The 228,656-nt window shown below is 43.9% G+C and overlaps 6 protein-coding genes, 1 long non-coding RNA gene and 3 pseudogenes across 58 annotated transcripts; 4 read left to right on the top strand and 6 right to left on the bottom strand.

Annotated features, from left to right (window-relative positions):
- Positions 1 to 17,116: 17,116 nt before the first annotated feature.
- On the top strand, positions 17,117 to 22,879 carry RNF39 (ring finger protein 39). The gene is made up of 5 exons (XM_063665967.1): positions 17,117 to 17,132; positions 17,289 to 17,930; positions 19,671 to 19,693; positions 19,901 to 19,992; positions 21,456 to 22,879. Exons 2-5 carry the CDS (start codon positions 17,364 to 17,366, stop codon positions 22,034 to 22,036), a joined length of 1,263 nt encoding a protein of 420 aa, XP_063522037.1. The 5' UTR covers positions 17,117 to 17,132; positions 17,289 to 17,363; the 3' UTR covers positions 22,037 to 22,879.
- PPP1R11 (protein phosphatase 1 regulatory inhibitor subunit 11) lies at positions 22,819 to 25,990 on the bottom strand. The gene is made up of 3 exons (XM_054492977.2): positions 25,671 to 25,990; positions 24,451 to 24,559; positions 22,819 to 24,045 (listed from the first exon to the last, which is right to left on the bottom strand). Exons 1-3 carry the CDS (start codon positions 25,737 to 25,739, stop codon positions 23,843 to 23,845), a joined length of 381 nt encoding a protein of 126 aa, XP_054348952.1. The 5' UTR covers positions 25,740 to 25,990; the 3' UTR covers positions 22,819 to 23,842.
- A 2,266-nt stretch (positions 25,991 to 28,256) lies between these two features.
- POLR1H (RNA polymerase I subunit H) lies at positions 28,257 to 31,924 on the bottom strand. Of its 2 annotated transcripts, none has more exons than XM_063665966.1 (5): positions 31,774 to 31,924; positions 31,463 to 31,617; positions 31,115 to 31,215; positions 30,799 to 30,908; positions 28,257 to 28,483 (listed from the first exon to the last, which is right to left on the bottom strand). In XM_063665966.1, the coding sequence occupies exons 2-5, from the start codon at positions 31,605 to 31,607 to the stop codon at positions 28,459 to 28,461; spliced, it is 381 nt and encodes a 126-aa protein (XP_063522036.1). In that variant the 5' UTR covers positions 31,608 to 31,617; positions 31,774 to 31,924; the 3' UTR covers positions 28,257 to 28,458. The 2 variants fall into 2 exon arrangements, with proteins under 2 accessions (XP_063522036.1, XP_054348954.1); XM_054492979.2 differs by having other exon boundaries at positions 31,739 to 31,920.
- LOC129039306 (putative uncharacterized protein ZNRD1-AS1) lies at positions 31,840 to 118,837 on the top strand. Of its 48 annotated transcripts, none has more exons than XR_010126656.1 (8): positions 31,840 to 32,049; positions 34,949 to 35,024; positions 51,817 to 51,904; positions 57,217 to 57,284; positions 58,102 to 58,304; positions 80,997 to 81,113; positions 82,303 to 82,397; positions 98,783 to 98,886. XR_010126656.1 is itself a non-coding variant. In XM_063665959.1 (5 exons), exons 1-4 carry the CDS (start codon positions 34,527 to 34,529, stop codon positions 58,172 to 58,174), a joined length of 444 nt encoding a protein of 147 aa, XP_063522029.1. In that variant the 5' UTR covers positions 34,205 to 34,526; the 3' UTR covers positions 58,175 to 58,304; positions 62,194 to 62,562. The 48 variants fall into 48 exon arrangements, 8 of the variants coding, with proteins under 8 accessions (XP_063522033.1, XP_054348960.2, XP_063522034.1 ...); XR_010126643.1 differs by lacking the exon at positions 98,783 to 98,886 and adding an exon at positions 93,606 to 95,073 and having other exon boundaries at positions 31,970 to 32,389; XR_010126650.1 differs by lacking the exons at positions 57,217 to 57,284; positions 80,997 to 81,113; positions 98,783 to 98,886 and adding exons at positions 115,423 to 115,560; positions 116,111 to 118,837 and having other exon boundaries at positions 31,840 to 32,023.
- On the bottom strand, positions 60,198 to 61,823 carry LOC129039298 (eukaryotic peptide chain release factor subunit 1-like; annotated as a pseudogene).
- Positions 97,219 to 101,263, bottom strand: LOC129039297 (patr class I histocompatibility antigen, A-126 alpha chain-like). Its single transcript, XM_063665957.1, is given in 9 exon segments — positions 97,219 to 97,638; positions 97,807 to 97,850; positions 97,993 to 98,029; positions 98,473 to 98,589; positions 98,711 to 98,986; positions 99,584 to 99,859; positions 100,108 to 100,377; positions 100,508 to 100,648; positions 100,651 to 101,263. Coding segments are annotated over 9 exon segments (1,320 nt in total). The 5' UTR covers positions 100,805 to 101,263; the 3' UTR covers positions 97,219 to 97,633.
- Positions 118,838 to 131,034: 12,197 nt separating the features above from the next.
- Positions 131,035 to 147,033, top strand: LOC134739707 (uncharacterized). 2 transcript variants are annotated; one of them, XR_010126624.1, is made up of 5 exons: positions 131,035 to 131,598; positions 133,022 to 133,141; positions 134,298 to 134,627; positions 135,936 to 136,039; positions 137,721 to 147,033. It is a non-coding gene; the product is annotated as an uncharacterized LOC134739707 (long non-coding RNA). The 2 variants fall into 2 exon arrangements; XR_010126623.1 differs by having other exon boundaries at positions 131,178 to 131,598; positions 134,298 to 136,039.
- Positions 147,034 to 159,402: 12,369 nt separating this feature from the next.
- LOC129039300 (popy Class I histocompatibility antigen, A-1 alpha chain-like) lies at positions 159,403 to 164,012 on the bottom strand. Of its 3 annotated transcripts, none has more exons than XM_054492973.2 (10): positions 163,966 to 164,012; positions 163,188 to 163,314; positions 162,661 to 162,868; positions 162,261 to 162,530; positions 161,744 to 162,019; positions 160,874 to 161,149; positions 160,656 to 160,772; positions 160,180 to 160,212; positions 159,990 to 160,037; positions 159,403 to 159,821 (listed from the first exon to the last, which is right to left on the bottom strand). In XM_054492973.2, the coding sequence occupies exons 3-10, from the start codon at positions 162,731 to 162,733 to the stop codon at positions 159,817 to 159,819; spliced, it is 1,098 nt and encodes a 365-aa protein (XP_054348948.2). In that variant the 5' UTR covers positions 162,734 to 162,868; positions 163,188 to 163,314; positions 163,966 to 164,012; the 3' UTR covers positions 159,403 to 159,816. The 3 variants fall into 3 exon arrangements, with proteins under 3 accessions (XP_054348948.2, XP_063522023.1, XP_054348947.2); XM_063665953.1 differs by having other exon boundaries at positions 163,917 to 163,999; XM_054492972.2 differs by having other exon boundaries at positions 159,403 to 160,037; positions 163,966 to 163,999.
- Positions 164,013 to 201,443: 37,431 nt separating this feature from the next.
- On the top strand, positions 201,444 to 206,517 carry LOC129039010 (MHC class I polypeptide-related sequence B-like; annotated as a pseudogene).
- Positions 206,518 to 218,645: 12,128 nt separating this feature from the next.
- LOC129039009 (patr class I histocompatibility antigen, A-126 alpha chain-like) lies at positions 218,646 to 227,885 on the bottom strand (annotated as a pseudogene).
- Positions 227,886 to 228,656: the final 771 nt, after the last annotated feature.

Here is a 228,656-nt window from a genome sequence, read left to right as displayed (position 1 = left end):
TGATCTTGGCTTACTGAAACCTCCGCCTCACTGGCTCAAGTGATCTTCCCACATCAGCCACCCAAGTAGGTGGGACTACAGGCACACAGCACCATGCCTGGCTACTTTTCGTATTTTTTGTAGAGACAGGGTTTTGCCATGTTGGTCAGGCTGGTCTCCAACTCTTGAGCTCAAGCGATCTGCTCACCTTCGTCTCCCAAAGTGCTGGGATTACAGGGGTGAGCCACCTCATCTGGCCAAGACCCTATTTTTGAATAAAGCCACATACATAGGTACCTGGGGTTAGGACTTCAATACGTCTTGTGCAGACACAATTCAACCCACAACTCCATAATCTGTCACCCACAGGAAAGCGAGGACATAAAAAAGAAACAATGGTATTGGAAAAGAGAGCCAAGGGCAACACTTAAGAGATAGTGGGGATAGAGGGTGTATTCTCCAGGGAAGGTCAAATTTGAGTATCAGGCCTGGAAAACCAAAGAAAGGAGAAAGATGGTTTTCTAAAGCTAAAAGAGGAAAAAGCATGGTGGGAGTGGAGAAGTCATTAGGAGGGTGGAAGAGCTGCTCCCTAGGGAGGGAGAGTAAGAGCCACTCCACTCCTGGGGAAATCCAGTGAAAACTGGGGCAAGTGTCAAGAGATGGAGACCCACGGTACTGAGCCCCTTCCCCTACCAGAGTGGTCCCCTTGAGGAGCCAGGGGTCTGCAAGCTCCCAAAGCATATTCCCACAGAAACTCTGGGGTCATGAAGTCATCTTTTCTCCCTTCCCAGACCTGATCCTGCTGCCTGTTTTCTACTCATTGTTGCTACCAACCCCCACCCAGTCACCCAACCTAGGTGTTATCCTCAACTCTTTCTTCTTCCTCATTCTTACAGTCCTTGAGGCCCCAACCTCCTTGATGTTAGCGCCTACCACAGGACTCCACCCACCTTCCTCCTAGCACTGTCTAGATCAGCCCTCACCTGGATTATGACAGCTGCCTTTCTCATCTCCCTGCCTCCAGATTTATTCTGCCCAATCCATCTTCCATTACCCAGGCCAAAGTCTATGCTTTTCTAAAATTTTATTTTGAAAATCTTCTGACAGAAGAGTTGAATGAATTTTACAGTGACCATCCAAATACCACCACCTACATTTTATCATTAGCATTTTACTGTACTTGCTTTATCAAATATGTTTCCATCAATCCATTCCTTCATCCTTCTATCCTTCTTACAATTTTACGCATTTTGAAGTAAGTTGCAGATATTCAAATGATTTCTAAAAATATAATCTGGTCATGTTAGAACTTGTTGGACTTTCAATAATGCCCCCCTTCTCTAAAGGATAAAGCCTGAACTCCACGTTGGCCTGCCTTCAGCCTAACCCCTGCCCCCACCTGCTTCCCATTTTTCACTCTAGAAAGGCCAAATTGCCTAAAATTCCCCACTCACCACACTGTTTACATCTCCCTGACCCGCTTTCATTGTTCCTTCTTCTTAGCTTGTCCTCAGCCTTCCAGGGCCTCAAATGCCTCCTTCCCTGAAAACCTTTCTTGATCCCCCACTCCTCTCCGACACTAGTTTAGGCACCACCTCTATAAGCACATAGCAGTCCCCAGGGCATGCCTTGATCACTGCACTAATCTCCACAATCAAGATGATCTGTTTATGTGTGTTTCTCACCGCTACCCCAACTGAGAGCTTCCTAAAGATTCAGGGATCCTGCTTTATTTGTCTATTGTCCTTGGTACCTAGAACAGTCTATGGCATGTGTGGGTGTTCCATAAATATTTGTTGAGTGAATGCATTACTGGTTTTGTCCTTTCTAAGAGCACCTCCTGCCTTTGTACCAGCTTCTCCCACACAACATGGGGCCAGGTCTTCAATGTAGATCCCAGAAAGTTAAGAAGGAAGCAAAGAACACTGAGTGTTACCCGTGTTTTCCAGCCAAAGACTCCCCAGGAACATAACTGTCATTAAACACGCTGGGTTTATTACTCCTTGCAGCAATGGAGAATGCACCCCATGGGGAGTGTGGGACATCTTAATAAGAGTGTTAGGAAAAAACCTATGATAGGATTTGGGTTTTGGTTAGGTGATTTGGGGAAAGGTCTAAGGAAGTGGGGGTTTACTCTGGATTAATGCTGTTAGAAAGCAGAGCAGATCCTGTGAATGAATACCCAAATAAATATTTTCTACAGGGAGGGGAGACTAGAATGAGGAGAAAGCTATAATTGGTAAAGAAGTAGCAAACATTTCTGTTAACCAAGAGAAGGGGTGTTTGGTATTTTGTGGGTGGCACAGTGTCTTTTTTTGGGTCTGTGCTCAGAAAAACTTATGAAGCAGCCTTGCATTGTCTCACTTTATCAAGGTCCAAGAGTAAACTTGTCTGAGATTGGTATTCTGTAATATAGTTTATGCCTAATAGGTGAACAACATGGTTTAGCTGTGTTAGGCCAACTTCTGAATGTCAGAGGCTGCTTTTCTTTTTTCTCTCAGTGCTTAGGCGGGGAATTGGGAAAAAGATGAATTAGTGGGGTTGGGGCATGTGTATAGATGTGTGCAGAATCCAGTTCAATGCAAAAAACTTTTCTTTTTTTTTTTTCTTTTTTCTTTTTGAGACAGACTCTTGCTCTGTTGCCCAGGCTGGAGTGCAGTGGTGCAATCTTGGCTCACTGCAAGCTCTGCCTCCTGGGTTCACGCCATTCTCCTGCCTCAGCCTCCACAGTAGCTGGAACTACAGGTGCCTGCCACCACGCCTGGCTAATTTTTTGTATTTTGTTTAGTAGAGACGGTGTTTCACCGTAGCCAGGATGGTCTCGATCTCCTGACCTCGTGATCCACCCACTCAGCCTCCCAAAATGCTGAGATTACAGGCTTGAGCCAATGCTCCCGGCCACAAAATTTTTCAAATAGAGGAAGTCTGGAGTTTATTTCCAAGATGTCCACCTCCCCAATCCAGGCATATATTTCCAGGTCACAGTGCTGACACTTTCAACCTCCCGCAGTCACAGACCCCATGGTCATGGAAGGGGACACGTGGCCCAGGTCCCTGGTGGCTCTGAGTTGTGGGGAGGGAGGAGCCAGTGGCTTTGGCTGGGACCTCTCTCAGGCTTCTACCTGGACATCCCTTGTTCTCCCAGGGCAAACACTCTGAAGCTTGTTTTCTTGGCTGACTGTTTTTGTTTGTCATCCTGCCTGGTATCACAGCCTCCCGGTGACTCCCAAACCTACTCCTTTGAGCCCTGAGGAAAACCTATTAGATATGAATTCTTTGTTGGTTTTGTGACAGTGGCCTCTGACCAGACGGGTTCAGCTCCCTGGACCCCAAGGGCCTTGTTGTCTCTGCTCCCTGCCTTCTGGGGTAATGATCTCACCCTTGCCCCCAGTTTCAGGGATCCAGTGACTCACTGCAGAATAAATCAACAGCATGGCAGATGCCTGGCACCTGAGGTCTCTGACACTCTCTAAGGATATGGGACTGGGTGATCTTTTTTCCTTCAGTCTGGTGCTTCTGTCTGACTGTTAGTGATTCCCCTTTCCTGATAAAGGCTTTAATATTTCCTTCAAATCAGACAGCCCTGAAGTTGCTGCCTCCTGCCTTCATTATTCCTTTCTGCACAAGGCTGAATTGATTCTGTTCTGAAATGTTCCTAATCCCTGCCCTCCACACACATACTCACCAATGCATGGCTTGCTTTTTCACGGCCTCTTGTCTTCTGCTTCTCTACCTTTTGGTTCAATTCTTCTTCTTCTTCTTCTTCTTCTTCTTCTTCTTCTTCTTCTTCTTCTTCTTCTTCTTCTTCCTCTTCCTCTTCCTCTTCCTCTTCCTCTTCTTCTTCTTCTTCTTCTTCTTCCTCTTCCTCTTCCTCTTCCTCTTCCTCTCCTTCTCCTTCTCCTTCTCCTTCCTCTTCCTCTTCCTCTTCTTCCTCCTCTTCTTCTTCCTCCTCCTCCTCTTCTTCTTCTTCTTCTTCTGCTTCTGCTTCTTCTTCTTCTTCTTCCTTCTTCTTCTTCTTCTACTTTTTTACTTTTATGAAGTCTTGCTCTGTCACCCAGGCTGGAGTGCAGTGGCACATCTCAGCTCAGTGCAACCTCAGCCTCCCGGGTTCAAGGGCTTCTTCTGCCTCGGTCTCTTAAGTAGCCGAGATTACAGGTGCCCACACCACACCCAGCTAATTTTTTGTACTTTTAGTAGAGATGGGGTTTCGCCATGTTGGTCTGACTGGTCTCGAACCCCTGACCTTGGGTGATCCGCCCACCTTGGCCTCCCAAAATGCTGGGATTACAGGTGTGAGCCACCGTGCAAGCCGAAAGTCTTCTTTAGCTATGATCTTCCTGAATCCTAGTTTGATTTGATCCTTCAGGACATGTTTGTGTGTATTTACACATGTGTGTTTTATACACACAGAAATATGTGTGTGTGTGTGTGTGTGTATGTATTTTTGAAATAGCTATAAACCAGGGACAGTGGGAATAGTGAGGATATGTGTTTGTGGGATCAAGTGAGGTTGTGGTTACAAGAAAAAGCTATATCTTTGATAACAGCAAATCAATAACAGATAATGCCTAAAATTAGAAGAGCAAATAGTAATATAATCCTTGTATTTACAGCTGTGAAAGCGAACACCAAAACAGCTAAAAGAGTTGAAAGTAGTGGAGATGGGGGTGAGGGCTGCCATTTTAAAAAATTAACTCATCAACTTGTTTAACTTTTTATTTGCATATATAACTGTGATTAAAATCCTAAAAATAATCTAATTGTGTTCTGTGTTCCTTTTTTTTTTCCCTACCAGCCATGTGAAGATCTGTCACCCACTCATTTCCTCAGCCCAGTTTCTCACCCTTGCTTCCTCTCCCCCGACTCCATTTCCAGGGGCCAGCCTTGTCCACCCCTCGGGATCTCTCCTACCTGACTACTCTCCTCCTGCCTCCAATCTATCCACCTGCAGACAGAACAATCTCTACAACCTGTGTCATCAGAGTGTGTTTCACTTCCACTTGAAAATTCTCTGAGACTTGCCTAGTGTAACAGGATTGAGTTATGCCCTCAGTATGACAAGCTCCATGTCCCTCTCAGCGCCAGCCCCAGGCACGCAGCCTGTGCCAGGCTCAGACACACCTCCTTCTCTTGGCTGCCCTGGCTCTGTACTCCCTCTGACCAAAACCCTTCCCCTGTATGTGTTTCTTTACTATGGGTCATAATTTATAGTACGTAATGTTCTGCACTGACTTTTTCTTTTAACCATGATCTTACAGATCTTCTCATGTCAACCCAAATAGGTCATCTTCACTATTTTTAACTGTTACATGAATTCAATTACATAATGTATATAAAAACATTTTGCATGCCATCTGGCATATAGGAAGACTCAAATATATCCTTATCTCATTTAAGTTCCCATCACCGCAACATAATGAAGACACACCCTTTGTCTCCTTTAACACTGTAGTTGTAAGATTCCTCCTCAACTCTTATTACAGCTATGCACTGTGCCTTTTAAAAACATTTAGTATTTTTTTTCATTGAGACAAATCTTGCTATGTTGCCCAGGCTGGTCTCTCACTCCTGGGCTAAGTGATCCTCCTGCCTCAGCCTCCCAAAGTGCTGGGATTATAGGCATGACCCACTGTGCCTTGCCCTATGCAATGGTTTTAAACAGATCATGAATTTAATTAATATCACTGTTCTCCCCATTATTTCTTTAGCTTTTCCATCCAGCTCCCTACACATCCCTCTTTTGTGGATCTCAACTCCTTGGCGCTCTTTCACACACTTTGCTTGCTTGCTTTTCCCTGAAATGCCCTCTGCTATCCCCTTCCGCCAACCACTGGGGAAGTGGTTCCCTTCTTCCCAGACATCCCCTGTAAAAGCTTCCCTAAGCTGCCCTCTCCCAGAGGAACCCTCATCCTATGGGCAGCCCTGCCCCCCCATCTGGTTTGCACCACTCATATCACTTCTTAACAAGAAGGTCAGTCTTTTGAAAGCAGGGTGTCTTAGTATCTTCAGTGCTTAGCATATTGCCTGGCACATAAAAAGTGCCCCGTTAAGTGTTTGCTGGATGAGAATCCTCAACTTCTAAATGTCTAATCTCATTTTTCTATTTAATATGCCACATACAGAAGCAGGTGCTCTGTGGTATAGAGGAGAATGTACATTCTAAATAGCTGTGTGATCTTGGACAACTCACATCACCTCTCTGAGCCTCAGTTTCTTGATCTGTAAAATGAGGGTAATGATATCTATGATGAATGAATGATGAAATATATGAAGATATTCTAAAAATGTAAAAAGTATTACTATCACTCCTTCTTCAACCTCATTTCAAATTTTCCATAGTTCTGACAAAATCCTCTCCCCAGGTCCAGCCCCTTCTATAAGATCATGTCTCTCACCCCGACTCCTGATCCTCATTCCTTTCCTTTCCTTTTCTTTTCTTTTTTTTTTTTTTGAGATGGAGTTTTGCTCTTGTTGCCCAGGCTGGAGTGCAATGATGCGTCTGCTCACCACAACCTCCACCTCCCGGGTTCAAGCGATTCTCCTGCCTCAGCCTCACCGAGCAGCTGGGATTACAGACATGTGCCACCACGCCTGGCTAATTTTGTATTTTTGGTAGAGACAGGGTTTCTCCATGTTGGTCAGGCTGGTCTCGAACTCCTGACCTCAGGTGATTCGCCTGCCTCAGCCTCCCAAAGTGCTGGGATTACAGGCGTGAGCCACCGCACCCGGCCCCCTCATTCCTTTCTGGTGCTGTTGTTTCGCCCTCTCATTCCCTTCTTCTAACTTGGTAGGCTTTGTTCTTGCCTAATTCCTCTTCAGTGTTCACTTTTCTGTAGCCTTTGCCTTTCTCCTTTCAGCATAGCTCTATCTTCACAGCTTCCTGGAAGCCATCCCAAGAGCTCTTATAGGTTCCTTTCCCTCTGCTTTCTTGAAGCTCCTCCTTGCTCCTCCTGCCACATACACCACCCAGGGGGCAGGGGGGCCTCACACGGGTGTGGATAACTCTACCAAGAGCTGGCTTCAAGGACGCTTGCAAAGGTGCCCAGACATGGCAGATAAAAGGATGCGAGATGCCGTGCTCTGTGCAGGGACGGGCTGGATGAGGGGAGCCAGAGAGTTCAAGGCAGGTCCCGGGGCCAGTTTTCCTTCCAGAGATTCAGGGCAGGCAGGACAGAGCTGGAGGGGTGTGTTTGGGAGACGGGGGAGGTAACATCTGAGGCTCAGGAGGCAGTCAGAGGGAGTGGCTCCTGAACTAATTGGCAGGCTGGATGCCAGCAGCGTGCCGGTGATGTTTTAGCTACTGGTCACCAGAGGAGAGGAAGGAAGGGAGGGAGGGAGAGTCTGTCATGTGGACCAAGACACAGAGGCACATGGGGCCCCCTGTCGGCTGGCTCTCAGCTCATCAGGCTTTTCTAGGTCACTCTGCATTGCCACTTCCCTTGCTGGATTCCCCTGCTCTGCCTCCTGCTGCCTTGCATGCCCCTGGCTTGGTTTCTCTGACTCATAGTCCACGACCCGGACACTCTCTTCAAGTCTCTGTGTTCCTGGGAGTTGGTGCTCTAACACTGTTGGGGAAGAAGAACTTGAGTCCCAGCATGCAGGTTTTGACATTTATCCTGCATGGCCCTCAGTTTCCTCCCCGTGACTGGAATGTGACACAGGCTCCTGGAGTTGTTAAGAAAGTAGTAAAATCTTTAATGATTTGAAAATTATAAAATTACAAAATTATTACTGTGTTAAAATGAACTATCCTTGTTCTTTTTGTTTCTCCACCACTCCTAATGTCAGATATGCCTGCATTGGGCTACTCAGTTCACAATGCTGTTGGATGGCCCACAGGCCTCCTGGCTTCACATGTCCAACATGCCACCCCTGATCTTCCTGCCCAGGCCAGCTCCTCACAGTTCTTCCCACTGCAGTCACTGGCAGCTCCATCCTCCCGTGCTGGGGCCAAACTCATTAGAGCTTCCTGCCTCCTCCTTTGCTCTCACACTCCACAACCAATGCAGAAACTCATGTCCAGAAATCAGCCCCTTCCCACCACCTCCAATCTCTGCCAGGCTCACCTCACCCAGTACTGAAGAAACTCCTGACAATGACAAGGACCTGCAGAGTTGGCCAGTCACCTCTCTGACTTCCTACTCCACACCTGCTGCTCCCTCTGGTCCAGCCACATGGCCTCATGTTAAATCTCAAACACATGAGCAGCTTCAGCAATTGCCTCTGCCTTTCCTTTCATCTGGAGATACTTCCTTCAGATAAGCACTTGACGACTTCCTTTACCACCTTCAAATATTTGCTCAAATAGAATCTATTGAGATTGTAACTCTATCTACTCCATCCATCATTGAGAAGGCCCATCTCCCTAGGTGATATTTAAGGGGAGACCTGAGAGATGAATAAGAGATCATCATGCTCAGAGAGGAGAGAAGGGCATTCCAGGCACAGGTAACAGCTTTGCATCAACCTAGAGGCAAGAACAGTTTGGGCTATAAGCAAAGTTGACACATGATGAGTTGGGAGTAAAGATGGCACAAGATAATAATGAAGACTTAGAGACTGGAGCAAGCAAAAACTTAGGTTTTAGTAGTGGAATAAGCAAGAGTGCAATGGGGGAAGATCCAGGGCCACTACTTGCTAATGGCATTCCCCAGAGTTGTATAAGGCAGTCATCCCAAAGAGAGAAAACTATGCTAGTATTTGTATCTTTCTTCCCAGCTTTATGTTGCTTCATGGTACCTACCATACATTCCACTTATTTATTTGTTAATGAGCTGTTCTCCCCACTGGAGTTTAATTCCCATGAGGGCAGGTTCCTGTCTGTGTTGATCTCCACTGAGTCCCCAGCTTTCAACACTGTATCTGGCACATAGTAGGTCCTTCATAAGTATTTTTGAATAAATAAATATAAATTACTTCTATCATCCCTAAAACAATTTTTTTATATAAGTATAATTGTTTTCACTTTATAGTCACAAAACTAACAAGAGTCAAGTCAAATCTTGACACCCTACTGTTTCTAAGTGGTGTCAGTGTTCCTTCATACTGTATAATTTCTTATCTGGTTTAGTCAAAATGGGCAAAGGCTTCAGTTTTTTTCAATTTTAAAATGAGGAGTTTGGACTAATGGATTGCCCATTTGCTAGAGGATGATGCCTGCTCCTTCCTCCAGGGCCTCCCTTGCTGCTCCAGTCCAAGTTCTTTTCCCTCTTCTAGCCTCACCTCTTCTGGGGTCTGGACAACAGAGGTTAAATGGTTTAAAGGCCCACTGGGAGACTGTGAATCACAGAAGCACAGGAATCCTTTCCATTTCTAGCTGCCTACACTCCATCTATCTCACTGGCTGAGACTTCGATTCTATCGAGGAGATAGGATGACTACAGAGCAGAAAGAAAGGGCAGAAAATGAAAAGGAGAAAATGATGAAGGGGAAGGCAGGGAGGAAGGAGAGAAGGACAGAGCAAACAGATCTCAGTGCATGTTAGGGAATATTCTGCAGAGAGGAGAAGCAGTTATTGTGGACTGTTGTCCAACTGAAACAAAATATCTCATCACTTTGTCCTTACCCCCTCTCTTGTGATCCCATCTCAACATCCAAAGCTGTTTGGATGCTTAAGAATGTAGTCCATTTCTGTAACAGCCTTGCAATTACACAGTCATCCATTCCAGAAATTAGAAATTCATCCTTGATTTTCCCCTCCCTCATGGCCCAAAGGCCACTTCAATGTTTTGTCAATTCTATCTACAAAATACACTTCAAATTGGCCTGCTCATTTTCAGCTCCACTGGATCCTACTATCTCAAGCCATCATCCTTTCTCACCTAAATTACTGGCATAGTTTTCTCTCTTTGGGATGACTGCCTTATACAACTCTGGGAATGCCATTAGCAGGTAGTGACCCTGGGTCTCCCCCATTCCACTCTTGTTTATTCCACTACTAAAACTTAAGATTTCACTTGCTCTAGTCTCTGCTTAAGTCTTCATTATTATCTTGTGCCGTCTTTACTCCCAACTCATCATGTGTCAACTTTGCTTAAATTAGCCCAAATAGTTCTTGCCTCTAGGTTGTTGCAAAGCTGTTACCTGTGCCTGCAATGCCCTTCTCTCCTCTCTGAGCATGATGATCTCTTATTCATCTCTCAGGTCTACCCTTAAATATCACCTCGGAAGATGTGGCTTCCTCAATGTTCCCCATCTAAATTAAGGACTTCTGCTCTCAGTCTCTGTGCTGGATATTTGTCAAAATGTCAGATTTATCAAATAAAAGTACAGGATGTCCATTTAAATCTGAATTTGAGATAAATAATACACAATTATTTTGTGTAAGTATGCCCCATACAGTATTTGGGAGATACTTATACTAAAAAATCATTGTTTATCTGAAATTCAAATTTAACTGGATATTCTGCATTTTATCTGCCAACCCTACATATGTGGAATGACTTCATTTCCTTTCTATTGAAGAGATTGAAAAGTAAAAAAACTCTATTTCTCAGAATTTTTGGAGCTAGGATTCTGGACATGAATTAAGTCCTTCCAACTAAATGTATTTGTATGAGATTTGAAATGCAGAAGTGAGGTAGAGGCTATTTTCTTATAGAAGAGTATGGATGAGCCCCAATAAACATGATATGTGCATGGGGGTAGGGCAGCCGGGCCCGTGGCCACTATGCTAGCAGTAGCTGCAGCACTACTGACCTATGGTGATTGACCTTGAAGCCAAGAATCCAGTTACGACATCCTCCTGACTTTTTCCTTTTTTTTTTTTTTTTTTTTTTTTTTTTTTGAGACGGAGTCTTGTTCTGTCGCCAGGCTGGAGTGCAGTGGAGTGATCTTGGCTCACTGCAGCCTCTGCCTCCTGAGTTCAAGCAATTCTCCTGCCTCAGCCTCCTGAGTAGCTGGGACTACATCATGTTCCACCATACCCAGCTAACTTTTGTATTTTTAGTAGCGACAGGGTTTCACCATGTTGGCCAGGATGGTCCCGATCTCTTGACCTTGTGATCTGCCCACCTCAGTCTCCCAAAGTGTTGGGATTACAGGCGTGAGCCACCGTGCCCAGCCAATATTTTTTTTTCTTAATTGAAATAGGTGCCTAAAAGACAGGAAGGAACCTGCTCCTGCATTCTTGACAGATGAGGATCAGAAAGTTTTCCCTACTTACACACCAGCAAGATCATCTCTCTGGGAATCAATTTTCTTATCCATATTGTAAGAGCTAGACTACACATTGTTAATGTTCCCTTCAACTCTAGCATTCTACAAATCTATGGTTCTTTGAAGTCTTTAATAGAGGTGGGAGCCAGAATCAAATTAGCTATATTTGGTGCACTTACTAGCGATCCTTGTACGGGTTAATAAATAACTTGTTTGGAAGACTATTCTCCCCGATGGGGAAGTGGACATGGAAATGAGATGACCGTCTTGAACGTAAATAATGTGAAGGGGAATAGGAATTAGAAAAGAAAACTGAGAGAAAAGACTACTAGGACAAAATGAACTTCAAAATACATAAATCATGCTGAGTGTGGTAGCTTATGACTATAATCTCAGCTCTTTGGGAGCTGAGGCCAAAGTGGGAGGATTGATTGAAGCCAGGAGCCTGAGACCAGCCTGGGCAACACAGCCAAATCCCATCTCTACAATCAATCAATCAATCAATCAATCAATTAGACCATGTAAATATCACACTTACAGCTCCTCAGTGGCATTCCACTGCTCTTAGAACAAAGATCAACTCCTTATCCTGGTCCCTAAGGTCCTACACAGCTTGGCTCTTAGTACCTCTCCAATCTCACATCAAACCATTGTCATCTCACTTCATACATTCAAGATCTTTCCCACTTCAGGGCCTTTGCATCTGCTGTTGTTGCTCTCTCCCAACTCTTCTCACTGCTGGCTCCCTCTCATCACCTTCTCAGAGGAGCTTTTTCTAACATCCTATTAAAAGTAGTGCACTCCTCCTCCAGTTAATTCCTCTTTTATTACCCACTTTGTATTCTTCAAAGCACTGATCACAATCTATAATTATCTTGTTAATTTATTTGTTTACTTGTTTATTGTTGGCCTTTTTCAATGGAATCTAAATTACCAGAGGACAAGGGACTATGGCTGGCTTGTTCTCCACTGTTCCTAACTCCTAGAACAATGCATGGTACATAGTAGGTGCTTAGTAAATAGTTGTTGAATGATTAAATGAATGGATGAATGAATGCACAGCTCTTAAAAGGAAACTGCTGGCCAGGTGCGGAGGCTCACACCTGTAATCCCAGCACTTTGGTAGGCTGAAGCAGGCAGATCACCTGAGGTCAGGAGTTCAAGACCAGCCTGGCAAACATGACAAAACCCCATCTCTACTAAAAATACAAAAATTAGCTGGGTGTGGTGGCATGTGCCTGTAGTCCCAGCTACTTGGGAGGCTGAGCTAGGAGAATCACTTGAACCCAGGAGGCGGAGGTTGTAGTGAACTGAGATCATGCCACTGAACTCCAGCCTGGTGACAGAGTCTCGCTCTGTCACAAACAAACAAACAAACAAAAAATGGAAACTGCTAAGGGCTTGGAGAACAAGAAGGCCTTGAGAAAACTGAGAAGACAAATAGTGAACATTTAGGGGAGAATTTAAATGATGGATAGAAGTATTAGTGACATTGATAGGTGGGTTGTTGGAAGGAAAGAGAATAAGTGAGCACCTAGGATGAACTTGAAGGATGGGCAACATTTCAGAGAAACTGTTAGCCCTAAGCAGAGATTTAAAGGGAGAGAAAGGAAGGAGCCTTCCAGGAGGGACAGAAAAGAGAAAATAAAGTCTCAAAAGAAAGAAATTAATATTTAAGGAAAAGAATACAGACTTTGGAGCCAGCAGGTTTGAATTTCAGTCCTGGCTCTGCCTCCTGCCAGCTGTTTGAGCCTAGTCAAATCCCTTACCATGCCAGAATCCCAGGGGCCTCAGTGTAACACAGCTGGACTTGGCCTCACAGCTGTTATAGGGTTAAATGAGAGAATGGACTATGAAGGTGACATTTGTATAACATAGTCACATATTTGAGTATCAAGATTGATTGGATTAATCTGGCTGGATCTTCTTCCTCTATCCCTGCCCCAAGCCACCCCTCCTAAAACTGCCTTCCCCATCAGGACAAGTTTTACTCAGAGTCCTTGGAGTAGTTGCATAGGAAAACTGCTCTAGTCTAATAGAATTTCCAGTTATGTTAAAGCACAGTGTAAACATCCAAGTCCTTAAAAAAATGAGTCACTATACAAACAATCAAGATTGAAGAAAATCTTTGGGAAGGGCTAGTGAGTGGGAATTGAGAAAGAATTACGGTCTCCTTCATTTTGACTTCTTACCTCCTAGCCCTTCTTTTCCCAATCCAGTTTTCTCCCCAGAGATGCTTCACATTCTTTGTTCAGGCCTTTTCACTTCTCTTCCACTCAACACAACCTTCATTTCTTTTACAGGTCACCTCCTCCTGGAAGACTTCCTGAAATGATTCCCACTTGTCCTTCAATCTGTCAACAGAATCCTCCCTCACTCTTCCCCCGTCACTGCACCTTTAAAATTTGGTAATGACAGATTTAGGTTGATGATGGATACACTTTATCTGCCTTCTTACACACCCTAATTCAGTAATGCTAAATTTTGTTGATGATGGATACAGTTTACCTGCCTTATCACACTTCCTAAGGGCAGGGACCATGACTGTCCTGTGATCAGTCTCCCAAACTCCTCTATCATACTTATCTCTCCCTCTGGAAAGCTTCTAAAGACTTGTGGGGCTTTTAAAAGCATGAGGATGTTGCTAATATGGAGGAGAGAGACTGAAGGATAAATGAAAGGATAGAAGAAAAAAGTGAAGAGAAGGAAAAGAAGGGATGGGTCAAGGCCTCTCCCACCTCCAACATTCCCTAGTGCCATGCATGGGTATCAAGCTGTCACACTCCACAACACCACAAGTAGGAATCCTGGAAGGAGTTGGAAAGGGGTGGGAACAGTTATTTAGGAGGCACCTACATTAAGGAAGGAAGATGTGGATCCTAGCAGAGAGACAGGATCCTGTCATGGTCAACTGGATCAAGCCAAGCCAAGCTGACACACATAAAATCACATCCACTCTTCTGGCTCTCTGGAAATAGAATGAACTCAGGGGTGATTAGAGGATCAAGTATAGAGTTGTTAGGGATTCTGGAAAGGGAGGGAGAAGGTCTTGAGAAGTGAGATGTTTCCAGGCAGAGTCTGTCTCCAAATGCCTTTTCCCTTACCGGTGTCCTGGAACCATTAGGTATGAACTCATTGTAACCAGGACGTAAAGGCTGAGCTGATGCTTTGTTAGCAGGAATCCTCACCATCTGGTTATGGAAGGCAAATGACAAGTAGTCATGAGCTTCCTAGCCACACTGAGCACCATGTGTCTTAAAACACATGAGCGTTTCCCAGCACTATGCCTGGCATCTGCCAGTGAGGCATGACTATTGGTTGAGAAGGATAAGAAGGTCTAAGCAGAATCAATCGAATGACCCTCTCAGATTGTCCAATCAGTGTAATGAGCAATTCAACAACTGGGCCTAAGTTTATTAAGGCTCACTGTGTGCCAGGTGCTATTCTAGGTGCAGGGAAAGCAGCAGAAAACATGAAGGTTAGGTCCCTGTTCACTTACCTTCTATTGGATAGAGACAGATCAAAAGTCCATAAATAGATCCTTGCAGACAGTAATAAATAGCATGAAGATAATAAATATGGGTAACGAGATAGTGAATACCTTTGAGAAAGACCACTTGAGATACAAGTGGTAAAAGAAGTCCTCTCTGAATGTTACCTTTGGGTTGAGACATGAGTGAGAAAATGGAGAAAGCCATGTGAAGCTCTGGAGGAGCAGGGGCCCAGACAGAGGGAACAGCGAGTGCAAAGGCGGTACAGCCGCACCAGCTGTGGCATGCTCAGGGAACAAGAAATAGAAGGCACTGCAGACAGAGCACAAGGAGCAAAATGGAGTGACCAGCCTACATGAACACCCATCATTCAAGACCATGGTTCCCCTGTTAGCTAAACACTGGAACCATCTGGAAAGCTTTTAAAAGTACTGACACCTGGGACCCATCCCCAGAGTGTCCGTTTAATTGGTCTGAGGTGTCACTTGGGCATAAGGAGTTTTAAAGTTTCCCAGATAATTCTAATGTGCAACTGAAACTGTTAACTGCTGACAAGCCCATGAGGGCCATGGCAAGGCACTTGGATTGGTGAGAGTTGAGGTTCTTGAGGAGTCTTAGAGACATTTCTCCAGTACTTCAAGCCCAGATCCAAAAAGATCCTGAGAGGCCTTGGAGTTGGGGATAAGCCAGGACAATGAAGGAAAAGAGATAACAGGAGACTGAAAAGAAGGTCAAGAGAGGCAGAGACATCCAGAAAATGTGACAAATTGGAAGGTGCAACAACACAGAAGTGCAAACAGACTCAGAGAGCCAGAGACTGGAGGAGAAAAGGCAATCTTGTGTACTAGTTTCCTATTGATACTGTAACAAATTACCACAAACTTAAGGGCTTGAAACAATACACATTTGTTACTTTATTATTCTGTAGTTCAGAGTCTGAAATGGGTCTTATTGGGCAAAAATTAAGGTGTCAGCAGTGCTAGGTTCCTTCTGAATGGTCTGCTAGAGAATCCATTCCCTCGTCTTTTGCAGCTTCCAGAGGTTACCCACTTCCTTAGCTTGTGGCTTCCTGCCTCAGTCTCCAAAGCCAGCAATGTCAGGCTGATCACTTCTCATGCTGCTATCTCTCTATGCTACCTATCAGAGCATAGAAGTGCATCTTTTACAAAATAGATTTCAGTCACAACTGTAGTCTTATGCTTGGGTATCTGTGTGTTTTATGAGCACTGAGCTGGGAGGGTTGTTCCAAGATGAATGTATGTGTGTTTGTTTGTGTAGGTTTGTTTATCAGGGTGTCATATTTGAGTGTCTCCCTGATAAGTATGGGGGAGGCAGAAGAAGGGTGACTGGAGGGGGTGCCTAATAAAGTTCTGCTGCTCCATAAAGACTTACTGCTGTTATACTGTTGTTCTTATTAATAATAAAACTGATGATAGAGTATCTGTCTCTTTGCCTGTTTTCTTTGAGCATGTCCATCTGTTCCTAAATAATACTGGACATTTATCCCAATGATATTCAATGCGTATGAGGCTACTCTTACACATTATATTTAGCTGTGATGTTTGTATTACATGAATGCTTCTGTCTGCAAGTTTGTGCACATTTGGGCATTTGGACACTGATGGATGCAGACACATGTTATATAACCTTGTGGGTGATCATAGTTGTAGATATCTGGATGTTTACTTATGCACAAACCCCCATGAGTATCCAGTTAGCTAGGCCTGGCATTGGAAGGGTAGAGAAGCTAGGAAGAGGAGGGAGCAGGGAGGAAGAGGAGAGGTGGGGAGAGGAGCAGGTAAGGAGAAAAAGAGAGAGATGGAGGTGAGGAATGAAGGCACAAAGGAAAACCAGAAAAAAATCAGGAAGCAGGAGGGGGTCCCAGGGATCTGCAACTGAAAAAGGCCGGGTTGAGTCACAGCAAGAACACAAGTCAGAAGACCAGGGTAGGGCTCCACTTCTGGTCATTCCCCTGCTGTGTGACTTTGGCTATTCCAGCTCTCTGGGCCTCTGTGAACTAGCAGAGTTGAAATAGATAATACCGGGTACATTCCAAAGAAGGAAGGAAAGAGAAAACTGGTAATAAAATTACATACAGGGAAAAACAGAGAGAAAGAACCAGAAAGAGAGACTTACGAAGAAAGTAAGGAGAGGCCCTGGGAGCTGGCCAGAGGTAGAGCTGAGAGAGCTCTGCCCCGACTCCCTGAGGCTGGAGTGTGAGCGCCTGCTCCCCACCCCTTACCCCAGAGCTGCAGAATTCCCTTAAGCCCTTAATAGGTAAGGAAGGAAGATGGAAAGGCGAGAGGCACCGGGAATGAAAACCACACATCAACACTCAGAGGCTTGCCAAAGCCACACAAACCAGGATCTGTGCTTCCGGCCCCCAGCCCCCAGATGTAGGTGTGCCAGCTACCTGGAATGACTCACACCTTGGCAATGTGGGCGCACATGCCAAGAGTGAGCCTGGGCACCCGGCCCATGCGCGTACCACAGGCGGAGGGGAAGGTAAAATTGGGGCTCTTCGGGGGGTCACAGAGGGCTACCCTCCCCACACAGGGCTACCCCGTCCCAAAGCGCCCTCTAGTGACCGCCTCCTAGGCTCTGGGAACCAGGTGTACTATTCTCCCCTCCCTGCTCCCCCAAACCTTACCCGGGAAGCAGGAGAACCAGATGAGGCGTTACGCAAGGCCTGGTGTTTACCTCCCGTGGGAGCCTCCTCCCTCCCTATAAAGCCTGATGTGGTGGAGAGATTTGCCGAGACTGAGACTCTGGTTGAAGAGAGAGGCAATCCCAGGAGAGGGGCGGAAAGCGGCAAAAGTTAATGCGGGAGTCGGAGAGAAGGGCATCTACACAGCAAGCAGCAGTGGCGGCCCGCCATCTGCGCGCTCGAAGGCGGTCACGGTGGTCGCGGAAGGGGCGGCGTCCAGATCCTGGCTTTCCATGGATGCGCCCGAGCTGGGACCGGGGCTGGTGGAGCGTCTGGAGCAGCTGGCGACGTGTCCTCTGTGCGGGGGCTCCTTCGAGGACCCGGTGCTTCTGGCGTGCGAGCACAGCTTCTGCCGCGCGTGTCTGGCCCGCCGCTGGGGGACTCCGCCGGCGACCGGCACCGAGGCTTCCCCCACCGCCTGTCCCTGCTGCGGCCTGCCGTGTCCCCGCCGCAGCCTGAGGTCTAATGTGCGGCTGGCGGTGGAGGTGCGAATCAGCCGCGAGCTGCGAGAGAAGCTGGCTGAGCCTGGGGCTCGTGCGCGGAGACGCCGAGGGGGGCGCATCCCCACCATGGGCTGCCTGGACCTGCCCGGAGAGGTGAGGCTGGGCGCGCGTCGCGGAGTTGTTGGTGGAAGCGGGAGGTTCCCGGAGAAGCCGGGAATGGCACGTCTGGAGCCGGAGGCCCTGTGGAAGTTTAGGCAAAGGATGGGGTGGGGAGAGAAAAGCAAAGGATGAGGCGGCGAGGACCCTGGGTCCTCAAGGTGAGAGGCGCCCGGAAGGACGATGGATGGAGTTGACACTTGGTCCACAGCGGAGGAGGCTGGACGGATGCCTGAGCCTTGTGAGAGGGGCTGGAGAGAAGAGACTGGGGAGGCAGAGAAGGGGTACTGGATAGAACGCGGAGAGCCCTGGAGTCGCCGCGAAGGGCACGGGAACTGCAGAAGTTTTGGCGGGGCAGCCGCAGGCGCCCGCGAGGAGGAGAGCTGGCGGAGGGGAGGGAGCGGCGTACGGAAGGGGGAGCCGATCCAGGTGAGGGTGAGGAGGGGTCCTGGGAGGATGGTGGGCGAGAGCAGAACCTGCTTAGAGGGGCGGGAGCAGGAGGCTGGGCTGGTGGGTTGGGGACGGAGAAAAAGCTAGGGAGGAGGGGACTGACAAGAGGATGGAGGAAGGGAGCAAGGGGTTGGGGCATATCCAAACCTCCCCGTAGCGTCGTGGGGGTTGGGCCCGGACTCTGGCTCAAGCTAAGCTGTGTGTTGTTTGTTATTGTTATTTCGGCTCCTCCCAAGGCCCCAGGCAGGAGCGGCCACGGGTGGAGGCGAGGTGCGGGAGAACGGCCGCTGGGGCCTCTGGCTCCTCTCCACATCCCAGTCTTACCACCCATCTACCCCCACGCCTCTCCTGGGCCCCGGCTCCTTGGCCACTAACCAGCCCATTCCCTTGCCCGACCCCCGGGGCGTCTGGGACTCCTGACTGGCTTCTCCCCAGCAGCCAAGCTGGTCTTGGGTCTTGCTTCTGCCCTTTGAAGTCTTCATAGACCTAATTAGTCTGAGTGTAATTGGCACAATTAGGCAAATTGCTTCTCTCTCCCCCTCTCCACCATATCGGCCTGCTCCAGCCATCAGCACTAGACAGTGAAGTGGAGGGGACAGGATCCCAGTGTTTGGAGGGGAGCATCCAGTGCCCTCTCCTGGCTCCCATACTACTCCGTGGATCTGCTGGGCCTTTTGGGACACATTCAAGTCTAGCTGCCTCCCTGGCCAGGGTCCAGAGACACAAAGCAAAGGGCCCAATAAATGCCACTGGGTTTTTATTGCAAGAGGGGAAGCAGCTTTATTGTAAGGCTTTTATGTACCAACTCTTAGCCCGAGGGCTCTGGGTGTGTGTTTGGTCTGTGTGATGGAGGGAGGAAGGGACAGATGTTTTTCTGGGATGCACTGGGGAAGGTGGATAAGGATGGAACCGCTCAAAGAGACAGAGAATGGGACTGAGGAGGCAGCAAGGAAGGCAAGGGCTCTGAAGACAAGAAATAGTCATGGACGAGCCTGGGAAAAAAGAATTGAGAACCCTTGGGGAGTGGAAAGGGGGAGGACAGTGGGGATGCAGTTAGGAAAATGAGGGAAAAGTGATGGGGTGAGAGGAAGGAGGGATCATGAAAGGTGAAGGAGGAGAATGAGAGGAAAAGGAGCACAGGGGGTAAAGAGGTGAGATCACTCTGAAAGGTGAGGAGGGACACTGCCAACTCAGACAGAACTCACCTGAGGAGGGGAGAGATAGGGAAGGATGCCCCAGGGAATGAAGCCCAGAGCTCACATCCATGTTTGTTTCTGCCCATCCTAGGATATGAGGAAGACATGGAGACGGTGAGTTCCACTTTTCTGTTCCTTCCTTTTCTCACCAGCTGCCATAGCCATCATGTTCTCACTGGGCCCACACCTTTGTTCCCACTAATAGGCAGGTTTTCTGGGGTATAGCCTCATCCCTTCTTCCTCCAGAGATGTGAGTGGGGTATGTGTGGGGGCATTAGGAACAGAGGGGTGATTTCCTGACCCTTCCCCTCATCTGTCTAGATTTGAAGTCCCAACACCCAAGTCATCTAATTCAGAGGATGATCTCCCTGAAGATTATCCAGTGGTCAAAAACATGCTTCATAGACTGACAGGTAAGGAAAGAAGAAGGGAGGGAGGGGAATTGAATGACAGTCTGTGTTAGATTGTCTTCCTTTTAGCCCTAAAAAGTGATCAGGTCTTTTGATGTCTGCATTAGTTTCCTAGTACTGCTCTAATGAAGCACCACAAAGTAGGTGGCTTAAACAACAGACATTTATCTCAAAGTTCAGGAGGTAGAAGTCTGAAATCAAGGTGTCAGCAGTGTTGGTTCCTTCTGAGGGCCATGAGACAGAATCTGTTCCATGCCTGTCTCCTAGCCTCTGGTAGCCTCACATGTTCTTTGGGTGATAGGTCTGCACATTTTCTTTTGTATGCATTTGTCTCTGTGTCCAAATTTCCTCTTTTTATAAGTCAGCAATGTGGATTAGAGCCCACCCTAATGACCTTCATTTTAACTTGATTACCTGTGTAAAGATCCTGTTTCAAAATAAGGTAACATTCTGAGGTTTGGAGGACTTCAACCTATCTTTGTGTGTGTGTGTGGAGTGGGAGAGGGCAGAGTTCAGCCTATAACAATGTCTATCCTCGATTCCGCATATTCCAGCCATTTTCCCTCTTCCTTTTTCATACATTCAAACAACAGATCCCTGAAGATTAGGTGCCTCTCAAAAATCTCTGCTTCCACCACCTCTCGTCACTCCTCTCTGGAAGGGGGCCCCAGCATCTCCTTGACCCTTCTTTCCTCACTCACTCCCAAGAAGAAGGGTGCCTCTACCCTACTTTAAACTGCCTAGAGAAGATGGTCCACCCTCTTGGTCATCCACCATCTTGCCCAGTCCAGATTGCTTCTGGCACCCCTAATCCAGAAATTTTTCTTCAAAGAACCCCATACATATAAGGCCAATGGTTCTTTTTCTGGTCTCTGGCTATCACCACCTGCTCTCCTCCTCTGCCCTACAACCCCTACAGAAATAGGCCTGTCCACCCAACCCCCCCATTCCTGTAGGTGGGTGGGCTGGTTTCTCAGGATACCTTGGATTCCTCCCTGTGCCCCTCCCATCACTTGAGGTTCCAGTATCAGTATGACTTTCTCTTTAGATGTACCTTCCCCATTTTGCTGACCCAGCTCCCATGCCCCACCCCAGATGCTACAGATTGAGGTATCAGTCCTTACTCCTCCCTCGAAGTCAGATCAGCCTCACTCTTCCTCCCCCAACCCCACAAACCAGACAACCTCTCATTTGATCTTCCTGCTGTGCTCCCTGCGCTGGGCCAGTATGATCCTTCCCCAGGTCCAATTCTACAGAAGTGGTGCATCAGTACAAGGTCCGATATTGCCCAGGCCTGCTCTTCATATGCCTTCCTCCTTTTTGGTCCTGCAGCCGCCTTTTGAGCTGTTGTGGGGTCACTAGCTCTCGGTCTTTTACGTGATCTTCGTTGACTATTCTCCACCCTACCCCGCCTGCGATTTAGCAAACTCTCTCATGAGGTCCTCTCCCTGCCTCCCCCTCTCCAGCCGACCTGACCCTGGACCCTGGGACCGCACACCGCCGCCTGCTCATCTCCGCCGACCGCCGAAGCGTACAACTTGCCCCACCAGGGACGCCCGCGCCCCCTGATGGCCCCAAGCGCTTCGATCAGCTCCCAGCTGTGCTGGGTGCGCAGGGCTTCGGGGCCGGCCGCCACTGCTGGGAGGTGGAGACTGCGGACGCCGCCTCCTGCAGAGACTCTTCTGGGGAGGATGAGGACGACGAGGAGAGCCACTATGCAGTGGGCGCGGCCGGGGAATCAGTGCAACGCAAGGGCTGCGTGAGGCTGTGCCCTGCGGGGGCCGTGTGGGCCGTGGAGGGCCGCGGCGGCCGCTTGTGGGCCCTCACGGCACCTGAGCCCACCCTGCTGGGCGGTGTTGAGCCCCCGCCGCGGCGCATTCGCGTGGACCTGGACTGGGAGCGGGGCCGCGTGGCCTTCTACGACGGCCGCTCACTGGACCTGCTTTACGCCTTCCAGACGCCCGGCCCCCTGGGGGAGCGCATCTTCCCGCTGTTCTGCACCTGCGACCCTCGTGCTCCGCTCCGCATTGTACCAGCGGAAAGCTGAGTCTCGTCTCCAACTAGAAGTTTGGCCCGGCCACTGGCCCTGCAGCTGCTTTTTGGGCGTGGAATTCCCCACTCATTTCGGGGAACACATTCACACGCCCATTGCAGGAGTATTAATACCAATCCACATTTTCCCCCCAAAATAATGAGACCTCACCTGGTCTCCACGTTTCCACATCCCTGCTCAAAACCAAATCCATTCCTGCCTTCTGGCTCTCAGAATCTTCTCTCCCCTACAGCTACTACAGTACTTCCTAACTGACTTCTCCCATTCAAACCATTCTAGGCCTGCAATGGGGAACAGGCCCTCCTCATCAGTACTGGTAAAGTGACCATGTTTCCTACATAGAGGCTCTGCTGGTCAAATACTTGACTCCTACTCTTGCCTCTCCTAGCTCCAGAAGGGCTCAGGGCCTTCCCCACAGATCTAAGGACTGGGCTACCCTGCCTGTCCACTGAGGTTTCTTCTAAAACAAGAGGCTCGACTCTGGTCTGGGCCCTGTGTCCCTCTGGGAAGCTTCGTACCTCTTTTGGGGAATCTGGGGGTGGGGAGGGACAAGCTAGTTCCCCAACCTCCTATGACTGCTTTCTATGCTCACAGCCTTTTTTTCCATAAGAACCTTCTTGAAACTTCTCCCTGCACATACTCACAGAAAGGAACCAATGGTGCTATTTCCCCTCTCTCCTCCTCAACCTGGAAATACTTCAGACATCTCCAAACTCATCCTTGTGTATAGTCTCACACCCTTCCCCATAAGTATAAATGGGCCCATATTTAACACATTTTGTGATTTTGGGTTATTTATTTTGTGCATCTGTGGCAATAAATGAGATCTCAGTGGTGGTATGGATTTGACTGATCTCTGCAACTGTGTATGGCAAAAGGACCAGAAAATGAAAACCAGATGCCAGTAAGGGGCAGAGAGGGCCAAGAGAACTGAACATCCGGGCTGGCAGAGAAATCAAAGTCTAGGAAGTAAGAGGTAAGAGTGTACTACAGGGGACATACCCCAATCTCTTTGCTCCCTCCCTCTTCCTTCCTCTCTCAGAGGCCCAGGTCCCTGGGACTATATTGGATCTGTCTCTGAAGCTGAAAAACAAAAGGCGGAGGAGATAATTGGCTCTAAATGACCAATCTCAAGCCAGCTTTGTCAGAAATCCTAAATCACAGGAGAAGGGTAGGAAGAAAGGATATGATTATTTCTTGTTCCATTTTCCTTAAGAGGTGAGAATGACAAGGACCTCTTTTCTAACTCTTCTTGAGGGCGTGAGGAGGGTTAGCAGGAGGAGAAGGGCTGGGAGCTCTGAGGTCTCCTGTAAGACCTCATATCTCACAGGCAAGGACTAAGAATTAGGATTAAATATTTTAGTGGGATAGCTCTAAACCAGGATTAGCAAGCAAAGTTAGGGCGCAAATTCCTGGAATCTGACTGGGACCCTGGCAGTGAAAGCTGGGATGTTGAAAACCCAATTTAAGTGTTTGCTACTCATGTTGAGAGTACAGGGCCAAGATAACTAGATCCCAGGACAGGCAGTTTGGCAGTGAGAACAAAAGGAAGAGACTGGGACCAAGGTGTCTAGATCCCTCAAGAGAGAAGGGTGGGTATTGGGAGGAAAAATGAGGACTGGGGGAACCCAGGAGGCTGGGTTCTGGAATAGCAGCAAGTCAGAATTCCAGGATCTCTGTTCACCTCCTCTTCCTCTTCCCTCTATCAGGCAGAAGAGAGGGAAGGAGGGGGCTGGAGAAGTAGCCACATGGATACATTCAGGGCCAGACAGACACAGGAATGGTGGAGGAGAGAGGAATTTAGTGCTGCATTGGCCCTGGTGGGGGCTGGGAAGGGTCAGGAGGCTGGGGAGGGGTGGTGGGGGTCGGTCCTAGGGTTGCACGACGCCGTCCTTTGCGGTGGCCACGTACACAGTGTGTATGACCACAGCCCTCTTCTTCCTCCTCATCACTTTCCGTGGAGCTCTCGCCAAAGGCCCGAGGTTTCTCATAAATACAGCAGCCTAGATTTAGAGGGAGGAGCCCAGTTAAAGAGGAGGAAGGGTAAGATATATAGTCAGTTCCATTCCCACTCAAACTCAGCGAAAATTCCTATTTTCTCCTACCTTCCAGGATCCAGCTTCCCTAGGCCCACCCTCTGGGACTCAGGCCCCACCCCTCTTGTCCTCTTAGAGAGCCACGAATTCAAAGCCCCACTTCTCCCACCTCTGACACTTCTTGCTGTCAGACCTAGGCAATTCCAGTTCTAGCCCTTCCCTACCTCTTTCCCTGATACCACAGAACCACCAAAAAAGTGACAGAACTATGAGCATCTGGGGGCTTCTGGAAAGCCAGTGGATATGAATAGATACAAGATATGCTGAAGGGAGCCAGAATTCCAGGACTACCGTGGGCCAACAATTACTCACATTTTGATGAGCGGCGGCCCATGTGTTCATTGTCCACAGTGTCACTTGTCCATTCCACCTTTTTCTCTGGCTTCCGTTTCCGAAGTTTGATGGTAAGGCTCCGGTTCTCCTAGAAGGTTAAGGATGAGCATACCTATCTAGTCCCCTCCTACTAACCTTTCCCCCTCCCTCCCAGGGAACCTCCTCTCTTTTCTTCTTCAGCTCAATCAGTACCATAGACATAGCACCAGAGGAGCTGAGAGAAGATAAAGCAGAACAGGTCTTTGACCTCAGATAGTCCCTTGAGGAATAAGTATTATTTCCTGTTCTTATACCACCAGTATAAGAGAAGACACAATTCCTAACCTAGGGAAGGTCCCAGCAACTCTTCAAAGGAAAATATAATCCTTGCTGTTTCTCTGTCTTCCTCCCCAAATCATCCTTGGTAACATTAATACATGAAAATTATTTTTCAGTCCCCAGCACCTAATCTTTGATCTGCCTTCCTTTTTCCAGATCTCCTATTCTTTTTCCCATTAAAAAAACAAACAAAACTTCTCTCATTCTCAAGCTCCAGCCCTCTCTACCTCTTATCCACCTATTCTCTGGCATCCTGGCATCTCTAGTAGCAAGTATTACTAATCTATTAATTACTAAACTCCCTTTAATCCAAGAGTATCAAGCCCAATGCAACCTTCTCCCTTTGAAGGCAACTTAACATGTTTTTGGATAAATAATTCTTGTTTCTCCATTTACATCTTTGCTCTCTGATTTCTCAAAATACCTCTTTTCATCTCCTTTTCTTGTTTCCTCATTCCTTCCACTTCCTTTTACATTCATCCATTCAATAAATATTTATTCGAATATCAGTATTGATAACATTGATAAGTTGGCCTCCAACCATGCTTTCTTACACTACTTTTGATTTCCTCCCAACATCTTCCTGGCTCCTTAATCTTCAATTTCCCTTTCGTTTATTACTTACACACATAACCACCCCAAGCAGCAACACCTATATCCTAACTGTACCTCCCTATTACAAGTTCCTTGACATGCCTCCTGCACCATCTCTGCCACTCCAAATAGATCCAATACCTTCCGATTCTCCCAGCCCTAGATATTCAACCCCACACCTCCCATATACCCAGGCCCAGCTCCTCCAACAACTCTTCTAATCCCTGTCCCCTCCCTCCCAGTATCTCCCAGACCCCTAAACAGCACCGCCCCCCCGCCTTTCTCACGGGCTCGGTTGTCACGGTAACCGTTGTCTCAGTGACGGTCTCGCTCAGCCCAGCCCCTGCCTCGGCCATGGCTAAGGCTCAGGAGAGGGAGGAGAGGAGGAAGAGGGATGAGACACCCTTCCCTTTTTCTGTCGCTGAGGTCTAAGAGAAGCGGTATCGAATTCAGAGTGGTAGCCAGGATCCTCCACCTTCTTTATTCCCCCTCCTCCTGGGCCTCCGCTTCTCCACCCCTGGGGATAACCTGGCCAACCCCACTTCCGGCTCGCCGCTTCCGGGTGTGACGCATACTGCAGTCCCCCTTTTTCCCTTCCGCGGCACCAAATGCGTCAAAGCGCAGGCGTCGCTGGATTAGTTCCGCCGTAACGTGACAGCGCGCAGGCGCTGAAAGAAAGAGAAACAAATTTGGCGGAAGGGGTGTCACTGCGGGTGTGGGTGGAGGAGGGAGAGTCAGGGGCAGCACGCGTACTCACAGCCTAGAGGGAGCAGGAGGGGCGCCCAGATGGGTAGGGCCGGGCCAGACGCTGCAGAGTGGGTGTGGCGAGGGCGGAGTTGGGTGCACCAAGCTGAGTCCTGCTGCAGATTTTCATTTACCTTGTCTGGGTAGGTGGACCGGCGAGGAAGCTTAAGGAGCAGTAGTAATGACCCTATCGTGGCCTATTTCCCTTTCCTTGTTGGGTCTGGGTTTCTCTAATGAAAACGGGACGTGGGAGCAGTTGGAAACACACCGAAGAGTCAAGCGATGTAGTTCTACCCCTCGCCCTGTGCCTGTAGGTGTTTGAGCAGTTCAGTTTAGTGCACGTTCAACGTGGGTTTTTTTCAGTCACTGTGCTACACCTTGAAGATGGAGGCGCGTAAGACGCTCAGACCCTGCCTTTTAGCTCTAGTAGGAAAGACAGGCATGCTGAAAACTAACAAAAATATGAAACACTGGGGCATTAACAAATGCCATGTCTGCTTTGTAAATCTGAATGTAGTTACATACTGCCAACATATTCATTCTCTCTGGGGTGATGAGTAGGATGAAGGAGAGAAATGGTCGTAAATTACAGTATAGGCCATTTTATAAAAATATATGCACGTTTCTTAGAGAGCAAAAGAAAGTGGTAAAACAAGAATCAGGAAGGCCGCCAAGTAGGTTTTTTTTAGAAGAGCAGCTTAAAAAGTTGTAGATGTGTGCACTACAGGAAATGGAGTTCTGTACCGCTTGGATCTGAGGGAGTGCCAGATGAAGCTTGACAGGTAGGCAGTGGTTATATGGAAGGACCTGTATGCTTTGCTAAGAAATTGAGTTTAATCCAATCACTGTTATGGGCCAGAGAAAGGCTTAAAGTAGGGTAGAAACATGAACAGGTTTGTTTCAGATTTCAGGAGTGGGTCAGGAAAGTCAACTGCCAGAACAGTTCAAATGTACAGTGGGGGAGGCTGCCCTGCCCATTCTCCAGGTTGCTGTGGGGGTCAAACAAGATAGCTATGTTTGAGAGCTCTGAATATATATAAAGGGCCACACAATTATATGATAATTATTACAGTAACTCCTTGATCACTATTTAAGCCAAAGAATGCGGGACCTGAGTATGCATTTGTTCCCCTTGAAAGTTTTTGGTTCAAACAGAAAAAAGCAAGATATAGTTCAGCATGTCTAGTATAGTCCATTAAAAAAAACCAAACACATATATAGCAACACACATATACAGAGCCACATACATATACACAAGCACAGATATACAGTATAATTTGGTTATCTCTGTGGAGTAGGATTCCTTGTGACTTTACTTTTGTCTTTCTTTGCATATAAGAATCTATTATAATAGATATACAATTCATTCTTGAACAACATGGGGGTAAGGGGTGCTGACCCTCTGAACAGCCAAAAATCCATATATAACTTTTGACTCCCCCAAAACTTAACTACTACTGTTGACCAGATGCCTTACCAATAACATAAACCGTTGATTAACACATATTTTGTATGTTATATGTATTATATACTGCAATCTTACAATCAAGTAAGCTAGAGAAAACATTATTAAGAAAATGATAAGGAAAAGAAAATATATTTACTATTCATTAAGTAGAAGTGGATCACATTTTCATGTTGAGTAGGCTCAGGAGGAGGAAAAGGAGGGCTTAAATGTGCTGTTATCTTATGGGTCTCAGAAGTAGAAGAAAATCCAAATATATGTAGACTCAAGCAGTTCAAACCTGTGTTGTTCAAGGGTCAACTGTGTATTGTATTTATCTCAATACTAATAAAATACTCACCTATAGTGATCACTTAGTGGCATTACTTAGTATCAGATTTTTTGTTGTCCAAATTTATATGCTAAAGAGATCTGGTTAAAATTTCTGTTAAATGTCTCACTATCCAAATTCCTAGTTTTTCTTAACCTAAACTCAGGAACCAAATAGATTTAAATAGTATGGCAATACTTACAATTGCTTTTTGTTTATATTAGCCTCATTCGTGACTCTACTTTTTTGTCCTAATTTTTCCCCCTTTTCTTTTTCATATAAATATATCTCTGTAAACTCATTTAAATTCCTTTTGGAATAAGACAGATGATAAGTAACATACATGTCAGGGTCTTATAGAAAAATATAACTTTAATAAGGAAATTCAACTAAGGGTAGGAGTACTCCAGGAACAATGGTAATCCCCACATGATGATCTGATTCTCTTCTGGGAGCAAAACATTGCAACCAGACTGGATGGACAAGGCATCTAAAAACCCAGTATCCTTCACCTTCCGAAAGGAGGGAGGGACTGTTGAGTTGCCCAGGAAAAAGGTCAAGAGTCTTCCTTCTCCTGGAACCTATGAGGAAAGAAAGGACTTGTTATATTCACCAAAAGATGAGTTTCTAGTAGTATAAGATAAGATATGCAATCAAATAATCAAGGAAGGACTTTTATTTGTGACACCATTGAGGACTGGCTCCCCTAAACAAACTTCCAATTCTAATTCCAAGACAAATAAAAATTCTGGGATTAAAAATATATCCAATGAATTATAACCTCAAAGCAAAGATTTCTTAGGACACAGAAAGCACTAGCTGTAAAAGAAAAAAAAAAGGATAAGCTGAACCTTATAAAAACTTAAAACCTCTGCTCATTTAAAGAGGGTTAAGAAAATCAATAGGCAAGCCACAGGCTGGGGAAAAAAAATCTTCTTCTTTTTATTTTTAAAATTTTTGTTTGGTAAAATGACAACCAGTGATAGGAAAAAAATACTTTTAAAAGATATATCTGACTATGAATATTTTTAATCCTTTGATGAGATGGCAAGAAAGTAAAGGCAATCTGCACACTGGTTAAAAGTTCTGTAAAACCAGAAATCCAGACAGTGAAGTTAAAACTATTGTCCCTATGAAACATGACAGTGACACTATGGTGCCCTTTATACTGTTGTGACAGTCACTGGAAGCATAGGAAATGAGGGACAAAATGTATAAGGTCTGATGGGAGATCCTGTACATAAATTTGGGAACTGCAAAAGGCTGCCCTTTCTTGTAAAAGTGAATAAGAAAAGAAAAAATTCAACTCTATAGAAGGGGAATTTGACTGTCTCAGTAGGTAGAAAGAGAGAAAACTCTCTCCTGAGAATTTCTAACCATAAGCTAGCCCTTACATGGATTTGCAGCTCAAATTCATACTATCTGTCTGCTCCAAAAAACATGAAGCCAAGAATTTATTTAAAGTAATTCCAGCTTGATAGTGCTTTAAGGCACCTAGAAAAGAAACACAAATGCTGAGAATACAGCACTCGCCCAAGGCCTCAAAGAATTCCTACAGTTCAAGTTCTAAAAAACTCGAATTTATAGTCAAAAATCACAAAACAAAGAAAAAAAGCACTATGAGAGAGACAGCAGAAACAAAAGACAGCAGCATCAGACACACAAAATCCACGGATATCAGAATTATGAGACATAGAATATAAGAACCATATTTAATATTTTAAATATATATTTAAAGAATAATAAAAGGAACAATTTAAAATACGATTAAAGAACTGAGAATTATTTAAAAATTAAGGAGATTTGAAAAGTAATTAAATAGAATTCAAAATAATAACAATAGTAAAAAATAATAATACTTGAAATAAACTGAAGACAGAATTAGTGACATGGAAGAGGGACCTGAAGAAATTACTCAGAAGGTGGCATAAAAAGAAAAGCAATTGAAAATATGAAAAGGAGGTGAGAGAAATGGAGGACAGAAGAGAGAAACCTCTTACTAGTAACTAATTCGAGGTCCAGAATGTGAAGACTGAGAATATGGGGGAAAGAGACTATTAAAAGAGATGATGGCTGATAATTTTCCAAGGTTGATGAAAAAAAAATCCACTCTCAGTTTCAGAAAGTCCAACAAATCTCAAACAGAATAAAAGAAAATCATATTTTGATATACTATAGTGACTGCAGAACACCAAAGACAAAAATGAGGTCTTAAAAGCATTCAGAAAGCCCATGTTCTCTAAACCATGTGTGACTAATTCTCTCCAAAGAAAGCTACCTTGACTGCGGTTGAAGACTGCAGTATAAGATGCTGACCACTAAACAATACCTGCTTCTTATGTTGTTGTTTTTTTTCTTCATTTCTTTTTAAATATCCTAAAAGTAGTTCAGGTGGTAATGCCTGTAATCCCAGCACTTTGGGATGCTGAGGTGGGGGGATCACTTGAGCTCAGAAGTTCAAGACCAGCCTGGGAAACTTAGAGAAACCCCATCTCTACTAAAAATACAAAAAAAAAAAAAAAAAAAAAAAAAGCCAGGCGTGGTGGCATGTGTCTGTGGTCCCAACTACTTTGGAGGCTGAGGTGGGAGGATTACCTGAGCCCAGGAGGTGGAGGTTGCAGTGAGCCAAGATTGCCTCACTGCACTCCAGGCTAGGTGACAGAGTGACACCCTGTCAAAAAAAAAATCCTAAAAGGTTTATTTCACTGGTAATAAAAAGGGTTAAAAAAGTGTAACTTAAAAAAATAAAAAACAACTACAAATCTCCCTATTACCAGAACTGCACAGAAATAAGGGATGGGACCAAGGGAAACGGCCATTTAGTACAAAAAAATAAATCACTGGATTTGTTTAGTTAGCAAACAGACTGAGCAGAGGGAGGGGAAAGGATACCCACTTGCAGTTGGTACAGGTGTAGAAGACAGTTTGCCCTTCATCGGCTGAACGCATCTGTCTGGTGTGGTACGCCATTCCTTCATGACCACATCGAGGGCAGCGCCTGTCAACCTGGGAAGAAACTGGTGGATTAGGGAGGCCTGGTCATATCCGCTTACTTCCCACAGGAATCAGGCGATCACGCCTCTCAAACATCGATGCTTTACATCTCTTTTCCCTCTTGGAGTTGGGCACAAAACTCTCCAGAGCTTTGCAATCACTCCTCCATTTCTTTCCTGCCCACCTTATGGAGCCAGTTCTTGATTTCATTAACTTACCACAGGTCCCTGGCACTCAGGCCCTTCCTCCACCGACATAGGCATGGCTGTCCCCAGTTGGTGGAACACAACTGAAGTCTTCACAACCTTCCCCTCAAAGTCTGCACAGGCAAGTAAGAACTGGTTATGGAGACAACCAGAGAGAGCTGACACCGGAAACTTCCCCTTTCCCCTGGCTGGTTAGGCCAGGAGGCCCTACATCCTTTCCCTCAGTTTTCATCGCTAGACCAAATGTACAACTGCCTGTTGTCCTGCTCTAGGATCCCCTCCTCAACCCAACCGATCTTGAGTTCCCCAAGCTTCCGACCCTGGGCCCTCCGCCAGGACCCCTGAGTACAAGCCTCTCACCCCGAACGTTGATGTTGAAGCCACAGCGAGTACAGGTGACCGTATCCTGAGCCCCGGGCAGAGGCAGGACCGAGCCGCAATCCGAACAGAAATCCAAGTCCGACTGAAAGCTGGAGCAAGTACTGGCGAGGTCCATGACAGACATGCGGTCAGGTCTGAGGAGGGAGTTGGAAGTTTATTAACAAAAGAAGAGTTCCTGTCCCAGAGGTCGTAACTATTCTGTCCCAGGACCTAGGAGTATATAACCCGAGCCCTCCTCCCACGCACGCCTCCTGCCTCTGCGACCAAGGAGCCGAAACGCCCGGAATTACCAGACAGCGTCGGGTACTAAAGGACTTGGAACCCTTTCCAGGGGCCGGCGAGAGGAGTTAATCAACTCCGTGGACTAGGGCACCAGCTCTGCGCCCGCGGCGGGGCAGCGAGATAGAGCCGGCTAGAGCGTCAGGCTTTAGCGCTGACGATTGGCTGTGACGTCATAATTAATTGCGAACCGTGTCTCGGGAGCCTTAGAGATGGAGACTGACGTGTTCCAAGGGAGATTGCGGCTCCACTTTCACCCTGGTACTGAGCGGTTGAGCACAAAATTGGTAACCAATGCTGCGCTTCCAGCAAATTTTCCCACCAGCACCCAATCCTGGGATATTTATTCTCTTTGTCTCACATCCTACAGGAACGCAGTCGCGGGGTATATCCCCCTGAAAAGCGTACTTTGCCGAATAATGATTTCTTTGGATTAGAGAACTACAACTCCCCTGGGTCCTGAGCCGGTATTTCCCTTTTGCGGCTGCACAGTAGTTAAAAACAAAGCTAAGTGTTCTGGGACGTATAGTTCTAGCGTTCCTTGGGTCCCGCTGGCGAGCGTGGGCTTTCTGCAGAGCGCAACCGGCCTCGTGTGCTTTGTGGACGGTTCACCGCGCTTGGAAAGGGGTGAGTCGCAGTCTTGAGGGACAGCAAGTGGTGAGAGTGAAGGCAGGAGGAATGCTTAGTCCCACGGGACGAAAGGAAGCAGTGATGAAGTGGGACACTTGAGAAGGGGCTCAGGACTTTGGAGGTGGTGGAACAGAAGAGCTTGGGGCTTCCCCTCCTTCGACTCCTGCCAGATAAGTGAGGCTAGCAGTGGTCAAGAAAGCTCATTAAGTAGAATTTCATAAGACGTAGGTCGAGTTTGGCTTTTAGTTGTGCCTGCCGCCTATCGAACTCAATTCATTATCGTCATCCGTTAAGTGGACAGCTGACGTTTCCCTGATCTTTTATAAAACATGAGAATAAGTATCTTTGGGAAATCTTTCTATTTTCATTAATCTGTAACTTATATCCCAAGTAGAAACTTTCCCTGAAGGGGCAGCTTGTAGTTGTTTACTAGTTTCCTGCTAGCCCTCCCACCACCATCCACTCTGATAGCTGTGCTAAGTTCCTTCATATAAAAGTTCTGGAGCCATCACTATTTTCTCCTGTGAAGGACACAAGCTGTAGTCGTTTCGCTGGGAGAGGCTCCCATCTGCCTTTCTCTGTAATAATGGAGAGAACACCATAGTGAAAGGGTTAAAACTCAGCAAACTGCTGAAGAGTGACAAGCCCTGTCACTTAACTGTGAAGTTGCTTGTTAGATTCTGTCTGTCTTACAAAGGGAGACGTGTTGTTGAGCTGATTGTCGTAGACAGTTTTTATTCTCACTTATCTGTGTCTCCTTTGAAAATGGAACTTGAAATTCTACCCTTCTCAGTTTTCTCTTTTTAATTTGAAAAACAGCCAACATCCCCTGTGAATTGCAGTAAAGGAACAAAGCATTAAAAGGCATATCCTTTTCCCAACAAAAGCTCACAGTCTATTCAGTAAAGTATTTATTGAGCAACTATGCCAGGTTTTGAGCTGAGGCTGAGCCTGCAAAGTTGAAATCTGTGTTCTCTGACCTCAAGGAACATGAAGGAATAATTAGAATATAATAACAGTGTGCTAATAGGTACAAAATGTGAGAGCCCAGAACATGCATATAAAGCAAACATATTTGTAAACTTCAGGGAAGACTGGGAAATGATTTAATAAAAATAGATACAATGTTATGGCAGATATTTAAAAAGATGCTCAGATATTATGTGTTAAGGATCATCAGCAATCAGCAAATCATTAATTTTGAGAACTTGGGATCACAGACTCTAATGTTAAGTATTGTGCTAGAAGCCATGTATAGAGAAGTAAAAGTAAGATGATCATACGTTTAAAATCTCAAAATAAGCTTACACAGACAAATAAGAATGTTCCTAAGAGGTCAGTGAGACCAAATATTTGATATCAGATCCTTTCCAACAATATAGAGGCATCTTATTTGTAGATATAAATTACAGTTTTCATTCCTTGTGAGCCTAAATTTCAGCATCAAAATGTTAAAAGTGATATGTGAATACAGATATCACAGTGTAAACCATGATTAATTTTCAAATGAGTTGTAGAATTAAAATATGTCAAGTATTTAGAGGAAGGGAAAATCACTGTGACAGAGTAGACTGGAAAGACTTTATAAGCAGGAGCTTGACCTGTGAAGGACAGATAGATAGAATTTATTGAGAACTTACCAAGCTCTTTACATCTAATTCATATTTGTTCTTTATAACCCTGAGAGGCAGATTTTTGTCTTACATCTCCATTTTATAGATGAGAAAGCTGACAGAAGTTACTTGCCCTGAGTCACACACCTAGGAAGTGGTGGAATTAGATTTCAGATCTAGCCCTGTCAGACTGTAAAGACCATCCTTTGAACTGTAAATGGTATAAAAGGCATACAGAGGAAATGCCAGGCATCCTCAGTGGCTTAAATACGACCTCACAGTAAACTCAGGCTAGACCAGGGATGACACATAAAAGTTGATAGTTTTCATTTGTGTTGCCATCAGCCTCCTCTATAAATAAACCCAGAGTAACCACAAATTCCCATCTTGAGGGGTTCAACAGGGAATAGTCTCATAATGGATTTAGAGTGAAGGATGATTGGCATTGTTAGGCAGGCAAGCAGAGGGCTGAGCAGTCAAATTAAGAACAGCATTTCAGAACAAAAGACTAGAGGGCAGAAATGCTGTATGTGCTGATAGAGTCAGAGAGGGCCCGGATCAAGAAACTGCAGGAAGAGAAAACTAGGAACCTAGAATCGTCTAGAAAACTAGAACCTAGAATCGTCTCAGAACACAGAGGAGGCTTGAGGACTGAGCAGACTGACATAGATGTACTTGGACAACACCTTACTAAGGAGCATGTCTCTTCCCACTCGCAATCCCTAATACGAGATTCACAATGGTTCACACTGAGTCCGCAGGAAAAGTATGCTTGTTCATATGAAAGGAAAGATCTTTTTATTAAAAGAGCGTTCATTATTTTCTATCATAGGAATGCAGTGGTTTCCCATGGGGGAAATGGCCCTGCTGTAGTCCTGCCTATTAGCAGATTTGTTCTGACACCTCCTACATTTGAATCTACCTTTGCTTTTTTATCTTCCAGATTGGCCTGGGGTACATCATCTAAAGATCCTAGGATTGCTGCAGGTCAGCAGTCTCCACTGGAAAAAAAGATCTTGGTAAGTAAATTATCTTCACATCATACAGTTTGGAACTACACAGAGAAGGAATCTCAGGTTTAAAATCCTTCTGCCCAAGTAACCCATTCAGGTAGTATGTCTACACTGGCAAATGTTACCCAGCTATATCCACAGTTGCAAAACGAAGTATCATTTTTGAAAACTTCCAACACCATACATTTTTAAAACTAGTTATTGATTTGTTGTGGTGAGTACTTCATACTTTCAGAGCTCCCAGGCTCACCTGGGAGTGATGGGAATAAAATAACAACTAAGCTAAAGTAAAGAGCATGTAGCTTTTCCTGGTGTCATTAGGGAGGGTGGGCTTGGCTCCTGTTTAAATGTGTTCAAAGGAAAAAGATGATCACATTATAAATTTCTGACTTCACTTTGACAGAATCTAGGTGGTGTGCATACAACAGCAGCAAGACAGTTGATAATTCAGAAATATCAGGAGGAGTGTGAAATACTCTGTAGGGAGCAAGCTGTTTCTCTTGACTACTGGCTTGCCAAAGCAGAGTCTTATTATAATAAAATAATAGTGGAAATGATGAAAGAAGAGACAGGCAATGAAATCAAGAAAAAAATGGAGGAGAAAACAACCCAAAGCGTAGAAGGACTAAAACAGTACTATTTGGTACCTGAGAGAGAGATGAAACGCATAGAAAGGCACATATATCAAACAGGAAAGGCTGGAGAATTTAAGAACAAATCATTTAGACAAGTACTACGACCCCTCAATGAAACAAAATTACCAAAAATTATGCCAGAAGGGCATGGTATCCAGAACGCACAGAGAAGAAAGCAGGTAAATGAGAGGGAACAGATGCAGACTAAGGATCACCAGGAACGCATGATTCGAGGGAGAGAACTTACAGAGCAAAGACTCAAGGAAAGAATCTTGAGAAGAAGCCAGAGCCAGCTACTTACATATGAGAAGCATGAGAGGGTAAAGAAAGGGATAAAGGAGTTTGAAAGAGTTATTGCTTATCCTCTTCTCCAACCATGCAGTAGAAGTCGGATTAAAGTGAATATTCTTATGGAAAAGTCTCAGAATGGAGAGAAGGAGAATACAATTGTGAAACCATATCAAAGAAAATTCTTGGCCATGCCACCGTTTTTAAGAAGTCAAATAGGAAAAATAAGAGATTAAAGTTTCAATGCTGTTATGATAAAATCATATCTCTTAAGTGAACCCTTTTTTTTTTAAATGCTCGTTCTCTCCAGGGTTCAGTGAATATTCCCATTTGTATCAGATACAGATAGATAGTTCTGGACTTGAAAATTAGCTTAACTATTTTTAGTTAACTTGCATTTGTTCAAGTTGCATATCCTTTCTAGTGTTCAGTGTCTATCTTTAAAATGGCAATAACAATATTTGATTGCATTTATGAAAGGACTATTGTTTTTGTGAAGTGTAGGTATGTATTAGTTGTTTCATAAATTAATTAGTTTCCCCACTTTGGAAGACCGGGGTTGGGCAATGGTGGTGAATAAAGAATTATTCTAATCTGCTTCTCTTATTCTCCCTGCTCCCAGCCCTCCAAGTTTATTTTGATGAGATTGCTATAGTTTAGTATATGGTCTTTAATATCATACCTTCATCAGATAACTACTAGCCAGGCCGTAAAAGTGTAACTTGCCCTGTACAATTTATTTGTATGAGAAACTTAATTTTGAGAGCCTCCTACATGCTAGGCATTATGTTAGTTACTGAAGGTGAATAAAGAGAAGTCTCTGCCCTTGAATAGTTTTCAACTAATGGCATAGATCGCTCTATAAACAGATAATGTAGTAAAGGTTACAATAGAAAGATACAGGGTGCTTTACAAAGGATGGATTCTAACCTGGCCCAGGTGAGCAGGGTGGAAAGGAGGAAGGTTAGGGAAGGGAGTATTATAGTCTCTCATATTTCTTCCAGCTCTTTTTGTCACTTTCTATCACCCACTTAAGCAAGACCTTCCTAATGCTTGGATCCACTCAGGGATAATCAAACTCAGCCTTTCTCAAACTCATGCCTTTGGCACTCATTGATAAATCAGAAAGCAAATTTATAAATTTAGTGAGAATTACAGTTGTCAAGTAGAATGAAATTTATGTTTTCTAGTCAGTTTATTTTCTTCCCAGATACCAGAAAGCTGGGAAAGCAGGGGTTCAGAGTTGGTAAGCAGAGAAGCAAATAAATGGAAATAGATGCCCTCAGGAATATTATGCTTAAGTTGTGATAATTCTGATGCCCACCTTGCTTTACTAGCAGAACACCCTTTACCCTGGATACTGCTAGGTCAGCCACTGATAGAAATGTTCTAGGTCTGTGCTCCTCAGTACAGTAGCCGTTGCTACATGTGGCTATTGAGGCATTTAAAATGTGGCTGGTGCAGCTGTGGAATGGAATGTTTAATTGAATTTCATTTAAATTTAAATTGCCACATGTGGCAAGTGACTACCCTGTTGTACGGTGCAGCACTGGATAAACATAACTCCTGTGTTCTAGACTCTAGTCCCACCATTAGCTTTCTGTTTTTGACAGTGTTTGCTGGTATGGTAGGTCTCTGCTCATTTTACATTACTATCAGTTTAGTTTCCTTTGTATTTCAGAGGCTCCCTAATCCCTTAAAGAGATTTAAAAATCAATGTAGACCACATCTGTGTGAAAATAAGATGGCTGAATTTGCTTTGATTGGAATTAGGAACTGGCTTCTCTTTGCTAGTTCTGGAATTTGGCCAGGATGCACATCAAAATCTCATTCCTACCCTCCTGATTTGCCTCATGGAAACTTTGTTGCTGTGTCTGTTCTCTGGTCCTCTATTGCTATGTCTCAGCTTTAGATTCTGTGTTTTGCATAGAAATGGATCATCAGAATGCAATAGGCAGAAGACTTAGAAGTGCAAATCAGTAGGGTAATGACAAACCCTTTGAGCTGAGTGGGACTGAAAAGTAACCTAACACATAATCTATTAGTAATTGTTTACCATGAAGGTTTTCAGTGCTGGACACATAAATTGCTGAGTTCAATTGCCCTCTTTCCCCTCCAAATCTAGCATAAAAGCAACTGGTGCTCTCAGGGCAATTTCACACCTAATATGACTGAGAATAAAAGAATAAAAGTCTATGTTTCAGGAACTCAGTTTGTCCAAACCTGAATCCATCATCTCTACCTCAAATTATATCCACCTTTTCATTTCTTTGCACTGTGTCTGCTTAAATCTTGAGTCACACTTAATGTTTTTTTTGGTCTTTTTTCTTTTTAATGTGAAATAGAATATACGATACACAATACAATATACAAATGAAAATGTATATTTAGAAGAACAGTAATAAATGTCCAGGTGCCCGTTGCTCAGATGAGAAATGGAACATTACTACATCCCAGGAGCCTCATATGCTCTCATTCATATTTCTCTCCCCTGCAGCCAGAGGCAACCACTATCCTGAATTTTGTATAACTGTCACCTAGCTTTTATAGATTTTACTGTCTGTGTATCCCTAACAGTTGCTTATTTATAGCCTTTATATAAATAGAATTATACTGTATATGACTGACTACTTTTGCTCATTATTATTTTTGGATTCATCCATGTTGATGTGTGACACTGTAGTTCATTTCCATGACATGAATATGCCACACCTTAATTATATATTCTGTTGATGTCATTTGGTTGTTTCCAGTTTTTGTTTTTTCTTTTAAAAGTGATGCTTAGATAAACATTCCTTTAACATGTTTAATCTTATGTTCTGGTGCCTGTGTACTAGATATATATAAGATATATAAATTGTGGTACATTTATTTGACAGGCCTGATCTTGGAGCCTGTTAGATTTCTGTTCCTTTGTGGTATTATGCCTGTAAGCCTGTTCTGTAGAGTCTGGCACATGCTAGCCTCTTAGTAGATATTTGTTCAAAGAAAGGACATTTGTTAACTGCTGGAGACAGAACTGTGTCAGGCAGAGCCGGGACCAAAATACAGAAATAGCTGATAACAGACCACTTTACCTTTTTACTCATCTTGTCCAGGTGCAATCATAGTCAACCTCTGTTTATGCTTATATTTCAGTTGAAGTACTAAAATATTTGTTTACTTAGTTGGTTTTCAGTGAGCTTCCAGTACAGGATTTGTTTCTCTTTCTGTCACTTTTCCCAAAACTTTCACTCCACTGCCTTCTAGAAAAGATCACCCACATGTCCTCTCCTCAAGGCACCTGCAGCATGAAAGTTTTATTTCTGAATAAAAGGGTCCCCAGAGAAGGAGACAAGGAGTCTCCTTTCAGTACGAGGTTGCTGGAGTCCCTAGAGGGTCAAAGGCTGTGTAATAACAGTTCCTTCTTGTCTGCTGGACAAAAGCTTCTGAGCCCTCAAGCACCCTGTGACTTAGTTCTGATAGAGTACTAAGTTTGGAAATGGCAGAGTGGGGACCCAAAACAAATCTCCCAATTCCAAATTCAGTTTTATCCAGCTTTTCAAATAAGATTAAAAAATGTTAATGTCTGTTGATTTGTGTGTGTTGAACCACCCTTGTATCCCTGGGATAAATCCCAATTAATTGTGGTATATTATCTTTTTGATATGTTGTTGGATTCAGTTTGCTAAAATTTTGTTCAGGATTTTTATGTATATTTTCACTAGGAAGATTGGCCTGTAATTTTCTTTTTTTTTTTTTTGTATTCTCTGCTTTTGGTATCAGGGTAATGCAGGCTTCATAAAATGAGTTAAGAAGAATTCCTTCCTCTTCAGTTTTTTTTTTTTTTAAATATTTTGAGAAGTATTGGTATTAATTTTTCTTTGTATGTATGGTAGAATTTGACAGGAAAGCCATCTGGTCCTGGGCTTTTCTTTATTGAGACACTTTTGATTAGTGATTGAGTCTTATTACTCATTATTGGTCTGTTCAAGTTTTCTATTTGTTCCTGGTGAAATCTCTACAAAAATTACAAAAATTAGCTGGGTGTGGTGGCATGTGCATGTAGTCCCAGCTACTTAGGGGGCTGAGGCAGGAGGATCGCTTGAACCTCAGGAGGTTAAGGCTGCAGTGAGCTGGTATTGCGCCACTGTGTTCCAGTCTGGATGACAAAGTGAGACCCTATCTCAAAAATAAAAAAAATTCATATGGAACCACAAAAGAGCTCCATCCAATAGTAAAGCTATAGTAATAGCTTTGTAACTATTATAGTAGAAACCAAATCATCATGGTACTGGCCTAAAACAGATACATAGACCAATGGAAAGAATAGAGAACCCAGAAATAATTTCATGTACTTACAGCCAACTGACTTTCAACAAAGGCACCAAGAAAGGACACCCTTTTCAATAAATGGTGCTGGGAAAACTGGATATCCATATGCAGAAGAATGCAGCTAGGCTCATATCTCTTACCATATTAAAAAATCAACCAAAAATGGATTAAAGGCTTAAATGATAGATCCGAAACTATGAAACTACTAAAAGAGAATATAGGGGAAATGCTCGAGAACATTGGTCTAGGCAAAGATTTTATGGTTAAGACATCAAAAGCATAGGCAACAACAAAAAAAATAGGCAGGTGAGACGATATTAAACTAAAAATCTGCACAGCAAAGAAAACAACAGAGTGAAGAGACCAACTGTAGATGGGAAAAATATTTTCAAATTATCCAACAGGGGACTAATATCCAGAGTGTACAAGGAACACAATTCAACAGTTAAAAAAAAAAAAAAAATCCCCTTAAAAATGGTCAAAGGATCTGAATAGAAATTTCTTAAAAGAAGAAATACAAATGGCCAACATGTATGTGAAAAAGATGCTCAACATCACTAATTATCAGGGAAATTTAAAGCAAACCACAATAAGGTATCATCTTACCCTAGCTAGAATAGCTATTATTAAAAAGACAAAAATGGTAGCTAGGATATAAAGACAAACTCTTACACACGGTTGGTGGGAAGGTGAATTAGTACAGCCACTATGGAAAACAGTATGGAGATTTCTTAGAAAACTGAAAATAGATCTATGTGATCCAGCAGTACCACCACTGGGTATTTACCCGAAGGTAAGGAAATCAATATATCAAAGGGATACTGGCACCCCCATGTTTACTGTGGCACTATTTACAATAGCAAAGATAGGGAATCAACCTAACTGTCCATCAGTGGATGAATGGATTAAAAAGATGTGGCATATATACACAATGGAATACTATTTAGCTATAAAAAGAACGGAATCTTGTCATTTCTACTAACATGGACAGAGCTGGAGGTTCTTATATTAAATGAAATAAGCCAGGCACAGAAAGACAAATATTGCATGTTCTCATGTGCGAACTTTAAAAAGTTGATCTAATCGAGGTAAACAGCAGAAAGATAGTATCCAGAGGCTGGGAAGGGTGTGTGTGTGTGTGCGTGTGTGTGTTTGTGGGTGTGTGAGGGGGGTGATGAAAAGAGATAGGTTAATGGGTACAAACGTACAGTCAGAAGGAATAAGTTCTAGTGTTTGATGGCACAGTAGGGTGACTATAATTAACAACAATATATTGTGTATTTCAAAATAGCTAGAAGACTTGTAATGTTCCCAACACAGAGAAATAAATGCTTGAGGTGATGGATATCCTATGTACCCTAACTTCATTATTAGATACTATGCGTGTATCAAAATGTCACATGTACCCCATAAATATGTGCAAATATTATGTACAAATAAGTCACACTGTACAATTTTTATTTGTCAATTATACTTCAATAAATCTGGAAAAAAAATAAAGTATGTGTGCAATCAAAGTTTTAAAGTATATTCCCAAATATGTGCAACCATCACTGCATTCAATTTTAGAATATTATCATCGCCTGAAAAAGAAACCCCATGCCCTATAGCTATTACTCTCTTATTCCCCCTTCCCCATCACCCCAGACTCTAAGCAAGAGTTAATCTATGTTCTACCTGTATGGATTTGCCTATTTTGGAAAATTCATATGTAAATATAATCGTATATGGTCTTTTGTGACTAGTTTCTTTCACTTAATGTTTCCAAGCATCATTTATATTATAGCATGTATCAGTATTTCATTGCTTTTTATGGCCAAATAATACTACATTCCATAGATGTATCACATTTGTTTATTTATCAGTTTATAGACATCTGGATTGTTTCTGTCTTTTGGCTAATACAAATAATGCGTCTATGAATGTTTATTTACAAATTTTTGTGTGACACATTTTTATTTCTCTTGGGCATATACCTAAGAATGGGTGAGTCCTATGGTATCTCCATTTTTAATCAGTTGAGCCACAGCCTGACTCCTTCCAAAGTGACTACATAATTACACATTCCTGCCAGCAGTGTCTGAGGGTTCTCATTCCTGCATATCCTTAAGAATACTTATTATCTGATGTTTTGATTCTAGCCATTCTATGGCTGGGAAGTGGTATCTCATTGTGTGTGTGTGTGTGTGCGTGTGTTTTAGACAGAGTCTCGCTCTGTTGCCCAGGCTGGAGTGCAGTGGCGTGGTCTCAGCTCACTGCAACCTCTGCCTCCCATGTTCAAGCAATTCTCCTGCCTCAGCCTCCCAAGTAGCTGGGATTATAGGTGCCTGCCACCATGCCCAGCTGATTTTTTCTATTTTTAGTAGAGATGGGGTTTCACCATGTTGGCCAGGCTGGTCTCGAACTCCTGACCTTGCGATCCACCCACCTTGGCCTCCCAAAGTGCTGGAATTACAGGTGTGAGCCACCATGCCCGGCCTTCATTGTGGTTTTAAACTGTATTTCCCTAATAATGTCAATCATCTTTTTTATGAACTTATTGGCTATTTGTATATCTTCTTTAGGGAAATGACTGTTGATATCCTTTGCTCATTCTATTTTTATGTATTTATTTAGAGATGGAGTCTTGCTCTGTCATCCAGGCTGGAGTGGAGTGGTGCGATCTTGGCTCACTGCAACCTCCGTCTCTTGGGTTCAAGCAATTCTCGTGCCTCAGCCTCCCAAGTAGCTGGGACTACAGGTGTGTGCCACCACACCCAGCTAATTTTTGTATTTTTAGTAGAGGCAGGTCACCATGTTGGTGAGGCTGATCTCGAACTCCTGACCTCAAGTGATCCACCCACTTCAGCCTCCCAAAGTGCTGAGATTACAGGCATGAGCCACTGCTCTCGGCCTCCTTTGTTCATTTTAAAATTGGGATTATATGTGTTTTGTGATTAAATTGTAGGAGATTGTTATATATTCTAGAAACAGATCTCTTGTTAGATGTATGATTTGCAAATCTTTTCTCCTTTCCTTTGGGTTTTCTTCACTTTTAAAAAAATTCTTAATGTTTAAAACTTTTAATTTTTTGATCTAAATGTTTACTGTTAATTAGTAAATAATACACATATGGGGTACAGTGTGATGTTTTGATATATGTATATATTGTGGATCACTTTCTTGATAGTGTCCTTTGAAGCATAAACATTTTAATTTTGATGACATCTAATTTTTCTCAATATTATCTAATATCTTTTGTTTGTGCTTTGGCATAATATCTAAGAATGCATTGTCCAACCTGGGTTCATAAAAATATATATATATATATATGTATATATATACATATTTGAGACGGAGTCTCACTCTGTTGCCCAGGCTGGAGTGGAGTGGCGTGATCTCGGCTCACTGCAACCTCTGCCTCCTGGGTTCAAGCCATTCTCCTGCCTCAGCCTCCTGAGTAGCTGGGATTACAGGTGTGCACCACCACACCCGGCTAATTTTTGTATTTTTAGTAGAGACGGAGTTTCACCATGTTGGTCAGGCTGGTCTCAAACTCCTGACCTTGTGATCCACCTGCCTCGGCCTCCCAAAGTGCTGGGATTACAGGCGTGAGCCACCGCACCCGGCCAGTTCGTAAAGATTTATCACCTAGGTTTTCCTCCAAGAATTTTGTAATTTCACCACTAACATTTAGGTCTTTCTTCCATTTTGAGCTTATTTTTGTATATAGTGTGAGGTAAAGGCCTGTATTAGTTTCTTAGACCTTGTATAACACATTGCCAAGATATGATGGCTTAAAACAGCAAACATGTATTCTGTCACAGTTCTGGAGGCCAGAAGTTTGAAATCCAGGTGTTGGCAGGATTAGTTTTTTCTGGAGGCTCTGGGGGAAAGTTCATTCCATGATACTTTCCTAACTTCTGGTAGCTGTTGGTAGTTGTTGCTCCATTGGCTTGGAGATACATCACTGAAATCTTTGCCTTCATCTTCACATGGCATTCTTGTCTGTGTCTCTTCTCTGTTTATGTCACATTTCCTTCTCTTTTATTAAGATACCAGTCATTGGATTTAGGTCCCACCCTAAATCCAAGATGATCTCTTCTTGGGAACCTGAACTTAATTTCATATACAAAGACACCATTTCTAAATAAGTTCACATTCACAGGTACTGGTGGTCAGGTCTTAGACAAACCTTCGGAGTACACACTTCAACCACCATAAGGTCCACTCCATCATTTTGTATGTGGCTATCAAGTTTCCCCAGTATCATTTGTTGAAAAGACTATGCTTTCCCCCGTTGAATGTGCTCAGCACCCTTGCTGAAAATCAGTTCACCATAGACACATGGTTTTATTTCTGAATTTCAATTCTATTCTATTGATCTATGTCTATCTTATGCAAGTAACACACTGTCTTGATTACCATTACTTTATGCGATGTTTTGAAACTGGAAAGAATGAGTTCTACTTTGTTCTTTTCTTCCTTCTTTTTATTTTTTAGAGACAGTTTCTTACCCTGTAACCCACACTGTAGTGCAGTGGCATAATCATGGCTCACTGCAGCCTCAACCTTCTAGGCTAAAGCAGTCCCCCTGCCTCAGCCCCCCAAGTAGCTGGGATGACAGGTGTGTACCACCATGCCCCGCTAATTTTTATTTTTTGTAGAGACAGGATCTTGCTGTGTTGCCCAGGCTGGTCTTGAACTTCTGGCCTCAAGCAATCCTCCTGCCTCGGCCTCCCAAAGTTTTGCGATTGATTACAGTCATGAGCCACTGTGCCTGGCCCTTTGTTCTTTTTTTCAAGATTGTTTGCATAGTCTGTATCCCTTTAATTTCTTTATAAATTTACAATTAGTTTGCAAATTTCTATGAAGAAGTCATTTAGGAATCTGATAGGGATTGTGCTGAATCTGTCAGTTTGGAAATATAATCATTGAGTTAAATCTAATCCATGAACTTTACCCCATTTTTTTAGATTTTTAATTTCTTTCATTGATGTTTGGCTTGCACTTCTTTTGTTAAATTTGCTTCTAAGTATTTTGTTCCTTTAAAGCTATTCCAAATGGAATTGTTTTCTTAATTTCATTTCTGGATTTGTCATTGCAAGGGTTTAGAAATACAATTGATTTTTGTACACTGGTGTTATATCCTTTATCTTTGCTGAAGTTAGTAGTTCTAATAGCTCTTTAGTGGATTATTTATAATTTTTTTATATAAAAGATCATGTCATCTGTGAATATAGTTTTACTTCTTTCTTTCCAATCTGAATATATTTTATTGCTTTTTTCTTGTCTAATTATCTTAGCTAGAACCTTCAGTAATGTTGAATAGACATAGTGGGAGTGGATATTCTTGTTTTAATTGCTGATCTTAGGAGGAAAGCAACCAGTCTTTCACCATTAAATATTGATATGGTTTGGATTTGTGTACCCGCCCAAATCTTATGTCAAATTGTAGTCCCCAGTGTTGGAGGAAGGGTGTGATGGGAGGTGATTGGGTCATGGGGGTGGACTTCCCCCTTGCTGTTCTCATGATAGTGAATTTTCATTGAGATTTCGTAGTGAGATTTGGCTTTTTAAACGTGTGTGCCCTTCTCTCTTCTTCCTGCTTCAGCCATGTAAGATGTGCTAGCTTCCCCTTCACCTTCCACCATGATTGTGTTTCCTGAGGCCTCCCCAGGAGCAGAAACCTGTATAGCCTGCAGAACCTTGAGCCAATTAAACCTCTTTTCTTTAAAAATTATCCAGTTTCATGTGTTTCTTTAAAGCAATGCATAAATGGACCAATACAAGTATGATGTTAGCTGTAGCTTTTTTATAGATGCCCTTTATCCGGCTGAGAAAGTTCCTTTCAATTCCCAGTTTGTTGACTTTTTTTTTTTTTTTTTTAAGTAACATGGTCTCAACACATCGCCCAAGATGCCCTCGAACTTCTGGCCTCAAGCGATTCTCTTGCCTCAGCCTCCTTGAGTAGCTGGGACTATAGACACATGCCAATGTGCCCACCTGTTAACTGTTTCTATTATGAAAGAATATCAAATTTGGTCAAAACCTTTTTCTGCATCTGTTGAGATAATTGTGGGTTTTTATTCTATTGATATAATATATTACATTAATTGATTTTTGGATATTAAACCCATCTTGCATTCCTAGGATAAATCTCACTTTGTCATGGTGTATAATTATTTTTGTATGTTGCTGGGTTGTTTGCTAGTATTTTCTTGAAGATTTTCACATCTATATTCATGAATAGTGATCTGTAGTTTTTTTGTGATTTTTTTGGTCTGCTTTTGGTACCAGCCTTATAGAACATACCTTATAGAATATGTTGGGCAGTGTTCCTTTCTCCTTTTTGGGAGAGTTTGTGAAGAAATGGTTTGATATCAGCTATTCATAGATCAGAGTTTGAGTAGCATGGTGAAAAACCTAGGATAATTTTTTAGACTTTTATTGATGCTCTAGACTGAATGTTTGTGTCTCCAATCCCCCACCCAAATTCCTATGTTTAAAACTTAATCCCCAGTATGATGATACTTAGAGGTGGGGCCTTTTGGAGGTGATTAGGTTATGAATGCAGAGCCCCCATGAATGGGATCACTGCCTTTATCAAAAGGACCCCAGGCAGTTCTCTTCACCTTTCTGCCATGTGAGGCCACTTGGAGAAGATATACGTTTATGAAACAGGAAAGGGGCCTTCATCAGACATGAAATTAACCAACACTTTGCTCTTGGACTTACCAGCCTCCAGAACTGTGAGAAATACATTTATGTTGTTTATAAGCCACCAGTCTAAGGTATTCTGTTATAGCAGCCTGAGTGGACTAAGACAATGGGGGTATGTGGTGTTATAGATTGGTTTTTGGCCACAGATCCTGGTTCCTAGCTCCTATATTCCCTTGTTTCGGTCTTTTGTAATAATATTGGGTATGTTAGGCCTTGGCAGGCCTTGGGAATCAGAATCTGTCTTCTGGCCTCATTTCACCTGCCCCAAGACAGGACTCTAATCTTCTGCCTTTCTGATTATGGGTCTTAAGACCCTCTCCAGAGAGGGTCCCACACTATACATTGGGAGAAGAAATGCTGGTGTCATGAAGCTTCCATAAAAACCCAGGAGAACTGGGTTCAGGGAGCTTCCAGGTAGCTGAACAAGTGGAGGTTTTTGGAGGGTGGTGTGCCCAGGAAGGGCATGGAAGCTCCGTGCTCCTTCCCTGATACCTCACCCTACACGTATTTTCATCTGTATCCTTTGTAATATCCTTTATAATAAACTAGTAAACATAAATGTTTCCCTGAATTCTGTGAGCTACTCCAGCGAATTAGTGAAGCCCAAAGCGGGTGGTGGGAACTCCTGCGACTGGTGTCTGATGTGGAGTAGTCTTGGGGACTAAGCCCCCAATCTGTGGGATATGATGCTATCTCCAGGTAGATAGTGTTGACATTGAACTGGAGGATACCCAGCTGGTGTCCACTGCTTGGTGTGTGGGGAAAAACCCCCACACCTTTGGTCACAGAAGTCTTCTGTGTTGATGATTGTTGTGGTGGTATGAGAGCAGAGGGTAAATGTGGTTTGAGAGAGGGTTTCCTAAAATAGGGTTACAAAAACATAAATGTCACAGATACTCTTTCCAGAAAATATGTGCATATACAAAGAAATATAAATATTAGTATAAAATCTTAGTGTATACACAGGTCCTCTGAAGTCTTAGACATCTAGATTTAAAAAAATCCTAACAAGAGATAAGTTTTGAGCAATCATTTCACCATCCCACAGTGCCACTGTACTTATCTGAGTATAAACTGATCAGGAAAAAGCTGTACTTCATAACAGACTATCAAGGGAATAAATTGAAAGATGTAATTAATTAGTCACTCATTCATTCCACCAAACCCAAGTGTCTATGATGTACCAGATAAGGTTCTAGTCTCAGATTACTGCTCTAGGAATTGACTTTTTTTTCATTCTTTTTCCACTCTATCTTCCTGTGTCCCAGCACCTGAACCCTTTCCATGTTAGGGAGAATTTCATACTTAAAGAGTATGATTTCATACTTAAAGAATTTCATACTTAAAGAGTCATTGTAGGAAGCAGACACCAACTTCTAACACAAAAGAAAAACTCAACTTTTCCAAATATTCTGGCAGCTGGATATGGGATGAGGCTTAGGTTCCACCAGGCAGATAACCACTTGCTGGATTCTGACTCAGCCTGGTGACACAACCTGGTACTGTGCACACATTTTAGTAAGTGTGGTGTGAGTAGCAGCAGCGATGTCCAGTTGCCAGGAGCAGTCGTGATAGCAGTTCTATCTGCAAGGTCCAGTGTCTAGCTTTAGAGTGTCATTGGTATGAACAGTGACATCTGTGCCCAGCATCAGGGGCAGTGATTCCTATGTGAGACTCCACCTAGGATGGGATTATAGATGCTGCTTGTAGCTATGTAGCTTTAAGCCTGTTATCACAGACCTCCCCAAAATAAAATAAACACCAACCTAATGAAGATAGATGATAGATAGATAGATAGATAGAAGTCCTTTATGTTTAAATTAGAAAAAATAGCATTTAAATATGGACTTAAGATCCTTTCCCACCCTAGGCACTGTTAATCACTGACCTCAGTGGTTCCCAATCTGGCTGGTCACCAGGATTCCTTGTAGATTTGTTACAAAATACTCCGGCGTTTCCCCATACCCACCATCTCAGAAGTGGAACATGGATCCCAGGAATAACAAGCCACAGGTGAGGCTGATACACAGCCACGTGGGAATCCTGGTCTACATTCTTGCTACTAAAAGTGTGATCTGAAGACCATCAGTGTCTGCCTCAACTTTTTTATAAGCACAGAATCTCATTCTCAACTCCAGCCCACCTGAATCTTAGAAAGTTGTCCAGGTGATTCCTATGCACACTAAAATTTGAGATTCTCAGATTTACTTACTTTCTAGATGTGGTGTTAGAACTGTGCAGTCTGCTGTCGGAGTGTGTTCTGATGAAATCCCTTAGCACTGAAGGTCCAGGGTTCAGTACATGTCCTTTTTCTCTTCTACAGCCATCATTCCCTTGGTGACTCATGCATGCTCTATGCTTCAAATATCATTAATATGGCATTAGCTCCTAAATCTATTTTCCCAGCCCAGACATTTCTCCTAAATTTCCAACTTGCATATCCATCTGCCACCACAACAACCTCACTTGAATGTCTGACATCTGAGATGCAACATTTCCTAAATTGAATGCCTATGGTGCCCCCTCCTCAAATATGCTCCTTTCAGAATTTTCCCCATCTGTGCTGACAATAACTTCATTTTTCTACTTGCACAGTCTGAAATTTTGGGGTTCCTCTTTGACTCCTCTTTTTCATACCCCAGACTTAATCTATTAGGAAGTACTGTGAAGTCCATATTGAGAATATTTCTGAAATCCAATCACTTCCCACTCTTTTCTCTGCTCACACCCCAGGCAAAGCAACTAGCATCTCTAGTCTGAAATACTGCACTAGTTTCCTACAGTTTTCCCACTTTCTCACTCACCCCTCATCTCTCAATTCTGTTCTCAGCATAGCAGCCAAGGTGATCCTTTTAAAAGATGTACCAAGTCTCTACTCTGCTGACACCTGTTTGTATCTCCCCCATCTCACTCAGAGCAAAGTCAGAACCCTTCCAGTATCCTCAAGCCTACATGATCTCCCCAAATCTCTGACCTTATCTCAGTGACTCTGCTGCAGCTATCTTAGCCCCCTTAATTCCTCCCACAACACAGATGTGCTCCTGTTCTGGTGCCTTTGCACTGGGGGTTTCCCTGCCTGGAAAGAACCTGCCTCAGACGTCCTCATAGATAATTCATCTTTTCTCTGAGGTCACATTCCCAATGAGACCACAGACCACTCTAGTAAAACAGCCATCTTCCCTGTCCCCACACACCCACAATCTGGATCACCTGCCCCACACCCCTCAGCACCTTTTGAGAGAAACACTTTCCTTATTTACTCTGCTTATAGTACATAGTCTGTGTTTTCCCACTAAAACATATGCCCCTCAAGGCCAGCAATTTTTGCCTGTTTTTAGTTTCCAGATGTAAGACTAGCATTTCATACAGCCAGCACTCAACAAATATTGGCTAAATGAATGACCAGTGTACAGCACCTCCCTATTCTAGAAACAGTATCTTTATTAATGTAGCTGCAGACCACATGCTGTTTTGCAGCAGCTACAGTGAAACAACCACTCATATTGACATCAATGCCGCCTGTACTTTTCTCACAAATGCTGTTCTCGCCTCCCTCCCACATCAATCCTCATATACCACAGCAGACAATTATAGTTCCCTTTTCAGAAAAAAAAAAAAATGATCCTAGGCTTATGGACCCTATTTTCCAACCAACTGTGAATTAAATTAGAGTCTAGACATCCATGAGTTTGGATTTGAGCCAGCACTAGGATTATTACAGCCAAAGGCAGGGAGAGGGGGTAGGTGAGCTGAAAATAAATTCCTGTTAGAAACCTAACAGGAGTTTGTCTAAGGTGAGAAACCGAGATCTGGTCTCTAATTCCAGAATGTGATTTCCTGAAAAAGATTGGGGAAAAGATGGGAAGAACAGTCCAGGAAACAGCCCTGGAAGGACAACAGCTGGATGGGTCTAAAAATTGGTCTCTTGATACCGCAGACTCCTGTGTGCAGGGGCCACCCCAGGCCTTGTGAGGACAATTACAGAAAAAGTAACTCCTACGGCTGTCCTAGAGGAGACTGGAGACTTGGAGACCAGAACTCAGATACAAGAACAAGAACAGGCATAGTCTTCTGTCAAAACAAAACAATGAAAAAGATGGGGGCTGAGGGCCAGACCCAAGCCTGAGCCTAGGCTGACCTGGTCACACAAAGCCCTTGTCACAGTCCTAGAGACAGGATAAGGCCTGGCCCCTCTCCTCCTATACCAAATGCTCTTTGTCACACATTCTCCCTTAATCCAGAGCTAGGAGTTACATCATCGTTTCTCAAACGTTTTGGTTTTAGGATCTCTGCATGCTGTTAGGAATTAATGAGGACTCTGAAGATAATTTTATGTGAGTTGTATATGTTAATATTTACCATATTAGAAACTAAAATCATTTATTTTATTCATTTAGAATATTAATAATGCATTGCATGTTAGAAATATTTTTTGCAAAGTCAGTATTTCCCAAAGTAAGCAGTATAGTGAGAAGAGTGCATCTTTTTACCTTTTTTATGTTTGTAAATCCTTTTCTTATGTGTCTCATTAGAAGATTAATGAATTTTCTTCTCCTTCATTTAATCTGTTATTTTGATTAATCTGTTATATTTGGTTGAAGTGTATGAAAAAAAATCCATCCTCACACAATCATATTTTTGTTGCTGTTCTTGTTTTGGGTTTTGTGGGGGGTTTTGTTTGTTTGTTTGTTTCTTTTGGTCTCATGCTGTCACCCAGGCTTGAGTGTAGTGGTGTGATCATAGCACACGGCAGCCCCTCGAATTCCTGGGCTCAAGTGATCCTCCCAATTCAGCCTCATAAGCAGCTGTGACCACAGGCATGAAACACCACCACAGCTAATTTTGTTTATTTTTTGTAGAGATGGGGGTCTCATTCGAACTCCTGGGCGGAACTCCTAGGCTCAAGTGATTCTCCTGCCTTGGCCTCCCAAAATGCTGGGATTACAGGTATAAGTCACCTCGCTATGCCAGGAATGTTTTTAATAACATTTTTAGAAAACTGGATATTCATCCTTGATACTACACTAAAATGATAGAAGTGTTAGCTTCTTAAAGGTTATTTGTAATGTGGAACATGAAACTATCAATAACTATTTCACATGCTGTTACATTAAAATATATAGGTCTGTCTTCCACATTGAAGGCTTCTTGTATAATACATGACTTTTTAAAAAAGAAACAATATTTCACCACGTTATGTCTTCCAGTGTTGACACATTTAACTACAAGTTATCAAAAAATCACATTTTTTAATATTACCACAGATATTACCAGAAAAGGTTGTTAAGTATTGGGAAGCCATCAGGCTTATGATGGTGGATACAAGTTCCCCAGCATTCTAATTTTCTTTTGAGAGCTTGCCTTTTATCATTGGGAATAATACCATCAGTGGATTATGTGGAAGGGACAGGCTTATGTTCGTTTTTGAGAAAGTGTCAGCCAAATATTCAAGTCTAAATGATAATCATTTCTGTCATTCATTCTTTCAAGTAAAAAGGATATTCCATAAAAAATAGACTAGTACAACTCACAAAATGATTTTGTGGACACAAACATTTTAATTTGTTTTTGTTTTTGTTTTAAGACAGGGTCTCGCTCTGTTACCCAGGCTGGAGTGCAGTGGCACGATTTTGGCTCACTGAAACCTCCACCTCCCGGGTTCAAGTGATTCTTGTGACTCAGCTTCCCTAGTAGCTGGGACTACAGGTGCGCACCACCATGCCTGGCTAATTTTGTATTTTTAGTAGAGACAGGGTTTCACTATGTTGGCCAGGCTGGTCTTGAACTCCTGACCTCAAATGATCCACCTGCCTAGGCCTCCCACAGTGCTAGAATTAATTGCAGGTGTGAGCCACTGCGCCTGGCCTCAAACATCCTAATTTGGAATGTAGTAGAAATACCTTATGCATACTTCCCACTTAATCATTTAAGATATATTAAACTGTGGATTCTGGGATAGAGATTTAATAAAGTGAATAATTCTTTGATACTTCAACCAGGACGTATTTAAGTGAAACCTGTTTTTTCTTCTATAATTAAGAAGTGGTTAAGAATATAATAACTACTATCTCAGTTTGATGCCATAGCCTCCCTTCTTGTCAAGTTTTACTTTAGTACAAATAATGTCTTCGTTATATTATAAAAATACTTTTAACCTTGTGGATCTATGAAGGGGTTTCAGCAGCCCACAAGGGTTCCACAGATTGCACTTCGAGAAATCCTGTTCTGGGTAAGCGGTGGAGAGTTCTTGACTGGCCCCTTTGCCTCTTCATTTTCCTAAATTTTTCTCCCCAAGCAGGACTCCCTGCATCCCAAAACTTAGCTAGCGCTAAGTTTGCCTTGCCCTGGGCTCTTATAGAAGAGAACCTATCACCTGTAAATTGGATGCAGAGAGTGTTCTTAGTCTGGGAGCAGAGGTGGCAGATGTGTTTCCGTTTTGGAGCTGGGAATGGTTTGTGCCTAAAAGCACAAAATAGAGATTTCACTCCTGACCCACTTTGATTTTGCAATCTCTATGAGAAATAATATTGGCCCTTTCATTTCTGTTTTTTCCAAGATGGGGTCTCACACTGTCACCCAAGCTAGAGTGCAGTGGCATTATAATGGCTCACTGTAGTGGCGAACTCTCGGGGGGCTCAAGCCATCTTCCCGCCTCAGACTCTTAAGCTGGTGGAACTACAGGCACTTGCCAGCATGTCCAGCTAATTTAAAATATTATATATTTTGTGGAGCTAATTTTAAAAAATATTTTGTAGAGATGGGATCTTGCTATGTTCCCGAGGCTGGTTTCAAACTTCTGAGCTCAAGCGATCCTCCTGCTTTGGCCTCCCAAAAGTGCTGGGATTACAGGCGTGAGTCACCACAACCAGTCACCCTTTCATTTTAAATGTGTCTAATGCACTTGACTTGAGGCCCACATAGCACCAAGAGCAGTTATCTTAATCCATCAGGCTGCTATAACAAAAATACCCTAGATTAGGTGGCTTATAAACAAAAGAAAGGTATTTCTCACAGTGCTGGAGGCTGGGAGGTCCAATATCAAGGTGTCAGCTAACTCTGTGTTTGGTGAGGGCCTGCTTCTTCATAGCTGTCCTCTCACTGCATCCTCCCATGGCAGAAGGACCGAGACAGCTTTCTAGAATCTCTTTTATTAGGGTACAAGTTCAATTCATGGGAGTTCTGACCTCATGACATAATCACTTCCTCTCAAACAAACCCACTTCCAAATATCATCTCACTGGGGATTAGGTTTTATTTTGGGAGGAGCATAAAAATGTCTATAGCAGTAGTGCTGTTCAATAGAACATTCTGTGATGATGAAATTGATCTATATCTGCACTGTCCAATATGGGAGCCACTAGTTACGTGTGGTTATTGAGCACTTGGAATGTGGCTAGTGTGAGAAAGAGTTGATTTTTTAAAAGTTTTATTCAATTAATTGAAATATAAATAGCCATGTGTAGCTAGTAGTTACCATTTTTGATAGTGCTTATCTAGAGTGCTCTTAGTTTTCAGTCTCCCCCACAAAAAAGATACCTTGTGACTCCCAGATTGAAATACATTAAAATTACCTTCACATAGAACCCATAAATTTGGCTATGTGGGTCTTAGACATATCCCTAAAATACAGCAGGCCCAAGAAAGTTCAATATGTATTTTAACAATTAGAGTGTACATATAGATTACCAAAACATGATTTATCAACTCAAGGTCATACATTTTCAAAAATGCCTATCACCAGAGCTAATCCTTGTCAATATTTCATTGAGACTCTTGGTGTTACTGTTTTCTATAACCTGGTGAACACCAGGAGGTATATAAGTCATTACTTAGCCCAAGAGAAAGTATTTATTCAAGTTGCCATATAAAATATCTTATAGGCTTTGTAGACATACTTTAAAATCATAAGCAAATGATTTAAACTTTTTCATTTTTGAGATACAGTCTTATTCTGCTGCCCAGGCTGGATTGCAGTTGGGCAATCATGGCTCACTGCAACCTCCACCTCCTAGGTTCAGGTGATTCTTCCACCTCAGCCTCCCAAGTAGCTGGGCCTACAGGCATGCACCACCACACCCGGCTAGTTTTTGTGTTTTTTGGTAAATACACCATGTTGGCCAGGCTGGTCTTGAACTCCTGACCTCGAGTGATCTGCCTACCTTGCCCTCCAAAAGTGCTAGGATTACAGGCGTGAGCCACCACACCTGACCAGGTTTTAAATGTTAAAATGCCACCTTAGAACTCTTTGCTTCTTGCTCATTCCCCCCAGCTTTCTCCCCAAATCAAACATATCTCTGTGTTTCTCTTCACTCTGGGACTTCCCTCTCTTCATATCATCTGTACCTAGATGAAAATATATGTTAAGTTTTACAATTGTGGGGTAGAAAAGGATTCTCTAAGCATGACCCAAATATGAAAAGCCATAAATAAAAAATAAAACTTCTCTATGTCAACCACAAACTCACAAATATACAAACATATGCCTGTGATCAAATTCAAAGACACATAAATAATCGTTAAGACAAAAGGTAGCATATTTCAATGTCTTTCAGCCAAAGACCACCAGGAACATCTATAGCTGAACAACTGGGGTTTATTACTCATTGTCACAAGAGAGAATGCACACCATCTTAGTGTGAGGATATTAGAAAAAATGCAATATACGATTTGGTCTTTTAGTGGTTGTTTTTGGGGAGAGCTAAGGAGGTAGGAGTTCACTCTAGATTGGGTGTTGTCAAAAAGCAGGAACATTTCTACGACTGTCTCCATAAATCTTACCCATAATAAATGCAGAGCAGAGCAAGGATAAAGTTGTGGTTGGTAAAGAAACAGCCATCACTCATATTAGCCAGCAGGGGGAGAGGTTTGGTATTTTGTGAGGTGCACAGTGCCTTGGTTTTTGTCTGTGCTTATACTAAATTATGTAGTGCCCCATTTTGTCTTGTTTTATCATGTTCCCAGAGTGTCCTTGTCTGATGTTTTGTAATATGGTTTATGTCCAAGAAAAGAATAATATGGCCTAGTGTTGAGCAGTAGGACAGCTTCTAACAGCACTGAAACCTACTGTCAGTGTCAGATGTCAAGAGCTGCTTTTTTTCTTAGTTAAATTCAACATTTTTAAGTACCTACATCCCAATAGGAAAATAATAATATTAGAAAGCAATATGGGAAAGAATAAATCAAATATCAGACAATATACTCTATGATTAATGAATATGAGGAAAAATGAGAACATGACATTAGAAGTGGGAATGAAAATTAAAATCTGTCAGTTTGGCATATGTGAAAGTAAATGATGAGCATATTATCCAGAGGTAGGGAAAATACACTGTCATAAAGGCTAATGAAAAACAGGTATACTTTGGGAGGCCGAGGCAGGTAGATCATGAGGTCAGGAGATCAAGACCATCCTGGCTAACATGGTGAAACCCGTCTCTACTAAAAATATAAAAAAAAAATTAGCCGGGCGTGGTGGCGGGCGCCTGTAGTCCCAGCTACTCGGGAGGCTGAGGCAGGAGAATGGCGTGAACCCGGGAGACGGAGCTTGCAGTGAGCCGAGATTGCGCCACTGCACTCCAGCCTGGGAAACAGAGCAAGACTCCGTCTCAAAAACAAAACAAAACAAAACAAAACAACAACAACAAAAAAACTGGGGTATAAATTTCTAGAGGGGACTTTTGCGAAACATGTTAATAATATAAATGGACTTACATTTCAATGCATATATTTCTCTTTCAAGAATTTTTCCTAAGAAGATAACCACACACATTCTAAAAAATATATGTTCAAGTATGTTTCTTGAATTTTGGTTTATAAAAGCAAAATGATGGAAACAATCCAAATGCTGTAATCAATATAGGGATAGTAGCTATGAGTAGCGGAACACTTAATATACCTCAAGGTATAATACCATGTATTTTACTGAGAGAGTCAAATTTGATCTTCAATGCAAACCCACGAGAAACCCAATATGTGATATCTTTGTATAGACAGGGAAAGGGAGACTCAGAGAGGTTAAGCAGGTGGTGGGGGTGGAGTGGACCCAGGGAATTTTCTCTTAATGGAATCATCTTTCATTGATTCCCTGTCCATCTGGTGGTGGATATGACTCTGTATCGCATGCCAGTGAACTTTTTCAATGTCCCTGAATGTTATATGACAGGAGGTCATGAGATGCAGTGCTCAGGAGAACATCAAGGGGCAATTGATCAAGGAAGTCTGACTTCCCTGCCTAACCACACTTATATTTCCTCATTCAGCATGTATTTCAAGTCCTCTGATGAATCATGTGATCTACTAGACCCTGAAGATACAGTGAAGAGCAAAAGTAAGATGCTGGCAATTTGATGTTTGCACTGTCATGAAGGAGATGCACATTTAGCAGAACTTACAAAGAGAAATATAAAATTACTGCTGAGCTAAGTGTGGTGAAGAAAAGTTCATGGTACCATGAAAGCAGATAACCAGGTGATCTAACAGGTCCACTACCACTATCACTACCACTATTCTCAATAATACCTAAAAGAAATAATAAGATATGGCATTTATAAATGATGAATAGGATTTTATAAAATTATATACAATCAGAGAACCAAAAAACACTCTTGGAAATCAAAAAGTGATCATTTAAATAAGTATTTCAATAGATGACTTGGAAGAGTAAATTTGTACTACCACTAAATATTAAAAATGGAAAAACAATGTCAAGAAAGACAGAAGAACTATACGAATACTAGGCTATCAGTCAAGGATTTCCAGAAACTTAATAATACAAATTCTAAAAGAATGGAAAGATAGAAATTATTTAAAATAAAAAAATTTCTCCAAGTTTACAGACAAAAATTTAACTTGTAATGGCCCCAACCAAGTTCTTACTATAGTAGATGAAAACAGACCCACACCAAGACACATCACAATGAAATTTTAGAAGGTGGGTGGAAAAGAAGAAATCCCAAAAACATCAAAAGGCAAGAAAAACAACATTGGAAGCTAAAAAATGTTGATGGAATGTCATGGAAATTCCTAGGAAAAATGTTTTCAATACAGAATTCCATACCAAGTCCAGGTTGGAATAAGTGCTAGGGTAGCCTAAAGACATTTTCAGAAGCTTAGGCTTTCAGATTTTACTTTCCATGTTCCCTTAGGAACACGGATGAAATGAGAAACAAAAATGACGGAGAAAACCGAAAAAGGGAACACATGGGATCCAGGCAATAGGAGAGCCAGCATAAGAGAGAGGCAGAGGGATGCCCAGGATGAGGTGAAGACGATCCTGGAAATCAGCCCAGATGTGCATGCACCAGTCCACGTGTGGCAGGACCAAGGGAAGTGTCTTCACAAAGATGAGGTTGGTAGAACACGGGACATGGTTGAATATATTCATGGAGACTGTCTTAGTTCATTTATGCTGCTATAACAGAATGCCATAGTCTGGGTCAGTTATGAAGAATAGAAATTTGTTTTCTCACTTGTGAGGCTAGGAATCCAAGATCAAGCCATCAGCATTTGGCAAGAGACTTCTTGCTGTGTCTTCACATGGCAAGTGGGTCAAGGGCAAGAGAGAGGACAATATTATTATTATGGGCTCACTCCCACAATAATGATATTAATTTATTCATGAGGGCTCTGCACTCATGACTCAGACAGCTTCTATTAGGCCTTACTTTCCAATATCACTGCATTGGGGATCACGTTTCCAGCACATGAACTTTGGGGAACACGTTCAAACTATAGCAGAGGCCTTGGAGGGAAATTTGGAAGAGATTTTATAATGAGTACAACAGAAATTGAGCACATGAAGGGATAAAACATTTATTAATTCCAGGGAAATTAAAAAGTCAATTCAAGGAAGGAAAATAATCCTTGTGAATAGCATTTCCTGATCTAATTGTGAACAGCATTTCCCAATCTAATTGTGAATAGCATTTCCTAGTCCAGGTGTGAATAGCATTTCTGTGGTCATAATAATATAAATAGTGAACACCCAGCTAACCAAAATTATAAAATAACTATATTGAGAGGACAGGGGTATATGAAAGGGAGCTATACACTAAGGATGATACATAAGAGTGAAAAACAAAACAGCACTATAACACACTATTTGGAGGCACAGATGTAACGATCAAAAAATTAGGCAAAATAAATAAAGTAGATTGCCTCTAGGATTCAGGAAATGGTGTACATGAAAGATTGGGGACATCTGTGTTCATAACAAGCCTTGTAGAAGTATTTGACTTTTGAAACACTGTCCATAAATCCATTTGATATATTAAAAGCATCATGAGACAATTGACTAAGGAATTATTCTATAAGGAGTGTCAGAGAAATGGGGCAGTAATTGGAGGGAGACGTGGAATCAGGCAATGGATTTATTTATTTTATTTTTAATTTTTTTGCTTCCACTTAAATTGCATGTTTTATTTCTCCCAATCCCAGCAATAGCACAGAAGCCCCATCATATCCATCCCAAACTGGTTTCGAGTAGGTTAAGGTTATAGGGACCCTTGTCGGAACATTGATACAAAGAGCTCCCAAACACCGGGCACAAATGTGTCTGCAAACAGATGGAAGTAAACAGTGCACTGGCCCAAATGCTTCATGAGTCAGTTTGATTTTGCAATGCAATTTGCATCCTTGAAACGGCCAGTCTGGAGGGGGAAGGGGTAGCATGACGGAGTGAAGTTGAAATTGCCTCCTATTAGCTCACCCTTTCATCATTAAACAGAGACCAAGAGAGAAATGGTTCCAACATTTCACCACATGTATTTCTTCTTATGCAGTCTAAGCTGAGAATGCCATGTAAATGGGTCACTGCAAAATGTAGCAATTTAACTTCTCTCCAGTCAAAATAAGAAACCAGTATGATCTCACTTCTGTTAACTTTTGAAGGTTTACAGCAGTTAAAGTATTTTTGCTTATTTGTATAAAGGTTAAAAAAATCATTTTTTTAATAAAATACAAGAGCAGCCAATTTCACCATCGAGTAAAAGTAAAAACTGGGATTCTTTTTTAAATTAGTCCAAAGTGGCACTTAGGAACTTAGTTGTAGGCTGCTATGCTGACACCATGAGAAACCAAAGTGTAGGGTTGGGTCTGGTTTTGTTTCTGTTTTCTTTTCAATATCCAGTGCTCATGGATTAAGTTCTGGAAATGTTCCAATTGTAAGGCAGGGATCTGTTTGGATTCCACCATGAGTATGCTTTTTGGGTTGGATGCTGGAGAGTGAGGCATGTTTTGCCGGACCCATGTCGACTACCTAGTAGTCATCAAGGTAAAAAAAATTCATCGTCTCCTCCTTGGTATTCCATTCTTTGGAATTCCACTTGGTACCGCAAGAGACCTCCAATTCTACCAAATCCTTTCACAAACTGAGACCATTCTTGTGATTTATATGTGACAATTTCCAATGTAGCTCCAACTTTTTTATAGTTGTTAGCAAACCATTTCAACAGGGGCATGCTCTCGATAAGCTCATGTTCCTGCCTGGTCTCTTTGTCTGTGAAATGAGATTTATCCTTTTCTTGCTCTGGAGTTAGATAGAGAATTTTCTCCTCTTCTGTGCCTTGGCAATGAAGAACATACCTCATTATATTCAGATTTTCATAGGCTATTAGAATTTCTACAGCTCCCATTTCCAAAGCCTTTAGTGTATCTTCAACACCAAAACAGTACCTGCCTGTGTCCTGGCTGATTTCATCAATGTATCCCTATTAATTTCTTCTTTTGAATAAATTTCACTTTGGAGAAGACTTCAGTAGATAACCCAACAGCTTGGTTGAATCCGTTTTCACCACCATAGGATATATCAACTAATTTTTTTTTTTTTTTTTTTGAGATGGAGTCTTGCTGTGTCACCCAGGCGGGAGTGTAGTGGTGTGATCTCGGCTCGCTGCAAGCTCCGCCTCCCAGGTTCACACCATTCTCCTGCCTCAGCCTCCCAAGTAGCTGGGACTACAGGTGCCTGCCACCACGATCGGCTAATTTTGTTTTTGTATTTTTAGTAGAGACAGGGTTTCACTGTGTTAGCCAGGATGGTCTCGATCTCCTGACCTCGTGATCCACCTGCCTTGGCCTCCCAAAGTGCTGGGATTACAGGCGTGAGCCACCGCGCCTGGCCTATCAACTAAATTTAAAACTTTCTATTGTAACCTCTGATCAAACGTATCAGATTGACTTAGTTCAGTTTTAAAGTCAGCGGATCCAGCTAAAACTAGACCAGCCACCTTCCCTTTGTCCCCAGAAATAAACAGCTGTATTTTCTGAACATTGTTAGGTCGCTTTTCCATTCTAAAACAGGCAAAACACAAGGCTGACTGACCTCCTCTACCGTGTTTCTTTGGGAGATCCACAGTGAATTTTTGCAGGACTTCTCTTGTGTTTCCTTGGAGGGTGCCAAAAAGTGCACCACTACTTCTATTACAATGAATCCAAACTTGCTATCATCTGAAAGTAGTGCTGTAAGAGCTTCTGTATGGAATTTGTTGTCACACAAATACAGTGACGTATTAATTGGTTTGAAATGTTCAAAATCAATGTTAACTTTCTTTTCCTTTCCTCCTTCTGTTACTATTGTTCCACAGTAAACAACCAGACCATTTGGAGGTACTTTGTTACAAAGTTTGAGTGTTTGTAGTACAGATGTAATGGCTCCCAGGACTGAAAGGCGGTTTACTCGTGACTTAATGTTAGATGCAGATCCAAACTCATCTGCTAACATTTTTGCCACTCGTGAAATCTGGTCTTTAGGAGGAATGATCAGTGATATCATGCTGGTGCCATTGCCGTGGGCCGCCTCCAAGCTCTTACTGAGCTTCTTCATCTTCCAGACCTCCACGTTCCTGTCGGCAGCACTGGGGTTGTGCGCCATCCTCTCGCCTCCTCCTCCCTAAGGGCCTAGTCCTGGGCGGCAGCGGCTGCTCCTCCCCTGTGGCGGCTCTGCTCCGCGGCGGCGGCCCAAGAAATGGGTTTTTATGTTAGGATTTTATTTTTATTTATTTAGTTGAGTTTTGTTTGTGTTAATGGGAAATATTACAGCATGTTTGTATGCAGGAATGAATGAGCCAGTAGAGAGGGGAGACTGATGTAGGAGAGACAGGGGTGGATCTTGTGGCCTTAGACAGGATCTGAGGACCATCCATCATTACTGGTGGGAAGACCCAGGAGACAGGTGGAGCTGTGGGGTTGTCATGGGATGATGATGCTCTTCTCACCCGAGTCCTTTTTTTTTTTTTTCTAAGTGAAAAAAGAAATAACCTCATTATCTAAGAGTGAGGAGTGGGAAAGGATTGGAGGGGTGTGAAGAGGGAAACAAAGTGAGAAGTAGCCCCCTCAGGAGGTGAGACTGAACTGACATCTGGAAAGTGAGGGCTGGAGCCACTGAGGTCTGCACTCATCAACAGAGAGAGAGAAGCACTCAGGCAGCAGCAGGTGGAGGACACATAACAGACTAAAAGGAAATGCAACAAAATATCTCTGGTGTGAGGTTTACAGGTTATTTTTAATTTGTGATTTATCTTTGATAGCATTTTATAATGTTTCCATAGTGAATATACATTATATCATATATTATACCTTATACATATATATTATAATGTATCAGAAATAAAGAGCTTTGTTTGAAATTTTTAAAGGGAAGGCAGATAGATGGGTACAAAATGAGGAACATGGGGCAAAGAGTGGGAAGTGCAGGGCCCCCGTGTCTCGGCTCTGGGCAGTGATCTTACAGACCCTTTTCTCCATTTCTGAGGCCACTGCTCTCTATGAGGCCAAACAGCATCTTTCCCTTCTTTGTGGGGTGCGGACATCTATTACCATATTCTCAGCAATTTGATGCTTTAAGAAAATGAGTTTTGCATTTTAAATGGCACTTTCAGCTTTTTCAGTGGGAGGATTTGTTCATGTAATCTAACCACCTTTTCCAGAAATGGAAATTTCAAGGCAAAATAGTTCAGTTAGAATACCATTGGTCCTAGAATAGGGGATCAGAATCTGAGTCTTAACACATGATCTGGACACAATCTGTCAAAGGTTTCACAAGTGTAAGGGATTTTTATGTAATTTATTTTTGAGAATAATATTATTATTATTTTGTTTTTTATTTTTATTTTTGAGACAGAGTCTCATTCTGTCGCCCAGGCTGGAGTGCAGTGGCGCAATCTCAGCTCACTGCAGCCTCTGCCTCCCGGGTTCAAGAAATTCTTCTGCCTCAGTCTCCCGAGTAGCTGGGACTACAGGCGCACACTGCCATCCCTGGCTAATTTTTGTATTTTTAGTAGAGATGGGTTTCACCATGTTGGCCAGGATGGTCTTGATCTTCTGACCTCATAGTCTGCCTGCCTCGGCCTCCCAAAGTGCTGGGATTACAGGCGTGAGCCACTGCACCCAGCCAAGAATGTTATTAATGCACACACAAGAAAATTCAAAAGATAGTATAAAATATACAAAGATAAGTTATTCCCATTGCTCCCCTACCCCCACCACTATTGCTTGTCCCTCAGATCATCTACCTGGAAATCTTCACAGTTAAAAATTTCTCATTTCTTTTCCCACAACATATATTAATGCATTACTGTGTGTTGTTATATCAGTAAAGGCCACAGACTGGGAGAAAATATTTGCAAATCACAAAGCTGATAAAGGACTTGTATCTAGAATATAGAGAGAACCCTTAAAACTGAACAATAAGAAAACAATTTACCCAATTTAAGAATGGGCAAATGTCTGAACAGACACCTCATCAAAGAAGATCTACAGATGGCAAGTGAGCACATAAGGAGAGGCTCAATGTCATTTATCATTAGGGAAATGCAAATAAAAACAACGATATACCATTACACACCTACTAGAATGACTAAAACCAAAAAATCTGGTAATACCAAGTGCTGATGAGGATGAAGAGCAACAAGAACTCCCATCCACTACTGGCAGGAATGGAAATGGCATAGCTACTCTAGAAGATACAGACGGTTTCTTTTTTTTTTTTTTTTTTTGAGATAGAGTCTTGCTCTGTCACCCAGGCTGGAGTGCAGTGGTGCTATCTCAGCTCACTGCGAGCTCTGCCTCCCAGGTTCACACCATTCTCCTGCCTCAGCCTCCCAAGTAGCTGGGACTACAGGCGCCCACCACCACACCTGGCTAAATTTTTGTATTTTTAGTAGAGACATGGTTTCACCATGTTAGCCAGGATGGCCTCGATCTCCTGACCTTGTGATCCTCCCACCTTGGCCTCCCAAAGTGCTGAGATTACAGGTGTGAGCTACCACGCCCAGCCCTGGGTGGTTTCTTATAAGGCTAAACATAGACTCACCATGATAGCCATACAACACAGTGATCATACTCCTAGGTATTTAACTAACAAATTAGAAAAGTTACTTTGCATAAAAACCTACATGAAATCTTTGTAGCAGAATGTTCCTTATTTGTGGGCTGCACATAGTGACTTCCTTCCAAAGACAACAGTATGAAAAGGCAGAAAGTAAAAAAGGAATTTGACAGGGGACTGGGAACTTAGGCAGGTGATGAAGGTTGACATCATCAGTGATAAATCAAGGGGGTGGCAAGTACCCCTGATGTGCTGAGAGTGGCATTTCATCTCTGTGCTGTTCCTCCTCAACACCCATAGAACCAACCACATTCAAGTCAAAGGACATTCCACAATATGCCTGACCAATACTCCTCAAAAAATGTCAAGGTCATCAAAAACAAGGAAAATCTGTGAAATCATCACAGCCAGAAGAGCCTTAAGAGACATAATGGGACTAAATGTAATGTGGTGTCCTAGATGAGATTCTGCTGCTCTCAGGATGAAATGGCCTTATCCCAGGAATTAACTCTGAATTCTCCAATTCCAGGGTGGGGTGAGGGAGGAGAGCCCCTGGAGCTTTGGCCTAGGAACATGAGGGAGGCTCCTGGAGAAGCCAAAATAGGAAGGAAATCAGGACAGGAAGGGAAGAGCGGCCAGAAAGAATAGAAGGGAAGGAGTCAGATAGGAGGGGGCATGGGGAGGGATCAGCTTAGTGGACAGGACATCTGTGTGAGAGGGATGGGTTCTGTTTGAGGGGAGGCAAAGGAGCTTGAGGGGGCTGGCAGAGGTCTCTGTTTTTCACCTGGGTGGTAATTGCACGGGTATTAGCTCTGTAACTCGGCTATACTTAACTTTTAGGCAGTTTTATGTACTGACAGGAATAATATAATTCAGAAACACACACGGAAGAAACAGGGAAAAGAGAAGATGATGGGGGGGTGATGAAGGGGTTCCCCTATTCCAGAGCCAGAACCTCCCAAGTGCTGAGGTGGCAGGGAGAATAAGGAGTGGAGGAAGATGAAGGAGCTGGTGGTAACTTTTAGATATTCCCCTGAGAACAACCTTTACTGAGAGAATGAAGTCCTAAAAGAGTTGGGTAAGTGAGCCCTATGGTTCTGCACATCTTGGGGTTCTACTGAAGGAAGCACAGAGGCTGCAGACTTCAGGAAAGACTTCCTGCTGGAGATTGTGGAGATTTGGATTTGTGTATCACAACTGCTCCCCATCTGTGCCTGGGTTTTCCTAATGTCCTAGAGACTGGGTGAGGGCGAAGGGCCCATGTGTGGAGAAGGCTGGGAGAGGAGCAAGCTGAGGTGGGATCCCACTGTTAACTGTGTCTGTGCTTGTTCTTGCCTACATCCAGAGTTTGAGGTGTGATTCTGCTGTGTTTAGTGTGGTAGTTGGCAGAATCAAAATGGAGCCACTAATATTTTTCTTAACCTCGACAAATAGAGCTGGGAAGGCCATGAATAGAGTATTCACATGCTTATATACTTGATAACAAAAACTATCACAAAAGACTACAAAAATCACAGTCTTGCACAAGGGCAATCACAGCTTTACACCAAAATACTTCTATACTTCTATAAGGATATCAGCCCAGCAACTGATATGCCTGTCCAAACTTGGACTGATGTGAACCTTGTTAGTGATCATTGTAGCCCTTTAAAAACCTTTGTCTTCCTTTACCTCCCCAAACGCACACATAGTTTACTATGGCATGTGTATTCCCATTGCAATGCTCTATTTCCAAATAAATCTTTTTCTTTTAGAGAGTCTTTCTCTGTTCCTATTTTTGTTGATGTATATGGTGTCAAAAACAGTACTTGGAAAAGGTCACTATCAGAACCTAGTACAGTGGTGTACACCCATAGTCCCAGCTACTCAGAGGCCGAGGCAGAAGGATTGCCTGAGCCTAGGAGTTCGAGGCCAGCCTGGGCAAGGTAGGGAGACCCCCCCATCTCTAAAGATAAGAATTTTTTAAAAAGGTCTCTATCAGAAGGAATCAGTGATCATTGGAACTGGTGTGCCATACTCACTCGAGCCCTTTGAGCTCTGTGCTTCCACAGCTGGCCTTTCCTGCCCTGGTGTCTTCCCTCAGGCTGAGCCTCCCTCCTTGGGTAGAGGTTTTTTTATATTATTTGGAATCCGGTTTGGATACGGTCCCCTTAGTAAAGAACCATACATAGCTCCTGGATGATAAAAGACTTGGTCTTTTCTAGTAAGGCCTTTCTGGATTGAGTACTCCGGTTTCTGCAGAACTTACATACTGTCTGTGAGGCAAGTTATTTTGTGGTGAATTCACTTTTGGTCACACACCTGGTTTAATATTTTGTTCAATCTGCATGCCTTGGTGAAAATATTTGTGAGAATTCTTATCTTGGTTTATTTTTGTTTGACTCCTTTTCGATGCCTATTCCTGACAATCTTCCACGAGCAAAAATAAACATTCAAAATGGGCACTGATGGCTAATTAAAAGCCACTCAGGGCCAAGTGTGGTGGCTCATGCCTATGATCCCAGCATTTTGGGAGACCCAGGCTGGTGGATCACTTGAGTCCAGGAGTTTGTCCAGGAGTTCAAGACCAGCCTTGGCAACATGGTGAAACCTCATCTCTACAAAAAATAGAAAAATTAGGTGGTGCATGCCTGTAGGCCCAGCTACTAGATAGGCTGAGGTAGGAGGATCACTTGAGCCTGGGAGGTCAAGGCTGCAGTGAGCCATGAGCATGCCACTGCGCTCCAGCCAGGGTGACAGAGTAAGACCCTGTCTCAATAATAATATAATAGTAATAATAACAATACATTTAGCGCACAAGAAAATTAAAGTGCAATAATTCTTCCTCTTTTGAAGCTATATTAGTTATTTAATTTACTTTTGCATAACAAATTACCTAAGACTTAGTAGCTGAAAACAACAAATATTTATTATCTCCTACAGTTTCCAGTGATTACGGGTCAAAACTCCTAACATTCCTTGATGGAATTTATATAATTTTCTTTGCTCTTGAGAGAGTGATGAGAAACAGATTGGCATTGTTAACGATTAAGGCATGACAGGTTTTCTAAGAGTCCTGCTGGCTATACATTATGGCCATTCTTGTGCACATTTATAAGTAGATGGGCAAAATGAAGGAAAGTTCGGAACTGAAATGGTCATTATTTTTAAAAACCAGCAATTACAGAGTTAACATGTAGAAGTTCTCTCTCTCTTTTTTTTTCTGCCTACTTTGAATATGATGACATTTCTACAGGTGTTGAGATAAAACTCACTGCTTATGGCATTTCAGTCAAGGAAAGAAAACAGTCTTAAAGGCTTTGAAATTAATGGCTTTACAGATTACAATAGCTCCATGGTAATCAACCACCTAGACACTTTTTTTTTTTTTTTTTTTTTTTGCCACGGGGCCTCACTCTGTCACCCAGGCTGGAGTACAGTGGCCCAATCTAGGCTCACTGCAAGCTCCGCCTCCCAGATTCATGCCATTCTCCTGCCTCAGCCTCCTGAGTAGCTGGGACTACAGGTGCCTGCCACCATGCCCGGCTAATTTTTTGTATTTTTGGTAAAGACGGGGTTTCACCGTGTTAGCCAGGATGGTCTCAATCTCCTGACCTTGTGATCCACCCGCCTCGGCCTCCCAAAATGCTAGGATTACAGGCGTGAGCCACCATGCCCGGCCGACACCTTTTATAAATATAAATTTAGGTTTCCCTAACAACTATGTACAATAATGAAACACTTAATTGAAAAATTAGTAACATAAAAGAAAAAAAAAATGTTTATAGAAGTTAGGCTCTCAGACCAAATAGGTCAAAATCTTCATCTCAGAGCAATAATATAAGGTATCCCTGTTCAACAGAAAAATTTTGTTCTTTGTGCCATGCAAAAGCCAAAAAGAAAAAGGTGAATAAAAAAAAAAACAACAGCTAAAATTCTTCCCTGCCCACATTTGCTAATTAAGCAACCAAGACTGGTAAACAAAGGATTGATTTGTTACTAATTCAAGGCTACTTGGAGATATTTTGCTTATACAATTCAGTTAAAAAGAAACCCGTAACTCACTTGAAACAACAACAACAAAGAAGGTGGGGTGGGGGCTTGTAGAGTTTCTGCTGAGAGATCCGCTGTTAGTCTGATGGGCTTCCCTTTGTGGGTAACCCGACCTTTCTCTCTGGCTGCCCTTAACATTTTTTCCTTCATTTAAACTTTGGTGAATCTGACAATTATGTGTCTTGGAGTTGCTCTTCTCGAGGAGTATCTTTGTGGTGTTCTCTGTATTTCCTGAATGTGAATGTTGGCCTGCCTTGCTAGATTGGGGAAGTTCTCCTGGATAATATCCTGCAGAGTGTTTTCCAACTTGGCTCCATTCTCCCCATCACTTTCAGGTACGCCAATCAGACATAGATTTGATCTTTTCACATACTCCCACATTTCTTGGAGGCTTTGTTCGTTTCTTTTTATTCTTTTTTCTCTAAACTTCCCTTCTCGCTTCATTTCATTCATTTCATCTTCCATCACTGATACCCTTTCTTCCAGTTGGTCACATCGGCTCCAGTGGGGGCCAATATTCAACATTCTTAAAGAAAAGAATTTTCAACCAAGAATTTCATATCCAGCCAAACTAAGCTTCATAAGTGAAGGAGAAATAAAATACTTTACAGACAAGCAAATGCTGAGAGATTTTGTCACCACCAGGCCTGCCCTAAAAGAGCTCCTGAAGGAAGCACTAAACATGGAAAGGCACAACCGGTACCAGCAGCTGCAAAATCATGCCAAAATGTAAAGACCACCGAGACTAGGAAGAAACTGCGTCAACTAACGAGCAAAATAACCAGCTAACATCATAATGACAGGATCAAATTCACACATAACAATATTAACTTTAAATGTAAATGGACTAAATGCTCCAATTAAAAGACACAGACTGGCAAATTGGATAAAGAGTCAAGACCCATCAGTGTGCTGTATTCAGGAAACCCATCTCACGTGCAGAGACACACATAGGCTCAAAATAAAAGGATGGAGGAAGATCTAGCAAGCAAATGGAAAACAAAAAAAGGCAGGGGTTGCAATCCTAGTCTCTGATAAAACAGACTTTAAACCAACAAAGATGAAAAGAGACAAAGAAGGCCATTACATAATGGTAAAGGGATCAATTCAACAAGAAGAGCTAACTATCCTAAATATATATGCACCCAATACAGGAGCACCCAGATTCATAAAGCAAGTCCTGAGTGACCTACAAAGAGACTTAGACTCCCACACAATAATAATGGGAGACTTTAACACCCCACTGTCAACATTAGACAGATCAACGAGACAGAAAGTTAACAAGGATACCCAGGAATTGAACTCAGCTCTGCACCAAGCGGACCTAATAGACATCTACAGAACTCTTCACCCCAAATCAACAGAATATACATTCTTCTCAGCACCACACCACACCTATTCCAAAATTGACCACATAGTTGGAAGTAAAGTTCTCCTCAGCAAATGTGAAAGAACAGAAATTATAACAAACTGTCTCTCAGACCACAGTGCAATCAAACTAGAACTCAGGATCAAGAAACTCACTCAAAACTTCTCAACTACATGGAAACTGAACAATCTGCTCCTGAATGACTACTGGGTACATAACGAAATGAAGGCAGAAATAAAGATGTTCTTTGAAACCAACGAGAACAAAGACACAACGTACCAGAATCTCTGGGACACATTCAAAGCAGTGTGTAGAGGGAAATTTATAGCACTAAATGCTCACAAGAGAAAGCAGGAAAGATCCAAAATTGACACCCTAACATCACAATTAAAAGAACTAGAAAAGCAAGAGCGAACACATTCAAAAGCTAGCAGAAGGCAAGAAATAACTAAAATCAGAGCAGAACTGAAGGAAATAGAGACAAAAACAAACCCTTCAAAAATTAATGAATCCAGGAGCTGGTTTTTTGAAGGGATCAACAAAATTGATAGACCGCTACCAAGACTAATAAAAAAAGAGAGAAGAATCAAATAGACACTAAAAAATGATAAAGGGGATATCACCACCGATCCCACAGAAATACAAACTACCATCAGAGAATACTACAAACACCTCTACACAAATAAACTAGAAAATCTAGAAGAAATGAATAAATTCCTTGACACATACAATCTCCCAAGACTAAACCAGGAAGAAGTTGAATCTCTGAATAGACCAATAACAGGATCTGAAATTGTGGCAATAATCAATAGCTTACCAACCAAAAAGAGTCCAGGACCAGATGGATTCACAGCCGAATTCTACCAGAGGTACAAGGAGGAACTGGTACCATTCCTTCTGAAACTATTCCAATCAATAGAAAAAGAGGGAGTCCTCCCTAACTCATTTTATGAGGCCAGCATCATCCTGATACCAAAGCCTGGCAGAGACACAACCGAAAAAGAGAATTTTAGACCAATATCCTTGATGAACATTGATGCAAAAATCCTCAATAAAATACTGGCAAACCGAATCCAGCAGCACATCAAAAAGCTTATCCACCATGACCAAGTGGGCTTCATCCCTGGGATGCAAAGCTGGTTCAATATACGCAAATCAATAAATGTAATCCAGCATATAAACAGAACCAAAGACAAAAACCACATCATTATCTCAATAGATGCAGAAAAGGCCTTTGACAAAATTCAACAACCCTTCATGCTAAAAACTCTCAATAAATTAGGTATTGATGGGACGTATCTCAAAATAATAAGAGCTATCTATGACAAACCCACAGCCAATATCATGAATGGGCAAAAACTGGAAGCATTCCCTTTGAAAACTGGCACAAGACAGGGATGCCCTCTCTCACCACTCCTATTCAACTTAGTGTTGGAAGTTCTGGCCAGGGCAATTAGACAGGAGAAGGAAATAAAGGGTATTCAATTAGGAAAAGAGGAAGTCAAATTGTCCCCATTTGCAGACGACATGATTGTATATCTAGAAAACCCCATTGTCTCAGCCCAAAATCTCCTTAAGCTGATAAGCAACTTCAGCAAAGTCTCAGGATACAAAATCAATGTACAAAAATCACAAGCATTCTTATACACCAATAACAGACAAACAGAGAGCCAAATCATGAGTGAACTCCCATTCACAATTGCTTCAAAGAGAATAAAATACCTAGGAATCCAACTTACAAGGGACGTGAAAGACCTCTTCAAGGAGAACTACGAACCACTGCTCAATGAAATAAAAGAGGATACAAAGAAATGGAAGAACATTCCATGCTCATGAGTAGGAAGAATCAATATCATGAAAATGGCCATACTGCCCAAGGTGATTTATAGATTCAATGCCATCCCCATCAAGCTACCAATGACTTTCTTCACAGAATTGGAAAAAACTGCCTTAAAGTTCATATGGAACCAAAAAAGAGCTCGCATCGCCAAGTCAGTTCTAAGCCAAAAGAACAAAGCTGGAGGCATCATGCTACCTGACTTCAAACTATACTACAAGGCTACAGTAACCAAAACAGCATGGTACTGGTACCAAAACAGAGATATAGATCAATGGAACAGAACAGAGCCCTCAGAAATAACGCCACATATCTACAACTATCTGATCTTTGACAAACCTGAGAAAAACAAGCAATGGAGAAAGGATTCCCTATTTAATAAATGGTGCTGGGAAAACTGGCTAGCCGTATGTGGAAAGCTGAAACTGGATCCCTTCCTTACACCTTATACAAAAATTAATTCAAGATGGATTAAAGACTTAAACGTTAGACCTAAAACCATAAAAACCCTAGAAGAAAACCTAGGCATTACCATTCAGGACATAGGCATGGGCAAGGACTTCATGTCTAAAACACCAAAAGCAATAACAAAAGCCAAAATTGACAAATGGGATCTAATTAAACTCAAGAGCTTCTGCACAGCAAAAGAAACTACCATCAGAGTGAACAGGCAACCTACAAAATGGGAGAAAATTTTCGCAACCTATTTATCCGACAAAGGGCTAATATTCAGAATCTACAATGAACTCAAACAAATTTACAAGAAAAAAACAAACAACCCCATCAAAAAGTGGGCGAAGGATATGAACAGACACTTCTCAAAAGAAGACATTTATGCAGCCAAAAGACACATGAAAAAATGCTCATCATCACTGGCCATCAGAGAAATGCAAATCAAAACCACAATGAGATACCATCTCCCACCAGTTAGAATGGCAATCATTAAAAAGTCAGGAAACAACAGGTGCTGGAGAGGATGTGGAGAAATAGGAACACTTTTACACTGTTGGTGGGACTGTAAACTAGTTCAACCATTGTCGAAGTCAGTGTGGCAATTCCTCAGGGATCTAGAACTAGAAATACCATTCGACCCAGCCATCCCATTACTGGGTATATACCCAAAGGACTATAAATCATGCTGCTGTAAAGACACATGCACGTGTATGTTTATTGCGGCACTATTTACAATAGCAAAGACTTGGAACCAACCCAAATGTCCAACAATGATAGACTGGATTAAGAAAATGTGGCACATATACACCATGGAATACTATGCAGCCATAAAAAATGATGAGTTCATGTCCTTTGTAGGGACATGGATGAAATTGGAAATCATCATTCTCAGTAAACTATCGCAAGGACAGAAAACCAAACACCGCATGTTCTCACTCATAGATGGGAATTGAACAATGACAACACATGGACACAGGAGGGGGAACATCACACTCTGGGGATTGTTGTGGGGTGGGGTGGGGGGAGGGGGGAGGGATAGCATTAGGAGATATACCTAATGCTAAATGGCGAGTTAATGGGTGCAGCACACCAGCATGGCACATGTATACATATGTAACTAACCTGCACGTTGTGCACATGTACCCTAAAACTTAAACTATAATAATAAAAAAAGGTGGGGGCAATGAAAGAAGTTTTTTAAAAAAATCTAACTGCCATGGAAAGTGCTTTATCCAAAATTTTGGTCCATAGGTCTCATTAGATTATAAAGGCAAATGAAGTTTAACCTGGACACACAAAATATACCAAGATTGAACCAAGAAGAAATTAAAAACCTGAACATACCAATAAGGAGTAATGAGCTTGAATCAGGAATAAAAAGTCTCCCAACAAAGAAAAGCCCAGTACTGGATGCCTTCATTGTTCAATTCCACCAAACATTTAAAGAGGGACTGACACCAATTCATCTGAAACTGTTCCAAAAAATTGAAGGGGAAGGAGTTCTTTCAAATTTATTCTAGGAAGCAAGCATCACCTTGTTATCAAAACCAGGGAAGGATACAACAACAAAAAACTACGTGCTGATAAACACAGATGCAAAAATTAACAAAATACTAGCAAACGAAATCCACAACACATCAAAAAGATTATATGCCATGATCAAATGGGATTTGTTCCAGGGATGCAAGAATGGTTATATATCTGCAAATCAATAAACATGATAGATCATATCAACAGAATGAAGGACAAAAATAAAATGATCATCTCTAGATGCAGAAAAAGCATTTGATAAAATTCAACATCACTTCATGATTAAAAACTCTCAACCAACTAGGTATAGATGAAACGTACTTAAATACAATAAAGGCTGCATATGACAATTCTATAGTTGACAACATACATAATGGAAAAAAAGTTGAAAGATTTTCCTCTAAGAATTGGAACAAGATAAGGATGCCTGCTTTTCCCAAATTTAACATAGTACTAGACTGATTCCTATGGAAATGGATAGAAAATTTTAAAAAATTACAACAATAACAACAACAAAAACACATAGTACTGGAAGTCCGACCCAGAGTAATTAGGCATGAGAAGGAAATAAAAGGCATCCAAATTGGAAAAGAGGAAGTCAAATTGTTGCTGTTTGCAGATGACATAATCTTATTTGTACACAAACCTAAAGACTCCATCAAAAAACTCTCAGAACTGATAAATTTAGTAAATTTACAGAATATAAAATCAACATAAAAAAACTGTAGACTTTCCATACAAATCAATAAACATGATAGAGCATATTAGTGGAATGAAAGACAAAAATAATATTATCATCTCTATAGATGCAGAAAAAGCATTTGATAAAATTCAATATCACTTCATGATAAAAACTCCCAACCAATTAGGTATAGATGGAATGTACCTAAACACAATAAAGCCCATAGAGGCAAACTCAAAATGATGAAAAATCAAGAAAGAAATCTCATTCACAGTAACTATAAAAAAGCATAGGAATAAATTTAACCAAGTATGTAATGAAAACTATAAAATACTAATGAAACAAATTGAAAAGGACACAAAAAATTGAAAGATATTCCATTATCATGGATTGGGAGAATTAATATTTTTAAAGTGACCATAGTACCCAAACCAATCTACAGATTCAATGCAATCCCTATCAAAATACCAGTGTCATTCTTTATAGAAATAGAAAAAGAAATCTTAAAATTTGTATGGAACCACAAAAGACCCTGAATAGCCAAAACAATCATGAGTGAAAAGAACAAAGCTGGAAGTATCACAGTACCTGACTTCAAAATATAGAGCTATAGTAACCAAAATGGCAAGCAAGGTATTGGCATAGAAATGGACACATAAACCAATGAGACAGAATAGAGAACCCCGAAATAAATCCGTGTATTTACAGTTAATTTCTTTTTTCTTTTTCTTTCTTTCTTTCTTTTTTTTTTTTTTTTTTTTGAGACAGAGTCTCCCTCTGTTGCCCAGGCTGGAGGGCAGTGGCGCGATCTCAGCTCACTGCAACCTGCACCTACTGGGTTCAGGCGATTCTCCTGCCTCAGCCTCCTGAGTAGCTAGAATGACAGTCATGTGCCATGACTAATTTTTGTATTTTTAGTAGAGACGGGGTTTCACCATGTTGGTCAGGCTGGTCTCAAACTCCTGACCTTGTGATCCGCCTACCTCAGTCTCCCAAAGTGCTGGGATTACAGGCATGAGCCACCGTGTCCAGCCACTCAATTTATTTTTAACAAAATTGCCAAGAACATATACTAGAGAAAGGGCAGTGTCTTCAATAAATGATGCTGGGGAAACTGGATATCCATATTAGGAAGTATGAAACTAGACCACTGTCTCTCACCATTCACAAAAATCAACTGAAAATGAATTAAGAACTTAAATGCAAGACCCAAAACTATGAAACTACTGGAAGAAAACATACAGAAAACACTTTAGAGTGTTGGATGCAGCAAAGATTTTATGATTAAGACCTTGAAAGCAGAGACAAGAGAAGCAAAAATATATGAATGGGACTACATCAAACTAAAAATTTCCTGCACAGCAATGAAAACAATCAACAGAGATAAAACAGCAACTTAGAGAATGAAAGAAAGTATTTGCAAAGTATTCATCTGATAAGGGATTAATAGCTAGAATTTATAAGAAACTCAACAGCAAAATAATAATAATACATGATTTTAAAAGGAGCAAATGTGCACCCATCACCCAAGCAGTATACATTGTGCCCAATTTGTAGCTTTTTGTCCCTCACCTTCTTCTCTTCCTTTCCCCAAGTCCCCAGAGTCCATTGTGTCATTCTTATGCCTTTGTATCCTCATAGTTTTGCTCCCACTTAAGAGTGAGAACATACGATGTTTGGTTTTCCATTCCTGAGTTACTTCACTTGGAATAATAATCTTCAATCTCATCCAGGTTGCTGTGAATGCCATTAATTCATTCCTTTTTGTGGCTGAGTAGTATTCCATCATATATATATACACACACATATATATTTACACACATATATATACGTATATATGTTTTATATATGTTGCTGTTTTATATATGTGACAGTTTTATATATATATGACAGTTTCTTTATCCACTCATTCATTGATGGGCATTTGGGTTGGTTCCACATTTTTGCAATTGTGAATTGTGCTGCTATAAACATGTGTGTGCAAGTATCTTTGTCATATAATGACTTCTTTTCCTCTGGACAGATACCCATTGTGGTATTGTGGGATTGCTGGATCAAATGGTAGTTCAACTTTTAGTTCTTTAAAAAAATCTCCACCTTGTTTTCCATAGTGGTTGTACTAGTTTACATTCCCATCAGCAGTGTAGAAGTGTTCCCTGTTCAGGCCAGGCATGGTGGCTTACACCTGTAATCCCAGCACTTTGGGAGGCTGAGGCGGGTGGCTCACGAGGTCAGGAGATCGAGACCACCCTGGCTAACACGGTGAAACCCCGTCTCTACTAAAAATACAAAAAAATTAGCTGGGCTTGGTGGTGGGCGCCTATAGTCCCAGCTACTTGGGAGGCTGAGGCAGGAGAATGGTGTGAACCTGGGAGGTGGAGCTTACAGTGAGCCGAGATTGCGCCACTGCACTCCATCCTGAGCTACAGAGCCAGACTCCATCTCAAAAAAAAAAAAAAAAGTGTTCCCTGTTCACCGCATCCATGCCAACATCTATTATTTTTTGATTTTTTCATTATGGCCATTCTTGCAGATATAAGGTGGTATCACATTGGGGTTTTGATTTACATTTCCCTGATCATTAGTGATGTTGAGCATTTTTTCTTATGTTTGTTGGCCAGCTGTATATCTTCTTTTGAGAATTGTCTATTCATGTCCATAGCCCACTTTTTGATGAGATTGTTTGTTCTTTTTCTTGCTAATTTGTATGAGTTTGTTGTAGATTCTGGATATTAGTCCTTTGTCAGATGCATAGATTGTGAAGATTTTCTCCCACTTTGTGGGTTGTCTGTTTACTCTGCTGGCTGTTCTTTTGCCGTGCAAACGGTCTTTAGTTTCCTTGGGTCCCAGCTATTTATCTTTGTTTTTATTGCATTTTGCTTTTGGGTTCTTGGTCATGAAATCCTTGCCTAAGCCAATGTCTGGGAGGTTTTTTTTCAATGTTATCTTCTAGAATTTTTATAGTTTCAGGTCTTAGTTTTAAGTCCTTGATCCATCTTAGTTGATTTTTGTATAAGGTAGGAGATGAGGATCCAGTTTCACTCTCCTACATGTGGCTAGCCAATTATCCCAGCACCATTTGTTCAATAAGGTGTCCTTTCCCCACTTTGTGTTTTTGTTTGCTTTGTCAAAGATCAATTGACTGTAAGTATTTGGGTTTATTTCTGGGTTCTCTATTTTGTTCCGTTGGTCTATGGGCCCATTTTCATACCAGTACCATGCTGTTTTGGTGACTATGGCCTTATAGTATAGTTTGAAATCAGGTAATATGATGCCTCCAGATTTGTTCTTTTTGCTTAGTCTTGCTTTGGCTATGCAGGTTTTTTTGGGTTTTATATGAATTTTAGGATTGTTTTTTCTTGTTCTGTGAAGAATGTTTGTGGTATTTTGATGAGAATTGCATTGAATTTATAGATTTCTTTTGGCAGTATGGTAATTTTCACAATATTGATTCTACCCATCCGTGAGCATGGGATGTGTTTCCATTTGCTTGTGGCATCTGTGATTTCTTTCAGCAGTGTTTTGTAGTTTTCCTTGTAGAGGTCTTTCACCTCCTTAGGCTAGGTATTTTCTAATTTTTTTTTTTTTTTACAGCTATTGTAAAAGGGATTGAGTTCTTGATTTGATTCTCAGCCTGGTCGCTGTTGGAGTATAGGAGAGCTACTGATTTGTGTACATTAATTTTGTATCCGGAAATGTTGCAGAATTTTTGTATCAGTTTTAGGAGCTTTTTGGAGGACCCTTTAGAGTTTTCTAGGTATACAATTATATCAGCAAACAGCGACAGTTTGGCTTCCTCTTTACTGATTTGGATGACCTTTATTTCTTTCCCTTGTCTGATTGCTCTGGCTAGGACTTCCAGGACTGTGTTGAAGAGAAGTGGTGAGAGTGGGCATCCTTGTCTTGTTCCAGTTCTCAGAGGGAATGCTTTCAACTTTTCCCCATTCAGTATTATGTTGGCTGTGGGTTTGTCCTAGGTGGCTTTTATTACGTTGAGGTATGTTCCTTGTATGCCGACTTTGCTGAGACCTTTAATCATAAAGGGATGCCAGATTTTGTTGAATGTTTTTTTTTGCATCTATCGAGATGATCATGCGATTTTTGTTTTTAATTCTGTTTATGTGGTGTGTCATATTTATTGACTTCTGTGTGTTCAACCATCCCTTCTTCCCTGGTATGAAACCCACTTGATTGTGGTGGATTATCTTTTTGATATGATTTTGAATGTTTCCATCACAAAGAAATGGTAAACGTTTGATGTGATGCATATGCTAAATACCCTGATGTGATGCATAAGCTAAATACCCTGATTTGCTTATTACACATTGTATACATGTATCAAAATATCACACTGTACTATATCAATATGTATAATTGTCAATTAAAATAAATAAAAATAATAGCCATGACTTTAAATAACTTAAGAAATAATATAATGGACCAGGGGATGAGGGAATAACATGAACCAGCCCTGACCAGTCAGGGTTTCCCACACTGTACCACATCTACGTAACAATAGGTATTGGTCCAAAGGTTATCTTCTCTGTTTCTTTATTTATGAACATTGTGAGAAAGATGTCTATTTTTCTGCTGAAGCTGTTAAGGTAGGAAAATATGAGAGGAGTTGGAGCTGATAAGCTGGTATTGGCTATCTTCTTTAGAAGTACAGAGATCTGATGACAAATGTGAGTCTCTGAATCTAATCATGACTCTAGCCAGCCTCACCCCTGGCCTTTCCAGATAAATTTACATGTTGAATCTTTTCTTTAAAATTATTAACTTGAGACTAAAAAGGTCTTGCTTCTATAACACAAATATTATTTGTTTTTAAGTGAAGGCCCAACAGATTTTAATGTTTTCTCCATCAGTGAACTATAATTACTAGAAGTGTAGCCTTGGACATGTCACTTATATTAACCTTTCTAATTCCCAGTGTTACATCTGAACCTTGAAGACATAAAATGAGCTTTGACCTATTATAGGGATTAGGAGGTAGAATAAACATAAAGTACCAGGACCTGACACTTGGAAAGTTTTTTTAAACATCCCAGCTCTTTTCATCATTTGTAAGCTGTACTAGTAATTTATTAACAGTTTTTGAGGGAAAACTTAAATCTGCATTAAACATATGCAGTGTTTTTGGCTGATTGGCATACTTGTATTTATCCCTTCAATTATGTAATATTTTCCCATCAATTTCCAAATTTTAAGACTTATATTTTTGAGAAATAAACAGTGAAAAGCATTTTCTGAACTGACTTTGGCCACAGGTTACTCTGCACAGCATCACTGAGACACACCTATCTGTAAAGCTTTACTTATACATAATCTCCAAGACATATAATCCTATATGGAGACACTTGAATTTCTACAAAGATGCTGGACATTTCATCAGGACTTTATGGCGCTGGAGGCAGACAAGATCTTTCAGAATCAAATTAGCACCCCTTGGCCTGAAGCCTCACATGCTGAGATACAGAGTTCCTCGGGTCCCTCCTGAATATGGTCTTCAAGATGAAGAGAAAACGCCAGGCTATGAGATTCAAAAGATAGGAGTCAGAGAAACACCTCCCCTGGAATCAGGACCAATTTTAGTATTGAGATTCAGTCAAAGAAAGATATAGAAGCTAAATATAGGGCCACAATTTGAAGACATAAGAAAGGTAAGATTTCACAGTGTTAGTGCTGAGATGGGGCCAATTGTACAATATGATCCCAGAATCTCAGTGCTGACATCATTCCAAGTTTAATCTTCCAATTCTTCAACTCAGAATGTCATATTTTCCTCCTTCACTCCCACGTCACCTCCTGTAGGGCACTTGTGCATGGCGTGCAAAGCATCTCCCTCGATGGCTATTTTCTGTGCTTGCCCCTGGAGTCTTCTCTGTGTTGCATCTGTGATCACACTGTTGTATCACCAGCTTCTTCCCCCAGAGGATGGAGGGCTCCCTCCATGTATCTCCAGTACCTAGTACAAAATGAGTTTTATTGTATGCTTTACTTCATTTTTATCATATATTATTTAAAAATGGTTCTACAAAGCTTATAGTGAAAACTCTTAAGTTTTCAGAGACAGGATTTTTTCCGTGGCCCACGTCTCCTAATCTGAAAATTTCTGTTTTGTAGAAGCGGCCACTTTTTATTCTTCAAAAGGTTAAACATAGAATTGACATATGATCCAGCAATTCCTCTTCTGGGTACAGACCCAAAAGAAGTCAAAGCAGAGACCAAGCAGATACTTGTACATCATGTTTATAACAACATTATTCACAACTGCCAAAAGGTAGAAGCAACAGAGTATACATCCATCGGTGGATGAACAAAATGTGGTAGATCCATACACTGGAGTATTTTTCAGAAGAAGGAAGGAAATTATTTTCCTATAATATGTATGAACCTTGAAGACATGAAGCTAGATTAAATAAATCAGACCAAAAAGGAAAAATATTGTATGAATCCACTTATATGATTCACCTAGTTTAGTAAGATTCATAGATAGAATGTAGAATGGAGGTTACCAGGGGCTGGGAGGAGGAGAGAATGAGGAGATGTTGCTTAATAGACGTAGCATTTATTTTGGGAAGATGAAAAAGTTCTGGAGATGGAGGGTGGTGATGGTTACACAGCATGAATATACTTAATGTCATAGAACTGTACACTTAAAAATGGCAAAATGGTACATTTTATTTTATATTTTTAAACCATAATTTTAAAAGGAAGCAACTAGTCTAATGCTTTAAATAGCTTCTTCTTATCCTTATCTCCATATTTCTTTATTTCTTGTTCAAACTTTTTTTTTTTTTTTTTTGAGACAAGGTTTCGCTGTGTTACCTAGACTGGAGTACAATGACATGATCATGGCTCACTGCAGCCTTGGCCTCCTGGGCTCAAGTGATCCTCTCACCTCAGCCTCCTGAGTAGCTAGGACTACAGGTATGAACCCACTACACCTGGCTAATTTTTCTGTTTTTTGGTAGAGACAGGGTCTCACTACATTGCCCAGGCTGGTCTTGAACTCTTGGCCTCCCAAAGTGCTTGGATTATAGGTTTGAGCCACTGTGCCCAGCCTCAAACTTTCCATTATACAAAACTTCAAATACACAAAAACAGAATTATGTAATGAATTCTCATTATCCATCATCACATTCAGTAATTATTAACATTTGTCCATCATGTTTCATATGTTTCCACTTTTTTCCAGGAGAATTTTAAAAAATAGACTTCAGTTCTAGAACAGTTTTAACTACAGGAAAATTGAGAAGTTGTTTCTCCTGTTATTAACATCTAACATTAGTATGGTTCATTTCTTACAATTATTGAACCAATATTGATGCATTATTTGTAACCAAAAGCCATACATTACTCAGGTGTCCTTGGGTTTTACCTAACAATATTTTTCTACTCCAAGGTCCCATTCAAGATACCCTGTTACATGGAGTTGTCACACCTCCTTAGGCTCCTCTTGGCAGTGACAATTCCTCAGATTTTCCTTGTTTTTGATGACCGAGACATTATTGAGGAATACTAATTAGGTATTTTATAGAATGTTCATCTATTGGAATTTGGTGTTTGTTTGTTTGTTTGTTTGTTTTTTCATAATAAGATAGGGGTATGGATTTGGGGGAGGAAAGCCACAAGTGAAGTACCATTTTCATTACATCATATCAATAATTCACACTTCCAGAAGAGGGAGTTAATGCTGTTCCTTTAAGGACAAAGTATCTACCTACCTTATCTGGAGTTCTTCTGCAGGGGAGATTTTGCCTCCTCTCCATTGATTTATTTATCACATCATTTATATCATTATAAACTCATCTCTGGAGGATTGTAAAAGCAAATCCTTTACATACAATTTCACAGTTAAATAGTTCAGCATGTATCTTTCACAGAATAGGGTTTTTAAAAACCATAAAGCCATGCTATTCTCACATCAACAATATTAACAACAGTTCTCTAATTTTGCTAAATACTCAATGCATATTCAAATCTCTCTCTTGTCCTTTTCAATTGGTCTGTCTGAAACAGAATCTAGAGAAGGTCCACACATTGCAATTGCTTATGTCTCTTTATTTTCTGTTCTTCTATAACATACCACCCACCCTACCTATTTTTTTTTCCCAAGCCTTTGATTTGTTGGAGAAACTGTTACCAGAAAAACAGGTCCTGATCCTGACCTCAAAAGAGTATTCTTGGATCTTGCACAGGAAGGAATTGAAGGTGAGTCACAGAGTGCAGTGAGAAGGAGATAGTTTATTGAAAGTTCCTCAGATACAGAGTAGGTGTCCTCAGAAAACAAAAGGAAGAATGCACCATCTTTGTTGTAAACTCTTCTAATATAGGTGTTTAATCTACATAAAAGCTAAGTTAAATGTCTATATGTGGGTGCTCTGACAGCATGACAAAATTTAGTACTTTGTTGATTTAAAGAAAGTTATCCTTGGCATTTTAGTTAGTATATCAAAGCATGACTATAATAATCTTAAAAGCATATATTATAATGTGATGTCAGCACATGTGGACATTCTGTTGTCTGTCATAGGCATTTGTTCTTGCAGGCATTATTAAATTGTTTGTTCAGCTGTAAACCTCTTATGACCATGGGTTGTGACTGGCAAGGAATATGCCTTGCTAGTTGAAAGATGGAGTTGACTTTAAAATGGTGTCACCCTGGCTCTCCTATGCTTCTGTTTCCCTAAAAAAGCCAGGTTACATGTCCTGTAGAATGATCCACATTCTGAGTTTGGCTAATGCAGTCTCATGGTATTAACTTGTTTCTTTATAAGTTGTATTTTCTGTTACCCACAAAATAATTTTTCTGATACACATTTGTAATCTTACGATGCCAGCATCTGCTACTCTTCATGTTACCAAATTTCTGTTCAAGGACCACTAAAGTCACAGTCAGTGGACATTCTGAGACCTCTAGGGGAGGGTGGAGATGCTGTCCTTTAATATATTCTGACCCAAGCAACCTCCCCACTTGGCATGGTGAATCTAGACAAGCTAAAGAATTTACTACACCCCAGGCCTGCACCAGCCCTCTCCTAAGACCTTGGGCACTCTCATTTCCCATTTTTTTTTTTCCTAAAGGAAGTCATAGTTTCTCATAACCTTTGCAAGTGATCCTGGACCTTGGTTGTTCCCTGAGGCTGTGTTCTCCACACTGCTGCCATCACTGCTAGAGCAGAGGTGCAGAGAGCTCAGGAGAGAGAAGGGAGAAAAAGCTGAAGATTTTGTGTTAATCATGCTTTCCTGACTCCAGTAAAAGTGCTTCCTCCACTTGCAACCATTTCTGTTTCTATACTGCTGAGTCTTGTGTTCCCAAGACCAAGGGAAGCCCATTTTCTTTAAAGCCAGTCAAAATTTCTGTTAGCTGATGGAATATCTGTTGTCCAGCAGTTGTGTTCCTGCTCACAAATGCAAAACAGTTTGATGCTGCACACATTCCAGGGCTTAGGCTGGAAATGCTGTCCCTTGCCCCTTTGTTACCTTCTGACAGGGATCAGTCCATAGTGTAGTTGGTGTCACAACAGTCCCGAAGAAGCCTTCCAATAGATACCCAAATGTGATTCAAAGCGGCGCAGGCACACACCACGGTGCCACATGGTGCCTATGTAAAGCAGGTATATCAGGAATGCTAAGCAGAAAAGTAGCAGAACACACTGATCCCCATGTTCTCATTGTACAGTTGGGTGCAATTAAGCTGGCACAATGGACTCTTCTCATGGCTACTGTTCCAGTAGTGTGGATGCCCCCAAATGCTGCATATTTACTAGGACAGCCAGGCAGAGACGGCTGTGTACTATGATACAACAGTAGTCCCTCTTAGAGGAAGTGACCCTGTTAGAAGTGGGAGTTTCTGAAGCTAGCTCTTCAGCTGTTACTGGCCTGCTCTTCCATAGCGTCACTTCAGACCTGCTGGCCCAGCTATCCACTCTGCCAACAGGTCTGTCTCTGCTAACAGATCTAGCTCTGTCTCCTCAGCAAATATTCTAGGCTCTGACTGCAAGTGCTGACTTGGGCTCCCAGCCCCACACAGACTCTGTTCCATGAAAGGGCCATCTATGCAAAGTGCCCCCCAAATGCCAAAGGAGCCAATAAACCAAGGAACAAGACAGACAAATCTAGTTTGTCGGTAAAGGGTGTTTTATTGGGGAACTTACAGACAGAAGCGTGGTCTTGGATGGCAGCAAGACAGGTAGGTTTCTGCACTTATTACCCCCACACCCAGGGCTTATATACCACAGGGAAAGAGTATACATGCTCTGTGCAAGACAAAGGCTACTACTGTCCAGAACAGGCAAGAATGCTAATGTGTCATAGCCTAGAATTTGTATAACATCAAGGTTGACATGTTCTTACAATAGGGATGGTAAATAAAGTAGGAATCAGGAGTCAGTCCTGGGACTCGGGCTAATCAGAAGTCAGCATAGAGAATTAGCATCCAAGAGGGAGTTACTTTTCTCTCTACGTCCCAGCCCTCTAATCCAGCTCTTACAGTCTCATGGATTCACATTTCCCCCGTGGTCCCTGAGTCTTCGGAGGAGGCTGTGGGTGACATTTTGATGGTGTGAGTGACACATTTTATCAATTTGTTTTCTACCTGTTAAGCAGGGGCCACAGCAACAATACGAACAACAGGCGACGATATGTATGCCAGGTGTAAGACACAGAATTAAAAATGCCCTTTACCACATTTATTCAGGAACCAAACCAAGAGGTATAGAGCAGAACAGCAATAGGAACAGAAGACTATGGGTGGAATTAAAAATGTTTAGTAGGTATTTGGTGGGGCAGTTCTTCCCCATTAAACAGAATGACTGGTAGCTCCATCTCTGTTGGTTAGGACATAGGATTGTGGGCTGGGAGTACGTACCAAACATGTTGCCTGAGGGGCAAAGGTGCTGATATTACCTGTAAGGTTACAGGGGCAGCAAAGGACCATGTCAAATGGCCAGCCAGGGTGCTTCTTAAAAGTGGCTGTGTTCCAGTTTATTGGTATGTGGAGTGTTTTGGTCCAGACTTCAACAGGATTGATGGAGACCGCTTTAGTTGGTAGGGAATTCCTTGCTGTCTGGAAAGAAATGCTCTATCCAACATAGGGGAAGTTGCTAGTCCAACCCCCATTCAAGTGTCTCCTCCCTGGCTCAAGATCTTGGGGAGTCCTAAATAAGCTTTGCCATTGACCTTTTATCTGCTCAGGTCAGAGATGCATCTGGTTGGGCTTTCTTTACTACAATGGTTAACGGACCCGTCTCTATGGTGGTCCTGAGTCATTGGAGTGGTGCCAGCACCATATTTGTCTCAACCAAATTAAGGTTTCTAATGGCTTGAGGCAAAACCTTTGTCTAACTATGAAAGATATTGGATTTTGAGAGTGCTCAAAACTGTGCCTTCAAAATACCACTTTTCCTTTCAATCAACCCTGTTGCTTGGGGGAGTATACAGTAAGTGAAATATCCAATCTATGTCCTTTTCATGCATCCAGTCTTGGACACCATGTCTGGTGAAATGCATGCCTCGGTTGCTATCAGTGTGTGGAGAGTATCCATACATGACACTGAGTTGCTCCAAGCCCCTGATGGTGGCTGTTTGGTTTGCTCTTACAAGGGAAGGCTTGCAACAATCCCGTGGCAATGTATACACATGTTAGTGCATACTTTTGTCTCAAGATTACTGGCAGGGGTCTGATGTAGTCTATCTGCTAGTCTGTCACAGGGGCAGCTGTCTTATGTATATATCCAGGTGTATGTGGGATGTGGCAGAGGTACAGACGGGAACAAATTAAGCAGTTTGCTACCAGCACCACTAAATCTGCATAGCAGGCAGCCAATCCTGCTCCCTTTGCTATTTGGCAGCCCATTCATGCACTGAAATCCCCACTGTGATATGTGCCTAATCAACTAGCTCAGTATTCTATTTTTTGCTAGGATGTCTGCCTCCATGTTTCTGGGAGGTGAATCTGACCAGTGTGCTGAAGCAATTAGGTCCACAGTGGGTTCCTGTAGACTTTTCCAAATGTCTTTCCACATACCAGCTCCCCATAAGGATTTTTAAATTATATACCAATCATCTTGGGCCCTTTGGGCAAGCCAAATTGTAAGACCCTTAAGTACTGCCAGACTGTCTGTACAGAGAACTATAGGCGGTGGCTCATGGGTACAAACCAACCATGCAGCTTGGAGTTCTGTCCATTGACTGCTCTGTTGCATTCCCATCTCAAACCAGATACTGTCTGTCTGTGGTTGTGCAGCTACTACTGTCCATACACAGGGTTACCTTGGCTCGATGCATCTAAGTACCAAGCATTATCAGGAATGAGGGCCATGCCTTCATGTACCATTGGAGACATCTCCTGTGGGGGCTCCACAATAGGGGCAGCACTGGACTCATAATGTACTGGCCCTAAGATAGCATGCAGTTCATCTCTTGAGAGACACATGGAAAAGTCACTATGTTGTTGCCTGTATGCATGGCACTTTTGTAAAGTGGAGACTTGGGCAATAGCTGATACAGGCCTGGCAAACACTCCTACCCAGTCCTTGATAGGAGACCTGTTCTCCCTGGTACCAGGAAAGCAGCAGTTACGGATTCAACTTGTGGCAAGACCTTCCATATCCCCAGGACCTGTTGTTCAATTGGGAAATAACAGGTTTCAGTACCCTTCCATAATTGTGACTAAAATCCTAAAGGAACTGCTTCCCTATGCTGGACTTCATATTTTCATCATCCAAAATTATAGTTTAGTTTTACCTTTAAAAATATGTTTTTTGTTCTCATTTGTTCCATAGGTTTCTCCCTGAAATTTATATTGTATGGTAAGGTTTCCTATTGTTTGCATTTTGTGGATTGCACGCCAAGGTGTGATTTAATGTATTTCTATTACCTGTATTTTCTATAAATTGGTAGTTTGGTATAGAGTTTTGTGTATATTCAGGGTTTTTTTTTTTTCTGTAAGTATTGATGGTTCTGTAAAAGGAAAATAAAATCTTGGGGCCCCAAAATTACTAAGCTAAAGGGAAAATTCAAGCTGGGAACTGCTTAGGGCAAACCTGCCTCCCATCTATTCAAAGTCACCCCTCTGCTCACTGAGATAAACGCATGTCTGATTGCCTCATTTGGAAAGGCTAATCAGAAACTCAAAAGAATGCAACCATTTGTCTCTCATCTACCTGTGACCTGGAAACCCGTCCTTGCTTCGAGTTGCCCCACCTTTCCAGACTGAATCAATGTTCATCTTACATATGTTGATCACTGTCTCATATCCCCTTAAAATGTATAAAGCCAAGTTGTGCTCTGACCGCCTAGGGCACATGTCATCAGGACCTCCTGAGGCTGTGTCATGGGCATGTATCCTTAATGCTGGCAAAATAAACTTTCTAAATTAACTGAGATCTGTCTCAGATTTTCAGGATTCACAGTACAACATCGTGTTTTTCATCAAGAAGAATAATGTAATACTGGTTAATTATTTTCTTGTGATGTTAATTGCCATTGCTGTTCAATGGTGAAATCTGTTAGTTCATTGTGGATTGCAAAAGGATTATAGTCTCAGTCTTTCATTTCTTTTCATGTATTAGCTGAATAATTTCTAGAATAAGAGATTTATCCCCATCTATTATTTGTCTATTCCATAGACACCTGTGTTTTGAGAGACTAAACCAAGCATCCACTCACCTATGACCCAGCAATTGCACTCTTGGTTATATAGCAATAGAAATGCATGCATTTGTGTCCCAAAATATGTGAAAATATTATTTATAGCCGCACGATTTGTAAAATCTAGATATAACACACACGTTTATCAACAGAGGAGGGACAGAAGAGTGAGCTATTTGTAAAATGGAGCACTGACAGCCTTGGGAGTGAATAGGCTGTGATCACACACAGCAAGACATGGGACATGAGGGTGAATGTATTCAGAACTGACAGATCTCATCTATGGTGTTAGAAATGAAGAAAGTGGCACTCTAGCATCAGGGAGGGTGATTTATGATCAAGTAGAACCTAAGGGTGTTTCCTGGAGGCTGGAAATGCTGTACCTTGATGTGAGTGTTGTTTACTCAACGGTTCATTTTGTGAATATCCATGGTCCACTCATGGTTTGTCCACCTCTCTCCATACATGTTGTCCTTCATTCCAGTATACATTTCTGATGTTTTGAAACAATTCTGTCTAAGCTAATATAGAATCTGTCTTACTGGAAGTCCTTAGAAATGCTGCATTGAACAAATCAGTGCAATTATTTAAAATAAATGCCTGTGACTCAGATATAAAGAGGAGAACCTACAACAAGAGCAGTAGGCTTGGGAGCTGACACCAGAGCAGCTTTGGTAATGGCTGTTGAGGCAGCTATTAGGAATCAAAACCCAAACAGGCCCACGGAAGGTGGAGGATGTGAAATGATGCCCCAATAGTGCATGAGTGAATGAATCATGGGCAGTGGCTCATGGGTTTGCTTGCCAGTCAGGAACTTGGGAAAAATAAAGATGAAAAATTAGAGGGGTAGAGAGGTTTGCATAGGCCTCTTGCTATGGGCAGAACATGTGATGATAGTGGTTGCATGTGGATGCCCAACAGAGGGACTCCAAGGGGCTGGGGCTCCCTGTAATCAGGTGGGCAAGATGGCTTGACGGACGATGCCACTCAGCCACACAGGGCTTGCTCATGGAGTCCCTGCACAAAGTGGCCATGGTGGCTGGGATGGACACTGCATGGGCACAGCAATTGACTCGCCACTCACCGAGGCTGACCTGGCAGCTGCCACTGCTGAGAACCCAGCCTGCTAAAAGCAGCTGTTCATTGAACAGAGAAATAAAACAGGTAATGTTAATTAAGAACAAGACAGTGTCATAACAGACAAATATACCACTGCAGATATAGGAGAGATTTAAACAGTCTTGAAATTGAAAAAAATTATGTCAACAGAAAGACTTATTACAAGTAAAGAAGTTAAATCAATTGTAAATATTCTATTTCCCTTTAAACATATCCAGTTTTATAAGTATGCTTGTATATCAAATATATACTGGACTTACACAAAATATTCAAGATATATAGGGAATCATAGGAAAATCCAAACAACTCAAATTTTTAGGCACGAATAACATTGATTCTAGAACCAGTTAGGAAATCAATAAAGAAAGATTATTATAGGAAAATCACTTTTATGTTATTATGTGTGAAAATCCTGAGAAAAATATTAGTAGACTATATCTACCTGTGTGCAGTGATAGACTATGTTGACCAAGTTATGTATCCCAAGAATGCAATAATATATAAACTTTAAATCTTTTAATCCATTTTACCACTTAAAGAATTAAAAAACAGAGATGATCATATTTTAGTAGATGAAGAAATTACTACAAAAGAAATTCAACACTCCATCTGACCCACATTTCTTCAGTCATCTCTACTTTTAAGAATTCATGTGATCAGATTGGGCTCACCCAGAAAATCCAAGATAATCTCCCCATATAAAGGTCCATGCTCTTAATCATGTCAGCAAAATCTCTTTTGTTGTGTAAGGTAACATATCTAAAGGTGATGAGGCTTAGGGCTTGGACATATTTGTGGGGCCATTATTTTGGATTTCACAATGTATATGGTGGCCAAATGAGATTTAACATTAGTCTAGTTAAATTCCTACACATCAAAAAGTGAGTAAATGCATGAGGCATTCCATAAATAGGTTATGGGTAAAGATGAAGCAAATGTATACACAGCACTGTGAATGAAGAGATCCACATTTACTCACACTGCACTGGAACTTCAGATGTTAAAGGGAAACGGTCATCTTAAAAGTAGCCACAGAAGAAACCCAGATCATCTAAGAAGCAATTGGGTTAAGATGTAACTGATTTTTCCCTGTCAGCCACTGCACCAGCAGAGGCATAATCAACAAAGAGCTGAGAGAAATCCAATGTCAAACTAGAAATTTGTGGCTGGCAAATCCATCTTTCAAGAATAAGAGTAAACAAAACATTATCATATAAATGAAATTGTTGGACCATTTCCAAAATGCCCACTCTAAAAATATTTACAAAGACAGAAAAATATATAAGAAACAGAGAAAGCAGTAATTTTAATTTGTAATCATTGGTACATGTAAGTCAGTAGTCATTATAAAATATTAATAATGTAGTATTCAAAGGAAAACAGTAATATAATTACTTTAACATGTTGTGCTATAATTACCTTACCCATCTTCCAACCCCCAACCTGTGCCATCTATGAGGTCCAACGAAGTTTGATTCTTTTTTCTGAGATCAGCTCCATGGAGTACAGCACCAAGAATAAGTTAGGTGCTTATGAATTTTTGCCATAAGAATAACTTTCCTGAAAATACTTAGCAGATCAGGAGTTGGGATGCATAAGCACAATTCAAAAGTGGCTGGGAAGTGACACCAAAGATCATAGTGGCATAAGAACTCGAAGGACCTCCCCTCCACAGCGGCAATGTGCTTGTTGAAACCAGTATTAAAAAATCTCAATGAGAGCTGTGATTGGATTTAGCGTTGACATATCTTTTTAAATTGTGGTAAAACATACATACTGTATAATTTGCCTTCTAAACATTTTTCCAGTGTACAATTTGGTGGCATTAAGCATATTTACAGTGTTGTGTAACCACCACCAATATCCATTTCCAGAACATTTTTATCATCCCAAACATAAACCATAAAACCATAAAAACATAAAACATAAACCCATTAAACCATAACTGCCCATTCTCCCTACCCCCCAGCCCCTGGTAACCTCTATTCTACTTTCTGTTTCTATGAATTAGCTTATCTAGCTACCTCATATAAGTAAAATGTTATATTTGTTTTTTATTTCTGGTTTATTTCACTTAAAGAGTTTTCAAGCTCATCCAATCAGAATTTTATTCATTTTTAAGGCTGAATAATATTCCATGCGTATGTGCACTGTGGGTTGTTTATCCAATCATCTGCTGATGGACACTCAGTTGCTTCCACCTTTTGGGTATTGGGAACAGTGCTGCTATGGGCCTGAGTGTACAAATATCTGTGTGAGTTCCTGCTTTCAATTCTTTTGGGTGTGCCCAAAAGTGGAATTGTTGGCTCATATAGTAATTCTATTTTTACTTTCTTGATGAACCACTATACTGTTTTCTATGGTGGCTGCACTACTGTACACTCTCACCAGCAGTGCACAAGTGTTCCAATTTCTCCATATCTTCACCAACACTTGGCCTAGTGAAGTTTACCATAGTTTTATATCCTTATTGGCATTCCTTTTTTTTTTTTTTGAGACGGAGTCTTGCTCTGTTGCCAGGCTGGAGTGCAGTGGCACAATCTCGGCTTGCTGCAACCTCCGCCTCCCAGGTTCAAGTGATTCTCCTACCTCAGCCTCCCAAGTAGCTGGGACTACAGGTACATGCCACCATGCCCAACTAATATTTGTATTTTTTCAGTAGAGATGGGGTTTCACCATGTTGGCCAGGATAGTCTTGATCTCTTGACCTTGTGATCCACCCGCCTCGGCCTCCCAAAGTACTGGAATTACAGGCATGAGCCACCATGCCTGACCATCATTCCTTATTTTTATGTCCTTATTGTATATCTTCTTTGGAGAATTGTCTATTCATGTCTTTTACCCATTTTTGAATGAGATTGTTTTGCTATTGTTAAATTGTAGTTCTTTACATACTCTGGATATTAATTCTTTATCAGATATGTGATTGGCAAATATTTCCTACTAGTCTGTGCATTTTCTTTTAACTCTCTTAATAGTGTCCTTTGATGCAAAAAAGTTTTTAAATTTTGATGCAGTCTTATTTGTCATTTTTCTTATATTACTTGTACTATTGGTCACCAGCCAAGAAACCACTACCAATTCTAATGTCCATAAGATTTTCCTCAGTATTTTCTTGAGGGTTTTACAGGTTCAATTCTTAAGGTTAGTTATTTGAGTCATTCTGACTTAATTTTTGAAAAGGGTGCAATGGAAGGGCATGAATTTTGTCCAGCGTCATTCTTTTGCATGTGGATATCCAGGTTTCCAGCACCATTTGTTGATGCGCCATGTGTTGCAGTGGGGCTGACACATTTGTAAGATGCAGTGAGCACTAATACATGGGAACACCATGCATTTATTTACCTGTCTTTCCTCCACAGTTGTTTTGAGAAGGCTTTCACTGACAAACTCAACAGAAATGAATATATATGACTTCTTATAAAATCATATTCAAGTAAAATTATAAATTTTAAAATGTTAAGACTAGAGCAAGACTGGAACATCACTAGACAAGGTGAAACATAGGCTGAAATGAATGATTTATGTTTACCTTGCTACAAATTTTGTTGGCCCACAATCTCTTATGCTTATTGCTTAAGAGAGCTACAGAGTGGGGTGATAGCTCACATAACCAGTCCCTGGTTTTCTGCTTCAGAAAGAAGTTTAAATTTTCTGCTTGGAGTAAGGAAATTAACTGAAAGATGTCTAATGTGAAGTTGGCATCTACAAAGTGAAGGAGTGAGTAGTAAATGTAAACATCAGGAATCCAAGGAGATTCTATCTTTTTACACAGAAATGGCCTCACTGTGCACTGCTGAAGGGAGAAGGACCCTTCAGGGGACCTTCATGATGAAGAAGAACACAATATGATGTAGGGGTTTTCTGCTGCAGCCCTAAATTGAATTGTCCTTCTCTCTAACTACAGGTCTCACAAAGTTTTATAGCTTCAATGATTTCACCTGGGCCAAGATTTTGGTTTTTTTTTGATGTTGTTTGTTTGAACTGCTGCCTGGGGCTTAGAAAAGTGACTTGGATATTTTGTCAAAATGGTATTTCTTTGATGGAATGTGAAATCCGCAAACACTCTGCTTTCCTCCTGTATCCCCAGAGTGGGTTGAGTACCTTGCACTTCTTCTCAGCACTTTACTAGAAGTGGTAGAAGATTTGGAGTTAGGGCCTCCCTCAATCTGTACCCTTTCTTTAATTCAGAGGATCACAAGCTGTTGGGGGAAAAGTGGTATCTTGGGCCTCCAGTTGATCTGATGAATATTAATATCCAATGTCCTGTAATGAAGTCATGTGTGCATGTAACATCACTTCTGCATGCAGTGTCATAGGAAAGTGGGTTCGCGGATCCCAGGTTAAGAGCCTAAACACTAAAGGCACAGAGCTAGAGCTCTAGGAGGGGAGGGATGGCTGGGGTGGAATGTCATCTTGTCCTTTAGTCCTGGGGCCTTTTCATTCCTCACATGGTGGGTGCTGGGCATCTGGCAGGTACTGATGTTGATGGAGTTGAGGGAGGGAACTGGCCGGAACTGGGAAAAACAGGGTTGGAGAGATAATTAAGGTGGACATTATTTTTTCTGAGCGTAAATCATGGCTGGAAATCTGGAGAGCCTGAAGGAGATCCCGCTACCCAAACCTGTTTTTTGCTTTTCCCTCAAGCCTCATTTGGCCACAGGCCCAGCGTCAACACCAGGGGGCGCCCACAGACCATGAAGGCGCCGCGCAGCCGGGATTGGTGGTGGTGGACTCCTGGGTCCCTGACTTAACCAGGGGAGCCAAGACCCTGCAGCCAAGTGGTCTGGATTCAACCTGCAGCTCAGGTCCTACTGACACTTCTCCCCCTGGTGCCTCAGTTTCTTAATCTGTGGAATGGTGAGGACATTACAGCATTTACCTCTGGGATGGGTTTCTCAACAGCAGCACTATTAACAATTTGGGACAGAGAATCCCTTGTGGAGTGGTCTGTCCTGTGCATTGTGGGAGGTTTGCCAGCAGCACCCCACTCACCCCCTCCCACCAATCCCCATGTGACAGCCGAAAATGTCCCAGGATTTTTAGGTCTCCCTTGGGTCTGGAAGCTGCACTTAGGCATTTTCCCACCTGACACTTGAGCTCATCTCTGCTTTGGTCCACTTAAGGCCACTTCAAAAAAATGTTGTTTCTTTAAAGATTCTATCCATCTTTTAAACAAATCCATTTTCTTCCTCTATTTCTGCATTCAGTTAATCCTTCCAAACCCTTTGTTTAGTATGTCTTGAAATGTATCAATTCCAGTTCTAGTAATTAGTGTGTCTAACTTGCATGATATCTGCTATGACTCCTAGTAGAGCTCTGATTCCTTTAGCACAGGGAATGTGTTCTCGATTCTGCTCTGGATGATGTAAATCAATTTATTTTACTTTACTTGTCTGGGATGTTGCTCCTCATCTGTAAGATGTAAATGTGGACATGGCTTGGATTACTAGGTGGTTTTATTTCTTCATTCACCTGACGTTTGTTGTGTACCTGATGCAAGTCAAATACATGGCATGGTATTGTTTCCTTGATCACACCACAGCAAGTGAGAAAATGAGACATTATAGCCAGGTGTGGCGGCACAGGCTTGTTGTCCTAGCTACTCGGAAGGCTGAGGCAGGAGAATTGCTTCAGCCCAGGAGTTTGAGGTTACAGTAAGGTATGATATCACCATTGCATTTCAGCCTGGACAACAGACCCTGTCTCTGAAAAAAGGGGAAAAGACATTGGGAGCTGTCTACATGTACTCTATGTCTCAGGAGACTCATGTCCTGTAATTTTTCTAAATGGCATCTCCATGTGGTTTTTCATGAATGTTTGTCTGGTATTTCTTCTCTATCCTTTTACTTTCAACTTTTCTGTACATTCTACTGAAATTATGGCTTTTATAAACAGCCTATGATTATTTATTTACTTATTTATTTTTACCCCCCTGCACTATTTGTCTTGTAATTAGAGTGTCTGAGTCCATTATGTTTAATGTAATTATTGACCTCATTGGGTTTAAGTCTGTACATTGTCATTTTCTGCCTTCTAATATTATCTCTTTCTTGCTCAACTATTTTTCTTATGTTACCTTCTTTATATGAATAAAAAACTTTGCATTGTTGTAGTCTTCTAAGTGTCCTAATTACACATTCTCTTATTATTTCTTTAATTATCTGAGAAAGCATAATAATCTGTGACTTATTATAACCAACAGCAGACCATAACTTCCCTGACTTTCACCTACCTGTGCACACAGCGCAGGGGAGAATCAGTGCTCCGGCTCTGAGACATAGGGGTGGTGGGAGTAGGATAGTGATTGGATGATGAATCTGTAGCTGCAGAGGCATCTGGGTGCCTCACCTGCATTCCTCATAGATGTCTCCTCCATTGAATGCCTGCGATGCCCTCTCCTCTGTATGCTCCTGCCAGAGTCTCCCCATCTCCACTGACAGCAGCTCCACCCTTCTGCTCACTCAGTCCAATACTGTGAGTGTCCTTGATTCTTCTTCTCACACCACAGATAAATCCATTAGCAAGTGCTGTGAGTCCATCTTCGAATTCATCCAGAATCCCTTCACTTCTCACTATTTCCCCTCCTCACACCCTAGTCAAGGTAAGCAACGTCTCCATCCTGGAATACTGCACTCCTTTCCCACCGTTTTCCCCACTGCATCACTGGTTCCCCACCTCTCAATTCTGTTCTCAGCACTGCAGCCAGAGAGAAGCTTTCAAAGGATGAGCCCTACCATGTCCCACTTTCCAAACTGTCCTCCCCATGTCATTCAGAGCAAAGGTCAACACCCTTCCCACACCCTCCAGGGCTACCTGCTCTAGCCACGCCTTTGACCTCACTTCAGTTTCTCTGTGTCCAGCCCTTCTGGCCTCTTCCTCCTTCCAGGAACACAGACAATTTCCTGCCCTAGTGTGTCTGCACTGAAGGTTCTCTGCCTGAAAATAACTTTCCCAGACATCCCTGTAGACAACTCCTCACATCCCTCAAATCTTTACTCCAAGGTCACATTTGCAGCAAGGCCCATGCTGACCACCCAGCACAACAGCCACCTCCCTGTCCCCACAGCCCACCCTCTGGATCACCTGCCACACAGCACCTGCCACCTTCTAACTCAAGCATTTTCTGTTCCTACTCTGCTTATACGATATCTATCATCTGCCTACAGAGGTGTCCAATTTTTTGGCTTCCCTGGGCCACATGGGAAGAATAAGCATTGTCTTGAGCCACACAAAAAATACACTAATGACAGCTGATGAGCAGAAAGAATAGAAAAAAGAAAAAAATGTGCGTGCATAATTTTCATGATATTTGCCACCACAGATAAGCAAAAAACTTCTCACATTCAAAGCTGTCCTGGGCCACATGCAGCCCGAGAGCTGCAGGTTGGACAAGCTTGCATCTAGAACGTATACACCACAAGGCCAGAAATTTTTCTGTTTTTACTTTAATGATGTTTTCTAAATGCAAAAACAGTCATATACCTAGCAGACAACAAATCTCAGTAGAATGAATGATCACTGTAGAGCACCTCTGTATTCTAAAGGCAATATCTTTATTAACGTAGCTAAAGAACAACATCATTTCACACCAACATCAGTGCTGCCAGTGCTTTTCTCACCAGGGCTGCTTGTGTGTCCTCCCTACCTCCTCCCACACCAACCCTCCTGCACACTGCAGCACACAGCCATATTTTTCTGTTCAGGAAAGATAATCCTAGGCTTGTGGGTCCAATTTTCCAACCCCATATAAATCTAAATTAGACTCTGCTTTATAAATGCATGAGTTTGGATTGGAGCCAGCACTGGGATTACAACTCAGGCAGGAAGAAGAGTAGGAGAGCAGAAGAGGAGTTCCAACAGAAAGTTACCTGTGATGAGAAACTACGGGACCCCTCCTCTCTGCAAATTTCAGAATCTGCTTCCTTTAAGAAGGTTGGGGAAAAAGATGGAAAATACAATCCAGGAAAGAGACCTGGAAGGAGGGCAAGAGATACAGAGGTCTGAAAATTTGTCTCTTGATACCGGAAGGACTTCTATATGTAGGGACCACCCTAGGTGACATCCAAGTCCCTGTGATCACAGGTCCTAGTGGGACAAGGTTCTACTGAAGGGCCAAGGACAATGGAGCAGCAAAGATGACGCAGCTGAGCAGTGACCACATAAAGCGCATGGTGGCCTAAGCACCCACTGGGCACAGCCCCATCTACTCTCCTCCCCTGCAACAAATCAGCACAAGAAACACGTGGACTCTGGAAGGTTCTCATGTCTTCCATTTATTTTGTCTCTCAAATTTTAGGAATCTTCTCCTTTAATTAATCCATCAACCTCTCATGGAAATAATTTGAAAAAAGTAAATTTATACTCAGATTCTAATTTTAATAGGGAAGTAAGAAGTTACAGCTCAGTGCACCATGAAGTTTAGACAGAGATGGAGACATCCCAGCCCCTTTTCTGGAACAGGAAAGGTGATTGGGGAAGGAATGTAGGTCAGCGTGGGGAAGAGGGTCATGGTGGACACGGGTGTGGGCTGGTCTCCCCACCTCCTCACATGATGCCTATAGGGACACAGACACATTCAGTTGCCTTTGCAGAAAGAGAAGTCAGGGTTCTTGAAGTCACAAAGGGAAGGCATGAACAAATCTTGCCTCTCAGTCCCACACAAGGCAGCTGTCTCACACTATAGAAAAAATATTCATGAACAAATTCATATCACTCACAGTGAGGGGTCACACCTTAAACAGCCCATCATGTGCTCAATACATCCAAGTCAAAGAAACCCCATAGCACAGCTATATCCACTGTTACCCCCAACAACCCACACACATCAGCCTCCTCAGGGTCTCACCTTTACAAGCCGTGAGAGACACATCAGAGCCCTGGGCACTTTGGCTGCCTGGGGTAGAACAAAAACAGAACCTGGTCAGATCCCACAGGAGATGTGGCTAGAGGAGGAATTGTGGGCTGAGTGAGCTCCCCCATGGGCTCCCAACCACAATATCCCAAGGATCTCAGGGAGCAGCCTCCTTCATACTTACTAGCAGCCTGAGAGTAGCTCCCTCCTTTTCTATCTGTGGGAAGAAAACATCCTGTGAGAGGCCAGAAAGGTCGCAGGGCCATGAGGTCCTAGAAGAACCTCCTAGTCTTGGACCCTCGAGAAGTTTCCAGAAATGTGTGACTGCAGACCAAGGGCAGCATCAGGAAAAACAAGGAAAGCAGATGTGGGTCCTGGACCAACTGCCCTCCTAAGGTCTGTCCTCAGCAGGGACCTTCCCCTGACCTGTGACTGCTGGGGTCAGGTCCCCATCACTACAATCATCAAGGTGATAAATCTGTCCTTCATTGTCACAGGTGCTTACAAAAGAGCAGGTGCTGGCACACAGGGCCCAGGCTGGGTAGGCCCATGAGCGTGGATGGTGCTTCCCAGTAACCAGGCAGGACACACTTCTACCTGGGGCTTGAAACCCCCAGTGGGACAAGAAAACTCAGACCCCACACCTCACCCCTTCCCCACCTGAGCTCTTCTTCCTCCACATCATAGCAGCGACCACAGCTCCAGTGACCACAGCTCCAAGGACAACCAGGCCAGCAACGATGCCCATAATGGGGATGGTGGGCTGGGGAGATGGCTCTGGGAAAGGAGGGGAATGTGAAGGTTCTGACCCCCAGGCCCCACCACCGACCCTGTTAAAGGTCTCCAGAGGGGCTCCTGCTTTCCCTAAGAGACATGACCGCCCCATCTCTCTCATTACCCCATCTCAGGGTGAGGGGCTTGGGCAGCCCCTCGTGCTGCACATGGCACATGTATCTCTGTTCCTCTCCAGAAGGCAACACCATAGCCACCCACTTCTGGAAGGTTCCATCCCCTGCAGGCCTGGTCTCCATGAACTCCGTGTCCTGGATCTGGTCCTCCCTATCCCGCTGCCAGGTCAGTGTGATCTCCGCAGGGTAGAAGCCCAGGGCCCAGCACCTCAGGGTGGCCTCATGTTCAGAGACAGGGTGGTGGGTCACGTGTGTCTTGGGGGGGTCTGAAAGGAAGAGTCAGAAAACCTAGGCACTTTGCATCTCTCATGGGACACCCCATCAGCACCCATGTGACCATCCTGAGAATGAACAGGACACCTGGGGTGGGGAAGGGAGCACAGAACCCAGACACCAGCCTGGACACAGCCACCTGGGATAATCTCCTATTCCTTGGAAAGTTCTAGTCTCTGAGCGGGGGAGCAGGGACTTCTGGTCCTGATCTGAGTGGAGGCCAAGGGACTCAGAGGAGCTGGAGTCAGACCCCCACACACACTGAGTATGAGGCAGAGAACAAAGCCCGAGAGGAAAAGTCCTGGTGCCCAAGGCTGCTGTGGGGTCAAAGGGAACCCCTGATAGTATTCCAGGGATTGTCTTCCCCTCCACTCCCTCAGAGACTTCATCCCTTAATTGTCCCAGAGAGCAGGGTGGGCCCTCAGAGTCACTCTCTGGTACAGGATCTGGAAACCCAGGAGGATTCCTCTCCCTCAGGACAGGAGGGAGGGCGGTATTCTGGTGGTGGTCCCATTTTCTTCCCCTCCTTGTGCGAGGCCAGCCCGGGAGATCTACAGGAGATCGAGGAGGCTCCCCATGGCCCCTGGTACCCGCGCGCTGCAGCGTCTCTTTCCCTTTCTCCAGGTGTCTGCAGAGCCACTCCACGCAGGTGCTCACCAGGTAGGCTCTCCTTTGCTCAGCCACATTAGTCACCTCCCACTTGCGCTGGGTGATCTGAGCCGCGGTGTCCGCGGCGGTCCAGGAGCGCAGGTCCTCGTTCAGGGCGATGTAATCCTTGCCGTCGTAGGCATACTGCTCATACCCGCGGAGGAGACGCCCATCGGGCCCCAGGTCGCAGCCAAACATTCCCTGGAGGATGTGATACCCTGGCCCAGTTCCCGCGGTCAGCCCCGCCCACCGAGCCCCGGCCCTGCCCCTAGCAACCTGCAGAGATTTTGGCCTCAACTGAAGATGAAACCGGGTAAAGGCTCTTGGGGCTCTCCCGGGTCGAGGATCTCTGAAGGTCCCGCAGCCTCAGGGTCGATCTTGGACGCGGAGACTCAGGGGACCAGGGCCGTCCGTGTGGCATGGAGCGGGGAGTAAGTGATCTGCGCCCCGGGCCGGGGTCACTCACCCGCCTCGCTCTGGTTGTAGTAGCGGAGCAGGGTCCGCAGGTTCACTCGGTCAGTCTGTGCCTGGGCCTTGGCGCCCAGTGTCTGTAGGTCCCAATACTCCGGCCCCTCCTGCTCCACCCACCGCGACCGCGTCTTCATCCTCGGACTCGCGGCGTCACTGTCGAACCGCACGAACTGCGTGTCGTCCACGTAGCCCACGGCGATGAAGCGGGGCTCCCCGCGGCCCGGCTGGGAAACGGAGGTGCTGAAATACCTCAAGGAGTGGGAGCCTGGGGGCGAAGAGAGGCTGACACCCGCCCGACCCTCCTCCCCGCGCGGCTCCCCGGGTCCTGAGCTCTCGCCGGGCGGGCCCTTCGCTCCTCCCAGCAGAGGCCGTTTCCCTCCTGACCCCGCACTCACCCGCCCAGGTCTCGGCCAGGGCCAGGGTCCCCGAGAGCAGCAGGAGGAGGGTTCGGGGCGCCATGACCCCATTCTCGGCGTCTGGGGAGACTCCGAGTCCCGGTGGGTGCGTGGGGACTTTAGAACCGGGGCCGCGCGACGCTGATTGGCTTCTCTAGAAACCTGACTCTCAGTGGGAGTGAGAACTGGATCCGCGTCGTGAGTGTCCATGAAGAAGGACCCGTCGCAGGTTGGGAGAGGGAGAAGAGAAACTCTGCAGAGATTAGGAATCCCCAACGCTGCACCTCCCCAGCCCATACACCGCCTTCGGGGCCTGAGACCCTGAGAGCCAGGCCTGGGGCCCTGGGACTTCGCCCTGACCCCGCTCCTCCTGTGCCAAGCGCTCTGTCTCAATGTTTCCCTGAGTCTTGGCCCAGGAGCTGTCTGAGAAACCAGGAAGAAACCCTTGGCTTGGGCCTGGTCCCTCTGCCTTCACTTTTCATCCCGGAATTCCTGTCCCTGAAATGGACTCCCTGCCTCCCCACTCCTTACCTGTTCCGCTGGACTCTACTACAAGAAAACTCACCCCAGGGAGCTTGGTGCCAGAGAGGGAGCTCGCCCTGGGAATGGAGGTGTAGAGACAGACCTTTTTTTCTTTTCTTTCTTTTTCCTTTTTCTTTAAATGTGGAACAGTTGTGCCTGAGTGCATGAGAGAGAATAGAGACCAGTTTGCTTTTTGTGTATTAACTACAGTGGGTAACAGAATCTTGGTAACCTCTGAATGATCAGGAATCTAATAGGTAAAAAATGTGACTTTGGCCCCTTGATATATAAATGTGTCTAAAAGCATTACAACAGGACTCACAAAGCTCCTAAGTTTCACTTTCGCAAACAAGACTCCCGCTTGTGGTACCTTAAATTTACCTTCATTCCATAGCCCTGAGTTTCTGCGTGAGTCTAGAACATCTCCTCCATACAAAGTAGCCACTGTGTTCCTATGTGTTGCAACCAGGAGTCAGTACAGACTTTATTCACCTCAAAGTTGCAAGCGCTTGATGCAGTCACAATGCCCATCACCAGTGCTCATGCACTGCCTGATTTCAGGAAGTATCCATATTTAAGTGGTGTGTATATTTTATAGGAACACTTAGTATTTTTAAAACCTGATTAACATAAAAAAACAACTAGTTTTTAAGCAGACCCACTTAAGGTATTAAGGCCAACTGCAAGTAACACCCTGCGAGGCTCTGTAGATGGACGTGTTGAAATACTATAAAACAATGTGTTCAAACCTAAGAGTTCTGCTGCTTTGGAATTCTGTCCCTCTGCCCTTTTCCTCACCTACTGCTTCTCCAGCCCTTCCCTCCGTCCCTCTCATCCCTCAGGCCCTCCTCTCCCCTTAGTTCCCATCACACTGTCACTCCTTAATTGTGACACTGGCACTCTCCCATTACCTGCTATGTGACTGTTCTCTCCACAGTGGTCCTGCTCCTGTAAGTCAAAGTGTGTCATTTCTCCACCTAAAACACTCCAGTGGCTCCATCTTGGTTTTGTGAAGCTTCTAGAATGTCAGGCACGTGAGCATATGAGGGCATACCTGGTTCATTGTAGGGACTAAATTAATTTTTGTTGACTGAATGAATGAAATATGAGTGTATTAAATTGCATCACAGAAAATTATAAAATGTAAAACACTGAAAAAGTTAAGAAAGACTTTTTTTATGTAACTAGTGTGTATATAAATTCATCAGTTAATTCCATGAGTGTGTTGAGCCTGTGTATAAATTTTATAAGACTGTGTAACAAATTATCACAAACATTGGCTTTGAACAACACTCATTTATTGTATTCATTTATTTGTTTTTAGAGACAGAGTCTCCCACTGTCATCCAGGGTGAAGTACGGTCACATGATCATGACTTGCTGCAGCCTCAAACTCCTGGGCTCAAGGAATCCTCCTGCCTCAGTCTTCAGAGTAGCTAGGACTGCCGACAAGTGCCACCACACCCAGCTAATTAAAAAAAAATTGTAGAGATGAGTGTCTCACTATATTATCCTGGCTGGTCTCACACTCCTGGCTGCAAGTGATCCTCCTGTGCCAGCTCCTCAAATGTTAGGATTACAGGTGTGCGGTACCTCGCCTGGCCAAACAACACCCATTTATCTGTTTATAGTACCTTAGTCAGAAATCTGGGCATGATGTAGATGGAATCTCTTTCTGGGCTTCCCAAACCTGTGTCTTCATTTTGAATCCTCCTTTGGGCTCATACAGAGGTGGCAGAATGCAGTTTCTAGCAGTTGTAAGACTGAGGTCCCTGTTCCTTGCTGGCTGTCAATGTAGAGAACAGGGAGGGCTGCGCTCAATTCCTGGTGCCCACCGGCATTCTTTCCTACACAGCCTCTTCATTTTCAAAGCCTGCAGTGGAGGAAACCCCTGATGCTGAATCCCTCTCACACTGTGAATCTCTATGATCAGGAAGAACACAGTCCTTTCAAGGACTCTCCTGATTAGGACAGTCCAAGCAGGATAAACCCAGCCTAAAGTCAACTAATTGAGGCCCTTAATTATATCTGCTAAATTTCTTCACAGCAGCACCTACACTAGAGTTGGTTGAATCACTGGGGGAAGGTGAATGACCAGGAGGTGGTTGTTGGGGCCATCATAGAATCAGCTAGCAGGGGTTGGATCTTCCTTTTGTGTTTAATTGGGACACAGTTGGAAATTGAAGTTCAAGTAAAGGGATCATTGTGAATGGTAATAAAATTCATCCTCTTCAGCCATGGAAATTCTCCTTACGATTTAAAACTAAGTTACATGTTTAATGTCTTAAATTAATTTAGGCCAGGTGTGGTGGCTCACGCCTGCCATCCTAGCACTCTGTAAGGCAGAGAAAGGCAGATTTGTTGACTCCGGAAGTTCAATATCAGCCTGGGCAACATGGTGAAACCCTCATCTCTACAAAAAAATTAGAAAATTAGCCAGGCATGGTGGTTCATGACTATAGTCCCAGCTACTCAGGGGGCTGAGGTCAGAGGATCCCTTGAGCCCAGGAGGTCGACACTGCAGTGCATGGTGATCATGCCACTGCACTCCAGCCTGGGTGACAGAGTGAGACCCTGTCTCAAAAATAATAATAATGATGATGATAAATTTAGAGCAAATGCAAATTAACATGTAATAATACATCCTGTCTTGTGAAAATGTATTAGTTATTTACTATTGCATAACAAATTATGTAAAACTTAGCAGCTCAAAACAACAAATATTCCTCATCTCCCACAGTTTCCAATGATCAGGAATCCAGGAGAGGTTTCCCTGAGTGCTTCTTGCTCAAGGCCTCTCACAAGGTTGCAGTCCAGTTGTCAGTCTAGGCCTGCATCATCTGAGGGCTTCACTGGGGCTGAGGATTCACAAGAAACATGGATGAGTCACATGGCTGTTGGAAAAGGCCTAGTTCCTTGTTGTCTGGTCCCAGAAGGCCTCAGTTCTCAGCCACATGGAGCTTCCTGCAGGGCTGCTTATGGCACAGCAGCTGGCTTTCCCCAGAGCTCATGATCCCAGATACAAAGAGAGAGAAGGTGGAAGCCGCAGTGAGTTTTATGTTCTACACCCAGAGTCACAAACTGCTATGTCAGCATTACTCTATTAGTTAGAAGTTGTATTATTCTGTTCTCACACTGCTATAAAGAAATACCTGAGACTGGGTAATTTATAAAGGAAAGAGGTTTAATTGACTCACAGATCTGCATGGCTGAGGAGGCTACCCCAGGAAACTTACAATCATGGCAGAAGTGGAAGCAAACACGTACTTCTTCACATGGTGGCAGGAGAGAGAAATGCAGAGTGAAGTGGGGAAAAATCCCTTATATTGTATATATACACCATGGAATATTATGCAGTCATAAAAAGGAGTAAGATCAAGTCCTTTGCAGGAATATGGATGAAGCTGGAAGCCATTATCCTCAACAAACTAAACAAACTAACAGAATAACAGAAAACCAAACACTGCATGTTCTCACTTATGATTGGGAGCTGAGCAACACATGGACACAGGGAGAGGAACAACACACACGGGCCTGTTGGTGGAGGGCAGTGGGGGGGGATCATTAGGAAAAATAGGTTCAACTATTGACTTTCACAGTGGTTGAACCAATTTACGTTTCCACCAACAGGTCTCATGAGAATTCACTTACTATCATTAGAACAGCTTGGGGGAACCGTCCCCATGATTCAATAACCTCCCCCAATATGTGGGGATTACAATTCACATGACAATTGAAGATGAGATTTGGGTGGGAACACAGAGCCAGGCCATATCGGAAGTGGGTCATTAAGTCCAAGCCACACTCAAGAGAGGGAATTAAGCTGCACCTCTGGAAGGGAGCATTGTTAAAGGATTTGCATATATATTAAAAGCAAAATTCAAACTATTGTTTCAGGATTTTGTAAATCAAAGCCTTTTTTATCTAATTGTTTTTCTTTAATGCTTTAAGCTTGGTTTTTAATTTAATTTAATGTTATTTTAAGTTCCAGGGCACCTGTGCAGGATGTGCGGGTTTGTTACATAGGTAAATGTGTGCCATGGTGGTTTTCTGCACCTATCAATCCATCACCTAGGTATTAACCCCAGCATGCATTAGCTATTTTTCCTAATACTCCTCCAACCGTCACTCTATCCCAACAGGCCCCAGTGTGTATTGTTCCTCTCCCTGTGTCCATGTGTTCTTATTGTTCAGCTCCTAATTATAAGTGAGAAGATGCGGTGTTTGGTTTTCTGTTCCTGTGTTAGCTTGCTGAGGATAATGGCTTCCAGCTTCATCCATATCCCTGCAAAAGACTTAATCTCATTCCTTTTTATAACTGTATAATATTCCTTGGTGTATATGTACCATATTTTCTTTTCCAGTCCATCATTGATGGGCATTTGGGTTGATTCCATGTCTTTGAGGTTGTGAATAGTGCTGCAATGAGCATACACATGCATGTATCTTTATAACAGAATGATTTATATTCTTTTGGGTATATACCCTGTAATGGGATTGTTGGGTCAAATGGTATTTCTGGTTCTAAATCTTTGAGGAATCGCCATACTGTCTTCCACAATGGTTGAACCAATTAACATTTCTACCAACAGTGTAAAAGCATTCCTATGTCTCTGCAACCCCAGCAGCATCTGTTGTTTCTCAACTTTTTAACAATTGCCATTCTGACTGGCATGAGATGGTATCTCATTGTGGTTTTGATTTGCATTTCTTTAATGATCAGTGATGTTGAGCTTTTTAAAATGTGTTTGTTGGCCACATGTATGTCTTTTTTAGAGAAGTATCTGTTCATGTCCTTTGTCCACTTTTTAATGAAGTTGTTCTTTCATGTAAATTTGCTTAAGTTCTTTGTAGATTCTGAATATTAGACCTTTCTCAGAATAGATAGATTGCACAAACTTTCTCCCATTCTGTAGGATGTCTGTTCACTCTGATGATAGTTTCTTTTGCTGTGCACAAGCTCTTTTGTTTAATTAGACCCCATTTGTCAATTTTTGCTTTTGTCGCAGTTGCTTTTGGTGATGTCATCATAAAATCTTTCCCCATGCCTATGTCCTGAATGATATTGCCTAGATTTTCTTCCAGGGTTTTTCTGGTTTTGGGTTTTACATGTAAGTCTTTGATCCATCTTGAGTTAATTTTTGTGTAAGGTGTAAAGAAGGGGTCCAGTTTCAATTTTCTGCATATGGCTAGCCAGTTCTCCCAGCACCATTTATTAAATAGGGAATCCTTTCCCCATTGCTTGTTTTTGTCAGATTTGTTGCAGATCACGTGCTTGTAGATATGCGGTCTTATTTCTGAGTTCTCTATTCTGTTCCATTGGTCTATGTGCCTGTTTTTGTACTAGTACCATGCTGGTTTGGTTACTGTAGCCTTGTAGTATAGTATATATATATATATATATATATATATATATATAAAATTATACTTTAAGTTCTAGGGTACATGTGCACAATGTGCAGGTTTGTTACATATGTATACATGTGCCATATTAGTGTGCTGCACCCACTAACTCTTCATTTACATTAGGTATATCTCCTAATGCTATCCCTCCCCACTCCCCCCACCCCACAACAGGCCCCAGTGTGTGATGTTCCCCTTTCTGTGTCCAAGTATTCTTATTGTTCAATTCCCACCTATAAGTGAGAACACGTGGTGTTTGGTTTTTTGTCCTTGCAATAGTTTGCTGAGAATGATGGTTTCCAGCTTCATCCATGTCCCTACAAAGGACATGAACTCATCATTTTTTATGGCTGCATAGTATTCCATGGTATATATGTGCCACATTTTCTTAATCCAGTTTATCATTGTTGGACATTTGGGCTGGTTCCAAGTCTTTGCTATTGTGAGTAGTGCCGCAATAAACATACGTGTGCATGTGTCTTTATAGCGGCATGATTTATATTCCTTTGGGTGTCTTGCTCTGTCACCCAGGCTGGAGTGCAGTGTCGAGATCTCGGCTCACTGCAAGCTCCGCCTCCCGGTTTCATGCCATTCTCCTGCCTTAGCCTCCCAAGTGCAACAGACCAAGATCCAAGTGTCAGTGACCCCCAGTGATGGACAGAAGGAGGGAAGGTTTACTGGATGTGTCCTAGACCACAGGCAATCTAAGGAGAGTTGAGCAAGGCCACGGAGGAGTCCTTGAGCTACAGCTGGCCATCAGAGGAGTCCCCTCTCTTCCAGCAATGTCCTGCCTTAGTGTCACTGGTGTGACCCGTCAGTGGTTGGGAACAGCCCATGGGAAGCAGGGCCTCAGCACCAATGTACTGAGGATGTCAGAGCACAGTAGCAGGGCCTTGGGAGATTACCCAGGAGTGTGACTCAAACTTGCTGCCCTGCCAGGTCTGGGCCCTTGGAAATCAAATCCTCTCAGGCTGAATTGCTGGATGATTCTGCTCACACTTACAATGAGGCAAGGGGAACCAGAAGGCTCTCAGATGGATGTCTGGTTTCCACACACACTTCTACCTTCATTGTGTGAAAGTAGCCATGCCTCCTCCTAGGGATGAGGATCTATTACCTGGGCCTGGAGAGGAGGAGACCCTTCTTCTCACTAAGTGGTTTCTGGGCATATACTGTCCAAACTTCTCTGGTGACAACCATAATGTGTAGTTCAGTGGGCTGTCTTTTGTCTCCTTTTAAGGGTACCCTCTGGAAACCAGAACCTCGTATCCTGTACAGCCCAGTGTTGGGAGATAAAATAAGCAAAATACACCATTGAGTGAATCTAAGAAATTGGATGTGGAGCCAAACCTGCTTCCACCTTTTGATTTCTGGACACACATGTTCTTCCTATCGAGAACACAGCACCGTAGAGACGTCTCTGATTCAAACAATGCACCATGTCCTGAAAGATGGCACCCACCCCTCAGAGTGCTTCCTCCAGGCTGGCACTGAGCTGTGCCTGTAGAAGACCTGTCCAGCATTCCTTGTGGCTGGCAGCCCCTGGGTGGTGCAGATGGTGATAGGAATAGTGGAACCCACAGCCATGGAAACACTAAAACTTTCCCTGCCAAGTGGGTCCTTCAGGCAGATAATGGGCTAGGAGCACCGCCTGGCCTGCGGATCAGGAATGTGAACAGCCCCCAGAGAGTGGTGCTGGCTGAGTGTCTGAGAGCAGGAGAGAAAAACCCACCCATAGAATAGGTGCCTAACCCTGTGAAGATGAACCTGTGGCCCTTCCAGGATGGAGGTAGCTAAATGTAGTCAACTTGTCACTTAGTGGCTAGGTAGTTACCTAAAGAAACAGTGCCCCACTAGGGCACATCATGGGCCTCAAATGCCGATGAGTTGGACATTCAGAGGTGGCAGAAACTGGATCTGCCTTGGTAGGGGGAAGTCAGTGCTGTTGGCCCCATACATAGCCTCATGCCTACCTCTGTGGTTGCTCCATTCATGCACCCCTCCTACCAGGCCTGGGCTGACCCATGGTGAAGGCTGGCTAACTTCCATTTGTCTGTTTGGTTGTTCACTGCCACTTCAGACTTGGGTGTTTTCTGTGGGTGTCAACATAGGATTCAAGCTCAACCCAGGTGGACCATTTTCACCTCATGATGGATGCTATTGGGCTTGTACCATCTATGACTTTGTGGGTTACACAGGCACTTGGAACGACATAGTTGCTTGGTGTCCTGTGGTCAAGCATTCTATCTAATCAGGACAAGGAACACTAAAAGTTGCTTCTAACAGGGGGCTATGTCTCTGCCATGGATGACATGACCTTACTCCAGAATCCCAGGCCCTTCATTGTGACTCTCCCATTGGTGCTTGGTTGAGCTCCATCCCGCATCTTTCCCCACCACTGGCACCACCAGCACCAGGGGGTCTGAGGGATGGTGACTGCTTGCACCATGGCCTAGATCTGCTGCAGGGTCCTTTCCTGTATAGGCCCCACTTGAAGCTGGCATCCTCCTATGTCACCTAGACTGTGGGCCAAAGCAATATGTCTAGATGTGGAATGTGGTGTTGTCAGAACTCTAAGAGGCTCTTCAGGCAGTGTGCTTCCTTCCTTCTGGTGAGGATACAAGATGAAACAGTTTGTCTTTTACCTTGAAGAGGACACCTCTGCATTCCCCTAAACACTTGGCACTTGTTCACCCATAAAACTTCACTTTAGTGCCCACTTTTGAAGCTCTGTAAGGTTTATCTTCACCTTGTGGGGTGCGTGTGTTTTGCAAAGGACTCCAGTGCACTTTCTACCTGCTGCTCATCTACCCCAGTCAACATGAAGTTGTCAATGAAATGTACTGATTTAATATCCCAAAGGATGTACAGTATGTCTAGTATAGTCTTAAGCCTATACTGTAGCAGGCAGGGGAGTTACAATAGCCCTGAGGCAAATGATAAATAAATGTGTTGTTGATTCCACATGAATGTGAGTCACTCCATATCCCCTTCCTTCCTTCCTTCCTTTCTTTTTTTTTGAGGCAGAATCTTGCTGTGTCACCCAGGCTGGAGTGCAGTGGCGCCATCTCGGCTCACTGCAAGCTCCGCCTCCCGCCATTGTCCTGTCTCAGCCTCCCGAGTAGCTGGCACAACAGGCACCCGCCACCACGCTCAGCTCACTTTTTTGTATTTTTAGTAGACACAGGGTTTCACTGTGTTAGCCAGGATGGTCTCAATGTCCTGACCTCGTGATCCGCCTGCCTCAGCCTCCCAAAGTGCTGGGATTACAGGCATGAGCCACCACGCCCAGCCTTTTTTTTTTTTTTTTTGTTTTGAGACAAAGTCTTGCGCTTGTCCCCCAGGCTGGAGTGCGATGGTGTGATCTCTGCTCACTGCAACCTCCACCTCCCAGGTTCAAGCGACTCTCCTGCCTCAGACCCCCAAGTAGCTGGGATTACAGGCACCTGACACCACGCCCGGCTAATTTTTGTATTTTTAGTAGAGACGGGGTATTACAATGTTGGCCAGGATAGTCTAGAACTCCTGACCTCAGGTGATCCACCCACCTTGGCCTCCCAAAGCTGGGATTACAGGCGTGAGCCACCGCGCCCAGCCCGTATCCACTTTTAATTGGAGTGGAAAAGAATGCACTCACCAAATCCACACCTGCACACTGTGTGCCCAAGGCTTTGTTAACCTGCTCTACCAGTGATAACCAAACAACATAAAAGCTGTAATTGTAATTCCTACTTGGCCAGACCTGGAGTAACCTCATTCATGTTTTAGGCCTTACCAGGTTCCCTCAGGGACAGGCTGCTGGATTACATAGAGACAATAGACAGCATCAACACCACCCAGCATCCTTCAGCTCTCTAATGGTGGTGTGACCCTCACAATACTTTCAGTGTCTTCCACAAGACCCACCCTGGGACACACTATGATTTTTGGTTTGGCCAGAATGGGGGCAGTGTCAGAGATGTCCCTTGGGCTTTCAGCACAATGAGAGTTCTTACTCCACAGACTAGAGACCCAGTGTGGAGGTGGCTCCACTTAGCAGTGCATCAGTGTCAATTATGCACTCAGGGAATTGAAAGATATCCAGGGTTGGGTCTGTTGGCCTAGTGGTCCCATTGTGGGCCATAATGTGTGCAGGTTTACTCCCTGGCCTCCATAAGCCCCACTGTGATGGGAGACATGATAGTGCTATGGGCATCTGGGCATCAATGTCAGCTCACACCCAGTGTCAATAATCCCACCTGTTCTGCCTGTTTCCTTTCCCCAGTGTACAGTCTCCCAAGTAAATGTTTATAGGTTCCTTTGCAGAAAGACTGAGGAAATTGTCCCAGCATATACTTCCATGGAGTTGCAGGGTCTTCCTCCTAGGGGTTTGGACTCCTTCTCTTCACTAAGATCTGAATCTGAATCTTGGCTGAGGTCTAGGCATTGAGGATGGGATCATGACTTTGTATTGGATCAAACACCTTCACCCTCCTGCTCCTCAGTTCTTTCATTCTTATCATAGATATCAAACAGTGCCCTTGTTGGATGCCTGTCCTAACCCTGGGACACCACCCTCTATTATCCTTCCCCACATTCTCTGCAGCTTGAGTCCTCCTGGCTGCTCCTCTGAGGTTGCCATAGTAACCGTGCCCTCTGGCTTTTGCAGGTCACTTGTTCTCTGTCTCTTCAGGGCCACACTCTCCCCAGGGATATGGATAAATGCAACTCTGGGACCATCTTTACTACCATCACCCCAGCCTGCAGAGGACAACACCCCGACAGTTCTTAGTGATGCAGGTCCCTCTCATCATCAAGTTCCTGAGGCTCTGGTGGAAGGTGTGCCTTCTGGGCCCTCTTGTGGAGCATGATCCTGGTGGGCCTTCACCATGCCTACTTCCCTCAGCCTCCTTATTCCATCCTCTACATGTTCCAGGGCAACTAAGACATGTCTACCTTGTTGAGAGTTGGGCATCATTTTTTCTAGTCTATATGGATTCACCCCAGCAGTGGTTTTAGCCCCACTTATCAAAGTCCTGGGGTGTTTGATAAACCCATGCCTTGAGAAAGTGCCTCCAAGCCAAAGGATTTTTATCCATCCAGACTGAAATGCTGGTTCCTTGATCAAACACCCTCAAATTCCAATCCCAGAAGTGCTCCTCGGGCTCCTATGGGGAAATGGCGGCTAATTCCTGCAAAGCTCCTGAGTGGGATTCCCACAGAATCATAGAGATGAGGCTTTTGCAGCATCTTCCAGCATAGGAAGTGGGAACCATTACTAGAAAATGGCGAGCCTCCCCTGCATTCCCAGAGGGACCTGGAGGGCACCCATCGGATAACCGTGTTCCAGTTTCCAGAATCTCAGGTTTGCCCACCAGGACCTTGACGTTCCTGTAACAGGCCTGCTTTGGCTGAGTGTCAGACATCTCTGGAGCACTGTGGCCCTCGTAATGATGTCTTCAGCTACCATTCCATGCTATCTGCCCTTTCACTACAGGAGATAAATGCCTCTCCATGAGACACTGCAGAGGCTGTCACATATAGCTGATGACAGCTGTTAACAATCCACAGATTCTCATGATCCTTTTATAGGGAATCAACACAGTCGAGCAGTAACCAGCCAACTCCACTGTCTTTGTAGGTTTTCCCCCAACCCCGTCATTATTGTGCAGGGCATTCTATCACTGCACCTGCCATAGCATCCCCTAAGCAGGGCATCTCAGCTCAGCTCAGCTCAGCACTGAGGAGACCACAGCACCTCAGCTGCACCTTGTGCCATGGACTTTCTGTGTCCCCCACCAACCCAGGGGGCATCCGCTTAGCCTGCCAGGCAGTGGGCAAGATTATTTCAAATTCCCGTTTTTGCCTGTTTTCATGGGTCACCCTTCATACCACTTGTGTTAGTTACGGTCCCCTGAGGAGCAGACCCCAATACAGTATTAAACGTGCAAGGATTTATTAGGGGAAATACTTGTGAGAGAAATTCAGGAGAGAGACAGAAAACATTGGGGAAGCCATCAGACCAAACGGCGACTCTGAGCCCCAGTGAAGGAGAGAGGGCAGGAAGGTCATCTGGAAGCATCCTGGACCCTGTGCAGGCTAAGGGAAGTTCAGTAAGGGAGGCAGGGGGTCCTGGAGCTTCAGTCACCCTTCAGAGGAGAAATGTTCCTGCCTTAGTTTCTGCCCTGCTTTCCTCAATCATTGGCTGGAAAAGATCAGGGGCAGGTGTGGTCTCAGAGCAAATGTGGCAACAGATTTCAGGATTCAAGAGCTGGGGCCATCATCAATTCTGCTTCCTCTAGCTGAGGGGCTGGGATGTGCATTCTCATGACTGCTACAATGATCCAGTGGGGAGAGAGGAAAAAGGTTGATGATAAAGAGAAAAAAGGTACTAATTGATGAAGTGACACCTTTAAGTAACTGATAAGGGATGACGTTTGGGGCACCAGAAGAGGGACTGGCTCTGGCTGGGAGGAGAATGATTAACCCACAACAGTCCCTCACGTTGTAAAATGCCTGACATGTGGTGCAGCTGCAAATGCATGAGCAGATGGTGGTGGAATCTGTGAAGTTGTCTTCTAATGTGTTCAGTTTTCTCAGTGAAGTAGGAAGCAAGGTCATCAGCTGAAGTAAGAATGGGGAAGGAGGGTTGGATGTGTGAGCACAAAGAGAAGCTGTGTAACAGTCACCCAGGCCAAGAGGAGGCTGAGGGTGAGCCATGCGTGGAGAGGGTGATTGCTGGCCACATCAATGGTAGGGGCTCTCCATGAAGTTTGGAATCTTAAATTTAAAGAGACCAGTCAGTATGCTGTGTGCTGCTCTCCAGCCTCCTGCAGCTCATGGGGCAGATGCAGCGTAGACAGAGGTGGAATCCACCAGCTGTGTAGTTTTGCCAGGTGAGTATGACAATGCAAGGGAGAGGCAAGGGAGGGATTGAAATTATTTACTGTAGAGTTCAAAATGGGAGAGGATGGAGGAGAGGACACCAAGAGTGAGGGAAAGGGAGTAGATGGCAGGATCACTGGATTGGGAATCCCAGTGGGGTGGAAGGATTGTTGGAACTGATGTACTACAGGGTGGACTCCAAGCCTGGAAAGCAGGCACATACGCAATGAGTGGTTCACTGATATTACATCACAACATATGATAAAATGATAGTATCTGTGTCCTCAGAGCCTGTGGCCACCTTGCAAGGGGATGAGTGGAAAGATGGTCAGAAAGTGGGAAGTGTGAGATTGAGAGTATGGAAGGGCTGGGGTTCTTGGCTATGATGAGGCCTAGGGTATGACAAGGGCATGAGATTCAGGCAGAGACAGGAGAAGGTCATGGAGGAGAGAGTTCCAGGATCTGAGAGGCCAGGGAGCGAGGGCATCTTCTCTGCTATATGGGTGTCTATTGCTGCCATAAAAATTACCATAAACTGAGTGGCTTTAAACAGCACCTAATTATCATGTCACAGTCGTGTGGGTTGCAAGTCCACACAGTCTCATGGGGCTAAGATTAATGTACGGGAAGGTCTGCGTTCCTTCCCAGAGACTCGGGGGATGAATCCACTTCCAAGCTCATTCAGATTCTTGTCTGAATTCATTTCCTTGCAGATAGAACAGAAGTTTCCACTTGCTTGTTAAGAGCCACCCTTAGCTCCTAGAGACTTCTCTCAGGTACTCACGCATGGTGCCTAAGGCACATCCAATCCTCCTGCTTGGAACTTCTGACCTCCCCTCGCCTGTGTCTCCTCTGCCTTCCTCCTCTGCAGAATCTGACTTCAGCCAGGGCAGTTTCTCTGCTTTCAATGGCTCACGTGTTTTGATTGGGCCCACACAGATAGTCCGGGATAATCTCCCTGTTTTAAGGTCCTTAATCTTCATTACATGATTAATGTCCCTTTTGCCATACAATGCAACCTATTCACATATTCCAAGGATTAACACTGGACATCTTTGCGGACAATTACTCAGCCCACCACATCTGCATATGTGAAGAAACACAGTGCCAAGAAAAACTTCCTTGACACCAAGAGTCAAGGAAACGGCACTGCTGGAGAGAGTGACAGTGAACCAGCAGCTACAAGGGTCAGGATCAAGAGGAACAGCTTGGGGCCCACAGGGAATGGCTGCAATATGGGGAATGGGGCCCTAATCTGCTGACAGCTTAGGGGTTTAGGGAGGAGAGAGGGAGAAAGGTGTGAGAACCACAGTGAGGAGGAAGGACCCCACCTCACCTCTGAATCCAGGGGTACAAGTCCCTGGGAAAACTCCCCCGTGTGGGAGGACTTCGGAGGGGGTCATGTCCTCAGGGAGACCCAGGTTGCTGCTAGAGCTGTGAGGTGCAAGAGGGTGTAGAGGTTTTGCTAATCTTTTTGCTGGGGGAGGGTCTTGCATCAATGTTGACTATTGGCTGATCAGGAGGGTGGTTGCTAAAGACTGCTGTGGCAACTTCTTTAGATATGACAATAAAGTTTGTGGCTTGGATTGTAAAGCGGGAATCAGTACTTAGGTAAGATCAATATGAGTTTTCAAGTCAGGTGGACCTGAATATGAACCCTCCAGGCCCTTCCACCAGCTAGCTGTAGAGCCCTGGGCACATCTGGCCCACAGTTGGCCCTGACAGATACTTGCCCGGTGAGTGAGTGCTGAATGAACCCATATGAGTCAGTTTCCTCATCTGCAAACTGGTGATGTAATTCCTGCTTTGCCAATTTAGAAGGGTAAGTGAGAAGAAACACAGTGCCAAGAAAAACAGATGTAAGTCCTGTGGAAGGCTGGGCACTGGTGATCTAAAGCAAGTTCTGCCTAAACTGGCAGGAACATTTTTCACATTAGAAGTTGGTCTGGTTTCTGTCTGGGGCCAGTCTGAGAGGGAGGTGGAGGCAGCAGAGTGGGGCAGGGGTGGGGCCTATGCAGGGCCAAGCACTGAAGCAAAGCCAAGGCCTGGAGGGAGCCAGCTCCTGGTGTCTTCTGGGGAACTCAGACTGCTCCCTGCCTTAGCTACCATTGTCCTTTCTCTTCCAGGATCTCTCGGTGCTGTTGTCTTCACCTCTTCCTGCCCTCCTGGTTCCTAGCACTCCAGGACTCACAAAGATGCTGCTCTGAAAACCCCAAGGCAAGCGTGGAAGAGCAGAACAGCTCCAGGGGCAGTGGAAAGATGAGGTCATCCCCACATGTTGATGGACACCAAGGGTGGGGGTGGAGGAGATGAACGGGATCAGCACAGGAGTCGGGGGAATATCCTGTAAATCCCACCCTGCACCAACCTCACCCTTGCAGTTCCCTGCCTAGTTACAGCTCTCAGCTCTTTCCCAACCACACCCCAGCCCACACCTCAGGGCTCCCTCTCCCCACCCCCTCCAGAGCAGCACAGTCCACAGAGCCCTTGAACAGGAATTCCCCCTCATCTGACAGTTAATTATTTCTTAGCGGGGAGGGACAGCTGGTCCTCTCTTTCCAGTGAACCCATATCCTTGTTAAAGGCATCCAGTTATACTCCCTGAGCCAGAGAACTCTATTTGCCCCCCAGAGGCCTTTGCCCAATGCAAGGAGCTCCCTGGGCTTCTCAGTACAGGGGGCCTTGAGCTAATGGGCTAGAAAAAGATAAAGGGCAGTCAAATTCCTCATTTACAGCTAGACCCTGCAATACAGGTTCCAAGGGCCTCAGCACCCTGCCCTGGCTGATGCTCCCTCCACCACTCCCCCTCAACAGGGACCTGAGCCCCCCACACAGCTGAGCTGGCCCACGCTGAGGAGTTGCTGGAGCTGGACCAGGCCCTGGTGGAAGGGCAGGAGGGGATTAGGACTGAAGCCCTGGTGCTGAAGGTCCAGAAGCTGAAGGAACAGATGAGGAGGCACCAAGAGAGCCTGGGTGGAGACACTCAAGCTTCCCACCAGCATCCATGGCATCTTCCATCCTTGGAAATACTGCGCACCATCCCCCGGGAGCCCCGGGATCAGAAACATCCCAGCCTCTCTCAGGCAAGATAAAGCAGAAGAGACCCCAACAAAGGGCCAGAAATTGGCAGGTAGATGGGGAGCCAGGGCTCTGCAGTCTTAGTCCCATCCCCCTTTGACTTCACAGCAGGACACCCAGGCCTTACAGGAATTTACCCTGGACCATGCCCTAAAATAACGTCACCCCAAATACAATAAAACGAGAGAGCACCCACACATAATGCAGATGTACTTGTGTTTCAGGTTTAGTTGCATTAAAAATTCTGACAATCACGAATGAGGGTTCAGGAGTGGTGCTGATGCAGAAGAGGAAAGCCATGGTGGGTGGTGGTGGCTGTCAGGGGTAGGGACAGCAGGGTCTCCTTCACCCCCACCCTGCTGTCCTCTCCTGAAGGGCAGATGGTCACATTCCAGAATGAGAGTCTCCTACCATGTCTGTTCAACTGAGGAGGAAACGTGGCACAGTGAGAATAAGGCATGAAAAGGACAAAGCAAGGCAGGAACATGTGGCACACATGCAGATGCTGGTGTCCTGCCTGGGTTCAGAGGATGGACTTGGGGGTGAGGGAAGAGATGTAATATGATGAGAGAAGACAGAGACCCCACATAGAGGCCAGGAAAACATCCCAACACAGGATCAATGGCCAGGGGGTATGAACCAGCCAATTGTTCATTATGCATTAAGTGCCCATGACCTATATGATGGGATTGAAGACACAGTAAGGAATAGAGAGGAACTAAGGGTTTCATGAAATCAGCACTCACTGTGAAGGAGACGTCTGTCTCATCAGTTAGCTCACTAACACTGACCTCAGAGCGATGCTGCCCATCACTGAGGATCCTGGCATCATTCTCATCCGACACAAATGTGATGGCCAAGCCCTGTTCCAAACCAGCCTGCTCTAGTCGCCTGGAAGGAGACAGAGAGTAGGACTAGAAGACCCCAAAGAGGGAAGACAGCCAGAGGGAAGGATGAGGATGTGAGGTGTGAAAAGATACAGAAAATAAGTGCTTGGGAGACTGGGTGTCCTGCATGTGGAGCTTACCTGATGCAGGTAGGTCTCAGAATCTTTAGGCATGTCATAGGTAAAGGCAGTGTTCACTTGCTCCATGTCCATGCCTGGGCAAAATAGGGTTGGTAACCAAAGAATTGGCCTTTGAAAATCTTTTGGGGCCATTCTCAGACAAGTACAAAACAGCAAAAACTGTTAGTCACCTGAGGTGCATTCTTCTCAGGTTCAGAAATGAACCACATGTAAAAGAAACCAAAGGCTGTAATTCTCATGGCACCAAGAAAACTGGACTAGGGACCTGGAGAGCCATGTGCCTGTCATTGCTCCACCACTCACGTGCTGTGTGACTTCAGGAGAAGCTCTCTACTCCTAGGGCCTCTGATTCATCTGTGAATCATGGACAAACGCCTCCATTCTAGCAAACTTACTGAAATGCAGGGAGGACCAAGTAATCAACGCGGAGGAAAAAAACAAAGTGATGAAATTTACTCTTAGATAAGACTCTTAAGGAAAACGTACTTTAAAAGGAGGAGAAAACGTAGTTCCTGCCGTCCCCTGCTAAAAAGCCTCTTTGGTTTAGCAATTATGATTGTTCATCATCTTTCTATAAAATTAGGGCAAAACTAGCTCACTCAATATCTCAAATAAATTAAACACAGATTGTGATTCTATGTCCACAACTTTTGCTCTATGTGAAACTGAAAAGAAATGTGTGCACATCTGTGTTTGTGTGGTGGCCAGGAAACCCACAAAGACTTGGAAATGACCCTGTATCATCCATTTTCCATTGACTCACTCCATGTTTTGGAATCCCAGGTAATTCATATTTTTAAAAAAATCTCATGTTCATACATAGGACAGGGTGGAAAAGGTAATCTTTCTGTTTTAATTTGCTAGGGCTGCCATAACAAAGTACCACAGGCTGGATAAGTAAAATAACAAATATGTGTTGTCTCACAGTTCTGGAGGCTACAGGTGCAGGTCAAGGTGCTGCAGGGTTGCTTTTTTCTGAGGCCTCTTTCCTTGGCTTGTAGATGGTCACTGCTGTCTTCTCAACACAGGATTTCAACATATGAATTTTGGTTGGGGAGGGACACAATGCATCTCATAACAGTGTGGATCATCCTTGGTGGTGGATATTCTACAAAATAAAAGAGCCTATATCCCTTTGGCTGGATGCTTTCTCTTAGTTTTCTGAAATTTTGGTCTTGCCATAAGAACAAAAAAGAACAAGAACCAACATTTAGTTTTTCCAAGAAGGTGAACGCTCCCTATGTCTGAGTAATCCTGGACACCAAGAAGAGGTGCTGTGCTGTTCTCCAAAGTCTTACTTTCTCCAGGAATTCTGTTTCTGCCCTTTTAACTGGGAAGAAGATTCTTTCAGGAGAGCCACCTCTTCTGATGCTGTATGGGCTTCATTCTGCTGGAACTTACAAAGTTGATCTCAATAAAAAGGAAATATTTGCCAATTTTTATCGTGGTCATATTTTTGTACCTTTTAAAATGTCCCATATTGTGTTGAGTTTATTTTTAAAGTAATACATAACATTTACACATGTTTATGGGACACATGTGATCATTTGATATATGCACAGAATGTGGAATAATCAAGTCAGGGTGTTTAGGGAATCCATCACCTCAAGCATTTATCATTTCCTTGTGTTGGGAACATTTAAAATCCATTCTTCCAGCTATTTGAAATATACGTAATTGTTAGCTTTAGTTGGCCTACTGTGCTTTAGAACATTAGAACTTATTTTTTCTATATAACTGAATGTTTGTACCCATTATTCTACCTCTCTACATCTTCCCACCCCTACATTCTTCCCAACCTCTGGTAACTGTCATTATACTCTCTACCTCCACGAGATTAGCATTTTTAGCTCACACATATGAGTGACAACATGTGATATTTGTCTTTCCTTGCCTGGCTTATTTCACCTAACATGACCTCTGGTTCCATCCATGTTGCTGCAACTGACAGGATTTCACTCTTTTTTTAATGGCTGAATTACATTCCACTGTGTATATATACAACAGTTACTTTATTCACCCATTGATAAATTCACCCATTGATTTCACATCTTTGCTATTGTGAATAGTCCTTCAATAAACATGGGCATGCAGGTATTCTTTTGATATGTTGATTCCATTTTCTTTGGATAAATACCCAGAATTAGAATTGTTGCATCAAATAGTAGTTCTATTAATAGTTTCAGTTTTTTGAGAACTCACTATACTGTTTCCCATAATGCCTGCACTAATTTACGTGACCACCAGTAGTGTATAACAGTTCCCCTTTCTCCACACGCTCACCAACATCTATTATTTTTTATATTTTAATAATAGCCATTCTAACTAGGGTAAGATACATCTCATTGTGGTTTGATTTGCATTTTCCTGGTATTTAGTGATGTTGGGTGTTTTTCATACACCTGTTTGGCCCCTTGTATGCCTCCTCTTGGGAAATGTCTATTCAGATCCTTTGTTCACTTTTTAATTGAATTACTTGTATTTTTTATTGCTAAGTTTTTGAGTTCCTTGTATATTCTAGATATTAGTCTAGAATATACTAATTGGATGAATGTACTAGTCAGATGAATACTTAGTAAATATTTTCGCTATTCAACAGGTTATCACATCATTCTGTTGGATGTTTCCTTTGCTGTGCAGAAGCTTTTTAGTTTAATATAGTCCCATTTGTTTATTTTTACTTCTTTTGCCTTTGCTTTTGAGGTCTTAGCCATAAAATCTTTGCTGAGACTCATGTCCTGTAGTGTTTCCAGTATGTTTTCTTCTAGTAGTTCTATAGTTCTGGGCCTTACATTTAAGTCTTTAATCCCTTTTGAGTTGATTTTTGTATATGGTGAGGGACAGGGGTCTAGTGACATTCTTCTGCATCTGTTAGCATTTTCCCAGCACCGTTTATTTAAGAGACTGTTCTTTCCCCACTGTATATTCTTGGTTCCTTTGTCAAAGGAACTCCTTTGAGAGTTCTCATTAAGAAGCAATTATTAATTTCACCAAATGCTTTTTCTGCATCTATTGAGATGATAATATGGGTTATGTCCTTCAGTCTGTTGATGTTGTATATCACATATTTTGATTCACATATGTCAAACAATCCTTGCATCGCTGGTATAAAACTCATGTGATTATGGTGTATTGTTTTGATCTGTTGTTGGATTTTGTTGCTAATATTTTCAATTACTATTTTTATTACTAACATTTAAATTTTTATTGTAAGCATTTTAAACTTGTAAAATTTACATATATACTGAAATGATCAGATCTGTATCAAATTCATCAATGAATTTTGACAAATACAGCCATAGCACCCATGCCACTATCAAGATACACAAAGTTCTCTTTTTTCTGCCTTCAACCTAGCCTCGTTTCCCCAGCAGCCATTGATCTGATGACGATCATGATAGAGTAGCTCTTCCTGTTTCAAAACTTTATACATATCCACTCATCCCATATGGCCTCCCTTGTGTCTGGCTTTTTGCACTTGGTGTAATATCTATGCAGTCTACCCAGGTTGTTGCATGTATCAGTAATTCGTTCATTTTTAATGCTGGTAGTATTCCATTGTATCACTGAGTCACAATTTTTTTGTACATTGTGGGGGTATTTCCAGTTTTTTATTGTTACAAATAAAGGAACTATGGACATTATTGTAGAGGGATTCTTGGACATAATCTTTATTTCGCTTGAATAAATACCCAGGAGTGGAAATACTAGCCAGAGTACTAGCTTGTTTAACTTTATTAGATGATATAAAACTGATTTTCAAAGTGGCTGTTTTATATTCTTATAGGCAATGGATGAGACTCACATCCTTGCCAACATTTATATTTATTAATCATTTAAATTTCAGCCATTCTAATAAGTGCTTAGTGGTTTCTCACTGTGATTTTACTTTGCATTTTTCCCTGATGACTATTGGCCATTCATGTGTTTTTTTTGTAATGTTTCAGAAGATTTCTCTAAAGATTGTGGAAGGAGCTAAATAAATGTGATTTCTCTTTCCCTAAGTGCTAGATCTAAAGTGGAATGTTTAGAATCCATCCACACTTCCCAGTCTGGCCCACTCAATCCCACATTTGCCCCCTAAAGTCCCCACTCCTTCATCCCTCTTTTATATTCTATCCTCTTCATTCTGGCTCCAGCTCACACTCCTCCAGGAAGTCTGTTACTGTCAAGGTCACTAACATGCTCAGTATTGTCATCTCTCCATCTGTCTGTACCTCTGTGCAGCTTTCCTCTCACTCAATAACTCTTCTTATTTTGCTCAGTTCCTGTGGATTCACTTCACAAATATTAATTCAAAGTAGTTCTAGCTGGAAGAAAGAATAGAAAATTATAAAAAATCTTTGTGAAGGCACCACCCAGGTTTGTCAATTGGTGACATTTTAATATTATTGGCAATATGTAGTATACACAGAAAAATAATAGAAATATATGTAGATAGCCTTGATTTTTCGCAGTTCTGATATGCATGTGTTTCAATCAATACTGTACTGAGCAAATCAAGAATTGCAGGTGGATGTGGGTCTTGAATTTGGTGTATGCTGTTATATTTTTACTAAGTTTTAGGAAGTCTCTTTGTTTGAAGTCTTTTAGACTTGTTATTTTAGACTGGGTCTCACTCTGTCACCCAGGCTTGAGTGCAGTGACACAAAAACAGCTCACTGTACCTCAACCTCCCAGGCTCAAGCGATCCACCCACCTCAGCCACCCAAGTAGCTGGGAGTATAGCTGTGCTCCAGCATGCAAGGCTAATTTTTGTATTTTTTGTAGAGAGGGATTTTGCCATGTTTCCCAGGCTGGACTTGAAATCCTGAACTCAAGTGATCCACCCGCCATGGCCTCCCAAAATGCTAGGATTACAAGTGAAGGCCATCTTGCCTGGCTTTGCTTTTAGACTTCTTATAAATAGTTTCTTTCTGATTTTATCATTCGTGTGCTTGCTTTTTCAGTTAACGTGGTCTATGAGATGAATCCATGTTCATACAAACAGTTACTTTGTTTTCATTGCTGGATAGTATTTCAATGGAGGAATATGCTACAATTTATCTCTTTCCCTCTTCATTGATCTTTAGGTTGTCTTTATCATAGACATCACTGCAATGAACATCCTGGGACACTGCCTCCTGCTCTCAGGGATATGTGAGTTCCCTGGGATATGCATCTAGGAGTAGGGTCATTACAGCTTTTCACATGATGCTACATGATGCAAAATTGTTCTGTGAAAGAAATAATCCAAATGCCTATCAGGAGGGGGCTGGTTAAAAAGCTTCACACTCAAAAGGAGCAATCTCTATTTTTTTAATATTGCATATCTATACAATGGAGTATCATGAAAATTTCAAACAAAGACACAAAGATGTAGGAAAGCTTTTGGTATTTCTTCATGGGATGGTCTTTGTGACACAATGTGAAGGGAAAAGGCAAGGTGCAGGAAAGCCGATGTAGTTTGCTAAAATTTGAGTGAAATGGGAGAAAGATTATATACATATAGATTTATATTTGCTTACATATGCACAAAATATCTTTGAAAGAATAAGCAAGAAACTGACATAAATGGCTGCCTGTCAAGATGGGGTAGAATAAGATAGAGTCTTTTAACTTTTTGAATTTTGAGCCAAGTCAAAATGTAAAATAAAAGATAATTCCAAAGGAGAGAAAAGAAAACCAAATACTTCAAAATAAAAAAAACTTAAAAAAAAACCAAGGCCTGACAGAATTAATTCTTTCGCCTTCCTTAATATAAGAAAAAAAAACTGTTTCAAAGTTGTATCACTCCTTAAACAAGGATGTTTACTACCGGTATAATTCAGTGTGTTGTTTTCTTTTTCATTGCACTATCTTTCTTTATGTGTGTGTCTGTCTTTCATTCATTAAAAGGCAAAATGAGGGCACAGTTAATTAACAAATGCAATTGGCTTGGTGAAGGAAATTTTGACCAAATCCTGTTGTAAATGGTGAAGCTCAATCTACAAGGAATTCTACAGGGTCCAGTGAACCAATTGTGGCTTCAGTGGGCTCAGAATTCTCTCTACTGTCCTTGTGGGTTCAAGTATGTGATATTTAGAAAAGAGAACACTTGGGTAATTCTTCTGGAAATTGATTGAATCCATTTGCCGAATTTGGAAGGTCCTCATTATGATTGAATCCATTTGCCGAATTTGGAAAGTCGTCATTATGATTGAATCCATTTGCCGAATTTGGAAGGTCCTCGTTATGAGCCCATTCTAAGTATGTGTCATATGAGGTCACCCTGTATTTGGATCAGAAAGTACACTCAGAGCTCCTAGGGTCACATCCCAGGCCCAAACAGCCCAGGACAGCAGAGCAAGGCCTGGAGGTCAGTTTCATAAAGGGTGGGAAGGATTGAGGGTGTGGGGGCCAGTTGTGAAGTAGCGGGAGCCTCAGATGCTGTGTGAAGCTGAGCCTCTGAATTGCTCTGTAACCCCACATTTGATTCCTTCCTGGGTGTCTGCCATTCCCGAGATCCCAGGGAAATCAAACGCTGCAGCCTTGGGTGGGGTGCTCTCCAGGATGGGCCAGGCATGGTCTAGTTTATCCTATACCTCTGCCTCTCAGCTCTCTTCCGATATTAAAAATCAAACCAGATTGCCTTAGGGTGGTGATTCTCAAAGTGTGGTCCTGGGACAAGTAGCACTGGCATCACCTGGGAACTTGTTAGAAATGCAATTTTCAGGCCCTGCCTCGGACCTACTGAATCAGAAGCTGCATTTTAACAGGCCCCCAGCAGAATTCTGCTTTTTCAAATCAGGCCTCTCTCTCTGTGTCTCAAGACTCAATATTGAGCAGCTGTGACTTCTGGATAGTCAAATGTGGGACACAGTTCCTTGCCAGGGAGTATCTGGCTCTCAGTCAGCTTAGTCTTAGTCCTGGCCTGGCCTAAGGGAGAAAAATTCATGTCCTGGGTTCTGAGCAATGCTTTCCTGTCCTGGATGTCTGTCGGGCTCATATTTATACCTCAGAACACACAGCTCAAATGTTGTCTCTTAGGAAGCTTCTGTGACTCCTTGGTCAGAGCAGATGGTCTACATGTGCATCTGCAAAGCAAGTTGCATGTTCTGCCAACCATTTGTGTAAGAATTTCCTTACTGATCTCTGCCTGAGCAAGACTGGCTCAACCTCAAAGGCAAGGGGGGGTTTGGTTCCTTTTACCTCAGCCCCAGCTCCTTTAACACAAGGCCTGGCACACAGTAGGTGTTTGATAAATATTTACCAAATGAAGGGATTGCCTGCAATGACCTGGCAGACAAGAAGGAGGAATAAAAACCCACAAGTTGGGCCAGGCAGGGTGGCTCACACCATAATCCTAGCACTTTGGGAGGCTGAGGCGGGCGGATAATGAAGTCAGGAGATTGAGACCATCCTGGCCAACATGGTGAAACCCCATCTCTACTAAAAATGCAAAAAATTAGCTGGGCATGGTGGCATGTGCCTGTAGTCCCAGCTACTCCGGAGGCTGGGGCACCGGAATTGTTTGAACCTGGGAGGCAGAGGTTGCAGTGAGCCGAGATCCGTGCCACTGCACTCTGGCCTGGTGACAGAGTGAGACTCCGTCTCCAAAACAAAACAAAACAAAACAAACAAACAAACAAAAAAATCCCACAAGCCAAAAGTGGCTGGGAGCAGATTTTCTAAATCTCAGTGCTGTGTGAGCACAGGGCCCACTGAAATTCACTTTTAGAAGCTTCCCATCTTTCTTGTTCTCTTCTCATTAGAGACATCTATGCTCCCCTGCCAAGGCCCACCTAATCACACATTACCTTTCAGGACCACCTTTCAGATTAACCAGGTGCAAACCCCACACCAACTTCCTGCCTAGGCTCCAAATACTCAGCTGCAGGCCTGATGTGGGGCTTCATGCTAATCCTAGCACTTTGGGAGGTTGGGGCAGCAGATCGCTTGAGGCCATGCATTAGAGACCAGCCTCAGCAACATGGCACAACCCCATCTCTACAAAAAACAGAAAACATTAAATGGGGCTTGTGGCGCCCGCCGGTAGTACCAGCTATTCAGGGGTCTGAGGTGGGAGGATCTCTGCAGCCAGGGAGTTCAAGGATTTACAGGAAGGAGGAGTTTATTTCTTCTTTCTGAAATCTCCAGCTGGAGATTTTGCCCTGTGAAGTTGAGAGGAGAAGTTGCTTTAAGCTAAGTCAGGACTGGGCACAGTGGCTCATGCATGTCATCCTAGAACACTGGGGAGGCCAAGGCAGGAAGATTACTTGAGCCCAGGAGTTCAAGATAGCATGGGAAACATAGTGAGATGTCTTCTGTACAAAATAATTTTTAAAAATTAGATGGGCATAGTGGTGCTTTCCTGTACTCCTTACTACTCAGGAGGCTGAGGCAGCAGAACCACTTGAGCCCAGGAGTTCAAGGTGGCAGTGAACTATGATCGACTCACTGCACTCCAGCCTGGGTGACAGAGCAAGTCCTTATCTTTAAAAAGAAAAGAAAGTGACCTGAGTTGGGAGAGGACATTTGGACTTTTCATACATATGTAACTTACCTGCACATTGGGCACATGTACCATAAAACCTAAAGTATAATAATAATAATAATAATAATAATTACAATAAAAGAAAAAAAAAATTGTATTTCAAATATTGTAAAACTTCACATCATTATTTTATCCTTTTAGAAAGTAGAATCTGCTCAATTACAGACAATGTAAAAAATGTAGAGAAGCAGAAAGATGGAAACCACCTGTGTCCCCACTGGGAGGATCAGGATGAATCTTTGCCTGGCAAAGCCTCAGAGATGTCAGTGGTCAGGGGCCCTGGAGCTGTGGTTTGCAGGCACCCCCTGAGTTTCCACCCCTGGTTTCTGTGTATGTGGGTGTCTGTGCAGGGCGAATTAGTGTAGTCACACTGTATGAGTTATTTTGAATCTTGCTTTTCAAATTTTATTGTCAATAAGCAACTTTATATGTTATCACAAACTCTTCTTAAACACCACTTTGGCCAGCTGTGTACTATTTAGAAAAAACAATCTAGCTACTCTTCTTTTGCATGTTTTTCTTCCATATTGTAAATAATGTCTGATTAATATCCTTATACCTAAAGATTCGTCTATATTTTGGATTTCATTTTAGAATCACAGATTTCTCAAATATAAATTATTTGGTCAAAGGGCATGAATATTTTAATGCTCCTTATACATGTTATGAAATTGCTTCTCAAAAGCAGCATACCAATTGAATTCACCCATCATTCACCCCTTATTTGTCAAGCCCCTCCTCTGTCCTGGGATGTTCTAGATGCTGGGGATGCAAGTGGTGACTGGAGAAAATCCTGGCCTCAAAGAACATGTTTCAGTGATACAGACATGAACTTTAAAAAGTATTCTAATATCAGTGGCAATTGTTATGGAGAAAATATGCCTGGGTTAGAAGATTGGTAGTGGTGAGGATGGCAGGAGATATATTTTGTTGGGTAAGAGGTTCCTGAGAACTTGACCAGGGGACATTTGAGCAGAGACCTGAATGGTGTGAGGAGCGAGCCATGTACATCACCAGGGAGCAGGTGCATGTGGGAGTCACATCAGGGGTCGGTGGGAGAGACAGGATGGAGCAGTTACAAGAGGTTTGTGTGAGTGGAGACAAGTGAGCTGGGCTGACAGTGGTGAGATGAGGCCAGAATGGCCAGAGGGGCCCTGTGATGTGGGGCCAATAGGAAATAGTGAGAGGAAGGGAAGAGGCTGGAGTGTCTGTGGGATGTGGTGGTGAGGATGTGCTCTAATTCCATTTGAAAGGCTCACTCTGCCTGTTGTGTGGGTGCTGCACAGCTGCATGAGAGGCAGCAGGCAGCCCAGCTGGAAGGCCCTTCTGATTCACTATCCTAGAGAGGGTGGCTCTGGGGAGGAGGCAGTAGAGGAGTAAGAAGTGATTGGATTTGGGGTTAATAAATTTTTCAGATGATCTTAGCAGTTATTTAATAGAGAACTACACATTTATTTACCGAACTTCATTCCACAGTTGATTCCAGATGGCTTACTGCAACAAACCTAAATAATAAATGTACATGAATTATTTAAAAACCAACAATCAGGAAAATATAGACTTAAAATATTAAGGCTGGGGTAAAGCTAGAACATTACTAGGCAAGAAGGAACATCTGAAACATTTGCCAAAATGGACTTTACTTTTTCCCTAGCCATGGATTTCTTGGCTCACAATTTTATTGCATCAGGGAGCCACAGAGGGGGGTGACAGTGCAGGTCACTTGTCCCTTGTTTCCTGTTTCAGGAACATTTCCTGTTTTACACTTAAAGCAAATTACATAACTATAATTTGTTCAAAAATGAAGTCAACATCTAAAAAGTCAGAAAGTAAATGTACAAACCCCAGGGGTCTAAGGAGAGTCTACATTTCTCACCAAAAATTGCCTCACCCTGCACTATCGAATGGAGAGGGTCCTTTCAAGGGGCCATAAGATGCAGGGGCAATTGGGCTGCAGCCCTAACTAGAGATGTCCTTCTTTATAGCTGCAGTTTCCTTATGCCTGGCAGCCAACTTCAGTGATCTCAGCTGAGCTAGGAATTCGTTTTTTTGATGGTGGTTCTATTTGAGCCAGTGTGTAGATTTTAAAATGTGACATGGAAATTTTGCTATAATAGTTTTTCTTTGATGCAATTTGACATGCATGGTGGCTCTAGCTTCCCTGTCAGTCCCAGGAGAGAACGGAGTGTCCTGCACTTTTTTTTCAAGATCCCTGTGTGTAGAAGGAATCAGGAGACTTGGAGTCAGGGGCCCCTCCAATCTCACCCTCCTCTCTAATGCTTTTTGGGGAGGGGACCTTGGCACTCTGCACATCTGGTTAATATTATTGTCCCAGCTCCTGAAATAAAAGCACAGGTGCACATAACACTGACTCCTGCATGCAGTGCCAAGGTGGGGAGGTTTCCTGGATGCCAGGTTTAGCACTTTGACTCTCACACAAACACACTCTCTCTCCCTCCATATATATATATATATCTCACATACACACACAGAGTCACACACACACTAACTCGTACACACAGGAACACACACTTGCAGACACACACACATATTTAGACACTCTCACACACAGATTCACACGCACACATAGGCACACACTCATTCACACACACACACACACACAGCCTGAGTGAACCCTGAGATGGGCTGACCTCAGGGGCGGAGTAACAGGAGTCTCTCAGGTCCTCTCAGTGGCCTTTGTCTCTTTTTGCTAGAGGTGGAGGAGTCTTTTCTCCATTAGGGGACGTCCTCTGATGAAGGCGGGAAATATTCAGGAGTGGGGTCCAGAGATGGACAAGGATGGGAAAGTGGAGACAAAGCGAAGGGGCGAGGCAGGGAGGGAGCACACGAGGAACGGGGAGGGGGAGGACCTTCTAGAGGTCAGAAATGTCACACGCAGAATTCGGTTCTTGGTCTTCGTGTTTTACTAGGATGGATTTAGTAAACCAGCCGAAGTGCGAGATAAGGAGTCTACTTTGCAAAGGACACATCTTGGTCTCCTCCTAGTTTGAACTCATCAGTAGTAGCTGGGAGAAGGGAGCCAGGACCCTTGTGTGGGGCGTGCAAAGCCCCTTTGCAGCGACTCCATTCTCTGCATCCCACGGACCTCCTCTCCCGGGACCATGTTGGTCCCCTCCAACCCAAAGGGAAGAAAAGAAAGGAGAAGTCTGAAGGCTTTGGATCCTCCTTAGCGCTCCTTCTTCTTCTGCCATTTATTCCCTGAGTGTCCTTGCCTCCGCTTCGCTACCCCAACCCCACTATGACAAAGCACATCCTGCGCGCTGGGGCCAGGAATCCTCCTTTGGCGTCTGACTCACTGATGCCGTTTCACTGCGTCCTGTCCTTCCGGCTACTGCCACTGGGTGGAGCCCGAGAGAGCATCGCCAAGATGGCCTGGATTCTTACGGCTTGGCGGCCTGCACAAACATTCTAGAGACTTCTTTAGATCCTAAAGTCAGCCTGAGTTTTTAGAGTTGCTTCGAAAGACTTTGGCCCTTGGAAAATGGAAATCAATACTCCAGAAACAAGATTTTCCTCACCTTTGGCTCAACCCAAAGACACTATAGCAGCGCAATTTTCAAAAGTGCTTTGAAAATAAATGAGACAGTGTGTCTCCACTGGATTTTGCGTTTTCCTTTTTATTATAGCCCGTCCCTTTTGTAAAATTGTTACACATCTTTCTACTGCACCAAAAACAGCTCTGTCAGAGGCATTTTGAGAATTCAGTGCCATGAAAATATGAAGTCCCCTTAAAAGAGAGTTTCTGGAGTTAGGTTTTAATTAACACTTTGGTTTTTAAAATCCTGTAACTATTTGGGTATGGGGGTTACCTTCATAACATTTTCAAACAAATGTTCTTTCTTAACCACCATACAAATCCAAGTTTGTTATTTTTATTTTTAAATTTTATTTATTTATTTTTGAGACAAGGTCTCTTTCTGTCACCCAGGCTAGTGCGTAGTGGTGAGATCATAGCTCACTGCAGCCTCGAACTCCTGGGCTCAAGCTATCCTTCAGCTTCCAGCGCTGGGATTACAGGCCTGAGCCATCGTGCCTGGCTAAAATCCAAGTTTATACTGTAATAAAAAATTCCAACATTTCAGAGAAACTGAAAGTCACAAAGTTATCCCAGTCCCTGAGGTCCCTGTCAAAATTTTGGTGAGTAATCTTCAAGATTTTCTCCTACTTAAAATATATATTATGCAAGTGGTATTATTGCTATTATAATTCCATATATCTTTGTCCTTTTAAAAATGGGTAAAAGTAGGCTGGGCACAGATCTTCTCGTAACAATACTTAAAAATTTATCCCCCTCTTTTTAACAACTGCATGGAATTTTATTACATGGCTCTTCTTTAGAGCACTATGGAAATATTATTTATCTTCATTATGGTAGTAGATACGTGGGTGTACAAAACATCCAAAGAGTACAACTCAATGAGCTGTACGTTTCAAATAGATACATTTATTGTATGCAAAGTATGCCCCGATAACGGTTTAAAAATATTATCCTATTTGAGATTTGTACTTTGATTTTGTAAAACAAAACAAAACCCTTGTCCTTGTACCCAAGAGATGCACCCTGGCACATCTGGAGGTAGAAGCTCATGTTCTCTGTAACTTGATCTCGCAGCCTCTGAAATAAGAATAATGAGCTGTATATTTACAGATTCACAGAGAGAAAATAAAATGCTATGGTAAAAATGTCCATAAATAACAAAACTAGATAAAAGGCAAAAATAAAAGTTAGAAATAATAAAACCACATATTTTAAACATTATTCTCGCCGTCACCTTTTCTCTCCGTTTTTCTCCCTCTCCCTTCCTTTCTTCAACACTCACCCCATCCTTCCTTCCTTTCTCCACTCTCTGCACTTGATCCCCGGTGTATTCCAGCCTTGAGGCCAACACACGTCACCGCGTCCGTCTGGGGCAGGTCAGGGAAGGGACGCGAGGTGGCGCTGTCACCGGATTCTGTGAGCCGCAGCGCCCTGGGCCCCGCTGGTCTTGTATCATTTCAGTGACCTTCGCTCCTGTCTTTGATGGGGCCACACTCTGGGTGTGAATTAGGATCCTCACTGAAGGGGCGGGACCTTGAGAGGCTTTTTCCTGGTCCATTAGTTGTGAGTTTTCCTGCGGGCGGCGGAGCCCGTTTCCACCAGAACCTCCCAGAAGCAGGCGCTGCCTTCCTGGGGTGACGCAGCAGCTGGAAGCGTTTTCGGATCCTGGAATCCGTGGGCGGCCCGTGGGAGGGGCGGAGGCGCATTTCCCTATTCACCCGGCTCTGAATCCACCGCGGTGCTGTTTCAAGTGAGTCAGATTCCAGATCGCGCTCCAGCCCGGACTCGGAATTCCTGCCCCGCGGGTCTGCATTTTCACAGCGGCTGGTGTGAGTGCCCCGCAGCTGGAGACCAGAAGCCTCAAGGCAGCTCGGCCCTCCCCAGCCCACAGCGCCGTTATTCCGTTTCTATATCAGTAAACACTTGTAGACCAGGGCGGGGTGACGGGTGATCCCAGTCCTCGCAGTGAATTCCAGGCCGACCTGAAAACGCGCGCGGGAGCCCACCGCAGCCCGGTCCTGAGTTACACAACCGACAAGCAACCGCGCTGGGCCGTTTCTCTTTCTTTCCCAGACCCAGCAGTTGAGCCTAAAGTCTGCGAGGAGAAAATCGCTTGTGTGCTGGTAAGTCCAGGAATCTAAGGCGAGTGCTGAGGGAGAAAACGTAGTTGATGGGCCTGAGAAGAAGGGGCTGGAGGTTGGGTAGAGGGGGAAGGTTTTGGGCAGAAAAGACCTGGGAGATTTGGTTGGGGAGGGGCAGCCAGGCCTAGACCCTGGGGAGCGACTCACCCAAAGTCCAAGATCATCACGGCCTCCCCTACCCCAGAAAGGAAGGGATTGGCTTCATGTCTTGTCGCGATCACCTCTAAATGCGTTGGAACAAACTTTGCATATTATTATTATTATTATTATCGTCATTGAAGTGTTAAAAGTCTTTTTGGGGGTGAGCTGAATGAGACCCTTTGCTGGAACTGGCGAAGGGAGAAAAAGTCCTCGAGAGAGGGTAGACACTGTGGAGGGAAGAGCTTGGGACCAATGTCAGGAGAGCTGGATCCATCTCCCTCTCTGCTCCTCATTACCCTTGTGACCTATAGCAGTGTAAATAATCTCTCTAAGGTGGGGACAGGACCCCAGTCCCTGCTGTGCTCAATAAGTTATGATGATCCAAATAAATAATCAGTGAATGTGGATGGGGAAAACTGAGTAATTGTTAAAACTCGGTGATGTATGACATTTGCATCTACAGAAAAGTGTAGGCTAGGAGTCTTGGGGAATGGTTAGTAATCATAGGTATAGTTCCATTTAAAAAATATGTTTGTAAGGCTGACGAAGATGGAATGGACACAGTTCCTGATCACGGATGGTTCACTGTCTAATGGGGGATGGTACCAGATGGTAAATGACAGCTGGGCATGGTGGCACTCGCCTGTAGTCCCAACCACTCCTCAGGAGGCTGAGGTGGCGGGATTGCTCCAGCCCAGGCATTGGAGGCTGATGTGAGCTGTGATCACGCCACTGCACTCCAACTGGGTGACAGAGTGAGATCCTCCAGCCCATTCTAAAAGAAAAAAAGAAAAAGATAATAGATGAGGTTGAAGGCAGGCTGAGTTGGTACCATCAGGGATGTTCAAACTGTGGGCTAGAATAGGGGTTCTAAAAGTTGACTACGTATTGGAACCACCCAGGGAGCTTTTAAAGATACTAAGGCTTAGATGTAACCTAGGCTTTCTGATTCAATTGGTTTTGGCTGTGGCCTGGGACCATGGATATTAAAAACTCTTCAGGTGTTTCTATGAAGATAGGCTTGAGGACTCCTGGCTAGGTGCCCTGAACACTAAGAAATGTGTATTGGGGAGGAGGCAGTTCTCTCAATTGAAAGAGGCTTTCTGGACGGCATTATTATTATTGAGATATAATTCATGTGCCTCATAATTTACCGTTTCCAAGTGTACAGTTCAGTGGCTTTTAGCATAATCATGAGGTTGTACTACAGTCGCCATTATCTAATTGCGAAGACGTTTTTCCTTTTTTTTTTTTTTTTTTTAAGCAGTGAGAGTGGAGAAAGAACAAACAAATCCGTAATTGGTCGTGAACTTTCTATTCGGCGTGTGGCCCCGCCCTCCTCGCTTATGATTGGTCCGCAGCTCCGGGCGTCCATTTTCATTGGGTGAGCGTCGCTAGGGTGGGGCGAGGTGACTGATGAAATTTTGGCGGGGCCTTCTCCACAGCCCAGCTAAGTCCCAGTTTCTTGAGCCATTGTTGAATTGGCAAAGTTGAGGCCACGGAGATGGGACCCCTCCTGCTATTCCTGACAACACAGTGTCTGCACTGTAAGAACAGCTGAGCAGCCGCCACAGTTTCCACCCAGCCCTGCAGCCGTCCTTTTTATTATTTGCTGACCCTGTAGTCATTTGAGTTTACGATCCTACCTCTGATTTTCCCCCCAGACCCTCTGCAGCCCCCCAGAGGGTCTGATAGCCCCCCAGACCCTCTGCAGCCTTACTGAGAGCTAGCTTCTAAGAGTGACGTCATTTCCATTTTAAAATTCCTAACCTCAGTACTTGTTAAAGGCGTACTCACAAATCCAATTTTTCCCTGTCCCATAGGGACGTTTCTGAGAGGGTACATATTAGACACCTGCTGTTTAGAAGGAATAGGGAAATTCTTAATGTCCTTTTTACATTGTTCTAATTTTTTCCTTAAATTTGGACAAGGATTTAAGGGAGCACTGGGTTTAGCTCCTTCATGACCCCCAGATTCCTTTTCCTCCAACCTTCCTGTTGCCCCCTGATCTCCCTGTCCTCTACTTTGTGAGATGTATGGGGGTGAGGGCAAGAGTGTTAGGGGATCCTAGGGCTTTTCATTGGGTGAGGGCTCTTTACTATGCTCTTTTTATTTCTCTTTAAGGGGAAACATGGGGTTAATTCACTAGTCCAACAAATAGCATAAACCACCGCCTCTTGTGAGGATGGGGTTTTATCATTCACATAAAGAATTAAAGCTTGCCATACACAGTCCTTATTTGAGCTAAACTTAGGCTAAAAGACTGAAGGCTGACGAATGGGCTCTTTAGGCCAGAGAAAACAGCAATACTTTATTATTTTTTGTTTTTCCTTATTCGTGGTTCAGGGATTAGGCCCCCAAGCCTGTAACATCCTCCCCAGTGGACTATCTGGGGGGATGCTGGAGGGGTCCTCCTCGGCTTCCTCCTCCCTTTGTTCCCTAGTCCTAGAATTCTTGCTTCCCATTTTCAGTTGCTCCCTGAGTCTGAGTTTCCCTGTCTACTCAACCACACTTACTGGAGGTCTCTTCACACCCCACAGGTCAACTGCTTTGTAACTGCTTTGTCCATCTCCGGCCATTTCCTTCCTGGGAGAACAGAACCATGGATTGGGTCTCCGCACTTGCTTCATATCTAAGATACCTCTCAGTCACACACACTCAACCTCTGAAAAGGCCCAACCACCAAGGCAGTGCTCATAGTCCAATCTTCCTACCTGGGCTTGTGCACAAGGTTGCCTGGTTGCCGCGGTGCCTGCTTTTCTGTTTTTCGCTGTGTCACTTTTGTTGTCTTCTGAATAAGTTTCAAGTTTGTCTATGGCTTCTGCGGGGAGCATGGACAACTGGACAGAATGGGCCACATGAATCCAGTGGTACGCTTTTCCTTTCCACCAAAGTCTCACTTCACATAAGCACAGTGATCCCCATACAGGCCACTAGATTATAAGAAACAAACTCACCCATCCAAACCCAAAGAATGGACTCAGAGACCCAGATAACAGTGAAAGTGAGACTTTTAGCGACAGTTTTGCAATATCGGATGTCTGGAATGCAGGCACACCAGGGACGGTTTCAACAAACAATTTATTCCCTAGTGCACACGTCCCTCCCCCAGTTCCTCATTAGCTGAGTACTACGGATTTATAGTCTTTCTGGATGTTGCCTATTGGTAGTTTGATTTAGGCTTCCAGTATGTTCTTCAGAGTCTTTTTGCTGCATTTTGTTGCAGCCCATAATGCATTGCGATTGTCTCAGGACTCCTAAAACATTTGACTTATGGCCCTAATGGGTGCACTTAGATGATAAGAAAGGGTATGATTATCTACATTGTAAGCTAGCCTAAAGTAAATTCTTTGGTGAGGTGGGGAAGGGGTCATCGAGGGGGCCCCAACCGATCGGCACCTGGCCAGTGCATGAAAAGGAAAGCCAGAAGGAGGTGGGGGGTGGCTTAGTACATTTTGCTTTTTTATCTCTTTATGTCCATGTGTCTCTTTATGTCCATGTTAAACCTATACTAAGGCACATAGAAATGAAAATGAACCATCACATGTAGCTTATTTTTTACACCCTTAAGTTCTGCCCATGCCAAGGCTGGGCCAAGGCCCTCGAACGTCCAGCTGTGGTCTCCTCCTCCTGCAGGTGAGGAGTGGGCAGCAGGGAGGGCCATGGCACCTGCTCTGTCCCCATCCCGGTCTCTGTCTCTCAGGCTGACCAGGGTGTATCCAGGTGGGTGAGTTGGGAATTGCATGCTGATTGCGGAGGGCCTGGATGATCACGGTCTCAGAGAGAGCCAATAGTAAAGGCAGCTGTGATCTGGTGACGGGTTAGAGACTGGAGAAGAATCCGAGGAGAGGCAGATCCTCTGGTCCCTTCCTCTCTGCATCCCTCTCCCCTGTTTCTCCAGCCATCAGGAGGACACCAAGAAAAAGATCCGCAAGGCCCAGACTGAGGGCCCCTGCATGTGCAGTTCCCTTTGTGGCCTCCCTTGTAACAGGGAGGGTCGTCAGTGCACACGGCCATCCTCTGTCCACTTTGCAGCTCCCCATGGGCCTCATCTGGGAGCTAAACTTAGGCCGAGACCGGGAGCTGTCTCAGGCGTGTCATATCCTCTGGGTCCCTCGAAGCCATGCTTTTTCCAGGATCCCACCATGTGGCCCCTGCCTCCCTGTGTTTCCTTGCAGATGATATGGACGAGGTGATAAGCAGATGTCCCTGGGCTGTTTGGGGAGTGGGGACCAGCCCCCTGTCAGGGCAGCTGTGGTCCCTGTTTTCATCCTATGTCCAGGTATTACTTTATCCAGCCCCTGAGTGTCATAGTCCCCAGGGGTTGTGTTTTTGGGGCTTTGTTCCATGCTCTGTGGCCTCACCTTGCCTTTCCTGAGCCAGTTTTTTTCTTCTTAACTTAGTCATTGCCTGGTAAGTTTAAAATAAGAGACAGTCAGAATTGTTTCCCCCATAGTCAGGTTGTCTGAGGGGCGAGGAAAAGAGCAAGCAGAAAGTTTTGAGTTTCTGCAAAGACAGAGGCAGTGCAGGGGACAGTGAGAGGCTGGGGTGTCCAGGAAACCTGAGTCTTTCTGCCATTTCCCCACTTCTGTGTGTCTGGCCAGTGGGATGGTGGAGTCTTATCCTTGAACCTAATTGTACTGTTAGTTGGTCCCTCAGGCCTGGGCAGACAGAATGGTTCGTTCCCTGCCCTGCAGCAAGACGGCCCTGTCCAGGAGGCACCCACAGCATGGGCAGTGCAGGTCTGTGGTCGCTCCTGCTCTCACCTGCGGAGTCTCCTGTAGAGAGATTGTCAGCTCTGGTTCCCTGTAGGCAGGAATGGTTTCCTTGTATGTCACTGGGATATTGGCCAGAAAAAGGATGTGAAAATCACATGTTAATTTCTCAAAATTCCTGCTTTAAATGTTTGATGTCCATCAACATAATTTCATCTGGATAATCTTAATAGGATGTCCTCCAATACTGATGTTGTAAAGCGTGTTGAATGGAACAGGAACTCAAATTTGGAGCTTCCTTTCTCAGAGGGTCCATGTAGGAGATTGTGGCTGTGGCAGTGGCAATCCCCAGGTGCAGAGGGTGGAGGCAGCCTCAGGCTGAGGGGTCTTAAGAAACCCCCTACTCCACAAGGAGAAGAAGATCCCCTGTGAGCTGTGATGGCAGTGGCTTGGGTGGAATCCCTGCTAGGAACGCAGCAGGAAGGCTGTGCAGCCTCATTAAGCAACAATTCTGGGGTGGAGCTGCATTTCCAGGGATGAGTGCACCAGGCAGGGACAATCACAGCCCAAGTGCAGGTTATGGGGAGGGGAGGGCTCCTTGAACAAGGGGGTCCCCAGCATCAGGTCAGGTGCAGACTCCATCCAGCCACATATTTCCATGCTGGCCCTGTGAGCCCCAGGGCTTCCTGATGGGATCTCCAGTTAGAAGCTGCCTGCTGAGAGCCGGGAGGGGAGGAACGCTTAGCTGCCAGTGGAGGAAAGAACCTGCAATGTGCAGGGCCTGCCTTGGTGTGCAGGTGCCTCTGCAGATGAGGAAGGCCTGGGGACTGAGGTGGAGAAGGACCCTGTCTGTGTGTGACCCAGCCGAGGACTGGAAGCACGTGGAGATAGGGCCAGGGGTTCTCTTTGGGGAGGGCTCCGACTGTGTCAGGGCTGGTCAAGCTTGAGAGGAGGGGAGGGCACTGAGTTTCCTCCTGGGTCTTGTTCCTTAGTCCTGGGGTCCTTTCACTCACTGCACGATGGGTGGTGGGTAAAGAGGAAGTGTTGATGTTGATGGAGTCGTGGGAGGGGGACTGGCAGCAGCTGGGAAAAGTGCCATGGGAGGGAGAAAAAAGTGGGGACATCATCTTCTCTCAGAGAAAGGGTGAATCTGATTTTGGAGTGACTGAGGAGGGAAAAATCCTCAGGGAGTAAAAAGCAGCACTCTGCACCCAGGGGAGCATTTATTGGTTTTTCTCTTTTCTCCAGAGCATGGGAAACTACAAGGCCTGGATCAACACCTGGTTGGGACAGGAGAACACCAGGGCAATGCACAGCTGGATTTCAGTCTCTGATGTCATCTCCTGGGTCCACTGGCTCCACTGAGGGTGGCTAGACTCTGCAGCCAGGCGGCCTGGATTCAACTCCCTGCCCAGGTCTCGCCAGCACTTTCCCTCTTGGTGCCTCAGTTTCCTCATCTATGAAATCAGGAAACTAATAGCAATTATTTCTTGTGGTTGGATGAATGATAAGGGTTAGCATATATGAGGTGTTTGCAGCTGTGCCATATTGTTTCTGTTATTTTGTTATTTTATTATATTTTGATATATTACATATGCAGTAATTGTATTATTATAGGTGAACTTTATGAGTGAGTGTCCTGGTGACGGCTCCTCCTGGGGAGCCCAGGACCAGCTTTCCTGGAACCTTGAGGTCCCCTCACCCCTGTCCCACTCTCCGGCATTACCCCATTCTACTCTGTCTTCATATTTTATACTATAGATATTTAACTCTTAAATAGATATTTCTGGTCTGCGTTTTATTTCAAGTGTCTGGGAAGAGATAGTGTGAGGTTCAGGAGAGAAGGAGAGGTCTGTCTTGATGCCTTGACACAGCTCAAAGAAATCTCCCCTCCTCCCCCACATCTCCCCACCAGTTCTCAGTGAGGGACAGATTCCCAGCAACACCGAAAGGGCTGGGAAGGGATGGAGGGACATCTGGGGCCAATGTTCAGGGGCTAACCCTGTGGGGGAACATCTGTCCTGCAGAGTTAGAGCCCACATGTGATGATGTAGAGCTGTAGGGTGATATTAGGGAGGTGACGGGGAGTGCTTTGGCATTTCCTGATCACGAAGAGTAGAGGTCAGTCAGCTTCTGGGGTGAAGTGACTGCTAAGGAAATATGGAATGAATTAATGAAGAATAAATGAACAGGGAATGAGGATGAGTAAAGCAAGCATCAGTATCTGCTGCCATCGGTTCAGACTGACTGGGGATGTGGGAGAGTTACTGACTCTGTTGTGAGGTTCCTTTTAACTTTCTGGTCTTGGGGAACACAGATGGGTGGTGCTGTTCTTGGTCAGGGCAGCCTCAGCTCACCCACGTAAGGCAGTGGAGGCGGAGAGAGTTAAGGGAGCACCTGTGAAACTGACCAAGGCAGGGATGGGAGCCCTCTGTGCAGCAGGAGTGGTTGCAGGGCCTGCGTGGATGCAAGAGAAGGATGAGGGAACCTAGTTGGGTCCTGTTCCCTGCCTGCGTGTGTTCACAGGGCAACCAGTAAGGGAGCTGGGGTAGGGAATTCGTTCATAAGCTATCTATCTAGAGATGTGTTTATAGACATATTCTTTCATGTTTGTATTCAGGTTTGTTGTCACAGACACATTTATCCATGCATTGTTTTATGTTTAAGTTGCTTTGGAATGGTTCAGTCACAAAATCTTAATCTCTTCATTCGTGCTGCCTCTCTCTATACACACACACACGCACACACACACACACACACACACACACGCTATACAAAATATCTACCTGTATCTATAAAGAGATATGTTATTTTATTTTTTATTTTTTAAATTTGTAAACATTCATGGGGCACCAGTGCAATTTTGCTACATTGCTACAGTGAGTTATGGTAAAATCAGGGCCTTCAGTGCATCTGTCACTGGAGCCGGGCACATTGTACCCACCAAGAAAGCCCTCTCATCATACACCCATTGCCAAACCCCTTACGCTTCTGGGTCTCTATTGTCCATCATTCCACATGCTGCTTTCATGTATATAAAGAGATATTAAGCAAATATGGAAAGGTGGTAACTTGAATTTTACTATTCTTTCAGCTTCTTTGCACATTTGAAAATTTATACAAGTATAAGTTGCAAGAATGAGGAAAAACAGAGAGTGAGAGAGTGCTGAATCTGAATAGGCTTGGGGTTGTGTCCCACTAGAAACCATAATTGATCTTTGCCAATTTGAAAGTGTGTCCCCTGAGCTGCCTTCAGAGAGTCCTGGAGGGAAACCTGTTTTCACAGTAATACCAAGATGCCATCTGCCTGTTTCATTATGTTGACTTTTCTATTAATGCTGCAAATGCCAAGGTAGGTAACACACCGAACACCTTAGCAGAACCAAGACAGTATCACCAAACTGCAGTCCCACTTAAGAGTATCTTTGATGGAGCAGTAAAAATTTACGTTTATTAAATTTTGATCCCTGAGTACATGTCTTTAATATTCTTTGTGAGAAAGTGGGAAATATGCATAAACACTTATTGCACAGAGAAGCAGGATGGTAGCCTTGAGAAAGGGCAGTTGTGTGACTCAGTTATGAGTTCAACCAGCAGATCTCACTCACCCACTGAAAGGCAATTGCATTAACTCCAGTTTGAAGGTGTTATGGATAAAGCTGCAAGAGTATTTGTGTACAGGTTTTTCATGAACATAAAGTTTTCCCTCGTTTGAAATAAGTGCCTAGGAGGTCAGTTGCTAGTCATATGATAAATTGCATATTCAGTTTGGAGAAAACTGTAATACCCATTTCCAGAATGGCTGTACCATTTTAAAATCCATTCCTACCAGCAATGTAAGAGTGACTCCGTTTCTCTGCATCCTTGCCAACATCTGCTGTTACCTTTATTTTGTATTTCAGCCATTCTCATCACTGCAGTTTTAATTTGTGTTTTCCTACTGGATAATGATGTTGAACGTCTTTTCATTTGCTTGTTAGCCCAGTGTTTATCCTCTTCAGTGAAATATCTGTTCATGTCTTGATCATTGCCTATTGTGTATTTGGATTTCATTTTTACTCTTGAGTTTTTAAATTTCTTCCTATATTCTGAATGCAAGTCTTTACAGAATATGTTGTCTGCAAATATCTTCTCTCATGCTATATAGCTTGCCTTTTTAAGCTCATCATAGGTCTCTCACAGAGCAACAGTTTTTAGTTGTGATAAGATCCAATTTATTACCTTTTTCTTTTATGGATCATACCTTTGGTCTTATGTCTAAGAACATTTTGTCCAGTCTTAGTTCTGATGACTTTTTCTTAAAAGGTTTGTAATTTTAAATTTTAAATTTATTTATTATTTATTTTAGAAAAAAAATCTTGCCTAGGCTGTCCTTGCACTCCTGGGCTCAAGGGATCCTCCCACCTCAGCCTCCAGAGTAGTTGAGACTACAGGCCTGTGACACCATGCCTGGCTCAATGTTTGTAATTTTAACTCTGTGTTTTGCATTAAAGCTTGTGATTCATTATGAGTTATTTTTTGTATTAAGTGTGAGGTTTAGGCTCAGGTTATTTTTTTCCACTGTGGTTGTCCAGTTGCTCCAGCACTATTTGTTGGGAAAGCTCTCCTTCCTTCATTGAATTGCTTTTGTGCTTTTGTAAAAGTCAGTTGAGCATATTTGTGTTGTTTTACTCATTTTTGGTTGAGTTGCTTGTCTTCTTACATTGAGTTTAAGAACTTTCCACATATTCTGGATACATGTTCTTCATCACAATTTGTGATAAATTGTGAAATATTTTTTCCCAGTCTATGGCTTGTCTTCTCATTTGCTCAATGATGTCTTTTGGAGCACTCAAGTTTAAAATTTCTAAAAGAAAATCTAGGAGAAAATTTTTGTGACTTTGGTTGGTTAGGCAAAAGATTCTTAGATAAAGTAACAAAAGCATGATCTACAAGTGAAAAAAAAAGAGAGATAGAAATTAGGCTTAGTTAAAATTAAATGGTTTTAACTCATAAATTTTAGTTCCATATGTCTCTAATTTGTTTGAGCTGATATTTTATATGTTGTTAAATGTCACATTGTATTACCTATGCAACTTCGTTGAAAATCAATTGACAAAAAAATGTAAGAATGTCTTTCTAGATTCTCACTTCTGCTCATTGATCTCTATGTCTCTCAGTTACACACTGTCTGGATTTTTGTAGTTTTATATGACATTCCATTTTTTTTTCAAATTTGTGTTGGCTTTTCTGCATCCTCTGCATTTTCATATACATTTTAAGGCTTATTTTGTCAATTTTCTATAAAATGCCTGCTGGGATTTTGATAGACTGTGTTGAACCTATAGATCTGTTAGGGGAGAAATGCCATCTTAACAATATTATTGAGCTTTCCAACTCACATCTCTCCATTTATTTAGACCTTTAATTTCTCTCAGGAATGTTTTTTATTTTCAGTGAACAAATACTGCTGTCTTCCTAAATTTATTCCTGTTTCACCCTTTTTGTAACTACTGTGGTAGAAAAGTTGAGATTTTCATTGCCTGTATAGAGAAATATGTTAATAATTAATTTTTATATTGATTTGATATCCTATGGGCCCTTCTGGATTCATTTCTTAGTGCTAGCAGGCTTTTATCTGCTTGTGAATTCTACAGACAAGGTCATGTTATCGGTGAATAGAGTTTTATGTTTTCCTTTTTATCTAGTTGCCTTTAATTTTTAATTTTCTGCCTTAGCGCACTGGCTACAACCTCCAGTACAATGTTAAGTGGAAGTGGTGGGATTGGACATCCTTGCACTGATCCCCATCTTAGGAGAAAAGCATTCAGTCTTTCTTCATTAAGCTTGATTTTAGCTGTGGGTTTTTTACAGATGCCCTTTATCAGAGTAAGGAAGGTCCCCGCCATTCCTATTTAGTTGAAACTTACGGACATGAGTGGTGTTAATGTTTTTGTCAACTGTTTCTTCTGCATCTTTTGAGATAATTATGTCCTTTATTTCATTAATATGGTGCATTCTATTAATTGATTTCAAATGTTAATCCAACCTTATGTTCCTAGGATGAATCTAATTGGTCATGAAGTGTAATCCTTTTTTATGTGGCATTTTATTGTCTGCCAATGTTTGTTGAGGATGTTTTCATTTGTGTTTATTGCTGATACTGGTCTCTGGTATTCTTTTCTTGTGAGTCTTGCTCTGACTTTGATATTAGGGTAATACCAGTTCTGTAAACAAGCTGGAAAGTCTTCCCTCCTTTCTTCTTGTCTGAAAGAGCTTTTGAAATATTTGATAGAATTAACCAGTGAAGATATCTGGGTTTTGGCATTTCCTTGTGAGAAGGTTTTAAAATTACTGACTTAGTGTACAGTTCTAATCAGATTTTCTATTTATTTTTGAGTCAGTTTGGGCAATTTCTTTTTTTGTGTGTGCGTGTGTTTTTTTTTTTTAGACGGAGTCTTGCTCTGTCGCCCAGGCTGGAGTGCAGTGGCGTGATCTCGGCTCACTGCAAGCTCCGTCTCCTGGGCTCAGCCATTCTCCTGCTTCAGCCTCCCAAGTAGCAGGGACTACAGGCGCCCACCACCATGACTGGCTAATTTTTTTTGTAGTTTTAGTAGAGACGGGGTTTCACCGTGTTAGCCAGGTTGGTCTCCATCTCCTGACCTTGTGATCCACGCCTCTCAGCCTCCCAAAGTGCTGGGATTACAGGCGTTATGCGCTGCGCCCAGCCAGTTTTGGCAATTTCTATCTTTGTATGAATCTGTCCATTCTATCTAAGTGGTCTAACTTATTGGCTCCAGATTTTTCAGAGTATTCAATTATAATGCTTCTTAAATTCCAAAGGGTCATTAGTGATGATCTCTCTTTCGTTCACAATTTTGGTAATTTATCTCATTTCTTATAATGTCTGTTTTGACTGTTGGTCAAGAAAACAGACAGAGGCAGTAGATGGCTGTGTGACAGATTCTCTAGTGGGAAGCTTTGATCATACATAGCTGGCAAGCCAGACTGACGCCAGCAACCCCAAAGGAGCTGCCAGTGGATCTTGACAGGAAAGTCACTGATTCTGGATTGGGCTATGCTCTACCAGGGGTAGATGTCAATGCTTCAAGGGCTATGAAGGAACCAGAAAAGAAGAGATTGCACCAATTTGGACTGCTGAGTCCCATTTCTTTACACAAGAAAACACATTTTACAGCCTCAAATGGCCAACAATGCACAGGGAGATGTCCTTCTCAGAAGAAAACTTTGATAGAAAATTGAAATGGTCAACTGAAACATTGGTTATCTAAAACATGTCAATATAATTGTTGGGCAACATAAACATGAAGGACTGGCTTTTACATCTTTATGAATGTGCTCACTGTCAACAGGGGTGGGGCTGCAAGAGTGACTCCACTAGGTAGCATCCTCTCTTTGTCCTCATGGATCAAAAGGATGCTGTTATGACTATACATACAATTCTTTCTAAGGAGAGAGGATGCTGGAATAATGACTACACTTCACCTCAAATTTCTTTTTTCATATGTGATGCAGTGGTACCAGGAATAGGGATGCAAATCAAAGTGCCAGAAACAGAAATTATCCCTAAGCCAAAAACCATAACTATATTTTTACACGTGTATGTAAGAATTCCCAAGCAACTCAAGGATTGTGCTGTGCCTTCATTTCATCTGGCAAAATCGAGATTAACTATAAGTAGAGCTATGTAGCCTGGAACTGTAAGTAGAGCTATGTAGCCTGGTGGTCAGATAGCCTGCACTAGTTCCTTACCTATGTAACCTACCCTCTATGTTCAAGAGTAGACTGAGGGAAGACATGCTAGAATACTGTTGCTGCCTGCAGTCTAGGCCAGCACAGCAGCCAAACCTAATGTCACTTCCAAAACTGGAAAAGACTGATATAAAGGGACAGAAGGAGGAATAGTGGCTGAGGGTAAGTGAATAAATCAAAGGGTTATGTAATGAGGAAAATTCAATATTATCTTAACTCCTCAAAAGTGGTGTGAGCGAGAGAAGATATTGTCTCTTAGTTCAATTATACTGCATGCCTAAAAGGGTGAAGCTGTATGTCCCTGAGACCATTCTTGCTTTTGGAACCTGGTAATATTGAGTGGTGTCTGCAAAGCTGAGTGACATCATTCTGGGAGACATATTCATGCAAGAGGATGATAAACTGGCCTAATTTTGAATGACTGAATGAGACTCTGATAATAAGCCAATACCTCTTTACTGTTATAATCCTTTTCCTATAAAAGACAGGTGGTCAAAGAAAAGCAGGTAATCTGAGTTATAACAAAAACATGTAGTCCTTGTCCCTGGTTTCTCCTAAAAACCTTAGACTCTTGAGTGTAAGAGTGTTTTTAGAATACTGATGAGAGGACTCTTGGCTGAGCAGATCCTGGAAATTTTGAGAATGGGAGCTGGCTGCCAGAGACACATACCTGTGATGAGAAGGTTGACTTATTCCATTTTGTGTCGGTATAAAGAAATGTCTGAGACTGACTAATTTATATAAACAAGGTTTATGTGGCTCAGGATTGTGATGTCCGGAAATGTTCGAGCATTTAGTGAGGGCCTCAGGCTACTTCCATTCATAGCAGAAGGCAAAGGGGGGCTGGTATGTGCAGAGATCACATGGTAACAGAGGAACAGAGAGAGTAGGAAGTTACCAGGCGCTTTTTAACAACTAGCTCTCTTGGAAAATAATAGAGCAACAATTCATTCACTCCAGAGAGAGGGAAGTATCTCTCTATTCATAAAAGATTGGTCCCCATGACCCAAACAGCACCCATTAGGCCCCACATCCCACAGTGGGCATCAGATTTTAACATGAGGTATCAAGGGATAAATATTTATATCATTGCATCCTGTGCCTAGCCAGCCAAAGCTCTTGTTCTTCTCACATTGCAAAACACAATAATCTTCTCCCAATTATCCCAAATGTGTTAGGTTGTTCCAGCATCAACTCAAAATTCCAGAGTCTCATCTGAGACTCAAGGTAAGTTCTTATAGCTTTGAGCCTGTACAATTTAAAAAAATGTCGTTTACTTCTAAAATATTAATACAACAGTGGAAGAGACCTTTCTCACACATTTCCATTCCAAAAGGAATAAATGGGCCAAAAGAAATGAATGCAGTGTCCTCACAGGCTGAAACTCATCATAGCAGACATTAAAACTTAAAGCTCTAAAATAATTGCCTTTGACGCTATATTTTGAATCCTGAGCATGTTGGTTGGTGCAAGTGCTGGGCTCATAATGCCATTTGCAGCCCCACATCCTTGGCTTTGCTGAACATAATCCATATAGCTGCTCTCATGGGTGAAAATTGAATGCTTATGGCTTTTCCAGGCTGAGGATGCACATTGCCTGTGGCTCTACCATTTAGTAGTCCTGGCAGGGGTCCTGCTCCTGCAGCTCCACTAGGAATTGTCCTGGATATTAAATTTCCCCTTTAAATATCAGTTCCAGTTTCAGGTCATTTCTTTGCTCATACATATGCACATAGGTTATTACAAGCAGCCAGGCCAAATCTTGAATGCTATGCTGCTTAGAAATTTCTTCCATCAGATACTCTTAATCATCACTCTCATGTTCAAAGTTCCACAGATCCCTAGGGAGGGGGCACAATGCCTCCAAGTTCTTTGCCAATGCATAACAAAAGTGACCTTTCTTCTAGGTCCGAATAAGTTCCTCATCTCCATCTGAGACCTCATCAGCCTGGACTCTATTGTCCATATCACTATCAGCATTTTGGTCACAACAACTTAACACATCTCTAGGAAGCTCCAAATTTTCCCTCATTTTCTTGTCTTCTGAACTCTCCAAACTCTTTGAACCTCTGCCTGTTACCCAGTTCCAAAGCCATTTCCACATTTTCAGCTACCTTTATCGCAATATCCAACTCCTAGTGCCAATTTTCTGAATTAGTTGATTCTCACACTGTTATAAAGAAATACCGGAGAGTTTGTAATTTATAAAGAGGTTTAAATTGGCTCGTGGTTCTGCAGGCTATACAGGAAGTATGATTCTGGTATCTGCTTAAGTTTTAAGAGGGCCTCAGAAAACTTCCAATCATGGTGAAAGGTTAAGGGGAAGCAGGCATGACTGACATGCCTGGAGTAGGAGGAAGAGAGAGCAGGGAGGTGCCACACACTTTCAAACACCAGATCTTGTGAGAACTATCACAAGAACAGCATCAAAGAGATGGTTCTAAACCATTCATGGAGGATTCACCCCCATAAGCCAATCACCTCCCATCAGGCGCCACCTCCAACATTAGGGATTACAAGTGGACGTGAGATTTGGGTGGGGACATAGATGCAAATGATATTAGGGGTCATGGTGGACACGAGGGTGTGCTGGTCTCCCCACTTCTCAGCTGTTACCGGGGACATAGACACATTCAGACGCCTTGGCAGAAAAAAAAACCAGAGGCCCTTGAAGTCTCAAAGAAGAGCCATGAGCAAATCTTGCATCTTAGTCCCTTACAAGGCAGTGTTAGAAAAAAACTAGTCATGAACAAATTCAAGTCAGTCATGGTAAGTGGTGACACTGAACAGCCCACCACACATTGAAAAATTCCAAATCAAAGAATCTCCAGAGCCTAGTTGTGTCCCATTTGGCCCAACTCCTCCTTCACTTCAGTCCTTCTAAGGTGTCACTTTTACAAGCCTTGAGAGACACATCAGAGTCCTGGGTACTGTTCCCATTCGGGGTGGAACAAAAACAAAATCTGGTCAGAGCCCACAGATGATGTGACTAAAGGAGGAATTGTGGGGTGGTGAGCTCCCCCATGGGCTCCTGTCTATACTATCCCAAGGATCTCAAGGATCATTCTTCCAACCCCTACCACACTTACATGAAGCCTGGGCATAGCTGCCTCCTTTTCCATCTGTGGAAAGAAAACAAACTGAGAGAGGCCAGGGAGGAGGCAAGACCATGAGATCCTAGAGGAGTTTCCAGAACTGTGACTGCAGACCCAGGTCAGGATCAGGAAACCCAAGGGAAGAGGATGTGTTGAAGCTGGACCAATTGTCCTCCTGATGTCAGTCCTCAGCAGGGACCTTCCCCTGACCTGTAACTGCTGGGAGTCAGGTTCCCATGACCACAATCAAGGTGATAAATTTGTCCTTCAATTTCACAGGTGCTTTACAAAAGAGTAAGAGTTGATAGGGCATCTGAACAGGGTAAATGTGCGTGGAGATGGTGCCCCACAACTAGGCAGGAAACGAGCCAACTTCCATCTGGGGCTTGAAATCCACCAATGGAAGAAGAAAACTCAGAGCTCACCCCTTTCCTACCTGGGCTCTTATTCTTCCACATCACAGCAGTGACCACAGCTCCCGGGACCACAGCACCTAGAACAACCAGGACAGTAATGATGCCCACGATGGGGAATGTGGGCTGGGAAGATGGCCCTAAGAAAGGAGGGGAATGTGAGGGACGCTGATCCCCAGGCCTCAGCCTTGACCCTGCTGAAGGCACCCAGAAGGGCTCCTGCTTTCCCTGAGAAAAGACATGACCCCTCATTCGTCTCCTTACCCATCTCAGGGTGAGGGGCTCTGACAGTTCCTCCTGCTGCTCATGGCATGTGTATCTCTACTTCTCTCTAGAAGACACCAGTGGGCCCACTTCCGGTACTGCCCACTTCTGGAAGCTTCTGTACCCTGAAGGTCTGGTCCCCACAAACTCTGCATCCTGAATTTTGTCCTCCCTATCCTGCCACCAGGTCAGTGTGATCTCCACAGGGTAGAAGCCCAAGGCCCAGCACCTCAGGGTGGCCTCATGGTCGGAGATGAGGTGGTGGGTCATATGTGTCTTTGGGGGATCTGAGGGGAAGAGTCAGAAAATTCAAGCACTTTGCATTCCTCATGGGACACTCCAGCAGCACCCATGTGACCATCCTGAGAATGGATGGGACACCTGGGGTGGGGAAGGGAGCACAGAACCCAGACACCAGCCTGGACAGAGGCACCTGGGATAATCTCCTATTCTTTGGAAAGTTCTAGTGTCTGAGGTGGGAACAGAGAATTCTGGTCTTGACCCAAGTGGAGGCCGAGGGACTCAGAAGAGCTGGAATCAGACCAACAGATACACATTGAGTATGAGGCAGATAACAAAGGCTGAGAGGAAAATTCCTGGTGCCCAAGGCTGCTGCAGGATCAAAGGGGACTGCTAATCAGTATTCCAGGGATCGTCTTCCCCTCCACTCCCTCAGAGACTTCATCCTTTAATTGTCTCAGAGTGCAGGGCGGGCCCTCAGTCACTCTCTGGTATAGGATCTGAAACCCAGGAGGACTCTTCTTCCTCAGGACAAGAGGGAGAGGGGTATTTTAGCGTTAGTCCCATTTTCCTTCCCTTCTTTTGGAAGGTGGGTCGGGGAGATCTGCAGGAGATCAGGGAGGCGCCCCGTGGCCGCTGGTACCTGTGCACTGCAGTGTCTCCTTCCCATTCTTAAGGCCTTTGCTGAGCCACTCTGCCCACCTTCCCTGCAGGCAGGTTTTGGTCAGCTCTGCATGTTCCTCCGCCAGCGCATCTGAGCCGCCTTGTCCGCTCTACCCCAACCAACCCCTGGGGATTTGGGCCTGAACTGAAAATGGAATCCGGTATAGGCGCCTGGAGTTCTTGTGTCGAGGGTCTCCGTGTGTCCCGCAACCTCGGGGTGTGTCTCTGATTGTGCTACAGTGGGTAGCACAATCTTGGTAACCCCTAAATGACCACGAATCTAATTTGTAAAAGAGGTGATTTTAGGGCCCTTTACATATAAATATGTCTAAAGTCATTGCAATTAGACTCACAAAGCTAAGTTTTACTTTCCTAGACTGTGTATCTGTGACTCTGGTCCGTTGTAGTTTTAAATTATTTTTATTTCATAGTCCTGAGTTTGTGTGCGCGAGTCCAGGACATCTCAATACAAAGCACAATATGTTACCGTATATTGCAACCAGGAGCCTGTACAGAATTTAATCACCTCAAAATTGCAAGTGCTCAGTGCAGCCAAGGTGCCCTTCACCAGTGCTCATGCACTGCCTTTATTTATTTATTTATTTATTTATTTATAGGCAGGTGTCACTCTGTTACCCTGGCTGGAGTGCAGTGGTGCACTCATGACTCACTGTAGCCTCGACCTCCTGGGATCATGTGATCAATGCTCCTCCCTCAGCCTCCCAAGTAGCTGGCACCACAGGCTTGTGCCACCACTCCTGGCTCATTTTTCTAAAAAAAAAATATTTGTAGGGATGAAGTCTCCCTATGTTTCTATGGCTGGTCTTGAACTCCTGGGCTCAAGCGATCCTCAGCCTCCTGCAATGCTGGTATTGTAGGCGTGAGCCACAATGGCCAACCCATGCACCTGCCTATTTTTATGAATTATTCACATCTAAGCCATGTGCATATTTTATTGGGACCCTTGATATTCTTTTTTAACCTGTTTATCATAGGCAGGGAATTAGTTTTTAGATAGCCACACAGAATGTATTAAAGGCGGAGAGGTGTAAGTAACACTGCGTCAGGCTCTGCGGATAAATGCATTAAAAATCTGTAAAACACTGTGTTTAAGTCTGAGAATTTCATTGTTTAGAATTCTTTCTCTCTGTTCCTTTACCTCACCTCCTGCTTCTCCATCCCTTTCCTCTGTCCCTGTCACGCATCAGGCCCTCCTCTCCCCTTAGTCTCTAGTACCCTATCACTATTGAATTCTGGCCCTAGCTCTGTCCCCTCGCCTGCTGCCCATGACTGTTTCCCCCACAATGGTCAGCAATCCTGCTCATGTGAGTCAGATTGTGTCATTTCTTCACTTAAAACCCTCCAATGGCTCCATCTCACTCTCAAGAAGCCTCTAGAATGGAAGGCATATGAGCACAGGAGCTTTGGGTTGTTTTGATCAAAGTTGTGTCTGCAGCATTTAAATGCATATCTGCCACATAGTAGGCACTAGGTTAATTTTTGTTGAATGAATGAATGAAATATGATTGTGTTAAAAATTGCATCACACAAAAATCACAAAATGAAAAATGCAAAGCAAGTTAGGAAACATTTGGTTTTATGCAACTACTGTGCATATTAGTTCATGAATTCATTCCAATGGAGAACACGTCATATGTTTAGCTATTGAATCTGTTTATGAATTTTCTGTTAGTACATAACCAATTACCACAAACCTAGTGGCTTAAAACAGCACCCATTTATTTGTCTACATTTCCTTCATCAGAAATCCAGGCCTAGTGTGATAGATTCTTTGTTCACGGTTTCGCAAAGCTGTATGCTCATCTTAAGATTGGGGTTCTCCCCCAAGCTTATATAGAACTCATTGGCAGAATTCGGTTTCTGGCAATTTTTGTAGGACTAAAGTCCTTGTTTCCTTCAAGCTATCAGAGTAGACAGTGGGGAGGGCTTCTAATTCCTATTGGCCACCAGTGTTCTTTGCCCATGATCCCTCCATTTTCAAAGCCCACAGTGGAGGAAACCCCTCACACTGAATCCTTCTCACACTGTGAGTTTCTATTCTTAGGAAGAACCCAGTCCTTTTCAGAGCTTACCTGATTCGGACAGTCCATGCAGGATAATCCCCATCTTAAAGCCAACTGACGGAGGACCTGAAATATATCTGCAAAACCCCTTCACAGCAGCACCTGCAAAAGTGTCAACTGAGTAACTGGGGTAACCTGAGTAACCAAGGGTGGCTATTGGGGTGTTATCATAGAATCAGCCTACCATACCCTGGATCTTCCTTTTGTGTTTAAATAGAACATACAAGTTGAAGATCAAAAAATAGGTCATTGTTAATGATAATAAAATATATCTTATATAGCCATGGAAATTTTTATTAAATATTAAAAGCAAATGACATGTTTAATAGCTTATAATGAATTTAGAGCAAATGAAAAAGTTCAATGACAAGTCAACTAAAACTTAGCGGCTCAAATCAACAAATATTTGTCATCTGGTGCAGTTTCCAATGGTCAGGAATCCAGGAGAGGTTTCTCTGAGTGCTTCTGGCTCAGGGCCTCTCACAAAGTGGCAGTCTAGTTGTCTTCCAGGGCTTAATTGTCTGAAGGCTCAAATGGGCCCGGGGATTCACAAGACAGAAGAATCTCTCACGTGGCTGTTGAAAGAGGCTTCAGGTTCTTATTATCTGGTCCCAGGAGGCCTCACTCCTAGTCACATAGACTTTTCCATAGGCCTGCTTATGACACAGCAGCCGGATTCCCCCAGGGCTCATGATCCCAGAGAAAGAGAGAACCAAAGTAGAAGCTGCAGTGATTCTTATGTTCTACACCCAGAGTCACAGACTACTATGTCAGCATTACTCTATCAGTTAGAAGTGAGTCATTAAGTCCAGGCCACACTCACAGGGAGGGAATGAAGCTGCACCTCTGGAAAGGAGTATCAAAGAATTTATATGCATGTTAAAAGCAAAATTAACATTATTGTTTCAGGATTTTGTAAATCAAATACTTCTTGTATCTGAACAATTTTCTTTCATACTTTAAAATTCTTTTTTGTAAAGTGATGATTAAAAATTTGAGAAAGAGAAAGGAGATACAACAATATCTCAGACTTTTTGCAAATGCCTTTAATATTAATGTTCTCTTTGACAAGTTGCAACAAAGTTGAGAAAATACAGTAGCTAGATCAAAGAGTCCCGAGACTTTGGTGCCTTATACTAATGCCTTTATAATCATAACCACCTTTGTTTTTCTTCAGAAGTTTCTAATTCAGTTTAAGAATGCCCAAATTGCCAATTTTCTGACTCAAGCATCTAGAAAAATATTTGCTTAATCAGGGTGTTTTGCACTTAGAAAAATGTGAGTCTCACATCTGTGTCTATACACCAGCTTAGCATCATGACGATGATTTGGTTTGATGTGGTAGGCGGAAAGGGTTAACTCCAATCTAGGAACAAGATTTTTCAATAACTGGCTATTCAGTGTGCGTCCTGTGATCAGTTTAACATCTTTCACTATGTTTTTTAATTAGATGTGGTAGAAGTGATTTGGACTTCAGTATGATTCTGAAAAATACAGTTATTTTGTGCTTCTAATGTTGCTTTAAAAGCAGCTCTTTTGTGTTTTCCATTCTTATTGCTATTCCATCACTAGTTATTCCTTTGTGTCTTTTCATTTAATTTATTTTGCTCGACAATGCTTTTTTACTATTGTGTAAAAGTTTAATTCACTTGTATGTGTGGTAAAATGTGAGCAACATTCAAATTCTCAAATTCTTTGCAAGATAAAATTGCCTTGCACATCAGATTGAACATTGTATATCAGAAAATGTAGAGAGTTGCCAATTAGCAAAGAATCAAATGACCTATTTCTAGCCAAGGCTATTTTTCATGGTATCCTGGTCCTCTCTGTCACATGGTTCCTTACAATTGGCTGTGGCTTGTTTTTTGTTTTGTTTGTTTGTTTGTTTTTGTTTTTTGTTGTTATTGTTGTTTTTTTGAGATGGAGTCTCCCTCTGTTGCCCGGGCTGGAGTGCAGTGGCACAATCTCAGCTAACTGCAACCTCCGCCTTCTGGGTTCAAGCAATTCTCCTGCCTCAGCCTCCTGAGTAGCTGAGATTACAGGTACCTGCCACCATGCCCAGCTAATTTTTGTGGTTTTAGTAGAGACGGGGTTTCACCATGTTGGTCAGGCTGGTCTCGAACTCCTGATCTCATGATCCACCGGCCTTGGCTTCCCAAAGTGCTGGTATCACAGATGTTAGCCACCGTGCCCGGCCAGCTGTGGCTTTGTTTTACCATGAGTAGTTATCGCTAAGGATCCTTGTGATGAACATTGGTATTTTCTTTTCTCCAAATAATCCATCAGGAATGGCACACGAGGTGCATTTTGAAAAATGCCACTTTAAAGATTTGTGGGCCAGGAGTGGTGGCTCATGCCTGTAATCCCAGCAATTTGGTAGGCAGAAGTGGGTGGATCACCTGAGGTCAGGAGTTCAAGACCAGCATGGTCAACATGGTGAAACTCGTCTCTACTAAAAATACAAAAATTAGCCAGGAGTGGTGGTGCATGCCTGTAATCCCAGCTACTCGGGAGGCTGAGGCAGGAGAATCCCTTGAACCCAGGAGGCGGAGGTTGCAGTGAGCCGAGATCACACCACTGCACTCCAGCCTAGGCGACAAGAGCAAGACTCTAAATAAATATAAATGAATGAAAAATTAAATAATGTTGTATGATCAAGTAACTAACTACCTGGACATCCCCTGCAGGCATAAGAAACAGAACCTGTGAAGCCACCCTAGGCTGTTGTCCAATCCTATCCCCCAAAAGGAACCTATATCTTGAGTCTTGTATTTACTATTCCTTTGCATTGTCACTAAAGATTTTTACAATAAGTATATATAAAATCACAGTTTGACCATTTTGTTTTGAACTTCTCCATACAGAGAACTCACACTATATGTATTCTTCTGTGAGGCACATTATGTGTAGGAGAGTTATCTCTAATGTGGGAGGGTGCTTTTCCTTTTAATTCTTTTTTTTTTTGAGATGGGGTTTCACTCTTGTTGCCCAGGCTGGAGTGCAGGGGCACGATCTCAGCTCACTGCAACCTCTGCCTCCCAGATTCAAGTGATTCTCCTGTCTCAACCTCCCAGTAGCAGGGATTACATGTGCCCACCACCATGCCCGGCTAATTTTTGTATTTTTAGTAGAGACCGGGTTTCACCATGTTGGTCAGGCTGGTCTCGAACTCTTGATCTCACCCAGTCTGCCTGCCATGGCCTCCCAGAGTGCTGGGATTACAGGCGTGAGCCATTGTGCCCGCCTTCATTCATTTTTACTGCTAAAGTTTTACTTTTTACGAGTATACCACAATTGTGTTAATTCCCATTTATATATATATGATTGTTTCCAGTTTTTGCCATAAACATTGATGTACACGTCTCCTGGACACATAGCCAAGAATATCCCCAGAGTGTATGATCAGGAGCAGATAGTGGGATTATATGGTGTATGGACATTAATCATACTAGATAAGGCTAATTGATTTCCCAAGTGCTTGTACCAAGAATGGGAAAGAGCTCATGTTGCTCATGTGTTCTGAAAACATTCAGTTGAAGGTGGAGATTAAATGTTAAAATCCACTGTCTTGGCTACAGAATCACCCTAGGCATTTTTTCATATTCCATTAATCACTTCCTTTTCTTTACTTTTATCCTATAATTTATGGCATTATACTTTTAGGATAGGATTAAAATAATGCTTCCTTTTAGCCTAACCACATAGAGTTTGTGAAAAAATGGAGGGAGGGAGAAAGCTCTGAGGGAGAAAAGGGGGAAAGAAGGAAGGAAGACAGAGAATGGCGAAATAAAAATTTTCAAAAAATACAGGGAAATGACTGGAAACAGCAAATGTGGCTAACATTATTAAAATGCAAGAAATTAAAAGAGATGTAGATAATATCCATAGAATAATAGAATCTTAAGAAAGCCTTAATAGTTATTAACTGCTGTGTCATAAACTACCTCAAAATTTAGTGGCTTAATACAACAAATATCTGTTTACTCAAAGAGACACTAAATACACAAGTAAAATCAATTCTATGGGGCTGGCAGAAGTTGGATAAAGAGAAGGATTTTACAAGTTGGAATAAGTAAGAGTTATTGGTGTGCAGATGGAAATGATTTTTAGTCCAAGTCCTCCAAGGAGCAGATGCCAAGATAAGCTTCAAGTCTGTGGCACTTTACGAGGGGACACACCTGTAAGGGAATATGGGAAGCGAGCCAGAAATCCCTGGAAAAGGCAGCAGACCAAGATGCAAGTGTGACCCCAAGTGCTGGACAGAAGGAGATAAGCTTTGTTTGATGCATCCTAGAACACAGGCAATCTAAGGCGGGTTGAGCAAGGCCATGGAGGAGTCCTCCAGCCACAGTTGGCCATCAGAGGAGTCCCGTGTCTCCCAGGAATGACCTGCCTTAGTGTGCCTGCTGTGACCGGTCACTGGCTGGGAACAGCCCATGGGAAGCAGGGCCTCTGCACCAATTCTACTGACGATGTCAGAGCACAGGAGCACAGCCTTAGGAGATTACCCAGGAGTGTGACTCAATCCTTCCTTCCTGAGGGTCTGGGCTCTTGAATATGAAACTCTCTCAGGCTGGGTTGCTGGATGCTTCTGCTCACACTTAACAATGAGACAAGGGGAACCAGGAAGTCCTCAAATGGATCTCTGGTTTCCACACACTTCTGCTGCCCTCATTGTGTGATAGCAGCCCTGCCTCCTCCTCTTCTTACCTACTTGTCTCTGGGAACATTCTATTCAAACTTCCCTGGGGGCAACCATAATGTATAGTTCCATGGACTCTCATTTGTCTCCTTGCCAGGGTGCCCCCTTTGGAAAACCACGACTGCCTACCCTGCAGAGCCCAGATTTTGGAGATAAGAAGGGCAAAATCACCCTGGGGATGAATATAAGGGATGAGACATGGAGCCACACTGGCTTCGACTTCTTGGTTTTTGGACCCGCGTATTATTCCTTCTGAAAACACAGCACAATAGAGACATGTTTGATTCAATGCAAGCACCACATCCTGAAAGATGGCACCCATTCCTCAGAGGGTTTCATCTAAACTGGTATGGAGTTGTGCCTGTAGAGACCTGTCCATGACTTTGTGTGGCTGGCAGCCCCTGGGAGGTGCAGGTGGTGATATGACCAGGGGATCCCCTGGTCATGGCCCACGCTTCATCTCCTTCCCTCTGAGGTGTGTCCCGCGGGCAGATAATGTACTGAAATTCTAAGCCAGTGGATCAGGAATGCCGATAGTGATGCTGGCTGAGGGTCTGAGAGCAGAGAGGAAAACCACACTGCATAGAATATGTGCCTATCCCTGTGATGTTGGACACCTGGCCCTTCCAGGATAGATGGGCTCAAGCTGTTCAACTTGTCACTTAGGGGCTGGTCAGTTACCTGAAGAAATAGTGCCCTATGGGGCCCATCATTTGTCTGTAATGCTCTCAAGCAGAGTATTCAGAGGAAGCAGCAGCCGGATGGTCCTTGGTAGGGTGGAGTCAGTGCTGCTGGACCCACTTGTAGCCTCATTCCTGCTGCCACTGTGGTTATCCACTTATCAGTCCTTCCTGTCAGACCTGGGCTGATCCATGATGCGGGATGGCTAACTTCAATTTATCTTCAATTTGTTTGGTTATTCAGGGCCACATCAGGGCTCGGTATTTTCTGTGGGTGTTAACATGGAATTGAGGCTCAACCTACATGGACCATTTCCATCTCATGATAGATGCCGCTGGGCCTGTCCAATCTATGACTCTGTGGGTCACATAGAAGCCAATACACACGGGCACTTGGAATCACATGGTTGCTTGGTGTCCCATGCTCAAGCATTGTATCTTAACACGGCCAGTAGCATCCTAAAAACTGCTTCTAACAGGGAGCTTATTTTCCTACTGTGGATTCCATGGGCTTACTCCTGACGCCAGGCCCTCCATTCTGACTCTCCCACTGATGCTTGGTTCAGCTCCATCCTGCATCTTTCCCCACACTGCCACCTCCAGGACCAGGTGTCTGAGGGATGGTGACTGACTGCACCACAGCCTGGGTCTGCTACAGTTTCTTTTCCTGTCTAGGCCCCACTCAAAGCTGGCTTCCTCCTCTGTCACCCAGAGTGTGAGCCAAAGCAATATACTTAGATGTGGAATGTGGTGTTGCCAGAACCCAGAGAGGCTCACCAGGTAGTGTGCTTCCTTCCTTCTGGTGAGGATGCAAGATGCAAGTGTGTCTTTTACTTTGGATGGAACAGCCCTGCATGCCCCTAACCTACTGGACACATAACACTTCACTGCAGTGGCCACTCTTGAAGCTCTGTAAGGTTTATCTTCACCTTCTGTAGTGCACATGTTTTGCCAAGGAATTCAGCGTACTTTCTTCCTCTTGCTCGTCCATCCCGATCTATGTGATATTGCCAATGAAATGAAGAGATTTAGTATTCTGTGAGATGTCTGATTTGTCCAGGTCTCTTAAGGCGATATTTATAGATGGTTAAGGAGTTAAGGTAGCCCTGACGCAAGCTATCAATAAATGTATTATAAATCCCATGTGAATGTGAATCATTCCATATCGATTTTCTAAATGGAATGGGAGGGAATGCACTCACCAGATCCACAGCTGCCTGCCATGTGCCTGAGGCCTTATTAATCTCCCCAAGCAGTGATATCCAGCCAGCATGGCAGCTGCCATCAGGACTCTTACTTGGTCAAGTCTGGAGAAATTCCATTTATTCTTTATCAGGCTTCTTCAGGGACAGATTGCTGAATTATATGGAGATAATAGGCAATCCTAACAGCACCCTGCATCCTTCAGCCTCCTAATGGCAGTGCTACCCCCACAATACCTGCAGTACCCTCCACAAGACCCACCCTGGGGCACAATATTGCATCTGGCTTGGCTGGGATGAGGGAAGTTTTAGAAGATTCCCTTTGGGCTTCAGCACAATGAAAGCCTTTACTCTCCAGACTAGGAATGCAGTGCGGGGGTGACTCCTTTTGCCAGTGCATCAAGGCCAATTATGCACTTGGAGAAGGGGGAGATAACCAGGACTGGGTCTATGGATCCAATGGTCCCACTGTGGGCCATAATGTGTCCAGGTTTATTTCCTGGCCTCTGTAGGCCCCACTGTGGATTCTGAATCTGAAGCTTGGCTGAAGTCTAGGAACTGAGACTGGGATCATGACTTTGTATTTGGTCAAACGCCCTCGGCCTCCTGCTCCTCAATTCTTGCATTCCCATCACAGGTATGAAGCAGTGCCCTCGCTGGCTGCCCATCTGTTCTGACCGTGGGACACCACCTTTTATTAACCTTCCCCACAGCTCCTTGAGGGTTGAGCCCCCTTGGCTGCTCTGGGTTTTCACAGTAACGGTGCCCTCTATCTTTTACAGGACACTGCAAAGGAGGGTTCCTAAAGCATTCACTCCTGATTCTCAGGGAGGTGGGTGCACTCACTCCAGGTCAGGTCTGCCACAGATAAGTAAAAAAGTCCTCACATTCAAAACTGTCCTGGGCCACATTCAGCCTGCGAGCCACAGGTTGGACAAGCTTGCATCTAGAACGTATGCATCACAATGCCAGAAAATTTTCCTGTTTTTATTTTAATGATGGTTTCTAAATGCAAAAGCAGTCATATCCCTAGCAGACAACAAATGTCAGTTGAATGAATGATCACTGTAGAGCACCTCCCTATTCTAAAGCCAATATCTTTATAAATGTAGCCACAGGGCAAATGCTGTTTTGTGGCAGCTAAAGAACATCAGTTCACGCGGACATCCATGCCACCAGTGCTTTTCTCACCAGGGCTGCTTGTGTGTCCTCCCTCCCTCCCTCCTCCCACACCAACCCTCCTGCACACTTCAGCACAAAACCATATTTTTCTCTTCAGGAACAATAACCCTAGCCTTATGGGTACAATTTTCCAACCACATATGAATCTAAATTAGACTCTGCTTTATAAATCTATGAGTTTGGATTGGAGCCAGCACTAAGATTACTACAACTCAGGGCAGGAAGAAGAGTAGGAGAGCAGAAGAGGAGTTCCAATAGAAAGTTAACTATGATGAGAAACTATGGAACCCCTCCTCTCTGCCAATGTCACAATCTGGTTCCTTTAAAAAGATTGGAGAAAAATGGAAAATACAATTGAGGAAAGAGCCCTGGGAGGAGGGCAAGAGCTGGACAGGTCTGAAAATTTGTCTCTTGATACCACAAAGAGATTTGTATGCAGGGACCGTCCTAGGTGACATCCAACTCCCTGTGATCACAGGTCTTGGTGGGACAAGGTTCTACTGAAGGGCCAAGGACAATGGAGCAGCAAAGATGACCCAGCCAAGCAGTGACCACATAAAGCCCATGGTGGCCAAAACATAAACTGGGCACAGCCCCATCTACTCTCCTCCCCTGCAACAAATCAGCACAAGAAACACGTGGACTCTGGAAGGTTCTCATGTCTTCCATTTATTTTGTCTCTCAAATTTTAGGAATCTTCTCCTTTAATTAACTCATCAAGCTCTCATGGGAAGAATTTGCGAAATTGAATTTATACTCAGGTTCTAATTTTAATAGGAAAGGAAGAAGTTACAGTTCAGTGCACCATGAAGTTGAGACAGAGATGGAGACATCCCAGCCCCACCTCTCTGGAACATGAAAGATGACTGGGGAGGGAGCACAGGTCAGCGTGGGGAGAGGGTCATGGTGGACATGGGGGTGGGGTGGCCTCCCCACCTCCTCACATTATGCCTACAGGAACACAGACACATGCAGGTGCTTTTGCAGAAAGAAATTCAGGGTTCTTCAAGTCACAAAGAGAAGGCGGGAACAACTCTTGCCTCTCAGTCCCACACAAGGCAGCTGTCTCACACTATAGAAAAAATATTCATGAACAAATTCATATCCATCACAGTGAGGGGTCACACTTTAAACAGCCCATCGCATGCTCAATACATCCAATGCAAAGAAACCCCATAGCACAGCTGTGTCCACTGTTCCCCCCAACACCCAACACACATCAGGCCCTCCAGGGTCTCACCTTTACAAGCTGTGAGAGACACATCAGAGCCCTGGGCACTGTCATTGCCTGGGGTAGAACAAAAACAGAACCTGGTCAGATCCCACAGAAGATGTGGCTAGAGGAGGAACTGTGGGGTGGGTGAGCTCCCCCATGGGCTCCCAAACACAATATCCCAATGATTTCGGGGATCAGCCTCCTTCATACTTACTTGCAGCCTGAGAGTAGCTCCCTCCTTTTCTATCTGTGGGAAGAAAATGTCCTGTGAGATACCAGAAAGGAGCCAGGGCCTTAAGGTCCTAGAGGAACCTCCTAGTCTTGGACCCCAGAGAAGTTTCCAGAAATGTGTGACTGCAGACCCAGGGCGGGATCAGGAAACAGGAAGAAAGCAGGTGTGGGTCCTGGACCAACCGCCCTCCTGAGGTCTGTCCTCAGGGACCTTCCCCTGTGACTTGTGACTGCTGGGATCAGGTCCCATCACCGCCATAATCAAGGTGATAAATCTGTCCTTCATTTTAACAGGTGCTTTACAAAAGAGTTAAGTGCTCGCACACAGGGCCCAGGCTGGGTAGGCCCATGAGTGTGGATGGTGCTTCCCAGTAACGAGGCAGGGCACACTTCTACCTGGGGCTTGAAACTCCCAATGGGACAACAAAACTCAGACCCCACCCTTCACCTGTTCCCCACCTGAGCTCCTCCTCCTCCACATCACAGCAGCGACCACAGCTCCAGTGATCACAGCTCCAAGAAGAACCAGGCCAGCAACGATGCCCACGATGGGGATGGTGGGCTGGGAAGATGGCTCTGGGAAAAGAGGGGAAGGTGAGGGGCCTGATTCTGCTAAAGGTCTCCAGAGAGGCTCCTGCTTTCCCTAAGAGACATGACACCCCCATCTCCCTTCTTACCCCATCTCAGGGTGAGGGGCTCAGGCAGACCCTCATGCTGCACAAGGCAGGTGTATCTCTGCTCCTTTCCAGAAGGCACCACCACAGCTGCCCACTTCTGGAAGGTTCCATCCCATGCAGGCCTGGTCTCCACGAGCTCCGTGTCCTGGGTCTGGTCCTCCCCATCCCGCTGCCAGGTCAGTGTGATCTCCGCAGGGTAGAAGCCCAAGGCCCAGCACCTCAGGGTGGCCTCATGGTCAGAGATGCGGTGGTGAGTCATATGTGTCTTGGGGGCGTCTGACGGGAAGAGTCAGAAAATTCAGGCATTTTGCATCTGTCATGGGACACTCCACCAGCACACATGTGGCCATCTTGAGGATGGACAGGACACCCGGGATGGGGAAGAGAGCACAGAACCCAGACACCAACCCGGACACAGGCACCTGGGATAATCTCCTATTCCGTGGAAAATTCTAGTCCCTGAGGAGGGAACAGCGACTTCTGGTCCTGACCTGAGTGGAGGCTGAGGGACTCAGAAGTGCTGAACTCAGACCCCCACACACATTGAGTGTGAAGCAGAGAACAAGGGCTGAGAGGAAAAGTAACGGGGCCCAAGGCTGCTGCCGGTGTCAAAGGGAACCACTCATCAGTATTCGAGGGATCGTCTTCCCGTCATTCCTTCAGAGATTTTATCCCTTAATTGTGTCAGAGAGCGGGGCAGAACCTCAGTCACTCTCTGGTACAAGATCTGGAAACCCAGGAGCATTCCTCTCCCTCAGGACCAGAGGGAGGGCGATATTCTAGGATTGGTCCCATTTGTCTCCCCTCCTTGTGGGAGGCCAGCCCGGGAGATCTACAGGATATCAGGGAGGCGCCCCGTGGCCCTGGTACCCGTGCGCTGCAGAGTCTCCTTCCCGTTCTCCAGGTATCTGCGGAGCCACTCCACGCACGTGCCCTCCAGGTAGGCTCTCCACTGCTCCGCCACACGGGCCGCCTCCCACTTGCGCTGGGTGATCTGAGCCGCCATGTCCGCCGCGGTCCAGGAGCGCAGGTCCTCGTTTAGGGCGATGTAATCCTTGCCGTCGTAGGCAAGCTGTTCATACCCGCGGAGGAAGCGCCCGTCGGGCCCCACGTCGCAGCCATACATCCTCTGGATGGTGTGAGAACCTGGCCCCGCCCCCGCGGTCAGCCCAGTTCCCGGAGTCCCGCCCCGCCCCGACCAACCCGCGGGGATTTTTGGTCTAAACTGAAAATGAAACCGGGTAAAGACGCCTGGGCCTCTCCCGGGTCAAGGGTCTCGGGGTCCCGCGGCTTCAGGATGGATCTCAGACCCGGAGACTGTGGACGACCCGGCCCGTCCGTGGGGGATGAGGGGTCGTGACCTGCGCCCCGGGCCGGGGTCACTCACCGCCGTCGCTCTGGTTGTAGTAGCCGAGCAGCGTCCCCAGGTCCACTCGGTCAGTCTGTGCCCGGGCCTTCGCGCTCCGTGTCTCCCGGTCCCAATACTCCGGCCCCTCCTGCTCTATCCACGGCGTCCGCGGCTCCATCCTCTGGCTCGCGGCGTCGCTGTCGAACCGCACGAACTGCGTGTCGTCCACGTAGCCCACGGCGATGAAGCGGGGCTCCCCGCGGCCGGGCCGGGACACGGAGGTGTAGAAATACCTCATAGAGTGGGAGCCTGGGGGCGAGGAGTGGCTGAGACTCGCCCGACCCTCCTCCCTGCGCGGCTCCCCCGGTCCTGCGCCCTCGCCAGGCGGGCCCCTCGCTCCTCCCCGCAGAGGCCGTTTCCCTCCAGACCCTGCACTCACCCGCCCAGGTCTGGGTCAGGGCCAGGGCCCCCGAGAGTAGCAGGAGGAGGGTTCGGGGCGCCATGACCGCCATCCTCGGCGTCTGGGGAGAATGTGAGTCCCGGTGGGTGCGTGGGGACTTTAGAACCGGGACCGCGATGACACTGATTGGCTTCTCTAGAAACCCAACACCCAATGGCAGTGAGAACTGTGTCCGCGTCGTGAGTATCTAGGAAGAAGGAACCGACACAGGTTGTGAGAAGAAGAGAAACTGCGGAGATGGGGAATCCCCAACGCTGGGCCTCCCCAATCCATGCACCGCCTTCAGGGCCTGAGACCCTGAGGGCCACGCCTGGGGCCCTGGGATTTCGCCCTGACCCCGCTCCTCCTGTGCCAAGCGCTCTGTCTCAGTGTTTCCCTGAGTCTTGGCCCAGGAGCTGTCTGAGAAACCAGGGAGAAACCCTCGGCTTGGGCCCCATCCCTCTCCCTTCACTTTTCATCCCGGAATCTCCGTCCCTGAACTGGACTCCATGCCTCCCACTCCTTACCTGTCCACCTGGACTATTCTAGAAGAAAACACACCCACGGAGCTTGGTGACAGAGAGTGAGCTTGCTCTGGTAATGGAGGTGTAGATTTTTGTTGTTGTTTTTGTTTTTAATCGGGAAAAGTTGCACCTGAGTGTATGAGACAGAATAGAGACCAGTTTGCTCTTTGTTTATTAAATACAATGGGTAGCAGACTCTTGGTAACCCCTGAATGATCAGGAATCTAATAGGTAAAAAATGTGACTTTGGCCCCTTGATGTATAAATGTGTCCAAAAGCCTTACAACAGGACTCACAAAGCTACTAAGTTTCACTTTCCCAGACAATGTATCTGTGACTCCTGCTTGTCTTATTTTAAATTTACCATCATTCCTTAGCTCTGAGTTTCTGTGTGAGTCCAGGACATCTCCTCAATACAAAGTAGCACACGGTGTTACTATATGTTGCAACCAGAAGCCAGTACAGGCTTTATTCACCTCAAAGTTGCAACTGTTCAATGCAGTCACAATGTCCCTCACTAGTGCTCATGCACTGCCTGTTTTTAGGAAGTATCTACTTTTAAGTGTTGTGTATATTTTATAGGAACACTTAGTATTTTTTAAACCTGATTAACATAAAAAACATTTAGTTTTTAGGCAGACTCACATAAGGTATTAAAGGCCAACTGTCAAGGACACCCTGCGAGACTCTGTAGATGGATGTATTAAAATCCATAAAACAATCTATTTAAACCTAAGAATTCTGCTGCTTTCGAATTCTTTCCTCTGCTTCTTTTCCTCACCTCCTGCTTCTCCAGCCCTTCCCTCCATCCCTCTCATCCTTCAGGCCCTCCTCTCCCTTTTGTCCACATCACACTGTCACTCCTGAATTGTGACACTGGCACTGTCCCATGACCTGCTAAGTGACTGTTCTCTCCACAGTGGTCCTGCTCCTGTGAGTTACAGTGTGTCATTTTTCCACTTAAAACACTTCAGTCGCTCCATCTCAGTCTTGTGGTGCTTCTGGAGTGTCAGGCACTTAAGCATATGAGGGGATACCTGGTTCATCGTAGGGACTAAATTAATTTTTGTTGACTGAATGAATGAAATATGAGTGTATTAAATTGCATCACAGATAATTATAAAATGTAAAATACTGAAAAAGTTCAGAAAGATTTTATTTTATGCAACGAGTGTGTATATCAACTCATCAATTTCATTCGTGCGCTACCACGCCTGGCGAAACAACACCCATTTATCTGTTTATAGTTCCTTGGTCAGAAATCTGGGCAAGATGTGGATAGAATCTCTGTTCTGGGCTTCCAAAAGCTGTGTTATCATTTTGAATGCTCCTTTAGGCTTACACAGAGGTAATGGAATGCAGTTTCTGGCAGTTGTAAGACTGAGGTCCCTGTTCCTTGCTGGCTGTCAATGTAGAGAACAGGGAGGGCTGCACTCAATTCCTGGTGCTCACCAGCGTTCTTTCCTACACAGCCCCTTCATTTTCATTTTCTTTTCTTTTCTTTTCTTTTTTTTTTGAGACAGAGTCTCGCTCTGTCACTGAGGCTAGAGTGCGGTGGTGCCATCTCAGCTCACTGCAAGCTCCGCCTTCCAGTTTCACGCCATTCTCCTGACGCAGCCTCCCAAGTAGCTGGGACTACAGGCGCCCGCCACTACGCATGGCTAATTTTTTTTTTTTTTTGTATTTTTAGTAGAAACAAGGTTTCACCATGTTAGAAAGGATGGTCTCCATCTCCTGACCTCATGATCCGCCCATCTCGGCCTCCCAAAGTGCTGGGATTACAGGTGTGAGCCACCATGCCTGGCCCACAGCCCCTTCATTCTCAAACCCCATTTTGGAGGAAACCCCTCATACTGAGTCCCTCTCACACTGTGAATCTCTATGTTCAGGAAGAACCCAGTCCTTTTAAGGGCTCACCTGATTAGGACAGTCCAAGCAGGATAAACCCAGCCTAAAGTCAACTAATTGAGGCCCTTAATTATATCTGCTAAATCCCTTCACAACAGCACCTATATTAGAGTTGGTTGAATAACTGGAGGAAGGTGAATGACCAGGAGCTGGTTGTTGAGGCCATCGTAGAATCAGCCTAGCAAGGGTTGAATCTTCCATTTGTGTTTAATTGGGACACAGTTGGAAACTGAAGTTCAAGTAAAGTGATCATTGTGAACAGTCATAAAATACACCTTTTTCAGCCATGGAAATTCTCCTTACCTTTTAAAACGAAGTTACAAATTTAATATCTTATAATTAATTTGGGCCAGGTGTGGTGGCTCACACCTGCCATCCTAGCACTGTGGAAGGCAGAGGAAGGCAGATTTGTTGACTCCAGAAGTTCAAGATCAGCCCGGGCAACATGGCAAGACCCCCATCTCTACAAAAATTTAGAAAGTTAGCCAGGCATGGTGGTTCATGCCTGTAGTCCCAGCTACTCAGGACGCTGAGATCAGAGGGTCCTTTGAGCCCAGCAGGTTGACACTGAAGTGCATGGTGATCATGCCACTGCACTCCAGCCTGGGTGACAGAGTGAGACCCTGTCTCAAAAATAATAATAATGATGATGATACATTGAGAGCAAATGCAATTTTAACATGTAATAATACATCCTCTCTTGTGAAAATGTATTAGTTATTTACTATTGCATAACAAATTATGTAAAACTTAGCTCAAAACAACAAATATTCATCACCTCCCACAGTTTCCAATGGTTAGGAACCCAGGAAAGGTTTCCCTGAGTGCTTCTTGCTCAGGGCCTCTCACAAGGTTGCAGTCCAGTTGTCAGCCAAGGGCTGCATCATCTGAGGGCTACACTGGGGCTGAGGATTCACGAGAAACACGGATCAGTCACATGGCTGTTGGAAAAGGCCTAGTTCCTTGTTGTCTGTTCCCAGAAGGCCTCAGTTCTTAGCCACATGAACCTTCCTGCAGGGCTGCTTATGGCACAGCAGCTGGCTTTCCCCAGAGCTCATGAGCCCAGAGACAGAGAGAGAGAAGGTGGAAGCCACAGTGAGTTTTATGTTCTACACCCAGAGTCACAAACTGTTATGTCAGCATTATTCTATAAGTTAGAAGTTGTTTTAGTCTGTTCTCACAGTGCTGTAAAGAAATACCTGAGACTGGGTAATTTATAAAGGAAAGAGGTTTAATTGACTCACAGTTCTGTGTGGCTGAGGAGGCTGCCCCAGGAAACTTACAGTCAGGGCAGAAGTGGAAGCAAACACATCCTTCTTCACATATTGCAGGATCTGGCCAACAGCCTGCAATGCAATGGGGCTCTTTCTTTGTTCCCAGGTGGATCGGCAGGTCGAGAAATAATAGACACACACAAGATAGTGAAAGCTGGGTCCAGGGGGGTCACCGCCTTCTGGTCACATGGTGCCAACAATGCACTGGATATACCAGCATTTATTATTAAGTTTATTGAGGCAGGGGTAGGTTAGTGAGAGATTTAGGGTCATTTGATTATGAGGTGAGATGGTCACATGGGGATGAAGTAATTCTTTAACATAACATCTGTATGCAGAAGTACAGTATACAGAGATAAGAATTTACAATATAGTGTGTGCATCAGTAATTTCTAACAGAGCCTTAAAACAGAAACACAATCTCTCCATAACCTATGATTAGCAAGATATTAATCAGCAGTAACAGTTGCAGCAAAAGCTGGTTACAAACAATCAATAGAAAGAGGAGGTGAAGCTAGACAACTGGTTAGCCCGGAAATTATCAGAAGGGAGTATGCCTTAACCCTAAAGAGTCCTAGAAGAGCTGTGGCAAGATAAGGGCGTTTATAGCCCTATCTTAACCATATGAACAGGCACCCCTCATGCATCCGTTTATAGGCTCTCCATAAGGGTCACATTCCATTCCCAGAGCTATGAACATCTGCTTTTCTGGGATAGGAATCTTGGTGATGTGAAACCTCCCTGACTGCACTCTCTTCGTAGGCTCTCTGCAGAGGGAAGGACATCACGCACTGTTGGCTCATTCTGGCAGTCCAACCTGGCATTGTCTTTACACAATCCTGCATGCAATTTTGTATTTACAATAATCAGGAGCATTTCATCTTTTATTCCATAGCAATAGTTTCAGGGGATCTCCCTTACATTCACATGGTGGCAGGAGAGGGAAATGCAGAATGAAGCAGGGAAAAACCCCTTATAAAACCATCAGATCTCATGAGAATACCCTCAGTATCATGAGAACAGCATGGCGGCACCGTCCCCATGATCCAATCACCTCCCATGAGGTCCCTCCCCCAATGGGTAGGGATTATGATTCGCATGACAATTCAAGATGAGATTTGGGTGGGAACACAGAACCAGGCCATATCAGAAGTGCCTCATTAAGTCCAAGCCACACTCAAGAGAGGGAATTAAGCTGCACCTCTGGAAGGGAACAATATCAAAGGATTTGAATATATGTTAAAAGCAAAAATTATAACTATTCTTTCAGGTTTTTGAAAATCAAAGTCTTCTTTTATCTAATTATTTTTCATTAACTGTTTAAGCTTGTCTTTTAATTTAATTTAATTTTAAGTTTCAGGGTACATATGCAGGATGTGCAGGTTTGTTACATAGGTAAACATGTGCCATGGTGGTTTGCTGCACCTATCAACCCATCACCTAGGTATTAACCCTGGCATGCATTAGCTATTTTTGCTAATGATCCCACCACCACCACCCTCCCCCAACAAGCCCCAGTGTGTGTTGTTCCTCTCCCTAGGACCATGTGTTCTCATTGCTCGGTTCCCAATTATAAATGAGGACATGTGGTGTTTGGTTTTCTGTTCCTGTGTTAGTTTTCTGAGGATAATGGCTTCCAGCTTAATCCATATATCTGCAAAGGGCTTGATCTCATTCCTTTTTATGGCTGCAAAATACTCTGTGGTGTATATATACCATATTTTCTTTATCCAGTCCCTCATTGATGGGCATTTGGGTTGATTCCATATCTTTGCTATTGTGAATAGTGCTGCAATGAATGTAAACATGCAAATATCTTTATAATAGAATGATTTTTATTCCTCTGGGTATGTGCCCTGTAATGGGACTGCTGGGTCAAATGGTATTTCTGGTTCTAAATCTTTGAGGAATCACCACACTGTCTTCCACAATGGATTAACTGATTTAATTTTCCACAACCATGTAAAAGCATTCCTATTTCTCTGCAACCTTGCCAGCATCTGTATTTTCTTGGCTTTTTAATAATTGCCATTCTTACTGGCATGAAATGGTATCTCATTTGTGGTTTTGATTTGCATTTCTGTAACGATCAGTGATGTTGAGCTTTTTTTTTCATATTTTTGTTGGCCACATGTACGTCTTCTTTTTAGAAGTTTCTGTTCATGTCCTTTGCCCACTTTTTAATGAAGTTGTTTTATTTTCATGTAAATTTGCTTAAGTTCTTTGTAGATTCTGAATATTAGACCGTTGTCAGATGGATGATTGCACAAATTTTCTCCTACTCTGTAGGATGTCTGTTTGCTCCGATGATAGTTTCTTTTGCTGTGCAGAAGCTCTTTTGTTTAATTAGATTCCATTTGTCAATTTATGCTTTAGTGGTATATGCTTTTGGCAATTTCATCGTAAAATCTTTGCTCATGCATATGTCCTGAATGGTATTGCCTAGATTTTCTTCCAGGGTTTTTCTGGTTTTGGGTTTTAAATTTAAGTCTTTAATCCATCTTGAGTTAACTTTTGTGTAAAGTGTAAGGAAGGGGTCCAGTTTCAATTTTCTGCATATGGCTAGCCAGTTCTCCCATCACTATTTATGAAATAGGGAATCCTTTCCCCGTTGCTTGTTTTTGTCAGGTTTGTTGATGATCAAATAGTTGTACATATGTGGTCTCCTTTCTGAGTTCTCTATTCTTTTCCATTGGTCTATGTGCCTGTTTTTGCACCAGTATCATGCTGTTTTGGTTACTGTAGCCTTGTAGTAGAGTTTTAAGTCAGGCAGCCTGATGCCTCCAGCTTTTTCTTTTTGCTTAGGATTCTCCTGGCTATACAAGCTCTTTTTGGATCCATATGCATTTTAAAATAGTTTTTTTCTAATTCCATGATAAGCTTCTCTTTTAAAATTTATAATTAAAAATTTGAGACATCACAGAGCCTTGAGTGCTGAGGGGAAAACAGTTTCAGACAGAGAAAGGAGATACAACAGTATCTCTGAGTTTTTCTTGCCAATATCGTTGTTATTAAATAACAATGTTCTCCTTAATGAGTTAACAGGTTGAGAACATAGAGTAACTAGATCAAATCATTCCAAGACTTCAGTGCCATAAAACTAATGCCTGGAAAATAAGTCTTTGTTTTGTCTAAGATGTCTCAAATTTAGTGGAAATATGCCCCAAGCACCAATTTTCTTATTGAAATATCATCTTCACTAAACATTTGCCTACACTTGAAAAAAAAAAAAAAACCTCTGCTCTATGGCATAGCCGTTCTTTTTTTTTCTTTACTTCTCTAATAAACTTGCTTTCACTTAGGAAAAAATTGCCTAATCAAATTGCTTTTCATTTACAAAAATGTGAACCTCATACTTTGGTCAACACATCTAGCTTAACATGATGCCAATAGCTTTGGTTTGATGCCATAGCCCGAAATCGTTAGCTCGAATTGAGAAACAAGTTTTTTTGTTTTTTTGTTTTTTTGTTTTTCAAAAACTGGCTATTGAGTGGGCATTCTATAATAAACTTAACATCTTTTTTTGTGGTATTAAATGAGTTGTGATAGAAGTGATTTGGACACCACTATGATTCTATATAGCACTGCTATTATGTGTTTCCGAATTTTTTTTTCTTTTTAGCAGTCCTATTCTGTTTTCCATTCATATTTGCTATTCCATCACTGGGTATTCCTTCCTACTCTTTTCTTGTTTCATTTGTTTTGATCAATGATGTGCATTTCCAATCTGTAAAAGTTTAATTCAGTTGTATGTGTGATAAAATGTAACATCAAATCCTTTGCAAGATGGAATTACCTTGCACAGCAGATTGAACATCGTATAATTGAAAATCTAGAGAGATGCCAATGAGCCAAGGATCAAATGACCTGTTTTTAACCAAGGCCATTTTCATGGCACCCTGGTCCTCTCTGTCACATGGCTCCTTACAATTCTCTGTGGTTTTCTTCCAATGTAAGTAGTTATTGTTAAGGATCCTTGAAATGAACCTTGGAATTCTTTTCTCTTTCATTTCTGTAAAAAACAGGTATATTTTAATTTGGAAAACTCTGTTTAGGAACTATGGTCAAGTAACTACCAGGGTGCCCAGCACTGGTGTAAAACACAGAACCTGTAAAACTCCCCTGGACTGATGCCCATTCACATCCCCCAGAAGGACGCTCCATCCTGAACCTGTGATTACTATTACTTTGTATTTCTTTAATGATTGTTGCAATAAGTGTATATATATATATATATCCCCAAACCAAGTATCAGTTAGTTTTGCTGGGTTTTAAGCTTCCAGTACAGTAAATTCCTACTGCATTTATTTTCCCATGATGCACATTACATATAGGAGTTATCTGTGGTGTGGGAGGCTGTCATTCATTCATTTTTACTGCTGAAGGTTTACATTTTATGGTTATACCACAATTTCACTACTTTCCTGTTGATGTATATGTGGCTGATTCCAGTTTTTGCCTTAAACATTAGTGTGCATGTCTCCTGTGCACATAGGCAAGAAAGCTCCCCAGAGTGGATGATTAGGAATGGGTTGGTTGGATGATACGTTGTATGGACTTTAACCATACTAGATAATATGATTTTCAAAGTGATTGTGGCTACTTAAACTTTTACAATAAATATGTAATACTTGATGTTGATGATGTGTTCTGAAAACACTGCATTGAAGGAATTGAGTTAAAAGCCACTGTTGGGGGAGGAGCCAAGATGGCCGAATAGGAACAGCTCCAGTCTACAGCTCCCAGTGTGAGCGACGCAGAAGATGGGTGATTTCTGCATTTCCATCTGAGGTACCGTGTTCATCTCACTAGGGAGTGCCAGACAGTGGGCGCGGGTCAGTGGGTGAGTGCACCGTGCGCCAGCCAAAGCAGGGGCAATGCATTGCCTCACTCGGGAAGCGCAAGGGGTCAGGGAGTTCCCTTTCCAGGGGTGACAGAGGGCACCTGGAAAATCGGGCCACTCCCACCCGAATACTGTGCTTTTCTGATGGGCTTAGGAAACGGTGCACCAGGAGATTATAGCCGGCACCTGGCTCAGAGGGTCCTACGCCCACGGAGTCTCGCTGATTGCTAGCACAGCAGTCTGAGATCAAACAGCAAGTCAGCAGCGAGGCTGGGGGAGGGGCGCCCGCCATTGCCCAGGCTTGCTTAGGTAAACAAAGCAGCCTGGAAGCTTGAACTGGGTGGAGCCCACCACAGCTCAAGGAGGCCTGCCTGCCTCTGTAGGCTCCACCTCTGGGGGCAGGGCACAGACAAACAAAAAGACAGCAGTAACCTCTGCAGACTTAAATGTCCCTGTCTGACAGCTTTGAGGAGAGCAGTGGTTCTCCCAGCACGCAGCTGGAGATCTGAGAACGGGCAGACTGCCTCCTCAAGTGGGTCCCTGACCCCTGACCCCCGAGCAGCCTAACTGGGAGGCACCCCCCAGCAGGGGCAGACTGACACCTCACACGGCCGGCCAGGTACTCCAACAGACCTGCAGCTGAGGGTCCTGTCTGTTAGAAGGAAAACTAACAGAAAGGACATCCACACCAAAAACCCATCTGTACATCACCATCATCAAAGACCAAAAGTAGATAAAACCACAAAGATGGGGAAAAAACAGAGCAGAAAAACTGGAAACTCTAAAAAGCAGAGTACCTCTCCTCCTCCAAGGGAACGCAGTTCCTCACCAGCAACGGAACAAAGCTGGATGGAGAATGACTTTGACAAGCTGAGAGAAGAAGGCTTCAGACGATCAAATTACTCCGAGCTACGGGAGGATATTCAAACCAAAGGCAAAGAAGTTGAAAACTTTGAAAAAAATTTAGAATGTATAACTAGAATAACCAATACAGAGAAGTGCTTAAAGGAGCTGATGGAGCTGAAAACCAAGGCTCGAGAACTACGTGAAGAATGCAGAAGCCTCAGGAGCCGATGCGATCAAATGGAAGAAAGGGTGTCAGCCCTGGAAGATGAAATGAATGAAATGAAGCGAGAAGGGAAGTTTAGAGAAAAAAGAATAAAAAGAAATGAGCAAAGCCTCCAAGAAATGTGGGACTATGTGAAAAGACCAAATCTACGTCTGATTGGTGTACCTGAAAGTGACAGGGAGAATGGAAACAAGTTGGAAAACACTCTGCAGGATATTATCCAGGAGAACTTCCCCAATCTAGCAAGGCAGGCCAACATTCAGATTCAGGAAATACAGAGAACGCCACAAAGATACTCCTTGAGAAGAGCAACTCCAAGACACATAATTGTCAGATTCACCGAAGTTGAAATGAAGGAAAAAATGTTAAGGGCAGCCAGAGAGAAAGGTCGGGTTACCATCAAAGGGAAGCCCATCAGACTAACAGCGGATCTCTCGGCAGAAACCCTACAAGCCAGAAGAGAGTGGGGGCCAATATTCAACATTCTTAAAGAAAAGAATTTTCAACCCAGAATTTCATATCCAGCCAAACTAAGCTTCATAAGTGAAGGAGAAATAAAATACTTTACAGACAAGCAAATGCTGAGAGATTTTGTCACCACCAGGCCTGCCCTAAAACAGCTCCTGAAGGAAGCGCTAAACATGGAAAGGCACAACCGGTACCAGCCACTGTAAAATCATGCCAAAATGTAAAGACCACCAAGACTAGGAAGAGACTGCATCAACTAATGAGCAAAATAACCAGCTAACATCATAATGACAGGATCAAATTCACACATAACAATATTAACTTTAAATGTAAATAGACTAAATGCTCCAATTAAAAGACACAGACTGGCAAGTTGGATAAAGACTCAAGACCCATCAGTGTGCTGTATTCAGGAAACCCATCTCACGTGCAGAGACACACATAGGCTCAAAATAAAAGGATGGAGGAAGATCTACCAAGCAAATGGAAAACAAAAAAAGGCAAGGGTTGCAATCCTAGTCTCTGATAAAACAGACTTTAAACCAACAAAGATCAAAAGAGACAAAGAAGGCCATTACATAATGGTAAAGGGATTAATTCAACAAGAAGAGCTAACTATCCTAAATATATATGCACCCAATACAGGAGCATCCAGATTCATAAAGCAAGTCCTGAGTGACCTACAAAGAGACTTAGACTCCCACACATTAATAATGGGAGACTTTAACACACCACTGTCAACATTAGACAGATCAACGAGACAGAAAGTCAACAAGGATACCCAGCAATTGAACTCAGCTCTGCACCAAGCAGACCTAATAGACATCTACAGAACTCTCCACCCCAAATCAACAGAATATATATTTTTTTCAGCACCACACCACACCTATTCCAAAATTGACCACATACTTGGAAGTAAAGCTCTCCTCAATAAATGTAAAAGAACAGAAATTATAACAAACTATCTCTCAGATCACAGTGCAATCAAGCTAGAACTCAGGATTAAGAATCTCACTCAAAACCGCTCAACTACATGGAAACTGAACAACCTGCTCCTGAATGACTACTGGGTACATAACGAAATGGAGGCAGAAATATAGATGTTCTTTGAAACCAACGAAAACAAAGACACAACATACCAGAATCTCTGGGACACATTTAAAGCAGTGTGTAGAGGGAAATTTATAGCACTAAATGCCCACAAGAGAAAGCAGGAAAGATCTAAAATTGACACCCTAACATCACAATTAAAAGAACTAGAAAAGCAAGAGCAAACACATTCAAAAGCTAGCAGAAGGCAAGAAATAACTAAGATCAGAGCAGAACTGAAGGAAATAGAGACACAAAAAACCCTTCAAAAAATCAATGAATCCAGGAGCTGGTTTTTTGAAAAGATCAACAAAATTGACAGACCACCAGCAAGACTAATAAAGAAGAAAAGGGAGAAGAATCACATAGACACAATAAAAAATGATAAAGGGGATTTCACCACCGATCCCACAGAAATACAAACTACCATCAGAGAATACTATAAACACCTCTACGCAAATAAACTAGAAAATCTAGAAGAAATGGATAAATTCCTGGACACATACACCCTCCCAAGACTAAACCAGGAAGAAGTTGAATCTCTGAATAGACCAATAACAGGATCTGAAATTGAGGCAATAGTTAATAGCTTACCAACCAAAAAAAGTCCATGACCAGATGGATTCACTGCTGAATTCTACCAGAGGTACAAGGAGGAGCTGGTACCATTCCTTCTGAAACTATTCCCATCAATAGAAAAAGAGGGAATCTTCCCTAACTCCTAACTCATTTTAGGAGGCCAGCATCATCCTGATACCAAAGCCTGGCAGAGACAAAACAAAAAAAGATAATTTTAGACCAATACCCCTGATGAACATCGATGCAAAAATCTCAGTAAAATCCTGGCAAACCGAATCCAGCAGCACATCAAAAAGCTTATCCACCATGATCAAGTGGGCTTCATCTCTGCGATGCAAGGCTGGTTCAACATATGAAAATCAATAAATGTAACCCAGCATATAAACAGAACCAAAGACAAAAACCATATGATTATCTCAATAGATGCAGAAAAGGCCTTTGACAAAATTCAACAACCTTCATGCTAAAAACTCTCAATAAATTAGGTATTGATGGGATGTATCTCAAAATAATAAGAGCTATCTATGACAAACCCACAGCCAATATCATACTGAATGGGCAAAAACTGGAAGCATTCCCTTTGAAAACTGGCACAAGACAGGGATGCCCTCTCTCACCACTTCTATTCAACGTAGTGTTGGAAGTTCTGGCCAGGGCAATTAGGCAAGAGAAGGAAATCAAGGGTATTCAATTAGGAAAAGAGGAACTCAAATTGTCCCTGTTTGCAGATGATATGATTGTATATCTAGAAAACCCCATTGTCTCAGCCCAAAATCTCCTTAAGCTGATAAGCAACTTCAGCAAAGTCTCAGGATACAAAACCAATGTACAAAAATCACAAGCATTCTTATACACCAATAACAGACAAACAGAGAGCCAAATCATGAGTGAACTCCCATTCACAATTGCTTCAAAGAGAATAAAATACCTAGGAATCCAACTTACAAGGGATGTGAAGGACCTCTTCAAGGAGAACTACAAACCACTGCTCAAGGAAATAAAAGAGGATACAAAGAAATGGAAGAACATTCCATGCTCATGAGTAGGAAGAATCAATATCGTGAAAATGGCTATACTTCCCAAGGTAATGTACAGATTCAATGCCATCCCCATCAAGCTACCAATGACTTTCTTCACAGAATTGGAAAAAACTACTTTAAAGTTCATATGGAACCAAAAAAGAGCCCGCATCACCAAGTCAATCCTAAGCCAAAAGAACAAAGCTGGAGGCATCACACTACCTGACTTCAAACTATACTACAAGGCTACAGTAACCAAAACAGCATGGTACTGGTACCAAAACAGAGATATAGATCAATGGAACAGAACAGAGCCATCAGAAATAATGCCACGTATCTACAACTATCTGATCTTTGACAAACCTGAGAAAAACAAGAGATGGGGAAAGGATTCCCTATTTAATAAATGGTGCTGGGAAAACTGGCTAGCCATATGTGGAAAGCTGAAACTGGATCCCTTCCTTACACCTTATACAAAAATCAATTCAAGATGGATTAAAGACTTAAACGTTAGACCTAAAACCATAAAAACCCTAGAAGAAAACCTAGGCATTACCATTCAGGACATAGGCATGGGCAAGGACTTCATGTCTAAAACACCAAAAGCAATGGCAACAAAAGCCAAAATTGACAAATGGGATCTAATTAAACTAAAGAGCTTCTGCACAGCAAAAGAAACTACCATCAGAGTGAACAGGCAACCTACAAAATGGGAGAAAATTTTCACAACCTACTCATCTGACAAAGGGCTAATATCCAGAATCTACAATGAACTCCAACAAATTTACAAGAAACAAACAACCCCATTAAAAAGTGGGCGAAGGACATGAACAGACACTTCTCAAAAGAAGACATTTATGCAGCCAAAAAACACATGAAAAAATGCTCACCATCACTGGCCATCAGAGAAATGCAAATCAAAACCACAATGAGATACCATCTCACACCAGTTAGAATGGCAGTCATTAAAAAGTCAGGAAACAACAGGTGCTGGAGAGGATGTGGAGAAATAGGAACACTTTTACACTGTTGGTGGGACTGTAAACTAGTTCAACCCTTGTGGAAGTCAGTGTGGCAATTCCTCAGGGATCTGGAGCCAGAAATTCTATTCTACCCAGCCATCCCATTACTGGGTGTATACCCAAAGGACTATAAATCATGCTGCTATAAAGACACATGCACACGTATGTTTATTGCAGCATTATTCACAATAGCAAAGACTTGGAACCAACCCAAATGTCCAACAATGATAGACTGGATTAAGAAAATGTGGCACATATACACCATGGAATACTATGCAGCCATAAAAAATGATGAGTTCATGTCCTTTGTAGGGACATGGATGAAATTGGAAATCATCATTCTCAGTAAACTATCGCAAGAACAAAAAACCAAACACCGCATGTTCTCACTCATAGGTGGGAATTGAACAATGAGAACACATGGACACAGGAAGGAGAACATCACACTTCGAGGACTGTTGTGGGGTGGGGGGAGGGGGGAGGGATAGCATTGGGAGATATACCTAATGCTAGATGACGAGTTGGTGGGTGCAGCACACCAGCATGGCACATGTATACATATGTAACTTACCTGCACATTGCGCACATGTACCATAAAACCTAAGGTATAATAATAATAAAAAGAAAAAAAAAAAGAACCTAAAAAAAAAAAAAAAAAGCCACTGTCTTGGCGGTAGAATTATAGCAGGCATTTTTATTCAGACTCTGTTAATAACTTCCTGTTGTTTACTTGTTTCTCATATACCGTGGCATTATACTTTTGACATGTAGATTCAGAAAATGCTTACTTATAGCACAATCACATAGGGTTATTTTATATGTTAGGAAAATTTCATATCGACAAGGAAAAAATGGAGGAAGGGAGGGAAAGTAGGAGGAATGGAAGGAAAAGTGAAAGAAGAAAAGGAAAAGGAAGGGGAATAAAAGGGGAGCCAGAAGGAAGGAGCGTGAGAGGTTGAATGGAAATAGAGAAGAAAGAGAGGGAGGGACAGAAGGTAGGAGAAAAGGAAGAAACAAAGGAGAAAAGAAACTAAAATAAAGAAAAGAATAGGTGTTGAGAAACTAGAAATCCTATGTGTGGCTAATATTATCAAAATGCGAGGAAATGAAACAGATGTAGTTAATCTCTATAGAATAATGGAAATGTAAGAGGGGTTCATTAGTTATCCATTGCTGTGTAACAAACTACCCCCAAATTTAGTGACTTAAAGCCACAAATGTCGACAAACTCAAAGCATAATACAAATACCAGCAAAATGGAGCCAATGCAGATAGAAGTTCCCCACCACTTGCCCACCAACACCAGGGGGGTCTGAGGGATGCTGGCTGCTTGCACCACAGCCTGGATCTGCTGCAGGGTCCTTTCCTATGTGGGCCCCACATGAAGGTGGCCCCCTTCTATGTCACCTAGAGTGTGGGCCAAAGCAACATACCTAGATGTGGAATGTGGTGTCATCAGAACTCTAAGAGTCTCATCAGGCAGTGTGCTTCCTGCCTTCTGATGAGGATGCAAGATGAAACAGTTTGTCTTTTACCTTGGAGGGGACACATCTGCATTCCTCTAAACACTTGGCACTTGTTCACCCATAAAACTTCACTTCAGTGGCCACTCTTGAAGCTCTGTAAGGTTTACCTTCACCTTCTGGAGTGCATGTGTTTTGCCAAGGACTCCAGTGCACTTTCTACCTGCTGCTCATCCACCCCAGTCAACATGAAATTGTCAATGAAATGAGCTGATTTAATATCCGATAGGATATCCAGTATTTCTAGTGTAGTCTTTATACTATAGCGGGCAGGGGAGTTGCAATAGCCCTGAGGCAAATGATAAATAAATGTATTGTGTATCCCACATGAATGTGAGTCACTCCATATCCCCTTTCTAATTGGAGAGGAAAGGAATGCACTCACCAAATCCACAGCTGCACGCTGTGTGCCCAGGGTTTTATTAATCTGCTCTACCAGTGATATGCAGACAACATAAAAGCTGTAGTTATAACTCCTACTTGGCCAGACCTGGAGTAATCTCATTCATTCTTTAGGCCTCATCAGGCTCCCTCAGGGACAGGTTGCTGGATTACATAGACACAATAGATAGCCCCAACACCACCCCACATCCTTCAGCTCTCTAATGTTGGTGTGACCCCCACAATACTTGAAGTGTCTTCTGCAAGACCCACCCTGGGACACACTATGATTTCTGATTTGGCCAGGATGTGGGCAGTGTCAGAGGTTTCCCTTTGGCTTTCAGCACAATGAGAGCCCTTACTCCACAGACTAGGGACCCGGTGAGGAGGTGACTCCACTTAGCAGTGCAGCAGTGTCAATTATGCACTCAGGGAATTGGAAGATAACCAGGGTTGGGTCTATGGATCCAATGGTCCCATTGTGGGCCATAATGTGTCCAGGTTTACTCCCTGGCCCCATAAGCCCCACTGTGATGGGAGACATGATAGTGCTGTGGGCATCTGGGAATCAATGTCAGCTCACACCCAGTGTCAATAATCCCCCCAGTTCTGCCTGTTTCCTTTCCCCAGTTTACAATCTCCTGAGTAAATGGCTGTGGGTTCCTTTGCCGAAGGACTGAGGGAATTATGCCAGCATATACTTCCGTGGGGTTGCAGGGTCTTCCTCCTAGGGACATGGACTCCCCCTCTGTCACTGAGATCTGAACCTGAATCTTGGCTGAGGTCTAGGCATTGAGGATGGGATCATAACTTTGTATTGGGTCAAACACCTTTACCCTCCTGCTCCTCAATTCTTGCTTTCTTATCATAAATATCAACCAGCACCCTTGTTGGCTGCGTGTCCTAACCCTGGGACACCACCCTCAATTAACCTTCCCCACATTCCCTGCAGCTTGAGTCCTCTTGGCTGCCCCTCTGAGGCTGCCACAGTAACGGTGCTCTCTGGCTTTTGCAGGTCACTGCCACCACTTGGTCTTTGTCTCTTCAGGGCCACACCCTCCCCAGGGATATAAATAAATGCAACTCTGGGACCATCTTTATTACCATCACACCCAGCCTGCAGAGGACAACACCCCAACACTTCTTAGTGATGCAGGTCCCTCTCACTATCACATTCCTGAGGCTCTGGTGGAAGGTGTACCATCTGCGTCCTCTTGTGCAGCATGGTCTTAGTGGGCCTTCACCAAGCCAGTTCGCTCAGCCTCATTATTCCATCCCCTACATGTTCTAGGGCAACTAAGACCTCTCTACCTTGTTGAGATTTGGGAATCATTTTTTCTATATTCACCCCAGCAGTGGGTTTACCCCCACTTATCAAAGTTCTGGGGTGTTTGCTAAACCCATGCCCTGAGAAAGTGCCTCCAAGCTGAAGGATTTTCATTCATCCAGCCTGACATTCTGACCCCTTGATCAAACACCCTCAAATTTCAATCCCAGAAGTGCTCCCCGTGCTCCTGTTGGGACATGCCGACTGGTTCCTGCAAATCTCCTGAGTGGGATGCCTGCTGCATCATAGGGATGAGGCTTCTGCAGCATCTTCCAGCATAGGAAGTAGGAACCATTCCTGGAGAAGGGTGAGCCTCCTCTGCATGCCCAGAGGATCCTGGTGGTACCCATCGGATGATCTTGTTCCAGTTAGCAGAATCTCAGGCTTTCCCATCATGGCCCTGACTTTCCTAAAACAGGCCTGCGTTGGCTGAATGTCAAACATCTCTGGAGCACTGTGGCCCTCATAAAGATGTCTTCAGCTACCATTCCATGGTATCTATCCTTTCGCTACAGGAGATAAAGGCTTCACCATGAGACACTGCAGAGGCTGTCACACGTAGCCAGTGACAACTGTTCACAATCTGCAGATTCTCATTATCCTTTTATAGGGCATCAACACAGCTGGGAAGTAACTAACCAACTCTACTGTCTTTGTAGGTTTCCCCCTAGTTCCGTCATTATTGTGCAGGGCATTCTATCACCCCACCTGCCATAGCTTCTTTTAACCAGGACATCTTCTCAGGTTAGCACTGGTGACACCCACAGCAGCTCAGCTGCACCTTGTGCCACAGACTATCTGTGTCCCCTACTAATCCAGATGGCATCCTCTTGGCCTGCCAGGCAGTGGGAAAGCTTATTTCAAATTCCCATTTTTGCCCATTTTCACCCTTGATAACACTTTGTGGTATCTATGGTCTCCTGAGGAGCAGACCCCAATACAGTACTAAACGTGCAAGGACTTATTAAAGGAAATGCTTGTGAGAGAAATTCAGGATAGAGACAGAAAACACTGAGGAGGCCATCGGACCACACGGCGACTCTGAGCCCCAGTGAAGGAGAGAGGGCAGGAAGGCCAGCTGGAAGCATCCTGGACCCTGTGCAGCCTAAGGAAAATTCAGCAAGTGTGGCAGGGAGCCCTGGAGCCTCAGTCAGTCTTCAGAGTAGAAATATTCCTGCCTTAGTTTCCCTGCTTTGGTCAATCAATGGTTGGAAAAGCTGGGGCAGGTGTGGTCTCAGAGCGAATGTGACAATAGATTTCAGGCTGTGACAGCTGGGGCATCATCAATTATTCTTCCTCTACCTGAGGGCCTGGGATGTGCATCCTCATGAAAGCCACAGTGATCCACTGGAGTAAGGGGAAAAGGGATGATGATAGAGAGAAAAAAGGTATTAATTGATGAACTAACACCTTTAAGTAGATGAGAAGGGATAATTTCAGGGCGCCAGCAGAGGAACTGGCTCTGGCTGGGAGCAGGATGGTTAACACACAGCAATCCCTCATGTGGTAAAATGCCTGACATGTGGTGCAGCTGCAAATGCATGAGCAGGTGGTGGTGGAATCTCTGAAAGCTGTCTTCTAAATGTGTTCAGTTTTCTCAGTGAAGTAGTAAGCAAGGTCATCAGCTGAAGTAAGAATGGGGAAGGAGAGTTGGATGTGTGAGCACAGAGAGGTGTGTAAGGGTCACCCAGGCCAGGAGGAAGCTAAGGGTGAGCCATGCAGGGAGAGGGTGATTGCTGGCCATGGTGGGGGTTCCCCGTGAGGTTTGGATTGTGAAGGTAGAGAGAGCAGTCAGCATGCTGTGTGCTACTCTCCTGCAGCTCATCGGGGCAGGTGCAGTGTAGGAAGAGGTGGAGTCCACCAGCTGTGTAGTTTTCCAGGCAAGTGTGAATGCAAGGGAGAGACAAGGAAGGGATGGAAATTATTTACTACAGAATCCGAAATGGGTGAGGAGGTGAATCCAAGCACTGAGGGAGAGGGAGTATATGGCAGGATCACAGGACTAGGAATCCCAAGGGGGTGAAGAGATTGTTGGAATTGATGTACTACAGAATGGACTCCACGCATGGAAACCAGGCACATAAGTAATGAGTGTTTCACTGATATTACATCACAGCATATGATAAAATAATAGTATCAGTGTCCTCAGAGCCTGTGGCTACCCTGCAAGGGGATGAGTGGAAAGATGGTCAGAGAGTGGGAAGGGTGAAATTGAGAGCATGGAGGGGCTGGGGTTCTTTGCCATGATGAGACCTAGGGGATAAGAAGGGCATGAGATTCCGACAGAGAGAGGAGATGGTAATTAAGGAGAGGAGTTCCAGGATATGAGAGGCCAGGGACTGAGGGCATCTTCTCTGCTGTATAGGTGTCTATTGCTGCCATAAAAATTACCACAAACCAAGCAGCTTTAAACAGCACCTAATTATCATGCCAAGTCTTGTGAGTTGCAAGTTCACACAGTCTCATGGGGCTAAGATCAAAGTATGAGCAGATATGTGTTCCTTCCTGGAGACTCTGGGGAAGAGTCCACATCCAAGCTCATTCAGGATCTTGTTTGAATTCACCTCCTTGCAGATAGAACAGAGCTTCCCACTTTCTTGTTGGGAGCTACCCTTAGCTCCTAGAGACTTCTCTCTGGTACTCATGTGTGGTGCCTAAAGCACATCCAATCCTCCTGCTTGGAACCTCTGATCTCCGCTTTGCTATGTCTCCTTTGTCTTCCTCCTCTGCAGCATCTGACTCCATCCAGAGCAGATTCTCTACTTTTAATGGCTCATGTGATTTGATCGGGCCCACACAGAGAGTCCAGGATAATCTCCCTATTTTAAAGTCCTTTATCTTCATTACATGAGTAATGTCCCTTTTGCCATGTAATGCAACGTATTCACAGGTTCCAAGGACTAAGACTAGACCTCTTTGGGGACTAGTACTCAGCCCACCACATCTGCATATGTCAAAGTCACAAAGAATCAAGGCGACAGCCCTGCTGAAGAGGGTGATGGTGATCCAGGAGCTACAAGAGTCAGGATTGACAGGAATGGCCTGGGGCCCGCAGGGAATGGCTGCAATGAGGGGAATAGGACACTAATCTGATGACAGCTTAGGGGTTTTAGGGAGGAGGGAGGCAGAAAGGTCTGAGAACCACAGTGAGGAGCAAGGACCCCACCTCACCTCTGAACCCAGGGGTACAAGTTGCTGGGAAAATCCCCCATATGGAGGAACTTCAGAGGGGGTCACATCCCCAGGAAGACCTAGTTCCCGTTAGAGCTTCGAGGTGAGGGAGCATTCTGAGAGAGAATGAGGAGGTTTTGCTGATCATGGACTGTGGATTCCAAGGGGTGCATTGGGAAGATTTCTGGAGTCAGGTAGGGGACATTGTGGGGGGACAGAATAGGAACATGCGGAGCCTTGTGGGGATGCAAGTGCAGGGTATGTGGGGGACCCAGTGTGACTGACACAAACAGGGAAAGGGCACAAGGAGCTCAGTCCTGGTGGACTCGAGGCAGACGATGGTGCTGAGGCTGTGGGAGATGAGGGAGGAGGAGCAGGGGTGGCTGCCTCCTGGGCTCTGTCCATGGAGGTGAGGACAGTGAGGTGATTGGGTCTCAGTGCTGTGTGGACTTTCTGATGACTGGATGGAGTGTCTGAGGGAGGAGGAGTCTTAGAGGATTCATTTGTGACCCTGAGGGAGGGTGTGTGTTCACTCCAGGTCTCAGGTCTGCTCTGACACATTTCTTTGTGGCTTAGAGCTCCCTACTGTAAATGATTGGGGGTTAGTCCACTTTGGAGTTTGTAACTTAAAGCAGAAACTCAGATGGTTGAAATGTCATTTCATGAAGCTTTGTTATTAGTGTATCATACAGACTGTCTTGCAAAATCTCTTTTGTCATTTTTTTTTATCTAAATGGCTGTTTATCTTGTTTTAAATTTACAAATGTAGTTAATTTATCTCCACTGTTAATTGGTTGGGGGTTGTTTAATTTTGTACTGCATAGTTTTACATATCTATAACAACAGTAGTTTGGGCCTCTTATATTCTAATAATTAAGACTTTAAGCTGTGTACACATTGCAATTCAAGTATGAGTCACGCATAACCCTGGCACTGTGAGACAAGAGGGAAAGTCCTTCTCTCCTAAAATTTTGCATAGGTTCTGGGTTCTTTTTTCACTGAGTGGAATAAGTCAGCTAGTGAGGAACATGAGGTCTTTGGCCTCATTTAAAGGTGATTCAGCTCCCAACTGTGAGAAGCACTGACCCCTAGGAAGGCCTCCTTGCCTGGTCCCTGGACCCCTACACCATGGTAGAGGCCATCTTCCCCCCCAGTGCAGAGTGATGTCCCAGATAGCAAGCTGGTTAGCAGCTGCCAGCTTTGGGGCAGTGTTGTCTTCTAAGGCATGGGTTTTTGTCTCAGGATCTTCCTGTTCCCAGATGACCACAACTGGGGCCATCCACTCTTTTCTGAGCCACCTCTGCCCAGAGAGCAATGGCTATGCCCTCCAGTCACAACAGAACACCCTTTCAGAACACCCTGCAGGAAGCTGAGATCTCTACAGACTCACATGAATGGTGTGTGCACAGAGCTTTGGTTCTAGTTCAGGAGGTGAGGAGGGAGGCTCACTAGTCCAGCTGAGCTTGAGGCTAGTACCAGTGTCATATGCCAGGAGCCAAGGTTACAGGGGATACAATATATCCAGACCTGCCAGAGAAAGCAAACCTTTACAACATGCAGGGCTAAACTGGGACAAGAAACAAGGTCATTCTGGGCCAGCAAGAAGAGGGAAAGGGAAATTACAGACATACCTGAGTTATTGCAGATTTGGTTTCAGACCATGCCAACAAAACAAGTCACACAATTTTTTTTGGTTTTGCAGTGCATATAAAAGTTTTATTTATACTCTATTGTAGACTATTAAGTGTACAATAACATTATGTATAAAATAGATATGTACATACCTTAATTTATAATTATACTATTGCTTAAAAAATGCTAACAGTCATCTGAGGCTTCAGTTAATACTAATCTTTTTGCTGGGTAAGGGTCTTGCTTCAATGTTGATGACTGCTAACTTATCACAAGGGAGGTTGTTAAGGCTGCTGTGGCAACTTCTTTAGATAAGACAATAAAGTTTGTGGCATGGATTGTAAAGCGGGAATCAGTACTTAAGTTAGGTCAATATGAGTTTTCGAGTCTGGTGGACCTGAATATGAGCCCTCCAGGCCCTTCCACCAGCTAGCTGTAGAGCCCTGGGCACATCTGGCCCACAGTTGGCCCTGACAGACACTTGCCCAGTGAGTGAGTGCTGAATGAACCCATATGAGTCAGTTTCCTCCTCTGCAAAGCAGTGATGTAATTCCTGCCTTGCCAATTCAGAAGAATAAGTGAGAAGAAACATAGTGCCAAGAAAAATAGACACAAGACCTGTGGAAGGCTGGGCACCAGTGCTCTGAAGCAAGCTCTGCCTAAACTGGCAGGAACATTTTTCACAGCAGAAACAGGAGTTGGTCTGGATTCTGTCTGGGGCCAGTCTGAGAGGGAGGTGGGGGCAGCAGAGCATGGCAGGGGTGGGGCCTATGCAAGGCCAGGCACTGAAGCAAAGCCAAGGCCTGGAGACAGTCGGCTCCTGGTGTCTTCTGGGCAACTCAGACTGCTCCCCGCCTCACCCACCATGGACCTTTCTCTTCCAGGATCTCTCGGTGCTGTTATCTTCACCTCCTCCTGCCCTCCTGGTCCCTAGCACTCCAGGATTCACAAAGATGCTGCTCTGAAAACCCCAAGGCAAGCATGGAAGAGCAGAACAGCTCCAGGGGCAGTGGGAAGATGATGTCACCCCCTCATGTTGAGGGACACCAAGGGTGGGGGTAGAGGAGATGAAGGAGATCAGCACAGGAGTCGGGGAAATCCTCTAAATCCCACCCTGCACCAACCTCACCCCTGCAGCTCCTTGCCTAGTTACAGCTCTCAGCTCCTTCCCAACCACACCCCAGCCCAGACCTCAGGGCTCCCTCTCCCCACCCCCTCCAGAGCAGCACAGTCCACAGAACCCTTGAACAGGAATTCCCCCTCATTTAACAGTTAATTATTTCTTAGTGGGGAGGGACAGCCAGTCCTCTCTTTCCAGTGACCCCACATCCTTGTTCAAGGAATCCAGTTACACTCCCTGAGCCAGGGCACTCTATTTGCCCCCCAGAGGCCTATGTCCAAGGCAAGGAGCTCCTTGGGCTTCTCAGTACAGGGGGCCTTAAGCTAATGAGCTAGAAAAAGGAAAAGGGTGTTAGAATTCCTCCCTTAGAGTCAGACCCTGCAACACAGATTCCAAGGGCCTCAGCCCCCTGTCCTGGCTGATGCTCCCTTCACCAATCCCCCTCACCAGGGCCATAAGCCCACAAAACAGCTGAGCTAGACCAGGATGAGGGGTTGCTGGAGCAGCAGGTGGAGCTGGACCGGGCCCTGGTGGAAGGGCATGAGGGGGTCAGGGGCCTAGGCCCTGTTGCTCAAAGTCTAGAAGTTGAAGGAATAGATGAGGAGGCACCGAGAGAGCCTGGGAGGAGACACCCAAGCTTCCCATCAGTGCCCACGGCACCCTCCATCCCTGGAAATACTGTGCGCCATCCCCTGGGAGCCCCGGGATCAGAAACATCCCAGGCTCTCTCAGGCCAGATAAAGTGGAAGAGACCCCCACAAAGGGCCGGCAATTGGCAGGTAGTGGGGGAGCCAGGGCTCTGCAGTCTTAGTCCCATCCCCCTTTAACCTGACAGCAGGGCATCTAGGCCTTACAGGAATTTACCCTGGACCATGTCCTAAAATAACATCACCCCAAATACAATAAAGGGAGAGAGCACCCACGCATGATGCAGATGCACTTGTGTTTTATGTTTAATTGTGTTAAAAATTCTGACAATCAGGAATGGGGGTTCAGGAGTGGTGTTGATGCGGAAGAGGGAAGCCGTGGGATGGGGGTAGAGGATTTCAGCGGTGGGGTGTCCTTCACCCCCACCCTGCTGTCCTCTCCTGAAGGGCAGATGGTCACATTCCAGAGTGAGCGAGTCTCCTACCACATCTATTCAACTGAGGAGGAAACATGACACAGTGAGAATAAGGCATGAAAAGAACAAAGCAAGGCAGGAACACACGGCACACATGTGGATGCTGGTGTACTGCCTGGGTTCAGAGGACAGACTTGGGGATGGGAGAAGAGAAGTAATACGATGAAAGAAGACAGAGACCCCACATAGAGGCCAGGAAAACATCCCAACACAATGTTAAAAACCAGGGGCATGAACCAGTCAAGTGTCCATTATGCATCAGGTGCCCATAACCTACATGATGGGCTTGAAGACAAACACACTAAGGAACAGGGAGGGCCTAAGGGTTTCTTGAGATCAACACTCACTGTGGAGGAGACGTCTGCCTCATCAGGCAGCTCCTAACACTGACCTCAAAGCGATGCTGCCCATCACTGAGGATCCTGGCATCATTCTCAACTGACACAAACGTGATGGCCAAGCCCTGTTCCAAACCAGCCTGCTCTAGTCACCTGGAAGGAGACAGAGGGTAGAACTAGAAGACCCCAAAGTAGGAAGACACCCAGAGGGAGGGATGAGGATGTGAAGTGTGAAAAGTTACAGAAAATAAACGGCTGGGAAAGTGGTTGTCCCTCTGCGTGTGGGGCTCACCTGATGCAGGTAGGCCTCAGAATCCTCAGGCATGTCATAGGTAAAGGCAGTATTCACTTGCTCCATGTCCATGACTTGGCCGAATACATTGGTAGCCAAAGAATTAGTCTTTTAAAATCTTTTGGGGTCATTCTCAGACAAGTGCAGAACAACAAAAAATCTTAGTCACCTGAGGTACATCCTCCTTCTCAGGTTCAGAAATGAACCACATGTAAGAGAAACCAAAGGCTGTAATTCTCATGGCACCCAGAAAACTGGACTAGGGATCTGGAGAGTCATGTGCCTGTCATTGCTGCACCACCCACGAGATGTGTGACCTCAGGAGAAGCTCTCTACTCCTAAGGCCTCTTTGATTCATCTGTGAATCATGGACAAACGCCTCCGTTCTAGCAAACTTACTGAAATGCAGGGAGAACCAAATGATCAATGTGGAGGAAAAAAGCAAAGTGATGACATTTACTCCTAGACAAGACTCTAGGAAAATGTACTTTAAAAGTAGGAGAAAACATAGTACCTGCAATCCCCTGCCAAAATGCCTCTTTAGTTTAGTTATTATGATTGTTCACCATCTTTCTATAAAATAAGGGCAAAACTATTTCACTCAATATCTCAAATAAATTAAATACAGTTTGTGATTCTATGTCAGCTTATGTCCACAACTTTTGCTCTGCGTGAAACTGAAAAGAAATGGGGACACATCCATGTTTGTGTGGTGGCCAGGAGACCCACAAAGGCTTGGAAATGACCCTGTATCATCCATTTTCCATTGACTCAACTCTATGTTTTGGAATCCCAGGCAATTCATATTCTTAAAAAAATCACATGTTCATACGTGGGACAGAGTAGAAAAGGTAATATTTCTGTTTTAATTTCCTAGGGTCGCCATAACAAAGTACCACAGGCTGGGTGAGTTAAATAATAAATATGTATTGTCTCACAGTCCTGGAGGCTACAGGTGCAAGGTCAAAGTGCTGCAGGGTTGCTTTTTTTTGAGGCCTCTCTCCTTGGCTTGTAGATGGCCACTTCTGTCTTCTCAACGTAGGGCTTCAACATATGAATTTCGGTTGGGGAAGGACACAATTCATCTCATAACAGCATGGATCATCCTTGGTAGTGGATATTCTAAAAAATAAAAGAGAGTACATTCCCTTAGCCTGGTGCTTCATCTTGGTTTTCTAAAATTTTGGTCTTGCCATAAGAACAGAAAAGGACAAGAACCAAAGTTTAGTGTTTCCCAGAAGGTGAACCCTCCCTAAGTCTGGGTAACCCCAGACACCAAGAAGAGGTGCTGTGCAGTTCTCCAAAGTCTTACTTTCTCCAGGAATTCTGTTTCTACCTTTTTAACTGGGAAGAAGATTCTCTCAGGAGAGCCACCTCTTCTGTTGCTGTATGGGCTTCATTCTCTTTGGACTTACAAAAGATAAAAGTTGATCTTAATAAAAAGAAAATATTTGCCAAATTTTTATCATGCCCGTAATTTTTGTACCATTTAAAATATCCCATATTGTGTTAATTTTTAAATAATACATAACATTTGCGCATGTTTATGGGGCACATGTGATCATTTGATATATGCACAGAATGTGGAATAATCAAATCAGGGTGTTTAGGGAATCCTTCGCCTCAAGCATTTATCATTTCCTTGTGTTGGGAACATTTAAAATCTACTCTTCTAGCTATTTTGAAATATACATTTTTGTTAGCTTTAGTTGGCCTACTGTGCTTTAGAACATTAAAACTTATTTTTTCTATATAACTGAATGTTTGCACCCATTAATCTACCTCTCTATATCTTCCTACCCCTACCTTCTTCCCAACCTCTGGTAACTGTCATTCTACTCTCCACCTCCATGAGATTAACATTTTTACCTTGCACATATGAATGACAACAGGTGATATTTGTCTTTCCTTGCCTGGCTTATTTCACCTCACATGACCTCTGGTTCTATTCATGTTGCTGCAACTGACAGGATTTCATTCTGTTTTTAATGGCTGAATTGCATTCCATTGTGTATATATACTACAGTTACTTTATTTATTCACCCATTGATAAATTCACCCATTGATTACACATCTTTGCTATTGTGAATAGTCCTTCAATAAACATGGGCATGCAGGTACTCTTTTGATATATTGATTTCATTTCATTTGGATAAATACCCAGAATTAGAATTGTTGCATCAGATAGTAGTTCTATTAATAGTTTCAGTTTTTTGAGAAATCACTATGCTGTTTCCCATAATGGCTGCACTAATTTACATGACCACCAGCAGTGTATAACAGTTCCCCTTTCTCCACATGCTCACCAGCATCTATTATTTTTTATTTTTTAATAATAGCCATTCTAACTAGGGAAGATATATCTCATTGTAGTTTGATTTGCATTTTCCTGGTATTTAGTGATGTTGGGTGTTTTTCATACACTTGTTGGCCACTTGTATGCCTCCTCTTGGGAAATGTCTATCAGATCCTTTGTCCACTTTTTAATTGGATTATTTGTATTTTTTACTGCTAAGTTTTGAGTTCCTTGTATATTCTAGATATTAGTCTAGAATATACTAATTGGATGAATATACTAGTAATTTTTGTATTTTTTGTAGAGAGGGGTTTTGCCATGTTTTCCAGGTTGGTCTGGAACTCCTGAACTCAAGCGATCCACCCACCATGACCTCCCAAAGTGCTAGGATTACAAGTGTACACCACCTTGCCTGGCTTTGCTTTTAGACTTCTTATAAATTATTTCTTGCTAATTTTATCATTCATTTGCTTGCTTTTTCAGTTAATGTGGTCTATGAGATGAATCCATGTTCATACAAATATTTAATTTGCTTTCATTGGTGGAGAGTATTCCATGGGAGGAATATACTACAATTTATCTCTTTCCCTCTTCATTGACCTTTAGGTTGTCTCTATTGTAGACCTCACTGCAATGAACATCATGGTGTAGCAGGAGAAGCCGCAGACAAAACCTCTCAGACACCGAGTTGTAGAAGGGCTTTATTCAGGAAGAGCTTTATTCAGCTAGGAGCATCAGGAAGCTACTGCCTTAAAATCTGAGCTCTCCGAATGCAGAATTTCTGTCCCTTTTAAGGGCTCACAACACTAAAGATTTCACATGAAAGGGTCGTGATTGATTTGAGTAAGCAAGGGGTACATGACAGGGGCTGCATACACTGGTGGTCAGAGAGAAACAGAACAGGGCAGGGAGTTTCACAATGTTCTTCTATACAATGTCTGGAATCTATGAGTAACATCGGTTTCTAAGTCATGAGTTGATTTTTAACTATTAGGTTTAGGCCAGGCAGGCCCAGGTCCGGTTTTGGGCCTGGCACCGGGCTGCTTGTCTTTGATTTTACTTCCTTGTTGTTTTTTCTTAAAACAGGTACTGAGTATAAAACAATATAAAACAATATGAGAGGGTCTCTGTCTTCTCTCAATGGGACATTGCCTCCTGCTCTCAGAGATATGTGAGTTCCTGTAGGATATGCATCTAGGAGTGGGGTCATTACAGCTTTTCCACATGATGCTACATGATGCAAAATTGTTCTTTGAAAGAAAAAATCCAAACGCCTGTCAAGAGGGGGCTGGTTAAAAAGCACCACACTCAAAAGGAGCAATTTCTATTTTTTTTTTTAAATTGCATATGTAGACAATGGAGTATCATGAAAATTTCAAACAAAGATGTAGCAAAGCTCTTGGTATTTCTTCATGTGATGGTCTTTGTGATACAATGTGAAGGGAAGAGGCAAGGTACAGGAAAGCATATGTAGTTTGCTAAAATTTGTGTGAAATAGGAGAAAGATTATATACATATACATACACATTTAGATTGACTTGCATATGCATAAAATGCCTTTGAAAGAATAAGCAAGAAACTTATATAAATGGTTGCCTGTCAAGATGGGGTAGCATAAGAGAGAGACTTAACTTTTTGAATTTTGAGCCAAGTCAAAACATAAAATAAAAGATAATTCTAAGGCAGACAAAACAAACAAAATCAAGTCCTTGGAAATAAAAAACTCAAAAAAAACAAAGCCTGACAATTAATTCTCTTACCTTCCTTAATTTAAAAAACTGTCTAAAAATTATATCACTCCTTAAACAAGGATGTTTCCTGCCACTTTAATTCAGTAGGTTGTTTTCTTTTTCATTGCATTATCTTTCTTTATGTGTCTGTCTTTCATTCATTAAAAGGCAAAATGAGAGCATGGTTAATTAACAAATGCAATTGGTGTGGTGAAGAAAATTTTGACCAAATCCTGATGTAAACGGTGAAGCCCCATCTACAAGGAATTCTACAGGGTCCAATGCACCAATTGTGGCTTCAGCGGGCTCAGAACTCCCTCTACTGTCCATGTGGGCTCAAGTATTTGATATTTAGAAAGAACACTTTGGTAATTGTCCTGGAAAACACATGATTTAATCCATTTGCCGAATTTGGAAAGTCCTCATTATGAGCCCATTCTAAGTATTTGTCATATGAGGTCACCCTGTATTTGGATCAGAAGGTACAGTCAGAGTTCACATCCCAGGCCCAAACAGCCCGGGACAGCAGAGCAAGACCCGTAGGTCAGTTTCATAAGGGGTGGGAAGGATTGAGGGTGTGGGGGCCAGTTGTGAAGTAGCGGGAGCCCCAGATGCTGTGTGAAGCTGAGCCTCTGGATTGCTCTGCAACCTCACATTTGATTCCTTCTTGGGTGTCTGCCATTCCCGGGATCCCAAGGAAATCAAAGGCTGCAGCCTTGGGTGGGGTGCTCTCCAGGATGGGCCAGGCATGGTCTAGTTTATCCTATACCTCTGCCTCTCAGCTCTCTTCTGATATTAGAAATCAGTATGGATTGCCTTAGGGTGGTGATTCTCAAAGTGTGATCCTGGGACAAATAGCATTGGCATCACCTGAGAACTTGTTAGAAATGAAATTTTCAGGCCCTGCTTGGACCTACTGAATCGGAAACTGCATTTTAACAGCTCCCGGCAGAATTCTGTATTTCAAATCAGGCCTCTCTCTGTCTCAAGAATCAATACTGAACAGCTGTGACTTCTGGGTAGTCATATATGGGACACACTTCCTTGCCAGGAAGCAACTGGCTCCTGAGTCCTGGCCTGGCTTAGGGGAGAAAAATTCATGTCCTGGGTTCTGAGCAATGCTCTCCTGTCCTGGATGCCTATCAGGCTCCTATTTATACCTCAAAACACAGCTCAAATGTTGTCTCTTATGAAGCTTCTGTGACTCCTTGGTCAGAGCAGATGGTCTACATGTGCATCTGCAAAGCAAGTTGCATGTTCTGCCAACCATTTGTGTAAGAATTTCCTTACTGGTGGCAGAGTGAGACTCTGTCTCAAAAAAAAAAAAAAAAAGAAAGAAAGAAAGAAAAAGAATTTCCTTACTGATCTCTGCCTGAGCAAGACCTGCTCAACCTTAAAGGCAAGGGGGGTTTGGTTCCTCTTACCTCAGCCCCAGCTCCTTTAACACAATACCTGGCACATGGTAGGTGTTTGATAAATGTTTATCAGCTGAAGGGATTCCCCGCAATGACCTGGGAGTCAAGAAGGTGGAATAAAAACTCACAAGCCAAAAGTGGCTGGGAGAAGGTTTTTCAAATCCCAGTGCTGTATGAGCACAGGGCCCACTGACGTTCACTTTTAGAAGCTTCCCATCTGTCTTGTTCTCTTCTCATCAGAGACATCTATGCTTCCCCACCAAGGTCCACCTAATTGCACATTACCTTTCAGGACCACCTTTCAGATTAGCCAGGTACAAACTCCACAACAACTTCCTGCCTTAGTTCCAAATACTCAGCTGCAGGCCGGGTGTGGTTGTTCATGCTAATCCTAGCACTTTGGGAGGCTGGAGCAGCAGACTGCTTGAGCCCAGGCCTTAGAGACCAGCCTGGACAATATGGCACAACCTCATCTCTACAAAAAACAGATATGGTGCGCACCTGTAGTGCCAGCTATTCAGGAGTCTGAGGTGGGAGGATCGCTGGAGCCGGGGAGCTCGAGGCTGCAGTAAGCCATGATTATACCACTGCATTCCAGCCTGGATGACAGAGTGAGACCCCATCTCAAACAAACAAAAACTACAACTCTGAGGCTAATTTGGTGGGAGTTAAGAGCTTATCCTACTGCGGTGTCACTATGAGTCATATGGTGTGGCTTTAAGATTGGGGGTGGTATGGGGGGAGGGGGGAGGGATAGCATTAGGAGATATACCTAATGCTAAATGACGAGTTAATGGGTGCAGCACACCAACATGGCACATGTATACATATGTAACAAACCTGCATGTTGTGCACATGTACCCTAAAACTTAAAGTTTAATAAGAAAATTAAAAAAAAAAGATTAGGGGGTGTTTACATTTCTAAAAAGAAAATTGCTCCACAAAGAATGTAAAGTTTTGGTGTGTGCAGGGGTGGGGTCTTCAGGAGAAAAAAGGCAATTGTTCCAGTAATACTCAGTAGCTGACTGTCCCGCCCACCTGTCACCCACAGTCTAGGCAGGGGCTGGATTCTCACCTCAGCCCCTCCTCAGCATACCCTGGATGTGGATGGTCCCTCAGTGTGAACCCACCTGGGCTCTGACCCTGGCTGCTCTTTCCACTGTTATGGAGCCTCTGTGGGTGTGGCGCATGCAGGGGTCCTGCTCAGGAGACCAAGTGCCCTTTAAGTCTCAAGGCCTACGTTTTCGAAGCACCCATGTCAGATGTTCAGGATGGAAGGGACTCAGATGCTCAAATTGTAATAAAAGAAAGAATCCATCCCCCTCTCTCAGGTGTGGTGGAATTAAAATTAAATGACAATTAGTAATCAAAATGATCATGTTCTCAGTGTTGACTTTATCATTCTGCCAACGCCTATAACCCAGGGATGGATCAGGCATTGTGGAGGAAGGTGACCTATGTTGGGACAGGACATTTGGACATTAACATTGTATTTCAAATGTTGAAAAACTTCATAATCGGTATTTTATCCTTTTAGAAAGTAGAATCTGGTCAATTACAGAAAACATAAAAAATGAAGAGAAGCAGAAAGATGGAAAACACCTGCGTCCCCACTGGAAGGATCAGGATGAACCACTGCCTGGCAGAGCCTCAAAGACATCAGGGAAAAGAGGCCCTGGGGCTGTGCTTTGCAGCTGCCCCCTGAGTTTTCACCCCTGGTTTCTGTGCATGAGGTGTCTGTGCAGGACTACTTAGTGTAGTCACACTCTCTGAGTTATTTTGAATCTTGCTTCTCAAACTTTATTATTATCAATAAGCAACTTTATATGTTATCACAAATTCTTCTTAAACAGTACTTTTCCTGGCTGTATACTATTTCCAAAAAATGACCTAGCTACTCTTCTTTTGCAAGTTCTTCCTTATTGTAAATAATATCTGATCAATATCCTTATACCCAAAGATTCTTCTGTATTTTGGATTTCATTGTAGAATTATAGATTTCTCAAATATGAATTATTTGGTCAAAGTGCATGAACTTTTTTTGTTTTGTTTTTGAGATGGAGTCTCACTCGGTCACTGAGGCTGGAGTGTCGTGGCACAGCTTCAGCTCACTGCACCTCCACCTCCCAGGGTCAAGTCATTCTTGTGTCTCAGCCTCCCAAGTAGCTAGGATTACAGGTGTGCACAACCACACCTGGCTAATTTTTTTATTTTTAGAAAAGACGGGGTTTCACCATGTTGGTCAGGCTGGTCTCGAACTCCTGACCTCAGGTGATCCACCCACCTTGGACACACATGTTATAAAACTGCTTCTCAAAAGCAGCATACCAGTTATATTCAACCATCATTAACCCCTTATTTGTCAAGCCCCTCCTCTGTACTGGGATGTTCTAGATGCTGGGGATACAAGTGGTGACTGGACAAGGTCCTGGCCTCAAAGAATATGTTTCAGTGGTACAGACAACAACTTTCAAATTTATTCTAATGCCAGTGATAATTGTCATGGAGAAAATATACCTGGGTTAGAAGATTGGTGGTGGTGAGGATGGCAGGAGATATATTTTATTGGGTAAGAGGTTCCTGAGAACTTGACTAAGGGACATTTGAGCAGAGAACTGAATGGCATGAGGAGTAAGCCATGTGGATCCCTGGGGAGCAGGTGCATGTGGGAGTCCCAGCAGGGGCGAGCGGCAGAGACAGGATGGAGCAGTGACAAGAGACTGGTATGAGTGGAGATGAGTGAACTGTGTTGAGAGTGGTGGGATGAGGCCAGAATGGCCAGAGGTGCCCTGTGATGCGGGGCTGATAGGAAATGGTGGGAGGAAGGGAAGAGGCTGGAGTGTCGCTGGGATGTGGTGTTGAGGATGTGCTCTAATTCCCATTTGAAAGATTCACTCTGCCTGTTGTGTGGGTGATGGACAGCTGCATGTGAGGCAGCAAGCAGCCCAGCTGGAAGGCCCTTCTGGTTTATTATCCTACAGAGGATGGTTCTGGGGAGGAGGCAGTAGAGGAGTGAGAAGTGATTGGATTTGGGGTTAATACATTTTTCAGATGGTCTTAGCAGTTATTTAATAGAGAACCACACATTTATTTACCGAACTTCATTCCACAATTGATTCCAGATGGCTTACTGCAACAAACCGAATAATAAATATATATGGTTATTTATAAACCAACAGCTAGGGAAATACAGACTTAAAATATTAAGGCTGGGGTAAAGCTAGAACATTACTAGGCAAGAAGGAACATCTGAAACATTTGCTGAAATGGACTTTACTTTTTCTCTAGCCATGGATTTGTTGGCTCACAATTTTATTGCATCAGGGAGCCACAGAGGGGGGTGACAGTGCAGGTCACTTGTCCCTTGTTTCCTGTTTCAGAAACGTTTTCCTGTTTTACACTTAAAGTCAAAGCAAATTATGTAGCTGTAATTTGTTCAAAAATGAAGTCAACACCTAAAAAGTCAGAAAGTAAATGTACAAACCCCAGGGGTCTAAGGACAGTCTACATTTCTCCCCCAAAATGTCCTCACCCTGCATTATTGAATGGAGATGGTCCTTTCCAGGGGCCCTAAGATGCAGGGGCAATTGGACTGCAGCTCTAACTAGAGGTGTCCTTCTTTATACCTGCAGTTTCCTTTATACCTGACAGCCAACTTCATTAACCTCACCTGAGCTAGGAATTTTTTTTTTTTTGATATTGGTTCTATTTGAACCATTGTGCAGGCTTAACTGTGACATGGAAATTTTGCTATAATGGTTTTTCTTTGATGGCATTTGACATGCATGGTGGCTCTGGCTTCCCTGTCAGTCCCAGGAGGGAATGGAGTGTCTTGCACCTTTTTTTTTTTCTTTCAAGAGCCCTGTGTGTAAGAGTGATCAGGAGACTTGGAGTCAGGGGCCACTCCAATCTCACCCTCCTCTCTAATGCTTTCCAGTGTAGGAGCCTTGGCTCTCTGCACATCTGATTAATATAATTGTTCCAGCTCCTGAAATAAAAGCACAGGTGCACATAACACTGACTCCTGCGTGCAGTGCCAAGGTGGGGAGGTTTCCTGGATGCCAGGTTTAGCCCTTTGACTCTCATTCACACACACACACACACACTGTCTCTCTCTCTCACACACACACACACACACACACACAAGCTAACTCATACAAACAGGCACACACATAGAGACACTCACACACAGATTCACACACACAGACACACACAAGCTAACTCATACAAACAGGCACATACATATTTAGACACACTCACACACACAGATTCACACACACAGGTACACACACACACAGGCACACACTCTCACACACACACACAGTCTGAGCGAGTGTTGTCAGACAGGCTGACTTCAGGGGCAGAGTAACAGGAGTCTCTCAGGTCCCTCTCAGTGGCCTTTGTCTCTTTTTCCTGGAGGTGGAGGAGTCTGTACTCCATGAGGGGGAGTCCTCTGAAGAAGGCGGGAGATACTCAGGAGCAGGGTCCAGAGATGGACAGGGATGGGGAAGTGGAGACAAAGCAGAGGGGGCAGGAGAAGAAGGGAGCACGCGAGGAACGGGAAAGGGGGGGACCTTCTAGCGGTCAGAAATATCACACGCAGAATTTGGTTCTTGGTTTTTGTGTTTTATTAAGACGGATTTAGTGAACCAGCCAGAGTGCAAGATACGGAGTCTACATTGCAAAAGGACACGTCTTAGTCTTTGCCTAGTTTGAACTCATCAGTAGTAGCTGGGAGAAGGGTGCCAGAAGCCTTGTGTGGGCTGCGTAACGCCCCTTTGCAGCGACCCCATTCTCTGCACACCAGGGACCTCCCCTCCAGGGACCATGTTGGTCCCCTCCAACCCAACTGGAAGAAAAGGAAGAAGTCTGAAGGCTTTGGATCCTCCCTAGCGCGCCTTTTTCTCTGCCATTTATTCCCAGAGTGTCCTTGCCTCCGCTCCGCTGCCCCAACCACACTATGACAAATCACATCCTACGCGCTGGGGCCAGAAATCCTCCTTTGGCCTCTGACTCACTGATACCATTTCACTGTGTCCTGTCCTTCTGGCCATTGTCACTGGGTGAAGCCCCAGAGAGCTTGGAGACCGAGAAAGCTGGATTCTTAGAGCGTCGCTGTCCCCACAAACATTCTTGAGATTTCTTCAGATGCGAAAGTCAGCCTGAGTTTTTAGGCTTGCTTCGAAAGATTTTGGCCCTTGGAAAAAGGAAATCAATACTCCAGGAACAAGATTTTCCTCGACTTTGTCTCAACCCAAAGACACTATAGCAGCGCAGTTTTCAAACGTGCTTTGAAAATAAATGGTACAGTGTGTCCGCACTGGATTTTGCGTTTCCCTTTTCATTATAGCCCACTCCTTTTGTAAAATTGTTACATATCTCTCTACTGCACTAAAAACAGCTCTATCAAAGATTTAATGACATCAAAATATGAAGTCCCCTTAAAAGAGAGTTTCTGGAGTTGGGTTTTAATTAACACTTTGGTGTTTTTTTTTTGTTTTGTTTTGTTTTTGAGACGGAGTCTCGCTCTGTCACCCAGGCTAGAGTGCAGTGGCGCGATCTCGGCTCACTGCAAGCTCCGACTCCGGGTTCACCCCATCCTCCTGCCTCAGCTTCCCGAGTAGCTGAGATTACAGGCGCACGCCACCACGCCCGGCTAATTTCTGATATTTTTAGTAGAGACGGGGTTTCACCGTGTTAGCCAGGATGGTCTCGATCTCCTGACCTGGTGATCCACCCGCCTTGGCCTCCTAAAGTGCTGGGATTACAGGCATGAGCCACAGCGCCCGGCCAACACTTTGGTTTTTAAAGTCCTGTAACTATTTGGGTGTGCAGCTTACCTTCATAATATTTTCAAACAAATATTTTTTCTTAATCACCATACAAATCCAAGTTTATTATTTTTATTTTTAAATTTTATTTATTTATTTTTGAGACAAGGTCTCTTTCTGTCACCCAGGCTGGAGTGTAGTGGTGAGATCATAGCTCACTGCAGCCTGGAATTCCTGGGCTCTAGCTATCCTTCTCCTTCCAGAGCTGGGATTACAGGCCTGAGCCACCGTGCCTGGCCAAAATCCAAGTTTATACTGTAACATAAAATTCCAACATTTCAGCGAAAGTGAAAGTCACAAAGTTATCCCAGTCCCTGGGGTCCCTGTCAAAATTTTGGTGAGTAATCCTCCGGGTTTTCCCCTACTTAAATAGATATTATGTAAGTGGTATTACTGGTATTAAAATTCCATATATCCTCGTCCTTTTAAAAATGGGTAAAAGTAGGCTGGGCACAGATCTTCTCATAACAATGCTTAAAAATTCATCCTCCTCTTTTTAAGGACTGAATGGAATTTTATCACATGGCTGTTCTTTAGGGGACTATGGAAAGGTTATTTCTTTATCTTCATTGTGGTAGCGGATATGTGGGTGTGTAAAACAGCCAAACAGTACAACTCAAGGAGCTGTACATTTCAAATAGATACATTGATTGTATGCAAAGTATGTCCCAATAATGATTTTAAAATATTATTCTATTTGAGATTGGTACTTTGATTTTGTAAAGCAAAACCCTTGTTCTTGCACCTATGAGATGCACCTTGGCACATCTGGAGGTAGAAGCTCATGCTCTCTGTAGCTTGACCTCGCAGGCTCTGAAATAAGAATAATAAGCCGTATATTTGCAGATTCACACACAGAGAAAAAAATCTACGGTAAAAATGTTCATAAATAACAAAACTAGATAAAGGGCAAAAATAAAAGTTAGAAATCATAAAACTACATCTTTCAAATATTATGCTCACCTTCACGTTTTCTCTCCCCTTTTCTCCCTCTCCCTTCCTTTCTTCGAAACGTCCCCGCATCCTTCTCTCCTTTCTCCACTCTTTGCTTTTGATCCCCATATATTCCAGCCTCAAGGCCAACACACGTCACCGCGTCCTCCTGGGGCAGGTCAAGGAAGGGATGCGAGGCGGAGCTGTCACCGGATTCTGTGAGCGGCAGCGCCCTGGGCCCCGCTGGTCTTGTATCATTTCAGGGACCTTCGCTCCAGTCTTTGACGGGGCCACATCGGGGTGTAAATTAGGATCCTCACTGAAGGGGCGGGACCCTCAGAGGCTTTTTCCTGGCCCGTTAGTTGTAGTTGTGGGTTTTCCTTCGGGCGGCGGAGCCCATTTCCATCAGAACGACCCAGAGGCGGGCGCTGCCTTCCTGGGGTGGCGGAGCAGCTGGAAGCGTTTTCGGATCCTGGAATCCGTGGGCGGCCCGTGGGAGAGGCTGAGGCGCATTTCCCTACTCACTGGGCTCCGAATCCACCGCGGTGCTGTTTCAAGCGAGTCAGATTCCAGATCGCGCTCCAGCCTGGACTCGGAATTCCTGCCCCGCGGGTCTGCATTTTCACAGCGGCAGGTGTGAGTGCCCCGCAGCTGGAGACCAGAAGCCTCAAGGCAGCTCCGCCCTCCCAGCCCACAGGGCCATTATTCTGTTTCCATATCAGTAAACACTTGTCATTTTCCGTAGACCAGGGCGGGGTGAAGGGTGATCCCAGTTCTCGCAGTGAACTCCGGGCCGCAGACTTGAAAACGCGCTCGGGCGCCCAGCGCTGCCGCCTCCTGAGTTACACAGGCGATCGCGCTGGGCCGTTTCTCTTTCTTTTCTGGACCCAGCAGTGGCGCCTAAAGTCTGCGAGAAGAAAATCTCCTCTGTGCTGATAAGTCCAGGAATCTAACCGAGTGCTGAAGGAGGAAACGTAGTTGATGGGGCAGAGCAGAAGGGGCTGGAGGTAGGGTAGACGGGGAAGGCTTTGGACAGAAAAGACCTGGGAGATTTGGTTGGGGAGGAGCAGCCGGGCCTAGACCCTGGGGAGCGACTCACCCAAAATCCAAGATCATCACGGCCTCCCCTATCCCAGAAAGGGAGGGATTGGCTTCATGTCTTGTCGCGATCACCTCTAAATGCGTTGGAACAAACTTTGCATATTATTATTATTATTATTATTATTATCGTCATTGAAGTATTAAAAGTCTTATTGGGGGTGAGCTGAATGAGACCCTTTGCTGGAACTGGCACAGGGAGAAAAAGTCCTTGAGAGAGGATAGACACTGTGGAAAGAAGGGCTTGGGACCAGTGTCAAGAGAGCTGGGTCCATCTCCTTCTCTGCCCTTCTCTACCCTTGTGACATTTAGCAGTGTAAATAATCTCTCTAAGGTGGGGACAAGACCCCAGTCCCGGTTGTGCTCAATAAATTATGATGATCGAAATAAATAATCAGTGAACGTGGATGGGAAAACTAAGTAATTGTTAAAACTCTGTGATGTATGACATTTTCATCTACAGAAAAGTGTAGGCAAGGGGTGTCGGGGAATGGTTAGTAATCATAGGTAGAATTCCATTAAAAAAATGTTCGTAAAGCTGACGAAGATGGAAGCGACACAGTTCCTGATCATGGATGGTTCATTGTCTAATGGGGGTTGGTACCAGATGGTAAACGACAGCTGGGCGTGGTGGCGCTCGCTTGTAGTCCTAACTACTCAGGAGGCTGAGGTGGCAGGATTGCTCCAGCCCTCGGCGGAGCAGGAGCGGCTTGGCGTTTCTGGGGGGTCCGAATGGGTCGCAGCGAGCGCGGTGCGGTCGCGGCGGGGCTCAGGTGCGATGTCGGGGGTGCGGGAGCTGGACTCAGCCGGTTGCCGCCACTCCTCAGCCCTGCTTACCAGTGTCTTTTCAGTCCTCCTCGGGATCGCGCATCACCCGTCCCCTGCACTTTCTGTTCTCTTCTTACACTTGCTCTCCTCACCTCTCCTCCGCCTCCTCTCACTTTTCGGACAAACCAGCCCTTCTGAAGTCCCTGGGTTACCGGGCTATTCCTGTGAATGGCATTCGAGAGCCCTTCCAGCTCTGCCGCTGAGGCAGCCACATCCCCCGGTGCTCGGAGCGGCTCTTGGGTCCCTGAAGCCCTGTCCTCTCCCTGGAGTCCTCGTGTTCTCAGCTCCCAGACTGCAGTCCCTGGAGTTGGAGCCCTTCTTTTTTCGGGACCAGGAGCTGGTGCTTCCTATTGCTATGGGGACTATGGGGCTCCTGACTCTCAAGCTGAGGGGTTGGATCTGCAGGCTCCAGGCAGAGGATTCTTCCTGCGACTTCTCCCATCCCCAGCTCATTCTCCCCTCGCCTCCCGTTCCCAGGGTTCTTTCCTGTCTGGCAACCCTCCCTGCAACTGTTGACTCCAATGATCTAAGGACACCAGGTTCCCTCCTACCTCCTCCCCTGCCCATTTCAGGGTCCCCTGGGTCCTGTTGCCCTCCCGGCTCCCTGCTACCCCTTTCTGTCTGCAGTTCTGTGATCCATTTGTAGGGTGTCCTCTGCCCTCATACCCTGCCCCCACCATGGCAGGTCCCTCCTGCCTCCCTTATGGGCCTTTCCTACAAGCAGCCTTCACCCAGTGCTGCCCCTATGCCTCCCCCTTCCCAACTGCCCCTGACCCTAACTTTCTGGTGCTGCCTTTTGTCGGGGGAGTCTTCCCTCCATCCCACTCCCCTCCAGGCCACTTAAGGGGAGCCCTGGTGCTAATGAAATTTGGGTCTTAGGCAGGGCACGGGGCAGCACAGATGCCCCCTCCCCTCCAGTGCAAGTGCCTGCTCTGGGCCCTGCCTCATGGCGGCCCCTTCCCCACTCCTTTATCCTCAGCCTCACCCTCTTGAGGACCCCACTCTGGTATGGGGTATAGGGAGGAGGCCAAGGAGAGCCCTCAGGTGCTGGACCATCCCTCCCTGGTCCCTCTGCCCCTCTCCACCTTGGGACCTTGTGCTGTTCCCACCTCTTGCCCAGCTGCCTGGGGCCCTCAGCAAATTCTCACCTTCCCCAAACCCCACCGTCCCCCAAAGAACCCCTCCCTTCCTGTTCTCACTTTACCCCAAGTTCTCCCAGGGTCACCCCCACTCCATGCTCATGGCACCCTTTAGTCCTTGCCCTGCCCATCTCCTCACCCCCACCCAGACCCAACACAGGCTCTAGTGCAACAGCTCCTTGACCTTCATCCTCTTTTGGTTCTTTGACCCCAGTGGGCTCTCAGTTCCTAGACTTCATATCCAAAATCTTCACTTACCACATAGTGGGCTGTGGTCGTCCCCTCCTCTAGGACTTCTCCCAGCACTACCTTCCTCCTGTGAGGGTTTTCTAACCTGAACCCTCTTTTGGAGTGTGACTGTTCCCCCTCCAGCACCACTCCTCTCTGAAGGCCCTTCCTCAAGCATGAATCTCACCCCTGCTTTGGTTTTTTTCTCTCTGACCAGGACCCCAGCCTCTTTCTAATTCTATATTATCGTTTGGTACACTGTGACAATTTCTTTTTTGTTGTTTAATTGTGGTAAAATATACATGTAAAATTCACCATTTAAAAGTGTACAGTTCAGTGGCATTAAGTACATTCTCATATTTGTGCATCCTGAAACTGTGCCCATTAAACAGTAGCTCCCCATTCCTCCTTCCCCCGGCCCCTGGAACCACTGTTCTACTTTCTGTCTGTATGAATTTGGCTATTGGGAATTATGCTGCTATGAACATGAGTTTTCAAATATCTTTTTAATGTTCCTGCTTTCTTTTGGGTAAATACCCAGATGTAGAATTTCTGGATCACATGGTAATTAATTTTTTAGTTTTTGTAGGAACCAACCCACTGATTTCCATAGCAGGTGCCCCACTTTGTCTTTCCCAATATACTACACAAACGTTCCAGTTTCTCTACCTCTTTGCCAAACTTGCTTTCTCTCTCTCTTTCTCTCTCTCTCTCTGTGTGTGTGTGTGTGTGTGTGTGTGTGTGTGTCTGTGTGTTTGTTTATAGCCATCCTAATTGGTGTGAAGTAGTAGCCCATTGTGGTTTTGATTTGCATTTCCCTAATAACTACTGATGTTGAGCATCTTTTCATGTGTCTATTGGCCATTTGTATATCTTCTTTGGAGAATTGGCTATTCAAATTATTTGCCTACATAGTCTTTTTGAGTCTTATGTTTGTGTTACAGGAGTTCTTTATGTATTCTGGATATTAATCTTTTATTAGATATATGATTTGCAAATATTTTCTTCCATTCTGATGGTTGCCTTTTCACTCTGCAGATTGTGCTTTTTAATGCTCAATTTTTTTTTATTTTGATGAGTCCAACTTATCAATTTTTTCTTTGTTTTCTGTGCTGTGGTGTTATATCCATCAAAGTGTTGTCAAAACCTGTGTCATGAAGATGATTCCCAATGTTTCATTCTAAGAATTTTTCTGTTTTAGTGCCTGAGTGTAGGTCTTTGGTTTATTTAGAGTTAACTTGTATATGTGGTGTAAGACAGGAGTCCAACTTCATTTCTTTTTGCATGTGAATGTCCAGTTTTCCTGGCACTGTTTCTTGAAAAGATGCACTGACCCTCCCTTACTCCCATCTTGTCCACGATGAGCCTTCCTCAAAGGCAGCGGCCCTCGACTCCATCTCACCCTCACCTGTGCAGCATAGCCATGCTGGTCATGCGTCCCTCTGAGCCTAGGTCCCTTCCCATTTCCACCCTCCCCTCTGGCAAGAACTTCCTTCCACCACTGCCTTCATGCTCCTCCCTCGCCACTGCAGGGCAGCCTCTCTCCTTGGCCTCCTCCCTATACCCTTAGATGACTTGTGGCCACCCTGCCTTGGCATGTGGCCTACATGTTTGCCATCTCCATTGCCCCTTCTTCTGTTCCTCAGTCCGGTCCTCCATCCTCCTGCCCTCCCAGTTTTCCTTGTATCTGAAATCCTCATTCTTGTCCCTTTGCCTGTGTGCGTTTCCTGCCTCTTCAGGAAGGTTGGGACAGCAGACCTGTGTGTTAAAGATCAATGTGAAGTTACTTCCAGGAAGAAGCTTCATCTGTGGTTTCCTCTTCCCCAGGGCCCCACAGTCTTCATTACAACCTCACATTGCTGTGCTGGGATGGATCTGTGCAGTCAGGGTTTCTCGCTGAGGGACATCGGGATAGTGAGCCCTTCCTGCTCTTCAACAGGCAGAAAGGCAGGGCTGGGTCCTGGGGACAGTGGGCAGAAGAAGTTCTGGGAGCTGAGACCTGGGACAGAGACTGAGGACTTGACAGAGAATGGGCAGAAGAAGTTCTGGGAGCTGAGACCTGGGACAGAGACTGAGGACTTGACAGAGAATGGGCAGGACCTCGAAGGGCCCTGGCATATATCAAGGGCCAGAAAGGAGGTGAGAGTTGGCAGCGGGCAAGAGTGATGGGAGGCCTTTTCCGGGAGAGCTGGGGGCAGAGAGCAGGGACCTGTCTGTTCCCACTGGATCTGGCTGGGGGTAGGGGTGAGGAATGGGGGTCAGCAGAGCTCAGCGGGGAGGTAAGCTGGCACCCACACAGAAAGGCATGGAGGAGGGCCAGGGAGGGGTCCCCTTGGGTCTGAGTTCCTCACTTGGACTGGAATGGAGAAATCACTGCTGGGTGGGAGTAGCCTTGCATTCCCTCCAGGAGATTAGGGTTTGTGAGATCAGGAAGCCAGCAGCACCAAAGGCTTTAGGCATTCCTACTCTTAGGGGTAGCTCTTCCTCTCTTTCAAACTGGAGACTCAGGAATGGACAGTATCCCAGTCCTCCAGAGCTCAGACCTTTGCTATGAACATCACAAATTTCTAGAAGGAAGATGTTATGCAGGCCAAGACACACTGTCGCCCTGTATGGGTAGACTGCATGCAGAAACTACAGCGGTATCTGGAATACTGTGTGGGTGTCAGGAGAATAGGTACTGGGCCTGGGTAGGGGCTTTCCTCTCCCCTATTTCACTAGAGTCACCCCTACCCCCAGCTCTGTCCAGGGAAACCCTCTTTGTGCTATGGATGCATGTGTTTTCTGTTGGTGTGTTATATCCTGATTTTTCTCTCCTGTTAGAGTCACTGGAAAAAGACAGTGGGTCAGGGATTGAAGAGTCCAGTGTCATAATCTGGGGAAGCAGTGGGCCCTCTGACAGAAGCCTGAACCTGGGTGGGTGTCAGGCAGGAGAGGAAGCCCCCAGGGCCAAGGCTGCCCCATCTGCCTCCCAGCCTGCCCATCCCAAAGAGTTCCCTCTGGCCCCACGTACCAGGAGCCCACCCCTGACATTCCCCTCCTCAGCATCAATGCAGGGATCCCAGAGCATAAAGACACAGTCTCGAGGCCCATTCTTCTGCCAGCCTAGAGGAATTGGTCCCCAAGGTGAGGACAGACTTGCAGAAGGTCTGGGATCTGTGAGGACATCTGCCAGAGTCAGAGCAGTGAAGTGGACCAGCCCTGTTCCCTGCATCTCCATTAGAGGGGAGCAGGGTTTGGCCACATGCCTCATTGCCTCTGCCTTTTCTTCTCCCATGCCCCCCTCCCCCACCATGAATGTGACCCGCAGTGAGGCCCTGGAGGGCAACATCACCCTGATATGCTGGGCTCTGGCTTCTATCTCCAGAATATCTCTCTGACCTGGTGTCGGGATGGGGCATCTTTGAGCCAGGATGCCCAGCAGTCTGGGGGTGTTCTGTCCAATGGGATGGGACCTACCAGACAGAGGTGGCCTGCAGGATTCCCCAAGGAGAGGAGCAGAGGGTCATCTGCTCCATGGGATACAGCAGGAATCACAGCATTTACCCTGTGTCCTCTAGTGAACCTGGGACCACCCTTGAGGGTTCCAACATAAGGAGGATCAGGCCAGGGTGGAGGCAGCAGGAACGGCTGTGGCTCTGGGTGCCCAGTGTGTAACAGGCCCTTTTTTTCAGGGATGGCCCTGGTGCTTCAGAGTTGATGACCAGCCATTCCATATGTTGCTGCTGTGGCTGTTTTTATCATCATTAGTATTATCAGTAGTATTATTATTCTCTGTGTCCTTTGATGCAAGAAGAAGACAACATCGGAGCAGAGGGTCCAGGTGAGAAAAGGGGACAGTTGCTAGAGATGGGAGCATCCCTGTCTGGGCAGTAGGGTCCCTGCATACCTTCTGTACAGATAGGCTTGTAGGTGACAAGGCTTCTGGAACAGGTGATGAAAGTTGGGGTATTTGGGAGGGGAACGAGAGCCATGTTGCCATCTACACCCCTATGAGAAAGAAACTCACCCATTCAAACCCAAAGAATAGACTCAGAGACCCAGAGAACAGCAAAAGAGAGACTTTTAATTGACAGTCTTGCAAGCTCAGGTGTCTGGAGTGCAGGCACACCTGGGACAGTTTCAACAAACAATTTATTATTCCCTAGTGTGCAAGTCCCTCCCCCAATTCCTCATTAGCTGAGGACTACGGGGTTATAGTCTTCCTGGGCATCGCCTATTGGTTGTTGTATTAAGACTTCAAGTGTGTTCTTTAGGGTCTTTTTGCTGCATTTTTTGCTACATTTTGTTGCAGCCCATAATGCATGGCGACTGTCTCAGGACTCTTTAAGCATTTTACTTATGGCTCTAGTGGCTGCACTTAGGTGATGGCAAGCTAGCCCAAATTAAATTCTTTGGTGAGGTGGGGAGGGGGGTCATTGAGGGGCCCTCGACCAATAGGCTCCTGGACACTGGGTCAAAGGGAAAGCAGGAAGGAGGGGATTGTGGCTTAGTATATTTTGCTTCTTTTATCTCTTTGTTTCCATGTGGCCTGCTTAAACATATTCTAAGCCACTTATGAAAATGAACCATCACATGTAGGTTATTTTTTACACTTCCCTCCTCTTTTTCTTTTTACCCTTTTTGGTCTTATTTCACTTAGATATCTTTGTTTATTAACTGTTCTGGAAGTTTTTTACTTTCTTCATTATAGGAGGAGAAGTTTAGTTTGGCTTTTAATAATAGTAAGTCATTCTGTTTACATTTGTTTACTAATAGCTGCTTTAGTTAACCTTTGTGTTAAACCCTTCACACAAGGGATGATACAGCATCCTATGGCTGTTAAGACCCCAGCCATTATTATGAGAGATGTAAGAACTGAAGCTACCATTCCTTTCCATTTTTCAAACCAACCTTCTAACCAGTTAGTAAAAGGGTCATTTACTCCTGTGTTTTCTGCCAGCTCATTGACTAGAGTTGTTAGTCCCTGCAGTCCCTTTATGATGGTTCCATCTGGGGCAGCATTGTTGTGAATGAAAGTGTCACATTTTCCACCTAGCATATCACATATACCACCTTTCTCTGCTAATATTATGTCCAGTGCAATTCTTTTTTCCCAAGCCGTTTAGCTAGTGGCATTTAGTTGTCTGGCTACTCCCTTAAGGGCATTTTGCATGTAATTGATGAATCTTTGCTGATTATAAGACATGTAATTAATCTAATTTACATTCTTGTTAATAGTTGACCACCAGAGAAGTGCTGACTCAAATCTAGCAGGTATTTGGTTTCATGCTTTAAATTTATTAGGCACTCCTCTAGGTACTCCTATGGAGTTTAGATAGATAGATAGATAGATAGATAGAGGGATAGATAGATATACAAAGCTTTCATCCACTGTTCCAGAAGCCTTGTGTGTATGTGTGTGTATATATATATAAAATATATATGGGTATGTATATGTTTGTGTGTGTGTGTGTGTGTATATATATATACACACACACATATATATGGGTTATATATATTATAACCCATATTATATATATAATATAACCCATATACATATATATATGGGTTAAAATAAATTGCTAAATTACTCTGATCTGGATGACCATATGTATTTTTAGCTATTTCATGGAATGCCAGGGTGAACGGAATGGCCAGTTGTACTAAAGCACAAGTCCCGGTCCTATTGGACGGTAACAAGTTACGGAGGTTCTGTTTCCCAAAATACCACCAGACATTTGCCGGGGGTATATGGAGAGCTGAGTGTTTGCCACAGTCTGGGTTACCAGTGACATTTAGGATGTGGGTGCAGGCTGAGAGTTTTCCCACAGGTTTATCGAACCTCACCTTCTGTCTAGAGAGACAACAGGAGTGATTTATATTCCCTATAGCGAACAAGGGGATTCCTTCAGGATCCGATCTCTGCAAAGTGGGAAACAGCAATGACAGATTTTACAAGTCTTATTTCCCCATGCATCCTTGTCTTGGTATAGAGCCAACATGCAACGCATTCCTTTGGGATTAGTATCCTATCCAAGGGGAAATGGAACCACCTGTGCCTGAGGTTGACCAGTGGCACATGGATAACAGTTACTTTTATTGAGGGCTTGTGCTGAAAATTTCACCCATTTAACCCAGGCATTTATGTGTCTATATCCTGTTTTAATTTTTAAAGTCTGCCTTAAGTCAGTTACTTTAATTATTTTTACTCTCTTAGGGTTATTGTTTGGTGGGTTAAAGGAAGTTAATGGGACCAGGAGTTATAGTAATTCTGGGTGGGCTTGGGGTAGAGTTGGTGACTAACCTAAAAGCTAACCATTCCACGGGATTCCTTTTTGAGATATTTATTTTTAATTTATACCTTCAAGGTTTCTGGTCTAGAGTAGCTGGGTTGTTTATAGTAAATAATATAGGATTGCACTTTAAATTTTTAGTTAGGTGGCATGTGGTTCTTATACAATACTTAGGTTTCTTTTCACCCCTTGTGTTAGGATTAATTCTAACCATAGCAGCCCCCAATGATGGAGCCTGCTTATTGCTTACTTTTAGGTTTTCCTTAGAATTAGCTTAAAGGGTTTCTTAGGTGATCTATACACTTCCAATTTACCTTCCTTCTGTTTTTCTTTTTTTTTTTTAACCAGTTTCTTGACCTGAGTGTAATGTGTCCAACCCCGATCAGCTGTTTGTACAGTCGCCTCACTTGATAGGGACCTTCCCAGCTTGGGTGGAGCTTGTCTTCTTTCCAAGTCTTAACTAGCACTGAGTTGCCAGGCTGGAAGTGGTGAACGGTGAACTCAAGAGGTGGGGTTTGTGTTACAAGTTCTTTTAACCTAAGTTGTTTCCTGGGAGTTCACACAATTCCCACATACTTGTTTAGCCAGGGCATACATTTCTATACACCCATAATTCTTTAGTATTTCATCACACATGGCCTGGGGACCCCAGTGACTTCCCTTATGCAATATAGACATTAGATTTTTTTTTTTTTATTTAGACAGAATCTGGCTGTGTCACCCAGGCTGGAGTGCAGTGGCACGATCTCAGCTCACTGCAAGCTCCACCTCTCTGGTTCATGCCATTCTCCTGCCTCAGCCTCCCGAGTAGCTGGGACTACAGGCGCCTACCACCACGCCTTGGCTAATTTTTTGTATTTTTAGTAGAGACGGGGTTTCACTGTGTTAGCCAGGATGGTCTCGATCTCCTGACCTTGTGATCCACCCGCCTTGGCCTCCCAAAGTGCTGGGATTACAGGCGTGAGCCACTGTGCCCAGCCAACATTAGATTTTTTATTATCGGTTTGTTTATTATTTCTCTCCCATCAGGGAGCACTCACCTTCCATTCTTAGTTTGAGTGGCTCCTATCTTGCCTAGCTTTTCCTCCTCTTTTGAAAATTGGGGTTTTAATATCACCTTAGGGATATCTGGGCTAAACAGTTTAAATTTTTCCTCCAGGGAGACTTGCTTAGCAGCCTTATCCACAAGTCTGTTCCCTACAATTTCTATAGTGTTTCCTTTCTGATGGCCATTTACATGAACTATGGCTGTCTCTGCTTGAAACAGGAGGCTTTCTAAAACTTGTTCTCCATGTACCAATTATTTTGCCCTGCTATTTTCTAGGCCCTGCTCTGTTCAGATTTTTTCAAAGGTGTGTACTACTTTATAGGCATATTTGGAATTAGTATATATAGTGTCTTCTTGATCTTCTAGGAGCGTTAGGGTCTGGTTAACAGCATATAATTTACAGGTTTGGGCTGACCAGTTATTGAGTAATTTAACTTTTTCACATAAGGATTGTTTGTTTTTGTTAATGACAGCACAGCCATTGTGTCTTTTACCATTTATTACTCGGGATGACCCATTCATAAACAACCTCATCCCATTATGTAGTAGAGTTTCTTTAAGGTTTGGTACTAACTTTAGTTTGATACTCTATGATATCTAAACAGTTATACTCTGACGCCTTCTTATTCTCCTCTCTTTTTCATGAGAAACTGGCTGGCGTTAGTTTAGGCACCTCCCCAGGGCCCATTGACCCCAGAGGCAACTTGGGGAGGCAAGGGACTGACCAGCTGGCATCCCAGAATGCCCTTCGCTGGGCCCTGCTGGGTTTGGCTTTTGGCCAAGAGCTGCTGGTTTGAAGATCTGCCAGCCTGTGGAGCCTTCCCTGATGGGTACTCTCATTAGCAAAGGCATTTCTGGCTCCGCCCTCCCTTTCTTTCTTTTTTTTTGCTTCAAAGGCACCATTCCTCTCCCTGGCAGGTCTAGAGCTGCACTGCTTGTGTTTCATGCAACCCCCACTGGTGACCCAGCAACTGCAAAGGGTCTCCAGTTTGTCCAGCCCTGGGAGGGGACTTAGTGGCTCTTCCTCCTCCTGGGCTGCAAGGATCCTCCCCTGGCCCAGCCCAACTCTGGGAAACAGAACTTTTACACATTCCACCTTAAAGCATTCTGGCAGACTTTTCCCCAGCACGAGCTCTGTCTACTTGGCATCCTCTTTTGCCTGTATGGTGTTTTTAAGTTATTTGAACTGATTATCAGCATTTTAAAATTATATTTTACATAAAAAGTCAGAATTTTGTCCTCTGACAAAGCAGACAATCTGGCAACACAGTGCCGGCACTGTAAGAACAGCTGAGCAGCCGCCATAGTTCCCACCCAGCCCTGCAGCCCTCCTTTTTATTATTTGCTGGCCCTGTAGTCATTTGAGTTTACAACCCTAGTTCTGATTTTCCTTATGTAGCGCCCCCAGCCCTTCTGCAGCCTTACTGACAGCTAACTGCCCCTGGTGGCCTTACAGCCTCTCAGTAAAACAACAACAAAAGCTTAATGTCATCTTATTCATTTACTCTTCCATAACTTGAATCCTTTTGACCACCTCCTGATAAACAGCCATCTAGTTTTTGCTGTAGGCAACCTGTTACACCTCAAGCAGCCTGGTCCTAAACTCTCCTCCACATCCCTTTCTCACTTGCATCCATCCCCCAGTTCCCGGGCTCTGTCATTCCTCAGTGGCCACGCACTGCATGCACCCTTTCCCTGCACCTCCTTGTTGCTTAAGTCCCCAGAAACTTCCCCCAGCCCTGCCAACCTCTCCACATTCTCTCACTTCGTCTTGTACTGTTTTTTCCTTTTACGTTATTTGTCTCCCCAGTTTTACCTTCTGTGTTTCTCTTTGATCTCTGTCTCTTTTAGTCTCTCTCACTAATTTTCCTCTTCTATTCTCTCTCTGTCATCCCTTGTTTCTTTTCTGTCTCACACTCAGCTTCTTCCTCTTTCTCTCTCTGGGCATGAGCCGAGCCGTGCTGTGCCCTGGCTCCCCTCATCTGTCTGCAAAAACAGGCAGCTCTGCGGAAACGACTCAGCAGTAACCTTTATCAACAGCTTTTAGAAGCCAGCTGCCACACACAGCTGTGCCTCTGGCTCTCTCTTCCTTCAGGTATAGCAGCTTAACTCTCTCTCTCTCTCTTTCTCTCACACACATACACACACACACACAAACTTTCTGAGCTTCCCCAGTATTTCCTTAATTGGTTTTTTATTCCATCCATTAATCTTTTGCAGTTTCTTAGTAATATTACATCAGCTTTTAGTTACAAAATTAACCTTTAAAAGGCCTTGCCCTACTAGGTCCTCTGGATTTAATCCTGAATATTTTTTCAATTGATCCCTGAGCCTCTGCAGAAATGCAGAGGGCGTCTCCTCTTCTTGTTGTTGGATCTTGAATGCTTTTGGGACATTTTTTGTCCTAGGAGTGGACTGCATAATGCCTCCAATTATTAGCTCCCTAAGGTCTTACATTTGGACCCAATCCCTGGGGTCATTATTATCCCATCCAGGATCTGCATTTGGGAGTTTCTGCTTAGCTGGCAGGACTCCTTACCCAGGAGGATGCTGCTGTCTCTCCCAAATGATTATGGCTGCCCTTCTAATTATTCCCCTCTTTTTCCCAGTAAACAGAATATTCATGATTGAATTATCTCAGCCCAAGTATAAAAATTAGGTTCTAAAAATTGATCTAGCTGTTCTGCTAAACTGAGGGGATCTTCTGAGAGTGGCTTCATTTCCTTTTTAAAATTCCTAACCTCAGTACTTGTTAAAGGCACACTTACACATCCAATTTATTATTATTATCATTATTATACTTTAAACTCTGGGATACATGTGCAGAACATGCAGGTTTGTTACATAGGTATACATGTGCCATGGTGGTTTGCTGTACCCATCAACCCATCATCTACATTAGGTATTTCTCCTAATGCTATCCCTCCCCTAGCCCCCTACCCTCAGACAGGCCCCAGTGTGTGATGTTCCCCTCCCTGTGTCCATGTGTTCTCATTGTTCAACTCCCATTTGAGTGAGAACATGCGGTGTTTGGTTTTCTGTTCTTGTGGGTCTCTCTCTGAGAGACCCACAGAATACGTAGCTGATGGTTTCCTGAGAATGATGGTTTCCAGCTTCATCCATTTCCCTGCAAAGGACATGAACTCATCTTTTTATGGCTGCATAGTATTCTATGGTGGATATGTGCCACATTTTCTTAATCCAGTCTATCATTGATGGGCATTTGGATTGGTTCCAAGTCTTTGCTATTGTGAACAGTGCCACAATAAACATACGTGTGTATGTATCTTTATAGTAAAATATACCTTTGGGTATATATCCAGTAGTGGGATTGCTGGGTCAAATGGTATTTCTGATTCTATATCCTTGAGGAATTGCCACATTATCTTCCACAATGGCTGAACTAATTTACACTCCCACCAACAGTGTAAAAGTGTTCCTATTTCTCCACATCCTCTCCAACATCTGTTGTTTCCTGACTTTTTAACGATCACCATTCTAACTGGTGTGAGATGGTATCTCATTGTGGTTTTGAGTTGCATTTCTCTAATGATAAGGGACTATGAGCCTTTTTTCATATGTTTGTTGACTACATAAATGTCTTCTTTTGAGAAGTGTCTTTTCATATCCGTCGCCCACTTTTTGATGGAGTTGTTTGTTTTTTTCATGTAAATTAAGTTCTTTGCAGATTCTGGATATTAGCCCTTTGTCAGATGGACAGATTGCAAAAATTTTCTCCCATTCTGTAGGTGGCCTGTTCACTCTGATGATAGTTTCTTTTGCTGTGCAGAAGCTCTTTAGTTTAATTGGATCCCATTAGTTAATTCTGGCTTTTGTTGCCATTGCTTTTTGTGTTTTAGTCATGAAGTCTTTGCCCATGCCTAGGTACTGAATGGTATTGTCTAGGTTTTCTTCTAGGGTTTTCACAGTTTTAGGTCTTATGTTTAAGTCTTTAATCCATCTTGAGTTGATTTTTGTGTAAGGTGTAAGGAGGGGGTCCAGTTTCAGTTTTCTGCATATGGCTAGCCAGTTTTCCCTACACCATTTATTAAATAGGGAATCCTTTCCCCATTGCTTGTTTTTATCAGGTTTGTCCTTCTTACATTGTTCTAATTCTTTCCTCAAGTTTGGATAAGGATTTAAGGGAGCATTGGGTTTAGCTCCTTCATGATCTCCCAAATCCTTTTCCTCCAACCTTCCTTTTGCCCCCGATCTCCCTGTCCTCTACTTTGTGAGATGTATAGGGTGTAGGGCAAGCGTGTTAGGGGATCCCAGGGCTTTTCACTGGGTGAAGGCTCTTTACCATGCTCTTTTTATTTCTCTTCAAGAGGGAACACGGGGGTCAATTCACTAATCCAACAAACAGCATAACCCATCGCCTCTTGTGAAGATGAGGTTTTATCATTCACATAGAGAATTAAAGCTTGGCATATACAGTCCTTATTTGAGCTAAACTTAGGCCAAAGGACTGAAGGCTGACAAATGGGCTTTTTAAGCCAGATAAAACAGCAATACATCGTTATTTTTTGTTTTTCCTTATTTCAGGTTTTCTAGTTATTTTTGAGTCAATTTTGGCAATTTCTATCTTTGTATGAATCTGTCCATTTTATCTAAGTGGTCTAACTTATTGACTTCAGGTTTTTCAGAGTCTTCACTTATAATGCTTTTTAATTTCTAAAGGGTCTCTCGTGATAATCTCTCTTTTGTTCACAATTTTGGTAATTTATCTCATTTCCTATCATCTCTGTTTTGACTGTTGGTCAAGAAAACAGACAGAGGCAGCAGATGGCTATGTGATTCTCTAGTGGCAAGGCTTTGATCATACATAGCTGGCAAGCCAGACTGATGCCAGCAACCCCAAAGGAGCTGCCAATGGATCTTGACAGGAAAGTCACTGACTCTGGATTGGGCTATGCTCAACCAGGGGAAGAGGTCAATGCTTCAAGGGCTATAAAATAACCAGAAAAAAAAGGGATTGCACCAATGTAGACTGCTGAGTCCCATTTCTTTACACAAGAAAACACACTTTACAGCCTCAAATGACCAACAATGCACAGGGAGATGTCCTCCTTAAGGGAAAACTTTGATAGAAAATTGAAATGGTCAATTGAAATATTGTTTGTCTAAAAACTGGCAATATAATTGTTGGGCAATATAAACATGAAGGACTGGCTTTTACATCTTCATGAATGTGCTCACTGTCCACATGGGTGGGGCTGCAAGAGTGACTCCTCTAGGTAGCTTCCTCTCTTTTACCTGATGGATCAGGACGATGCTGTTATGACTATACATACAATTCTTCTGAAGGGGACAGGATGCTGGAATAATGACTACACTTCACCTCAAATTTCTTTTTTCACATGTGATGCAGTGGTACCAGGAATAGGGATGAAAATCAAAGTGCCAGAAACAGGAATTATCTTTAAGCCAAAAACCATAACTATATTTTTACACCTTTATGTAAGAATTCCCAAGCAACTCAAAGATTGCGCTATGCCTTCATTTCATCTGGCAAAGTCAGGAGTAACAGTAAATAGAGCTATATAGCCTGGTGGTCAGATGGCCCCCACTAGTTCCTTACCTACATAATCTACCCTCTATGACCAAGAGTAGACCAAGGGAAGGCATGCTAGAATACTATTGCTGCCTGCAGTCTAGGCCAGCACAGCAGCCAAACCTGATGTCACCTCTAAAACTGGAAAAGACTGATATAAAGGGACAGAAGGAGGAATAGTGGCTGAGGGTAAGTGAATAACTCAAACGGTTATGTAATGAGGAAAATTCTATATTAGCTTAACTCCTCAAAAGTGCTGTGAGCAAGAGAAGATATTGTCTCTTAGGTCAACTATACTGGGTGCCTAAAAGAGTGAAGCCATATGTCCCTGAGACCATTCTTGTTTTTGGAACCCGGTAAGGTTGAGTGGTGTCTGCAAACCTGAGTGACTTCATTCTGGGAAACATATTCATACGAGAGGATGGTAAACTGTTCTAATTTTGAATGACTGAATGAGACTCTGATAATATGCCAATACCTCTTTACTTTTGTAATCCTTTTCCTATAAAAGATAGGTGGTCAAAGAAAAGCGGGTAATCTGAGGTATAACAAAATCATTTAGTCTTTATCCCTGCTTTCTCCTAAAAACCTTAGAATCTCTTGAGTGATAAGAGTTAGAATATTGATGAGAGGACTCATGGCTGAGCAGACCCTGGATATCTTGAGAATGGGGGCTGGCTGCCAGACACACATACCTGTGATGAGAGGGCTGTCTTATTCCATTTTGTGTTGCTATAAAGAAATATCAGAGACTGACTAATTTATATAAACAAGGTTCATGTGGCTTGGGATTCTGATGTCTGGAAATGGTTGAGCATTTAGTGAGGGCCTCAGGCTGCTCCCACTCATGGCAGAAGGCAAAGGGGAGCTGGTATGTGCAGAAACCACAACAGAGGAACAGAGAGATTAGGAAGTTGCCAGGGTCTTTTTAACAACTAGCTCTCTTGGAAATTAAAAGAGCAACAATTCATTCACTCCCGAGAGAGGACAGGATCTCTTTATTCATAAAAGATTGGCCCCCATGACCCAAACAGCACCCATTAGGCCCCACGTCCAACATTGGGGGTCAGATTTTAACATGAGGTATCAGGGGGTAAATATTTATATCATTGCATCCTGTCCCTAGCCAGCCAGAGCTCATGTTTTTCTCCCATTGCAAAATACGATAATTTCCCAATTGTCCCAAATGTGCTAGGTTGTTCCAGCATCAACTCAAAATTCCAAAGTCTCATCTGAGACTCAAGGTAAGTCTCTATAGCTGTGAGCCTGTAAAGTTTTAAAAATGTTATTTACTTCTAAAATATTAATACAAGAGTGAAAGAGACATTTCCTATACATTTCCATCCCAAAAGGAATAAATGGACCAAAAGAAATGAATGCAGTGTCCTCACAAGGCTGAAACTCATCATGGAAGACGTTAAAACTCTAAAATAATCTCCTTTGACTCTATATCTTGAATCCTGAGCACACTGGTGCAAGTGGTGGTCTCACAATGCCATTTGCAGCCCCACATCCTTGGCTTTGCTGAACAGAACCCATATAGCTGCTCTCATGGGTGAAAATTGAATGCCTATGGATTTTCCAAGCTGAGTTTGCACATTGCCAGTGGCTCTACCATTTAGTAGTCCTGGCATGGGTCCTGCTTCTGCAGCTCCACTAGGAATTGTCCTGGATATTAAATTTCCCCCCTAAATATCAGTTCCAGTTTCAGATCATTTTTTTGCTCACACATATGTGCATAGACTATTACAAACAGGAGGCCAAATCTTGAATGCTATGCTGCTTAGAAATTTCTTCTATCAGATACCCTTAATCATCACTCTCATGTTCAAAGTTCCACAGATCCCTAAGGAGGGGGCAGAATGCCTCCAAGTTTTTTGCCAATGCATAACAAAAGTGACCTTTCCTCTAGGTCCCAGTAAGTTCCTCATCTCCATCTGAGACCTCATCAGCCTGGACTCTATTGTCCATATCACTATCAGCATTTTTGTCACAACAATTTAACAAACCTCTAGGAAGTTCCAAGTTTCCCCCCATTTTCTTGTCTTCTAAACTCTCCAAACTCTTCCAACCTCTACCTGTCACCCGGTTCCAAAGACATTTTCACATTCTCAGCTACTTTATTGCAGTAGCCAACTTCTGATACCGATTTTCTGAATTAGTTCATTCTCAACTATTATAAAGAAATACCTGAGACTGGGTAATTTATAAAGACAGAAGGTTTAAATTGGTTCATGGTTCTGCAGGCTATATGAAGCTATGATTCTGGCATCTGCTCAACTTATGAGAGGGCCTCAGGAAACTTTAAATCATGCTGGAAGGTTAAGGGGAAGCAGGCATGACTTACAAGCCTGGAGTAGGATGGAGAGAGAGCAGAGAGGTACCACACACTTTTAAACACCAGATGTTGTAAGAACTATCTCAAGAACAGCACCAAAGAGATGGTTCTAAACCATTCATGAAAGATCCATGCTCATGAGCCAATCACCTCCCTGAGGTGCCACCTCTAACCTTAGGGATTCCAAGTGAACATGAGATTTGGGTGGGGACACAGATCCAAACGATATCCGGGGTCATGGTGGACAGGAGGGTGGGCTGGTCTCTCCCCTTCTCACATGCTACCAGGGATGTAGACACATTCAGACTCCTTGACAGAAAGAGAAGCCAGAGGCCCTTGAAGTCACAAAGGGGAGGCATGAACAAATCTTGCATCTCAGTCCCTCACAAGGCAGTCTTAGAAAAAAAATAGTCATGAACAAATTCAGGTCAGTCATACTAAGTGGTGACACTGAACAGCCCACCACACCCTCAAGAATAGCAAATCTAAGACTCCAAATTCTAGTTGTATCCCCTCTGTCCCAACTCATCTTTCACTTCAGGCCCTCTAAGGTGTCACTTTTACAAGCCTTCAGCCCTGGGTACTGTTCCTGTTTGGGGTGGAAAAAAACAAAATCTGGTCAGAGCCCACAGGTGATGTGACTAAAGGAGGAAGTGTGGGGTGGTGAGCTCCCCCATGGGCTCCTGTCCACACTATCCCAAGGATCTCAGGATTCACTCTCCCGCCCCTACCACACTTACATGTAGCCTGAGCATAGCTGCCTCCTTTTCCATCTGTGGAAAGAAAACAAACTGGGAGAGGCCAGGGAGGAAGCAGGGTCATGAGATCCCAGAGGAGTTTCCAGAACTGTGACTGCAGACCCAGGTCAGGATTAGGAAACCTGAGGGAAGAGGATGTGTTGAAATTGGACTAATTGTCCTAGTGAGGTCTGTCCTCTGCGGGTACCTTCCCCTGACCTGTGACTGCTGGGAGTCAGGTTCCCATGACTCCAATGAAGGTGATAAATTTGTCCTTCATTTTCACAAGTTGTTTACAAAAGAGTAAGTGTTGATAGACAGAGATGGTGCCTCACGACTAGGCAGGATACAAGCCAACTCCTATCTGGGGCTAGGAATCCACCAATGGAAGAAGAAAACTCAGAGTTCACCCCTTTCCTACCTGGGATCTTATTCTTCCACATCACAGCAGTGACCACAGCTCTGGAGAAAACAGCACCAAGAACAACCAGGACAGTAACGATGCCCACAATGGGGATGGTGGGCTGGGAAGACAGCTGTAAGAAAGGAGGGGAACGTGAGGGGCCCTGACCATCAGGCCTGAAACCCTGACCTTGCTGAAGGGCTCCAGAAGGGCTCCTAGTTCCCGTGAGAAGAGACATGACCCCTCATCCCCCTCCTTACCTATCTCAGGGTGAGGGGCTCTGGCAGCCCCTCGTGCTGCACATGGCATGTGTATCTCTGCTCCTCTCCAGAAGACACCACCACAGCTGCCCACTTCTGGAAGGTTCTGTGCCTTGCGGGTCTGGTCTCCACAAGCTCTGCATCCTACATTTGGTCCTCACCATCCCACTACTGGGTCAGTGTGATCTCCACAGGGTAGAAGCCCAGGGCCCAGCACCTTAGGGTGGCCTCACGGTCGGAGATGGGGTGGTGGGTCATGTGAGTCTTTTGGGGTTCTGAAGGGAAGAGTCAGAAAATTCAGGCACTTTGCATTCCTCATGGGACATTCCACCTCATGGGACCATCCTGAGAATTGACGGGACACCTGAAGTGGGGAAGGGAGCAACTCAGACCCCAGTCTGGACACAGGCACCTGGGGTAATCTCCTATTCCTTGGAAAGTTCTAGTGTCTGACGCCGGAACAGAGATTTCTGGTCCTGACCTGAGCGAAGGCCGAGGGACTCAAAGGAGCTGGAATCAGACCCACAAATACACATTGAGTGTGAGGCAGAGAACAAGGCCTGAGAGGAAAATTCCTGGTGCCCAAGGCTGCTGTGGGGACAAAGGGGACCGCGGATCAGTATTCCAGGGATTGCCTTCCCCACCTTTCCCTCAGAGACTTCATCCTTTAATTGTCCCAGAGTGCAGGGCGGGCCCTCAGTCACTCTCTGGTATAGGATCTGAAAACCCAGGAGGACTCTTCCTCCTCAGGACAAGAGGGAAAGGGATGTTTTAGCGTTGGTCCCATTTTCTTTCCCTTCTTTTGGAATGTGACTCGAGGAGATCAGGGAGGCGCCCCGTGGCCTCTGGTACCTGTGCACTGCAGTGTCTCCTTCCCATTCTTAAGGACTTTGCTGAGCCACTCCGCCCACCTTCCCTGCTGGTAGGTTTTGAGCAGCTCTGCATGTTCCTCCGCCAGGGCATCTGAGCCGCCTTGTCCGCTGCAGTCCAAGAGCGCAGTTCCTGGTTTAGGACGAGGTAACTGGCGCTGTCATAGGGTATGTTCATACCCACTGAGGAGGCTCCAGTCTGAGTCCAGGTCGCAGCTGTGTACCCATTGGAGGGTGTGAGACCCATTCCCAGCGACGGCGGTCAGCCCAGGCCACTGAGCCCCGCCTCAGCCTCGACCAACCCCCGGGAATTTGGGCCTGAACTGTAAATAGAATCCGGTATAGGCGCCTGGGTCTTTTATTGGGTCGAGGATCTCCGCTGGTCCCGCAGCGGAGTAGCATAATCTTAGTAACAGTGGGTAGCACAGTACAGTGGGTAGCACAATCTTGGTAACCCCTGAATGATCACGAATCTAATTTGTAAAAGAGGTGATTTTTGGCCCCATTATATATAAATGTGTCTAAACGCATTGCAATTAGACTCATAAAGTTAAGTTTTACTTTCCCAGACTGTGTATCTGTGACTCTGGTCTGTTGTATTTTTAAATTATCTTTATCTTATAGCCCTGAGTTTGTATGCGCGAGTGCAGGACATCTCAATACAAAACACAATGTGTTACCGCATATTGCAACCAGGAGCCTGGGCAGAATTTAATCACCTCAAATTTGCAAGTGCTCAATCCAGCCAAAGTGCCCTTCACCAGTGCTCATGCACCGCCTTTATTTATTTTTTATTTATTTATTTATTTAGTTAGTTAGTTAGTTATTTTTAGACCGAGTATCACTCTGTTGCCCTAGCTGGAGTGCAGTGGTGTGCTCATGACTCACTAAAGCCTCGACCTCCTGGGCTCATGCGATCAATGCTCCTCCTTCAGACTCCAAGTAGCTGGCACCACAGGCTTGTGCCACCAACCCTGGCTAATATTTCTAAACAAATATTTGTAGAAATGAGGTCTCCCTATGTGGCTCTGGCTAGTCTTGAACTCCTGAGCTCAAGTGATCCTCCTGCCTCAGCCTCCCAAAATGCTGGTATTACAGGCATGAGCCACAATGGCCATCTCATGCACCTGCGTATATTTATGAATTATTCACATCTAAGGTATGTGCATATTTTATTGGGACACTTGGTATTCTTTTCTAACCTGTTTATCATAAGGAGGCAGTTAGTTTTTAGACAGCCCCACAGAATGTATTAAAGACCAAGGTGCAAGTAACACTGTGCCAGGCTCCGAAGATAAATGGATTAAAAATCTATAAAACACTGTGTTTAAGTCTGAGAATTCTATTGCTTTAGAATTCTTTCTCTCTGTTCGTTTACCTCACCTCCTGCTTCTCCAGCCCTTCTGTCTCTCCCTGTCACCCATCAGGCCCTCCTCTCCCCTTAGTCTCTACTACTCTGTCACTACTGAATTGTGGCCCTAGGTCTGTCCCCTCACCGGCTGCCCATGACTGTTCTCCCCACAATGGTCAGAAATTCTGCGAATGTGGGTCAGATTGTGTCATTTCTTCACTTAAAACACTCCAATGGCTCCATCTCACTCTCAAGAAGCCTCTAGAATGGAAGGCACATGAGGACAGGGGCTTTGGGTTGTTTTGATCAAAGTTGCGTCTGCAGCATATAAAAGCATATCTGCCACATAGTAGGCACTAAGTTAATTTTCTTGAATGAATGAAATATGATTGTGTTAAAAATTGTATCGCACAAAAATCACAAAATGAAAAATGCAAAGCAAGTTAGGAAACATTTGGTTTTATGCAACTACTATGCGTATCAGTTCATAAATTCGTTCCAGTGGAGAAAATATCATATGCTTAGCTGTTGAATCTGTTTATGAATTTTCTATTAGTACATAACCAATTACCACAAACTTAGTGGCTTAAAAGAGCACTCATTTATTTGTCTATATTTCCTTCATCAGAAATGCAGGCCTGGTGTAAGAGATTCTTTGTTCAGGGTTTCGCAAAGCTGTATGCTCATCTTAACATTGGGGTTCTCCCCAAAGCTTATATAGAGCTGGTTGGCAGAATTTGGTTTCTCGTAATTGTAGGACTAAGGTCCCTATTTCCTTCAGGCTATCAGAGTAGACAGTGAGGAGGGCTTCTAATTCCTATTGGCCACCAGTGTTCTTTCCCTATGATCCCACCATTTTCAAAGCCCACAGTGGAGGAAGCCCCTCACACTGAATCCCTCTCACACTGTCTCTATTCTCAGGAAGAACCCAGTCCTTTTCAGAGCTTACCTGATTAGGACAGTCCCAGCAGGATAATCCCCATCTTAAAGCCAACTGACGGGGGACCTGAAATATATCTGCAAAATCCCTTCACAGCAGCACCTATATTAGTGTCACCTGAGTAACTGGGGTAATATGAGTAACCAAGGGTGGTTATTGGGGTGTCATCATAGAATCAGCCTAACATAGCCTGGATCTTCCTTTTGTGTTTGAATAGAACATACAAATTGAAGGTAAAAAAAATAGATCATTGTTATATAGCCATGAAAATTCTTCTTAAATATTAAAAGCAAATGACATATTTAATATCTTATAATCAATTTAGAGCAAATGAAAAACTTGATTCATCCTCTCTTGTGAAGGTGTATTAGTTGTCTACTGATGCATAACAAGTCACTTAAAACTTAGCAACTCAAATCAACAAATATTTATCATGTCCCACAGTTTCTAGTGGTCAGGAATCCAGGAGAGGTTTCTCAAAGTTCTTCTGGCTCAGGGCCTCTCACAAAATTGCAGTCTAGTTGTCATCCAGGGCTTTATCATCTGAGGGCTCAAATGGGGCTGGGGATTCACAAGACACAAGAATATCCCACGTGGCTGTTGGAAGAGGCTTCATTTTCTTATTGTCTGGCCCCAGGAGGGCTGACTTCCTAGTCACTTGGAGCTTTCCACAGGCCTCCTTATGACACAGCAGCTGGCTTCCCCCAAGGCTCATGATCCCAGAGAAAGAGAGAACCAGAACCAAAGTAGAAGCTGCAGTGAGCATTTATTTTATTTTTTTCTTTTTTTGAGACAGAGTCTCACCCTGTTGCCCAGGCTGGAATGCAGTGGCTGGATCTTGGCTCACTGCAACCTCTGACTTCCAGGTTCAAGTGATTCTTCTGCCTCAGCCTCCTGAGCAACTGGGATTACAGGCATGCACCACCACACCCGGCTAATTTTTGTATTTTTAGTAGAGACGAGGTTTCACCATCTTGGCCAGGCTGGTCTCAAACTTCTGACCTCATGATCCGCCCTCTTGACCTCCCAAAGTGTTGGGATTACAGGCGTAAGCGACCACTCCCAGCCTTAATGAGTCTTATGATCTACACCCAGAGTCACAAACTATTATGTCAGCATTACTTTATCAGTCTGTAAGCGAGTCATTAAGTTCAGGCCACACTCACAGGAAGGGAATGAAGCTGCACCTCTGCAAGGAGGCGTATCAAAGAATTTATATGCATGTTAAGTAAGTACAGTATGCATGTTAAGTAACGTACAGAATGTAATCACCTCAAATCTGCAAGTGCTCAATGCAGCCAAAGTGCCCTTCACCAGGGCTCGTGCACTGCCTCCATTATTTATTTATTTATTTATTTATTTAGTTAGTTAGTTAGTTAGTTAGTTATTTTTAGACAAAGTATCACTTTGCTGCCCTGGCTGGAATGCAGTGGCACACTCATGACTCACTGAAGCCTCAACCTTCCAGGCTCATGAGATCAATGCTCCTCCTTCAGCCTCCCAAGTAGCTGGCACCACAATTAACATTATTGTTTCAGGATTTTGTAAATCAAATACTTCTTGTATCTGACTAATTTTCTTTAATACTTTAAAATTATCTTTTGTAAAGTAATGAATAAAACTTTGAGACAGAGAATGGAGATACAACAATATCTCAGATTTTTTTTGCAAATGCCTTTAATATTAATGTTCTCTTTGATGAGTTGCAAGAAAGTTGAGAAAATACAGTAGCTAGATCAAAGAGTCCCAAGACTGGTGCCATTTAATAATGCCTTTACAATCATAACGATCTTTCTTTTTCCTCAGAAGTTACTAATTCTGTTTAAGAATGCCCAAAATGCCAATTTTCTTACTCCAGCTTCTACAAAAATATTTGCCTAATCAGAGTGCTTTGCAGTTAGAAAAGATGTGTCTCACATCTTTGTCTGTGCAGCTAGCTTAGCATCACGACAACGATTTGGTTTGATGTGGTAGGTGGAAATGGTTAACTCCAATCTAGGAACAAGATTTTTCAATAACTGGGTATTCAATGGGCATCCATTGATCAGTTTAACATCTTTCGCTGTGTTTTTTAATTAGATGTGGTAGAAGTGATTTGGACTCCAGTATGATTCTGAAAAATACAGTTATTTTGTGCTTCTAATGTTGCTTTAAAAGTAGCTCTTTCGTGTTTTCCATTCTTATTGCTATTTCATCACTAGTTATTCCTTTATGTCGTTTCATTTAATTTATTTTGCTCAACAATGCTTTTTTTCTATTCTGTAAAAGTTTAATTCACTTGTATGTGTGGTAAAATGTGAGCAACATATCAAATTCCCAAATTCTTTGCGAGATACAATTGCCTTGCACATCAGATTGAACATTGTATACCAGAGAATGTAGAGAGTTGCCAATTAGCCAAGAATCAAATGACCTATTTCTAGCCAAGGCTATTTTTCATGGCATCCTGGTCCTCTCTGTCACATGGCTCCTTACAATTGGCTGTGGCTTTGTTTTAATGCATGTAGTTATTGCTAAGGATCCTTGCAATGAACTTTTGTGTTTTCTTTTCTCTTTCATTTCCTAATAATCAGGAATGGCACACAAGATGCATTTTGAAAATTGCCACTATAAATATTTGTGGGCCGGGAGCGGTGGCTCATGCCTCTAATCCCAGCATTTTGGGAGGCCGAAGTGGGTGGATCACCTGAGATCAGGAGTTGGAGAGCAGCCTGGCCAACATGGTGAAGCACAGTCTGTACGAAAAATACAAAAATTAGCCAGGCATCATGGCAGGTGCCTGTAATCCTAGCTACTCAGAGGCTGAAGTGGGAGAATCACTTGAACATGGGAGGCGGAGGTTGCAGTGAGACGAGATCACACCACTGCACTCCCGCCTGGGCAACAAGAGTGAGACTCTATCTCAAAAATAAATGAATAAATAAATAAATAAATAAATAAAGATTTATGATCAAGTAACTAACTACCTGGACATCCTCTCCTGGCATAAGAAAGAGAACCTATGAAGCCACCCTAGACTGTTGCCCAATGCTATGCACCATAAGGAACCTCTATCTTGAGTCTTGTATTTACTATTCCTTTGCACTGTCTCTAAAGATTTTTACAATAAATATATATACCCAAATCACAGTCTGACCTGTTTTTTTAACTTCCCTGTACAGAGGACTCACACTATATGTATTCCCTGTGATGCGCATTATGTGTAGGAGAGTTATCTTTGATGTGGGAGAGTGCTGTTCATTCATTTTTACTGCTAAAATTTTACTTTTCGTGATTATATCACAATTTTGTTAATTCCCATTGATGTATATGTGATTGTTTCCAGTTTTTTGCCATAAACATTGGTGTACACGTCTCTGGGACACATAGCCAAAAATATCCCCAGAGTGTATGATCAGGAGCAGATGGTGGGATTAGACAGTGTATGGACATTAATCATACAAGACAAGGCTAATTTGATTTCCCAAGTGCTTGTACCAAGAATGGGAAAGAATTTATGTTGCTCATGTGTTCTGAAAACATTCAGTTGAAGGTGGAGATTAAATGTTAAAAGCCACTGTCTTGGCTACAGAATCACCCTAGGCATTTTTTCATATTCCATTAATAACTTCCTTTTCTTTACTTTTATCCTGTAAATTATGGCATTATACTTTAATCATAAGATTCAAATGATGCTTCTTTTTAGCATAACCACATAGAGTTTGTGAAAAAATGGAGGGAGGGAGAAAGCTCTGAGGGAGGAAAGGAGGAAAGAAAGATGGAAGGACAGAGAAAGACAAAATGAACATTTTCAAAAAAGAGTAGGAGGAAAGGATTGGAAACAGCAAGTGTGGCTAACATTATTAAAATGCAGGGAATTAAAAGATGTAGATAACATCCATGGAATAATAGAAACTTAAGAAAGCCTTAATATTTATTAACTGCTGTGTCACAAACTACCTCAAAATTTAGTAGCTTAATACAACAAATATCTGTTAATTCAAAGAGATACTACAAACGCAAGCAAAATAGATTTTATGGGGGTGGCAGAAGTTGGATAAAGAGATGGATTTTACAGGTTGGAATAAGTAAGAGTTATTGGTGTGCACATGGAAATGCTTTTTAGTCCAAGTCCTCCAAGGAGCAGATGCCAAGCTGAGCTTAAAGTCTACGGCATCTTATGAGGGGACACACCTGTAAGGGAATATGAGAAGCGAGCCAGAAATCCCTGGAGAAGGTGGCAGACAATGATACAAGTGTGACCCCAAGTGCTGGACAGAAGGAGACAAGGTCTGTTCGACGCATCCTAGAGCAGAGGCAATCTAAGGAGAGTTGAGCAAGGGCATGGAGGAGTCTTGGAGCCACATTTGGCTATCAGAGGAGTCCCATGTCTCCCAGTAATGGCCTGCCTTAGTGTGCTTGCTGTGACCGGTCACTGGCTGGGAACAACTCATGGGAAGCAGGGCTTCTGCACTAATCCTGCTGAGGATGTCAGAGCACAGGAGCAGAGACGTAGGACATTACCTAGGAGTATCACTCAATTCTTCCTTCCTGAGGGTTCTGGGCTCTTGAATATGAAACCCTCTCAGGCTGGGTTGCTGGATGATTCTGCTCACACTTACAATGGACAAGGGAAACCAGGACGTCCCCAAGTGGATTCCTGGTTTCCACACACACTTCTCCTGCCCTCATTGTGTGATAGCAGCCCTGCCTCCTCTTCTCACCTGCTTGTCTCTGGGCACATACTATCCAAATATCCCTGGGTGCAACCACAATGTATAGTTCCATGGACTCTCACTTGTCTCCTTGCCAGGGTGCCCTCTTTGGGAAACCAGGACCTCCTACCCTGCAGAGTCCAGATTTTGGAAGTAAGAAGAGCAAAATCACCCTGGGGGTGAATATAATTAATAAAATAAATAAATACATACATACATGCATAAATAAATTTATTTATGTATTCATGTTATTTATGTATTTATTTATTTATTTACTTATAAATAAATCACCCTGGGGGTGAATATAAGGAATGAGACACATCCGCTTTGACTTCTTGGTTTTTGGACCCACACATTCTTCCTTCTGAAAACAGCACCATAGAGATGTCTTTGATTCAATACATGCATCACATCCTGAAAGATGGCACCCATTCCTCGGAGGGTTTCATCCAAGCTGGTACTGAGTTGTGCCTGTAGAGTCCTGTCCATGACTCTGTGTGCCTAGCAGCACCTGAGAGGCACAGGTGGTGATATGACCAGGGGATCCCATGGTCATGGCCCACGCTTCATCCCCTTCCCCATGAGGTGTGTCCCCCAGGCAGATAATGTACTGAAATTCTCAGCCAGTGGATCAGGAATGCCAATAGTGTTGTTGACTGAGGGTCTGAGAGCAGAGAGGAAAACCACACCACATCGAATAGGTGCCTATCCCTGTGAGGATGAACTTCTGCCCCTTCCAGGATGGATGGTGTTCAAGCTATTCAACTTGTCCCTTAGGGGCTAGTCAGTTACCTGAAGAAATAGTGCCCTATCGGTGCCTATCATTGGTCTGTAATGCTCACGAGCAGAGTATTCAGAGGAAGCAGTAGCTTGGTGGGCCTTGGTAGTGGAGAGACAGTGCTGCTGGACTCATTTGTAGCTTCATCCCTGCCACTGTGGTTGCTCCACTCACGGGTGCTTCCTATCAGGCCTGGGCTGATCCATGATGCAGACTGGCTAACTTCAATTTATCTTCAATTTGTTTGGTTATTCAGGGCCACATCAGGACTGGGTGTTTCCTGTGGGTGTTAACATGGAATTGAGGCTCAACCGACATGGACTATTTTCATCTCATGATAGATGCCACTGGGCCTGTCCAATCTATGACTCTATGGGTCACATAGAAGCCAATACACACGGGCACTTGGAATCACATGGTTGTTTGGTGTCCCATGCTCAAGCATTCTATCTTATCAGGGCGAGGAACATGCTAAAAGTTGCTTCTAACATGGAGCATGTTTCTCTGCTGTGGATTCCATGGGCTTATTCCTGATCCCAGGCCCTGCAT

This window comes from Pongo pygmaeus, chromosome 5, assembly GCF_028885625.2.
Source record: "Pongo pygmaeus isolate AG05252 chromosome 5, NHGRI_mPonPyg2-v2.0_pri, whole genome shotgun sequence".
Taxonomy (NCBI): Eukaryota; Metazoa; Chordata; class Mammalia; order Primates; family Hominidae; genus Pongo; species Pongo pygmaeus.
The sequence above is the reverse complement of the archived record's forward strand: the minus strand, read 5'-3'. Positions and strand labels throughout refer to the sequence as shown.

Excerpts from the sequence above, each read along its gene's own strand:
- LOC129039300 (XM_054492972.2), bottom strand. The coding sequence starts at position 162,733 with ATGGCGGTCATGGCGCCCCGAACCCTCCTCCTGCTACTCTCGGGGGCC. Across the intron at positions 160,773-160,873 it reads GCCCCTCACCCTGAGATGGG|AGCCATCTTCCCAGCCCACC; the intron begins GTAAGAAGGGAG and ends CTCTTTTCCCAG. Across the intron at positions 160,038-160,179 it reads GAGCTACTCTCAGGCTGCAA|GCAATGACAGTGCCCAGGGC; the intron begins GTAAGTATGAAG and ends GTTCTACCCCAG.
- RNF39 (XM_063665967.1), top strand. The coding sequence starts at position 17,364 with ATGTGGTGGAGAGATTTGCCGAGACTGAGACTCTGGTTGAAGAGAGAG. Across the intron at positions 17,931-19,670 it reads GCCTGGACCTGCCCGGAGAG|GATATGAGGAAGACATGGAG; the intron begins GTGAGGCTGGGC and ends TGCCCATCCTAG. Across the intron at positions 19,694-19,900 it reads ATGAGGAAGACATGGAGACG|ATTTGAAGTCCCAACACCCA; the intron begins GTGAGTTCCACT and ends TCATCTGTCTAG.
- POLR1H (XM_063665966.1), bottom strand. The coding sequence starts at position 31,607 with ATGTCTGTCATGGACCTCGCCAGTACTTGCTCCAGCTTTCAGTCGGAC. Across the intron at positions 31,216-31,462 it reads CTTCAACATCAACGTTCGGG|ACTTTGAGGGGAAGGTTGTG; the intron begins GTGAGAGGCTTG and ends TTGCCTGTGCAG. Across the intron at positions 28,484-30,798 it reads TACACCTGTACCAACTGCAA|GTTCCAGGAGAAGGAAGACT; the intron begins GTGGGTATCCTT and ends CTTTCCTCATAG.
- LOC129039306 (XM_063665958.1), top strand. The coding sequence starts at position 34,527 with ATGCTGTATGTGCTGATAGAGTCAGAGAGGGCCCGGATCAAGAAACTG. Across the intron at positions 34,772-34,948 it reads ACACTGAGTCCGCAGGAAAA|ATTGGCCTGGGGTACATCAT; the intron begins GTATGCTTGTTC and ends TTTATCTTCCAG. Across the intron at positions 35,025-35,421 it reads CACTGGAAAAAAAGATCTTG|AATCTAGGTGGTGTGCATAC; the intron begins GTAAGTAAATTA and ends TCACTTTGACAG.
- PPP1R11 (XM_054492977.2), bottom strand. The coding sequence starts at position 25,739 with ATGGCCGAGGCAGGGGCTGGGCTGAGCGAGACCGTCACTGAGACAACG. Across the intron at positions 24,560-25,670 it reads TTACCGTGACAACCGAGCCC|GAGAACCGGAGCCTTACCAT; the intron begins GTGAGAAAGGCG and ends TTAACCTTCTAG. Across the intron at positions 24,046-24,450 it reads GGGCCGCCGCTCATCAAAAT|GCTGCTGTATTTATGAGAAA; the intron begins GTGAGTAATTGT and ends CTCTAAATCTAG.